Consider the following 288,358-nt stretch of genomic DNA (forward strand, 5'->3'; position numbering starts at 1 on the left):
TGAAGCTGAACAATAATGAATGCCAACTATAATTATATATATATATATATGTATATATATGTATATATATGTATATATGTATATATATGTATATATATGTATATATATATATATACACTTACAAGAAGCGGAGTACAGCATTAGGAATAGAGACAGTGGAAATGTAATGGCTCGGTGCGATGTCAGAGAGATAGTGGATGGGGGGAGGGGGGTCCACACAGTGTGAGAGATATAAATGATAAACGTCTAAGTATTACTTTGTCTTGTGCACCTGAAACTAATAAAAAAAATCTAAGTAAGAGATGCAGTCTAGTTAATTGTACTGCACATGTCAATTTCCTGGTTTGGCTCTCCACTCTCTCCTCCACTCTGCCTCCCACTACCCAACATACACATTCTATGCATCAGCAAGAGCAGCACAATGCTTCATATTTTTTTACTATGCTGCTTCCTGGGCTTAATTCTCCCTCTATATGAATTTTTGCCTGGATGTTCTCTATTCATTCTTCTATAATGAATCATTGTCTCCTAATGAAAATGGCACAGATTGGGTTCTCAGGGACATAGACACTAAGATGGAGCTAGGGATGCAAAAGGTTTATTGGGAGTAATACCTATCAAAGAAAAAGGGCTGAAGCAGGATTGCACAGGAGTCAGCAAGAGGCAATGCAGTCTCTGCCATCCCAGTGGGAGCTCCAAGCACAGGGTGACCATTAAAGGAGTCTAGAGTTCGGTGGAAATAGCCAGCCTGGAGTACCAGCGCCTTGCTCAGTCCTTCACTGGGGGTTGCCCTAAGAAGATTACTTCACCAGTCATTGGCTTGCATTTCCCCAAGAATATTGTGAAGTTGGCTCTAAAGCTGAGGCAGATATTAAAGAACATCACAGCTAGAAGCTGTCAGCTAACTACACTCCTCACTTCTGGACAGAGGGTCTTTTCTTGGTGGGGGAAATGAGTGGCACATCCCCATGCCTTCCACAACACTCAGGGCTAGCTTCATGGGCATGTGATCTGTGCAGGTCCACAGGGCCCCACATTCAGGAGGACCCTACTCTCATTTCAATGCCCTGCTGTCACTGTCTTGAAATTCTTAATAATTTTACCTTTGAACTTGTGTTTTGTAAGTGAAGCCTGATGAAACAATGGAGCATGCATGTGAACTGAGGGAATAAGCACAAAATGCATGTACTCTGTTCCTTGTCGTCTCATTTGCATATAAGGTTAGTGATGCCCTTTTCAAATAAAGGACTTTGCATTATCATTTTGCACTGAGACATGGGAATTATTAAGCTGGCCCAGACAGCAGCCCTCCTTGACCAGGCTCCAATCCTCAACGAATGACTATCCCATGATCCTACTGTAAGTATTGCATTTTCTACTGCAAGTAGTATAAATATATTAAAATTACTTGTTCTTATATCTGTTTTCACATTATGGGAACATGATATTTTCTACTAACTCCACTCTTAAAAAGTATAAATGCCAACATTTCATGCATTGTTTCTGTTCTTTTATCTGTCTTTCTCCCTCTGATATTCTACCCATCTCCTACTCCATTGTAAATTGTTATAAACAAAATTCAACTGAGTACATTTTAAAGATTGTGTTGGCTTTATACAATGACATGAATTGGGCAGCATCCAATCTAGCAGATAGAAAGGAGCTGTACAAAATGAAAGACTTATAGTCAGAAGGAAGCAGGAAAAAAGGAAGTTATACTAGGCAAAAAAAGTAGACTGCTTATTCCAAGGTTACTTTACTTTAGGGGATGACAAGGGTCTATGAGGCAGATTACTCAGTACTGATCAGGCAATTCTTGATCGACTGGTTTAAAATTTTCATTTCTAGGAAAGCCAAAATTGTAATTAAGTCTCAGTGTGATGACATGAGGCTTAGCATAAGTGATTCCATTTTGGCCCTGTTGTCCTGTTTTTAACAAAATGAAAGATCATTGTGATTATCTTTGTGGAGGAGACAGTTATCCCCCAATATCTGTTTTCCCTTTCTTTCTTAAAAATAGAACCCACAGTTTCGGCTGCTCAGAATTAAGACTAATATCCCAGCTTCCCTTGCAGCTAAGTGTAACTAACTCCTAGCAGATAGATATAATTGGAAATGTCATGGGAAACTCCCAGGAAGTTTTCTTAAAGGGAGGAGTTGCCCCCTCTTCTTTCCTTCCTGCTACCTGAAATATAGACGTGAAGGCTAAAATTCAGGTTGCCATCTGGGACCATGATATAGAAGGAGATTGGCAGAGTAATAAATGGAAGGAGTATGTACATTTCTAGACTTATTTTACATAAGATACACTTTTTTTAAAAAATTAAGCTACTACTATTCATGGTTTTCAGTCACAAGCAGCTAAACTTACTCTGTTAGATATAGTTCTTTAAATGAATGGGGAACAGTGAATGTGTGTCTACTGTTCCCCTGCTCAAGAAGGATACTCCCAACTGTTTCTGTTCAGTTCCACCTTACCTGGGGCTGAGTTTCTCCTTTTATGTCTCCCATACCGACTTTTTGGTCAAGGGTAGGGTGGAGAAGGGGACTTCCAAATGTCCAATATTGTTGAAATATGGATTGTCAACAGGATATGAGTTGGCAGGGGGAAGGGGAAGGGGAGTCCCTTTTACTTAGCACTCTGGCTATTATGACAGAAAATTCATTCGTCCTTCTTCCATTTGAGTCTCTACTTTGCTATCACTTTCCACTCTCCCTAGGCTCTTTCTCATCTAATTGCTGGGAGAGGAAAAGAAAGCACACAGATTTCTGAGACTCTTCATCTGACAAAAAGTTTCTTTGAATATTTTTATGTACCTTTATTTCATCTTCAATGTAGACTGGAAGAGTGAAATTAGCCCTCAATGTACTAGTGAGAGTTGAGAGGGGGCAGGGAAAAGCAGAACACAACCAGAATAATGTTTTGAAATGTAGCTCCATTGTGGGAAGGAACCATACTGATTATCATGGTGATAACCAGTGACAGTATCACTGAGATATGATATAATTAAATTTTCTGAAGAGTCTCCCACATACAAGAAGAAATATAAATATATGTGGTTGAGTTCTGTAATAAGTGACAGGTGACTTAAGTTCAGAGCAAGGCACTGGATGTAGAGCAGTGAGATGACAACATCATCCCAGCTGCTCAATGGCTGAGATTGAAATTTCCATACTCAGACCACAGGAGCTGCTGGCCTCCTTTTTTTTTCTTAATTATTTTTTTCAGTTACAGTTGACATTTAATATTAATTTATATTAGTTTCAGTGTACAGCATAATGGTTAGACACACACACACACACACACACATATATAATTTTTGCAGTGATTCCAGTGATTAGTCTAGTACCCACATGGTACTACCATGTTCCCCAAAAATAAGACAGGGTGTTATATTAATTTTTGCTCCAAAAGACACATTAGGGCTTATGTGTAGGGGATGTCATCCTGAAAAATCATGCTAGGGCTTATTTTCCAGGTAGGTCTTATTTTCAGGGAAACATGGTACACATAGTTATTGTAATATTATTGACTATATTCTCTATGCTATATTTTATATCCCATGGCTATTTTGTAACTACCAATTTGTATTTCTTAATCTCTCCACCTTTTTCACCCAGCCCCTCACTCCCCTCCCCTATGGCAACCATCAGTTTGTTTATTTTGTTGTTTAGATTCCACATATAAGTGAGATCATATGGTATTTGTTTTTCTCTGTGGACTTATTTCACTTAGCCTAATACCCTTTAGGTTCATCCATATTGTCTCAAATAGTAGATTTCTTTTTTATGGAAGAGTAGTATTCCATTGTACCACTTCTTTTTAATCCTAATCTTTTATTGATGGGCACTTGGGCTGCTTCCACATCTTGGCTATTGCAAATAGTGCTGCAGTGAATATAGGAGTGCATATATCTTTTTGAATTAGTGTTTTTGGTTTCTTCTGATAAATACCCAGAAATGGAATTGCTGTGCAATAAAGTACTTCCATTTTTAATTTTTGAGGAACCTGCATACTGTTTTCCATAGTGGTTGCACCAATTTGCAATCTTACTACAGTACCCAAGGGTTTCCTTTTAACCACTTCTTGGCCAACATTTGTTGTTTGCTGATTTGTTGATGATAGCCATTCTGACAAGTGTAAGGTGATTTTAATTTCCGTTTTCCTGATGATTAGTGACATTGAGCATCTTTTCATATGAAGAAAACATAGGCAATAAACTCTCTGACATTGTTTTTAGTAATATTTTTTCTGATCTATCTCCTTGGGTAAAGGAAAAAATAAACAAATGGGACTGAGTCAAATTAAAAGTTTTTGCACAGCGAAGAAAACAACCAACAAAATGAAAAGACAGCCTACTGAATGGGAGAAGATATTTACCAATGATACATCTGATAAGGGGTTAATATCCAAAATTTATAAATGACTTATACAACTCAACACCAAAAAACAAACAAACCAACAAACCAATCCAATTAAAAAATGAGCTACTGGCCCTATTAAGGAGGTACTTCTGTGCAGTGGCAGACAATGTAAAGCTTTCTAAGCATATCAACATCATTTGTTTCCCAGACTTCTAGTCAGCAATGATTGAGTCAAGGCCTTTCGATAATTTTTTAATGCTGGTTCTGGCTGTCTGCATCAATAGCCCCTACAGGGGCTGTGTCTGACATTTATAAACATGTTTACTCTTTCCTTCACCTAAATAGAGTCAGAGAACCCTCTGATTCATGTGGCTCTAGGCAATTTGAACTCCAGACTCTTCTTTAAATCATCCCTTTAACTTTCAATATTTCAAGACAGAATTTGACAAACAAGAAAGATTAATAAAAGCAGGCAGTGCTCTCCTTTGAGAAGATAAACAATTAAGCTCAAATCAGTCTCACTTAAGAGCTGCAGCTCCAGGCATTCCCACTGACTGGGACCAGGAAGGCAAAGTAAAATGGTAAGATAAACAAACAATTATCTACACAATTTGATCAATATGGAACCGGAAAGCCAAGCCAAACCAAGCCAAGCCAAAAAACAAACAAACAAACAAACAAAAAAACACCTTTCCTTAAAAACGTCATCTTAAGAGAGACTTGAATTATAAACCAGATAACTACTTTCAATTTCTTAAACTTGTTTTTGTATAAACACTGTTCAAAAGGGCTGAGGGCATGTGCTGATTAGTCTTCATTTCTTGCTTTTCCATGTTGATATGCCGCCCTTCTCTGCTTTGCTCTGACCCCCATGCAGTACATGGCCTTGGAACCCCTGTCTTTTACCTTCTGGGTGGGTTGTGCCATGGGGGTTGAGGGTTGGCAAGAGACTGAAGGGCAGGAGAGAAAGGTCAGGGTGATTATGCCATCACCATCAACATCTCTCCCCACCCCTCAACCCCCCAGTTACATAAGATCTTCACCATGGTTGCCTTCCTCTAAAACCTGTCCTACCAAATTTCACAGCTCTGGCTCTCAGCTGGGATTCCCTAACATCATTTCCTTCCCATGCTCTGTCAGGCCAAGTAATGGCTTCCCACCATTGCTAGACTCTGCTTGCTTCTGCATCCCTTGTTGGTTCCCTTAACCCAGCCCAGACCTTTGTAAATATTCCCTTCTTAAGAAGTGTATTAAAAAATCCTAGCTGTTTGTCATGTGTCAGGCATGACTACCTGATTGGTGGTCAACTGCATCAACATGACTTACTGATAAGCAACACTTTGGAGCTATGTTTACTTTCTGTTGTGTTTTTGAATGAGTCCCTTAAAAATATTTCAAAAACGAGGTTGTAATCACAGTGCATATGCATGGTGAGTATACCATTTTAAATTTATTGACCTGTAATAGAACTTTTAAAAAGAGAAACTGTGATCTGATATCTGTTATCAGTCACCACAATCCTTTTCATGGGGTGAAAATTCCTTAGAACAGTTGGATTGGTAAGCATATGCAAGCCAGCCTCATTGCTGTAGTTTGCTTCATGTTCCAAGTAAAATTTTGAAATGAATAGCTCTTGCTACAAGTGCAGAGCACCTGTGTCCACAGAAATCCTTCCAATTTACATCTGTGATATATGAAGGTAATTACATTTTTCCCCCAGTTTCTGGTCAAGATGGCAGAGTAGGTAAATGTTGTACTCACCTCCTCCCATGACCATCTCAAAATTACAACTAAATTACAGAGTAACCATCATTGAGAATTGTCTGAAATCTAATTGAACAGAAGTCCTATAACTAAGAACATACAGAAGAAGCCACCTTGAGGCAAGGGTGGTAGGAGAGGCAGAGATGCAGAACAGAAGTACCACATCTGCGTGTGGAAGTTAAAAATCAGGAGGGATATCTGGGCTGCAGAAGTTTCCCCTGAGGAGTGAGGATTTCCAACCCCACATCAGGCTCCCCAGCCCAGGGTTCCATCACCAGGAGGAGAAACCCCACAACTTCTAGCTGTGAAAACCAGAGAAGATAGGGTCTGAGTGAGATGGAGGGCTGCTGGAGTCCCACACTTTCCCCTTAAAGGGCCTGCACATGGTCTTACTCACTAAGGGACTCACTTGCTTTGAGCTCCAGCACTGGAACAACAGCTCAAAAGGCACTAGGGACGTGAATTGTCTGGTTTCAGAATGAGGACTGGAGGGGCAGCTTTCTCCAAGACAGAAGTGTTGGCAGAAGCCATTTTTCCTTTGTTGAGCCCTGCCACCACCCAGGTAGGGGCCATAGTTGACTCCATCTACCTAGCTAATCTCATTTGCCCTTCCCTGATGATTCCCTGAGACCCCACCACACTTGTGGGCCCACTGAAGCTGTTTCCAGTGGCTTTTCCATACATATAGCCAGTCTTGGTCATGCTGTGGACTTTTCTAAACTCATTCAAAGGTTCAAAAACCCCAAACCAGCAGCATCTTGCCTCTGCTCACTCCATATCTCTTGCTGAGCTGCCTCAAGCCTAGCACAGTGGCAGCCAGCCTCATGTTTCAGCTTAGCCTCTCCCAGACACCTCCAAGCCCAGCACAAGTGGAAACCATCTGCAGATCACTTTGAAGCTCATACCAAGTGGCCCTAGGAAACACAGGGAGTGGGTGTCACTAGCCTGCATCACAGTCCCACCCCCAAGAGGCTCCAGAACCAACACACCCAGTGGCCATCTTCAGATTGCACCACAGCACCACCCAACCAACTCCACAATCAACACACTCAAAGGGTAGACTTGACAGACACCAGAGCTCTGCTAAAGCAAATCCTGTTCTTTAGGATCAGCACCTGCACAAATGCTCCTCCACTGTAGTCACAGTTAGTCCTCACAACCAGTCAGCCTGAGGGTTAATCCTTCCCATTGATGTGCAAACAGCAATCAAGGCTCAACTATAACGGGAGGACACAGAGAGCCCACACAAGGGACACATCTGGAGCACCCAGGTCAGGTGACTAGGAAGATTGCACCACTGGGCCCCACAGGACACCTACTATATAAAGTCACTTCACCAAGACTGGGAGGCATAGCAGCTCTACCTAATACATAGGAACAAACACAAGGAGGCAGCCAAAACTAGGAAACAAAGAAATATATCCCAAATGAAAGAAAAGAACAGAGAAAGAACTAAACAAAATTGAGACAAGCAACTTACCAGATGCAGAATTCAAAACACTGGTTATAAGGATGCTCAATGATGTCAAGGAGAACTTCAACAAAGAGATAGGAAACATAAAAACAGAGATAGAAAACATAAAATAGAACCAGTCAGAAATGAAGAACACAATAACTGAAATGAAGAATACACTATAGAGAATCAATAGTAAATTAGAGAAACAGGGGATTCAATCAGTGATTTGGAAGATAAGGTAGCAGAAAACACCAATCAGAATAGAAAAAAGAATCCAAAAAATGAAAATCATTTAAGAGGCCTCTAGGACAACATCAAGCATATCAACATTCACATCATAGGTGTTCCAGAAGGAGAAGAGAGAGAGCAAGAAATTGAAAACTTATTTGAAGAATTAATGACAGAAAACTTCCCTTACCTCGAGAAGGAAATAGACATACAAGCCCAGGAAGCACAGAGAGTCCCAAACAAGATGAACTCCAAAAGGCCCACACTAAGACACATCATAATTAAAATGCCACAGGTTAAAGACAAAGAAAGAATCTTAGAAGCAGCAAGAGAAAAGCAGTTAGTTACTTACAAGGCAGGTCCCAGAAGAATGTCAGTTGATTTCTCAACAGAACCTTTGCAGGCCAGAAGGGATTGGCAGGAAATATTCAAAGTGACAAAAAGTGAAAACCTGTAACCAAGATTACTCTACCCAGCAAAGTTATCATTTAGAATTGAAGGACAGATAAAGATCTTCTCAGACAAGAAAAAGCTAAAAGAGTTCATCACCACCAAACCAGTTACAAGAAATGTTAGAGGGACATCTTGAAGAAAGAAGAAGAAGAAGAAGGAGAAAAAGAAGAAGGAAGAGGAGGAGGAGGAGAAGAAAATGAATAATAAAATGGCATTAAGTTCTTATCTATCAACAGTTACTTTAAATGTAAATGAAATAAATGGTCCAATCAAAAGACATAGGGTGGCTGAATGGATAAGAAAAAAAGACCCTTATATATGCTGTTTACAAGAGACTCACGTCTGATCAAAAGACACAGACTGAAAGTAAGAGAATAGGAAAAAGGTATTTCCTAAAATGTAAATAAACAAATAAAATAGCTGGGATAGCAATATGTATACCAGACAAAATAGACTTTAAAACAAAGGCTATAACAAGAGATGAGGAAGTACCCAGTAATTCCAATTCTGGGAATTTATCTGAAGCAACTGAAAACACTAATTCAAAAAGACATACACATCCATATGTTCATTGCAGCATTGTTTGCAATAGCTGATATATGAAAGCGTCCTAAGTGTCCATCGATAGATGAATGGATAAAGAATTTGTACATATATACAATGGAATATTACTCAGCCATAAAAAGAATGAAATCTTACCATTTGCAACAATGAATGGACCTAAAGGGCATTATGCTGAGTGAAATAAGTCTGGCAGAGAAAGACAAATACCATATGATTTCACTTATATATGAAAATAAATGAGCAAACAAAACAAAAACAACCTCATAGATTCAGAGAACATTTTGATGGTTGCCAGATGAAAGGGGGATTGGAGGATGGGTGAAAAATGTGAAGGGATTAAGAAATACAAATTGGAATTGCAAAATAGTCATGGGAATGCAAAGGATAGCATAGGGAATATAGTCAATAATATTATAATAATTACGTATGGTTCAGATGGGTACTAGATTTATTGGTGTGATCATTTGTAAGTTATATAAATGTCTAACAACTATGTTGTACACCTGAATCTAATATGGTATATGTCATCTATAACTGAAAAAAAAATTAAAGTTTTCACAGGGGGAACTAAAATCTGAAATCATGATTATTACAATAATTTTTTTTCTAAAAAAAAGATGAGAGAGACATAGGAATATCAGAGACAAGGTAAGCAGAGAGAGTTGTGGATAGAAAGACATGACTAGATACTATACAAGTAACAGAGTTGACAGGCACTGCACAGTCTCCTGACTATTTCTCCATGATTTGAAGAAGGGAAGGGTCTGGAAAGGCTTGGCTATTGTCTCTGAGCAGGTAGTTTGGTATATAATGGGGATTTTCTCAGGACACTCTAGCAGACCCATATGGGGTGTGTAAAATAAGATTTTTAGACCAGGGTTTCTTAATTTGGTGCCAACTAATAGAATTCAGGATGATCTGTGTTCTTAAAAAGGGGGAAAAACTTAGAACTTCATTTTCACTAACTTCTAACTGAAATGAGCATTATTTTAATTATTCTTGTAGGTAATAAACCATAGTAGTATTAGCATACCAGTGACTGTCACCAACAGGAATCATGGTCATTGTCATATACTATGGTAATTTTGCAGCTATCTGGAAAATTCTTTATATTCATCCCAATCCTCCAAAATTATTCACAAAGCTCACTGCTAGATTTGCTATTTAATATACTATTAAAGAATCACACATAATATTGTATTATAAAATTTTGATACTTTGATAACTGTTTTGGTGTAACTGGTTTACTCTGTAATCTTAAAATTTTTACTTTGTTACTTTAGAAACATTATTATCTAGACTGCTGAAGGGCTCATGGCACAAAAATCTTCAGATCATCTGCCTTAGACAACCACCTCTGACTTGGAAATCACTGAATATTTTCTAGCCTCTACTGATTTTTAGGTCCCAATGACCTCTTCAGTCATTACCCTTTGAATGATCGGAATACATATTTGACTTTTGTTGAGTCTAGGAGAGAGTGACTTCCATGGGTAATGCTCCTAGGAACACTGTCCCCGGTAGACAGGGAAATTTATTCTCTTACCTTTCCTGTTCCCATTGAAGGGTAGTAAAACATGCCACACCAAAATATGTCACTTTGGCATAAAGATTATTTTGAGCTGGAGGCACTGAGGATCAACAAATGTAAAATGAAAACTTCCAGAGCTTTCTGTATCTGACTAAAAACATAAACTTCTGAGAAAGGAAGACTGCCATAAATCCTCTCTGCCAAGCAAGTTTTATGGCCATGAAGAACATGGAAAGTTAGCACCGAAATGGACCTGCACAAATAATCTTTATTTTCCAGTAGTTTCTGCCATATGTTTACTTTCCCACAGTTTGCTGCCCGTGGAAGACTAAATACCTTTTCCTTTGCCTTGTCACCTCCCTACAAATATATTGTTCTCTTGTTAAGATACTATACAAATCCAAGTTCTAACCACTCCTGTGAGTTACTCATCACTAAGTGTTCCTATGTGTGTGCATGACAATGAGATATATAATGTATTAAGAATTGTACACCTAACCCTATATAACTTTACTAACAATTGTCACCCCAAAAAACTTTAATTAAAAAAACCACACACACACTCACACACACACTCAAAAGAACGTCTGCTTGTTTTTTGCTTATTAATCTGTCTTTTGTTAGTATACAAAGTGTAATAGAAAATGTGTTGAATGTTTAAATTTTTAAAAATTTATTACAGTAAAAGACACATTGCCATTAATACCCCCCAAAATACTCCCCCTCGTTTTGTACACACTCCATCGTTCTTTCCACTTTCTGAATCAGTTTTGGAAGTTCTCTTTCATGAATGTCTTTAGTTGGGCCGTGGTGGCTGCCTCAATGTCCTGAATCATTTTGACTTTGGAGAAGGGCCAGAAGTAAGTAGCATGGTGCCAGATATGGTGAATAAGGTGGATGTGAACACACTGTAATGTTTTCATTTGACAGAAATTTCCATGTACCAGAAGTAATGAGTGACATGGAGCATTGTCATGATGGAGGATGAAGTAAAGACACTCATGAAAGAGGACTTCCAGAGCTGCTCCAGAAAGTGGCAAGAACAATGGCATAAGTGTGTTCGAAGCAAGGGGGTGTATTTTGAGGCGGATTAATGGCAATGTGTCTTTTACTGTAATAAGTATTTTTTTATTTAAACATTAACCATATTTTCTGATTACATCTTGCAATTTATAGGGCCCCATCTAGAGAACCCAAGATGGGTAAAAGAGAGTCTTTTCTGCCCCAGGAGTATTTTGGATACCTCACTTGCTCACAATTAATGAGCAAAGGACAAAACTGCCAAGTTTCATAGGTAAAAGTCATGGTTGGCTTATAAATGTTTGCTGCCCCAGCAGAAACAGCAAACAGCCCTTTCAACATTTTTGACTATAATTTTTTTTGCCCTATTATTTTTGGGTTACATGTAGTCACCACTGCAAGCAAGTTTCTAGTTGTTACAACAGGACTGCTTCCAACTTGAAATTTATTAACAACTTGGGCTGTGTATTCATCTCTATTTGCATTGCCCAGCTTCCCAACTGGATTGCACACTTCTATATGACAGTCACTGTGTCTCATACCAGGAAATGTACTTACATAGGTTGGTACATGCTCACCAGCATCACTAAAATTATTTCTGAATGATAGTCCACACAAGCCATTAGCAATCATCCTTGACTTACATACATATCACTACTGAAATTCTGAAACTTCAATTTTTAAAATATTATTTGTCAAAATCTAAGTTAGAGCTGTAGTCTAGTTAATCATACTGCCAATGTCAATTTCCTTTTTTGACTCTCCACTATCCTCTCCACTTGCCCCACTACCCGCCATACACACACATTCTATACATTAACAAGAACAGCACAATGTTTCATAATGTCACCCCTTTATTCGTGCTGCATTCTGGGCTTTATCCTGCTTCTATATGAATTTCTTCCTGGATGATCTCTATTCATTCTTCTAGGCTGAATTTATCATTATCTCCCTATGAAAATATATCTATCAGTAAATGTTGTTGTTTCAAGGGTCTACATTTCTAGGCAATCCAGCTTCCTTTCTTTCCCCAGATCCCCAAATAATCATACTGAGGGTCTTTATTCCCTCCTCTCATCTCTTTTGGTACTCTTTGTCTTCATCCTCACCTTGCCTGTTTCACACTTGTGTTACTTTCGACACTTGCCACTGTCCATACCAGAACTTTTAGAAGAGAGCCTATCTATTTACATAAAGATCATTAAAAACAAGACCAAAAGCTCATTTTCATCATGTCATCTCAAAGCCATTTGCCAAGAGAATTCTGAGAAGATTTAGAGTGGAACACCAGTTCCAAAGCAGCCTCAGGGGGGAAGATATATTCAATAGGATTAATCCCTTGCTTCGAGGAGGAAGGCAGATCCAATATTCCTAACTCATTTAGGATATCTGCTTCTGTGGCTGGCGCATCAAATCAAGGATGGCAGACCCCCAGGCCTCTGACCTTTCTTTGCTATCTCATTCTCTCTAGTTGGCTCTTACCTAAGTGAAATGTAAAATCTTTCAATTGGGTTTAAGTTTTAATACTAAGGATGTTTGAGGAAATTGACCATCGGTGAAGTTTTATTAACAGAAGAGATTCTGCAGGATGATATGTGTCCTCACATGCATTTCCTATCCACTTTTCCTTGTCTACCCAATATGGTACAATTTGTCAGATGAATGCCTCCTATGTACTCTAAGGATCTTTTAATTTTTTTATATCCCTCTCTCAGATGGAGGAATTTTAGCTTATATTTGAATGAGGACTTTATTTGCTCAGTATTCTACTTTGCTCTCCCCAAATCTCTAAGGGAGAGATTGTGTTGTTATTGACATTTTAATAGAATATCTCTGTCTCTCTCATGGATGATATTACATAGCTGATGACCTACTGAATAGAACGTCACATAGTGACTGTCCCTTCCACAGGATTATTTCAGCTCTGCTGCTACTCTTTATGTAGCTCCCCAAGCAATTTTTTTATGGTTCAAGAATAATTATTATGCTTGTGGGTTTTTAATTTTTTTATTAGTTTCAGGTGTACAAAGCAATGTAATAGTTAAACATTTAAACCCCTCGTAAAGTGATAACCCATCCCCCAAGCTATTACCCCTCTGACATCTTACATAGCTGTTACAATACCATCGACTATCTTCCCTATGTTGTACTTCACATCTCGTGAATATATATACCTATATAGTTATAGTTGACATTCAATATTATTCTACTTGAGCTCTTCAGGTGTATAGTGCATTAGTCAGGCATCTACAGTCTATGATATGATCCCCCTGATAAGTCCAGTGCCCATCTGGCAACTTACGTGATCTTTACAACACGGTTGATTATATTCCCCATAGTATTAACTACAAATTTGTATTTCTTAATGCCTTCACCTTTTTCACCCTGCCCCCAACCCCATTTCCATTGATCACCCTGATAGATCTAGCACCTATCTGGCACCATACCTAGTTATTACAATAGTATTGACTATATTCCTTATGCTATACCCTACATCCTCATGACTACTGTATAACAACCAATTTGTACTTCTTAATCCCTTCCACTTTCACTCATCCTTAACCCCCCTCCCATCTTAAGGAAGTCTCTTTAAGATTCCTTGTAATACTAGTTTGGTGGTGATGAACTCCTTCAGCTTTTTCTTGTCTGGGAAGCTCCTTGTCTGTCTTTCCATTCTAAATGGCAGCCTTGTTGGGTAGAGTGATCTTGGTTGTATGTTGTTGCGTTTCATCATTTGGCATATTTCCTGCCACCCCCTTTTTGCCTGCAAAGTTTCTTTTGAGAAATCAGCTGACAGTCTTACGGGGGCTCCCTTGTAGGTAACCAACTGCTGTTTTCTTGCTGCTTTTGAGATTCTCTCTTTGTATTTAACCTTTGGCATTTTAATTATGGTGTTGGCCTCTTTGGGATTATCTTGTTTGGGACTCTCTGTACTTTCAGGGCTTGTATGTCCATTTTCTTCACCAGGTTAGGGAAGTTTCCTGTCATTATTTCTTCAAATAGGTTTTCAATTCCTTGCTCTCTCTCTTCTCCTTCTGGTACCCCAATAATGCAAATGTTGGTATGCTTGATATTGTCCTTGAGGCCCCTTAAACTTTCCTTAATTATTTGGATTTTTTTCTTTTTGCTGTTCTGATTGGCTGTTTTCAGCTACCTTACATTCTACATCACTGGTTGGATCCTCTTCATCTAATCTGTTGATTCCCTGTAATATATTCTTTGTTTCCATTATTGTATCCTTTATTTCTGACTGGTTCTTTTTTATGGTTCCCATCTCCATTATTATGCTTCCTATCTCTCTGTCGAAGTTCTCCCTGAGATCACTGAGCCTTCTTATAACCAATCTTTGGAACTCTGTGCCTGATAGATTGCTGATCTCCATTTGCTTAGTTCTTTTTCTGGAGTTCCTTCTGTTATTTTATTGGAAACATGTTTCTTTGACCCTCCCCACCCCCCCCATTTTAGCTGCCTCCCTGTGTTTGTTTCTATGTATTAGGTAGGGCTGCCATGTCTTCCGCTCATAGGAGAGTGGTGTGGGGACAGAGCCCCAGAGAGCAGTTTCCAGCTATCGGCCTCATGTGGAGAGGTGCTGGCTCGGGCAGTAGATAGCCGTCCGCTGAGGCTGGATGACCATCAGCTGTAACCGTTGAGCCATTGGCCACTGATATAACTGCAGCAGCTACAGAGGGAAGCCGAGGAGAGTGGAGGAGAGTGAAGGAGAGTCAAGGAGAGTCGGTCAGTTGGCAGCAAAGTGGACAGCAGGTCACACGTCGTGTAAACCCAGCCTCCAATGAGACCATAGTGGTATGACTTCCCTACCTATGGCTCCGTGGGTGTTCCTTTTTGGTCTAGCCATATCCTGCGTTCCTATGTGCGGAGCAGGAGCAGAGACCCTGCAGGAGACCCCACATGACAAATGGTGCAGCGAGCAGGGTATGGTGTCAGCTGAAACGGTCCGGAATATACTGGAGCAGTTTACACGTATAAAAGCTCAGTTTTGTAAGCAGGGTATGGTGCCGGCCAAAACCTACCGAAGCATGGTGGAGCGGTTTGTGCGTGTGAGAGCCCAGCTTCAAGAGGCCCATGAGGAGCGACACCAGGAACGGGAGGCGTGGTCTGCCTGGGAGACTCAAACCTCCAGCTGGCACACCACCCTCTTGGCCATGGATGGCACTGCCTTCATTTTGGTGATCTGCTGTGGCTGTAGGCTCCGAGGGTTGTGGACATCTTCTGCAGAGGACTCCACCCACTCAGATACCTGGCACGGTGAGCAAGATTCTGACCATGTAGGAATGGAGTCTAACTCTGGGCAGAAGGACGTGTGGCCCCCACACAGTGTGTGGTGTCTGGTGGCCACTGTTCTCAGGAGTTGGAACCCCAAAGAGGGGTGGGAGGACGTGGATGGCTCTCTGGCTAGTGTGGAGGGAGCCCTGCAGGCTCTAGCTGAGTGGTTGCTGGACGAGGAGAAGGCTACAGCCAACCGTGTGGGCTGTATGTTCCTCACAGCCTTGAGTCTCAACACGGAAAATGCACTTAATGAAATGGCCCAGGTGACGGACCAGGTGTCCTGGTTGGAAGCTCCAGAAGCTCGGGTCCTCCTGTTAGAAGAGGGACCCCACAGTGGAGACTCTGAGGCAGAAGCGGAGGAAGCAAGTGGAGACAATGTAGCTCCCAACCCCCAAGCCAGGCCAATCTTGAAGCAAAGGGTAAAACGTGAGCAACCTTTGGGCCCCGGCAGCGTTGCTGCCGGCAGCCCAGCTGTGACTGAGTTCACAACCTATACCCCATACACTCCCACTGAGTTGCAGGAGCTAGGGAGGTGGTACAGACAGAGCCCTGGAGAGCCAGTCTTGGCTTGGCTATTACGTTTATGGGATGAGGGTGCAGACAACATTCTCTGCTCGCCAGGCGAGATGGAAAAGCTAGCCTTTGTGACAGTGCATCCGTCCCTGCCACAAAGGTTACAGAACTGCCATAGGTTGGCTCACGACCAGGGCAACCATTCTCTAATGGAGTGGCTCATTGCTGCGGTACGCACAGTATGGGGACAGGCTGGTGAGCTGCCAGACACTGTGAGTCAATGGCATTCATATACGGAACTCATGCAAATTATCTGTGAAATGGGTATGAGACATGCTATTTTTAACCTTAACATGCAGGGGCCGGATGACGAGCTTTTTACAGCCAGCATGAGAGATCTGGTTTTGGATACTGCACCTGCGAGTGCTTTTGGATCCTTGGTTGCTATTCTTACACTTTATGTAGGGCGACGGATCCATGAAGTTACAACTGCCATGGCCACCCTAGGGGATATTGAAAGCCGGAGGCGACGGAAGTTAAGACAGGAGGTCCGCGCAGTTGAGACCTGGAAGCCCAAACCAAAGGTAAAGGGGCGAGGTTGTGGGCCTCAGAGAGTAACACACATACAGATGTGGCGTGATCTCGTGGCAGCAGGGGTCAATTGGGAGAAAATAGACCGAAAACCCAATGCACTCCTACTGGAACTTTGGAAAGAGTTGCGTCCGGAACAACAATTCCGAAGAAACATAAAGGAGAAGTCTGAGAAAGCACGAACCGTGTCCCTCCAGGACTACATGCAGCCGCTTGAGGCAGACTCCTTTCAGCTTGATTAGGGGTGGGGCCAAGGTACCCAGTCAGAGGGGACAAGCAGGGACCGGAGGCCCCAAGGGGAACTATCCATACATTGGTCCCCTTCTAATGTGCAGAGGGTTTTGGCCCTAGTTGACACTGGCACATACTGCAGTCTTGTTTATGGGAACCCAGAACTGTTCCCTGGACCAGCAATCTGCATTGATGGCTACGGGGGAAAGACTGTGACTATGAAAGCTGTTTCCTTGCCACTGTGTATAGGAAGGCTTCCCCCTCGTACCTACAAGGTTTATGTCTCCCCCGTTCCGGAGTATATTCTAGGGGTGGACGTGCTACATGGCCTCAGCTTATAGACGTCGGTAGGAGAGTTCCGTCTCTGGATCCGCGTGGTGAAAGCGGTGACATGTGGGCATGCTCACCACCCTCCTCAAGTGTTGCCACAGCCCTGGTGTGTGGTTACAGTGCGACAGTACCACCTGCCAGGAGGGCAGGAGGAGATTGGTTGCACAATATTGGAATTGGAGAAGGCACATATTGTGAGGCCAATGCACAGTCCCTTTAACTCCCCACTATGGCCTGTCAAGAAGCCAGATGGGACCTGGTGAATGACTGTGGACTATGGGGAGTTAAATAAGGTGACACCACCCTTGCACCCTGCAGTGCCTTCAAAACATGATTTAATGGATTGTCTGACTGTCTACCTGGGGACATATCACTATGTAGTGGCCTTGGCCAATGCTTTTTTCTCCATTGACATTGCACCCGAGTGTCAAGAGCAGTTTGCTTTTACTTGGGATGGGCAGCAGTGGACTTTTCAAGTCCTTCCGCAAGGATACTTGCATAGCTCCACTATCTGCCACGGGCTCGTGGCCCAGGATTTGGCACAGTGGGATCGCCCATCCTCTGTGGCCTTGTTTCTTTATGTCGATGATATTCTATTAACATCATATTCTGTTTTTGATTTATAGCAAGCAGCTCCCTCTCTTCTCTGCCTCCTGAAGTCATGCGGCTGGGCAGTGAATGAGGAAAAGGTCCAAGGCCCTGGCTTATCCGTCAAGTGTTTGGGTGTTGTGTGGTCGGATAAGACAAAGGTTATACCTGAGGCAATTATTGACAAGATACAAGCCTTTCCCGGCCGACTAAGGTCTCCCAACTGCAGACGTATTTGAGACTGCTAGGATGTTGGCTGGCGTTTGTACCCCATTTGGCAAAAATGGCAAGGCCCTTGTATAATATGATAAAAAAAGGGGGCCTAATGGGATTGGACAGAGGCTATAGAGCAAGACTTTGTTACCACAAAACTGGCAGTGCAGCAGGCACAGGCTCTGCAAGTAGTGGACCCCAGCTGCCCATTTGAACTTGATGTTCCGTAACCCAAGAGGGGTACGGATGGGGCCTCTGGCAACAGCAGGAGCGTCTCCAGTTGCCAGTGGGATTTTGGTCCCAATTATGGAAAGGAGCAGAGGTCTGCTACTCTCTAATAGAGAAACAGCTGGCTGCTGTGTATGCAGCCCTAGTGGCCACAGAAGCCATCACAGGAACGACACGGGTGTTGGTTCGAACAACCAATCCTGTCCAGGGGTGGGTCTGTATGTGGACCCAGGGACCCAAAAGAGGGGTGGTACAGACCACCACCCTCGCCAAGTGGGGTGCCTACTTGGAGCAATGTAGCACCCTTAGTTCAAGCTTTTTGAACAGAGCTACAACAGATCCTGGGGCCTGTGGAGCTTGTAGCCCAAGCTGAGCCAAAAGCTCTGCCTAGAGGGGAGAACTTGGAGCCCTCACCCTACAAAGAAGGACAGTCCCCAGTACCTGAGGATGCCTGGTTTACTGATGGTTCTAGCCGAGGGGCTGCAGCTGTTTGGACGGCTATTGGTGTGCAGCCCCAAACAAACACCATTTGGTTTGATACTGGGACGGGCCAGAGTAGCCAGTGGGCTGAATTACGGGCTGTGTGGATGGTAATCAGCCACGAGCCTGGGCCCCTAGTTATATGTATTGACAGCTGGATGGTGTTCTGGGGCCTAACATTGTGGCTCCCTACATGGAAACACCAAAACTGGTTGATAAGACACCGTCTACTGTGGGGTCAAGCCATGTGGCAGGACTTCTGGGACCTAGGGCAGAGAAAGGAGGTAACCCTAATGCATGTCACAGGTCACTTCCCCTTAGTGTCCCCCAGGTAATGATGAAGCAGATGCCCTAGCACGAGTCCGATGGTTAGGATGGGCTCCTGCCACTGATGTGGCCCATTGGCTGCATAGGAAATTGCAGCACGCCGGAAGCTGAACCATGTGGCAGGTGAACAGATGCTGGGGTTTGCCTTTGAAATGCAGGAGATAGCACATGCCTGCTATGATTGTGCCGTCTGTGCCCAGGACAGCCCCCAAAGGCGGAGGCTCCCCTGGGAGACACAGCAGATTACACGAGGGAGGGTGCCCTTCACTCACTGGCAAGTGGATTACATTGGACCCCTGCCTAAGGCCCGCAATGTGATAAATGCATTTACAGCAGTGAACACTGCTACAGGGTTGATGTTTGCTTGGCTGTGTCTGGCTGTGGATCAGCGGCATACAGTGGTCGCTCTTACACAGCTGTGTGCCCTCAATGGTCACCCCCGAGTCATTGAAAGTGGCAGGGATACCCATTTTACGGAGCAAGAAGTGCAGCACTGGGCTGCCAGGATGGACGTTCAATGGTTGTTTCGTGCTCCATATAACCCACAAGCAGCTGGCATGACTGAATGCTATTATGGTCTTTTGAAGCTAGGTCTCCGGGTGTCAAAACACCTTCCCACAATGCATGACTGGGCCTCGCTTCTATGGGACATCCTGAGAGTCCTGAATGAGAGACCACAAAAGGCAGGGCCCGCACCAGTAGAAGCTCTGCTACATCGAACGGCCACTCGCATTCAATTACAAGTTACCACCAGTGAGACTGTTAAAACCAGGCTATGGCAGAAATGAAAACATTTTGCTGCCAGCACCCACATGCTTGAAAGCAGGGGAACGACAGCAATGGACTTCGCCCTGGCAGGCCAAAAGCCCAAACTGTTGATGGTTGGGCCTGATAGCCCCATGGGGGGCCGGTTTGACTCATGATTTGCAAGTGACGCCAAGGGTGGTGGCTGAGTGGCCACTGCAAGTGACTGTAATATTCGGAGGTCCTGATACCAGGATGATTTTGAGGGGAACCTATGTGCTCTCACTATGGCCTATTATGGGGTCCCCTGTTCTGTTACATGTTGAAACTATGCAAGGGACCCCAAGCACTGTCATAAATGTCTGGTACCACAAACCGGGAAAGGTGCCAGTGGCAGCGACCCTCCTTTCCCAGGACAAAAAGCTAGCGTGTATCCTCCCAGATGGAAGGGATTTGCCATTGTTGGTTCCTAAGACTACCGTTTCTTTTCATCTGTAGGTGTCAATAGGCTAATATGGCACAGGGACCCTCACGGAAGATGCTTGTCACATAGATTATGAGGCGAGAACCTGTAGGGGTGGAGTGTGGGGACAGAGCCCCAGAGAGCAGTTTCCAGGCTCTCAGCCTCATGTGGAGAAGTGCTGGCTTGGGTAGTAGATAGCCATCTGCTGTGCCTGGTTGGCCATTAGCTGTAACAGTTGAGCCATTGGCCACTGATAAAAGTGCCGTGGCTACGGAGGGAAGCTGAGGAGAGTGGAGGAAAGTGAAGGAGAATCGAGGATTGTCGGTCTGTTGGCAGCATAGTGGACAGCAGGTCGCACGTTGTGTAAACCCAGCCTCCAGTGAAACCATATTGGTATGATTTCCCTACCTATGGCTCCGTGGGCGTTCCTTTTTGGCCTAGCTATATCCTGTGTTCTTATGTGGGGAGCGGGAGCAGAGACCCTGCAGAAGACCCCACACGACAGTGGCCTTATGTAGTAGGTGTGGTATGGGGTTCAGTGGTGCAGTCTTTCTGGTCACCTGAGCCATATGCTCGAAGTGGGTCCCTTGTATGGGTTGTATGTGCCCTCCTCTTGTAGTTGAGCCTTGGTTGATAATTGCACATCAATATGAGTGACTGACCCGTGGGCTCACTGGTTGTGAGGCCTGGCCTTGAATACAAGGGAAAAGTTTTTGTGCAGGGGCTGATCCTCTGGAGCAGGATCTGCCTCAGAAGGACTCTGGTGCCTGCCCAATCTGCCCCATGGATGTGTCGTATTTGGAGGCAGCTGGGTGATGCTCCAGCTTATAATGTAGCTGGCCACTGGGGGCACCAGGCCCAGGATCACCTTGGAGGGAACCTGCTGTAGGTCTACTTCAGCCACAGTCTGTGCCCCACCCGGGGCCACCCAGCAGGAAGCAGAAAGAAATCTGCAGATGGCTGCCGCCTGTGCTGTGCTTGGTAGTGCCTTGAGAGGCTGAGCCATAAACCTAGGCCAGCTGCCACTAGTGCTGGCTTAGGTCTGCTCAGCCAGAAGTACAGGACATGCTCAAGCAAGACGCTGCTTTTCTGGGTTCAGCGAACATTTTAAAGACCCTAGGAAAGTCTGCAGCTTGAGCAAAGGCAGGCGGTCTGCATGAAAAAGCCAAGGAAAGCAGTCTAGGTGTGCCTGAATGTTGGGCAGGGCCAGGCCTCAAATTGCCAGGGCATGGCAAACGAATGGCAGAGGTTCAGAAATGGCAGCCACCTGTGTTCGCACACCAGGAAGTGGGAGGGCTCAACAAAGAAAAATGGTCTCTGCCAGCTCCCCATCCAGGAGAAAGCCGCCTCTCCATTCCCCCTCCCAAACCAGGCAACTCAATTCCCACCATTTGTCCCTGCCTCCTCTCCAGCCACTGCCCAGCACTGGAGCTCAGTGTGAGTGATCCCGTTGATAGGTAAGTCCACATGCAGTCCCTTTAAGAGGAGCGCCTGGGAGTACAGCCATACTCAGTCACAATCTCTGCTGGTTTTCACACCCAGAAATTATGGGGATGTCCTGTGGGGTGGCTTGCAGGGTCTCTGGTTCCACTCCCCATATAAGAACGCAGGATATGGTGAGGCCAAAAAGTAACATTCACGGAGCCATAGATCGGGGAATCATACCACTATAGTCTAGCTGGCGGCTGGGTTGGAGAAACAGGAAACAGGAGCCACACGATCCGCAACCCTCACTGCGCTGCTTGCAGGCTCAGCCACCATCTTCTTGCTAGCCCCCATTTTTTCTGTCAGTGTACGCACTGCAGTTATATTAGTGGCCAATGGCTCACTGGTTAAAGCTGATGGCTATGCAATCACAGTTAATGGCCATTTACTACCTGAGCCAGCACCTTTCAATGTGAGGCCGAGAACCTGGAAACTGCACTCCTGGTTCTGTCCCCACAGGAGACTTCTCTCCCCAGCACTGAAACCCTGGACTAGAATCTCTTGCTCCTTTAGGTGACCCTCACAACCGAAATAGCCCTTCAGTATGACTTTCAGTGATCACACGTGGGTGTGGGACCAGCCCGTTCCGTGTCTCTGACCTTCTTACCAGTCGGGAGGTGGCTTCTTCTGCATGTCTTATTTGAAAGGCTTCAATTAATCTTGATTTTAGATGATTCTCAATAATGGGTTTTTGTAGATTAGTCGTAATTTTGAATTGGTTTTGAGAGAGGGTAAGTACAGCATTACCTACCTACTGCACCATCTTGGTTGTCTCACCAAAGCAACTCTATAAAAAACACGATGTGTAAACTTTATATCCCTTTTTTTAAAAACTCAATCATCACATCTTATTTTTAACAACCTTTGTTCTATTAAATATTGTTTTTTTCTATCTTATTTATATTTATCTATTTTAAGGGCTTTAATGAGGTATATTGACATACAATAACCTGCACATATCTAATGAGTATAATTTGATACATTCTGACATACATATACACACCTGAAACCATCACCACACTTAAGAAAATGAACATATCCATCAGCCCCCACCTTGAGCCACTTTGTCATTCTTTTCTCTTGTGCCTCTCTACATCTAACTCACAGGCAGCCACTGAGCTGCTTTCTGTCACTCTAGATTAGTTTCTGTTTTCTAGAATGTTGTATACATGGAGTCAAACAGAATGTATTTTTTTTTTTATTAATTAATTTATTTATTAGTTTATCTGGCTTCTTTCACTCAGCATGTTATTTTGAAAGTCATTCATGTTGTTGTGTGTATTGACAGTTTGTTTTATTTTATTGCTAATATTGGGTATTTACAGATAATGGACAATTGTAGATATACCACAATTTGTTTATCCACTCATTTCCTGATGGACATTTGGGTTGATTCCAGCTTTTGGTTATTACAAATAGAGCTGCTATGGATATTCACACACAAATCTTTGTATGCTTTCAATTCTCTTGGATAATATCTACAAGTGAAATGTAAGTATATGTTTAACCTTCTAAGAAACTGTCAAACTGTTTTCCAAGTGGTTGTATTGTTTTGCATCCTTACCAGCAATGTACAAGAATTATAGTTTCTTTACATCTTTGCCATGTTCTGTTGAATATTAAGACTGTCACCTTGGAAAAATAGACTTGCTATAATTGTACCTAAAGAGAAAGGCTTAAGGGTAGAGGAGTGAGTGCATGATATCTGTGTTTGAGACAAATAACATTGTTCTAACAAATTTTATCTGCTATTAAAATTCAATTTCCTATTACTCTCCTATGGAAAACCATATTTTACTGAGAAGAAATAAGGGAATAAAATTCAAGCACGAAAAATAAGTAAACCATTTACTCCATATTGCAAGGCAAGGTGTTTTAGTTAAGGTATTTTAACACATATTAGGAAAAAAAATTATAAATGTATATAAGAAAAGGACAGATAATACATTTCTCACCACTTTTGGGGGGGGTTGAAATGTAAAAATAAACAAACATTTAGTGTTTAAAGAGGTACACATTTCTTGGTAATATGTAAGTGATTTTCCAAGTATTGCTCTCGTAAAGGAATAGACTTTTATGTGTATCAAACTCAACCAGGGCAATGAGGCTAAGGAAGTAAGACATAGACCAAACTGTCTGATAAGCACTTTTTCCCTCAAAAATTATTGTTCAAAAAATGCACAGATATACAAGATACATATTTCTATGTTTTTAGTACCTCACTGTGGATTTTACTCTGGAACATTTGTACCAAACATAAAGCCACTACCTTCATTTCTGGCTGCCCACAGCTCAGAAAACATGGTGACTAACTGGTTAATGATGAAGTGCAGATCTTCCTGACAGAACCAAACACAAGCAGGGCAGTTTCCCTGCCAGAAAGTTCTTGGGCTTTCCTGTTGATGGCTTAATGGGTCTAGTCACCCTGAGGCAAAATCCCTTTGGTAGTTCAGTAAATAAAGACTTTTTTACTATATTTGTTACAACAAATACAGTTAGGGCAATGATCCAGGGCTTTGGACTATTTAAAAACTCTAAAATTCCACAGTGGGACAATGTTTTAACCCCTGTTACTCTCTTGTGTTCCTATCAAAGTTTCAATGACCCGTTCTGTTGGATTTCTAGAGAGAACTGATGTGAATGAATCATGTCCAAGACAATAAGGATCATCTTAAAATTAAGTAAAAGTGGCATGCAGAATCTCTTTCCAGTATCTCAAATTGTTGAGATAAAAATATTTTCAATGTAGGATATAGTTATTTAAAAGCAATATCAGGTGGAAGAGAAAATTTCCCCTACACAGCAGAGAGGAAATACAGAAAGTATGTATCTTTCTTCTTTCACTTAGCATGAAGTTATGAGCATTTTTCAAATTTTTATTAATTCTTTGTAATCACTTTTTAGGATTATATAACAGCCCATCAAATGTATATATTATTTAATAAGTCTCACAATGATTTATTTTCATGTTTTTGACAATTGAATAAATGCTTTGATGGAAAAAATATGTAGAAAAGTGCTTTCCTCATATTTGGAATTGTTTCATTAGGGTAGATTCTAAGAAATGAAATTACTTTAACAAAGAATATTAATCTTTCAGTTTTAATATGGAATGCTGGGGAGAACGTCCAATATGGCAGAATAGGTAAACACTGTGCATACCACCTCCCAGGATCACATTAAAATTACAACTAAATTATAGAACAATCAGTCTTGAGAATCATCTGAAGACTAGCTGAATAGAAATCTAAAAAAACAAAGCTTGGATAGGAATATTTATATCAGACAAAATAGACTTTAAAATGAAAACTATAAGAAGAGACAAAGAAGTACATTACATAATGATAAAGAAATCAATCCAACAAGAAGACATGACTCTAGTAAACATTTTTGCGCCCAACATAGGATATAAATATATAAAACAGATACTGACTGACATAAAGGGAGACATTGACAGTAACACAATCATAGTAGGGGATTTTAACAACCCATTGAAACCACTTCCAATCAGAAAATCAACACGGAAACAACGGACTTAAATGACCAGATGGATTTAATTGATATTTTTAGAGCAGTTCACCCCAAAGCAGCAAAATACACATTCTTTTCAAGTACACATGAAGCATTTTCCAAGATAGACCACATGTTAGGCCAAAAAACAAGTCTCAAATTAAAGAAGATTAAAATCATATCAAACATCTTCTGTGACCACAATGATATGAAATTAAAAGTCAATTACAGGGAAAAAATGGGAGCGTTAGGTGAACCTCTGTAGTGCTCCCCTGGAAATTACAACGAATCAGACAACAATAACTCCACAAAGGACTCCCTGCACAGCAGATAGGCAAGACGAAGAGGCCCACTACTGAATTCACCTCCAGGTGGGAGAATCGCGCGAGCGGGGGAGGAGGGAGAGGAGAAGTGCGGAGACAGAGCCGAGCGGGCGCAGGATGCAGACCTAGCTCAGTGCTCTGTGCTCACTGCATCCCGGAACTACCACACTGCGGGAGAGAGAGGGACTTGGACTGCTAGGGCTCCGCTTATGGCCCACAGGGCTGAGGGGGCAGCATATAACACGACTGAACCAAACGCTCATGGCAGCAAAGACTGAGGGAAGAGGGCTGAAATTGGTGGTTTAAGCCCTCACTGCCGAGCAGAGAATGGAAGCCTTAGGCACGGAGACTAGCCACCCCCTCCCTACCCTCCCAGAGCTCGCCCCCCCCCTCCGCCCAGTACTAGAAGCGATAAAGTAGCAGTGTCAGATCAAAGGACAGAATATTTGCTGCTCTGAGAACTGTGGACCGCAGACACAGATTCGCAGCTCAACTCTTTCTGGCAAAGTGGAGGGATCTGTGGAAGCAGGACTGGCTGTGGTGGTGGTAGCCACCATTGCTCTGGGCCACCTCTCACAACTCACCCCGTCCCTGGCCCCACCTATCTGGGCGGATCCCTGTAGGAGTAAACAGAACTGCTGAAACAAACGGGCTCTGAATCTGGTGCAGAAAGAGTTTTGGAACTTCAAAAGCTCTTCACATACCTGTCAACCTGTTGCAGAAGCCTCTCCAACAAGATAGCTCAGAAAGAAAGTGAAAAGTCTCCAGAAAAGGAACTTAGAGATATAGAAATATGTGATTTAAATGACAGAGAATTCAAGATTCCAATTCTGAAAAAACTGAACGAGATGCAAGAAAACACAGAAAGGCAGTTTAATGAACTCAGAAACACAATCAAAGAACACCATGAGCATTTTACAAAAGAGATTGAAATTTTGAAAAAGAACCAAATAGAATTTCTGGAGATTAAGAACTCAATAGAAGAAATAAACAATAAAATATCCAGCTTAGGTAGTACACTTGACCAGATGGAGGAAAGAATCAGTGACATCGAAGATAGGAACCTGGAATTTACACAGATGGAAGAAGAAAGAGACTTGAGACTTAAAAGAAATGAAAGAACTCTACAAGAACTTTCTGACTCCATCAGAAAGAGCAATATAAGAATAATGGACATACCAGACGGAGAAAAAAGAGGGAAGAGAACAGAGAATATATTCAAAAAAATCGTCAAAGAGAACTTCCCAAACTTGTGGACAGAACTGGATCCTCGAATCCAAGAAGCAAATAGAACACCTAATTACCTCAATCCCAACAGGCCTTCACCAAGGCACATTGTATTGAAGCTGTCTAAAATCAATGACAAAGAAAGAATCCTCAAGGCAGCCAGGGAAAAGAAGACGGTAACTTACAAAGGAAAGCCCATTAGATTATCATCAGATTTTTCAGCAGAAGCTCTACAAGCCAGGAGGGAATGGAACCAAATATTCAAACTATTGATAGAGAGAAATTATGAGCCAAGAATAATATATCCAGCAAAGATCTCTTTTAGATATGAAGGAGGAATAAAGACCTTTCCAGACATCCAGAAGCTGAGGGAATTTTCTAATACACGACCTGCACTACAAGCAATACTAAAGGAGGCTATTAGACCACCATCAACAGGGACAACTTGTGGCAACCGAGACGTAAAAAGGGGGAGCGTAAAGGCCTGAACTGGAATATGGGAATAGAGAAAGTAAGCGTACTGAAGAAACTGGAATACTCTAAATATCAAACTTTCTTTTACATAAACTTAAGGGTAACCACTCAAAAATCGTCCAGAATTGTAATATATACTGTAATAAAAGAACAAACAGAGGGAAACATCATAGAATACCACCACACAGAAATAATAGACAACAACAAAAAGGCAAAGAAACAATGGAGACACAGCCTTACCAGAAAACTAAAGATAGAATGACAGGAAATCCTCACATATCAATAATCACCCTAAATGTAAATGGACTGAACTCACCAATAAAGAGACACAGAGTAGCAGATTGGATCAAAAAACTAAACCCAACCATATGCTGTCTACAAGAGACACATCTCAGCCAAAAGGACAAGCATAGACTCAAAGTGAAAGGGTGGAAATTGACACTCCAAGCAAATGGTACCCAGAGAAAATGAGGTGTAGCCATAGTGATTTCCGATGAAACAGACTTCAGGGTGAAAAAGATAACAAGAGACAAAGATGGACATTTCAGAATGGTAAAGGGGACTATCCAACAGGAAGACATAACAGTCATCAATATTTATGCCCCCAATCAGGGAGCACCAAAATATACCAACCAACTACTAACAGAACTAAGGGGCGAAATTGACCAAAACACAATTATACTAGGGGACTTAAATACATCATTGACAGCTATGGATAGATCATCCAAACAGAAGATAAATAACGAAATAGCAGCCCTAAATGACACATTAGATGCAATGGACATAATTGACATATATAGAGGACTTCATCCTAAAACATCAGACTATACATTCTTTTCTACTGTACATGGAACATTCTCAAGGATAGACCATATATTGGGACACAAAATCAGCCTCAGCAAATTTAAGAAGATTGAAATCATACCAAGCGTATTCTCTGATCACAAAGCTTTGAAATTGGATATCCACTGCAAAAAGAAAGCAGGAATAAACACAAATACATGGAGATTAAACAACATACTTTTAAAGAACGACTAGGTCAAAGAAGAAATTAGAGGAGAGATGAAAAGATACATAGAAACAAATGACAATAAAAATACATCCTACCAAAATTGTTGGGATGCAGCAAAAGCATTTTTAAGAGGGAAATTTATATCATTACAGGGCTATCTCAAGAAACAAGAAAATTCCCAAATAAATAACCTCCTGTTACACCTTAAATAACTAGAAAAACAAGAACAAGCGAAACCGAAGGTCAGCAGAAGAAAGGAAATAACAAAAATCAGAGCAGAACTGAATGAAATAGAGAACAAAAAGACAATAGAAAAAATTAATGTGACAAAGAGCTGGTTCTTTGAAAAGATTAACAAAATTGACAAACCCTTGGCTAGACTAACTAAGATAAGAAGAGAGAAGACACTAATTAACAAAATCAGAAATGAAAAAGGGGAAGTTATCACGGATACCACAGAAATACAAAGGATTATCCAAGAATACTATGAAGGACTATATGCCACCAAATTTAATAACTTAGAAGAAATGGACAAGTTCTTAGAAACATATAGCCTTCCAAGGCTGAATCATGAAGACCTGGAAAATCTAAACAGGCCTATCACCAGTAACGAAATTGAATCAGTCATCAAAAACCTTCCCAAAATCAAAAGTCCTGGACCAGATGGCTTCACCAGTGAATTCTACCAAACCTTCAAAGAGGATCTAATACAATTCCTGCTCAAACTCTTCCAAAAAATTGAAGAAGAGTCAGTACTTCCTAACTCATTTTATGAGGCCAACATTACCCTGATACCAAAACCTGGTAAGGACAACACAAAAAAAGAAAACTACAGACCTATATCTCTGATGAATACAGATGCAAAAATCCTTAACAAAATTCTAGCAATTCTAATACAACAATGCATTAAAAAGATTATTCATCACGACCAAGTGGGGTTCATCCGTGGGGCACAAGGATGGTTCAACATTCGCAAATCCATCAATGTGATACACCACATAAACAAAATAAAGGACAAAAATCATATGATTCTATCAATTGATGCAGAAAAAGCATTTGATAAGATACAACATACATTTATGATTAAAACACTTAATAAAAGTGGTATAGAAGGAAAATACCTCAACATAATAAAGGCCATATACGACAAGCCCTCAGCTAATCTCATAATTAATGGTGGAAAGCTGAAGCCCTTTGCTCTACGTTCAGGAACACGACAAGGTTGTCCCCTATCACCTCTGCTTTTCAACATAGTGTTGGAAGTCCTCGCCAGAGCTATCAGGCAAGAGAAAGAAATAAAAGGCATCCAAATTGGGAATGAAGAAGTTAAATTGTCACTCTTTGCAGATGACATGATGCTATATATAGAAAACCCTAAAGACTCCACCAAAAAGCTATTAGAAAAAATCAATGAATACACTAAAATTGCTGGCTACAAAATCAACGTACAAAAGTCCATTGCTTTCCTATATACCAACAATGAAATCTCAGAAAAAGAAATAGAAAAAAGAATTTTCTTTGTAATTGCAGCAAAAAGAATAAAATACCTAGGAATAAACTTAACAAAGGATATGAAGGATTTATATGTTGAAAACTGTAAGACATTTTTGAAAGAAATTGAAGAAGACACAAAGAAATGGAAAGACATTCCGTGCTCATGGATTGAAAGAATCAACATAGTTAAAATGGCCATATTACCCAAAGCCAGATATAGATTTAATGCAATCCCCATCGAAATCCCAATGGCATTTTTTAAAGAAATAGAACAAAAAATCATCAGATTTGTTTGGAACCATAAAGACCCTGAATAGCGAAATCAATATTAAAAAAAAGAACAATACTGGAGGTAACACACTCCCTGATTTTTGCTTGTACTACAGGGCTACAATAATCAAAACAGCTTGGTATTTGCGGAAAAACAGACACATAGACCAAATGGAATAGAATTGAGATCCCAGAAGTAAAACCACATAAATATGGACAGATAATTTTTGACAAAGAAGCTAAAAACACACAATGGAGGAAAGACAGCCTCTTCAATAAATGGTGCTGGCAGAATTGGATAGCTACGTGCAAAAGAATGAAACTGGACTGCTACCTGTCACCATATACCAAAATTAATTCAAAATTGATCAAAGACTTAAGCATAAGACCTGCCACAATAAACTGCATTGAAGAAAACATAGGTACTAAACTTATGGACCTTGGGTTCAAAGATTATTTTATGAATTTGACTGCAAAAGCAATGGAAGTAAAAGCTAAAATAAATGAATGGGACTATATGAAACTTAAAAAGCTTCTGCACAGTAAAAGAAACTATTGACAAAATAATGAGGCAACCAACTGAATGGGAGAAGATTTTCGCAAACAGTTCCTCTGATAAGGGGCTAATATCCAAAATATACAAAAAACACATGAAACTCAACAACAAAAAACAAACAACTGAATTGAAAACTGGGCAAAAGTCATGAAGAGGCATTTCCCCAAAGAGGACGTACAAATGGCAAATAAACATATGAAAAAATGCTCCACATCACTAATCATCAAAGAAATGCAAATAAAAACCACATTGAGATATCACCTCACCCCAGTCAGAATGGCTATCATCAACAAGACTAATAGTAAGAAGTGTTGGAGAGGCTGTGTAGAAAAAGGAACCCTCATACACTGTTGGTGGGAATGCAGACTGTTGCAGCCCTTATGGAAGGCAGTGTGGAGGTTCCTCAAAAAATTACGAATAGAAGTACCATATGACCCAGTAATCCCTCTCCTGGATACCTACCCAAAAAAATCTGAAAACATTTATCCATAAAGACACGTGTGCTCCAATGTTCATAGCAGCTTTGCTTACAGTGGCCAAGACATGGAAACCACCAAAATGTCCTTCAATAGACGAATGGATAAAGAAGTTATGGTCTATATACACAATGGAATACTATTCGGCAGTAAGAAAAGATGATCTGGGAACATTTGTCACAACATGGATGGATCTTGAGAGTATAATGTTAAGCGAAATAAGTCAGACAGAAAAAGCAGAGACTCCTATGATTTCACTGATATGTGGTATATAAACCCAAAACAAGAAAAGAACAAGACAAACAAATGAGAATCAAAAACTCATATTCACAGACAATAGTTTATTGGTACCAGAGGGGAAGGGAAGGGGCGGGGGGAGGGAGATGTGGGTAAGGGGAATCAAATATATGGTGATGGAAGGAGAACTGACTCTGGGTGGTGAACACACAATGGCATTTATAGATGATGTAATACAGAATTGTACACCTGAAATCTACGTAATTTCAGTAACAATTGTCACCCCAATAAATTATAAAAAGAGAAAAAGAAAAAGTGCTCAACATCACTAATCATCAGAGAGATGCAAATAAAAACCACGAGATGTGACCTCACTCCAGTCAAAAAGGCTATCATCAACAAGACAAATAGTAGCAAGTGTTGGAGAGACTGTGTAGAAAAAGGAACCCTCATACACTGTTGGTGGGAATGCAGACTGGTGCTGCCGTTATGGAAGGCAGTGTGGAGTTTCCTCAAAAAATTAAGAGTAGAATTACCATATGACCCAGCAATCCGCCTCCTTGGTACCTACCCCAAAAATCTGAAAACATTTATCCATAAAGACACGTGTGCTCCAATGTTCATTGCAGATTTGTTTATGGTGACCAAGACATGGAAACAACCAAAATGTCCTTTGATAGATGAATGGATAATAAGTTGTGGTGTATATACAGAATGGAATACTATTCGACAGTACGAAAACATGAAATAGGACCATTTTTGACAGCATGGATGGACCTTTAGACTATAATGCTAAGTGAAATAATTCAGACAGAAAATTCAGAGAACCATATGATTTCCCTGATATGTGGTATATAAACCAAGAGCTAAAAAAGAACAAGACAAAGAAATAAGAAACAAAAACTCATAGAAACAGACAATAGTATAGTGGTTAGCAGAGGTTAAGGGGGGTGAGGAGTGAGAGATGAGGGTAAGGGGGATCAAATATATGGTGATGGAAGGAGAACTGACTCTGGGTGGTGAGCACACAATGGGATTATAGATGGTGTAATACAGAATTGTACACCTGAAATCTGTGTAATTTTACTAACAATTGTCACCCCAATAAATTAAAAAAAAAGAAATCTCTCTGAAGCCAAAGAAGAAATGTTGCCAATTATGAATGCCAAGCAAGAAAAAAAGGCCTCCCTTTCTGCTGCCTTCCCTTGTCTTCCCTCTTATTGACAAAGAGCACACCATCAATATCTCCTGAAAATGTGTGTAGTTTTGGGTATTGAGCATAAGAAAAAAGTTACTTTGCAGATTATGTGATACATCATCAAAGAAACCTTTTTAAAAGTTACCAATTCTGTGAAAATCCAAGAACATATATTTCAACACACAAAGCTGAAGCATGTAGTAGTAGTATCTCTTAGTTCAAATGGTTTCTCTTCACTAATTATTGATAACTAAATGGCAAGTCCTATAAGACATGTTAGATTTGCAAATTGTTTCCTTTTAATCTATGCAATTAACATTGGTTTAACATCGGAGCACTTATATCTTTATGGATCAGTGTTTTCAGATTTTTGGGGTAGATGCCTAAGAGAGAGATTGCTTGGTCACATGGTAATTTAATTTTTAATTTTTTGAGGAACCTCCACACTGCCTTCCATAATGGCTGCACCAGTCTGCATTCCCACCAAGGGTTCCATTTTCTCCACAGCCTCTCCAACACTTGTTATTATTTGTCTTGTTGATGATACCCATTCTAACAAGTGTGGGGTGATATCCCATTGTGTTTTTTATTTGCATTTCTCTGATGATGAGTGATGTTGAGCATTTTTTCATATGTCTCTTGGCCATTTTTATGTCTTTTTTGGAGAAATGTCTATTCAGGTCCTCTGCCCATTTTTTAATTGGATTGTTTGTTTTGCAGCTTTACTTATGGTGGTCAAGACATGGAAACAACCAAAGTGTCCTTCAGTAGATAATTGAATAAAGATATTGTGGTATATATACACAATGGAATACTATTCTGACATAAAGAAGATGAAATGGTGCCATTTGTGACAACATGGATGGACCTTGAGATTATAATGCTAAGTGAAATAAGTTAGACAGAAAAAATTGAGAATCATATGATTTCACTGATATGTGGTATATAAAACTGAAAACAACAAAGGAACAAGACAAACAAATGAAGAAACAAAAATTCCTAGACACAGAAAATAGTTTAGTGGTTACCAAAGGGTGAGGGAGTGGTGGTAGATGAGGGTAAGGGGGATCAAATATATGGTGATGGAAGGAGAACTGACTCTGGGTAGTGAACACACAATGTGACATATAGATGATGTAATACAGAATTGTACACCTGAAACCTATGTAACTATACTAACAATTGTCAGATCAGTAAATTTTAAAAAGAAAAAGGAACATTTAATTAGCAAAAATGTAAAAACATGGCAAATGAATTCCAGGAATGGGGTAGAAGAGTATCAAAAAGGAATCATAATTATATTTACCACTTAGCTTAGCAGTGAATCATAGTAACCACAGTAAAGTAAATATTAAATACTGCTTTATCCAGAAATTGATATAATGTTAGAAGGAAGGGAGGCTTGCATTATGTAAGGATGATACATCCTCATCTTCTGCAATAACTCAAATTATGAAATATAAATGTTTAGAAATATGAAGACCTGTTTATTTTCATTGTAAGTCATATAGCCTATATTAAGTTTTGATCATGTAATACTGACATAAAACAGAATTGTTGAATTCAAATAGTACTGCATTACATGTTGTATATCATCTCTGGGAGCTTCTAGAAATGTATATTCTCTGATCCCACCCTGGACCTATGGAATCAGAATCTGTTTTCTAACAAGTTCCCCAGGTGATTCATATGCATGCTAGTGTTTGGGAAAAAGTGTCCTAAACTAGTGGTCCTCAAGTAGCAGGGTGCTCAGTGTTCCTTCTTATCCTCAGCCTTATGAGATGGAGGAAGGCCAGAAATGGTAAAACCTCTCCTTAAGAGAACAGTGCTCTCAAGTGTGCCTTACCTTTGTAGCACCAGATGGGTAGAAGCTGTCCCTGTCTTCTTGCATCAATCCTTTTAGTGCAATAGTCTTTTCTTTGGCTATCAGGACTCTTTGAGGGGAAATAAGGAGGAAACTTAATGGTCCTACCACCAGACTCATTGTTTGGTGATGTTATCATTAGAGTCTAAATTGTTAAACACAGGAAACTGGTTCTCCATTTCCTAGATGGAGAGCAGGATGATGTGATAGAGGTAGATGGCTTAGGCTTGCCTTAAATCTATCCCCTGATGTGAAGTATCTCTGTTTCTTGCAGGAAAGGAAGGACATTCTCATTCTACCCTGATAAGGTTACCTTCCCACCTCAATGTAAATCGTAAAAGGCCTGAGGGTTAGATATCTGTATTAGGGTTCTCCAGAGAAGCAGAAACAATAGGGTGTGTGTGTGTGTGTGTGTGTGTGTGTGTGTGTGTGTGTGTGTGTTCCTTTGTCTGGAAATGTAATGGACTCAACTTTCAGCTGTTTTTTATTAATTTTTATTTATTTTTTTGAGGAGGGTGCAGCTCGCAGTGGCGCATGCCGGATCGAATCGGTAACCTTGGTGCTATCACACCACATTCTAACCAGCTGAACTAACTGGCCATCCAACTTTCTAGTTTTTTAATCTCGGGTGGTTTTTATTTAATTCTTTGACATCGCCTAATATTTGTGTTTCTAGTTCTATTGATTTTTTTAACCTACTAAATATTTATCAAACACATTCTAAATACCATTAACCTGGTTCAAATGATCTGTTGCCTGGATTGTGGTAGTCTCCCTAACTGGTTTCCGTATTGCCAAGTTCTGCCCTAAATCCTCTCCCAACTTATTATGTTTAGTGAAAACTATATTCAAAATTCTAAAACACTAATCAACACCCTTCAAAAGTTGCCTTTCTCTCTCAGACACTCTGACACTGGGGACCAGTCTCGAGACACAGAGTGCCAGATCAAGAGAGCTTCATATGTCATATTAACTATCTTTAGCTCCAATTGAACTTCCATGTCTTGTGTCACAACTTATTTTCTGGTAGTACTGAATTCCTCATTGTCTTCCATGAAAACGTGTGGACAGCCTCCATGTAAACCATTTTTGCTTCTCATCTTTCTTTACCTGAGCTCAGTCTTAGAGGAGGAATATAAATTAGCCAGGTGTTAAATCAGGAAGGGTCCAAACAGGAAACAGATGACACACAAATTAAGATCATTTAAGAAGAGTGTTTTTATTGTTGTTGTTTTTTTGAGTTTTTTGTTTGTTTGTTTGTTTGTTTGTTTTTACAAAGGGTTTAATTAAAATATAGGTGGAGAGAAGGGGACTTGAGATAGTGCAGGAACCCAGGACTGGGTGGTACTGTTACTACCACTAGATCAGAAGAAATGGGAAGGAGGTGTTACTGGAAACTAGAATGAGAGATCTATAGGGCAGGCCCCTTAGGAAGAACAATGGCCTCCTACAACAGGGCAAGCCCAAGGCACCCTGGCAGGGTCATGGGAAAAATAACCTGAAGACACACACCTTTTCTAATCTTCCCACTGCATTCACTGGCCCCTGGGTCCCCTGACTTCCAACTTATACAGATCATCTTCTTGGGGTCAGGGAGCAGTAAGAAAAGGGAAGAAAGTGGACCTGGAGGGAAATGAAATACCCAGCATCGGTGTTATTCCAAAAATCTTGGGCATAGGCCTGCCTTTGTTTTTCCTCATGTATACCATGCACATATGGTTTCTTTCTCTCTCTAGACTGAATTTCTCAAGGGAAGAGATTGCTTTACCTAGCTTTGGATCCACCAAGCATAGAACCTAAAAGTTTTCAATGAATTTAATTGATCAGGTTTACCTTTATCCTTCCCTATTTTTTCCTTCACTTTGAAAATGCCCTTTCTTGAGTGATTGAATCTTTTTTTTAATGTTAAAATTTTTACATATTTCTGGGTTACTGTCAAAAGTCAATAGGTTACAAACATCATATTGCTAATGTTTATTTTCATTGTAAAAGCACTTTTATGATAAAGATTTTTTTTATTAAAGTTTATTGGGGTGACAATTGTTAGTAAAGTTACATAGATTTCAGGTATACAATTCTGTATTACATCATCTATAAATCCCATTGTGTGTCCACCACCAAGAGTCAGTTCTCCTTCCATCACCATATATTTGATCCCCCTTACCCTCATCTACAATCCCCCTCCCCACTAACACTCTGGTAACCACTAAACTATTGTCTGTATCTATGAGTTTTTGTTTCTCATTTGTTTGTCTTCTTTTGTTGTTTTTGGTTTATATACCACATATCAGTGAAATCGTATGGTTCTCTGCTTTTTCAGTCTGACTTATTTCACTTAGCATTATAATCTCAAGATCCATCCATGTTGTCACAAATGGTCCTATATCATCTTTTCTTACCGCCGAATAGTATTCCATTGTGTATATATACCACAACTTCTTTATCCATTCATTTATTGAAGGACATTTTGGTTATTTCCATGTCTTGGCCATGATAAATAAAGCTGCAATGAACATTGGAGCACACTTGTCTTTATATATAAATGTTTTCAGATTTTTTGACAGATATCCAGGAGAGGGATTGCTGGGTCATATGGTAATTCTACTCTTAATTTTTTGAAGAACCTCCACACTGCCTTCCATAGCGGCTGCACCAGTCTGCATTCCCAACAGTGTATGAGGGTTCCTTTTTCTACACAGCCTCTCCAACACTTCTTACTATTAGTCTTGTTGATGATAGCCATTCTAACTGGAGCGAGGTGATATCTCATTGTGGTTTTTATTTGCGTTTCTCTGATGTTTAGTGATGTTGAACATTTTTTCATATGTCTATTTGCCATTTGTATGTCCTCTTTGGAGAAATGTCTCTTCAGGTCCTCTGTTAATTTTTCAATTAAGTTGTTAGTTTTTGTTGTTGAGTTTCATGAGTTCCTTGTATATTTTGGATATTAGCCCTTTATCGGAAGCACTGTTTGCAAAAATCTTCTCCCATTCAGTTGGTTGCCTCTTTATTTTGTTGATGGTTTCTTTTGCTGTGCAGAAACTTTTAAGTTTCATATAGTCCCATTCGTTTATTTTAGCTTTTACTTACATTGCCTTTGGAGTCAAATTCATAAAATGCTCTTTGAACCCAAGGTCCATAAGTTTAGTACCTATGTTTTTTTCTATGCAGTTTATTGTGTCAGGTCTCATACTTAAGTCTTTGATGCATTTTGATTTGATTTTGGTACATGGTGACAGATAGCAGTCCAGTTTCATTCTTTTGCACGTGGCTTTCCAATTCTGCCAGCACCATTTCTTGAAGAGGCTGTCTTTTCTCCATTGTAAGTTTTTTGCATCTTTGTCAAAACTTATCTGTCCATATTCATGTGATTATGTCTGGGTTCTCTATTCTATTCCATTGGTTTATGTGTCTGATTTTCTGCCAATACCATGATGTTTTGATTATTGTTGCCCTGCAATACAAGCTAAGTCAGGTAGTGTGATACCTCCAGCATTGTTCTTTTTTCTTAAGATTGCTTTGCCTGTTCGGGGTCTTTGGTGATTCCAAAAAAATCTGATGATTTTATGTTGTATTTCTTTATAAAATGCCATTGTGATTTTGATGGAGATTGCATGAAATCTATATATCTCTTTGGGTAATATGGCCATTATAACTATGTTGATTCTTCCAATCCATAAGCACGGAATGTATTTCAATTTCTTTGGGTCTTCTTCTATTTCTTTTTAAAATGTCTTATAGTTTTCAGCATATAGGTCTTTCACATCCTTGGATAAGTTTATTCCTACATACTTTATTTTTGCTGAAATTGCAAAAGGAATTTAAAAAAAAATTTTTTCTGAGATTTTATTGTTAGCATAGAGAAATGAATGGACTTTTGTACGTTCATTTTGTAGCCTGCAAGTTTACTGTATACGTTGGTTGTTTCTAATAGCCTTTTGGTGTAGTCTTTAGGGTTTTCTACATATAGCATCATGTCATATGTAGAAGAGTGACAATTTAACTTCTACATTCCCAATTTGGATGCCTTTTACTTCTTTGTCTTGCTTGATTGCTCTGGCGAGGACTTCCAACACTGTGTTGAAAAACAAAAGTGATAGGGGAGAGACCTGTTGTGTTCCTTAATGTGGAGCAAAGGGCTTCAGTTTTTCACCATTAATTATGAGATTAGCTGAGGGCTTGTCATATATGGCCTTTATTATGTTGAGGTGTTTTCCTTCTATACCTATTTTATTAAGTGTTTTAATCATAAATGGATGTTGTATCTTGTCAAATGCTATTTCTGCATCAATTGACATAATAATATGATTTTTATCCTTTATTTTGTTTATGTGATGTATCACATTGATGGATTTGCACGTGTTGAACTATCCTTGTGCCCCTGGGATAAAATCCACTTGGTCTTGATGAATAATCTTTTTAATGTATTGCTGCTTTAGATTTGAAAGAATTTTGTTTAGGATTTTTGCATCTGTATTCATCAGAGATATTGTTCTGCAGTTTTCTTTTTTTGTGTAGTCCTTACCAGGTTTTGGTATCAGAGTATTGTTGCTTTCATAAAATGAGTTAGGGAGTACTGTCCCTTTTTCAATGTTTTGGAAGAGTTTGAGCAGGACTGGTATTAGATCCTCTTTTAAGGTTTGGAAAAATTTAATAGTGAATCCCTCTAGTCCCGGACATTTGCTTTTGGGAAGGTTTTGGTTGACTGATTCAATTTCGTTACTGGTGATTGGTCTGTTTAGTTTTTCCAGTACTTCATGATTCAGCCTAGGAAGACTATATGTTTCTAAGAAGTTGTCTGTTTCTTCTAGGTTATTGAATTTTGCAGCATATAGTCGTTCATAGTATTTTTGGATGATCCTTTGTATTTCTGTGGCATCTTCGATAACTTCCCATTTTTCATTTCTGATTTTTTTTTACTCTTTTCTCTTTTTTTTTGTCTTAGTGAGTCTAGCAAGGGTTTGTCAATTTATGTTAATCTTTTCAAAGAACCAGCTTTTTGTCACATTAAATTTTTCTATTGTCTTTTTGTTCTCTGGTTCATTTGGTTCTGCTCTGATTTTTATTATTTCCTTTCTCCTGCTGAACTTGGGTATCATTTGTTCTTCTTTTTCTAGTTCTGCAAGGTGTAATGTGAGGTTATTTATATGGGATTTTTCTTGTTCTTGAGATAGGCCTGTAATGATATAAATTTCCCTCTTAAAACTGCTTTCGCTGAGTCCCCAAAATTTTGGTAGGATGTATTTTCATTGTCATTTGTTTCTATGTATCTTTTGAGCTCTCCTTTAATGTCTTGTTTGACCTTATCGTTCTTTAAAAGTATGTTGTTTAATCTCCATGTATTTGTGTTTTTTCCTGCTTTCTTTTCGCAGTTGATATCCAATTTCAAAGCCTTGTGATCAGAGAATATGCTTGGTATGATTTCAATCTTCTTAAATTTGTCAGGCTAGTGTTATGTCCCAATATATGGTCTATCCTTGAGAATGTTGTACACTAGAGAAAAAAGCATAGTCTGATGTTTTAGGATGAAGTGCTTTATAAATGTCAGTTATGTCCATTTCATTTAATGTGTCATTTAGGGCTGCTACTTCGTTATTTATTTTCTGTTTGGGTGATCTATTAAAAGCTGTCAATGATGTATTTAGGTCCCCTGGTATAATTGTGTTTGGTCAATTTCTCCCTTTAGTTCTATTAGTAGTCGCCTGGTATATTTCAGTGCTCCCTGACTGAGGGCATAAATATTGATGACTGTTATGTCTTCTTGTTGTATAGTCCCCTTTACCATTATGAAATGTCCATCTTTGTCTCTTGTTACTTTTTTCACCCTGAAGTCTGTTTCATCTGATACAATGGCTACACCTGATTTTCTACGGATACCATTTGCTTGGAGTGTCAATTTCTACCCTTTCAGTTTGAGTCTATGCTTGTCCTTGTAGCTGAGATGTGTCTCTCGGAGACAGCATATGATTGGGTTTAGTTTTTGATCCAATCTGCTACTGTGTGCCTTTTTTTTTTTTTTTTTTTGGCGAGTTTAGTCCATTTACATTTAGGATGATTATTAATATGTGAGGATTTCCTATTGTTGTATCTTAATTTTCTGGTAAGACTGTGTCTCCATTGTTTTTTGCCTTTTTGTTGTTGTCTATTATTTTGTGTATTGGTATTCTATGATTTTTCCTGTGTTTCTTCTTTAGTTACAGCATATATTTCAGTTCTGGATTTTTTTTTTTTTTTAGTGGTTTCCATTACGTTTACGTAAAAGAAGTTTCACATTTAGAGTATTCCATTTTCTTCAGCGTGCTTACTTTCTCCATTCCCATATTCTGGTTCAGGCCTTTATTCTCCCCCTTTTTATGTTTTCATTGTCACAAATTGTCCCTGTTGATGGTGGTCAAATACCCTCCTTTATATTTCTTGTAATGCAGGTCGTGTATTAGAAAATTTCCTCAGCTCCTGTATGTCTGGAAAGGTCTTTATTCCTCCTTCATATCTAAATGATAACTTTGTTGGGTACAGTATTCTTGGCTCATAGCTTCTCTCTTTCAATAGTTTGAATATATGGTTCCACTCCCTCCTGGCTTATAGAGTGTCTGCTGAAAAATCTGACGATAATCTAATGGGCTTTCCTTTGTAGGTTACCATCTTCTTTCCCTGGCTGCCTTGAGGATTCTTTCTTTGTCTTTGATTTTTGACAGCTTCAATACAATGTGCCTTGGAGAAAGCATGTTGGGGTTTAGGTAATTAGGTGTTCTCTTTGCTTCTTGGATTCGAGGATCCAGTTCTTTCTACAAGTGGGGAAAGTTCTCATTGACTATGTGTTTGAATATATTCTCTGTTCCCTTGTCTCTTTCTTCTCCTTCTGGTATGCCCATTATTCTTGTATTGCTCTTTCTGATGGAGTCAGAAAGTTCTTTTAGACTTCTTTCATTTCTTTTAAGTCTCAAGTCTCTTTCTTCTTCCATCTGTGTAAATTCCAGGTTCCTATCTTCGATGTCACTGATTCTTTCCTCCATCTGGTCAGTTCTACTAGCTAAGCTGTCTATTTCATTCTTCATTTCTTCTGCTGAGTTCTTAATCTCCAGAAATTCTATTTGGTTCTTTTTTAAAATTTCAATCTCTTTGGTAAAATGTTAATATTGTTCTTTGATTGTGTTTCTGAGTTCACTAACTGCCTGTCTGTGTTATCTTGCATCTTGTTGAGTTTTTTCAGGACTGCAATCTTGAACTTTCTGTCATTTAATTCACATATTTCCATATGTTTAAGTTCATTTTTCTGGAGACTTTTACTTTCTTTCTGAGCTATCTTGTTTCCTCGGTTCTTCATGACAATTAATGATTTATTATTTCTCTTGCCTGAGATCTACAGGAGTGTGTTCTATATCACGTTGATAGGAAGAGGTCTTTCTTTTGTTTTCCAGTACTTGCTGGTGGAATGTTTTATTTTCTCTATGACTTCAGCATTTTTATCTCTCTCACACTGTAGTGTTATGTTTTCTCTGCACTATTCCAGTTTGTCACATAATGGAGGGGATTTTCTGGAAGGCAGGCTTCTCCTCTTTTAACAGTGCCTGGGTCATAGCGTGCCACATCCTTGTGCGGATGTGGAGAGCTTTTGAAGTTCCAAAGCACTTCCTGCACCATATTCATAGCCCATGTGTTTCAGCAGGGCTGTTTACTCCTGCAGGAATCCACCCAGATTGGTGGCGATAGTGGCAGGGTGGGTTGTGAGAAGTGGCCCAGAGCAATGGTGGTGACCACCACCATAGGCAGTCCCGCTTCCACAGTTCTTTCTCCTTTGCTGGAACTAGTTAAGTGGCAAATCTTTGTCAGCAGACCACAGTTCTCAGAACTTCAAATATTCTGTTGTTTTGACCTGACACTGCTACTGTTTTACTTCTGTCACTGGGTAGGTGTGGGCAGGGTGAGCACTGTGAGGGTAGGGAGGAGGCAGCTAATCTCAGTGCCTAAGGCTTCTGTTCTCTGCTTGGTAGTGAGGGCTTTAACCACTGTTTTCATCCTTTTTTACTCAGCCTTTGCTCCGAGGTTTCTTCTGTGATCGTTGGTTTCAGCCATGTTGTATGCTCTTCCCTGAGCCCTGTGGGCCATAAGTGTAGTCCTAGCAGTCTGAATTCTTTCCTCTCTTGCATCTGTGGCAGTTCCAGGATGCAGCGACCTAGGAGTACTGAGCTAGGTCTGCATCCTGTGGCTCTGCTGTCCCCGTCTCTGCACTTCTCCATTCCCTCGTCCCCTGCTCACGCAATTTGCCCACCTTAGGTTATTTCTGTAGTGTGCCTCTTAGTATTGGCTGTCTGCTGCAAAGGGAGTCCTTTGAGGAGTTATAGTTGTTCAATTTGTTTTAAATTGCAGGGAAGATTTCAAGAGGCTCCCCTCACGCCGCCATTTTTATGATGTCACCCCTTCGAGTGATTGAATCTTGATGACCTTGTGCCTGGTGTATCTCCCTTGGCCCCAGAAATGGTTACTATACAGTGACAACATTAAGCTTAGTCCTTAATTGAGGTGAGGACCTAGCAATTAATGCTATTTTATGCCTCATGGGGATGTAATGTACAGCATGGTGCCTATAGTCAATACTATTGTATTGGATATTTGAAAGTTGCTAGGAGAATAAATCTTGAAAGTTCTCAGCACAAGAAAAATAAATTGTAGATTTTTATGGAGACGGATGGTAACTGAATTTATTGTGGTGATCATTTTGCAGTATATACAAATATGAAATCATTATGTTGCACACCTGAACTGATATAATGTTATATATCAATTATACCTCAATAAAAATATATTTGAAAAAAATTCTAAAAATGCTAAGCATGGAGCATGGTACACAGAAGGCTTTCAATACTGCTAGCTATTGTTATTAAAGACAACAAACAATATAAAAGGTGGAGTCGTGGTCAGAAAGGATCCCTGATGTTTTAAGGCTTTAATAGGTACAGAGGAAAAAAAAACACTAAATAAATGTTTCTTGTATAAAAACTTGAAAAACCAAACTGTGCCTTCTTCTCTGGGCATCTGACAGAAAGACTTTCACATTAGATGGTCGTTTGCTGCCATCTTCTGGTATCTTGTCTTCAAAACCAAGAATCATCAGGAAATTGAATGTAGTCACACATCCATTGCTGAAGCGGAGTCCAGTAGAAGTGAAAGAGTAGTCCTTGTTCAAGAAAGAGCTGACCTCCCTGGCCCTAGTCCCTTGCTTTTCCTGCCCTCTGGTAAAGTATTTCAAGAAGCAATAAAATAAAATTGTTCTAGTCTTTAATTACCAAACCCTAAATCTTGATTTTTATCCTATTACTATAGTTCCTCTTCACTGACTACTGTTATACAATTGCAAGCGCAATATATAGCATATGTCTGCCACACTCAAGTGGTTGTCCAAAGGACGGGAACTAGCTTATGGGATTTTTAATTTTTTTATTGTGGTAAATTATACATAATATAAAATTTACCATCTTAACCATTTTTAAGTGTACGATTGTGTGGACAAAACCCCAAAAAACAGTTTCCAGGCTCTCGGCCTCACATAGAAAGGTGCTGGCTCGGGTAGTAAATGGCCATCAACTGTGATCAGATGCCAGCAGCTGTGGCAATTTGGCCGTCAGCTGTAACCCGTAGGCCATTGGCCACTAATATAACGGCTGTGGCTACGCTAGCAGGAAAGGAATGGGGGGCTAGCAAGAAGATGGTGGCTGGCAAGCGCGGACTGCTGTTAGGCAGATTATGTAGATCCTACTTCCTGTGTCTCCAGCCCAGCCGCCAGCGAGAATATATTGGTTTTACTCCCCTAGTTATGACTCCATGGGTGTTCCTTTTTGGCCTTACCGTGTCCTGCGTTCTTGGGCGGGGAGTGGGAGCTGAGACCCTGCACGACAAATGGCGCAGCGAGCAGGGTCCCCTGCGTGACACATGGCGTAGTCGGCAGGATACGGTGCTGGCCAAAGCTTTCCGAAGGGCAGTGGAGCAGTTTGTGCGTATGAAAGCTCAGTCTGAGGAAGACCAGGAGGAGCAGCTGCCGGAGAGCTCGATCCCCGTGGAGGGGTGGAAAGATGTGGATGGTTCCCCAACCAGCAGAGGCCGGAGAAAGTGGAGAAAGCGGAGAAAGCGAAGGTTGTTGCCACCCTGTGGGCTGGAACTGCTTGCTGAGGCAGCCCGGATGCAGGACTTTTAGTCCCAGGAGGAAACGCTTGCTGAGTCCTCCTTGGGAGATGAGGGTGAGGTCAAGGTCATCCCTCACCCCCAGGACAGCCCTGGCGAATAACTATGGACTATGGGGAATTGCCTTCCATCCCTAATTTAATGGACGCTTGACTGTTTGGGAACATACCACCATGTAGTGGGACTGGCGAGAATGTTTGCTTTTGTGTATTGACTGGCCGCCATTGATAATATGTAAGCACCTTGATGTGAGCCGCTGTTGTTCCAGCACAGTACCCCGAGAGGCCCAGAGAGAGAGAGTGGCAGTGCCCTGAGAGCCCTGGCTGAGTCCAGGAAGTCTGGCTGTGTCCAGAGAGAGTGGCAGTGCCCTGAGGCCCTGGCTGTGTCCAGGAAGTCTGGCTGTGTCCAGAGAGTGGCAGTGCCCTGAGAGCCCTGGCTGTGTCCAGGAAGTCTGGCTGTGTCCAGAGAGTGGCAGTGCCCTGAGAGCCCTGCCTGTGTCCAGGAAGTCTGGCTGTGCCCAGAGAGAGTGGCAGTGCCCTGAGGCCCTGGCTGTGTCCAGGAAGTCTGGCTGTGTCCAGAGAGAGTGGCAATGCCCTGAGAGGCCCTGGCTGAGTCCAGGAAGTCTGGCTGTGTCCAGAGAGAGTAGCAGTGCCCTGAGAAACTCTGGCTGTGCCCGGGGAGACAGGTAGTACCCTAAGAAGCCCAGGATGTCTGGCTGTGCCCAGAAGTACTGGTGGTGCCCTGAGAAACCCTGGCTGTGCCCAGAGAGCCTGGCTGTGTTCAGAATAGTGCATTCACCTCCAGGCTCCTTGCACAGGGCCCCTCGCAGAAGACGCTTGTTGCGTAGATTGTGAGGCGAGACCCTGTAGGGGTGGAGTGTGTGGACAAAACCCCAAAAAACAGTTTCCAGGCTCTCGGCCTCACATAGAAAGGTGCTGGCTCGGGTAGTAAATGGCCATCAACTGTGATCAGATGCCAGCAGCTGTGGCAATTTGGCCGTCAGCTGTAACCCGTAGGCCATTGGCCGCTAATATAACGGCTGTGGCTACGCTAGCAGGAAAGGAATGGGGGGCTAGCAAGAAGATGGTGGCTGGCAAGCGCGGACTGCTGTTAGGCAGATTATGTAGATCCTACTTCCTGTGTCTCCAGCACAGCCGCCAGCGAGAATATATTGGTTTTACTCCCCTAGTTATGACTCCATGGGTGTTCCTTTTTGGCCTTACCGTGTCCTGCGTTCTTGGGCGGGGAGTGGGAGCTGAGACCCTGCACGACAACGATTCAGTGGCGTTAAGTACATTCACACTGTTGTGCAATCATCACCATCCATCTCCAGAACGTTTTCATCTTCTCAAACTGAAACACTGTCCCCATTAAACACTAACTCCTCATTCCCCGCAGTCCCTGGCAATCACCATTATACCTTCTGTTTCTGAGTCTGACTACTCTAGGGACCTCATATAAGTGGAATCATCTCGTATTTGTCTTTTGTATCTGGCTTATTTCACTGAGCATAATGGTTTTTTTTTTTTTTGGTAGTGAGAGAGAATTTCCCCACACTACCCTTCTTTAGTTCTTATGGATGGACTAGTTATAAAATAATAAAATTGACACAAGGCTAGATTAACAGGATAAAAAAAATTAATGCATGCACATGGAAGAATCACAATATGATACTCAGATCATAAAATGAGTCTCAAAGCAGTTAAAGAATCTTTTTATACTTTTTAGGTAAAGCAACAATACATTTATGAGAAACTGACAGGACAATGAAAGTTAGTGCTCATTAGAAAGGAATCTATGGAGGTTTGCATATTTGTTAGTGAGGAATCTAAACAAACTGTGGACTTAGGTAGTAAATTAGTAAAGGCGTTATGAGATTTGTTTATACACACTTTTCTGACTCTGGATTTTATAACTCCTGTGATAAGATTGTCTCTCAAACAAACTCTCTCAAACAAAAGGAGTGGGGAGGGCACACATCGTGGAGATTTATTTCCTATTTTTAGGGGTACAGAAAACAGTCAGAGAGCTCTTCCTTCTTGTCAGGTGATTTTAGTTCAAAATAATGAACATGCCATTGTGGACTATCTTGGGGCAGCCTGGCTTGGGCACTTGACATCCTCAAGGTTCATCTGTGTTGTAGCATGTGTCAGAATTGTATTCCTTTCAGTGGTTGAATAATATTCCATTGCTTGCACATAAATGTGCAGGAATTAGAGAATATAACAAGTTATTTTTATTTATATAAAAATGCCAGGGGAGACGTCATCAAAATGGCGGCATGAAGTGAGCCGCAGACAGGCAAGACGAAAAGACCCACTACTGAATTCACCTAAAGGTGGGAGAATCTCGTGAATGGGGGAGGGAGGAAGGGAGAAGTGCAGAGACGGAGCCACGCAAGCGCAGGACTCAGACCTAGCTCAGTGTGCCGAGCTCGCTGCATCACAGAACTGCTACAGCTGTGGGAGAGGGAAGAACTCGGACTGCTAGGGCTCCGCTTGTACTCAAAGGGCTGAGGGGGTGGAATATAACACGGCTGAACCCAGCGCTCACGACAGAGACCTCCGAAAAAACACTGGGGGAGGAAGGCTGAAAACGGTGGTTTGGGCCCTCGCTGCTGAAGAGAGAACGGAAGCCTTAGGCACTGAGACTAGCCGCCCCATCCCTACCCTCCCAGAACTCACCCCGCCCCCACCTGCTCAGTGCTAGAAGCGGAACAGTAGCAGTGTCAGATCACAAGAACAGAATATTTGCTTGTCGTGTGGGGTGTCAGGCAGGGTCTCTGCTCCCACTCCCCACATAAGAACACAGGAAATGGTGAGGCCAAAAAGGAACACCCACGAAGCCATAAGTAAGGGAGTCATATCACTATATTCTCACGGGCGGCATCCGACTCTCTGCAATCCACTCTTGCTAGCCCCCAGTTTTTCTAGCATAGCCACAGCAGTTATATTAGTGGCCGATGGCTCACTGGTTACAGCTGATGGCCAACTAGCCACAGCTGATGGCCATCCAATCACAGTTGATGGCCATTTACTACCTCAGGCAGCACCTTTCTATGTGAGGCCAAGAGCCTAGAAACTGCTTTCTGGGGCTCTGTCCCCACATTGCTGTTCTGAGAACTGTGGACCGCAGACACAGATTTGCAGCCCAAGTAGTTCCGGCAAAGGGGAGGAACTGTGGAAGCAAGACCGGCAGTGGTGGTGGTCACTGCCATTGCTCTGGGCCACCTCTCACAACATACCCTGCCCCTGGTCCCACCCCTCTGAGTGGATCCCTGCAGGAGTAAACAGAACTGCTGAAACATACTGGCTCTTACTTTGGTGTAGGAAGAGCTTTGGAACTTCAAAAGCTCTCCGCATCCCCACAGGGACGTGGCGCCCTATGACCCAGGTGAACTGTTAACAGAGGAGAAGCCCATTTCACAGGGAATCTCCCTATTGTGTGAGAACCTGGAATAGTGCAGAGAAAACATCGCACTACTGTGTGAGAGAAGAAAACGAAGGCTGCAGTAGGAGAGAAAATAAAACATTCTACCAATACTTATTGGAAAACAAAAGAAAGACCTCTTTCTATCAACCTGTTGCAGAAGCAACTTTTGTACATGCCTAAGAAGAGAAATAATAAATCAGTAATTGTCATGAATAACCAAGGCAACAAGACAGCTCAGAAAGAAAGTGAAAGTCTCCAGAAGAGGAACTTAAAGATATGGAAATATGTGACTTAAATGACAAAGAATTCAAGATGGCAGTTCTGAAAAAAACTCAACGAGATACAAGAAAACACAGAAAGGCAATTTAATGAAAGCAGAAATGCAATCGAAGAACAAGAGCATTTTACGAAAGATTGAAATTTAAAAAAAATAACAAATAAAATTTCTGCAGATTAAGAACTCAATGGAAGTAATTAAGTGTGAAATAAACAGCTTAAGTAGTAGAGACGAGCAGATGGAGAAAAGAATCAGTGACATTGAAGACAGAAACCTGAAAATTACATGGATGGAAGAAGAAAGAGACTTGAGATAAAAGAAATGAAAGAACTCTACAAGAACCTTCTGACTCGAGAGAAAGAGCAATATAAGAATAAAGGGCATATCAGAAGGAGAAGAAAGAGAGAAGGGAACAGAGAATATATTCAAACGAATAGTTGATGAGAAATTCCCAAACTTGTGGACAGAACTGGATCCTCAAATCCAAGAAGCAAATAGAACAGCTAATTACCTCAATCCCAGCAGGCCTTCTCCAAGGCACAATGTTATGAAGCTGTCTAAAATCAACAACAAAGAAAGAATGCTCAAGGCAGCCAGGAAAAAGAAGACGGTAACCTACAAAGGAAAGCCCATCAGATTATCATCAGATTTTTCAGTAGAAACTCTACAAACCAGGAGGGAGTGGAACCAAACATTCAAACTATTGAAAGAGAGAAATTATGAGCCAAGAATAATACATCCAGCAAAGATCTCCTTTAGATATGAAGGAGAAATAAAGACCTTTCCAGACATGCAGAAGCTGAGGGAATTTTCCAATACACGACCTGCACTACAAGAAATACTAAAGGAGGCTATTAGACCACCATCAACAGGGACAATTTGTGGCAACATAAAAAGGGGGAGAGTAAAGGCCTGAACCGGAATATGTGAATGGAGAAAGTAAGCGTGGTGAAGAACATGGAATACTCTAAATATCAATCTTCCTTTCACATAAACTTAAGGGTAACCACTCAAAAAAATCCAGAATTGAAATATACACTGTAATAAAAGAAGAAACAGAGGGAAACATCATAGAATACCACCACACAGAACTAATAGACAACAACAAAAGGCAAATAAACAATGGAGACACAGCCTTACCAGAAAATTAAAGATAGAATGACAGGAAATCTTCATGTATCAATAATCACCCTAAATGTAAATGTAATCACCCTAAATGGACTGAACTCACCAATAAAAAGGCACACAGTAGCAGATTGAATCAAAAAACTAAACCCAACCACATGCTGTCTGCAAGAGACACATCTCAGCTACAAGGACAAGCATAGTCTTAAAGTGAAAGGGTGGAAATTGACACTCCAAGCAAATGGTACACAGAGAAAATCAGGTGTAGCCATAATGATATCAGATTAAACAGACTTCAGGGTGAAAAACATAATAAGAGACAAAGATAGACATTTCATAATGATAAAGGGGACTATAAATCTAGAAGACATAACAGTCATCAACATTTATGCCCCCAATCAGGGACCACCAAAATATACCAGGAACTACTAACAGAACTAAAGGGAGAAATTGACCAAAACACAATTATAGTAGAGGACCTAAATACATCATTGACAGCTATGGATAGATCATCCAAACAGAAAATAAATAACGAAATTGCAGCCCTAAATGACACATTAGATGAAATTGACATAATTGATATATGTATAGAGCACTTCATCCTAAAACATCAGACTATACATTCTTTTCGAGTGTACATGAAACATTCTCAAGGATAGACCATATATTGGGACATAAAATCAGCCTCAGCAAATTTAAGAAGATTGAAGTCATACCAAGCATATTCTCTGATTACAAGACTTTGAGAGTTGATATCAACTGCAAAAAGAAAGCAGGAAAAAACACAAATACATGGAGATTAAACAACATACTTCTAAAGAATGACTGAGTCAAAGAAGAAATTAGAGGAGAGATCAAAAGATATATAGAAACAAATGACAATGAAAATACATCCTACCAAAATTTTTGGGATGCACTGAAAACAGTTTTAAGAGGGAAATTTATATCATTACAGGCCCATCTCAAGAAACAAAAAAAATCCCAAATAAACAACCTTATGTTCCACCTTGAATAACTAGAAAAAGAAGAACAAGTGAAACCCAAGGTCAGCAGAAGGAAGGAAATAACAAAAATCAGAGCAGAAATAAATGAAATAGAGAACAAATAGACAACAGAAAAAATTAATGTGACAAAGAACTGGTTCTTTGCAAAGATTAACAAAATTGACAAACCCTTGGCTAGACTCACTAAGATAAGAAGAGAGAAGGCACGAATTAAGAAAATCAGAAATGAAAAAGGGGAAGTTATCACGGACACCACAGAAATACAAAGATCATGCAAGAATACTATGAAGGAATGTATACCACCAAATTAAACTACTTAGAAGAAATGGACATGTTCTTAGAAACATATAGCCTTCTAAGGCTGAACCATGAAGAATTGGAAAATCTAAACAAACCGATCCCCAGTAACGGAATTGAATCAATCATCCAAAACCTTCCCAAAAACAAAGGTCCGGGACCACATGGCTTCACTAGTGAATTCTACCAAACCTTCAAAGAGGATCTAATACCAATCCTGCTCAAACTCTTCCAAAACATTGAAGAAGAGACAGTACTCTGTAACTTATTTTATGAGGCCAACATAACCCTGATACCAAAAGCTGTTAACGACAACACAAAAAAAGAAAACTACAGACCAATATCTCTGATGAATACAGATGCAATATCCTAAAAAAAATTCTAGCAAATGTAATACAACAACGCATTAAAAAAATTAATCATCACGACCAAGTGGGGTTCATCCCTGGGGCTCAAGGATGGTTCAACATCCGCAAATCCATCCATGTGATACATCAGATAAACAAAATAAAGGACAAAAATCATATGATTCTATCAATTGATGCTGAAAAAGCATTTGACAAGATACAATATCCATTTATGATTAACACACTTAGTAAAACAGGTACAGAAGGAAAACACCTCAACATAATAAAGGCCATATATGACAAGCCCTCAGCCAGTCTCTTAATTAATGGTGAAAAGCTGAAGCCCTTTGCTCTACGTTCAGGAACACGACAGGGCTGTCCCCTATCCCCTCTGCTTTTCAATAAAGTGTTGGAAGTCCTTGCCAGAGCAATCAGGCAAGAGAAAGAAATAAAAGGCATCCAAATTGGGAATGAAGAAGTTAAATTATCATTCTTTGCAGATGACATGATACTATGTATAGAAAACCCTAAATACTACACCAAAAAGCTATTAGAAAAAATCAACGAATATAGTAAAGTTGATGGCTACAAAAGCAAAGTACAAAAGTCCATTGCATTCCTATATACTAACAATGAAATATCAGAAAAAGAAATACGAAAAACAATTCCATTTGCAATTGCAGCAAAAAGAATAAAATACCTAGGCAGAAACTTAACCAAGGATATGAAGGACCTATATGCTGACAACTTTAAGACATTTTTAAAGGAAATTGAAGAAGACACAAAGAAATGGAAAGACATTCTGTACTCATGGTTTGGAAGAATCAACATAGTTAAAATGGCCATATTACCCAAAGGAACATACACATTTAATGCAATCCCCATCAAAATCCCAATGGCATTTTTTAAAGAAATAGAACAAAAAATCATCAGATTTGTTTGGAACCAGAAAAGACTCCGAATAGCCAAAGCAATCTTAAGAAAAAAGAACAATGCTGGAGGTATCACACTCCCTGACTTTAGCTTGTATTACAGGGCTACAATAATCAAAACATCATGGTATTGGCAGAAAAACAGACAAATAGACCAATGGAATAGAATTGAGAAGCCAGAAATAAAACCACATAAATATGGAGAGATAATTTTTGACAAAGAAGCTAAAAACATACAATGGAGGAAAGACAGCCTCTTCAATAAATGCTGCTGGGAGAATTGGATAGCCACATGCAAAAGAATGAAACTGGACTGTTATCTGTCACCATGTACCAACATTAATTCAAAATGGATCAAAGACTTAAGCATAAGACCTGCCACAATAAACTGCATAGAAGTAAACATAGGTACTAAACTTATGGACCTTGGGTTCAAAGAGCATTTTATGAATTTGACTCCAAAGGCAATGGAAGTAAAAGCTACAATAAACAAATGGGACTATATGAAACTTAAAAGCTTCTGCACAGCCAAAGAAACCGTCGACAAAATAAAAAAACAACCAACTGAATGGGAGAAGATTTTTGCAAACAGGGCCTCAGATAAGGGACTAATATCCAATATATACAAGGAACTCATACAAGTCAACAACAAAAAGCAACCCAATTGAAAAATGGGCAGAGGACCTGAAGAGACATTTCTCCAAGGAGGAAATACAAATGGCAAACAGATATATGAATAAATGCTCAATATCACTAATCATCAGAGAAATGCAAATAAAAAGCACAGTGCGATATCACCTCACCCCAGTCAGAATGGCTATCATCAACAAGACAAACAGTAACAAGTGCTGGAGAGGCTGGAGAGAAAAAGGAACCCTCATACACTGTTGGTGGGAATGCACACAGGTTCAGCCGTTATGGAAGGCAGTGTGGAGGTTCCTCAAAAAATTACAAACAGAATTACCATATGACCCAGCAATCCCTCTCCTGTGTATCTACCCAAAAAATCTGAAAACATTTATCCATAAAGACACGTGTGCTCCAATGTTCATTGCAGCTTTGTTCAAGGTGGCCAAGACATGGAAACAACCAAAATGTCCTTCAATAGATGAATGGATAAAGAAATTGTGGTATATATATACAATGGAATACTATTTGGCAGTAAGAAAAGATGATATAGGAACATTTGTGACAACATGGGTGGATGTTAAGAGTACAATGCTAAGCAAAATAAGTCGGACAGAAAAAGCTGAGAACCCTTTGATTTCAGTGATATGTGGTATATAAACCAAAAACAACAAAAGAACAAGACAAGCAAATGAGAAAGAAAAACTCATAGACACAGACAGTGGTTTAGTGGTTACCAGAGTGTAAGGGGGTGAGGGGAGGGAGATGAGGGTACGGGGATCAAATATATGGTGATGGAAGGAAAAAAAAATGCCAGAGAAAATAAGCAATATTAAGAAGTGAAATATTGCAGATATAGTTAAATTCCCTTTATGCCCCCTTCCCAATCCCATTCTATTTCTTCCTTCTCCAAAGGCAAACACTGTGTTCAAGTTTGTGGGTTTTCTTCTATTATATAGTTTTACATTTTATTACATGTTTGGTTTTCCCCAAACAATATATACTATTGTGCTTTTATAGTCACTTAAATTTTATGTGTCATTCTGAAGTTTGCTTCTTTCATTCCATTGTTTTTAAGATTTTTTCATGTTTGTATACATATCTCTTGTTAATTTTATTTTACTGCTTTATACTATTTAAGCATATGCATATAACAAACTAGTCATCCTCTAATTGCTGAACATTTAGGATGTTTCCAATTTTTTTGTTGCTGTTACAAATAATGCTGCCACGAACATCCTTGGAGCTCATTCTCTTGAGCACATTTTCTTAGGTCTAGAATATACCACGGTTGCCAAAATATTGTACACATTAAGAGATGTTATCTATGTATTACTTTTCGAAATTGAATTGAGTTACGGTAGCAATGTGTAATATGACATTCTTTTAAATGATGGTGTGAATCAAATGAATGCTAGCATCATTAATTGTATTAAAATTTTAATACAGTTTTTTCCTTTCTTAAAATGTGCATATGTTTTTTGGGCACCTTCTGTATATATTCTCCGGATGTTCACTTTTACTAGATATTGCTCAATTGCTATCGGTACATCAAAATATCACTTCAAATTGGTACAATGTTTGAGAGTTCTCATTTTCCACATTCTTGTTGCCAATTGGTATCAGGCGTTTTAATATTTGACTATCTGCTTGGTATTGAATGTTATCTCATTGTTTTCACTTCTTTGATTTCTAGGGAAGATAAGCATATTTTCCTATGTTTATTAGTCATTTGGGGTTTCTTTTCTATAACAAGCCTAGAACTGGTTTATATTTTAGAAGTTGAAGGGGTTCTAAAATATAGACTGCTGAAAGCTTGATTGTTATTGACACATTCACTTCTCAAAGCCTTAAAGAGCACTACAATTCAGTGTTTCGTGGTTTGCTGCCACCAGATGCCAGCACTGTACCACAGACGTAAAGTCTCGTTTTGCCCAGAACTTGTTTTCCATAAGATTCAAGATGGTAGGTCTTAATCACAATACAGCTATGGATTTCTGAACATTTGTGTAAACAACTTGTAAAAATTAAATATACTAAAGCAAATGCTAGTATCTTTAGAACAAAATTTCAAGGGAACTGAAGCTCTGAGTCTAAATATCTAAATAAATATTAGATTTGTTTTCTACTATGCCAATCTTAAAATTAGATGATAACAGAATATTAAAAACATCTTTTGACTGATCTATGTACCAAGAACTGCGCTAAGCACTTTTCACCTGCTGCCATGTAATTCTTACCCCAGTTGTGTGAGGTAGGTATCCTTACTTCATCTATCAAATAGAGATAACTGAGACCTAGAGGGGTTAAGTAAATTGCTCACTAGTACACAGCTGGTTAAACATCACAACCATGTTTTTCAACATAAGCACACTGGTTCCAGAGTCTGCATTCCCCACTATTATGCTACTCTGGCTCCCAACATATGCAATTCTGCAATCAATTCATGTCCAAATCTCCTAGGCAGTTTATGCTTAGGGATAAGAATAATCTTGAACTAACAAGGGGGAATCCTTTTCTAAAACCATCTCCTGGTGTTAGAGACACATTGGCTTATTTCTGAGGTTAGCTCTATCTTCTAATGAAAAGCCTTTTTAAAAATCTTCCTCTTTTCAAAATCAGTATCTAAAAAAAAATCACCCAAATTTTCTTTCACTCTGCCTCTTTGCAAACTTTCTATGAATTTTACAGCATCCAGGAAGAAAATATTTGCTAATACTGCATGTGTCAGTGTAGTTTCCAGCAACTCTGTCCCCCTCAATCTCCAAATGACTCCAAGTCTTCATTGCAATTCTGTCACTGGAGCTGGGTACTCAGGGTATAATCTTCTTTGCTAATTTTTACTAGTGATTGGGCTTCCTTTAGAAACTGTGCTGCTGTGTAGGGGATAAAAAATAATGTTCCATCTACCCTTCTGAGTTCTTGGCTGAGACCCCTGTAATAAAAGACAGATTAACAAGAAAAAAGCAAACAGAACTTATTGACATGTAAACCTCATGTATACATGGGAGATCCCCAGGAAACATGAGTAACACATTGAGGTGGCTTAGATTTCAGGCTGCAATACTGTCTTCAACTAAAGACAAAAGGAAAGAAAGTGTGGAAGGGATGCCAGTTATGGGGCGATGACCAGGAAAAACACGGTAAACAAGGTTAAGGTTGCTATGCAAATTAAATCCATGCTTTCTCCATTGATAAGACTCTCTTGTAATTTAGAGTAATTCTTCTCTTCCTGGTATAGAGAAGGAGACATCCTTAGGGAGCCATCCTTACAAATGGAGATTTCCTTTATAAATGTAAATGTCCCTCACAGAAGAATAATTTCTACTCTATTTTCAGAGTTTCTCTTATGTTTGCTGTTTCTCAAAATAATCAGCAAATTAATCTTCATACCAAAGAAGCATATTTTGGGGTGGCATATTCTGTTATCCTTCAGCTCTATCTTGGACAAATTGGTAATACTACTTCTCACAGTGAAACTAATATTTGCCATAAAAGAGACCCTTTGGGCATCACTGCAAATGTTATTGGCCCTATTCCTTGTTCTGGCTACTGCCATGATGGCCAGTCCTGACCAGGCTTTGGCCACTTTGCCCAAAGGCCACCAGACCGCCCCTGGCCCTGAGCACACACTGTGTCCTCCTTGCTTTCTCTGCTCTTGCTCTTGGGCTTTTGTGACTCTGATTCATATTGTATTAGGTTGGTGCAGAAGTAATGTTTGCAATTATTTTTAACTTTTTTCATTTAATAGATTTTATTGGGGAAGAGGAATTGGGGAAGGGGGACAGGACTTTATTGGGGAACAGTGTGTACTTCTAGGACTTTTTTTTTCCAAGTCAAGTGTTGTCCTTTCAATCTTAGTTGTGGAGGGTGCTGTTTAGCTTCAAGTTGTTGTCCTTTCAGTCTTAGTTGTGGAGGGCGCAGCTCAGCTCCAGGTCCAGTTACCGTTGCTAGTTGCCAGTTGCTAGTTGCAGGGTGTGCAGCCCATCATCCCTTGCGGGAGTCGAACTGTCAACCTTGTGGTTGAGAGGACGCACTCCAACCAACTGAGCCATCTGGGAAGTCAGCGGCAGCTCAGCTCAAGGTGCCTTGTTCAATCTCAGTTGCAGGGGGCGCTGCCCACCACCCTTTGCGGGACTCGAGGAATTGAACTGGCAACCTTGTGTTTGAGAGCCCACTGGCCCATGTGGGAATCGAACTGGCAGCCTTCGGAGTTAGGAGCATGGAGCTCTAACTGCCTGAACCACCGGACCAGCCCTATTTTTAACCTTTTAAACCGCAATTACTTTTGCACCAACCTAATACAAGGGAATTAATACCAGCAGTATGTTCCTTTATCAAAGGAGGACAAGAAGTAATGGGCAAATGTTTCCCTCTTTTCTTCCCTAGACAGATAATTCTGAATCACATTTTGTAAGGTTCCACAGAAGGTGCTAAAGATCAGTTATCAATCACCCACTGAGTCACTAGTGAGTCATCCGTAGTAGTAGTCAACTTAATAACATATCTTTATCTTCCATTTCCCTCGTTGCATCACTCCACCTCCATTCTTTCACTCCTACTCCTTGATAGCATTTTCAAATAAATTGCTGTTAGAACCCGTGACTAAATACCACTAGGAATACACCTGTAGTAATAATAATAATAATAATAATAATAATAATAATAATAAAGATAGGTATGTTTAGCTTCCTGAAGCAAGGGAGAAAACACTCCAGGAACATCTCAATAAAGGGAAACATGGAAGGACTTATTATAGGATGTGGGATTGTGCTGGATGATCCCAAGGAGGATTTAACCAAGGGGGACCAGTTCTGATTCAGATGTAATCGGGAAGCAGGAGCAATTCAGTCATTGGTTACTTTCCATATTTGCTATTTAAGAGGTAGGATTAAAGTGGGGCTAGAGTTGCCATTGATAAGAAGCATCAGTCATTCATATTAGTCAGAAAAGGGATGTTAAGTCATGTTTTTTTTTTTTTTTTTTTTTTTTATTAATTAATTTATTTATTAGTTTCAGGTGTACAAAACAAGGTAATACTTAGACGTTCATCATTTATATCCCTCATACTGTGAACCCCCCTCCCCCCATCCACTATCCCTCCGACCTCACACTGAACCATCACATTATATATATAAAATTATAGTTGGCATTCATTAATGTTTAGCTTCTGATGTACAATGCCATGATCAGGTATCCACAGTATCCCTGAGGTGGTCTCCCAAATAGGACGCATGTCCATCGGATACCCAACAAAATCTTTACAACATTATAGAATACCTTCCCCAAATTAATTTTCAAAAGAAAAACCCTGAGGCCATCTTGTGGTTACCAGCTGCTTCCAAATCCCTTCACCTTTCCCCTTATCCCCAACCCCCTCCCACACACCCATCTAACCACTCTCGGTTTTTTCTCTGCGTCCCCAAAACTGACTCTGATTAGTTCATTCACATAGTCTTTTCTTTAGATTCCATATATAAGTGAGATCATATGGTACTTGTCTTTCTCTTTCTGACTTATTTCACTTAACATAATGTTCTCTAGATCCATCCATGTTGCTGCAAATGATAAGATTTCTTTCTTCTTTATGGCTGCGTAATACTCCATTGTATAAATGTACCACAGCTTCTTAATCCAGTCATCTACCGATGGGCATTTTGGTTGTTTCCATATCTTGGCTATTGTGTAAAGTGCTGCAATAAACATAGGAGTGCATACAGATTTTTGAATTGGAGTTTTGGATTTCTCCGGGTAGATGCCTAGGAGTGGAATTACTGGATCATAGGGTAGTTCCATTTTCAGATTCCTGAGATACCTCCATACTGTTTTCCATAGTGGCTGCACTAATCTGCAGTCCCACCAACAGTGCACTAGCGTTCCCTTTTCTCCACATCCGCGCCAGCATTTGTTGTTTGTTGATTTATTGATAATAGCCATTTTGACTGGAGTGAGGTGGTATCTCATTGTGGTTTTTATTTGCATTTCTCTGATGGTTAGTGAGGTTGAGCATTTCTTCATATGTCTTCTTGCCTTCTGTATGTCCTTCTTAGAGAAATGTCTCCCCAAGTCCTCTGCCCATTTCTTAATTGGGTTGTTTGTTTTTTTGGAGTTGAGTTGAGTAAGTTTTTTATAGATTTGTGATATTAATCCCTTATCAGATATATCATTGGCAAATATCTTTTCCCATACAGTAGGATCCCTTTTTGTTTTATTGATGGTTTCCTTTGCTGTGAAAAAACTTTTTAGTTTGATGTAATCCCACATGTTTATTTTTTCTCTTACTTCACTCGCGCGAGGGGATATATCAGTGAAAATCTTACTCCGGGTAATGTCCATGAAGTTTCTTCCTATATTTTCTTCTAGATATTTTATGGTTTCAGATCTTACATTTAAGTCTTTAAGCCATTTTGAATTTGTTTTTGTATATGGTGTAAGGAGGTGGTCCAGCTTCATTTTCTTGCACGTGTCCGTCCAGGTTTCCCAACACCACTTATTGAACAGACTATCTTTACCCCATCGTACATTCTTGCTTCCATTGTCGTAGATTAGATGGGCATATAGGCATGGATTTATGTCTGGACTCTCTATTCTGTTCCATTGATCTATGTATCTATTTTTATGCCAGTACCATGTTGTTTTGATTACTGTAGCCTTGTAGTATAGTTTGAAATCAGGTATCGTTATACCTCCCACTTTGTTCTTATTTCTCAAGATTGCTGAGGCTATCCGGGGTCTTTTATGGTCCCATATAAATTTTAGGATTATATGTTCTATTTCTGTGAAAAACGTCGTTGGTAGTTTGATAGGAATTGCGTTGAATATGTATATTGCCTTAGGCAGTATGGACATTTTAATTATATTAATTCTTCCTATCCATGAACATGGAATGTGTTTCCATCTATTTATGTCTTCTTTCATTTCTTTCTTCAGTGTTGTATAATTTTCTGAGTACAGATCCTTTACATCTTTGGTTAGATTTATTCCCAGATATTTTATAGTCTTTGGAGCAATTGTAAATGGAATTGTTTTTTTAATTTCTCCTTCTGCTATTTTATCATTGGTATATACAAATGCAACTGATTTCCGAATATTAATTTTATATCCTGCTACTTTACTAAATTCATCTATCAGTTCTAATAGTTTCTTGGTGGAGTCTTTAGGGTTCTCTATATATAGTATCATATCATCTGCATATAATGATAATTTTACTTCCTCCTTACCAATTTGGATGCCTTTTATTTCTTTCTCTTGTCTGATTGCTGTGGCTAGAACTTCCAGCACTATGTTGAATAGAAGTGGAGAAAGTGGGCAACCTTGTCTTGTTCCTGATCTTAGGGGGAATGGTTTTAGCTTTTCCCCATTGAGTATGATGTTAGCTGTGGGTTTGTCATATATGGCCTTTATTATGTTAAGATATGATCCCTCTATTCCCACTTTCTTAAGGGTTTTTATCATAAAAGGTTGCTGTATTTTATCAAATGCTTTTTCTGCATCTATTGATATGATCATGTGATTTTTATTTTTCATTTTGTTAATGTGGTGTATCACATTAATTGATTTGCGGATGTTGAACCACCCCTGCATACCAGGGATGAATCCCACTTGATCATGGTGTATGATCTTTTTAATGTATTGCTGAATTCTGTTTGCTAATAATTTGTTGAGAATTTTTGCATCTATGTTCATTAGAGATATCGGCCTGTAGTTTTCTTTCTTTGTGGTGTCTTTGTCTGCTTTTGGGATCAGGGTGATAGTGGCTTCGTAAAAAGTGTTTGGGAGTCTTCCTTCCTTCTGGATTTTTTGGAAGAGCTTGAGGAGAATAGGTGATAATTCTTTTTTGAACGTTTTGAAAAATTCACCTGTAAAGCCATCTGGTCCAGGGCTTTTGTTTGTTGGGAGATTATTGATTACTGATTCAATTTCCCTGGTGGTAATCAGACTGTTCAGGCTTTCTGTTTCTTCTTGAGTTAGCTTTGGAAGGTTGTGCGCCTCTAGAAAATTGTCCATTTCTTCAAGGTTGTCAAATTTGTTGGCATATAGTTGCTCATAGTAATTTCTTACAATTTTTTGTATTTCTGTGGTGTCTGTTGTCACTTCTCCTCTTTCATTTCTGATTTTATTAATTTGGGTCCTCTCTCTCCTTTTTTTAATGAGTCTGGCTAAAGGTTTGTCAATTTTGTTTATCTTCTCTAAGAACCAACTCTTGGATTCATTGATCTTTTGTATTGTTTTTCTGGTTTCTATTTCATTTATTTCTGCTCTGATCCTTATTATCTCCTTCCTTGTGCTCCCTTTGGGTTTATTTTGCTGTTCTTTTTCCAGATCCCTTAAGTGTGAAGATAAACTGTCAATTAGTGATGTTTCTTGTTTCTTTAGGTAGGCCTGCAGTGCTATGAACTTCCCTCTTAGGACTGCTTTCGCAGCATCCCATAGATTTTGGGTCGTCGTGTTCTCATTCTCATTTGTCTCAAGATATCTTTTGATTTCTTCTTTGATCTGCTGCTTGACCCATTCATTATTTAGCAACATGTTATTCAGCCTCCATGAATTGGTGTATCTTCCTGGTTTTTTTCCCCTGTAGTTCATTTCTAATTTCATAGCACTGTGGTCAGAGAAGACAATTGGTATGATTTCAATTTTCTTAAATTTATCGAGGCTTGTCTTGTGTCCTAACATATGATCTATTTTAGAAAATGTTCCATGAGCACTTGAGAAGAACGTGTATTCTGCAGCATTGGGGTGAAATGCTCTGAAAATATCAATTAAGTCCAACTGCTCCAAAGTATCATTTAAGGCTGTTGTTTCCATATTGATTTTCTGTCTGGAGGACCTGTCCCTTGTTGTCAGAGGTGTGTTGAAGTCCCCTACTATGATAGTGTTGCTGTTGATCTCTGTCTTTATGTCCATCAGTACCTGTTTTATATATTTAGGTGCTCCTATGTTAGGTGCATAGATGTTTACTAGGGTTATGTCCTCTTGTCGGATTGATCCCTTTATTATTATATAGTGCCCATCTTTGTCTTTTAATATTTTTTTCATTTTAAAGTCTATTTTGTCAGATATAAGTATTGCAACTCCAGCTTTTTTTTTGCTTCCATTTGCATGAAATATGTTACTCCAACCCTTCACTTTCAGCCTGTGTGTGTCTTTTGATCTGAAATGAGTCTCTTGTATACAGCATATACAAGGGTCTTGTTTCCTTATCCACTCAGCCACCCTATGTCTCTTGATTGGAGCATTTAATCCATTTACATTTAAAGTGATTATTGATAGGTACATAGTTATTGCCATTTTTAGATTTGTAGTAAATTGTTTTCATCTTTCTTCTATTTACAGAAGTCCTTTTAGTATTTCTTGCAATGCTGGCTTGGTTGTCATAAATTCTTTCAGTTTGTTCTTTTCTGGGAAGCTCTTTATCTCTCCATCAACTTTAAATGATAGCCTTGCTGGATAAAGCAATCTAGGTTGTAGGCCTTTGTGTTCCATCACTTTGAGTATCTCCTGCCACTCCCTCCTTGCCTTCAATGTTTCTGTAGAAAAGTCATTTGATAGTCTTATGGGAGTTCCCTTGTATGTAACCTTCTGCCTTTCTCTTGCTGCTTTCAAGATTCTCTCTTTGTCTTTAAGCTTTGCCATTTTAACTATAATGTGTCTTGGTGTGGGCCTGTTTGGGTTTATCCTGGTTGGAACTCTCTGCACTTCCTGGGCTTGTATGTTGGTTTCCTTCATCAGGTTAGGGAAGTTTTCTGACATTATTACCTCAAATATGTTCTCAATCCCTTGCTTCTTCTCTTCGCCTTCTGGTATTCCTATGATGCGCATGTTGTTGCGCTTGATGTTATCCCAGAGGTCTCTTAACCCATCTTCATTGTTTTTTATTCTTTTTTCTTTCTGTTGTTCAGTTTGAGTGATCTCTGCTAACTTGTCTTCTAAGTCGCTGATTCGATCCTCTGCTTCATCTAACCTGCTGGTCATTCCTTCAAGTGAGTTCTTAATTTCGGTAATTGTGTTTTTTAGTTCTAGCTGGTTGTTCGTTAAGATTTCTACATCCTTTTTTAGCTCTAACTGGTTGTTCTTTATGATTTCTATATCCTTCTTTATGTCTTCTCTAAGCTCCTTAAACATTCTTATCACCAGTGTTCTGAACTCTGTCTCTGACATGTTGGTTACCTCTGCTTCATTTGGTTCCAGTTGTGGAGGTTTCTTCTGTTCTTTTATTTGGGACATGTTTCTTTGTCTCCCCATTCTGACTGACTCTCTGTGTTTGCTTTGATGTATTAGGAAGATCCCCTAGAGCTCTTAGTTCTTGCTGGGTTATCTTATGTAGTATGTGTCTTTTATATTTGACTTGGACTACTTCGTTCTTCTCTGAATGTGCTCCACAGGAGGCTCGTGTGTTTAGTATATCGTCCTGTTCAAGAAGAACTTTGATTGCTTTTTGCTTGTGAGTAGGTGGGCTTAACTCCTAGGCCGTCTAGTTGTGAAACTTGGCTCTGCTCACCACAGGGTGTTCTGCTGGGTGAGGGTTGGCCACTTAAATGAGGTTTGGCCTCTATGGGCTCTTGTGCCTTCAGAGAATTCCCTCTGGGTGTGTGACTTGTAGGTCAAACTCGGTAGTACTCTGGTTTGGTCCAGAGTTGGCTTCTGGAAAATGTTGAATCTTGTGCCTCTTAAGCTGGGCCCTGGTAGGGCAGTTTCAGCACAAATCAAGTTACCAAGTACAACAACAACAACAACAAAGAAAACAAATCAAGTACATTCACAAATAAAATACAACCGACAATCCCCCCTCAACATAGGCAAAGATATCAAAGCAATAATGACAGAACAAAGCAAATCACTACAAGCAGAAAATAAGTCATGTTTTGTGCACGTGTGTGTGTGTGTACATGTGTTGTAGAGTGGCCTTGTCCCTGTTGTGTTCCAAACATGGGCACACAGTAGTTGAGAGCGTGTCTGGACGTTGTTTGTGTTCTGTGAGCGTTGTTTATATTCAGTTAGGAACATTGTGGTCTAGCCATTAGCAGGTGGTTTTTCACGTTCTCATTATTTACTTACAAACCTTAGTATAGGTCCCTCCAAATGAGAGCCTGGGGGTTTTAAAAAAAACAAAAACAAAAACAGACATTAAGGTGAGACTAATTCCCTTTCAATCAAGCAATCCTGCTTTTCTCTCATGCCTGGTCTGCTTTTGTACATGTTATTTCTTCTGAGAAGGTCCTTTTCTTGTACTTGATAAAAGGCTACCTACACTACAATATTTAGCTTACACATCCCTTCATCCATGCTGCCTTACTGGATTTCACCAGGCAGAACACTGATAAGGAGATTCCACTGTATGGCCAGAAAATGCCATGCCTACCTCTGTGATAGCACTTTTCACATTGTTTTGTAATTTGGCCTTCTGTAACAAGGCACGAGAAACAAAGCTGTTTGACATCAGTGCATACGTCTAGATCATCTTTCTATCACAATTAAATTGGAAAATGACAAAAACAAATATACATCAAAATAGGCACTTGTCTTTTTTAAAAGATTTTTTATTAAAAACATAGCTAATATACCATATTAGCTTCAGGTGTATAACACAGTTATTCAACATTTATATACCTAAAGAAATGATCACCATGATAAGTCCAGTAACCATATGACACTGTACCATACTATCACAATTTTATTGACTATATTTCCCATGCTGTACATTACATCCCATGGCTTATTTGTTTTATACCTTGCAATTTGGACCTCTTATTCCCCTTTACCTTTTCCCTCCTTTTAAAATTTTCCAATTATAGTTGACATTCAATATTATTTTTCATTAATTTCAGGTGTATAGCATAGTGGTTAGACATTTATATAATTTAAGAAGTGATCCCCCTGACTAGTCTAGTAATAACTATGTATAGTGCTAGGTGGGTACCCTATCATTGACTATATTCCCTATGCTGTACTTTACATCCCTGTGACTATTTTGTAACATCACTTTGTACTTAATCCCTTCACCTTTTTCACCCTGTCCCCCTACTCACCACCCATCTATCACCCTGATAAATCTAGTACCCAATTGACACCATACATATTTATTACATAGTTATTACAATATATTACTTACGCTATACTATTACATAGTTATTACAATATTATTGACTATATTACTTATGCTATACCAGACACCCCCATAACTACTTTGTAACAACCAATTTGTACTTCTTAATCCCTTCCTCTTTTACCCATCTGCCACCCCCTTCCATTCAGTAACCATCAAAAGGTTCTCTGTATCTATGAGTTTGTTTCTGTTTTGTTTATTTTGTTTTTTAGATTCCACATATAAGCAAAATCACATTGCATATGTCTTTCTCTGTCTGATATACTGTACTCAGCAGAATACCTTCCAGGTCCATCCATGTTACTGCAGATGGCAAGAAGCCATTCCCTTCCATGGCTGAGCAATATTCCATTATGTATGTGTGTGTATATATATATATATATATATATATATATATATATATACACACCACCTCTTTATCCATTCATCCATTGATGGACACTCAGGCTGCCTCCACATTTTGGCCATTGTAAACAATACTGCAATGAGCATATGGATGCACACGTCCCCTCTAAGTAGCATTTTGGGTTTCTTCAGACAAATATCCAGGAGTGGGATTACTGGGTCATGCATTGTCTCTCCTTATAGCATTTGTTTTAAAGTCTATTTTGTCTGTCATAAAGTATTACTACCCTAGCTTTTTGTTTTTTGTTTCCATTTTCATGAAATATCTTTTACCATCCCTTTACTTTCTGTCTCTGTGTGTCTTTCAATCTGAAGTGAGTCTCTTGTAGGAAGCATATGTAAGGGTTTTGCTTTCTTATCCGTTCAGCCACCCTATGTCTTTTGATTGGAGCATTTAATCAATTTACATTGAATGTAATTGTTGATAGATGTGTAGCTATTGCCATTTTATTCATAATTTTGATTTTTTTTTCATCTTAAAGAAGTCCCTCTAACATTCCTTGTAATAGTGGTTTGGTGGTGATGAACTCTTTTAGCTTTTTCTTGTCTGGGAAGCTCTTTATTTTTCCTTTGAATTTAAATGATAACTTTGCTGGGTTGAGTGGTCTTGGTTGTAGGTCTTTGCTTTTCATCACATTGAATATTTTGTGCCAATCCCTCTGGCTTGCAAAGTTTCTGTTGAGAAATCAGTTGGCAATCTTATGAGAGCTCCCTTATAAGTTACCAATTGCCTTTCTCTTGCAGCTTTCAGGATTCTCTCTTTGTGTTTAACCTTTGCCATTTTAATTATAATGTGTCTAGATGTGGGCCTGTTTGGGTCTCTCCATGCTTCTTGGGCTTGTATGTCTATTTCCTTCACCAGGTTAGGAAAGTTGTCAGTCATTATTTCTTCAAACAGGTTCCCAATCGCTTGCTTTCTCTCTTCTCCTTCTGGCACCCCTATGATGCGAATGTTGTTACACTTGATATTGTCCCAGCAGTCTCTTAAACTATCCTCATTTTTTAAAATTCTTTTTTCTTTTTACTGTTACACTGGGGTGTTTTCTACTACTTTGTCTTCCAAATCGCTGATTCCATCCTCTGCTTTATCTAGTCTACTGGTGATTCCTTCTAGTGCATTCTTCATTTCAGTTACTGTATTCTTCACTTCTGACTGGTTCTTTTTTATGGTTTCTATGTCCTTTTTTATGCTTGCATCTCTTTGTTGAAGTCCTCACTAAGTTCCTTGAACATTTGTATAACCATTGTTTTGAACTCTGTCTTTGGGAGGTTGGTTACCTCCATTTCGTTTAGTTATTTTTCTGGATTTTTCTCATGTTCTTTCATTTGGGACACATTTCTTTGTTTCCTCATTTTGACGGCCTCTCTGTGTTTGTTTCTATGTATTAGGTAGATCTGCTCTGTCTTCCAGTATTGGCTGGGTGGCCTTATGAAGTAAATTTCCAGTGGGGCCCAATGTCAAAAATCTCCCTGGTTACCTGCTCCAGTGCTCCAGAAGTGTACCTTGTATTAGTTGTATGTGCCCTCCTGTTATAGTTGAGCCTTAATTGCTATTGGCATGTCAGTGGGTGGGATTGATGCTCAGGCTGTCTGGCTGTGGAGTTTGGCCACGTCCACAGCTTACAGGCTTTTGTGTGTGGGGCTAACCCTACAGAGTGGGATTCACCCCAGTGGGTTCTGGTGTCTGTTGAGAGCACCCATTGTGTGTGTCACTTATGGTGTTAATTGGGCAGTGTTCTGATATGGTCTGAAGCCAAGCTCCATGTATGTTGGTTTTGGGGCCTCTTAGGAGGGGCTCCAGTGAAGGCCCAGGTGACCCACTGCCTGTGACTATTCAGGGACTACCTGGTAGGAGATACAAAGTGAGCAGCAGTTGTTTGCTACCTATGCTAAAACTGGGGATGTCTGGGCCCAGTACTAGGCCTAGGATAGCTCTGCAAAAATCCTGGAAACCCTGAGGCCTGCTACCACCTGCCAGCTCCCTTAAGGTTCAGCTGCTGATAAAGCCTTGTGGGGTGTGTGAGTTGGATGAAGTAACGTCCCAGTGGGAAGAGTTGTGGTCATCAGATGAATGTAAATTCTGGTTTGGTGTCAGTGCTGAGCCTGCAGTTGCTCAGCAAAAGTCTCAGAACACACTGAGGCTGGTCACCACCAGCAGGGGGACTGCTAGACTCCAATAGTTTTCCAAGAAATGTGCATGGGGATGGCAGCAAGCGGAGAAATTACCTCTGGTGTTGGGGGAGTTGGGTGGGGTGGGGTCCCAGTGAATCAGCAGGGCAGAGCCCTAGAGCTCATCAGGCAATCAGATTCAGATTTGGCCATGGTGGGGGCAGGCTCATCCTGGGAAAGATGGCACCTGCCTGCTGGCTACTTGGGAGTAAGACCTCACACAGGGAAAATACCCACTGTCCTCCTGTCTGCCCTCCAAAGCCACACACCTCAGTCTGCCCCCTACCCCGTATGTCTCCAATACCTCCTGAGTCACTGTCCCTCTGCCAGAACCCAAGGTTAGTGCGTGAAAGTGAGTGAGTCTGTGTGCAGGCTATTTAAGAGGATGTCTGGGTTTCCGTAGCCTTCTAGCCCACCCAGATGGCCAGAATCCCCACTGTTTTTCACAACCAGGTGTTGTGGGGTCTCCTCTTCCTGGCACCAGTACTCTGGGCTGGGGAGCATGGTGTGGGGGCTGGGGGTTCCCTTGCTTCTCTGGTGGGAATCTCCATGGTCAAGATATCCCTCCTGATTCTCAACTATCAGACCTGATTCTCAACCACCACATGGAGGTTTAGGGCCCGTTCCGCGTCTCCACCCATTCTACCAGTCTCTGCGTGGTTTCTTCTTTATATTTTTAGTCAGAGGACTTCTGTTTGGCTAGACTTAAGATGGTTCTTCGGGTTGATTGTTCTATAATTTAGTTATAAATTTAATGTGTTCACGGAAGGATGGAGGCACAGTGTATATTTACTCTGTCATCTTAGATCTCTCTTAAAATAGGCATTTAATACTTACTAGATACTAGATATGGTTCTAAGACCCTGAGTACTAACTGGGCTATTTGGTCAGAAATCCTGTAAATAATGAAAGCATCAAATTGAAATTTGATTGCCTGATAGTCAAGACCATCTACCACTTGCCCACAAGCTGCATTTTTTCGGCAAATTCTTCCAAACTTTTCTTACAGAATTATTCTATGTCATTTAAGCTGGTTAACCTATTGTCCCTTCAATATATTTGTTATCTTCCAATCTTAGTACTGTGCTCTCAGTATACCCTTCACCAGGAAGGAAGGCATTTTTCTATCCCTCTGCCTCTTACCTTTTCTAGTCATAACAGACTAATGCCATGCAGATAACAGATATGAAGGGATGTGGTCTAAATGCTAAGGAGAAATAGAGATATCTGGCCCTGGCTTTCAGATGTTGGGACACTAACCCCTCACTTTTCACTCCTCATTGTCCAGCTATTGTGTTTCACTAAATATGGCATAATATGATCTCTGCATGTGTAGTGAAAATCTCTTCATTGAAGCTCATTCTTCTGCTTAGTGAAGCTAGGAGTCACCAAGTTTATTCAGTGAGGGACCTAGAAGTCTCTTGATAAATAACTCCTCAGAACAAACTGAATTGTCTTAACTATCCTTTTGAAGACCAACACCCCTGACTTGAATGGTTGGGGTGATTCTGAATATCACCATGGCCTACCACTCAGTTAGTCCTTCAGTCCCCACTGACCAATGCCTGAGTCCTGGGGTAAGAAGGCTGCAGGTAAAAATGGGCAGAACAATTACATCAAAATGCCTTGGACTCAGGGCTTAAAACAATGCAGCTTTGATTCCAGAATAACATTTAAAATGCAAAGGGGAGGGGGAGAGGAATTGTCCTCACTTCTGAGGAAAACATACTTCATCTACTATGGGGCAGAGGCTCCATATAACCCAGTGAGTTACCCCATTAAGTTCTCTCAAGGGGTGGCAGTGCCAGGGTTCTCACCTGGCAGGTTGTTATAATGTGTAGGGCATTGCCTCTCAAGGGCATGAACAGGCTGACATGTCAGCTACAGGGAAGCACAGCAGGAAGACAGAAATGGCTGATGCCACCGACTGGCAAAGAGAAATATATTTCTCAGGTGAGGTGTCCCTGGAGACTCTCAGAATAGTGCCTCTCTCCTTTCCTCTACCTCTGCTCATGCCTGAAGATACTGTTTTAGCAGGCATGGTAGGGGGGATTCAGAGAAATATTACTGACGATTATGACTTGAACAATTCTATATTCAAATAAGATCCACAGGAATCAGGACAGGTCATTTAAAAACAAATTAGAGAAATCTGCCTTCAGGTATTCTTGTTGGGGTATAAAAACATATCTTAATATATTAATGTATTTCTGAATTACATTAGATGCAGGGAAAAATATCGTCCCAAAGTACAATGCCCTGAGCTTCTCTTGCCTTTCTATATTCATATTAGTAGGGAATACAGCCTTTCTATCTAGGTTCCCTTTTTGGTAATGAACTCAAGAATACTTGTTTAGATAGTACTAATGATCCATCTTTATTGCTATTCCTTGAAGAAGAAAAAAGGCAAAGAACCTGATTGGGACTCTAAAAGGGACCACTTAAAGATAACACAAAAAAAGGAAACTACAGACAAATATCTCTGATGAATACAGATGCAAAAATCCTAAACAAAATTCTAGCAATTCTAATACAACAATGCATTAAAAAGATTATTCATCACAACCAAGTGGGGTTCATCCCTGTGGCACAAGGATGGTTCAACATCTGCAAATCCATCAATGTGATACATCACATAAACAAAATAAAGGACAAAAATCATATGATTATATCAATTGATGCAGAAAAAGCTTTTGACAAGATAAAACATCCATTTATGATTAAAACACTTAATAAAATGGGTATGGAAGGAAAATACCTTAACATAATAAAGGCCATATATGACAAACCCTCAGCAAATCTCATAATTAACAGTGAAAAACTGAAGCCCTTTGCTCTACGTTCAGGAACACGACAGGGCTGTCCCCTATCACCTTTGCTTTTCAACACAGTGTTGGAAGTCCTTGCCAAAGCAATCAGGCAAGAGAAAGAAATAAAAGGCATCCAAATTGGGAATGAAGAAGTTAAATTGTCACTCTTTGCAGATGACATGATACTATATATAGAAAACCCTAAAGACGTCACCAAAAAGCTATTAGAAACAATCAACACATAGTCTTTTCTTTAGATTCCATATATAAGTGAGATCATATGGTACTTGTCTTTCTCTTTCTGACTTATTTCACTTAACATAATTATGGAATCTAAAGAAAAGACTATGTGAATGAACTAATCAGAAACAGTTTTGGGGACACAAAGAAAAAACCGAGAGTTGTTAGATGGGTGTGGGGGGGGTGTTGGGGATAAGGGGAAAGGTGAAGGGATTTGGAAGCAGCTGGTAACCACAAGATGGCCTCAGGGTTTTTTTGAAAATTAATTTGGGGAAGGTATTCTATAATGTTGTAAAGATTTTGTTGGGTATCCGATGGACATGCGTCCTATTTGGGAGACCACCTCAGGGATACTGTGGATACCTGATCATGGCATTGTACATCAGAAGCTAAACATTAATGAATGCCAACTATAATTTTATATATATAATGTGATGGTTCAGTGTGAGGTCGGAGGGATAGTGGATGGGGGGAGGGGGGTTCACAGTATGAGGGATATAAATGATGAACGTCTAAGTATTACCTTGTTTTGTACACCTGAAACTAATAAATAAATTAATTAATAGAAAAAAAATAAAATAAAACATACACAGAAACTTAAAAAAAAAAAAAAAAAGAAAAAAAAAAGAAAAAACCGAGAGTTGTTAGATGGGTGTGGGGGGGGGTGTTGGGGATAAGGGGAAAGGTGAAGGGATTTGGAAGCAGCTGGTAACCACAAGATGGCCTCAGGGTTTTTTTGAAAATTAATTTGGGGAAGGTATTCAATAATGTTGTAAATATTTTGTTGAGTATCCGATGGACATGCGTCCTATTTGGGAGACCACCTCAGGGATACTGTGGATACCTGATCATGGCATTGTACACCAGAAGCTAAACATTAATGAATGCCAACTATAATTTTATATATATAATGTGATGGTTCAGTGTGAGGTCGGAGGGATAGTGGATGGGGGGAGGGGGGTTCACAGTGTGAGGGATATAAATGATGAACGTCTAAGTATTACCTTGTCTTGTACACCTGAAACTAATAAATAAAAAAATATATATAATTTCCCTTTTACCTTTAATATACAAAATAAAGGTTATAAAAGAAATTGAGATTTAGTCCAATTCATTGGAATTCAGCTTTTAGTTCATATGCCAGTTTAAAAATCCATGAACAATTAATGGATGTGTCAATGGAAATGAAAACAAAACAATGGTCATCACGATATAATTTTGTAAATTTTCAGTGTAATTGAGTTAGTATTTGAAATAAACCTCTTTATTTGTCATCATAAAAAAAAGAAACAATCAACAAATACAGTAAAGTTGCTGGCTACAAAATCAACATACAAAAGTCCATCGCATTCCTACATACTAATGATGAAATCTCAGAAAAGGAATAAAAAACACAATTCCTTTTGAAATTGCAACAAAAAGAATAAAATACCTAGGAATAAACTTACCCAAGGATGTGAAAGACCTGCATGCTGAAAACTATAAGGCATTTTTAAAAGAAATTGAAGAAGACACAAAGAAATGGAAAGACATTCTGTGCTCATGGATTGGAAGAATCAACTTGTTAAAATGGCCATATTACCCAAAGCGATATACAGATTTAATGCAATGCCCATCAAAATCCCAATGGCATTTTTTAAAGAAATAGAACAAAAAATCATCAGATTTGTTTGGAACCACAAAAGACCCTGAATAGCGAAAGCAATCTTAAGAAAAAAGAACAATGCTGGAGGTATCACAGTCCCTGACTTTAGCTTGTACTACAGGGCTGCAATAATCAAAACAGCATGGTATTAGCAGAAAAACAGACACATAGACCAATGAAATAGAATTGAGAACTCAGAAATAAAACCACATAAATATGGACAGATAGTTTTTGACAAAGAAGCAAAAAACATATAATGGAGAAAAGACAGCCTCTTCAATAAATGGTGCTGAGAGAATTGGAAAGCCATGTGCAAAAGAATAAAACTGGACTGCTGTTTCTCACCATGTACCAAAATTAATTCAAAATGGATCAAAGACTTAAGCATAAGACCTGACACAATAAACTGCATAGAAGAAAACATAGGTACTAAACTTATGGACCTGGGCTTCAAAGAGAATTGTATAAATTTGACTTCCAAGGCAAGGGAAGTAAAAGCTAAAATAAATGAATGGGACTACATGAAACGTAAAAGATTCTGCACAGCAAAAGAAACCATTGACGCAATAAAGAGGCAACCAACTGAATGGGAGAAGATTTTTGCAAACAGTGCCTCGGATAAGGGGCTAATATCCAAAATATACAAAGAACTCATGCAACTGAACAACAAAAAAGCTAACTACTCAATTGAAAAATGGGCAGAGGACCTGAAGAGACATTTCTCCAAGAGGACATACAAATGGCAAGCAGATATATGAATAAATGCTCAACATCACTAATCATCAGAGAAATGCAAATAAAAACCACAATGAGATATCACCTCACCCCAGTTAGAAAGGCTATCATCAACAAGACAAATAGTAACAATTGCTGGAGAGGCTGTGGAGAAAAAGGAACCCTCATACACTGTTGGTGGGAATGCAGATTGGTGCAGCCACTATGGAAGGCATTCTGGAGGTTCCTCAGAAAAATTACGAATAGAATTACCATATGACCCAGCAATCCCTCTCCTGGGTATTTACCCAAAAAATCTGAAAACATTTCCATAAAGACAAGTGTGCTCCAATGTTCATTGCTGCTTTGTTTACGGTGGCCAAGACATGGAAACAACCAAAATGTCCTTCGATAGACGAATGGACGAAGATGTGGTATATATACACAATGGAATACTATTCGGCAGTAAGAAAAGACGAAATAGGCCCATTTGTGACAGCATGGATTGATCTCGAGATTATAATACTAAGCTAAGTAAGTCAGACAGTAAAAGTAGATAACTATATGATTTCAGTGATATGTGGTATATAAACCAAAAACAACAAAAGAACAAGACAAACAAAAACTCATAGACACAGACAATAGTTTAATGGTTACTAGAGGATAAGGGGGTAGGGATGGTATATGAGGGTGAAGGGCATCAAATATATGGTGATGGAATGAGAACTGACTCTGGGTGGTGAACACACAATGGGATTTATAGAACACACAATGGGATTTATGAAATTTATGTAATTTTACTAACAATTGTCAACCCAATAAACTTTTATAAATAAATAAATAAATAAATAAATAAATAAATAAATAAATAAATGGTTCCACTTGTCTTGCTGTGAAATTCAATTCTGTCTCTACCAAGTGACCTTTGGTGATAGAGGTTGCTGTTCTTGATCTGGTGGTAGTACCTCCTGTGTTACGTACAGTTATAGACTATTCCAGACTTGCCTGCATCTGTAAGTTATAGTTCTTTATCTATAATGCTTTGTTTCTAGCATCTCCTCTCACAGGGACTTCCTTGGATCAAATTCCACAACCAGCAGGAGCTTTGGGCCAGAATCTTTAGTTGGCTCTTTCACAAACCCATAACCATATTTCCCTTCAGCAATGTAAATCCTGGCATAGAAGCCACCATCCTTGTCCAGTCTCTTTCTACTTGCACGAAGGTTTTATCATCAAGGTGTGGCTATCTTTTCTATCACCAGGTCATAACCAGACATACCTCTAATCACCAAATAGGATTCAATAACTTTGAGTCTCAGGAATCTCAGGAAATAATTTGTGGTCTCAACCTCTTCCCTCACAGAAAGTCCCTAGCAAAAGTTTCCATTCGGCTTTCTCAGAAAACATTGAGTTTTGAGATTAATTTTTCATTAATTGTAATTATTGGACAGGAGTTGGGGTGTGGCTGGGTGATTCCTTCCCAACTGTCAAAAGAGCTAGAGTTCCAAATCTTCCCTAAACAGTGAGTTTCTATTTGCCTTGCTTCTTTGTAGCCAGAAGGGAACATTTAATTTATTCCCTACAAAACAAGGAGTATCTGTTCAAAGGTGATTTAATGTCTCCATTGCTATACATAGAAAGGGTTCTTAAAGAAACAATTACTTATAAGATAATCAGGAAAAAAAGATTTGGCCTTATTGAATACCCCTTTTGTTTCTTATTGAAACGAAAGATTGTTTCTTTATTGTTTACATAGAATGTAAAAGAGTTTACCAATTTGTCCTGGGTTCTTTGTGGGGAGTGGGACCAGAGACCCCGCGTGACACCCTGCATGACACATGGTGGGGCCAAAAAGGAACACCCACGGAGCCATATATAGGGGAGTCATACCACTATATTCTCACTGGCAGCTGGGTTGGAGACACAGGAAGCAGGAGCCACACTATCCGCAACCTGTCGTCCACTTCTCTCTCTGCCATCCAACCCCACTTGCTAGCTGCAATCCACGCTTGCTAGCTCAGCCACCTTCTTCTTGCTAGCCCCATTTACTGCTAGCATGGCCCTGCAGTTATATTAGTGGCCAATGGCTCTCTGGTTACAGCCGATGGCCAACTAGCCACAGCTGATGGCCATCTAATCACAGTTGATGGCCATTTACTACCTGAGCCAGCAGCTTTCCACGTGAGGCTGAGAGCCTGGAAACTGCACTCCTGGTTCTGTCCCCATAATGACTGAGCATGGTGAGGATATATTAGGGCCTGGCTGTTTCTGCCCAATGTGAGACTCTGCTAAAGGACAATGTAAAACTCTTTGCTTTGGTGCTCTGCATTGTGTTGGTCAGAGTTGTCACACCTGCTTTGCATTCTGAGGCTTTGCCTGCCAGATTCAGCTTCCTTCTTTCCTTTCACAGGAGTCTGATCAGCATTAGGGTCTGAAGTCTTTCTATGTCTAATCCTGCCTTCTCCTCATTTATCTTTCACAGATATTACTCCTCAACGCGCATGTTATATGCTAAAAACATTCTCAGTTTCTGCTTACCAGAGGACCTAAACTGACACTATTATGCTATGGTAAAAGCCATCTGTTTTGTGTACGTAGTGATTAGGGCACATGTACTATAGCACAGAGGATGACAAGGAAAGGAAACTGTGAGAAATGGGCAGTGATGAAGCAATATCCTTCCAGGATAGCTGACAGTTACATTTAAATGATGAGTGCCTGAAACTAGCAGAGCAGTTTAAGAAGATTAAAACTATTGGTTAGATAGTTGCCCTGTCCCTGAATGTGTTTCCCCTTTCATTTAAAGGGCACTGCTGCAGCTTTTCTTTTCAAGGTCAAACCCAACCTCTGTCCATTTAATTATGAATGCCTGTTCTGTCTGAGGACTGTATTGTGTGGGTGCCCACCACTTTCCCCTAACCCAAAGTAAGAAGAAGAATTATTTTCATAATTGAAATAGAAGATTAACTCATGAGGCTAAAGGAGAGAAGCTCCTGCCCTGAAATTTTCCTATTTAGGAAAATATCCTGTGGACATATTTTTCTTAATAAATGAAAAGAATCATTTGTTTTGTCCACTCCTGAATGGTTATTATTTAGCTGGGAATGAGACCACAAAATAGGTCAAAAGGACATAATCTGCGGCTTCTGCACGTGGTGATAAAAATAATATTCTTTGGGCTTGTATAATCATCTTAGTTAGCTACTGACTCATTAAGTATGATATGCCCTACAGGTTGTCCTTACTGACACTGAACCAGAAGTTATGGCCCCATGTTTAAGTGTTCCACAATTACCTTTCTCAGGATGTTAATTATCAACTCGGATTTCTCTCCTGGATGACTCAGTGGGCTATAATAGCCCGGATGGTAAATACCTATAGCAAGGCTGCAAAACAATCATCTCCATAAAGAGGGACTAGATCACTAAGACAGAAATGATCCCATAAATCCTACCACCTGACACGTCTCAGGGACGCACTCTCTCCAGCTAAGAGAAGCCATTTGGCAGATTCAGCACAATCTGCTTTACTGAACTAGAATTATATTGCTTTACCACAGCTGACTTATCTGTAGAAAAATATGTCTTGGAGAGAATGATTTTCCCTTGAATTCTACTTCTCTTGCTCATTTACTTACTATTAAGTGTTCCAGTTGGGTCTTCCAGGAATCAGAAGCTGAGATAGAGTTAGAAGTGCAAGTGCAGCACGTCCTCAAATAACATGATTTTATTCGACATCGTTTCCTTATAACATCAATGATATACTGTAGGAACTTAACTCTTGTTTATATCTATTAGCCTAAGACAAAACTGATTTCATTATGTTATTTTGCTTAAAGTTGTGGAATCTATAGACGGCATTAAGTGAGGACTTATTGGGGGATAAATTCCCATGGAAGGTAAGATAGAGGAATGAGGATTGGGCAGGCAAAGCCTTCAGACAGTGATGCTGAACAGGTTCCTGGGGACTGAGAAGCAGGACTGGTCAGATGAGTCTTGGCCAACCAGGTGGGGACTCCTAGAGCAAAGGTCGCTCATTAAACAGTGCTCACAGGTCCCACATAGGTAACTCATTAGACAGATCCCACATTGGACAGTGCTCCTGCCATGCTCTTTTATCAGCTGGGGCTCCCCAAGAAGCATGGTCTTGGCTCAGAAAAGGGAAACTGTCAGCTGACTGCAGTTCTCAGAGATGAATGACAAGTAGTTTGTAGAAGGGAGATCTGAGTGGTGCTCCTCCATGGTTGCTACATGGAGTGTCATCTTTTTGTGAGTGCAAAATGGATTCATTTTAGGCTTACCCTGAGGGAATACCTAATGCAAAAACAGTGACAGGGTGGCAAATATGACCTCACAGTGTCTTAAGGTCAGGGATTGAGATAAATGACACTTGGGGGAAGCCCAGTGCTTTGAGATCATCTGTGGCTCCACCACTACTAGTTGGGTAACATTTGGCAAGTCATTTCCTATCTTTGCTAAGCCTTGGTTTCCTTATAAATGAAATGGAAATATCTATATCGAAACATAATTGTGAAGGTTAAATTTCAGTTTTAAAAATTATCTTTGCAAAGCACCTGCCAAATCTTGTTAGGGCATCCTCTTTCTCTTTTTCAGGTAAAAGCTAACCTTCAATTTAAGATCAATTAGCCTAGTTAAGACCAGTTTGGGAGCTGGTGATTCAAGAGAAATGCCTGATTATTACAGGATTATTAAAATAAGATATTTTAATAAATATTCACATGTTGGGTTTCTTTCACTTGCAACCAAAAATTAGATAAGGCAAAAGAGGAATTTATAGGCTTATGTAAGCAATCTGTAAGAAGGCCAGAGATTATAAATGGATTCAGAAATAATTAGAACTGGGGTTAAAATGCCAGAGGATCCTCACTCTTCACCTTCCTTCTCTGCTTCTTTGTTTCAGCTTTATTCTCTCAGGCTCTCATTTTTCCAAGGCAAAATAATCAAGGCTCACATGTCTCTGCTGGTGAAGCTGGGAAGATGTATTTATGTGAATCTTGAAACTGCTAGCAGGAGTGTCAAAACTGTGGCCAACTGCGGTCTGCAATCCATTGTTAATTGGCCTGCAGCAAATTCCAAAAATATATTTAGTTTATTTACATAAACCAGGTGAGGCGATACTACTTCAACTCCAGTGAGTGGCCTGGCTGTTTCTGTATTTTACTGCATATGGCCCTTGGTAAAAAACGTTGAAAAAAATTTGGACACCCCTGTGCTAGAGAATTGTTTCCTTAATTCTAATTCAAAAAATCTTGTTAAGGGCAATCCCTACCCAGATCAGATAGAGTGAGGGAGGGTAGAACAGTTTATCAAGAGAATGGTTTACCCAAAGCCATTCAATACCAGCACCGCTGAACTAGAGGTCTCGGCTATACCAGACTGAAGATGAAGCAGGCATAGCTTCTACATCATCAACCTTCTTTTTTCCATTCTAACCTTTAGCAATGAGCTGTAGAATTTATGGCGGTGAGGGATATAGTTGAGCTACAATGTATTATGTAATTAAAAGCAGTCATTTTGTCTTTAAAAAATAAATATTTCCTTAATTTCTTTCTACACGTTTTTATTCTCCCATAATTTTATCCTGTTTAAAAAGAAAGGATGAGGGGCAGCTGGGTGGCTCAGTTCATTAGAGCATGAGCTCTTAACAACAGGGTTGCCAATTTGATTCCCACATGGGCCAGTGAGCTGCACCTTCCACAACTAGACTGAAAGAACAATGACTTGGAGCTGATGGACCCTAGAAAAAGACACTGTTCCCCAATATTCCCCAATCAAAAAATTAAAAAAAGAAAAAGAAAGGATGAGGCTGAATTAACTGGTGGTGTCTTAGATTTGGATTACCCCAGAATGCTGAGACAAAGATTAGGGTAGAAGTACTTTGTTTGGGAGATCCCAGTGATCACAGATAGGGGAGGGGAGAAGTAAGATGGAGATGGAGTGGAAGCCAATAAAGTGTGCATTAATGAGCAGATTACTTACGTGTGAGCTTCTAACAAATTCTGTCAGTCATTGTAGGAGGGCTATGTCTGGGGATGTTGACTTCCTGGTACTTCTGGCCTGCCCCTACCTGCTGGAGGAGTGGGTTTCAGCAGCCAGAGAAAATTCTCAGGCACAGAGTTACAGGTTCCTTCAGTTGGTAGCTATTGGGTTGACATGCACTAGAATAGTGAATATATTAATTATCTATTGCTTTGTTACAAATTATCCCCAAATTTTGTGAGATAATAAATGTTTATTGCTTTTTCAGTTTTATTAAGATATAATTGACGTAAAGTACTGCCTAAGTTTAAGGTGTGCAGCATAATGGCTTCACTTACTTACCGTGTTTCCCCGAAAATAAGACCTAGCCTGACCATCAGCTCTAATGTGTCTTTTGGAGCAAAAATTAATGTAATATCCAGTAGTATAGTATAGTATAGTATAGTATAGTATAGTATAGTATATAAGACCTGGTCTTATGTTATAATAAAATAAGACCAGGTCTTATATTAATTTTTGCTCCAACAGACATATTAGAGCTGATTGTCCAGCTAGGTCTTATTTTCAGGGATACACGGTATATTGTGAAATGATTACCACAATAAGTTAACATCCATCATCTTGTAGATATGACAAAAAAGTGTTTGCCTTGTGATGAGGACTTTTAAGATTTACTTAGCAACTTTTAGTTTTATTTTATTTTATTTTTACATCCCTCACACCGTGAATCCCCCTCCCCCCATCCACCACCACCCCGACCTCACACCGAGCCATCACATTATACACATAAAATTATAGTTGGCATTACTTAGCAACTTTTAAATATACCAAACAGCAGTGTTAATGACAGTGATCACAGTGTACGTTACATCCCCAGTACTTATTTATCTTATAACTGGAAATTTGTACCGTTTGACTACTTTCATCCAACTCTCTGACCCCCGTCTCTGATAACCACAAACCTGATCTTTTTTAAAGATTTTTTTTAGACTGCACATTTAAGTGAAATCATGCAGTGTTTGTCTTTCTCTGTCTGACTTATTCATTTAGCATGATGCCTTTAAAATCTATCAATGTTGTCACAAACGGCAGGATTTTCTTTTTTATGGCTGAATAGCATTCCATTTGTGTGTGTGTGTTTGTGTGTGTGTGTGTGACAACTTTATTCATTCATCTGTTTACAGACACTTAAGTTGTTATATTAGGTATTGTAAATAATGCTGCAGTGAACATGGGGGCGCAAATCTTTTCTTTGACAGAGTGATTTTGTTTCCTTTGGCTATATATACAGAAGTAGAACTGCTGGATCATATTGCGGTTCTATTTTTTTGTTTTGAGGAACCTCCGTACTGTTTTCCATAGTGGCTGTACCAATTTACATTCCCATCAACAGTGTACAAAGGTTCCCTTTTCTCTACATCCTTCCCAGCATTTGTTATTGTCTTGTCTTGTTGATGATAGCCATTCTAACAGGTGTGAGGTAATATCTCAAGCAGCATGGTTTTGATTTGCGTTTCCCTAATGGTTAGTGATGTTAAGCACCTTTTCATGTACCTGTTGACCATTTGTATATCTTCTTTGAAAAAATGTCTATTCATGCCTGTCACGCAGGAGACCCTGCTCGCTGCGCCATTTGTCGTGCAGGGTCTCAGCTCCTACTCCCCGCCCAAGAACGCAGGACACGGTAAGGCCAAAAAGGAACACCCACGGAACCATAGATAGGGGAGTCAAACCAATATATTCTCGCTGGCAGCTGGGCTGGAGACACAGGAAGCAGGATCTACATAATCTGCCTAACAGCAGTCTGCGCTTGCCAGCCACCATCTTCTTGCTAGCTCCCATTCTTTTCCGCTAGCGTAGCCACAGCAGTTATATTAGTGGCCAATGGCTTACGGGTTACAGCTGACAGCCAACTAGCCACAGCTGCTGGCCATCTGATCACAGTTGATGGCCATTTACTACCCGAGCTAGCACCTTTCTATGTGAGGCCGAGAGCCTGGAAACTGCTTTTTGGGGCTTTGTCCCCATACTCCACCCCTACAGGGTCTCGCCTCACAATCTACGCGACAAGCGTCTTCCGCGAGGGGCCCTGTGCAAGGAGCCTGGAGGTGAATGCAATATGCTGGACACAGCCAGGCTCTCTGAGTATAGCCAGGGTTTCTCAGGGCACCACCAGTACTTTTGGGCACAGCCAGACTTCCTGGGCTTCTTAGGGTACCACCTGTCTCCCCGGGCACAGCCAGGGTTTCTCAGGGCACCACCCCAGTACTTCTGGTCACAGCCAGACTTCCTGGGCTTCTAAGGGTACCACCAGTCTCCCCAGGCACAGCCAGAGTTTCTCAGGGCACTGCCACTCTCTCTGGACACAGCCAGACTTCCTGGACTCAGCCAGGGCTTCTCAGGGCACTGCCACTCTCTCTGGACACAGCAAGACTGCCTGGACTCAGCCAGGGCTTCTCAGGGCACTGCCACTCTCTCTGGGCACAGCCAGACTTCCTGGACACAGCCAGGGCTCTCAGGGCACTGCCACACTCTCTCTGGGCCTCTTGGGGTACTGTGCTGGAACAACAGCGGCTCACATCAAGGTGCTTACATATTATCAATGGCGGCCAGTCAAGACGCAAAAGCAAACATCCGCCATTCCCACTACATGGTGGTATGTTCCCAAACAGTCAAGAGTCCATTAAATCAGGGATGGAAGGCAATTCCCCATAGTCCATAGTCATTCGCCAGGGCTGTCCTGGGGGTGAGGGATGACCTTAACCTCACTCTCATCTCTCACGGAGGACTCAGCAAGCGTTTCCTCCTGGGACTAAAAGTCCTGCATCCGGGCTGCCTCAGCAAGCAGTTCCCAGCCCACAGGGCGGCAACAACCTTCACTTTCTGCGGCCTCTGCTGGTTGGGGAACCATCTATGTCTTTCCACCCCTCCACGGGAATCGAGCTCTCCGGCAGCTGCTGCTCCTGGTCTTCCTCAGACTGAGCTTTCATACGCACAAACTGCTCCACTGCCCTTTGGAAAGCTTTGGCCAACACCGTATCCTGCCGACTACGCAATGTGTCATGCAGGAGACCCTGTTCGCTGCGCCATTTGTCGTGCAGGGTCTCAGCTCCCACTCCCCGCCCAAGAACGCAGGACACGGTAAGGCCAAAAAGGAACACCCACGGAGCCATAGATAGGGGAGTCAAACCAATATATTCTCGCTGGCGGCTGGGCTGGAGACACAGGAAGCGGGATCTACATAATCGGCCTAACAGCAGTCCGCGCTTGCCAGCCACCATCTTCTTGCTAGCTCCCATTCTTTTCTGCTAGCGTAGCCACAGCAGTTATATTAGTGGCCAAAGGCTTACGGGTTATAGCTGACGGCCAACTAGTCACAGCTGCTGGCCATCTGATCACAGGTGATGGCCATTTACTACCCGAGCCAGCACCTTTCTATGTGAGGCCGAGAGCCTGGAAACTGCTTTTTGGGGCTTTGTCCCCACAATGCCTTTTCCATTTTTAATTGGATTTTTTTTTGGTATCGAGTTGTATGAGTTCTTTGTATATTTCGTTAACCCCCTATATATGTTAACCCCTTATCAGATATATGATTTGCAAATATTTTCTCCCATTCTATACGTTGTCTTTTAATTTTTTTGATTCTTTTGCTGTGCAAAAGCTTTTTAGTTTGATGTAGTCCTACTTGTTTATATTTTATTTTGTTTCTTGTGCTTTAGATGTCATAGCCAAAAAAATCACCAACATCCGTGTCAAGGAGCTTTATTTCCTATGTTTTCTTCCAGGAGTTTTATGGTTTCAGGTCTTAAATATTTATTGTTTCTAAGCCACTGTTTCCATGAGTCATGAAATCAGCTTAACTGAATGATTCTGGCTCAGGGTTTCTCATGAAGTTGTATTCAAAATGTCAGCTAGACTGCAGTCATCTAAAGGCTTGACTGGGGCTGGAGGATCTGCTTCCATGGTAGCTTACTTACATAGCTATTGGCAGGAGGTTTCAATTCCTTGCTGGCTGTTGGCAAAATCTTCATGTCATTGACAAAAGGGCCATTCCTTAGGGCTACTTGAGTATCTTCAAGACATAGCAACTGACTTTCTCAGAGTTAGTGATCCAAGAGAGAGACAGGAGGAAGCCACAATGCCTTTTGTGACCCAGTCTTGGCATTCACACACCAAAATCTATTTCTGTTATGTTCTGTTTTTGTTAGAAGTAAATCACTAGTTCCAACCAATGCTCCAAAAGGAGGATTATCAGTCTCCACCTTTTGAAAGGAGGTGTATCAGAGAATTTGTGGGCATGTTTAAAAACCACCATAGTGAGTATGAGAGGTATGGGCTGGGCACTAACAACACCTACTAATGGTGGGTATATATCCTATTTTCTATCTGTCACTAATCTGGGTTCTTATAATTCCTGACAGAAGTCACTAAGGAGCAATTAATCTGTCAACTGCCTTTTAACACTCACTTCATCCTTTCCCAAAGACATATGTGTTCTCTTCCTGATGCTCTCCTTTATCCCCATTCCCCACAGAAGGTCAATAGTTATTTTTTACCACTACAATAATGGATATCAAACAAATTACTTCTCCATGTCAGAGTCTGCACAATATACTACTTCATAGGCACCATCATGTTATAATTTAAAGACTATGATGCTGAGTACCTTCATGGCACACCACCACCCAGCCCCCACCCCCACTAACTCTTCGCCTAAGAGCTCTAAGTTCATGTATGCGGTCTGCCTGAAGATTGGTCCTTTCATTCAAAGGATATTGACAACTTGGGCCTTGGACTTTTTGTCTGCATATAACATTTCTTGTGCTTAATATCACCATTTCTCTATTTTAATAATACCTTTATTACCTCTACCTCATTTGATTTCTATACCCTCGTTTTTTCCTCCTAAATGTTTTATACTGTTTGGCATATTATTGAAAAAAATTAATTTTAAAAGAGAGTGTAAAACATATGACTATCTTAGACTCTGCCTTGGGGGAACCCAAACTGAGACAAGGCCTTGAACTGCAGGTAGTTTATTTGGGAGATTAACTTATGAAACAAGTGGAGAAGTGGGGAAATGAGACAGGGAAGTTAGAAAACCCAATGTAAGTGTACATAACTGAGCTCATTACTATGAGTAACAGGGTCTTTATTCCATCTGGGCCTCCTAAGAAGTGTAAAGAAACTGCTGAGAGGCCTAAGCTACTCCCTATTGTTTGAAAATTTCCCCTGGGAACATTACTTTCCCAGACTTTGGGTCATGCTTATATACATGTAGGTAGAGAAAACTGCTAGTATATTGAAGAAAATCCTAGAGCAAAAAGCTAAAAGAGATGTGACTTGAGGTAGGATGAAATCAAAAGCAGGTCTTTGCACAGAACTGTCCATTATAGCCTTGGCTAAAATCAGAGAAGGTCCCAGAGGATATGACCAGGGTACCAGAGGTATCTGCTACAATGGCCCAATTGAAACATCCCTTGGGCTAAATGGCAAAACCCCGATGGCAGATAACTGTCAGGGATTGAGTTGCTGAGGTAGATGGGGCTGTGAATTTAGTTGGAAAGCTGGCAACCAGAAGTCTTGGTTCTGAAATAAAGCTGTGAATTCATTGAGATAGAAGCATGAGTAGACAGGCAGGGATAACTACAAGGCAGACCTTAGCAAGGCACAGGTCAGCAAAGAAACAAGTATATAAATGTAAGTGGCTCTTTGCTAGAAGAGTTGGTGTATAAAGATGGTTACCCGGAAGGCCAGGTAACAGTTAGATCTGTAGAAGTGCTGCTAGCGGAGTTTGGTATCTGGAGGAAGGAAGTGGGGCCAGGACAGACCCTGAGAGAGAGGGGCCATTAAAGCAACAAAGTCCAAAGTCCATAAGGAGTCCTGTTTTATTGGGATGGCTGAAAATAAGAGAATTGAAGTGACACTATGGTTATTTCTAGAGGAATCAGTAAAAAAAGAAGGAAAAGAATATGGTGGTGATAATAGAGGATTGAAATAAGATAAGGTACTCTCCAGAAGGCAGTACTAAATGGGCTGTAGTCACACATCTGGGTGAAATCCCTGAGAAGCATAATTCTACATAAACCTAATTGACACCTAATCCAGGACCTGTTAATTCTATTTCTTTAATGGTTTTTGACTGTCCATTTTTCTCTTTCTCACTAGCATTTTCTAGTTTGGGTCTCCAAAGACTACTGCAGCAATCTTTTAACTAGTCCCCTGTCCCAAGTTTTGGCTTTTTCAATCATTTCTCCACAAAGCTGCCAATGTAATAGTTCTAGTAAGTGCTCCTATCATGTCACTCTCCTACTTGAGGTAACTCTTGATCATTATCTAGTAATCAGCTTAGCCAGCCCCTATTACAGGAAGCCATCCTAACATCTGGGCTTCTTCTAAAGGAGTCTTCATCTCTTCTTATAGCACCTCATTCTTACATGTATGTTATCATCCAAAATATATAATTTAATTCCATGTTTGGACCTGGGAGCTGTGCATTTGAGTTTCTGTCTCTAGTGCTCATTATATTCCTTGAAATAAAGAATGATTCATATTTTATTTTATTTATTTTTATTTTTTATTTATTTTTAAAGTTTATTGGGCTGACACTTGTTAGTAAAATTACATAGATTTCAGGTGTACAATTCTGTATTACATCATCTACAAATCCCATTGTGTGTTCACCACCCAGAGTCAGTTCTCCTTCCATCACCATATATTAGATCCCCTTTACCCTCATCTCCCAACACTCACCCCCCTTACCTTCTGGTAACCACTAAACTATTCTCTGTGTCTATGAATTTTTGTTTCTCATTTGTTTGTCTTGTTCTTTTGTTGTTTTTGGTTTACATACCACATATCAGTGAAATCATATAGTTCTCTGCATTTTCTGTCTGACTTATTTCGCTTAGCATTATATTCTAAAGATCTATCCATGTTGTCATAAATGGTCCTATTTCATCTTTTCTTACCACCGAATAGTATTCCATTGTGTATATATACCACAACTTCTTTATCCATTTATCTATTGAAGGACATTTTGGTTGTTTCCATGTCTTGGCCACCGTAAACAAAGCTGCAATGAACATTGGAGCACATGTGTCTTTATGTATAAACATAATCAGATTTTTTGGGTAGATAACCACGAGAGGGATTGCTGGGTCATATGGTAATTTTATTTGTAATTTTTTGAGGAACCTCCACACTGCCTTCCATAATGGCTACACCAGTCTGCATTCCCACCAACAGTGTATGAGGGTTCCTTTTTCTCCACAGCCTCTCCAACACTTGTTACTATTTGTCTTGTTGATGCCATTTTGACTGGGGGGAGGTGAGATCTCATTGTGGTTTTTATTTGCATTTCTCTGATGTTGGCATTTTTTCATATATCTGTTTGCCACTTGTATGACCTCTTTGGAGAAATGACTCTTCAGGTCGTCTGACCATTTTTCCATTGGGTTGTTTGCTTTTATTGTTGTCGAGTTGCATGAGTTCCTTGTATATTTTGGATATTAGCCCCTTATCAGAGCACTGTTTGCAAAAATTTTCTCCCATTCAGTTGGTTGTCACTTTATTTTGTTCATAGTTTCTTTTGCTGTGCAGAAGCTTTTAAGTTTCATATAGTCCCATTCATTTATTTTAGTTTTTACTTCCATGCCTTTGGAGTCAAATCCATATAATGGTCTTTGAACCCAAGGTCCATACCTTTAGTACCTATGTTTTCTTCTATGCAGTTTATTGTGTCAGGTCTTATGCTTAAGTCTTTGATCCATTTTGAATTACTTTTGGTAGATGGTGACAGATAGCAGTCCAATTTCATTCTTTTGCATGTGGCTATCCAATTCTCCTAGCACCATTTATTGAAGAGGCTGTCTTTTCTCCATTATATGTTTTTTGCTTCTTTGTCAAAAACTGTCTGTCCATATTTATGTGGTTTTATTTCTGGGTTCTCAATTCTATTCCATTGGTCTATTTGTCTGTTTTTCTGCCAATACCATGCTGTTTTGATTATTGTAGCCCCGTAGTACAAGCTAAAGTCAGGGAGTGTGATACCTCCAGTATTGTTCATTTTTCTTAAGGTTGCTTTGGCTATTCAGGGTCTTTTATGGTTCCAAACAAATCTGATGAATTTTTGTTCTATTTCTTTAAAAAAAAATGCCACTGGGATTTTGATGGGGATTGCATTAAATCTGTTTATTGCTTTGGGTAATATGGCCATTTTAACTATGTTGATTCTTCCAATCCGTGAGCATGGAATAATTTCTTTCAAAACTGTCTTATAATTCTCAGCATATAGGTCTTTCACATACTTGGGTAAGTTTATTCCTAGGTATTTTATTCTTTTTGTTGCAATTTTAAAAGGACTTGCGATTTTTATTCCTTTTCTGAGATTTCATTGTTAATATGTAGGAATGCGATGGACTTTTGTACGTTGATTTGTGAACGGCAACTGTACTGTATTCGTTTGATTGTTTCTAATAGCTTTTCGGTGGAGTCCTTAGGATTTTCTATATATAGCATCATGTCATCTGAAAAGAGTGACAATTTAACTTCTTCATTCCCAATTTGGATGCCTTTTATTTCTTTCTCTAGCCTGATTGCTCAGGCAAGGACTTCGAACACTATGTTGAAAAGCAGAGGTGATAGGGGACAGCCCTGTCCTGTTCCTGAATGTAGCGCAAAGGGCTTCAGTTTTTCACCATTAATTATTATGTTTTCTGAGGGTTTGTCATATATGGCCTTTATTATGTTAAGGTATTTTCCTTCTATACCAATTTTATTAAGTGTTTTAATCATAAATGATGTTGTATCTTGTCAAATGCTTTTTCTGTGTCAATTGATATAATCATATGATTTTCATCATTTATTTTGTTTATGTGATGCATCACGTTGATGGATTTGTAGATGATGAACCATCCTTGTGCCCCAGGGATGAACCCCACTTGGTCGTGATGAATAATCTTTTTAATGCATTGTATTCGATTTGCTAGTATTTTGTTTAGGATTTTTGCATCTGTGTTCATCAGAGATATTAGTCTGTAGTTTACTTTTTTTGTGTTGTCCTTACCAGGTTTTGGTATCAGGGTAATGCTGGCCTCATAAAATGCGTTAGGGAGTACTGTCTCTTTTTCAATTTTTTGGAAGAGTTCGAGCAGGACTGGTATTAGATCCTCTTTGAAGGTTTGGTGGAGTCACTAGTGAAGCCATCTGGTCCAGGACTTTTCTTTGGGGAAGGTTTTGGATGACTAATTCAATTTCATTACTGGTGATCGGTCTGTTTAGATTTTTTAGTTTTTCATGGTTCAGCCAGGAAGTCTATATGTTTCTAAGAACTTGTCCATTTCTTTTAGGTTATTGAATTTGGTGGCATATAGTCCTTCATAGTATTCTTGGATGATCCTTTGTATTTCTGTGGTGTCGGTGATAAATTCCCACTTTTCATTTCTGATTTTGTTAATTAGTGTCTTCTTTCTTTTTATCTTAGTGAGTCTAGCCAATGGTTTCTCAATTTTGTTAATCCTTTCAAAGAACCAGCTTTTTGTCACATTAATTTTTTCTATTGTCTTTTTGTTCTCTGTTTCATTTTGTTCTGCTCTGATTTTTGTTATTTCCTTTCTTCTGCTGACCTTGGGTTTCACTTGTTCTTCTTTTCCTAGTTCTTCAAGGTGTAACATGAGGTTATTTATTTGGGAATTTTCTTGTTTTTTGAGGTAGGCCTGTAATGATATAAATTACCCTCTTAAAACTGCTTTTGCTGCATCCCCAAAATTTTGGTAGGATGTATTTTCATTGTCATTTTTTTCTATGTATCTTTTGATCTCTCCTCTAATTTCTTCTTTGACCCAGTCATTCTTTAAATTATGTTGTTTAATCTCATTCTATTTGTGTTTTTTCTTGCTTTCTTTTTACAGTTGATATCCAATTTCAAAGCCTTGTGATCAGATAATATGCTTGGTATAATTTCAATCTTCTTAAATTTGCTGAGGTTGATTTTATTTCCCAATATATGGTCTATCCTTGAGAATGTTCCATGTACACTAAAAAAAAAATGTATAGTATGATGTTTTAGGATGAAGTGATCTATATATGTCAATTATGTCCATTTCATCCAACATGTCATTTAGAGCTGCTATTTTGTTCTTCATTTTCTGTTTGGATGATCTATCCATAGGTGTCAATGATGTATTTAAGTCCCCTAGTATAATTGTGTTTTGGTCAATTTCTCCCTTTAGTTCTGTTAGTGGTTGCGTGGTATATTTCAGGGTTCCCTGATTGGGGGCATAAATATTGATGACTGTTATGTCTTTTTGTTGTATAATCCCTTTACCATTATGCAATGTCCATCTTTGTCTCTTGTTACCTTTTTCATCCTGTAGTCTGTTTCATCTGATATCAGTATGGCTATACATGATTTTCTATGGATACCATTTGCTTGGAGTGTCAATTTCTACCCTTTCATTTTGAGTCTATGCTTGTCCTTGTAGCTGAGATGTGTCTCTTCTAGACAGCATATGGTTGGGTTTAGTTTTTTGATCCAATCTGCTACTCTGTGCCTTTTTATTGGTGAGTTCAATCCATTTACATTTAGGATGATTATTTATAGGTGAGGATATCCTGTCATTCTATCTTTAGTTTTCTGGTAAGTCTGTGTCTCCATTGTTTCTTTGCCTTTTTGTTGTTGTCTATTATTTCTGTGTGGTGGTATTCTATGATGTTTTCCTTTGTTTCTTCTTTTATTACAGTATATATTTCAGTTCTGGATTTTTTTTGAGTGGTTACCCTTAACTTTATGTAAAACAAAGTTTGATATTTAGAGTATTCCATTTTCTTCAGCATGCTTACTTTCTCCATTCCCATAGTCCGATTCAGGCCTTTATTCTCCCCCTTTTTATGTTTTGGTTGCCACAAATTGTCCCTGTTGATGGTGGTCGAATAGTCTCCTTTAGTATTTCTTGTAGTGCAGGTCGTGTATCACAAAATTCCCTCAGCTTCTGTATGTCTGGAAAGGTCTTTATTCCTCCTTCATATCTAAAGGAGATCTTTGCTGGATATATTATTCTTGGCTCATAATTTCTCTCTTTCAATAGTTTGAATATTTGGTTCTACTTCCTCCTGGCTTGTACAGTTTCTGCTGAAAAATCTGATGATAATCTAATGGGCTTTCCTTTGTAGATTAGCATCTTCTTTTCCTTGGCTGTCTTGAGGATTCTTTCTTTGTCGATGATTTTAGACAGCTTCATAACAATGTGCCTGGAGAGGGCCTGTTGGGATTGAGGTAATTAGGTGTTCTATTTGCTTCTTGGATTCGAGGATCCAGTTCCTTCCACAAGTGTGGGAAGTTCTCATCAACTATTTGTTTGAATATATTCTCTGTTCCCTTCTCTCTTTCTTCTCCTTCTGGTATGCCCATTATTCTTATATTGCTCTTTCTGATTGAGTGAGAAGGGTTTTGTAGAGTTCTTTCATTGCTGTTAAGTCTCAAGTCTTTTTCTTCTTTTATCCATGTTATTTCCAGGTTTCCATCTTTGATGTCAGTGATAATTTCCTCCATCTGGTCGTCTCTACTACCTAAGCTGGCTGTTTCATTCTTAATTTCTTCTATTGAGTTCTTAATCTCCAGAAATTCTGTTTGGTTCTTTTTTAAAATTTCAATGTCTTTTGTACAATGCTCATGTTGTTCTTTGATTGTCTTTCTGAGTTCATTAAATTGCCTTTCTTGGTTTTCTTGTATCTCATTGAGTTTTTTCATAACTGCAATGTTGAATTCTCTGTCATTTAAGTCACATATTTCCATATGTTTAAGTTCCTTTTTTGGAGACTTTTCACTTTCTCTCTGAGCTGTCTTGTTGCCTTGATTATTCATGGCAATTACTGATTTATTATTTCTCCTCCTAGATATCTAGAGGAGTGGCTTCTGCAACAGGTTGATAGGAAGAGGTCTTTCTTTTGTTTTCCAGTACTTGTTTGTAGGATATGTTATTTTCTCTCTGACTGCAGCCTTTTTTTGTCTCTCACACGGTAGTGCTATGTTTTCTCTGCACTATTCCAGCTTCTCACACAATGGGGGTATTCCCTGGGAGACGGGCTACTCTTCTGTTAGTAGTTTGCCTGGGTCACAGGACGTGGTGTCTGTGTGGGTATGTGGACAGCTTTTGAAGTTTCAAAGCTCTTTCTTGCACCAGATTTAGAGCTCATATATTTCAGTAGTTCTGTTTATTCCTGCAAGGATCTGCTCAGATAGGTGGGTCCAGGGGCAGGGTGAGTTTTGCGAGGTGGCCCAGAGCAATGTTGGCGACCACCACTACAGTCAGTCCTATTTCAACAGCTCCCTCCCCTTTGCCGGAACTAGTTGGGCTGCGAATCTGTGTCTGTGGTCCACAGTCCACAGTTCTTAGAACAGCAAATATTCTGTTCTTTTGATCTGATACTGCTACTGTTCAGCTTCTTGCACTGGGCAGGTGAGGGCAGGGTGAGCTCTAGTAGTGTAGGGAGGGGATGGCTATCTCAGTGCCCAAGGCTTCTGTTCTCTGCTCATCAGTGAGGGCTTAAACCAGTGAGATGGCTTCATATTTTAAAATAACCTGCTTGTCTCCCAAAGATGTTGCAAGACAGCCTTTCCTACCTTGTATTTTATGATACAGAAAGGTGCCTCCCTGGAAGAATGAATCTTGGCTTTTTCACAGGAGTTGTTCCATGGTCCTGTTGGTAGGGTCTATGGAGGCAACTGTTTAGGTGATAGTACTTGGGATACACAGCATGTCTCTGTCTGCTCCCCAAACACCCATATCCTATCTCCAACACATGACTCTTCTAAAATGTTGTTATCTTTAGTGCATTTGCTTAAGACAATATTCTTAGAAATGCCCTTTAAAGTATTCGTAACATTTCTGTTCTCTTAAGTACAACAGAGTAAGCAGCTAATATCTGCTACCACATCAAGCTACTACACCTCACCTTGCAGAGAACAACATTCTAAAAGGAAGGGATAGAGAACAATGCCTTTTTATAAAGTAGAGTAGGGAAAGTATACAAATCAGTGGTTCTCAAAATATGATCCTTGGGATCAGTGACATCAGCAATTAGAGTAAGTTAGAAATACAAATTCTAAGGCCCCACTCCAGACTAACTGATTCAGAAACTCTGGGTCTGCAGCTCAGAAATCTGTTTAAGCAACTCTTCCAGATCATTCTGGTGCATGCTAAAGTTTGATAATCACTTATAAAGACACACACACACACACACACACACACACACACACACACACAAGCTAAGTCAGGCTGCCAACTCTGCATCGTTTGTTTTCCTTTTTATTTCTGAGTTAGATTTAGTTGCACAAGTCAAGACAGTGTTCCAAGTATCCACTACTTATTAATCAACTAGGAATTTCTGACTGGGTTGTGAGATGTGGAAGGGGATGGTGTTTGTACTTGTCAGTAACAAGGGCATACTCAGGTAGGTATAATAGATCTCAGACAGACCAAAGGCCTCCGATTAAAAAAAAATGCTTGAGAGCATGCCATTTTTCTCTTAACCAGGACTACTCAATCTTTCATCTGCATGTGAATCCCTGGGGGGTTTGATTAATATGCAGATTCTGATTCAGTGGCCCTGAGCTGGGACCTCAATTCTGCATTTCAAACTAGCTCCCAATTGATGCTGATACTGTGGGTCCTCAGTCCTCAATTTTAGTACCAAGCCTCTGAACTTTCTTTATCCACCTTACTTTTGTGATTCCCTGCAAAAATATTATTTTTAATAAAAATAAAATACTATATCATTTACAAAGAAAAATACTGAACCAAATATCTGGAAAAATTCCGTGAAGAGCAATTAACTGCAGAATCTGAGTGCATTTTTTTTGCAGTGCTCAGTAACTGCTCCTGTGTCCCTGGCTCTCTCAAACCTGCACTGCAGCACTGCGAGAAACTCCTGGAACCTTCCAACCTTTATTTCTTTTTGTCCTATCACATTGTTTTCTACCTTTGGTTTGATGCAAGGTGGGTGCCAAATTGGTAAACAGCAGTTGATGATTGATGCCCTTCCTCTCTCAGATTTAATAAAATCGACCTGCTGTCAATTACTGAGTTCTTCTAGGCAGGATTTGAACTGTCACTAAAACTGTGTCAGCAATACTTTGGAACCTGTTCTACCTGGGATTCCCTTGTATTATAGCAATAATAATAATAAATTAAAAGTATCCACATCCTCTCTTCTTCAACATTTGTTTTCCTCTGTATGTGTCTTTTTGCCCGAGGGTTGCTTCTATTTGGTTTTTGCCTAAAAGATGCTCAGTCACTATGGAGTACAGCCAGCTGCAGCAGTGGCAACCCAAACCCTCTCTACATTAAGAAACAAGAAACAAAAAAAGTCATTTGTGTTAGTGTTTTTCTTCCCCTAAAATTCCAACTAATAAAATATATGATAGAACGCATTTCTTTCTTTTCTTTCCTTCTTCTTCCCTCTACTCCCTCTTCTTTCCCCCTCACAACTTTCCCCCTCCTCTTACCTTTCCCACATGAATTTTTTTCTCTTTCTCCCTTTCTCCATTCTCTCTCTCTCTCTCTCTCCCTCTCTGTTTTCTCTTTGTTGCTCTCTTTTCCCTCCTCTTTTGTCCTCTCCCATCATAGTTTCTGGAATGTGTCGGTATTATAAAAATATCTTTGCCAATGAGGTTGGTAGATGTATCCAAAGCCTGTCATTGTGGAGTTTCCTGATATTGAGCTCAGTGAAGCTTAAAACAGTTATTTCAGGCTCTCCACTTAGTAACAAACTTTCACATGAATGTTCCAACTCTTTGTTTTAAATTGATGAATCGTTATTAACCAATGACCTGAAATCCAATACCTGCAGCTAGAATATGGAGTTTCCATTAATGTGGAACAAACACGATATGTTTAAGGTAGCAGCGTGTTTATTGCTTTTTACTTTAGGAGATTAGGTAATGAGGTGGGATGTGAAGCATCTGCCATTTCTACTTACAGCTTACATCCTGTGATCTGAAGCCAAGTGGCTCTGTCCAAGTCAGGAGTGCAGACATAAGCCTCATGCTCACCACCTGGACTGTCTTATTGATATGATAAAAGTGTGGGCTACAGCTTCCTTGACAAACAAATATCCTGAGCCACTGAGAGATGCATGGTTGAGTGTCTGGCATCATCTCAGCCCATCCAAATACTTCTACCAGGTTCAGGGCCCTGAAGCCATTCAGCAGTATTTTAGCAATACAACGAGGGAGAAGAGCAGAGCTGTCAGAAACCCCCACAGCAGTGCCTTCTCACAGCAGCCTTGCTGGGAGGAACCCTCCCTGAGGTTCTCTGTCCTCCTCCCACCCTCCTGGCTGTGCTTTCTTCTCCCAAGCTTGCTAGAAGCACTGCCCAGAACTTTTCTGATTGCAGGAGACTTCAGAGCTGCCTTCAATTGATCAGAAGAAATCACATTTTGTAGCCATAGACTGACTAGAAGCAACACATAGGCAGGGAAGCTGACCAATGTGCAGTTATTTGGTCCTTATCATCCATTCTCTTCTTCAGTACATTTTTGAGTCCTTTTGGAAACCCACACACCTTGTCTTGTTTTATACAAAGTGGCCTGGCCTTACATGCACATTTTAACATACATGAATTTTCCTATGTGAGTGTGCAGTAAAGAGAGATGGAAGAGGATTAGAACACTTCAAGAGATTCTGCCCATTCTTTACTCAATGTGCATGTGCGCCAGATTGAGACTTCCTATTAGGAGGGGATAGCAGATTCCAGGTTTCCATCCTATGCTCCTTGAAAAGTTTCTTATGTCACTAAATATGATACAGTATTTAAAGACTCAGTGTTTATTTTTAATATGATGTGGACCTGTGTGAAACTGGGCTATATAGGAGAATTCTGTTTTTCAACTGGAGTTGTAGTGGAATAGTTAAGAAAGAGCACAGGGACTGGAATCAGAATCCATTGTTCTACATCCTGATACTAGTTACTAGTTCTTTTGCTCTCAATCTATCTGTGACTCAATTTCCCATTTGTAAAGTGGGGTTAGTGTTGTAGGGGAGTAAACCGTTCCCTCTCCCTTCTTAGTTTCAGCAACTGGGTCCTGTGAGTTAATTGACAAAAGACAGATTAACAGGAGAAAATATTTGTTATGTATGTGCACAGGAGCTTCACAGAAAAGAAGTAAAAACCCAAGCCTACAAGTGTCTAGGCTTGAGAATTTATGTACTATTTTAACAAAGGACAACATATTGTGGAGAAGTGAATGATAATGAAAAAAGGGTTTGGGCTTCTAGGGGCTGTAAATTGTGGAAAGGTAAATATATGGGGGGTACTAATGAAAGATAAGGGTTATTTACTAAGGTTTGTTATACAGACTCAACTTGATGCCATCTCTCTGGTGACTAAGAGTCTCCTCTTTCTGATACGGGAGAGGCGTGGGGGACACCTTCACAAAGAAATGTATGCCCTGCTTTCACGCAGTAAGGGGGATGGGAGGGGGTCCTCTTAAGTCTACTCTTTTTTAATTTCTTCAGCTCAAATAATCCTTATGCTGAAGTGGCATATTTTGGGGTGGCATATTCTGATCCTTTTCAGTATAAAGTGTAAAGAGTAAGAAACTCGTAAGGTTGAGAATTAATTATAGTAAGCATTGTATAAATGATCTTCTTTCTCTCTCAGTGAGATAGGTGAGCAGGCTTTAAACAACATAGCTGGAGAAGTACATACATGTTCTTGGGGATCACTGGGAAATGAGAGTGCCTTCCCCAATCAGTTTTCCACAGAAGCCAAGGAGGGGAATCAAGTAACTATGGGGAGCAAGGTCTGGCCTTGCTGAAGACCTTTCCTTTACCATAGGGCTTGGAGTGGGCTGGTAGTGAGAGGGCTTGTCTGGTGGTTAGGAGGGATTGTGTTCCGCTGGGCAGACATGGAAGGGTGATTTACTAAGTAATCTATAATAGCCACTCCTCCTACCCTCACTGCAGGTATTTCATCATCATATGCCTGTGTTCTAGACTTACTCCCACAACTGGCTCATGAGCTAGTCAAGCTAAGGGTCCGCCATAGGTAAAGTTAGTTTTTCTGTGTTTATAATTCTTTATATTACCCTCCAATATTTTCTCCACCGAATCCCATATAAGCTTCATTTATCAGCATTTTCATGGTAATTCTAAGCCACCGAGAAAGCCCCTCTTTTTAAAATTAATCCATCTCTTGGGGCTCACCTCTAAATCCAGCTAATATGGTAAACTAAGGCCTGCTGAGGTGTTAATGAGGGTTAACGATTAGGCTTACTTAGGCCCAGCTTGAGGTGATATAGTTAATCACCTACTAAATTATTTGATGGCATAATTTCACCCTTTCTCCTCTCCCTCACCATTCCCACTGGCCTGCTATAATTCTGAAAATGTCCAGCATGAATCATTTATTTGGGTTAATAAGCTGGTATGTGGCCTGAAAGTTAAGTTCTTAAGTAGGAATGTACTGGAACAATAGGATATCTTAACGAGAATCCCTTGTTCAGACAAGAGATATTGGTTTGATTTCCATAGGCATGGTGATTCAGGGTGAGAGGAAAACACAGAAGGTGTCCCCTTTGTACTTAAGAAAGTAACTTATTTTATTTTCCCCGAAGCTCATTCCTCTCAAAGCTGCCACTCATGTCAGATCTGGAACATTTGTAAAGTACCTTACCCCAGGGCACATGCTCATGTGAAATATTTGGAATAACTAAGAGTGCAACTTAGTTATTAACTGGACTGTTAAAATTGAGTGTTTTCTTCCTGAAATCTTTTTGATGTGCTCAGTCTCAGACTTGCCCTTATTTTCTGGACCTGCTGTGTACCTAGATGTGTCTTAAAAGCAAGTTAGTATGTTCATGGGTCTGGATACTTATTCTGTAAAGCAAAGAAAATTCTTAAATGGCTTTCTGAAACTCCAGGTTTGGGTCCAGATGCCTCAGGAAGAGTCAAATTGTCCTTGTACTGAGATCGTCTTCTCAGTGGAGGCTTTGTTGTATGGAAATAAACAAAGACTACCCACATGAGAACAAAGTCTATTTATGTCAAAGCTTGCAAGGGAGTCAGCCACCATCAGTTGTGTTTTGGCAAAAACTCAAAGGCAGGCAGATGAATGGGAGAGCTTTATGGTGGAAAAAGTGGAAGACTCCAGATGTTCTCTGATTGGAGGCTGTTGGCTTGGGGGAGCTGGAGGTGGGCTAACTAGAAGTGGGCATCCTATGTGATTGGTTAGGGGTGCATATTTAGTTTTCTCTGGTTAGTCCTAAATTGGAAGGAGGGACAAAAATTAGGGAAACTCTCAGTTATTAATCAAGTTGTCGCCATTTGGGGCTAATTGTTACAGGAGTTATTGTTTGGAGTCCTGGATTCTTGTGGAAGATAGCAACCTGACTTTGTATAATTCTTACTTATAGATAGGATAGCAGGCTTGCTTTCTGGGATGGTTACTGGAGATTATGGGTTGGTTTCCTTGGTTCGTTGCTGCAGGTTGTGGATGAGAGTTCTATTTTTATATGTGATCTGGCCATTGTTCATTGTCCATTCAGACTCTCAGTTGAGAGCTGTAACACTTCATATCTCTTTGTATGAGTGAAGTTGTCTGATAATTTCCATTGGATTTTTTTTTTTTATATGCTGTGATGTTTTGGGGAAACGTTCCTTTAAGAAACCCTGTAGTGGCTGTTGTGCTATGTTGCCAAGATCTCTCTTTAGGATAGGAGGACTTACTCCACTAGATGCTCTCACATGTCAGAACTCTCCTCTCTGGGAATTGCCCTTTCTTGAAGGAGCTGCCTTGACTAAAGTTATGCCTTTTATCCCCAGGAAACCAATAGCCAATGACTGGTCAATGCAAGGGGCTTAATGGCTTAGCCTTCTCAGCCCAACTCTGAAGGACCATCCCAGCTTCAGGACTCCCATTAGAGTCTACCAAGACTTTGGATGAGATGGCATCCATAGCTCAACTTCTCCCTCTGCCCAATTCTGCTTCTTTTTCTTCTCTAGGTTTTACTCCTCAGAGTATGTTACAATAAACTTGCTGTTTCCTAATCTTCATCTCAGTCTGCCTCCCAGGGGATATTACCTGTAACAACCCTGCTATAATTTATCCTAATTTGAGTATACCAGATGTTTCCTGCTGGGACCATGACTGACACAGGATATTACATTTATTATTTATTCCATTGAATGCAGGTTTATGATTCAAAACAGAATCTTTTGTTGTTATTGTTTGTTTGTTTTTTTACATAGACCAGGAGTTGTTCTGATTGTGTGAATTGGGGTGTGCTTCACATTTTCTTTTTTAAATAATTTTTCTGCTCTGTTACATTTACACACACACACACACACACACACACTTCTTTTATAATGACCGATGTCATTATAGGTTTCTGAACTTAATGGAAGTGAGGTACTACACAGAGTAGGGACAGATGCAGTATATCTTGTTTTGGACTTGCACAAAGACTATCAGAGGCAGCTGGGTGCCCTGATGGGGTATGGAACTGACAAAACAGCTCATTTGTTGCTACACTACAAACTTTTGGTACTGTGCCTTACATAACTGTTCTAGAAAACACACCAGGAATCTGTGCAGTTCAGTTTATGGCAATTTTCAAAAACATTTGACTCTCCTGGTTCTTGAGCCAAGTTCAGTACCCCCAAGACAACATCATCACAGGGAAGAAATCAGGGCCGGTACCCAGGTCGCAATGAAAAATATAGCCACACACACACACACACACAAAAAAAAAAAAAAAAAAAAAAAAAAAAAGAAAAAAAAAACATAGCCACATCCAACTTCCTTGTGTTCTGGAAAGTTATTTTTCTGCAGTTTGTCTAAGAGGTAGAATTCTAGCAAGAGCTTTAAAGCATGGTCTCTGGAGCCAGACTACCTAGGTTCAAACCCTCTTTTGCCATTTACCTGCTCTATGGCCTTGGGCAAGTACTTAACTTATCTGTGCCTCAGTTTGCTCATTTGTCAAAGAAAGAAGATGATTATATCTGATAAGGTAGTTATGGCAATTAAATAAATTGTGACTGTCAGGTGTAGTAAGCATCATATTACTATTATAATGTCAGCTTTATGGTTTTCCATGTAGATTTTTTAAATTCTTATGTAGATAGATCTGTCCATTTTTTTCTTTAAGAAATCATAGAGGAAGAAAAGACTTTCTAACTCTGATAGACTTCACCTATATTTTTCTAGCACATTGTTTTCTAAATAATTAAAAATATGTTATGGCAAAAGAATAAGAACGTTTAAAGACAAGAACTATATACTTCATTTCTTCCTACCCTATTATAGTTTTAATATTCATAACATAAAGAGTAATATATATTAATTTAAAAAGACAAAGAACCCAATGGACATATGGGAAAAGTATACATACAGGCAATTTACAGAAGAAATATGAAGAACCCAATAAACATATGAAAAGATAAGTAACCTCACTAATAATGCAAAAATGCAAGTTAAAACAAAAATTAGATCTTTTGCCACTAGTATTTTGGCAAAAGTTAAAGAAAATGAGCAAACAAGATTCCTGCACTCCTTTCTTAACCTCACCAAAATACTACCTCTAGTATTTTGGAAGCTATTTATCTTAAATTCATGCCAGTGATTGCTACTAAGTTGAAATGCTTTTTGGTTATGAGTTAATGTTTTTCTATCAACATCTAAAATTTCAATGTCTGTAACTCACCTTTAATCTACTTTCATCTTCTGTCTTCAATCTCCCAACATCTTTTTGCTGAATTAATTAGTATACTAGAAGATGCAGCACGGTGATTATCTCAGATAATTTTTTCAACTATATTTTCTGCTATTCAACTCATTTGTTTTGATTGCATTAATCATCTTTTCAATTTCTAAGAACTTATTTCAAGTAATCTGTTTAGCTTTTCCTGTTTTTCTTTTTTCCCCTTGACTCTAATGAGCTGTGGCTGCCATTGGGGACTTTGGATTTTATGATAACACCTTATATTTCAGATAAATCCTCATTTTACTTTAAATCATTTGAATAGGCTTCCATTATCTGCAACCAAAATAATGCCTAATTAGGACAAGAGTCTTGAAAATTGAAGTGGGATAGATCACATCTAGTTAGTTGAATTAGCAAAGGCGTTATGTGGTGGTTTCTTTCTTTTTTTATTTTTATTTTATTAGTTTCAGGTGTACAAGACAAGGTAATACTTAGACGTTCATCATTTATATCCCTCACACTGTGAACCCTCCTCCCCCCATCTATATCCCTCCGACCTCGCACCGAGCCAACACATTATATATATATATAAAATTATAGTTGGCATTCATTAATGTTTAGCTTCTGGTGTACAGTGCCATGATCAGGCATCCACAGTATCCCTGAGGTGGTCTCCCAAATAGGACACATGTCCAACGGATACCCAACAAAATCTTTACAACATTATTGAATACGATCCCCAAATTAATTTTCAAAAAACCCTGAGGCCATCTTGTGGTTACCAACTGCTTCCTAATCCCTTCACCTTTCCCCTTATCCCCACGCCCCCGCCCATCTAACAACTCTCGGTTTTCTCCTTTTGTCCCCAAAACTGTTTCTGATTAGTTCATTCACTTATTCTTTTCTTTAGATTCTGCATATAAGTGAGATCATATGGTACTTGTCTTTCTCTTTCTGACTTATTTCACTTAACATAATGTTCTCTAAATCCATCCATGTTGTTGCAAATGATAAGATTTCTTTCTTCTTTATGGCTGTGTAATACTCCATTGCATAAATGTACCACAGCTTCTTAATCCAGTCATCTACCGATGGGCATTTTGGTTGTTTCCATATCTTGGCTATTGTGTAAAGTGCTGCAATGAACATAGGAGTGCATACAGATTTTTGAATTGGAGTTTTGGAATTCTCCGGGTAGACATATGAAGAAATGCTCAACCTCACTATCGATCAGAGAAATGCAAATAAAAACCACAATGAGATACCACCACACTCCAGTCAAAATGGCTATCATCAATAAATCAACAAACAACAAATGCTGGTGCACTTGTGGAGAAAAGGGAACGCTAGTGCACTGTTGGTGGGATTGCAGATTAGTGCAGCCACTATGTATTGGTTACTAACATTTACTTTTACAGATGGTAAGATTTTTAATTAATTTATTGCGGTGACACCTGTTAGAAAAATTACATAGATTTCAGGTGTACAATTCAGTATTACGTCATCTATAAATACCATTGTGTGTTCACCACCCAGAGTCAGTTCTCCTTCCATCACCATATATTTGGACCCACTTACCCTCATCACCCACCCCCCCCATCACCCTTACATTCTGGTAGCCACTAAACTAGTGTCTGTGTCTATGAGTTTTTGTATCTCATTTGTTTGTCTTGTTCTTTTGTTGTTTTTGGTTTACATACCACATATCAGTGAAATCATATGGTTCTCTGCTTTTTCAGTCTGACTTATTTCGCTTAGCATCATACTCTCAAAAACCATCCATGTTGTCACAAATGTTCCTATATCATCTTTTCTTACTGCCGAATAGTATTCCATTGTGTATATATATATATATATATATATATATATATATATATATATATACCACAAATTCTTTATCCATTCATCTATCGAAGAACATTTTGGTTGTTTCCATGTCTTGGCCGTAAACAAAGCTGCAATGGACATTGGAGCACACGTGTCTTTATGGATAAATGTTTTCAGATTTTTTGGTTAGATACCCAGGAGAGGGATTGCTGGGTCATATGGTAATTCTATTCGTAATTATTTGAGGAACCTCCACACTGCCTTCCATAACCAATCCACCAATCTGCATTACCACCAACAGTGTATGAGAGTTCCCTTTTCTCCACAGCCTCTCCAATACTTGTTACTGTTTGTCTTGTTGATGATAGCTATTCTGACTGGGTGAGGTGATATCTCATTGTGGTTTTTATTTGCTTTTCTCTGATGATTAGTGATGTTGAGCATTTTTTCATATGTCTATTTGCCATTTGTATGTCCTCTTTGGGGAAATGTCTCTTTAGGTTGTTTGCCCATTTTTTAATTGGGTTCTTTGTTTTTTTGTTGTTCAGTTTCATGAGTTAGTTGTATATTTTAGATATTAGCCCCTTATCGGAGGCACTGTTTGGAAAAATCTTCTCCCATTCAATTGGTTGCCTCTATTTTGTCCATAGTTTCTTTTGCTGTGCAGAAGCTTTTAAGTTTCATATAGTCCCATTCGTTTATTTTAGCTTTTACTTCCATAGCCATTGGAGTCAAATTCATAAAATGCTCTTTGAACCCAAGGTCCATAAGTTTAGTACCTATGTTTTCTTCTATGCAGTTTATTGTGTCAGGTCTTATGCTTAAGTCTTTGACCATTTTGAATTAATTTTGGTACATGGTGACAGATAGCAGTCCATTTTCATTCTTTTGCACATGGCTATCCAATTCTCCCAGCACCATTTATTGAAGAGGCTGTCTTTCCTCCATTGTATGTTTTTAGCTTCTTTGTCAAAAATTATCTCTCCATATTTATGTGGTTTTATTTCTGGCTTCTCAATTCTATTCCATTGGTCTATGTGTCTGTTTATCTGCCAGTACCATGCTGTTTTGATTATTGTAGCCCTGTAATACAAGCTAAAGTCAGGAAATGTGATACCTATAGTGTTGTTCTATTTTCTGAAGATTGCTTTGGCTCTTCGAAGTCATTTGTGGTTCCAAACAAATCTGATGATTTTTGATCTATTTCTTTAAAAAGTGCCATTGGGATTTTGATGGGGATTGCATTAAATTTGTATATTGCGTTGGGTAACATGGCCATTTTAACAATGTTGATTTTTCCAATACATGAGCACGGAATGTCGTTCCATTTCTTTGTGTCTTCTTCAATTTCTTTCAAAAATATCTTATAGTTTTCAGCATATAGTACTTTCACATCCTTAGTTAAGTTTATTCCTAGGTATTTTATTCTTTTTGCTGCAATTGAAAAAGAAATTGTTTTTTGTATTTCTTTTTCTGAGGTTTCATTGTTAGTATATAGGGATGCAATGGGCTTTTGTACATTGATTTTGTAGCCAGCAACTTTATTGTATTTGTTGATTGTTTCTAACAGCTTTTTGGTGGAGTCTTTAGGGTTTACTGTATATAGCATCATGTCATGTGCAAAAGTGTCTATTTAACTTCTTCATTCCCAACTTGGATGACTTTTACTTTTTTCTCTTGCCTGATTGCTCTGGCAAGGACTTCCAACACTATGTTGAAAAGCAGAGGTGATAGTGGACAGCCCTGTCGTGTTCCTGAACGTAGAGCAAAGGGCTTCAGTTTTTCACTCTTAATTATGAGATTAGCTGAGTGCTTGTCGTATATGGCCTTTATTATGCTGTTATTTTATTCTGTACCTATTTTATTGTGTTTTAATCGTAAACGGATGTTGTATCTTGTCAAAAACTTTTTCTGCATCAATTGATAGAATCATATGATTTTTGTCCTTTATTTTGTTTATGTGATGTAGCACATTGACGGATTTGCGGATGTTGAGCCATCCTTGTGCTCCGAGGATGAACCCCACTTGGTCGTGATGAATAATATTTTTAACCCATTGTTGTATTCGATTTGCTAGAATATTGTTTAGGATTTTTGCATCTGTATTTCTCAGAAATATTAGTCTTTAGTTTTCTTTTTTTGTTTGTCCTTACCAGGTTTTGTTATCAGGGTAATGTTGGCGTCATAAAATGAGTTAAAGAATACTGTCTCTTCTTTAAATTTTTGGAAGAGTTTGAGCAGAATTGGTATTAGATCCTCTTTGAAAGTTTGGTAGAATTCATTAGTGAAGCCATCTGGTCCCGGACTTTTGCTTTTGGGAAGATTTTGGATAACTGATTCAATTTCGTTACTGGTGATGGGTCAGTTTAGATTTTCCAGTTCTTCATGGTTCAGCCTTGGAAGGCTATATGTTTCTAAGAACTTGTCCATTTCTTCTAAGGTTATTGAATTTGGTGGTATATAGTCCTTCATAGTATTCTTGGATAATCCTTTGTATTTCTGTGGTATCCGTAATAACTTCCCCTTTTTCATTTCTGATTTTGTTAATTAGTGTCTTCTCTCTTTTTATCTTACTGAGTCTAGCCAAGGGTTTGTCAATTTTGTTAATCTTTTCAAAGAACCAGCTCTATGTCACAGTAATTTTTTCTATTGTCTTTTTGTTCTCTATTTCATTTATTTCTGCTCCTATTTTTGTTATTTCCTTTCTTCTGCTGACCTTGGGTTTCACTCGTTCTTCTTTTTCTAGTTCTTGAAGGTATAACATGAGGTTATTTATTTGGGAATTTTCTTGTTTTTTGAGATAGGCCTGTAATGATATAAATTACCCTCTTAAAACTGATTTTGCTGCATCCCAAAAATTTTGGTAGGATGTATTTTCATTGTCATTTGTTTCTATGTATTTTTTGATCTCTCCTGTAATTACTTCTTTGACCCAGTCGTTCTGTAAAAGTATGTTGTTTAATCTCATTCTATTTGTGTTTTTTCCTGCTTTCTTTTTGCAGTGGATATCCAATTTCAAAGCCTTGTGATCAGAGAATATGCTTGGTGTGATTTCAATCTTCTTAAATTTGCTGAGGCTGATTTTATGTCCCAATATATGGTCTATCCTTGAGAATGTTCCATGTACACTAGAAAAGAGTGTATATTCTGATGTTTTAGGATGAAGTGCTCTATATATGTCAATTATGTCCATTTCATCTAATGTGTCGTTTTGGCTTGCTATCTCATTATTTATTTATTTTTTTGGATGATCTATCCGTAGCTATCAATGATGTATTTAAGTCCCCATAGTATAATTGTGTTTTGATGAATTTCTTCTTTTAGTTCTATAGTAGTTGCTTTGTATATTTCGGTGCTCCCTGATTGGGGGCATAAATATTGATGACTGTTTTGTCTTCTTGTTGTATATTCCCTTTTACCATTATGAAATGTCCATCTTTGTCTCTTGTTATCTTTTTCACCCTGAAGTCTGTTTCATCTGATATCATTATGGCTACACCTGATATTCTCTCGGTACCATTTGCTTGGAGTGTCAATTACCATGCTTTCAGTTTGAGTCTATGCTTGTCTTTGTAGCTGAGATGTGTCTCTTGTAGACAGCATATGGTTGGGTTTAGTTTTTTGATCCAATCTGCTACTCTGTGCCTGTTTATTGGTGAGTTCAGTCCATTTACATTTAGGGTGATTATTGATATGTGAGGATTTTCTGTCATTCTATCTTTAGTTTTCTGGTAAGGCTGTGTCTCCATTGTGTCTTTGCCTTTTTGTTGTTGTCTATTATTTTTGTGTGGTGGTATTCTATGATGTTTCCTCTGTTTCTTCTTTTTTTACAGTATATATTTCAGTTCTGTATTTTTTTGAGTGGTTACCCTTAATTTTATGTAAAAGAAAGTTTGATATTTAGAGTATTCCAGTTTCTTCAGCATGGTTACTTTCTCCATTCTCATTTTCTGGTTCCAGCCTTTACTCTCCCCCTTTTTATGTGTTGGTTGCCACAAATTGTCCCTGTTGTTGGTGGTCAAATATCCTCCTTTAGTATTTCTTGTAGTGCAGGTCATGTATTAGAAAATTCCCTCAGCTTCTGTATGTCTGGAGAGGTCTTTATTCCTCCTTCATATGTAAAGGATATCTTTGCTGGATATATTATTCTTGGCTCATAGTTTCTCTCTATTAATAGTTTGAATATTTGGTTCCACTCCTTCCTGGCTTGTAGCGTTTCTGCTGAAAAATCTGATGATAATCTAATGGGCTTTCTTTTGTATGTTACCGTGTTCTTTTCCCTGGCTGCCTTGAGGATTCTTTCTTTGTCGTTGATTTTAAACAGCTTCAATACAATGTGCCTTGGCGAAGTCCTGTTGGGATTGAGGTAATTAGGTATTCTATTTGCTTCTTGGGTTTGAGGATCCAGTTCTGTCCACAAGTTTGGGAACTTCTCATCAAACTTTTGTTTGAATATATTCTCTGTTCCCTTCTCTCTTTCTTCTCATTCTGGTATGCCTGTTATTCTTGTATTGCTCTTTCTGATGGAGTCAGAATGTTCTTGTAGAGTTCTTTCATTTCTTTTAAGTCTCAAGTCTCTTTCTTCTATCATCCATGCAATTTCCAAGTTTCTATCTTCGATGTCACTGATTCTTTCCTTCATTTGGTCAACTCTACTACCTAAGCTGGCTATTTCATTTTAATTTCTTCTATTGAGTTCGTAATCTCCAGTAATTCTGTTTGGTTCTTTTTTAAAATTTCAATCTCTTTTGTACAATGCTCTTGTTGTTCTTTGATTGTGTTTCTGAGTTCATTAAACTGCATTTCTGTGTTTTCTTGCATGTCATTGAGTTTTTTCAGAACTGCAATCTTTAATTCTCTGTCATTTAAATCACATATTTCCATATCTTTAAGTTCCTTTTTTGGAGTCTTTTCACTTTCTTTCTTAGCTGTCTTGTTGTCTTGGTTTTCATGCCAATTTCTGATTTATTATTTCTCTTCCTAGACATATACAGGAGTGGCTTCTGCAACAGGTTGATAGGAAGAGGTCTTCCTTTTGTTTTCCAGTACTTGTTGGTAGAATGTTTTATTATCTCTCCGAGTGCAGCCTTATGTCTCTCTTTCTCACATGGTAGTGCTATGTTTTCTTTGCATTATTTTAGCTTCTCACACAATAGGGGGATTCCCTGGGATACGGGCTTCTTCTCTGTTAATAGTTCGCTTGGGTCACAGGTAGCAGTGTCCATGTGGGTATGCGGAGAGCTATTGAAGTTCCACATCTCTTCCTGCAACAGCTTCAGATCTTGTATGTTCCAGCAGTTCTCTTTACTCCTGCAGGGATCCATCCAGATAGGTGGGTCCAGGGGCAGGGTGAGTTGTGAGAGATGGCCCAGAGCAATGGCGGGGACCACCACCACAGCTGGTCCTCTTTCCACAGTCCCCTCCCCTTTACCGGAACTAGTTGGGCTGTGAATCTTTGTCTGCGGTCCACAGTTCTCATAATAGTAAATATTCTGTTCTTTTGATGTGACGCTGCTACTGTTCCACTTCTAGCACTGGGGTGGTGGGGGCGGGGTGAGCTCTGGGAATGTAGAAAGGGGGTAGGTAGTCTCAGTGCCTAAGGCTTCTGTTCTCCTCTCAGCAGTGAGGGCTTAAACCACTATTTTCAGCCTTCTTCACTCAGTCTTTTCTCTGCAGTTTTTGTCCTGAGCTTCGGGCTTAGGTGTGTTATATGCTGTCCCCTCAGCCCTGTGAGCTGTAAACGGAGCCCTAGAAGTCCAAGTTCTTCCCTCTCCCGCAGCTCCCGGGATGTAGCGAGCTCAGCACTGAGCTAGGTCCGCGTCCTGGGCCCGCGCTGCTCCGTCTCAGCACTTCTCCCTTTCCCCCTCCCCCTCTGGCTTGATTCGCCACCTTTAGGTGAATTCAGTAGTGGGCGTCTTCCTCTTGCCTGTCTGCTGTGCAGGAAGTCTTTTGTGGAGTTATTTTTGTTCGATTAGTTATAAATTCCAGGGGAGCTTTATAGAGGCTCACCTCACGCTGCCATTTTGATCACGGATGGTAAGATTTAAACTATCAAGAATGGGTGTAGTTTTTGTAGTTGGAGGAAGAGCAGTAAAATAAGAAGTCCAGTACTCACCAATAATTAATCTGTAAGGGATTAATATCTAAACATTATAAAGAACTCATACAACTCCATGCCAAAATACGAAACATTCCAATTTAAAAATTGGTAGAAAACCTGAATAGACATTTCTCCAAGGAGATCATACACATGGCCAATAGACATATGAAAAGATGCTCAACATTACAAACCATTAGAGAAATGCAAATAAAAACCACAATAATACACCACCTCACTCTTGTCAGAATGTCTATCATGAATAAATAAACAGACATGTGCTGGTGAGGATGCGGAAAAAAGGGAATCCTCCTTATGCACTGTTGGTGGGATTGCAAATTGGTGCGGCTACAATGGAAAACAGTTTGAGGTTTCCTCAAAAAATTAAAAATGGAACTACCTTATGACCCAGCAATTCCACTTCTGGGTATTTATCCAAAGAAATCCAAAACACTGATTCAAAAAGATATATGCACTTCTTTGTTCATTGCAGTACTTTTACAATAGCCAGATGCGGAAGCAACCCAAGTGCCCATCAATAAATGATTGAATAAAGAGGTGGTATATCTACACAATGGACTATGACTCAGCCATAAAAATAATGAAATCTTAACATTTGCAACAAAATGGATGGACCTAGAAGGTATTATGTTAAGTGAAATAAGTCGGACTGAAAAAAACAAATACCATATGATCTCACTTATTTTGGGGATCTAAAGAACAAGATAAAACAAACAAGACAGAGAAAAAGGAGGCCAGCACAAAGTTTTCAGAGAAAAAGAAGTATTACATTACATTTTGGCTGGATCATAGGATGTTATGGTGAGAGAGGAATTAGTGGGAAAGCTGGAAAGGTACTTGTGGGCATTATTTGAAGGGCCTTGAATGCCAGGGAGAAGACTTTGACACTAGTCTGACATTGAGGAGATGCTAAAACAGTTTGCATAAAAGCATGGCATAATAGATGTTCCAAAAGATTAATCTGGCTACAGTGTTCAGAAGAGATTGGAGTGGTGACTGGTAGCAAAAGGACAAATCAGGGAGACTGCTGAATTACTTTAAGCAAGGTGTGATGAAGGTCTGAAAATAGAAATATTTTATATTCTGCAGGATTTGGGTATCTAGATTAGAAAGTAGCTTATGCAAAGGAATAGTTGTATTTTTATGTTCTAAGAATCAAGCAATAAGAGAATGTAGTGATAAAATGCAGAGTGGCCCAAAATATAACTCTTGCTATAATAAAAACAAATTTACTCTTTACCCTCTTTAAATATTCATTGAACTATTTCTCATAATATTTCAACAAATGACATTGACAACATGTATGAAATTACAATTGCATTATTTGATGAGTTCTTCCAAGAACTAAACTTTAGAAATGTGTTTCTTGAAGTGAATTTCTAATTTTTCCTGTGGAGTTCCTAGGCACTCTTTTACTTTTAGCATGTTTCAGAATAATTGTATTGATCTTGCTCCTTGAGTATTTTCCAGGAAAATCTGTACTCTGAAGCTTTTCTTAAGTTTAGAGACCCAAAGGAACTAAGGCCCATTTAAGGGCATTTAAATATAGTAGACTTCCCTGCTCCCTACATCCCAATAAAGCAAGTAAGATCAAGAATGCTGAAGTGAGACTAGGATAAAAGAGCTTAACTTGCTGGGTAATAGCATGTCTAACTGATTAATTTTCTCTCCTGGGACTACACATTAGTACTGCAAGAGCTGGCGGTGAGGATGGGGAAAATACATAGATTTTCAGTAAAGTGGATTTCATGGTATGCCTCCCAGATCCGTTTCCTCATACTTCCAGTACTTAAGCACTGATTCCCGCAACCTCTGGAGTGCTATAAGCCCTCTCTGGGAATTGTCCTTCGTTGGAAAAACTACAGTGGTACCTCGATTTTCGAATGTCTCCACTGACGAACATTTCAGTTTACAAATGCAGTAAATTTTATGGATCTATGGTATCATTAGTTAGTAAATTCCATGCTAAATTTGCAGTTTCAGGGGTTGATTTTAAAGGTTTGGAATAGATTAATCCATTTTGCATTACTTTTTATGGGGAAACCATGCCTCGGTTTTCGAACGTTTCAGAACTAGAATGATCTTCTGGAATGGATTATGCTTGAAAACCGAGGTACCGCTGTACTTTACTCAAAGTCACACCTTTTCCTGGGGAAAAGTCTACATGTAGTGGTTTATCTATTTGGGCGTATACATGTACAGCCCATCAACCCAATTTAGGACAACTCTGAAAGACAATTCTAGCTTCAGAGCTTCTCATGCCTATTACTAACTATAACAAATTATAAATTTAGGGGCTTAAAACAGCCTAAATTTGTTATCTTACAGTTTTGGAGGTCTCACTGGGCTAAAATTAAGGTGTCAGCATGGCTGCATTGTTTCTGGAGGCTCTTGGGGAGAATCTATTGTCTTGATATTTTCAGCATTTAAGGGCCACAGTATTCCTTGACTCATGACCCTTTTTCCATATTCAAAGTCAGCAGAATACCGTGTTTCCCCGAAAATAAGACCAGGTCTTACACCATATTTTTTCAAAAATAAGACCGGGTCTCATATTAACTTTTGCTCCAAAAAACGCATTAGGGAGTATTTTCAATGGATGTCTTATTTTTTCATGTACAACAATCTACATTTATTCAAATACAGTCATATCATCTTCTTCTGGAACATTGTCATAACATATTAAATACATCCGCCTGGCTGATGATCTTAACTGAGGCTTATTTTCGGGGTAGGTATTATTTTCAAGGAAACATGGTAGCATCTTCTCTTCTCTCTGACGTCTACTTCCATTCTTCTTCTCTCTGACTCTGACCCTCCTGCCTCCTTCTTTTCCTTATAAGGACCCTTGTGATTACATTGGACACATCTGGATAATCCAGGCTGATCTCCCCATCTCAAGATCTTCGACTTAATTAAATACGTAAAGTGCCTTTTACATCTAAGGTAACATTTATAGGTTATAGGCGTTAGGACATGGATATTCTTGGAGGAGGGGGTCGTTATTCTGCTACCACAACTCTGTTGTGGCTGCATCACAGGCAGAATTCTCCTTCTGCCCTCAACTGTCCATGGGTGAGATCCTAAGAGCACTCTCAGTAACTTCCTGCACATAAATATTTATCTCATAGTCTGCTCTTAAGTGGACCTAACCTGTTATAGTAATGAAGGAGGTTAGGAGAAGAATCTGTGCGTAGGACTATGCATTCGTAATGGAGTTAAATTTTAAGTAGTCTTGAGAGCCTTGGCTGAACAGAGGCTACTTAAGAATTCCTTTGGATGGCATCCTGTCTTACTCCCTAAAGTAACATTCCTTCACTCTCCAGAGACTTAGTTAATATTTTAAAAGCAATGGGTTAAGTTCCTCTTTGGTTTCCCCATAAAAAATATTCTTCCATGTAATGGTTAGCAAAAATGCTAGGGGCTTCAAAGAGGAAACATGACAAGAGGTTGGATTTCCTCAGAAGCTGATTTAAAGAGGAAGATGTCTGCAGAAGGTTTCTGAGGAAATATCCTTGATGTCAACACTTATGGAGAAAGAGAAGGAATGAGAATTGGGCAGAGGAGGAAGTTGGGCTGCAATGAAGTCTTTAACGAACAATTCAGACAATCCCATGGTGAGCTCTGGAACTAGAATGATCCTTCAGAGTTGTCCCAAGGTGGTGCCAGGGGTCTGCATTGTTATACTCCTGACTTAGCTAATCATTGGAAATGAGCTGCCCTCAGAAAGGGAAGGAAAAACTACCAAGCTGTTTTACAAAGTGGCTGCATGATTTTGCACTCCTATGAGCCATATGCAGGAGTTCTAGTTGCTCCACATCCTCATCAGCACTTGGTATTGTCAGTTATTATGTTAAAAAAAAAATTAGCCATTCCAGTGGCTGTATATTTTATTGTGGTTTTAATGTTCATTTCTCCAGTTACTAATGATTTGAACACCCTTTTATGTACTTGTAATCTGTATCTCTTCTTTGGTGAGGTGTGTGTTCAAACCTTCTGCCATTTTTTAAATTGAGTTATCTTATTGAATTTTGAGTACAATTTTTTTGTCAGGTATGTGTTTGCAAGTATTTTCTTAAGTATGTTGCTTGTCTCTTCAAGAGGTGTTTTTAAGAATAAGTGAGAGTGCTTTCAGTTTTATATTCCACATCAAATATATGGTGATGGAAGGAGAACTAACTCTGGGTAATGAACACACAACGTGATATACAGATGATCTATTACACAAATGGACAGTTGAAACCTATGTAATTTTACTAATCATGGTCACCCTAACAAATTTAATAATAATAAAAAAGAATAAGTGAGTGTGCTTTACATCTCCATGAGTATTTTGTAACAACCAATTTGTACTTTTAATCCCTTCACCTTTTTCACTCAGCCCCCTCTAACCCCCTCCCATCTGGCAACCATCAGTTTGTTCTCTGTATCTATAGGTCTGTTTCTTTTTTGTTTGTTCATTTATTTTGTTCTTTAGATTCCACATATAAGTGAGATCATATGGTATTTGTCTTTCTCTCTCTCTGACCTATTTCACTTAGCATAGTACCTTCCAGTTCCATAAACACAGCATAGGAAATATCGTCAATAATATTGTAATAACTATGTACAGTGCCAGGTAGGTACTATACTAATTGGGAGGATCACTTCATAAATTATATAAATGTCTAACCACTATGTTGTTCACCTTTGACTAATATAAAATAATATTGAAAAAAAAGAAAAAAAATAATGTTGAATGTCAACTGTAATTGAAAAATAAAAATTAAATAAAGTCCTTAATCAAAGCTAAAAAAGAATAAAAAAAAATAAGTGAGAGTGATCTCAACTCAGTGCCTTGGTTTTGAGAGTGGGAGAAGAAAGGAAGGACCAGGGTGGGAAAAGCTAGAGTGGCATAACTACTCACCCAAGAAGTATAATTACAAAGATTGGCCAGTTTTATAAGATATATTTTTCTGCTTCTATCTATCACTTGGGCTACATCACACAGCACTTATGTAGAATTACCAAAAACAAATACAGCAAGTTATAACAAGCTTGATTGGGAAACTTGGTTCCCTCCTACTGGAGAGATTCCTGCCAGTGGAAATAGCTCTCATGTAATGCTAATTATTCAAAACAATTGCTTACTATTTATGTAGTGAGGTAAATGATAAGATGTTACTCAACAAATCAAATCATCTTTAAAGAGAGAAGCTGCTGCTCCAAACATGCCTAGGTGTAGACCAAGTCTTAGGTTTGGGAAGAGCCTGAAAGCTGTTCCTCGTCATTTGTGTTACCTTGAAAGAAAAACCTAAGAAAAGGCCCTTGGTGCAAGTAGTTTATTTGGGATTTGATCTCAGGAAGTAAGCGTGAAGACATGGGAGAGTGAGGCCAGGAAGGAGAATAAACTGATTTAAAATATAGTGGGTGATGTCACTGCTATTGCCTAGCTCCCTGTACTAACTCTGCCCAAACTCCAGCTTCTGTGTGTTTTGCTCTGAATGATTCATACCTGCAGCCTTCTTTATAGAAGTACCCTTGAACTACTAGAGTTGCCTTATCTGGAGACATTGAGAGCCAAGAATGCCCAGGAGTTTATGTCTAATCCCCCATGCCCGAGGGTGGCCCAAAGGCTGACTGGTATACAGTAGTGAAAAAGCCCAGCTCCCTTGCATTGAGGTGGGACAAACTGTGGTGTGACTTACATTCCAGAAGTCCCCAACGCTGGGATTCACCTGAAATCTGACTTCTGGTTCCTTTCTTCCCCAGCCCTGCTCTGCTTCCCTCACTGCCTGACTATTTCCTTCTGGGAGCTCTTACTTCCTTCATAGATCACTCACACATGAATCTTTATCTCAGGATCTGTTTCTGGGGACAGGACCAAAGCCTAAGGATGCACTATCGAGGTTGCCTCTGTAGGGGACAGGACCATTATTCTGCTAGGGTTTCACAAGAAGCATACAGAAAAAATTGAAGATGCTGTGCCTTATATCTTCCAGTCAACAATTCATAACAAGGCTTCATACTTTGTCTTTCTAAGAATATGAATATTCAAAAAAATATTAAAGCATTATGGGAAACATCAATCTTTTACAAAGCTCATTTCCTCTGCACTTTACGTTTCAATAATGAGATAGAAAATGAGACATTTCATTCACCAATGTCTTAGTGTATGTTTTCAGCTATAAGGTTTTGGTGAAAACAGTATTTATGTGATAAGATAAAAGCAGTATATAAAAAACTTAGCAATATTTTAATTTTCCCAATCTTTTCTGGGTATATGATATTGTATGAGGTGCTTCTAAGTGAAAAAGTGACAGGAATAATAAATTGCCATTTTATAAATTTTAGTAAAGCCTTTTTTACATACTTTCCAAAAAATGAAAAAGTGCATGACTGAATTGACTGGATAACAAATCCATTTGAGAATCATATGCTTTCCAGTTCCTTCTTTTGAAGTGATTTGAAGGAGGACCTAATTAAATTATCAACTGATAGATCATTAAAAATGCTTTCTGACAACATAACCACTATTTGACTTTTCACATATACTTTGGAATGAAGTGACTTTCATAGTAAAACAATTGTATTTATTTACTTACGTCGCTAAACAAGGTTTCTCAATTCTTACTTTTATTAACATAATACAAATTTACTATAACCTTTTAAGAATACCAGGTATATTATTTAGTTCATCTCATGAAAGCCTCCTTCTGTGCCCCGGTCTGGTGCACTCTCTGAAGACTGCAGTGAAGAGCTCCTTGAGCTATATGCCTTTGTTTGTTTAGCAAAGAAGTATGTTTCTTTTTCTTTTCTTTGTTGTTAAGCAAGGAAGTGTATCTTGGGTTGTATTTCTGTTACCTCTGGGTCAGAGGGAGACTGGGGACCTATTTGCTAATTATGAAAAGAAGTGTCAGAGAGTCCTCTTATGACATTCTTTCTGCAGACAAAAGAGCATTAGCTCCACCACTTTGAAATGACTTGGCAAGATGCTTTCAATACAAGGCCCACAGTGTTTGCTGTATAATTAGGGAGCTGTAAAGCACCAATGAAAACTTAGCAATACATACTCATATATTTCCTTGATGGGATTGTAGTATGTGACACTCTTAGCATCTTCAACTATACGTTTTCTGGGAAAACAGTCTCTAAACAACGTACTACCTGTGATAACCAGCCCTACATTAATCGGGAGTTGGGATTTCCCAAAACTAACTCAATTTTACTTATCCTTTTTGTTACACTTCATACAGATGAGAACTCATCAATATAACCATTGTATTCATTGTACTTGTTAATATCTTAACACTATTAAAGCTGGAGAAAATAGGGAGAAATGCCTTGCTGTTATAGTAAATTTTAATTTTTAGGAAATCTTGTCATCATCGCAAAAAATATGTGAGAATTCAGTTGATGGTGAACTAGACTGTTTGGTTTTAAGTGCACCCTTGAGAAAATGAAGAAGAGAGAAGGGGAAAAAATAATCATACCACATTTGACTCCAGAAAATAAACAGCTTCATCATACATCAGTGCCTAAAATATATGTGAATATTAGAATTGCAAATGAATTAGGGGAGGAAAGAACTCTGTCTGCTTTTACATGATTTTGTTTTGCATTGTGCTGGGAGAATTTTTCCCTACTATAAACTGAGAATGAATTCCTAACTTCCAGCAGAAGCATGCACAAGAATTACCCTATTCATGTTGTGATAATGAAATGGATGCATTGTTGAAGATATATCTGTATTTCAACCATATAAGTGGAATCTAATGAACTTGATCAACTAGAAAAAGAAATAGCATTCATGGCAGGAAAATATCTTATCACAAATATATGCTTAATTCCTAAAGCATGAAACCTTGCATGTAACTATTTTCAGGCTCTAAAGTCCTTGGGTTTTACATTCAGATGAGGAACTAGATACTGCCTAATTAAATGATCAAGTTTTGGGATGCTGACCTATATGGTTTGATTTTAAGTGTCCCTGAGAGACTGAAGAATGATCAGTAACTCCCTACCTCCAAATTGCTGATTCTTGTTTTTTAACAGAAACTAAATGGAGATGTCCACCTTTATTATTAATATATTTGGGATTTTTCTTTTTTTTAAATTTATTGGGGTGGCAATTGTTAGTGAAATTACATAGATTTCAGGTGTACAATTCTGTATTACATCATCTATAAATCCCATTGTGTGTTCACCACCCAGAGTCAGTTCTCCTTCCATCACCATATATTTGATACCCTTTACCCTTATCTCCCTCCCCCCTACCTTTCTTTCTTTTTTTGCAGTAAGCAGTATTTATTGATGTTATGAAAAGATCTGAGACCAACAATGCATGAGTACATTTTTTAAATATTTTATTTATTAAATTTGAATGCAAGTGGTTATCTCCTCCTCTGTCCATAAAAGAGACTGAAATGGGAATTAGATGGAGACTAATTCCCAGAGTATAAATCAGAGTTCTATAAATCAGAGTATAGAACTCAGTTTTTCCAAACGTGTAACCTCAGGCAAGTCACTATAGGACTTGACGCTTGGATTTGCAGCTTTATTACGATTTACAAAGGATTTAATATTTTTATTCACCTCTAATGTATCTTCTCTGTAAGTCTTAGAAGAGAACTCTGACTCCTTTTTTTTTTTACAATGGCACACAAACAAGGACTTAAGAAAGTGAGGTATGCATGCCCATACTTAAACCCTCTTTATATGGATGAATAAAGCAGCCCAAGGTCAATGTGGGAAAACTGGCATCTGTCCCTGTGCTCTAATAACTCAATTTCAGCTGCCTCATGGCAGGATGAACCCATGTGCTATGGAATCCAGGGGCATCTCTAGTGTATTTTTCAACTTGAGTAAATATAGATAAAATGAAGGATGAAAAAGGATGGTACCTGAAGGAAGGAAAGGAAGAAAAGAGGGAAGAAATTAAAGGGGGAGAAGGAAATAAATAATTACCAATACAAAAATGACCTAATGACAAGCTTAAGGATAAAAACCATGAAACAATAAAAGGACTGCATGCACTGTGTGTATATATGTGAGTATCTTCTGGCCAGTGAAGAGAGAAGGAATGAGACCCAATTTGGCATTCAGAGCGAGAACAACCAAATTGTGAATATGCATATGGACCTGGGCAGAGACATTGAGATACTTGTCTCAGGGTGGATGTGGCTCTTCTCTTACTTGAAAACCCTGTGTTAACCTCACTGGAGAAAACTATCTTGCAAGGGGATGCCATGTTTCATCAAAACCTATCGCCACCACCTTCCATTGTATCCAGACCCATAACTGGAGTCCTGTCACAGCACACTCAGTGAGGGACTGTGCAAAGATGAAGAGGGGAGGAAATAGCTTAAACATTGGTTAAATGGCAATGTTTTTTTTCTAAATTATATCAGTGATATTCTGGGAGAAATATATATGTGTATATATATATTTATATATATATATAAATGAATTCTAAAGGTACTAAATCAGTATAGAAAAATGCTTATTCAACTTAGTGATTTCAAGCATATATGTGTTAAAATAAAATCATACTTGAAAAAGAAAATATATATATTATATTATATATAATATATATAATTATATATATTATATATATTAAATATATAATTATATATTTATAGTATATATAAAATATATATATAAAATACACATATATATTTTTTTATATATATAACATTGGCTAAGTATACATGTTATTATTAAATTCTTCATCCAGAAGAAACTCAGCACTCTTGAGAATCCAGACTGATTGAACTCCACGTACTATCTGAAAGAACTTGAAGTGGTTGACTAAAATCTGAATTCAAGAGTGGCCTATACAGTTGAGATGACAGAAGTAGCCTAAAGGAATTCAAGGGCTTAACTTAGAGAGATAGGAATATTGGAATGAATTTATTGTATGTGCCCCTTCCCCCACCTCTCCCACTATATCCCCTGGCAAGATGAAAATGACATATTCCCTTCTACTCAAGGCACTGAGAAATGCATGGGTAGGCGAGCTTTGAAAACTCTGTCATAGCCATCTTATTCAGGTTAGCAATGATGGTGGGAGATACTGTCATTGAACTGGACCTCCTCATTTCAGTGGGAATGATGGAATCCCAGACTGGTAAAAGCTAAAGGGAGCCATTTAACTACTAGGTGCGATTGCTGTCACAGGCAGCAGAGCAAGAGTGGCAATCTGAATGTTTAGTCATATAAGGATCTCTGGGAATGGCTAATTGATATCAGTGTTCCTAGGACTGAAAAAAGTTATAAGTTTATTGTCACAGTTCAGCTTCCTGAGGACCATACTCTGAGACAAGATTTGCATTGTGAAATTATACTGGGAAGTGCTCTTGGGGGGAGTAAAGGAAGCAGGACTAGGCAGAGGAATAAGTTGGAACTGTGATGCAGTCACAACAGAGGCTACAACCAACCCTAAAGGGAGCACTGAAGCTGAGATGAACCTCCAGTGTTCTGATTTGGAGCAACGCTACCTGGCTTTTATGTCGCTGCACTTACCAGTCATTGGATATAGGCTACCCCCAGGAAGGGGCATGATCTTGAGTAAGGCAACTCTGTCTGAAGGCTCAGGCAAGCTCCAAAGAGGGACTCTTTGGCTGCCAACACTCTCAATGATTAGGGGAATGAGTGCTTTAGTCTTAAAAATAGGAAGTGGGCTTTTGAGACGTTCCCCAAAGTATCCAGGATACCTATTGAAGTATAATAGGGTCTATATTACTAAGGGAAAAAATCAAGGTCAAGTAAAGAGATCCCTAACTTGAATTACCACAGTGAGAATCATAGTCTCTCACCCTGTTCCTATACCTGACTGAGAGTTTGTTGAATAAAGGGGATATTGGGTTCTCTGGAAGAAGGATCCCTGTGATATCGCCATAAGCATATTCTGTACATTTGGCTCTAAATCTTCCTCCAGGGGTCTTGGAACCATTCATCAGAGTGATCATGGACTGGGGAATGGGAAATAGCCACATCAGGAATTGTCAAATAGAGGCTCAGAGTTGATGCTAATCCTGGAGTCCTCAAATATCATGTGGCCTACCAATGAGAATGGTGGCCAGAGATTAGGTCACTAATAAAGTTTTAGGCTGAAACTATAATTATTTCCCAAGTTCTGGAATTATGGCTGGGATACACATACTCAAAATCTGACAGAATCCCCACATTGGCTCCTGTACCCATAGAGTGACAGCCATTACAGTAAGAATGGCCAAGTGAAAATCCCTGGAACTTCCCTCCCCTACCAGGATAGTAAACCAAAGCAGTATTACTTTCCTAGGGTAACTGCAAATATCGATTTTACCATTAAAAATTTGAAAGATGGTGGGAAAGATGATTCCTATTACATTTCCACTTAATTTGCTGTTTGTCTTATACAGAGAGCATGTAAGTTTTAGAGAATGGGTGTGGATAATCACAAGGTAATTGGGTATTGCCTCTCATTTCAGCAATTTTTCCGTAGGTGATCTCTTCTCTAGACCAGTTATCACAGTGCTTAGAACCTACCGGAGCAGTAGAAGCTTCTTCCTGACCTTTGGGAAACAGCACCTTCCCCCTTTATCTCCTGAGTCTATCCAACACTTTTGTAGCTTAATTCTATGTATGGAATCTCTCTTCTGCTGAAAAACTTAGAATGGTATTGAAGGTTGAATTCTCTGGGAAGCAGGCTAAAACAGAGATTAACATTCGGAGTGTTTATGATATGCAGGAAAAGGATGAAAGCAGGATTGGACAGAGGGAGAAGTTGGGCTGCAATGCAATCTCAACAAAAGTGTTAGTCAACCCCATATAGAGCTCTGAAACTGGAATGGTCCTTCAGAGTTGTCCCAAGATGTTGGGAGTGGACTAGGGCTTTATACTCCCATGTTCACCAGTTATAGCACAGATGCAGGTAATGACCTTAGGTAAGGGAACTCTTTAGCTGAGGGAATCCCTATAGGGAGATGAAAGCAGAGGGCTATCTACTATCAACACTCCCAGCAGCTGGGGGAGAAGTCCTTCTGTTTTCAAGTGGGATCTGAACCATGCACAAATCATATCCACTAGAAGGGGGAAGAGAAATGAAGAAGGGTGTTGGAGAGAGTGAGGCAGCACCAATGATGAAGAAATTGTTCTCCATTTTAGGGTCAGCTCCTCTTCGGTGACTGGAAGACACTTGACCAGCCTGCACATTGGCCAATCCCATGGCATAAGGGGTATTTCCCCACTCAAATGATCAGGTCTCTCTATTTCTCTGCTTTTCAAGATCATTTTATGCTTATACAGAAAATAAAAAAGCAATATTTATACTCATGCTTGTTACAAACTGACTATACACTATATGATTGCATTAAGTGTTCTCTATGTTTCCCAAACTATTTCAGAGGAAAAGCTTCCAAAACAGTTCCTTTATGGCTACAATGAATATCTCCTTTGTAATTGCACTTGTGAAAACAGCCTGTCACACATCCTCTCTCCAAGACCCTGGCTCTTCAGCTTTCCAGGGGAAAAATGTGAACTAATGAGAGAGAGAAGGGGAATGGAGTTTAGAAAAACAGCTAAAGAGATGTCTTGAAGACATATTGAAAGCAAGCTTGACCATTTTGCACACTTCCTTAAAAATGCATGGAGATGATCCAATTAGTTGGAGAGATGAATTATTTTTTCTGCATTTGTAAGATGAACAGTAAGAAAATGCTGGCTGAAGTCTTTAAAGCTGACTATCAAGAGAATCCCTAGAAGAGAGGGAGATAATGTTATAGATGACAGGAGGTAAGAGTATGAGGAATTTATCAAGAATGCTGCAACAGATTTCAGTGATGCAGTAAGGGAAATTTATACACAAATGACTGGGAAAAAGAAAAACTCAGAATGAAGAATGATACCAAATCTGCTTGTGCCTGAGCTGACAGGGGAGTGGAGGAAGAAAAATAGCATATGTGTAGAGTGTGTGAGACACACTGCCTCAGAAAAGGAGAGCAGAAAAGAGAGAAATGAAGCTGGCTGTTTCTGTGACATCATCATTCCACAAGCTCTAGGAAAGTCTCTCCTTCCATACTGTCCACCAAATATCTTTGAAATTCACTGTTAGAAATTATTATGTATTATTATTTCTTTCTTTTTATTTATTTATTTATTTATTTATTTATTTATTTATTTATTTATTTATTTTTTCATTTATTGGGGTGAAAATTGTTAGTGAAATTACATAGATTTCAGATGTACAACTCTGTATTACATCATCTATAAATCCCATTGTGTGTTCACCACCCAGAGTCAGTTCTCCTTCCATCACCATATATTTGATACCCCTTGCCCTCATCTCCCTCCTCGCACCGCCCTGACCCTCTGGTAACCACTAAACTATTGTCTGTGTCTATGAGTTTTTGTGTCTCATTTGTTTGTCTTGTTCTTTTGTTGTTTTTGGTGTATATACCATATATCAGTGAAATCATAGGGTTCTCTGCTTTTTCTGTCTGACTTATTTCGCTTAGTATTATACTCTCAAGATCCATCCATATTGTCAAAATTTTCCTATATCATCTTTTCTTACTGCCGAAAAGTATTCCATTGTATATATATATATATACCACAAATTATTTATCCATTCATCTATTGAAGGACATTTTGGTTGTTTCCATGTCTTGGCCACCGAAAACAAAGCTGCAATGAACATTGGAGCACAGGTGTCCTTATGTATAAATGTTTTCAGATTTTGGAAGTAGATACCCAGGACAGGGATTGCTGGGTCATATGGTAATTCTATTCGAAATTTTTTGAGGAACCTCCACACTGCCTTCCATAACGGCTGCACCAGTCTGCATTCCCACCATCAGTGGATGAGGGTTCCTTTTTCTCCACCACCACTCCAACACTTGTTACTATTTGTCTTGTCGATGACAGCCATTCTGACCGAGATGAGGTGATATCTCATTGTGGTTTTTATTTGCATTTCTCTGATGATTAGTGATGTTGAGCATATTTTCATGTCTATTTGCCATTTGTATGTCCTCTTTGGAGAAATGTCTCTTCAGGTCCTCTGCCCATTTTTCAATTGTGTTGTTTGTTTTTTTGTTTTTGAGCTTCATGAGTTCCTTGTATATTTTAGATATTAGCCCCTTATCAGAGGCACTGTTTGCAAAAAACTTCTCCCATTCAGTTGGTTACCCCTTTATTTTGTGGATGGTTTCTTTTGCTGTGCAGAAGCTTTTTAGTTTCATATAGTGCCTTTCGTTTATTTTAGCTTTTACTTCCATTGCCTTTGGAGTCAAATTCATAAAATGCTCTTTGAACCCAAGGTCCATAAGTTTAGTAGGTAAGTTTTCTTCTATGCCGTTTATTGTGTCAGGTCTTTTGCTTAAGTCTTTGATCCATTTTGAATTAATTTTGGTACATGGTGACAGATAGCAGTACAGTTTCATTCTTCTCCACATGGCTATCCAATTCTCCCAGCACCATTTATTGAAGAGGCTCTCTTTCCTCCATTGTATGTTTTTAGCTTCTTTGTCAAAAATTATCTGTCCATATTTATGTGGTTTTATTTCTGGCTCCTCAATTCTATTCCATTGGTCTATGTGTCCGTTTTTTCTGCCAATACCATGCTGTTTTGATTATTGTAGCCCTGTAGTACAAGCTAAAGTCAGGCAGTGTGATACCTCCAGCATTGTTCTTTTTCCTTAAGATTGCTTTGGCTATTCGCGGCCTTCTGTGGTTCCAAACAAATCTCATGATTTTTCGTTCTGTTTCTTTCAAAAATGCCACTGGGATTTTAATGGGGATTGCATTAAATCTTTATATTGCTTTGTGTAATATGGCCATTTTAACTATGTTGATTCTTCCAAACCATGAGTACGGAATGTCTTTCCATTTCTTTGTGTCTTAAATTTCTTTCAAAAATGTCTTATAGTTTTCAGCATATAAATCCTTCCAATCCTTGGTTAAGTTTATTCCTAGGTATTTTATTCTTTTTGCTGCAATTGCAAAGGGAATTGTATTCTGTATTTCTTTTTCTGAGATTTCATTGTTAGTATATAGGAATGCAATGGACTGTCGTACGTTGATTTGTAGCCAGCAACTTTACTGTATTCGTTGATTGTTTCTAACAGCTTTTTCGTGGACTCTTGAGGGTTTTCTATACAGAGCATCATGTCATCTGCGAAAAGTGACAATTTAACTTCTTCATTCCCACTTTGGACGCCTTTTATTTCTTTCTCTTGCCTGATTGCTCTGTCAAGGACTTCCAACACTATGTTGAAAAGTAGAGATGATAGGAGACAACCCTGATGTGTTCCTGAACGTAGAGCAAAGGTCTTCAGTTTTTCACCATTAATTATGAAAATAGTTGAGGGCTTGTCATAGATGGCCTTTATTATGTTAAGGTATTTTCCTTGTATACCTATTTTATTAAGTGTTTTAATCATAAATGGATGTTGTATCTTGTCACATGCTTTTTCCGCATCAACTGAAATAATCATATGATTTTTGTCCTTTATTTCGTTTATGTCATGTGTCACATTGAAGGATTTGCGGATGTTGAATGATCCTTATGCCCCGGGGACAAACCCCACTTGGTCGTGATGAATAATCTTTGTAATGCATTGTTGTATTTGATTTGCTAGAATTTTCTTTAGGATTTTTGCATCTGTATTCATCAGAGATATTAGTCTGTAGTTTTCTTTTTTGTGTTGTCCTTACCAGGTTTTGGTATCAGGGTAATGTTGTCCTCATAAAATGAGTTAGGGAGTACAGTCTCTTTTTGAATTTTTTCATAGAGTTTGAGCAGGATTGCTGTTAAATGATTTTTGAAGGTTTGGTAGAATTCACTAGTGAAGCCATCTGGACCCGGACTTTTGCTTTTGGGAAGGTTTTGGATGACTGATTCAATTTCATTACTGATTATCGGTCGGTTTAGATTTTCCAGTTCTTCATGGTTCACCCTTGGAAGGCTATATGTTTCTAAGAACTTGTCCATTTCTTCTAAGTTATTGAATTTGGTGGCATATAGTCCTCCATAGTATTCTTGGATGATCCTTTGTATTTCTGTGATGTCTGTGATAACTTCATTTTTTCATTTCTGATTTTGTTAATTAGTGTCTTCTCTCTTTTTATCTGAGTGAGTCTAGACTAGGGTTTATCAATTTTGTTAATCCTTTCAAATACCAGCTCTTTGTCACATTAATTTTTTTCTATTGTCTTTTTGTTCTCTATTTCATTTATTTGTGCTCTGATTTTTGTTATTTCCCTTCTTCTGCTGACCTTGGGTTTCACTTGTTCTCCTTTTTCTAGTTCTTTAAGGTGTAAGATGAGGTTGTTTCTTTGGGATTTTCTTGTTTCTTGAGATAGGCCTGTAATGATATCAATTTACCTCTTAAAACTGCTTTCGCTGCATCCCAAAAATTTTGGTAGGATGTATTTTCATTGTCATTTGTTTCTACATATCCTTTGATCTCTCCTCTAATTTCTTCTTTGATCCAGTTGTCTTTTAAAAGTATGTTGTTTAATCTCCATGTATTTGTGTTTTTTCCTGCTGTCTTTTAGCAGTTGATATCTAATATCAAATATCAGATCCAATTTCTCTGTGATCAGAGAATATCCTTGGTATGATTTCAATCTTCTTAAATTTGCTGAGGCTGATTTTATGTGCCAATATATAGTCTATTCTTGAGAATGTTCCATGTACACTAGAAAAATATGTATAGTTGATGTTTTAGGATGAAGTGCTCTATATATGTCAATTATGTCCATTTCATCTAATGTGTCATTTAGGGCTGCTATTTCATCATTTATTTTCTGTTTGGATGATCTATCCATAGCTCTCAATGATGTATTTAAGTACCCTAGTATAATTGTGTTTTGGTCAATTTCTCCCTTTAGTTCTGTTAGTAGTTGCTTGGTATATTTTGGTGCTCTCTGATTGGGGGCATAAATATTGATGACTGCTATGTCTTCATGTTGTATGTTCCCCTTTACCATTATGAAATGTGCATCTTTATCTCTTGTTATGTTTTGACCCTAAAGTCTATTTCATCTGATATCATTATGGCTATACTTGATTTTCTCTGGGTCCCATTTGCTTGGAGTGTCAATTTCCACCCTTTCACTTTGAGTCTATGCTTGTCCTTGTAGCTGAGATGTGTCTCTTGGAGACAGCATATGGTTGGGTTTAGCTTTCTGATTCAATCTGCTACTCTGTGTCTCTTTATTGGTGAGTTCAGTCCATTTACATTTAGGGTGATTATTGATATGTGAGGATTTCCTGTCATTCTCTCTTTAGTTTTCTGGTAAGGCTGTGTCTCCATTGTTTCTTTGCCTTTTTGTTGTTGTCTATTATTTCTGTGTGGTGATATTCTATGATGTTTCCCTCTGTTTCTTCTTTTATTAAGTTTATGTTAAAGAAAGTTTTATATTTAGAGATTCCATTTTCTTCAGCATGCTTACTTTCTCCATTCCCATATTCCAGTTCAGGGCTTTACTCTCCCCCTTTTTATATTTTGGTTGCCACAAATTGTCCCTGTTGATGGTGGTCGAATAGCCTCGTTTAGTATTTCTTGTAGTGCAGGTCATCTATTAGAAAATTGTCTCAGCTTCTCTATGTCTGGAAAGGTCTTTATTCCTCCTTCATGTCTAAAGGTTATCTTTGATGGATATATTATTCTTGGCTCATAGTTTCTCTCTTTCAATAGTTTGAATATTTGGTTCCACTCCCTTCTGGCTTGTAGAGTTTCTGCTGAAAAATCTGATGATAATCTAATGTGCTTTCCTTTGTAGGTTACTGTCTTCTTTTCCCTGAGTGCCTTGAGGATTCTTTCTTTGTCGTTGATTTTAGGCAGCTTCAATAAAGTGTGGCTTGGAGAAGGCCTTTTGGGTTGAGGTAGTTAGGTGTTCTATTTCCTTCTTGGATTTGAGGATCCATTTCTGTACACAAGTTTGGGAAGTTCTCATCAACAATTTCTTTGAATATATTCTCTGTTCCCTTCTCTCTTTCTTCTCTTCGGGTATGCCCATTATTCTTATATTGCTCTTTCTGATGGAGTCAGAAAGTTCTTGTAGAGTTCTTTCATTTCTTTGAAGTCTCAAGTCTCTTTCTTCTTCCTTCTGTGTCATTTACAGGTTTCTATCTTCCATGTGACTGATTCTTTCCTCCATCTGATCAACTGTACTACCTAAACTGGTTATTTCATTCTTAATTTCTTCTATCGAGTCTTAATCTCCAGAAATTCTACTTGGCTCTTTTTTCAAATTTCAATCTCTTTCGTACAATGCTCATGTTGTTCTTTAACTGTGTTTCTGAGTTCATTAAACTGCCTTTTTGTGTTTTCTTGCATCTCGTTGTGTTTTCTCAGAACTGCAATTTTGAATTCTCTGTCATTTAAGTCACATATTTTCATATCTTTAAGTTCCTTTTCTGGAGACTTTTCACTTTCTTTCTGAGCTGTCTTGTTGCCTTGGTTATTCATGGCAATTATTGATTTATTATTTCTCTTCCTAGACATCTACAGGAGTGGCTTCTGCATCAGGTTAATAGGAAGAGGTCTTCCTTTTGTTTTCTAGTACTTGTTGGTAGAATGTTTTATTTTCTCTTCGACTGCAACTTTTCTTTCTCTCTCACATGGTAGTGCTATGTTTTCTCTGCACTATTCCAGCTTCTCACACAATGGGGGATTCCCTGGCAGATGTACTTCTCCTCTGTTAATAGTTCGCCTGGGTCACTAGGTGCTGTGTCTTTGTGGGTATGCGGAGAGTTTTTGATGTTCCAAAGCTCTTCCTGCACCAGATTTAGAGCCTGTATGTTTCAGCAGTTCTGTTTACTCCTGCAGGGATCCACCTTGATTGGTGGGGTCAGCGGTGAGGTGAGTTGTGAGAGGTGGCCCAGAACAATGTCAGCGACCACCACCACATCCGGTCTTGCTTCCATAGCTCTCTCCCCTTTGCCGGAACTAGTTGGGCTGCGAATCTGTGTCTGCGGTCCACAGTTCTCAGAATAGCAAATATTCTGTTCTTTTGATCTGACACTGCTACTTTTCTGATTCCATAACCCGGCAGGTGGGGGCAGGGCGAACTCTGGGAGAGTATGGAGGGGGTGGCTAGTCTCAGTGCCTAAGTCTTCCATTCTCCTCTGGGCAGTGAGAGCTTAAACCACCAATTTCAGCCTTCTTCCTTTAGTCTTTTATCTGAGGTCTCTGCCATGAGCTTTGGGTTCAGCCGTGTTGTATGCTGCCCCCTCAGCCCTTTGGGCCCTAAGCGGAGCCCTAGCAGTCCTAGTTCTTCCCTCTCCCGCAGATGCAGTAGTTCCGGGACACAGCGAGCTCAGAGCACTGAGCTACGTCTGCGTTCTGCGCCCCAGCGTCTCCGGCTCCGCCCTTCTCTCTTTCCCCCTCCCCGCTTGTGCGATTCGCCCACCTTTGTTTCAATTCAGTAGTGGGCCTCTTCATCTTGCCTGTCTGTTGTGCAGGGAGTCCTTTGTGGAGTTATTGTTGTTCAATTAGTTGTAAATTCCAGGAGATCTTTACAGAGGCTGACCTCATGCCGCCATTTTGATGATGTATTAATTTTTTGTTTTATTGATAGTTTATTTTCCTGGGAAAATTTTTTTAGTTTGCTGTAATCTCATTTTTTATTATCTGTTTTCTGCAATTCATATATCAATTTTAGAAATACTTTTAATAATATCTTTGAGAATATTTTTTTTCCTGTCCAGGAACCAATCTATGATTATTCATGCACTTAGCTGCCATTTTTCTGCGGTTTCTTTTAATATGAAACATTTTCTCTACATTATTTGTCTCTCACGACACTAGCATTTTCAAAGAGTATGGTCCAATTATTTTGTAGAATATCCATCAGTGATCTGGGAAATGTTTAACAGATGTTACTCTGAGTAAAAAATATCCTGCAGTGCAGCATTTGCCGATTGCCATGGTATAAATATTCCCACTGTGGCTGATGTCAGGCTACCAATGCGATATTCCTGAATGTGTCTTTGGAAAGAGCTATGCACAGTTAGCTCTCATGAGCTCTATATGTGAGCCAACTGGGGCATATCACTGAATGTTTCTCAATTTGGTTTTGTCTGCTTTATCTCTCAGAATTAGAACAGGTTATACATTTTGTCAGGAATGCCAATGAAGTAATCTTATGTTCTTCTTAATCTATCATGTCAGGAAGCCGTAATATAGATATGTCCCTCATGCACTTATCTTAGAGTGAGAAATATGTGTGTGTTTGTGTATAATGTAACTTTATTTCCCTCTCAATATATGAAATGGGTGAAAGTGTGGATGAGGGAGTGTTCTGGTTGTAGCAGAGAAAGTAAGGTCCCCAAAGTCCCATTATCCCCACATTGTGGCTTTGAGAAGGCTCTGAGTTGCACAGTTTGAAAATCACTATCCTAAATAGAGGATGAGTGTTTATTTTCCAAGGTCATGAGGTTCTAATTATTCTTGAAGGTTGTGCAGTTTTAATAAGAATGATTAATTCACTTATTAAAACCATACCTGTCCAGTGTGCTGATCTAAATACACTAGTGGGACACACTTTCATCTATATTAATTTAATTCAAATATATTTTAATTAAATAGATTTGCATATCAGATCAGTTTCTCCTAATATAATTATCTCACCCTTATTTCTTCAAGAGTCATATACTTTGGCTTAATTTGATTCTATGACAATAAATATGTCACATAATTTACTGACATCTAATTTTGTCATCTGTGAAAGGAGAAAGATGTTACATTCATCGATCCTTAAGTTTGTATAGGAAAGAACTTTAAGATAACAAATTGGATTGTTCTCAAAGGGAGAGAGACTAGCCTAAGTCACCATAAAATAACAGCAGGATTATCACCCCACGCTGAGGCCTGTCTTCCTTAAGTTGGAAATCTCTAAGTGGTCTCAGACCAAAGGACAGACCTTCCTTAGCTCTTATCTATGGAAATCTGTTGTTCCCCAAGATTCACAGCACTCTAGTTACATTTAACTTTCTTTAGGTACTCATGGTTCCTTCTATTATTTCAAGACTTTTACTGAGAAAACAATGAACAAAACAATGGGCAAAATAATGACTGTGCAAAATGTTTTATTTTAGAGGTAATGCAATTTTTTGAATGCTGAAGTATTAGCTGGAATATAGCAATTAAATGTTTTAAAAATTATATTACATTTTACTCTTACAATAATAAGTATCTATTTATACTTCGATAGACTGATAGAATTTCAAGATTATAAATCTCATAAGTAGATTTTTATTGCAGGTTATAGATTATTTACATGTATTTAAAAAGGAAATATAGTAAATAATATTGTCATCATGTGGTATGGTGTCAGATGGTTGCTGGACTCATCATGGTATATAAATGTTGAATAACTATGGTGTATACCTGAAACTAATAGAATGTTGTATATTAGCTATATTTTAATAAAAATCCTAAAAAAATAATATAATAAAAACAAATGCTCAGATGTTAATGATAAATCTAAAGGGATAACATGCCTTTTTGATACTATGGATGTTATGCAAAGGTGTCAATCATTATATTGATGTAGGTATTTGGTTATTCAGCCTTTCAATGGTTGTGACATACAAGGAACATTACATTATGGTTAAATACCAAGACTAAAACCAACTTTGAGTTATTTTTAACTGAAGAATTTTTTCAGAATTCTTAATATACTTTCCCTGCTCCATCCTTTTATTAAATCTTTTTGAAATTACTTTTGAGATGCTCTCTTGCTGAGAAAGTTGCCAAGGCCTTTGCCAGAGCTGAAGCACCTCTCGTACACGATCACAGTGCTGATGTGCCAGGCTTTGTCTCCCCTTGTTGCTGTTAACTCAACTTCCCCATTGGGAGAATACACACATTTCCCAAGTGGCTTCTCTTTACTCTCAATTTTAGGTGTGTTCATTAACCACTCATTTTTTTTTAATGGAGTCAAAAAAGTAAAGAAACAAAGGATAGAAACAAGGAAGACATTAGATAAACCTGACAATCGATCTAGGTCACATTTTGGAGGAATGAGTAGCTTGAAGTGCAAATAAAAGACATGGAAACCCTGGTTATGATGCATATCATATAGTTCTTCAAAGTATTTTGAGGCCATAAAAGAAAACAAAAGAGAAAATCAAGATAAAGTGGTACAAAAATCCTATAATCTCTGTGAAGGCAGAGGCCATGTTTTTGTTTCTCCCTTATGATTTAGTGCTGAACACTTAGTATGTAGATAATTACATGCAAAACTAAGCTAGACTCTGGTAGCCCAGTTCCTCAAGTCTAGCCAAAGAATTATCCTGGTCTAAATAACACCAGAGAATTGAAGCCCCGTGTTTTTCTTGTTTTCCCTTTTCATATCCTCTTTCTGTGATGTTTTGGTGACTAATCATTAATTATTTCAAGAAATATTCATTCAGTGTCTTCTATATGGCCCTTGCCGTAAATATATGAACAAGATAAACTAGATTCTGGTCTCAGGGTCTATCTAAAGTTCAAGTCCTGGCCAACTTAACTTTGCCAATTGGCCTAGATAGAACAGCCTCTGCCATGTGCAGAAGGCAAACCAATTCTTCTGATGTTTTCTGGGAAATGATTTTGCTCACATAGTTGGAAGTCCTCTTATGTTCTTTCAAAGAATCAGAGTTTCTTGGGATATAGAACCCGAAATTAAGATTTTATTCATTTAAAATACGTCCAAATAAGATGATTTAAATAAACTAATTTGAGTATATACAAAACCAAGCAATTCTGGGGGGGGGTTCTCAATTTTCTCCACCCCCATCTCCAACACCACAGGGAGAAAAAAATATTATAAATGGCTCCACTCAAAGAACAAACTGGGTTATTACAGATTTTTACACCTTTCCCAGGTCTGTAGGTCAGTGGTCTCCTTCAGAATAACATGTTATAAACAGACTGATCATACATGCAAAAGGAAATGTTTGCAAAATGTCACTGGTTTGTCTTTGCTGTAGCCATCAGATATATGAGTATGTGCAGAAGAATTTCTTAGATAAAACATAATCCTCTTTCTCATATAAATATTTACTTCCTTCATTCCTTAGATGATTTCAAATGAAAAGCCATTTTCAGTTAGCTTCAATTTTCAGAGGCCAAGACACACATTAGAGGGATTATTTTGGAAAAAAGAGCTAATTTGAATTCTCCCTGTATAAATCAGGGTCCCAGTAGGAAACAGATGATGCTCCTGAGTTAGGATAATTTAAAGAGGGATTAGTAAAGGCATTATTTATAAAGATGTGGGTAGAATATCAGGGAACCATAAAAAATACTTCAAGAACCACACACTTTAGTGCTGGTAACTGCAAAGATGTTAATATTGCCTGGTCTGAAGGGAGATGAGAAATCACTTACTGAGACCAAGAAGGTGAGAGTCTTGTAGAGAAGGTTGTCTTTACTTGAGGAACTCATTCAGCTCAGAGCAGACTGGCAGGGAGAGAGATATGGAAATATATACCCTGACCTCATTTAGTTTCCTCCCTGATCTTCTGCCAGGGGTTTCCATGAGCCAAAGCCAACTGGAAACTAAAAGACAAAAAAGAGATTAAAACAATTTATACAGATTAGGCTTTCAAGGCAGAGCGCAGGATAAAGAATGATGGAGAACAGATCTAGAGGGACAAATGGAAGATGTCCTGGTACTCTTTCCCTATTAGTTATAAGCCCCTTCAACTTAGACTATAGTCCAGGGAAGTGACAAAATCATCTTTTTGCTTGAGTCATACCTCCAACTTTGTGGATTTATGTATGCCTATATTGAGCCCCTGTTTTGCATCAGGCACTATTTTATGTGAGTAAAACCAATGAAATTCCTACCCTCATTGAATCTACCATGTTTCCCCCAAATAAAACCTAGTGGGACAATCAGCTCTAATGTGTCTTTTGGAGTAAGATTAATGTAAGACGCGGTCTTATTTTACTATAATATAAGACCTGGTCTTATATAATACAAGACAGGGTCTCATATTAATTTTTGCTACAAAACATGCATTAGAGCTGATTGTCTGGCTAAGTCTTATTTTCGGGGAAATGCGGTACATTCTATTGGTGGCCATTTCTATTAGGAGTCATTTAGCTGTAAGACAAAGTCATTCAAGTTAGAAATTTTAAAAAAGATATCTCGTAAGAAATCCTTCTAGATTGTTGTAAATCTGCCAGGCAACTGCTCTCTGTGCTCTCTATTACATCTCTCTTTTTTCTCTCCCCTCTCTCTCCATCTCTTTCCCCACACCTCTTGTCCACCAGAAAAAGAAAAGTGATTTCACCTCTCTTCATATCTCTCTGAATCTGTTCTTCTCTCCTCTGTATTAGACAGGCTTCATTTTAGGGCTCTTATTTTCTACTTCCCCATATTTTCAATTTGCATGTATATTGTTATCTACTCCATTTCCAAAAATTTATATAAAAGTACTCTCACAAGTGATGATCATCCTCTTTCAGCCTATATTATCCTTATCCTAAAAATGGTTGTTCATGTCTCAGGTACTTCTGAGTACAGGCTCTTCTGTACCACGTCTATCGACCCATTTGTTCTTTCTCTAAACAAATCATCAGAATATTTATTTGAATACCTTATCACACCAGACGTCAAGAGAAAATTCCCATGGAATAGTGGATACTTCATTCACTCAGGTTGGCATTGAGGCTGGGGTAAGCTGGGCATATGATGAACTACAGGCTGTCGGAAGAAGTCACTAGCAGATGGAACAAACCAAAGCCAGAGTCATATCCTGTCTCAACTCAAAGTACAGTGGCCAAGACAGGGGAACACAGACCAACCAATCTGCAGAGTGGTTGGGAAATGTTGGAGGGACCATTAAGCTGGAACAAAACTCTAGGTTCTCCAAGAGCTGACACTCTGTATCTCAGAGATTGTTCAAAGTTTCTGCACATAGCAAACACTGAGTGTCTGCAGTTATAGAGGGGTATAGAGCTGGTTCCTGCTCTCAAATGGTTTTACTCGTTTACAGATGTAGAAAAGGAATTAGTTGATGGTTTCAATGGCCCCCTGTTTAGTGTTCCCTACTCCTTCTCTTCCATTTGCTTTGTATTTTCTTTAACATTTACATATACTCAACATTTCCTTTCCATTTTGAAATAATAGGTTGATGTGCTATCTTTTCCAAACATTGTTTTTCCTTCCATCCAATTTATTTTACAATGAGGTGTAACTAATCATGTATATACAAGTGTATGCATACACATATTGATGTTTTGATAGAGGTTGAGAAAGTACAGGGGTATTGTGTGCCTTAATTGATATATTCTGCCTTTTGCAAGGGTTTTGTGTTGGTGGTGAAGTTTTACTGTTTCCTCATTTTTCCAGCTCGTGGTTTAGAGTAACAACCATAGCCTAAACTGTGCTACTTGAGCTGACATTTGAAAAGAGAATTCCTTATACCTGATATTGTTCTACATCTAGTGTGGTGTCTTAGATTTTCAGAAGAGTGTTTGGGCAAAAGCATGTCTTCTTGGATTTACTCTCCCTGGGGAACAGCTACTACATTATTTTTTCATTCTAGACCATATTTCTTAACATAGAACTGCCTGCAGACCTTGTTAGAAATGCAGAAGTATAGATGATACCCTCACAGCTAGTGATCCAATAGACCATAGGTATGTTAGATTCCTAAGACTGCCATAACAAAGTATCACAAACTGGGGGGAGGGGGCTTAAACAAGAGAAATGTATTGTCTTATAGTTTTAGAGGCTAGAAGTCTGAGATCAAGATGTCAGCAGGTCTGTGCTCTCTCTAGGTGGCTAGGGAAGAATCTGTTCCTCTGTCTTAACTGTTGGTGTTTCTTTAGTATGTGGCAGCGTAAGTGTAGTCTTCATATGGTGTTCTCCCGGTGTGAGTGTCTGTGTCCAAATGTCTCATTTTTATGAGGATACCAGTCATATTACATTATGCCCCCCAACTTTAGTGAGTTAAGAATTACCCAACTGATCACATCTGCAATGACCCCATTTCCAAATTAGGTCACAATCTGAGGTACTGGAAGTTACGAATTAAACATGAATTTTTGAGGGGACATGATTCAATGCACAAAAATGAATAGATTAGCAGGAAGTGGCATTTTTACACACTGTATTGAATACCTCTTGAATAACTCTGCTTATAATTTTGGGCCCCATCTTAGATTCCAGTAGCCAAGCAGTTGTGTTTTTTTTTTAATTTATTGGAGTGACAATTGTTAATGAAATTACATAATTTCAAGTGTACATTTCTGTATTACATCATCTATAAATCCAATTGTGTGTTCACCACCCAGAGTCAGTTCTCCTTCCATCACCATATATTTGATCCCCCTTACCCTCATCTCCCTCCTCCCACCCCCTTACCCTCTAGTAACCACTAAACTATTGTCTGTGTCTATGAGTTTTTGTTTCTCATTTGTTCGTCTTGTTCTTTTGTTGTTTTTGGTTTATATACCACATATCAGTGAAATCATAGGGTTCTCTGCTTTTTCTGTCTGACTTATTTCACTTAGTATTATACTCTCAAGATCCATCCATTTAGTCACAAAAGTCCCTATATCATCTTTCCTTAATGCCGGATAGTATTCCATTGTATATATATACCACAACTTCTTTATCCATTCATCTATCTAAGGACATTTTCGTTGTTTCCATGTCTTGGCCACTGTAAACAAAGCTGCAATGAACATTGGAGCACACGTGTCTTTATGAATAAATGATTTCAAATTCTTTGGGTAGATACCCAGGAGAGGGATTGCTGGGTCACATGGTAATTCTATTTGTAATTTTTTGAGGAACCTCCACACTGCCTTCCATAGTGGCTGCACCAGTCTGCATTCCCACCACAGGGTATGAGGGTTCCTTTTTCTCCACAGCCTCTCCAACACTTGTTACTATTTGTCTTGATGATAGCCATTCTGACTGGGGTGAGGTGATATCTCATTGTGGTTTTTATTTGCATTACTCTGATGATTAGTGATGTAGAGCATTTTTTCATATGTCTATTTGCCATTTGTAAGTTCTAATTGGAGAAACGTCTCTTCAGGTCCTCTGCCCATTTTTCAATTGGGTTGTTTGTTTTTTTGTTGTTGAGTTTCATGAGTTCCTTGTATATTTTGGATATTAGACCCTTATCAGAGGAACTGTTTGGAAAAATCTTCTCCATTCAGTAGGTTGCCTCTTTATTTTGTGGATGGTTTCTTTTGCTGTGCAGAAACTTTTAAGTTTCATATAGTCCCATTTGTTTATTTTAGCTTTTACTTCCATTGCCTTTAGAGTCAAATTCATAAAATGCTCTTTGAACCCAAGGTCTAGAAGTTTAGTACCTATGTTTTCTTCTGTGCAGTTTATTGTGTCAGGTCTTATGCTTAAGTCTTTGATCCATTTTGAATTAATTTTGGTACGTGGTGACAAATAACACTCCAGTTTCATTCTTTTGCACGTGGCTATCCAATTCTCCCAGCACCATTTCTTGAAGAGGCTCTCTTTCCTCCATTGTATGTTCTTAGCTTCTTTGTCAAAAATTATCTGTCCATATTTATGTGGTTTTATTTCTGGGTTCTCCATTCTATTCCATTGGTCTATGTGTATCTTTTTCTGCCAATACCATGCTGTTTTGATTATTGTAGCCCTGTAGTACAAGCTAAAGTCAGGCAGTGTGATACCTCCAGCATTGTACTTTTTTCTTAACATTTGTTTGGCTATTCGGGGCCTTTTGTGGTTCCAAACAAATCTGATGATTTTTTGTTCTATTTCTTTAAAAAATGCCACTGGGATTTTGATTGGGATTGCATTAAATCTGTATATTGTTTTGTGTAATATGGCCATTTTAACTATGTTGATTCTTCCAATCCATGAGCATGGAATATCTTTCCATTTCTTTGTGTCTTCTTCAATTTCTTTCAAAAATGTCTTATAATTTTCAGCATACAAATCATTCACATCCTTGGTTAAGTTTATTCCTAGTTATTTTATACGTTTTGCTGCAATTGCAAAGGGAATTGTTTTTTGTATTTCTTTTTCTGAGATTTCATGGTTAGTATATAGGAATGCAATGGACTTTCGTACGTTGATTTTGTAGCCAGCAAATTTATTGTATTCGTTGATTGTTTCTAGTAGCTTTTTGGTGGAGTCTTTAGGGTTTTCTATACAGAGCATCATGCCATCTGCGAAAAGTGACAATTTAACTTCTTCATTCCCATTTGGATGCCTTTTATTTTTTTCTCTTGCCTGATTGCTCTGTCAAGGACTTCCAACACTATGTTGAAAAGCAGAGGTGATAGGGGACAACCTTGTCGTGTTCCTGAACGTAGAGCAAAAGGCTTTAGCTTTTCACCATTAATTATGAGATTAGCTGAGGGCTTGTCATATATGGCCTTTATTATGTTGAGGTATTTTTCTTCTATACCAATTTTATTAAGTGTTTTAATCATAAATGTATGTTGTATCTTATCAAATGCTTTTTCTGCATCAATTGATAGAATCATATGATTTTTTTCCTTTATTTTGTTTATGTGATGTATCACATTGATGGATTTGCGAATGTTGAACCATCCTTGTGCCCCAGGGAGGAACCCCACTTGGTCGTGATGAATAATCTTTTCAATGCATTGTTGTATTCGATTTGCTAGAATTTTGTTTAGGATTTTAGCATCTGTATTCATCAGAGATATAGGTCTACAGTTTTCTTTTTTGTGTTGTCCTTACCAGGTTTTGGTATCAGGGTAATGTTGGCTTCATAAAATGAGTTAGGGAGTACTGACTCTTCTTCAATTTTTTGGAAGAGTTTGAGCAGGATTGGTATTACATCCTCTTTGAAGGTTTGGTAGAATTCACTAGAGAAGCCATCTGGTCCAGGACTTTTGATTTTGGGAAGGTTTTTGATGAGTGATTCAATTTCGTTACTGGTGATCGGCCTGTTTAGATTTTCCAGTTCTTCATGGTTCAGCCTTTGAAGGCTATATGTTTCTAAGAACTTGTCCATTTCTTCTAAGGTTATTGAGTTTGGTGGCATATAGTCCTTCATAGTATTCTTGCATGATCCTTTGTATTTCTGTGGTGTCCGTGATAACTTCCCCTTTTTCATTTCTGATTTTGTTAATTAGTGTCTTCTCTCTTTTTATCTTAGTGAGTCTAGCTAAGGGATTGTCAATTTTGTTAATCTTTTCAAAGAACCAGCTCTTTGTCACATTAATTTTTTCTATTGTCTTTTTGTTCTCTATTTCATTTAGTGCTGCTCTGTTTTTTGTTATTTCCTTTCTTCTGCTACCTTGGGTTTCATTTGTTCTTCTTTCTCTAGTTGTTTAAGGTGTAACATGAGGTTATATATTTGGGATTTTTCTTGTTTCTTGAGATAGCCCTGTAATGATATAAATTTCCCTCTTAAAAATGCTTTTGCTGCATCCCAACAATTTTGGTAGGATGTATTTTCATTGTCATTTGTTTCTATGTATCTTTTGATCTCTCCTCTAATTTCTTCTTTGACCTAGTCGTTCTTTAAAAGTATGTTGTTTAATCTCCATGTATTCTTCTTTTTTCCTGCTTTCTTTTCGCAGTTGATATCCAATTTCAAGGCCTTGTGATCAGAGAATATGCTTGGTATGATTTCAATCGTCTTAAATTTGCTGAGGCTGATTTTATGTCCCAACACATGGTCTATCCTTGAGAATGTTCCATGTACACTAGAAAAGAATGTATAGTCTGATGTTTTAGGATGAAGTGCTCTATGTATGTCAATTATGTCTATTTCATCTAATGTGTCATTTAGGGCTGCTATTTTGTTATTTATCTTCTGTTTGGATGACCTATCCATAGCTGTCAATGATGTATTTAAGATTTAAGTCCCCTAGTATAATTGTGTTTTGGTCAATTTCTCCCTTTAGTTTTGTTAGTAGTTGCTTGGTATATATCAGGGCTCCCCGATTAGGGGCAGAAATATTGATGACTGTTATGTCTTCTTGTTGTATAGTCCCCTTTACCATTATAAAATGTCTGTCTTTGTCTCTTGTTATCTTTTTCACCCTGAAGTCTGTTGCATCTGATATCATTATGGCTACACCTGATTTTCTCTGGGTACCATTTGCTTGGAGTGTCAATTTCCACCCTTTTACTTTGAGTCTATGCTTGTCCTTGTAACTGAGATGTGTCTCTTGGAGACAGTATATGGTTGGGTTTAATTTTTTGATCCAGTCTGGTACTCTGTGCCTTTCTATTGGTGAGTTCAGTCCATTTACATTTAGGGTGATTATTGATATGTGAGGATTTCCTGTCATTCTATCTTTAGTTTTCTGGTAAGGCTGTGTCTCCATTGTTTCTTTGCCTTTTTGTTGTTGTCTATTATTTCTGTGTGGTGGTATTCTATTATTTTTCCTGTTTTTTCTTTTATTAAAGTATATATTTCAGTTCCGGAAAATTTTTGAGCAGTTACCATAAAGTTTATGTAAAAGAAAATTTGATATTTTGAGTATTCCATTTTCTTCAGATTGCCTACTTTCTCCATTCCATATTCTGGTTGAGGCCTTACTCTCCCCCTTTTTATATTTTGGTTGCCACAAATTTTCCCTGTTGATGGTGGTTGAATAGCCTCCTTTAGTATTTCTTGTAGTGCAGGTCATGTATTAGAAAATTCCCTCAGCTTCTTCATGTCTGGAACGGTCTTTATTCCTCCTTCATATCTAACGGATATCTGTGCTGAATATATTATTCTTGGCTCATAATTTCTCTCTTTCAATAGTTTGAATATTTGGTTTCACTCCCTGCTGGCTTGTAGAGTTTCTGCTGAAAAATCTTATGATATTCTAATGGGCTTACCTTTGTATGTTATTGTCTTCTTTTCCCTAGCTGCCTTGAGAATTCTTTCTTTGTCGTTGATTTTAGAAAGCTTCAATACAATGTGCTTTGGAGAAGGCCTGTTGGGATTGAAGTAATTAGGTATTCTATTTGCTTCTTGAATTTGAGGATCCAGTTCTGTCCACAAGTTTGGGAATTTCTCATCAACAATTTGTTTGAATATATTCTCTGTTCCCTTCTCTCTTCTCCTTCTGGTATGCCCTTTATTCTTATATTGCTCTTTCTGATGGAGTCAGAATGTTTTTGTAGTTTTCTTTCATTTCTTTTAAGTCTGAAGTCTCTTTCTTCTTCCATCTGTAATTTCCAGGTTTCTATCTTCGATGCCACTGATTCTTTCCTCCATCTGATCAACTCTACTACCTAAGCTGGCTATTTCTTTCTTAATTTCTTCTGAGTTCTTCATTTCCAGAAATTGTATTTTGTTCTTTTTTAAAATTTAATCTCTTTCAGAAAATGTTCATGTTGTTCTTTGATTGTGTTTCTGAGTTCATTAAACTGCCTTTCTGTATTTTCTTGCATCTTGTTGAGTTTTTTGAGAACTGCAATCTTGAATTCTCTGTCATTTAAATCACATATTTCCATATCTTTAATTAAGGTCCTTTTCTGTAGACTTTTCACTTTCTTTCTGAGCTGTCTTGGTGCTTTGGTTATTCATGGCCATTACTGATTTATTATTTCTCTTCCTAGACTTCTACAGGAGTGGCTTTTGCAACAGGTTGATAGGAAGAGGTCTTTCTGTTGTTTTCCAGTACTTGTTGGTACAATGCTTTTTTTTTCTCTCTGAATGCAGCCTTTTTTTCTCTCTCTCACACGGTAGTGCTATGTTTTCTCTGCACTATTCCAGCTTCTCATATAATGGGGGGATTCCCTGGGAGGTGGTCTTCTCCTCTGTTACTAGTTTGCTTGGGTCACAGGGCGCAGTGTCCGTGTGGGTATGTGGAGAGCATTTGAAGTTCCAAAGCTCTTCTTGTACCAGATTCAGAGCCCGTTTGTTTTAGCATTTATGTATACTCCTGCAGGGATCCGCCCGTGTAGGTGTGGCCAGGGGCAAGACGAGTTGTGAGAGATGGCCCAGAGCTATGGTGGCGAACTGTACCACAGCTGTTCCTTCTTCCACAGCTCCCTCTCCTTTGCAGGAACTAGTTGGGCTGTGAATCTGTGTCTGCCGTCTACAGTTCTCAGAACAGCAAGTATTCTGTTCTTTTGATCTGACACTGCTGCTCTTCACCTTCTAGCATTGGGCACGTGGCAGTGGGGCAAGCTCTGGGAGGGTAAGGAGGGGGCAGCTAGTCTCAGTGCCTAAGGCTTTGTGTTCTATGCTCGGCATTGAGGGCTTAAACCACCATTTTCAGCCTCCTTCCTTCAGTCTTTTCTCCGAGGTCTGTGCCGTCAGCGTTGGTTTCAGCCGTGTTATATGCTGTCCCCTCAGCCCTGTGGGCCATAAACGGAGCCCAAGCAGTCCGAGTTCTTCCCTCTCCCGCAGCTGCGGTAGCTCTGGGATGCAGCATGCTTGGAACCCTGAGCTAGGTCCGCGTCCTGGGTCCGTGGGGCTCTGTCTCTGTACTTCTCCCTTCCCTCCTCCCCTGGTCACGCGATTCGCCCACCTTTAGATTAATTCAGGAGTGGGCCTCTTTGTCTTGCATGTTTGCTCTGCAGGGAGTCCTTTTTGACATCTCTACATTTTAATCTTCTTAATGCAGGGAGACTGTTGTGTTCTGCCTGGGTTCATCCTGCTCATGTGATGTCCTGGAAACTCTGTCTTGAGAGTAAGCTGGGGCAATCAGTGTGGCTACCTCATATGTTTCCCTTTTATAGGAATGTCATGCAGGTACTCAGCTCCTGCTTCCTGTACGAGAATGCAGGATATGGTAAGGCCAAAAAGGTACACCAACAGAGCCATAGATAGGGGAGTCATACCACTATATTCTCTCTGGCAGCTGGGTTGGAGACACAGGAAGCAAGAGCCACACGATCCGCAATCCTCTGACCGCCTCTCTGCCAACCAACCAACCCCCTTGCTAACAGCAATCTGCTTCCTAACCACACTTACTAGCCACAATCTTCCATCCACTTCTCTGCCAACCAACCCCTTGCTAAATGCAATCCACGCATGCTAGCTTAGCCACGGCAGTTATATTAGTGGCCCCTGGCTCACTGGTTACAGCTAATGTTCACTCAACCACAGTGGATGGCTATCTGATTACAGCTGATGGCCATCTGATAACTGAGCCAGCACCTTTCCATGTGAGGCTGAGAGCCTGGAAACTGCTCTCTGGGACTCTGTCCCCACAAGGAATCATTATCCTATGCCTAATAGGTAATATCTGAAAACCATTAAAGTACATACTTTGTTATCTGTTTCAGGCGGGAGAGTGAATGTAGTCCCTATTACTTCACCTTGGCCAGAAGCAGATGTCTCCTCCTGGCCACATTTAATTACCATTCCCTACCTAAATTCCATAGTTTTGTTAACTTGCCTTGCTGCTTATAATAGTGACCTCTACCAATTCTGAATGTTTTCCAGATTAAACTTTCTAAAACACTTCCTTAAGAAATCAAGCCATGTCTTTTCTTAAAAATCTTTAATGATCATATTATATCCAAACTCTTTTTTCTGATGTTTAAGTTCTCCAGGTAGAAGGAAAAGCACTCCGTCCTTTCGTTTCTCCTTCCATTGGGCAAACAGAGGATAAAGAGAAGAAATTTACTTTCACACATTTCCTCTTTCCTTTTCAGGGCTCTGCTCCTGTAATTGTAGACCTTTTGTGCAGACAAAATCTATGATCCTAGGTGAGACTGAAGGTCAGAGAGTGGAGAAGTATGTAGCTGACCGTCACAACCTGTGATGGTAAAATTGTGTCTTACTTACTTGAATCCTTAGTGTATAAGGTATCTGGTATTGTGGGGAAAGAGTCCCAGAGAGCAATTTCAAGGCTCTTGGCCTCATGTGGAAAGGTGCTGGCTCGGGTAGTAGATAGCCATCAGCTGTGACTAGTTGGACATCAGTTGTAACCAGTTAGCCATTAGCCACTAATATAACTACCGTGGCTATGCTAGGGTGTTGGTTGGTTGGCAGAGAAGTGACGGCAGATTGTAGATCGTGTGGGTCCTGCTTCCTGTGGCTCCAACCCAGCTGCCAGCAAGAATATAGTGGTATGAATCCCCTATCTATGGCTCCATGGGTGTTCCTTTTTGGCCTCACCATATCCTGCATTCTTGTGTGGGGAGCGGGACCAGAAACCCCTCATGACACCTGCATGACAGGTATATATTTGATAAAGATGCTTTCTGTATAAACACAGTACCTGGAAAAAAAAGTGTTTATGTAATAGTCCTATAAAAAATGCTTCTGGGCTTAGCAAGTGATACATTTAAGACCTTAAAAATGTACACAAGCATGAATCACATCTTTTCCCTCTTAAGTAATCAATTAGGCCTTTTATCACTGATATTTTCTGTTGCAGATCAAGGCATGGCTATCTCTGGCTGGGAAAGTTGTTGTTGACTGAACATTGTTTTTCAGTCTTAAAGACTGAGATTTAACATAAAATATTCGGGAGGAAGAATTGAAAGGAAAAACAAAACCATGCCTGGGGAAATGTTTCTTGCTGTGTACAATCTCGATTAAGAAAATAAGAAGGTGATTTTCCTAGCATTTCAGTTGTCACTTTTATTTATCAATAAATGTTTCTGAATTTTCCAAAGTTAAGAAACAACCAGTGGCAGCAGCAGGGGCTATGGCATAAGCTGCTTGGCTGATTATCTCACCACTGACCTGTAAGCAGCCCCGTCTGGGGTGAAATGCAATTGAGTCTCCCTATTAACTGCAGTCCTGAGCAGCTCCTCAGCAGTCTTGGTTATCAGGCTCAGAACACATTGAGTTGAGTAGGAAGGCGCATGGTGGGTAATAGTTTTGTGACGCAGATGACTATCAGCAAGAGACTAAGCTGAAAATGAGTTCTCTGTGGCTGCTGAGGATGGGAAGTCAGGGTGAAAGTAGAGGTTATGCTGTAAGGTTTAGTTTTCTATCCTCTGAAATGGTCTTGCTCTGTGGGTTAAAGGCCAGTGTTATACTCATGAATATATACTATTTCTGACTGCTGTAATTGATTAGCTACACTTTGCAACTGGCTTGACGAGCCTGAAAGCAACGATTCAAGGCCTGCGGAGCATTATAAAACAAAATATCTATAGAAGCTTTGAGTTATAATTGGCCATGTGGAAACTGAGACAGCAAACTCAAAAGCAGTAAAATACAATACACATTAAATGGAGTAAATTTTGAACAACTATCTTCCCAGCAGTGTCTCCACGTTGGTTCTATCACTTTATATTTTACAGGGGAAAGAAAATCCCAAACCTTGAACACTTAATTTTTCTTAATTTTGCTTTTATCTTCATTTATGTATGCAAGCAGATGGTTTTAAGTGTGTGATGGGAAATGAATTCAACATCTGATGTGGCATGGTCTCAGGACTCTAAGGAATGAGTATGGAGTTGAATTCCAGCTTTTCCTCTTACTACCTGTGTGACGCTGGATAAATTACTTCACCTCTCTGTGCTGCAGTATCTTCATCTGTAAAATTGGGATAATAAAATGATTGCCCTCGTATGGTTACGTTACTGAGCAAGGGCCCACTGCCCAATGCTGCATGGGAACAAAAACTATGACAGCGGGCCTTTCAGAAAAGGAAGAGCTATTTATTTAATGCTGAGTCAGCTCTCAGGAGACAAGATGCACTGCTCAAATCGGTCTCTATGATCCAGGGTTCAAAGTGAGTTTTAAGGGGTTAGGAGTAATAAGCTGGTATGCTGAACTGCTGGCAGAGCAGGTTTTGACTGGAGAGCTTTGGAACTTGGTCATTTATGGTAAGATATGGTAAGGTGCTTAAATACCATATCTTCCTAGACAATGGACACTTTGCTTCTGAAAGAGGTTCGATGTTTAAGTTCTGGTCATGTCCCAGTTCTTTGGTTCCATGGGTGTGATGGTGAAACCTTTATTCTGGGTGCAGCTAAAGGTCAAAGTTCTCTCCTCTGCCCATGTTTCAACAGTATGACTTGCGGTTTTGATCTGTTGTCCCTGAATAGCAACTCAGTATCTTGTTAGAAACAGGATAGGACCATTTCCAGCTGGTTCTGTAGCTATAATTATAGTACTAAATAAGTTAATATATGCACTTTTATAGTGTTTACCACATTCTAGACCATTTCCTAAGTTTCAGGTATTAGTATTTCCCGAAATAACAGAATAATAGTAGTGTACCTGTCCACAATATAAAGCTTAGGATTCAAGCTGATGTTATCTTTTCATCCTTCACCTCAAGCCTAATTTTGAAAGGCTTTCCTTTGTATTTGGTTTTACACACATGTAATTTTTTTCTTAGGTTTATAATTGAGCTGTTTGAGCTGAGTAAAAGCTCTTCAAATGGAATTTCATTTCCCTTTTCATTTTCTCTGTAAATAAGGAGCAGCTAGCACAAGCAATGCATATTTGTAAATAGTAATTTTATCAAGTATATTTTTCACTAAATACAAGCACTGGCTTTATGTGTGACCTCTACACCTTAAAGCTGTGAATGTAGAGCTGAATGTATTAATGCCTTAAATTTTAAATTCTGATGTTATTAGGACTGCATGTCCAAAAAGATACTAGCTACCATTTATTGAGTAGCTACCATCTGTAGGGATATATACAAATACTTCACATAGCTTATTTCCTGGAAGTCTCACAAAATCTCTGTGAAGTGGATGGCATTACCCCCACTTTTGAGAGAGAGAAATAACTCAGAGGGATAAAGTTACTTAACAGGGTCACACAGCTGTATCACCCAGGTCTGTTTGATTTTAAAACATCAGTTTATTTACCACACCACACTGGAATTCTCCCTGTTTTTGTCTCTCACTTGTCTTCATTTTATATACTACTTTGTTTAGCCTCTTTGCCTTGTATTGCTTTGATGATAGTTTCTGTCAACAGGCATAAACATCAGAGTTAAATGAGGCTGGTTTAGTTTAGTTCAGAAAACTAAGCACTGAGACTTTCCCTGTGGTGTAAATGAATAAAATCATGGTTAACATTTGATTAAACATCTCTCCAAGTCACCTGATGTGGCCACTAACAAGGCTTTTTTTAATCCAAGGCACAATACGCTGATTAACTGAGAGTTAACTGACTGAAGTCTCTGCTGTGTTCAGAGGGCAGCCACAGTGATGGGTTGAGGGGAGAAATATAGGTTGAGCTTTTCACAACAGACACAAAAACCCATATTGTCTAAGAATTCTGGATTATCACTGTCGTGCAGGGGACCCTGCTCGCTCCGCCATTTGTCGTGTGGGGCGGCCTGCGGGGTCTCTGGTCCCGCTCCCCACATAAGAACGCAGGATATGGCTAGGCCACAAAGGAACACCCACGGAGCCATAGATGGGGGAGTCATACCACTATAGTCTCACTGGAGGCACTATAGTCTCACTAAAGGCTGGAGTCACACGACCTGCAACCTGCTGTCTGCTTCTCTGCCAACCAACCCCACTTGCTAGCTGTACTCCGCCGTGCTAACTGCAATCTGCTCTAGCTAGCCCAGCCACCATCTTCTTGCTAGCCCCTATATGCTGCTAGCATAGCCAGAGCAGTTATATTAGTGGCCAATGGCTCACTGGTTACAGCTGACGGCCAACTAGCCTTAGCTGATGGCTATCCAATCACAATTGATGGCAATTTACTGCCCGAGTGAGCATCTTTCCATGTGAGGGCGAGAGCCTGGAAACTGCACTCCTGACTCTGTCCCCACAATCACAGAGGGAAAGGTCTGGGAATGACTGTTTGTCGTGTGGGTGGCCTGCGGGGCCTCTGGTCCCGCTCCCCACCACATAAGAACGCAGGATATGGCTAGGCCAAAAAGGAACACCCACGGAGCCATAGGTAGGGGAGTCATGCTACTATAGTCTCACTGGAGGCTGGATTCACATGACTGCGACCTGCTGTCTGCTTTCTGCCAACCGACCGACTCTCTCCTCAACTTCCTCAACTCACCTCGACTCCCCAACGAACACAGCCGTGGCAGCTATATCAGGGGCCAATTGTCTAACTGGCTACAGCTGATGCCCAACTAGCCACAACCGATGGCCATCTACTACCCGAGTCAGCACCCCCCCTCATGAGGCCGAGGGGCTCTCTGGGGCTCTGTCCCCACACTGTTCATCAAAGCTATGATTAAAGAAGGGACTCTTTCCAAATTCTTCTCTATGTATTCTTTTCATTTTTTAGAGTGGAAGCACAGTATAGTGGTTCAGAACCATTGACTAATGCTGGAGCCACGTGGCTGACTTCAGAACACGGATGTGCGTTCCTTACTGGACCTGTGGTACTGGGCAGCTACTTGACCAATTTAATCTTCTGTCGCGCGGGGCGGCCTGTGGGTATGACTCCCCATAAAGAAAAAAGAAATCTTATCATTTGCAACAACATGGATGGATCTAAAGAACATTATGTTAAGTGAAATAAGTCAGAAAGAGAAAGACAAGTACCATATGATCTCACTTACATGCAGAATCTAAAGAAAAGAATATGTGAATGAACTAATCAGAGACAGTTTTGAGGACACAAAGAATAAACCGAGAATTGTTAGATGGGCGGGGGCGGGGGGGTTGGGGATAAGGGGAAAGGTGAAGGGATTAGGAAGCAGCTGGTAACCACAAGATGGCCTCAGGGTTTTCTGAAAATTAATTTGGGGAACTTATTCAATAATGTTGTAAAGATTTTGTTGGGTATCCGATGGACATGCGTCCTATTTGGGAGACCACCTCAGAGATAATGTGGATGCCTGATCATGGCATTTTACACCAGAAGCTAAACATTAATGAATGCCAACTATAATTTTATATATATAATGTGATGGCTCGGTGTGAGGTCGGAGGGATAATGAATGGGGGGAGGGGGGTTCACAGTGTGAGGGCTATAAATGATGAACGTCTAAGTAGTACCTTGTCTTGTACACCTGAAACTAATAAAAAAAAGATTAAAAAAAAAGAATGCAGGATATGGTGAGGCCAAAAAGGAACACCCATGGAGCCATAGATAGGAGAGTCATACCACTATATTTTCGCTAGTGGCATCTGCCTCTCGCAATCCGCGCTTGTTAGCTCAGCCACCATCTTCTTGCTAGCCCCCATTTTTTCTGCTAGCGTAGTCACGGCAGTTATATTAGTAGCCAATGGCTCACTGGTTACAGCTGTCGGCCATTTACTACCTGAGTGAGCACCTTTCCACTTGAAGCAGAGAGCCTGGAAACTGCACTCCTGGCTCTGTACCCACATCTTCACAACAGCTCTAGGAGGTAGGTACTATTATTTCCCCAATTCACAGATGAGGAGACTGAGGGATAGAGTTTATGTAACCTGCCTAAGGTCATCCTGGTGGCATCTCCTCAAGCTTGTGATTCTGAATTTCAAAGCCAAGCCTTTAGATTAGAGCATTGGTGTATAAGAAGCCATGATTAAAATGGAAACTTCAGCTAAACTTATTTGTCCCCCTTTCAGCCGTATCTGCGAGCCCTTTTCCTTATCTGTCATCAGTGTAATTGCTCTCCTCTTGACACATTTTTCCTTCTCCCATCCCTCCCCAAGCTCCACTATGATTTACCTCACATTCTCACAAGTGGGAAGCATCTGTGCCCAAGCCAGTGATATGAATTTCAGAAAGGAAAAGAGGGGGGTGGGGTGGGATGTACTCTTGATGGAGAATACTGGGACTTGCCAGGAACCATGTTCCACAGCTCTGTGACATCTTCTAGGCCTGTTGTTTCAGCTAAGTTCCTCCAAGTGTTTGTCATACCAAGGCTTCTCAAACTTGGATATGCATAAAAGTCACCTGGGGATATTGTTAAAATGAAGAGTCAGTTTCAGTAGGTCTGAGGAAGAGCCTTCAATTTGTATTTTTAACAAGCTCCTAGGTGATACTAATGCTGATTTAAGTAGTAAAGTGCTACATCATACTTTACCTAAAGGAAGAACAAATATTAGTAAGGATTCAGGGCATTTCAGGACTATAAAGAGGAGTTTGACCAGGGTCCTTCAAGAATGTCATGCTGATGATAATCATGATTCATAACGAGTTTTAATGAGCCCTAAACTCACTAGCGGTGAGCTCTACTATTGTTCCAGTTTGTGATAGCTGGTATGCCTGGGTGAGCTGTAACTGGACATAATTCATGCTCAATGATCTGCAGCTTTCCCCACTAACCCAGTTCATAGGCCTAGGCTGCTGCTCTCCCATTCCTAACTTTACCTTTAATTCCTTCTCGGAATTAAGTCCCTAGAATACTATTATCTTCACTGGGGGCCTGACAACCTGTTTAGTCTTGCCAGACCTTCTTTTAATGGCACATGACCCTAATCTTATGACCTGAGACCCTGGGTTCCTTCACTAAGGTAGCCCTGAAATACTCCTCCACTTGCCTGACTACAGCTATTGTTACTAACCTGTAATATTTGCTGAATCAAGTATTTCACTGAATGCTGCAAACATGCTGATTTCCTAATTCTGTCATTTTTTTAACTGGCTTTCATTTATAAAAATGAGTTTCCCTTATTAGCTGGGAATGAACTATAGATTCTTTAAAAATAGCTGTCTAAAAAAATTACATTATTTTATCACTATGGATTCATGTATTTAAATTATTTCAGTGTTTCATAATCAGTTAAGAGTCACTATTCATTTTATGCTCAAATTGTCCTCAATATGGCAAGTGTGAGTTCTTTCGTGCTGGCTGCTGTGTACGTTTGACATGTCCCCATTATTCTATGAGCCCTTCCTTGCTTTGTAGCACAAAGTCATTCAAGCTTCCCTTTTATTTTCCCTGCCACAAATGTGGATTCAGCCAATTCTCCACACAAGTTCTGTGTAATGGGAAATGGTTCCTACACATCAAGATCTAAGTGTTAGCTATATCTTCAATTCCACTGGGATGTCATTGCTTTTAATACCTTTCAGGGATAGAACTAGCATATATTAATATGAATTGTTTAAAATATACTTCCAAATTTAACACTACAAAAATATACTTCCAAATTTAACACTACAGGGTTTTATCTTATTTGATTTTTCTTTTGTTTTTCTTTTCTCTAACACTTAAAATTTTGGTATTTGTTTTTCTTTTCTCTAACACTTAAAATTTTGGTCCCTAAAATTTTGGTACCTAAAAGATTAACTATTTACTTCCTTGCTTATCCTACAATATACATACAATAGCAAAATTGCAATACCAGTATTCCCACTATTTTAATGACTAAGTTAAGATTTTTTTCGTGTTCTTTTTGTCTCAACTATTTCATAAACAGATCTGTCTGTACATAATTTGTAAGTACCTAAGGGTGTATATGTATCTATGTGAAAAAGTCACTTGAAGTAACTCTTTTTGTATGTGATTATTACCAGTGTCATACAGAATTAGATTTTCTGTTCTTATCTGTACTCAGTTGTAAATTTTGTTTACTTATCTTTTGGATACAAATTTATTTTGTGTATATAAGACATTTAAACTGTTTAAAGTCAAAACTTTACTTTAAAAAAATGATATTCAGAGAAGACTTACTTTCATTCCTTTTATCTGTACTCCTTTCACCCTATCTCCACAAGCAATCACTTTTATTAGTGATTATTCCTTTTTTTCTTTTCACTAGTTTAGATCATAGTTTGTCTATTTTTCAAGGAATTAGCTTGTTATTTATATATTATTTCTATTATTTTCTTTTTTCTAGTTCATTAATTCTACTTTTATATTTAGTATTTTCTTTTTCTGCTTTATTGATTTTTTCCTTTTTGAGTTGAATGTTTATTTTCATGTTTTTACTTTTATCAATTTTAGTGTTGAAGGCTCTAAATATTTCTGTTATCAATGTAACATGGGTTATTTTGCTTGAAATTCTCCATTTTAATTTTATTTCATTTAATAGAAAGTTTTAAAATGTCCTCTATGTTTCCCAGCCTGCTTTGCAGCTTGGTGGTCATGTGACTGGTTCTGTCCAATGGACTGTGAGAAGTGGTATGTTTCACTTCTGGTTGAAGGTAGTGAAGTAGACAGTAGGCCTACCCATGTTCTCTCTTTTCTCTGTCTGAGTGACTAGAAGTGAAAGAATCCATCATGGTGGACCATGATTGAAGGAGCCTCAATCCCTGTTTTATTGATTTGATGAAGTGTTGACAAACATTTTCTATAAAAGGCCAGACGGTAAATACTTTTGGTATCTCTGTTACAAAAACTCAACTCTGCTATTGTAGTCATAGATAATACATAAATGAGTGGGTGTGGCTGTGTTCCAATAAAACTTTATTTATAAAAACAAGCTGGTCAGATTTGGCCTATGGATTATAGTTTGTTAACCATTGGTTTAGAGGCAAGTTGCCCAGGATAGGTTCCGTAACTGCATCAGATCATATCAGAAATGAGAAATAAACTTTTATTGTATTAAGTCACTGAGTGTTGGGGTTGTTTGCTACAACAGATAACAATATTTCCCCTGGAAAGAAATGCAAGAAAGAATCTGAGAATCAGATTTAGTGATATGCTCAAGAGCCATAGCTAATGCTTGACAATCCCTGAGATTTTAATAAGGTCTGTACAAATCCAAAACTCATGCTTCCCACGATATCATATTGTGTCTCTATTTTCTTCACTTATGTTGAAAAAAATTTAGGTAAGAGATATTGAATGATATGCTCAAAATCATATAGCTAGTTATAACTGTAGCAGATTATTGTTCATACATATTTACTCCTTTTCTCTCATACCTATGGGGAAAATATGTTTCTTTGAAACATTGACTTTGGGATTGTCCATGAGATTTGCTTTGGCCTCAGAGTGGAATGAGTGCATTGTGTTACCCCTCATTTTTTTGCTTTGCCATGTGACTTGCTTTAGCCAATGATATGATAGAAACTTGATGCAAGCAGAAATGTGAAATGTACTTCTACAATTGAGTTTATCTTCTGGTGCCTCTGCCATTGTCCTGGCTAGGTGCTGTCTCTTCAGCTGACTGACACAGTAGGATCACATATAGATAAGACTTGTGTCCCTGCAGCAAAGAAACAAGCCAGGCTGGAGCCTCAGATTGAAGTAGAGCTACCCAACCAAACACAGCCACAATTACATATGTGTAAGTGAAAATAAGTGGTTGTTATTTTAGTCCACTGAGTTATAAAGTAGTTTTATTACAGGGAATTATTTTGACAATAAAAAAACTCATATAAAGGAAGAGACCCCCCCCCTAAAAAAAGTTTTCTGAATCCTTGCCTAGTTGTGTTTTCTACGGAGTAAGTTTTGATTGAGACTTTCATATACCCTTGAATTTAAAAACATTTTAGTTGTAAGTTTATCACTCTTATATATACTATCCCTTTCTTCATTGTGATGAGTTATATTGATTAAATTTTTTGTATATTTTTAACAGCTAGCTATAATTCACCTTTCTATTACCTAGATATAAATAAGCAGGGCTGAAAATAAACTACAACCCACACCCTCTCCCATTCAAAAGTCAGGTGGCAGTTAAAGGCACTTGTTTAATCCAAAAAAGCAACCACTTAAAACCAACTATTAAAATGTCAATCTACCCACTAACTATATGTATTCTTAAATAAGAAGAAAATAGCATTTGCTCCCTTGTCCTCTTCTTTTACCCTGTCTTCCATACACCCGAATACAGACAAAGCTGTAGATTTAAAATATGATCTGCAGAATTGATAGCAAAGTAAATAGTTCTTGGTCAGTCTCATTCTTCCAGGGGATTGGTATTTTCCTTAAGTAGATTTTTTTTCCCACAAAGAAAGGCACAGAAAATGGTCAGAGAATCTTCAGGAAGGCTGGAGACTTTTGTGCAACAAACATTGATTGTGCTGAAGCCCATAGCTAGGCTGATCTGTCTTTTCCAAGATTATTACATCAGCTGCAACACTAGGCTCACAGGCAGAAAAATTGCATTTTAATACAGTATTGAGTTCTCTGACCTTCCTATAAAAGAGACTGAAAAATAAACAAATGGTAATTTGTGTCTGAACTCTATCATGCAATTCAGTTTTCACTTATGCTATTCATTTTTTTTTATTTCTAATGGTTCATTTAAAATAATATGCTTGAATTATTTTTAAAAGAGTCATTATGCATTTCTTCTCTTCTGAACCTCTCTTAGGTCACCTTTGCCACTAATTGAGACCACAATACAACTCCCCTCCTGATTGTTTCTGCTGTAATTCTACTTCACTCTTTTCTTATTTTTAATTATCGGGTTGAGAGGTAACAGATATTCTTTTGGTTTGTATTAAAGAGGTCAGGTGTAATAATATGATGTCTTAATACTTTTATTAGCCAAGTATTGATTTCTTTTTTCAAGTGTTCTCATTACCCTCTCTCCCCCTGCCTCTCTTCCCTACAGAGATCCTCATACTTCCTGAGGTGCCAGAATTCACCCCTCCCCAAATGATTATTCTTGTCTCAGATTTTCACTTTTTTTTATGATTAGTATTTGAAGAGAGAATTAGATGCTCTAATCTACTGATTCTTTGTTTCCATGACAACCTTGCTGACATTAGGGAGAAGACATATCAATGCTGAAAGGATTCCAGTGTAAATCAATGTTACAAATGCCTCTTAATTGTAGTTTAAATTTTTTCTATGCTAAGAACAAGCCCAAGTTTCAACAGTGAAGGTGGTGAATAATAGTTCATTTCCTGCGACGTCATAGGAATGGCGGCAGCTGGGCGCACTTTCTGAGTTCTCCTCAGGATCTTATTACAAACAGGACATATAACCCATCAAATAACTCTTTGCTCATCACGCAGAACAGCTAATAGACTCCTAAGAGACTCGTGGAAGGATTACTTGAAGGTGTGCAAATTGGGCGAGCAGGGGAAGAAGGAAGGGAGCGGAGTGGAAACCCGCAGTCCAGCGGTGGAATTGCAGCAGACGGCGGCTGTGGCGGTGGCTGCAGCAGCTGCGGTGGCGGCGGTAACCTGCAGCTCCAAAGACACAGGGGTCCGCAGGGGGGAACAGAAAATACAAAACCAGGAGGTGGGCTCTTTTCCTGCAACCCACAGCTGATCGCTCCCACCAGGGGGGCAGCTTGGTGGGCCCCAGGGTGGACAAAGAACAGAGGCTCCATACCTGGGCCACTCCCCTCACTCCTCCAATCTTACCCCCGCCCTTCCAGAGACTTAAACTGGCCCCTGAACTAAGGAGTATTGTCAGATTACAGAGGGGCCGTAGTGCTCAGGCTCTGGGAAGACTGATAGGCAGCTATGACCCAAGGAAGAGGCTGGGAAGAGTGTGATTTTGGCTGGGCTAGGAGAGAAGAGACTCCTCCACAACCCAGCCACCACCTTTTCTGGCCTGTGGGAAGAGTGTGACGTGGCTGGGATGGGAGAGAGAAGACCCCTCCATCCCCAGCTCCCACACTTTCTCGCCTGCCTAGGGTGGGGCAACTGCAACTGCGGAGGCACTCACAGAGATCAGCAGTAAGCTGCAGACACAGCTCCCGGCTTTCAGCAGCTGAGAAATCTCCCGCTCAGCCCCTCCCCCCACACACACGGAAGAAGTGCCCTAAGACTCAGGAGTACTAGACACAGGGCTGGTGTTGCTACTCTTAGGGTGCATATGTGCAGGCAAGGGCAGAAACTGCACTGACTTTGTAAAAGCTATCATCCAGACCCCCCAGCCCCACACATTTAAATCTACACTCCCAAAGTCACCCTGGGCACCAGGTGACCGATTCTGCCTGCACAATAGGAAGGGGACTCTCTGGTACAGCAGAGAACAACCTGGAGATTACTCGGTGGGCTTAAGCCAAGACTAGCGCTGCTTTTTGTTTTGCTCTGTTTTGTTTTGTCTTTATATCTTTGATACCTTTGCCTGTGTTGAGTGGGGGCTTTCGGGTGTTTTTTCATGGAATGTATTTCATTTTTTCTTTGTTGTTGTTGTTGTTGTGCTTAGTGATTTGCTTTGTTCTGAAATTGCTCTACCAGGGCCCATCTTAAGAGGCACAAGATTCAACATATCCAGAGGCCAACTCCAGGCCAAACCAGAGTACTACCGTGTTTGACCAACAAGTCACACACCCAGAGGGAATTCTCTGCAGGCAAAAGAGCCAGTAGAGACCAAACCACATTTAAGTGGTCAATCCTTACACAGCAGAACACCCTGCGGAGGGCAGAGACAAGTCTCACAACTAGTCAGCCTAGGAGGTAACTCCACCTACTCACAAGAAAAAAGCAATTAAAGTTCTTCTTTAACAGGACAATATACACAACACAACAGTCACCTTTGGAGCACACGCAGAGGAGAAGAACGAAGTAGTGCAAGTCAAATATAAAGGACACATACTACATAAGATAACCCAGCAAGAATTAAGAACTCTAGGGGATTTACCTAACACATCGAAGCAAACACAGAGATTCAGCCAGAATGGGGAAACAAAGAAAATGTCCCAAATAAAAGAACAGAAGAAATCTCCACAACTGGAGCCAAATGAGGCAGAGGTAGCCAACCTATCAGAGACAGAGTTCAGAACACTGGTGATAAGAATGTTTAAGGAGCTTAGAGAAGACATAAAGAAGGATGTAGAAATCATAACGAACAACCAGTTAGAAATAAAGAACACAATTACCGAAATTAAGAACTCAGTTGAAGGAATTACCAGCAGGTTAGATGAAGCAGAGGATCGAGTCAGCGACTTAGAATACAAGTTAGCAGAGATCACCCAAACAAAACAACAGAAAGAAAAAAGAATAAAAAACAATGAAGATGGTTTAAGAGACCTCTGGGATAACATCAAGCGCAACAACATGCACATTATAGGAATACCAGAAGGTGAAGAGAGGGAGCAAGGGATCGAGAACATATTTGAAGTAATAATGTCCAAAAACTTCCTTAACATAATGAAGGAAACCAACATACAAGCCCAGGAAGTGCAGAGAGTTCCAACCAGGATAAACCCAAACAGGTCCACACCAAGACACATTATAGTTAAAACGGCAAACCTTACAAAGAGAGAATCCTAAAAGCAGCAAGAGAAAGACAGAGGGTTACATACAAGGGAACTCCCATAAGATTATCAAATGACTTTTCTACAGAAACATTGAAGGCCAGGAGGGAGTGGCAGGAGATACTCAAAGTGATGGAACACAAAGTCCTACAACCTACATTGCTTTATCCAGCAAGGCTATCATTTAAAGTTGTGTAAGGAATAGAATATATGAAGGTCTGCCTGGGAACATTTGGGGATGTAAACTCTCACAGTGGCTGGGATCTGTGCTTGGCCTTGGAAGGATTGGCTACCCTCCCAAGGACCAAGAAAATATTTAGAGGATGTGGAGCCTGGCCTTCGCCTTGGTACAGGTGGGCTGAGCTCTGATACATCTAATCTCATACCAAGGACTGGCCCCCGGCTCCTAGCCAGATCCGAGACCAGTTCCTTGTGTTATTAACACATATGCTTATTGGCTCCTTGCCGCTGTTGTTAGTAAAGTCCTAAAAAACCCCAGAAAGCGGAGGTGGAGCAGCAGCAGTTGTTCCCCGGCCGCCTGGGCTGCTGTAAGGTGTTTCGCTCGTGCTGATGAAGGGCCGGTGCTGTTTCTGCGTATGATGTTTTGCCCGTGTTGATATTTTACCGGTGCTGTTTCTGCGCATGATGTTCCGCCCGTGCTGATATCTTTACTCGATTGGGATTTTGCCATGCTGATGAAAGGCCATTGCTGTTTCTACGACTCTAATTGACCGGGCGCTGGTGGTATGAGGAATTGCCTCCTTGCTTGTTAGTGGTATGATAATATATTCCCTTAATCTCTGTCTTATCTTACTTACTTTCACTTTGTAATAAAACTCTTTAACCCCTTCATCACGGCTTGTGGTGATGTGTCTTGTGTATCGGGCCTAAAAATAAGTCTGTGCACAGCAATCGATAATACTTATCAATACAAGTTGATGGAGAGATAAAGAGCTTCCCAGAAAAGAATAAGCTAAAGGAATTTATTACCACCAAGCCAGCATTGCAAGAAATACTAAAAGGACTTCTGAAAATAGAAGAAAGATGAAAACAGTCTAACTACAAATTTAAAAATGGCAATAACTATGTACCTATCAATAATCACTTTAAATGTAAATGGATTAAATGCTCCAATCAAGAGACATAGGGTGACAGAGTGGATAAGAAAGCAAGACCCTTGTATATGCTTTATACAAGAGACTCACCTCAGATCAAAAGACACACACAGGCTGAAAGTGAGGGGTTGGAGTAACATATTTCATGCAAATGGAAATGAGAAAAAAGCTGGAGTTGCAATACTTATATCTGACAAAATAGACTTTAAAATGAAGAACATATTAAAGACAAAGATGTGCATTACATAAAAGGGATCGATCCGATAGGAGGACATAACTGTAGTAAACATCTATGCACCCAACATAGGAGAGCCTAAATATATAAAACAGGTAGTGACTGACATAAAGACAGAGATCAACAGTAACACTATCATAGTAGGGGACTTCAACACACCTCTGACAACAAGGGACAGGTCTTCCAGACAGAAAATCAATATGGAAACAATAGCCTTAAATGATACAATGGACCACTTGGATTTAATTCATATTTTCATAGCATTTCACCCCAATGCTGCAGAATACACGTTTTTCTCAAGCACACATGGAACATTTTCCAAGATAGACCATATGTTAGGTCACAAAACAAGTCTTCATAAATTTTTAAAAAATTGAAATCATACCAGTTGTCTTCTCTGATCACAGTGCTATGAAATTAGAAATGAACTACAGAAAAAATCTGGAAGACACACCAATTCACGGAGACTGAATAACTTAACACTAAATAATGAATGGGTCAAGCAGGAGATCAAGGAAGAAATCAAAAGATATCTCGAGACAAATGAGAATGAGAACACGACGACCCAAAATCTATGGGATGCTGCGAAAGCAGTCCAAAGAGGGAAATTCATAGCATTGCAGGCCTACCAAAAGAAACAAGAAAATCACTAATCAACAGTTTATCTTCACACTTAAGGGATCTGGAAAAAGAACAGCAAAATAAGACCAAAGGGAGCACAAGGAAGGAGATAATAAAGATCAGAGCAGAAATAAATGAAATAGAAACCAGAAAACAATACAAAAGTTCAATGAATCCAAGAGTTGGTTCTTAGAGAAGATAAACAAAGTTGACAAACCTTTAGACAGACTCATTACAAAAGAGAGAGAGAGATGACCCAAATTAGTAAAATCAGAAATGAAAGAGGAGAAGTGACAACAGATACCACAGAAATACAAAAAAAATTAAGAAATTACTATGAGCGACTATATGCCAACAAATTTGACAATCTGGAAGAAATGGACAATTTTCTAGAGGTGTACAACCTTCCAAGGCTAACTCAAGAAAAAACAGAAAACCTGAATAGACTGATTACCACCAGGGAAATTGAATAAGTAATCAAGAATCTCCGAACAAACAAACCCTGGACCAGATGGTTTTACAGGTGAATTTTACAAAACGTTCAAAAAAGATTTATCACCTATTCTCCTCAAGCTCTTCCAAAAAATCCAGAAGGAGGGACGACTCCCAAACACGTTTTATGAAGCCATGATCACCCTGATCCCAAAATCAGACAAAGACGCCACAAAAAAGAAAACTACAGGCTGATATCTCTAATGAACATAGATGCAAAAATCCTCAACAAAATATTAGCGAACCGAATTCAGCAATACATTAAAAAGATCATACACCATGATCAAGTGGGATTCATCCCTGGTATGCAGGGGTGGTTCAACATCCACAAATCAATTAATGTGATACACCACTTTAACAAAATGAAAAATAAAAATCACATGATCATATCAATAGATGCAGAAAAAGCATTTGATAAAATCCAGCACCATTTATGACACAAATACTTAAGAAAGTGGGAATAGAAGGATTATATCTTAACATAATAGAGGCCATATATGATAAACACACAGCTAACATCATACTCAATAGGGAAAAGCTAAAACCATTACCCCTAAGATCAGGAACAAGACAAGGTTGCCCACTATCTCCACTTCTGTTCAACATAGTGCTGGAAGTTCTAGCCACAGCAATCAGACAAGAAAAAGAAATAAAAGGCATCCAAATTGGTAAGGAGGAAGTAAAATTATCATTATATGCAGATGATATGATACTACATAGAGAGAACCCTAAAGACTCCACCAAGTAACTATTAGAACTGATAGATGAATTTAGTAAAGTAGCAGGATACAAAATTAGTATTCGGAAATCAGTTGCGTTTGTTTATACCAATAATAAAACATCAGAAGGAGAAATTTTAAAAAAGCAATCCCATTTACAATTGCTCCAAAGACTATAAAATACCTGGGAATAAATTTAACCAAAGAAGTTAAAGATCTGTACTCAGAAAATTATAAGACTCTGAAGAAAGAAATGAAAGAAGATATAAATAGATGGAAACACATATCATGTTCATGGATAGGAAGAATTATATAGTTAAAATGTCCATACCGCCTAAGGCAATATACATATTCAACGCAATTCCTATCAAACTACCAACGATGTTTTTCACAGAAATAGAACAGGTAATCCTAAAATTTATATGGGACCATAAAAGACCCCGATAACCTCAGCAATCTTGAGAAATGAGAACAAAGTGGGAGGTATAACAATACCTGACTTCAAATTATACTACAAGGCTACAGTAATCAAAACAGCATGGTACTGGCATAAAAACAGACACATAGATCAATGGAACAGAATAGAGAGTCCAGAAATAAATCCATGCCTATATGGCCATTTAATCTATGACAATGGAAGTAAGAATGTACGATGGGGTAAAGACAGTCTTTTCAATAAATGGTGCTGGGAAACCTGGACAGACACATGCAAAAAATGAAGCTGGACCACCTCCTTACACCATATACAAAAATAAATTCAAAATGGCTTAAATACTTAAATGTAAGATCGGAAACCATAAAATACCTGAAAGAAAATATAGGAAGAGACTTTACAGACATTACCTCGAGTAAGGTTTTTACTGATATATCCCCTCACGCGAGGGAAGTAAGAGAAAAAATGAAAACGTGGGAAAATATAGGAAGAAACTTCACAGACATTACCAGGAGTAAGGTTTTTACTGATAGATCCCCTCACGCGAGGGAAGTAAGAGAAAAAATGAAAAAGTTTTTTCACAGCAAAGGAAACCATCAATAAAACAAAAAGGGATCCTACTGTATGGGAAAAGATATTTGCCAATGATATATCTGATAAGGGGTTAATATCACAAATCTATGTAAAACTCACTCAACTCAACTCCAAAAAAAGACAAACAACCCACTTAAAAAATGGGCAGAGGACATGACGAGACATTTTTCTAAAAAGGACATACAGATGGCAAACAGACATGTGAAGAAATGCTCAACCTCTCTAACCATCAGAGAAATGCAAATGAAAACCACAATGAGATACCACCTCACCCCAGTCAAAATGGCTATCATCAATAAATCAACAAACAACAAGTGCTGGTGTGGATGTGGAGAAAAGGGAACGCTTGTGCACTGTTGGTGGGATTGTAGATTGGTGCAGCCACTATGGAAAACAGTATGGAGGTATCTCAACAATCTGAAAATGGAACTACCCTATGATCCAGAAATTCCACCTCTAAGTATCTATCTGGAGAAACCCAAAACTCCAATTCAAAAATCTTTATGCACTCCTATGTTTATTGCAGCACTATACACACTAGCCAAGACATGGAAACAACTGAAATGCCCATTGGTAGATGACTGGATTAAGAAACTGTGGCACATTTATACAATGGAGTATTATGCAGCCATAAAGAAGAAAGAAATCTTACCATTTGCAACAACATGGATGGACCTAGAGAACATTACGTTAAGTGAAATAAGTCAGACAGAGAAAGAGAAGTACCATATGATCTCACTTATATGCGGAATCTAAAGAAGAGAATAAGTGAATGAACTAATCAGAAACAGTTTTGGAGACAAAGAGGAAAAACTGAGGGTGGTTAGATGGGCTGGGGGGGTGGGGATAAGGGGGAAGGTGAGGGGATTAGAAAACATTCGGTAACCAGAAGATGGCCAGGAGGCGTTGAAAATTAATTTGGGGAACGTAATCACTACTGTTGTAAAGATTTTGTAGGGTATTCGATGGACACGTCTCCCATTTGGGAGACCACCTCAGGGAAGATGTAGATGCCTGATCACTGCAATGTACACCTGAAGCTGAACAATAATGAATGCCAACTATAATTTATATATATATATATATATATATATATATATATATATATATATACATATGTATGTATATACTTACAAGTGGTGGAGTACAGCATTGGGAGTGGAGACAGTGGAAATGTGATGGCTCCGTGTGATGTCAGAGAGATAATGGATGGGGGGAGGGGGGTCCACAGTGTGAGGGATATAAATGATAAACGTCTAAGTATTACTTTGTCTTGTGCACCTGAAACTAATATATATATATATATATATATATATACACATATATACACATATATATATACATATATATATGTGTGTGTGTACATTTCTAGGACTTAATCCTGGGAAACAAAGAAAACCATATCTGCTTCTATGAATCTAAAGCCAGCTGGGCCAAAAATCATTTCCAAATCTCCCGTGGAGCTGAAGTATTGTACCATTTTCATTTTTGTCACAGCCCAAGACTTCAATGCTCTGACTCATTTAAAATAAGTTGTTTCCACCTTCAAGGACTTTCTCTTTTTTAATCTTTTATTGAAATGTCTTTATTTAAACTTGGTCTAACTATAACAACTCCTTTGATATCCACCACTCTGTTCCACCAAGCTGCTTCTCCCCTCCAAATTAGCCACACAGTCATCTTTCTGCAAAGGGCTGTAGTAACAGCTGGTATTCACAGATTCCCAGAGTAGGAATGGGCCCCTCTTAGCATACAAGAGGAACTGTCTAATAGTCTTTGATGTTCTGCCTTGTTTATCTTGGCCATGATTCCCCATCATCAGATCTCCACACTGGTCTAATGGGTTGTTTTTGTTGTTGTTGTTTTTTTGAACCCAGGCTAATTTAAGACACTCCTGAGACCCAGCCTCTACTGAGTTTCCAGCTCTTCTGTTCTTGTGTTGTTGGGCATTTGTGTGAGGTTCAAGGCATGTTAACTGGACTGAGGCACTACTGCATCATGCCTTGTACACACACTTCACTCTAGTCTGTACTGATAGATGGGAAAAATAAATATATGCATGTTTTTCTTCTGAGTTCCACACATCACAAATCAAGAGATGTGAATTAAGTTTTCAGCATCTTTGCAGTGCTGTTTTCTGAAACACTAACCACTTTGCATGGAAGAATTTCATTTTCAGCCCTGCATGTTCCTTAGCTGCCTGGAATAAGCCAAAATGGGAAACCCACAAAGCACAGGATGATATTTTTTCCAGTCACAGTTGGATACTCTGAAGTACTGATGAAAGAATTGACCCTTAGTTTTAGCAATGATTATTGAATACCTATTAAGCCCAAGTCACAGTGTTAGGCAAAGAATGTGACACCCAAGGTCTCTATAAAGCTTGAAGGCCCAAGATGGATAAATGAATGGATGCAAAAACCTCCTGAAATTTATCTTCAGAGAAAGCAAAATCACCCAAGATGAATACAACTCATTTCATCTCTGTCATTGTGAAAAGTAATCACATAGATTTTTCACCAACAGTCACTATGACAAAGATGTACTTGTTTACTTTTTTAGGCAGAAGAATGGATAATATGGTAATTACTTCCTTTCACATTAAAACCACAAATTTAGATGTTTTGCATCCTGGGTGATAGCATTTAAAATTTAAATGGTTAAAAGAGAAATGAAAAAAGGAGGTAATCATGTTATGTCTATCATAAAGATTGGCTAAGATAATTTAAGGGCATGCCTATGCAAAGGCAGGTAAAAGGATAAGTTGCTATCTCAGAGTATCTTAAGACTCATTGCTCCTATAGTTGACTATTTCTCATCCAGCTAGATTTATTAGGGTCACACAAGTAATTAACTATGTGAACATGATTTAGGCTTGTAGTAAACGATGTTGGTTCCCTAGGCACAATCCCATCGCCTACCCCCGATTTTAAGCGCAGTGTCATGCGGGGGACCCTGCTCACTGCGCCATTTGTCATGCGGGGCAGCCCGCGGGGTCTCTCTTGTTCCCACATAAGAATGCAGGATGTGGCTAGGCCAAAAAGGAACACCCACGGAGCCATAGGTAGGGGAGTCATACCACTATAGTCTCACTGGAGGCTGGATTCATAAGACCCACAACCTGCTGTCCACTTGTCTGCCTGCAAACCCACCGACCCGAGTAGACTCCCGACTCACCAGCACAGCCACGGCAGATATATCAGTGGCTAATTGGCTAACTGGTTACAGCTGAAGGCCAATTAGCCACAACTGACGGCCATCTACTACCCGAGGCAGTACCTTTTTATGTGAGGCCGAGAGCCTGGAAACTGCTCTCTGGGCCTCTGTCCCCACATGCAGCTATGTTGGACACTTTCCATGTGTATTGTCAACATCTTACTTGAAATGCTTGCTTTATGGCTCTAGCATTTTTGCCTCAGAGCTTTCTCCAAAGCCACAGAAGCTTATTCAGTCCTCCTGGAGGTCAGCCCCATACTAAGCAGAAATTAACACCTTCCACTTCAGCCAGCAATAAAGGGTCAATTCTAAAGCACCTGGAAGGTCCCCAGTTGCCCACTGCACTTACCAGCACAATAACATAAAGCTCTATTAGAGTTTTTTTCTTCCTTCTCTCTCACTCCCTGCTCTTTCATGCCTACCCTGGCATCAACTCCCAAATAAGCTAGTGAACCAAAATATATATAACACATTCTGTATACACAGAAAAACTTCTGGAAAGATACACACCAAACTGTTAAAGTGGTTACCTACGGGGATTGAAATTGATGGGTATATGGGTAGGAATTGTAGAAGATGTTATTATTGTCCTGCTCATATATCCTTAGTACTCATTGTTCCTGTATATACGTACAGTTTCTTACTGCAAGTACGCGTGACTCTCTATAGCAGGGCTTCCTCTGACCTGCCTACAGAGTAAGCCAGGTTTGAGGATTTAGCACCCTCAGGGCAGTCCTCAGGCAATGAGGAAAGAGTGTAGTTAAATACTTCAGCTTCCTCACCTTCAGGTAGGACAACTCTGAGGCATGTTTTATACCATAGACTGGCAAACTTTCTCTGTAGGGCTAGATAGTAAATAATTTTGTCTTTTGGGGGTGATATTATTTGTCATAATAATTCAACTCATAGAAAACATGTAAAAATGGCATGACTCTATTCCATTTAAAGTATGCTTATACAAATAGTTAGTGGCCTATATTTGCCTCATAGGCTGGAGTTTGCCAATTTCTCTTCTACATGCTTTACTAGAGATTCACAGGGGAATTAGCTCCATCTGCACCCAGTGAGAACCTTTTCATCAACACATCCTTTATTGACTTTCTTCTGTGCTCCCTCACTGTGTTCCTTGACCTTCCAGATAAACTGCTTGTCCCCAAATCCTAATCTCAGGGCCTACTTTTGGGATAATCTAACCTGAGAGAGGAACTTCACTTGTTACTTCTATGCATATTTAATTTTATAAGAACATATTATTTTAAAGAAAAGGTTAATAAATAACACATGGAAGATGAATCCTGGTTCCTGGACCCTGAACCAACTACTTTCAGAATAGTCTTAATACCGGAGGACAAGTCTGGTACTTTGGGGAGCTAAACCTATCATCCTCTTGGGGAACGCTGGCCTTGACAATAGTCTATGTAGCAAGTTTACCTTGATCTATGCCAAAAGTGTTTCTGAAAACCTGGTAGTGAATCAGAGTTTAGTTAATCATCTCTCATCCTCTCTGTCTACATAATTTATAACTTTACATGTACGGTATTGTTCTGACTTCAGATGGGCTCAGAATTGGTTAGGGTCCTACTACTTTACCTTCACTTCCTGTCTTTCAGCTGCTTTGTGATCCATTAGTAAAACCTTAAGATTGAAAAGAGACCTATATTTGAAGGGATCATTAACAATATTAATGACCACCCAAATTCAATTTTCTTGAGTTTGGACAGAAGCTTGGTTTAACCTATTTCCTTGAACAATCAAAATGCCACCTAGATTATCATAATTATAAAATCAAAATAGTGGTTACCTTTGTGGGGAAAGGGAGTTAGTATTTGGGGTGAGGGGTACATGGAAGTCCTTTGGGATGCTGGAAATATTCCATTTATCTTGATGGTGGTTACATGTTCATTTTGTGATAAATTCTTGAGGAACACATGTATGTTTTATGCAATTTTCTTAATGTGTGTTATATTTCACAATTTAAAGGGTCAAAAAAACCATGGTAATCATTTTGCTCATTCTTATACTCAGTACCCAGAAGAAAGGAAGGCCATACTTCAAAGGGAATTTGCCACCTAAGAAAAGTTCTTGATTATTCTGCAGTGTCTCTCTTTGGCAGTCATGGATCTATGCCACTCAGACATTGCTTCAAAAATAAACTTCCTATTCAGTGGCAGCACCTTCAGGGTCCACCTCTACTTTTGAGCAGAGGCTGTACACTTTCTGCACAGCCACCCAGCCAGAGATTGAGCAAGATTGTGCTTACTAGGGCCTAGCCATTTCTATCCAATATGAGGCTCCTCTAATGGGCAATCTTTGCTCTGGAGCTCCCTGATGGGCTGACCAAGACTTTGCCAGGTCTGACTTGCCAACTGAGGTGCCCACTACCCAATCCTACTTCCTCTCCTTTTATCTTTCAGGAAGTTATTTCCCCAACTTCTTTTTTTCTTGAACTATAGTTGACATACAGTATTATATTAGTTTCAAGTGTACGTAGTGATTCAATGTTTATGTACTTTACAAAATAGTCATTATATTATGCCTAGTGATTATCTGTCACTGTACAAAGTTATTGCAATATTATTGACTATATTCCCTATGTTGTACATTACATCCCCTGAATTATGTATTTTACAACTGGAAGTTTGTACTTCTTAATCACCTTCACTGTTTTGAAAATTCCCCCACCATCCTCCCCCTGGCAACCATTATTTTGTTCTCTATGTCTATGAGTCTGTTTCTGTTTTGTTTTGTTTGTTCATTTGCTTTGTGTTTTTAGAGTCCACATATAAGTAAAATCATACAGTATTTGTTTTTCTCTCTCTGACTTATTTAACTTAGCATAGTATCTTCTATCTAGGTCCAGCCGTGTCGTCTCAAATGGCAAGATTTTATTCTTTGATATGGCTGAACAATATTCCATTGTTTATCTATCTATCTATCTAGCTATCTAGCTATCTAGCTAGCTAGCTAGCTATATATCACATCTTGGCCATTATAAGTAACGCTGCAATGAGCATAGGGGTGCACATATATTTTCAAATTAGTATTTTTTTATTTCTTCAGATAAAAACGCAGAGGTAAAATTGCTGGATTGTATGGCAAGTCTATTGTTAAGTTTTTCAGGAGTTTCCATCCTGTTTTCCATAGTGGCTGTACCAATTTACATTCCCACCAACAACACACAAGGGTTCCCTTTTCTTCAAATCATTACTAGTATTATATTTGCTATTTGTTGTCTTTTTAATAATAGCCATTCTGAGAGGTGTGAGGTGATATCTAATTGTGGTTTTGATTTGCATTTTCCTGATGATTGTGACGTTGAGCATCTTTTCATGTGCTGTTGCTCATCTGTGTATCTTCTTTGGAAAAATGTCTATTCCGGTCCTCTGCCCAAGTTTCGATTGAATTTTTTTATTGAGTTTTATGAGTTTTTAACTATTTTTTGGATATTAACCCCTTTTCAGATATATCATTTGCAAACAGCTTCTCCCATGTAGTATGTTGCCTTTTTGTTTTGAGATTGTTTCCTTTGCTGTGTAAAAGCTTTTCAGTATGATGTAGTCCCATTTGTTTATTTTTGCTTTTGTTGTCCTTGTCCAAATTCAGAGACAAGAAGATGCTTAGACTCACCATGCTGTGTAATATCACGGGGACTATGGTTCTATAATGTGCTCTGTTCTGTCTGAATAGGTTCAACTTGTTGGAATGAGAATTACTTGATGCTTATAGAACTGAAATATCAGGGGAAATGGCTCTTTGTAGAGATGATTACCCCTTAATGGGTCTCATTATCTGATAAATAAGAACCTGCCTAGGAAGAGGGATGGAGCTGCACATAAGGACTCCTGCAAGATTTCTGTACCAATTCAACTACTACTCCAGTTCCTCTTTTCTTTCATACATCCTGGAAATAATAGCCCAGATTCTATTTCTAATGTACTAAATCTTTTCTGCTTGGTAGCTCCAATTGTTCTCTTTGGCCATGGGATAAATTCCAACCCTTTCAGTATTCTTACAAGGGTAGCATTCAGACTGGGGAATTTGTACTCTTAGGGATATAAGAAGTCTTACTAAGTGGGACACAGGAATGGATGGTTTTAAGGGGATATCTTTATAAATCCCAAACTTTCATATTTACTCTTTTCTGTATTTTCTGTATGAAAATGCACTTGGGTCAAGGCCTCAAGCTAAACTACCACACTTCTTTTTCATTTCACATTTTCCTTTATTCTACTTTACAAAAGAAAGGCACATTTATCACTCAATCAGAATCTTGCTATGGAGCTTTTCCATGAGTATTACACTCCTGGGTAAGAAACAGAGGGAAAATTCCAAATGTTAGTGTCAAAGGACCTGTTAAAGGCAAAAATAACCTCTATCCTTCTCATTGAGATATGTATTTCCAATAAATAATTGCTTATAAGGCTTGATAATTTTCAAATTTTTGTAATATAGTCCATTTTGATTAAATGTGTATTACTAATACAAATTTTTTCTGGATGATCTCTAATTATAATTAACACTTAAGCCTTAATGTCATGGGTAATTTTAAAAGTTAAAGTTTTAATTTATATACATATTCTTAATGTAGAAAGGTATGTTAGGGTAATCAATGGAACTTTGAAGCATAAAAAGTATCTCAATAGAATTAAATTATATAGGGGAATAATTTAGAACTATGTGTTGAAGGAGAATAAGGATTTATTTATTATTTTTTTATTAGTTTCAGGTGCACAAGATAAAGTAATACCTAGACGTTCATCTTTTATATCCCTCACATTGTGTGAACCCTCCTCCCCCATCCACTAACCCTCTGACATCGCACTGAGCCATTACATTTCCACTGTCTCTATTCCTAATGCTATACTCTGCTTCTTGTAAGTATATACATACACACACACATACACACACACACATATATTCATACATACATATACATACAAACTTGTAGTTGATATTCATTATCGTTCAGCTTCAGCTTCAGGTATACAATGTAGTGATCAGGCATCTACATCATCCCTGAGGTGATCTCCCTAATGAGACAAGTGTCCATCGGATACCCTACAAAATATTTACAACATTATTGATTACATTCCCCAAATTAATTTTCAGAACCCTGTGGCCATCTTGTAGTTACTAACTGTTTTCTAATCCTCTCACCTTCCCCCTTATCCCCACACCCCTCGCATCTAACAACCCTCAGTTTTTCCTCTGTTTCCAAAACAGTTTCTGATTAGTTCATTCAGTTATTCTTTTCTTTAGATTCCACATATAAGTGAGATCATATTGTATTTGTCTTTCTCTGTCTGACTTATTTCACTTAACACAATGTTCTCTAGGTCCATCCATGTTGTTGCAAATGGTAAGATTTCTTTCTTCTTTATGGCTGAATAATACTCCACTGTATAAATGTACCACAGTTTCTTAATCCAGTCATCCACCGAAGGGCATTACGGTTCTTTCCATGTCTTGCTTATTGTGTATAGTGCTCCAATAAACATAGAAGTGCATGAAGTTTTTTGAATTAGAGTTTTGGATATCTCCGGATAGATACCTCGGAGTGGAATTGCTGGATCATAGGGTAGTTCTATTTTCAGATTCCTGAGATACCTCCATACTGTTTTCCATAGTGACTACACTAATCTGCAATCCCACCAACAGTGCACTAGCAGTCCCTTTTCTCCAAATCAGCGCCAGCATTTGTTGTTTGTTGATTTATTGATGATAGCCATTTTGACTGGAGTGAGGTGGTATCTCATTGTGGTTTTTATTTGCATTTCTCTGATGGTTAGTGAGGTTGAGCATTCCTTCATATGTCTTCTTGCCTTCTGTATGTCCTTTTTAGAAAAATGTCTCCTCAAGTCCTCTGTCCATTTTTTAATTGGGTTGTTTGTTTTTTTGGAGTTGAGTTGAGTAAGTTTTTTATAGATTCGTGATATTAATCCCTTATCAGATATATCATTGGCAAATATCTTTTCCCATTCAGTAGGATCCCTTTTTGTTTTATTGATGGTTTCCTTTCCTGTGAAAAAAATTTTTAGTTTGATGTAATCCCACATGTTTATTTTTTCTCTTACTTCCCTCACGTGAGGGGATATATCAGTGAAAATCTTACTCCGGGTAATGTCCATGAAGTTTCTTCCTATATTGTCTTCCAGATATTTTATGGTTTCAGATCTTACATTTAAGTCTTTAAGCCATTTTGAATTTATTTTTGTGTATGGTGTGAGGAGGTGGTCCAGCTTCATTTTCTGGCATGTGTCTGTCCAGGTTTCCCAACACCACTTATTGAACAGACTGTCTTTACCCCATCGTACATTCTGGCTTCCATTGTCGTAGATTAGATGAGCATATAGGCATGGATTTACTTCTGGACTCTCTATTCTGTTCCATTGATCTATGTGTCTATTTTTATGCCAGTACCATGCTGTTTTGATTACTGTAGCCTTGTAGTATAGTTTGAAATCAGGTATCGTTATACCTCCCACTTTGTTCTTATTTCTCAAGATTGCTGAGGCTATCCGGGGTCTTTTATGGTCCCATATAAATTTCAGGATTATATGTTCTATTTCTGTGAAAAGCATCGTTGGTAGTTTGATAGGAATTGCATTGAATATGTATATTGCCTTAGGCAGTATGGACATTTTAACTATATTAATTCTTCCTATCCATGAACATGATATGTGTTTCCATCTATTTATGTCTTCTTTCATTTCTTTCTTCAGTGTCATATAACTTTCTGAATACAGATCTTTTACATCTTTGGTTAGATTTATTCCCAGATATTTTATAGTCTTTGGAGCAATTGTAAATGAAATTTTTTTAAAATTTCTCCTTCTGATATTTTATCATTGGTATATACAAAGGCAACTGATTTCCAAATATTAATTTTATATCCTGCTACTTTACTAAATTCATCTATCAGTTCTAGTAGTTTCTTGGTGGAGTCTTTAGGGTTCTCTATATATGGTATCATATCATCTGCATATAGTGATAATTTTACTTCCTCCTTACCAATTTGGATGCCTTTTATTTCTTTCTCTTGTGTGATTGCTGTGGCTAGAACTTCCAGCACTATGTTGAATAGAAGTGGAGAAAGTGGGCAACCTTGTCTTTTTCCTGATCTTAGGGGGAATGGTTTTAGCTTTTCCCCATTGAGTATGATGTTAGATGTGGGTTTGTCATATATGGCCTTTATTATGTTAAGATATGATCCCTCTATTCCCACTTTCTTAAGGGTTTTTATCACAAAAGGTTGCTGTATTTTATCAAATGCTTTTTCTGCATCTATTGATATGATCATGTGATTTTTATTTTTCATTTTGTTAATGTGGTGTATCACATTAATTGATTTGCGGATGTTGAACCACCCCTGCATACCGGGGATGAATCCCACTTGATCTTGGTGTATGATCTTTTTAATGTATAGCTGAATTCTGTTCGCTAATATTTTGTTGAGAATTTTTGCATCTATGTTCATTAGAGATATCGGCCTGTAGTTTTCTTTTTTTGTGGTGTCTTTGTCTGCTTTTGGGAACAGGGTGATAGTGGCTTCGTAAAAAGTGTTTGGGAGTCTTCCTTCCTTCTGGATTTTTTGGAAGAGCTTGAGGAGAATAGGTGATAATTCTTTTTTGAACGTTTTGAAAAATTCACCTGTAAAGCCATCTGTTCCAGGGCTTTAGTTTGTTGGGAGATTATTGATTACTGATTCAATTTCCCTGGTGGTAATCAGACTGTTCAGGCTTTCTGTTTCTTCTTGAGTTAGCCTTGGAAGGTTGTGCGCCTCTAAAAAATTGTCCATTTCTTCCAGATTGTCAAATTTGTTGGCATGTAGTTGCTCATAGTAATTTCTTAAATTTTTTTTTGTATTTCTGTGGTGTCTGTTGTCACTTCTCCTCTTTCATTTCTGATTTTATTAATTTGGGTCCTCTCTCTCCTTTTTTTTAATGAGTCTGGCTAAAGGTTTGTCAATTTTGTTTATCTTCTCTAAGAACCAGCTCTTGGATTCATTGATCTTTTGTATTGTTTTTCTGGTTTCTATTTCATTTATTTCTGCTCTGATCCTTATTATCTCCTTCTTTGTGCTCCCTTTGGTCTTATTTTGCTGTTTTTTTTCCAGATCCATTAAGTGTGAAGTTAAACTGTCAATTAGTGATGTTTCTTGTTTCTTTAGGTATGCCTGCAGTGCTATGAACTTCCCTCTTAGGACTGCTTTCGCAGCATCCCATAGATTTTGGGTCGTCGTGTTCTCATTCTCATTTGTCTTGAGATATCTTTTGATTTCTTCTTTGATCTGCTGCTTGACGCATTCATTATTTAGTAACATGTTATTCAGCTTCCATGAATTGGTGTGTCTTCCTGGTTTTTTTTCCCTGTAGTTCATTTCTAATTTCATATCACTGTGGTCAGAGAAGACAATTGGCATGATTTCAATTTTCTTAAATTTATCAAGGCTTGGTTTGCGTCCTAACATATGATCTATCTTGGAAAATATTCCATGTGCACATGAGAAGAACATGTATTCTGCAGCATTGGGGTGAAATGCTCTGAAAATATCAATTAAATCCAACTGCTCCAAAGTATCATTTAAGGCTGTGGTTTCCATATTGATTTTCTGTCTGGAGGACCTGTCCCTTGTTGTCAGAGGTGTGTTGAAGTCCCCTACTATGATAGTGTTGCTGTTGATCTCTGTCTTTATGTCCATCAGTACCTGTTTTATATATTTAGGTGCGCCTATGTTAGGTGCATAGATGTTTACTAGGGTTATGTCCTATTGTCGGATTGATCCCTTTATTATTATATAGTGCCCATCTTTGTCTTTTAATACGTTCTTCATTTTAAAGTCTATTTTGTCAGATATAAGTATTGCAACTCCAGCTTTTGTCTCGCTTTCATTTGCATGAAATATCTTACTCCAACCTTTCACTTTCAGCCTGTGTGTGTCTTTTGATATGAGATGAGTCTCTTGTATACAGCATATACAAGGGTTTTGCTTCCTTATCCACTCAGCCACCCTATGTCTCTTGATTGGAGCGTTTAATCCGTTTACATTTAAAGTGATCATTGATAGGTACATAGTTATTGCCATTTTTAAATTTGTAGTAAATTGTTTTCATCTTTCTTCTATTTACAGAAGTCCTTTTAGTATTTCTTGCAATGCTGGCTTGGTTGTAATAAATTCTTTCACTTTGTTCTTTTCTGGGAAGCTCTTTATCTCTCCATCAACTTTAAATGATAGCCTTGCTGGATAAAGCAATCTAGGTTGTAGGCCTTTGTGTTCCATCACTTTGAGTATCTCCTGCCACTCCCTCCTGGCCTTCAATGTTTCTGTAGAAAAGTCATTTGATAGCCTTATGGGAGTTCCCTTGTACGTAATCTTTTGCCTTTCTCTTGCTGCTTTTAAGATTCTCTCTTTGTCTTTAAGCTTTGCCATTTTAACTATAATGTGTCTTGGTGTGGGCCTGTTTGGGTTTATCCTGGTTGGAACTCTCTGCACTTCCTGGGCTTGTATGTTGGTTTCCTTCATCAGGTTAGGGAAGTTTTCGGACATTATTACCTCAAATATGTTCTCAATCCCTTGCTTCCTCTCTTCGCCTTCTGGTATTCCTATGATTCGCATGTTGTTGCGTTTGATGTTATCCCAGAGGTCTCTTAACCCATCTTCAGTGTTTTTTATTCTTTTTTCTTTCTGTTGTTCAGTTTGGGTGATCTCTGCTAACTTGTCTTCTAAGTCGCTGATTTGATCCTCTGCTTCATCTAAGCTGCTGGTCATTCCTTCAAGTGAGTTCTTAATTTCGGTAATTGTGTTCTTTAGTTCTAGCTGGTTGTTCGTTAAGATTTCTACATCCTTTTTTAGTTCTAACTGGTTGTTCTTTATTTTTTCTATATCCTTCTTTATGTCTTCTCTAAGCTCCTTAAACATTCTTATCACCAGTGTTCTGAATTCTGTCTCTGACAGGTTGGTTACCTCTGCTTCATTTGGTTCCAGTTGTGGAGGTTTCTTCTGTTCTTTTATTTGGGAGATGTTTCTTTGTCTCCCCATTCTGACTGACTCTCTGTGTTTGCTTTGATGTATTAGGAAGATCCCCTAGAGCTCTTAGTTCTTGCTGGGGTATCTTATGTAGTATGTGTCCTTTATATTTGACTTGGACTACTTCGTTCTTCTCCTCTGCATGTGCTCCACAGGTGGTTCGTGTGTTTAGTATATTGTCCTGTTCAAGAAGAATTTTAATTGCTTTTTGCTTGTGAGTAGGTGGGTTTAACTCCTAGGCCGTCTAGTTGTGAAACTTGGCTCTGCCCACCGCAGGGTGTTCTGCTGGGTGAGGGTTGGCCACTTAAATGAGGTTTGGCCTCTATGGGCTCTTGTGCCTTCAGAGGATTCCCTCTGGGTGTTTGACTTGTTGGTCAAACCCAGTAGTACTCTGGTTTGGTCCAGAGTTGGCTCCTGGATATGTTGAATCTTGTGCCTCTTAAGCTGGGCCCTTCTGGGCAGTTTCAGCACAAATCAAGTTACCAAGTACAACAACAACAACAACAACAACAAAGAAAACAAATCAAGTACATTCACATGTAAAATACGACCGACAATCCCCACTCAACATAGGCAAAGATATCAAAGAAATAAAGGCAGAACAAAGCAAACAAAGCAAATCACAACAAGCAGGGAAAAAAAAAAAACACCAAGCAAAGCAAAACAGAAAGCAGCACCAGTCTTGGCTTAAGCCCACCAAGTAATCTCCAGGTTGTCCTCCGCTGTGCCAAAGAGTTCCCTGCCTATAGCGCAGGCAGCGCTGGTCACCTGGTGCCCAGAGTGAATTTGGGAGTGTAGATTTAAATGCGAGGGGCTGAGGGGTCTGGATGACAGTTTTCAGAGAGACCGTGCAGTTTCTGTCCTTTCCTGCACAAACACACGCTGAGAGTAGCTCCACCAGCCCTGTGCCCAGTACTCCTGAGTCTTAGGGCCCTCCTTCCGTGGGTGTGTGGGAGGGGGCGGTCGGGAGATCTCTAAGCTGCTGAAAGCTGAGAGCTGCGTCTGCCGCTTACTGCTGAACTCAGGGAGTGCTTTTGCAGTTGCCCTTCCCCCGCCCCAGGCCAGTCAGAGAGGGTGGGGGCTGGGGAAGGAGGAGTCTTCTCTTTCCCAGGCCAGCCACGTCACACTCCTCCCGCAGGCCCGAAAAGGTGGTGGCTGGGGGTGTGGGAGTCTTCTCTCTCCTCGTCCAGCGAAAATCCCCTCCTCCCAGCCTCTTCCGAAGGTCAGAGCTGGCTGCCAACCTTCCCAGCGCCTGAGCACAGAAGCCCCTCTGTAATCTGACACTAATCCTCAGTTCAGGGGTCAGTTTAAGTCTCTGGAAGGGCGGGGGGAAGATTCGAAAAGCTTGGTGAGGGGCCCAGGTGTGGCGTCTGAGTCCTTTGTCTGCCCTGGGGCCCACGAGCTGCCCGCCCCGGCGGGAGCGATCAGCTGTGGGACGCAGGGAAAGAGCCCACTTCCTGGACCCTGCGCTCTCCGCTGCACCGTGGGCTCCTGTGGGACTCTAGAGCCCTGGGTGCTGCCTGCCCCTGCTGCTGTGGGCACGCTACAGGGCCGTGGCTCTACCGTGGGGGTTGGGGAGAGGGCGGCGCGTTTCCTCTTGCCCTCCTCGCTCCTCCCCTGCTTGCCCAACTAGCGCACCCCAAAGCTAACCTTCCACGAGTCTCCGTTCCCTCCTGAGATTCGCGCAGTGGTTGCCGCCCGGCCTTGGCTCTTCCACGAGTCTGCGCTCCGTCCTGGGCCGCCTGGTTTCTGGCCGGCCGTGGGGGAGAGAGCGTGCTTCCACTTCACTGTCCTGCCTCCTCCCCTGCTCGCAATCAGTGCTCACCTTCAGGTAATTCCTCCACGAGTCTCCCCGCTGTTCTTCAAGTAATCCTTCCACGAGTCTCTTAGGGGTCTCTTAGGTGTTCACGGGCAGCCGCGGACCCTGCCACCCAGAAGCAGAGCCCCAGCCAAGGGAACCACCGACACACCCCTCCGGAGCCTCCTCCTGCGGCGGGCGCTCTCCCCATGCTCCTCGCCCCGCTTCGGAGTATGGTTCCTCTTCCACGCCCGGGAGCCACACAGCCAGCCAGGTGCCCAGCGAGTGGAACCCGGGGGTCTTGAGCGAATGAGTCCGCTCCACTTGTGCTCCCTACAGCAGCCGGGCAGGGCTCTCCGAGCCGCCGCTAGCTGGGCACCTGGAGGAAAACCGCGCCCCCATGCCTCCCGCTGCTGGGCGACCGCTGCCTCCACGGCCGCTGCTGGAGACGTTAGCTGTCCCCACCGCGCCGATCGCAGCCAACCCACCGCTGCCGGGTCCAGGACTACGGATGAATAATATTTTTAATGCATTGTTGTATTCAATATGCTAGAATTTTCTTTAGGATTTTTGCATCAGTACTCATTAGAGATATTGGTCTGTAGTTTTCATTTTTTGTGTTGTCCTTACCAGGTTTTGGTGTCAGGTTAATGTTGGGCTCATAAAATGAGTTAGGGAGTACTGTCTCTTCTTCAATTTTTTGGAAGAGTTTGAGCAAGATTGGTATTAGATCCTCTTTGAAGGTTTCGTAGAACTCACTAGTGAAGCCATCTGGTGCCGGACTTTTGCTTTTGGGAAGGTTTTGGACGACTGATTCAATTTCGTTACTTTGATTGGTCTGTTTAGATTATCCAGTTCTTCATGGTTCAGCCTTGGAAGGCTATATGTTTCTAAGAACTTGTGCATTTCTTCTAGGTTATTGAATTTTGTGGCATATAGTCCTTCATAGTATTCTTGCATGATCCTTTGTATTTCTGTGGTGTCTGTGATAACTTCCCCTTTTTCATTTCTGATTTGTTAATTAGAGTCTTCTCTCTTTTTATCTTAGTGAGTCTAGCCAAGGGTTTTTCGATTTTGTTAATCTTTTCAAAGAACCAGCTCTTTGTCACATTAATTTTTTCTATTGTTTTTTTTGTTCTCTATTTCATTTAGCTCTGCTCTGATTTTTCCTATTTTCTTTCTTCTGCTGACCTTGGGTCTCACTTGTTCTTCTTTTTCTCAATCTTTAAGTTGTAACATGAGGTTATTTATTTGGGATTTTTCTTGTTTCTTGAGATAGGCCTGTAATCATGTAAATTTCCCTCTTAAAACTGCTGTCGCTGCACCCCCAAAATTTTGGTAGGATGTGTTTTCATTATCATTTGTTTCTATGTATCTTTTGATCTCTCCTCTAATTTGTTCTTTGACCCAGTCGTTCTTTAAAAGTATGTTGTTTAATCTCCATGTATTTGTGTTATTTCCTGCTTTCTTTTTGCAGTTGATATCCAATTTCAAAGCCTTGTGATCAGAGAATATGCTTGGTATGATTTCAATCTTCTTAAATTTGCTGAGGCTGATTTTATGTCCCAATGTATGGTCTATCCTTGAGAATGTTCCATGTACACTCGAAAAGAATGAGTAGTCTGATGTTTTAGTATGAAGTGCTCTATATATGTCAATGATGTCCATTTCACCTAATGTGTCATTTAGGGCTGCTATTTCATTATTTTTTTTTTGTTGTTTGGATGATCTATCTATAGCTGTCAATGATGTATTTAAGTCCCCTAGTATAATTGTGTTTTGATCAATTTCTCCCTTTATTTCTGTTAGTAGTTGCTTGGTATTTTTGGTGCTCTCTGATCGGGGGCATAAATATTGATGACTGTTATGTCTTCTTGTTGTATAGTCCCTTTTACCATTATGAAAAGTCCATCTTTGTCTCTTGTTAACTTTTTCACCTTGAAGTCTGTTTCATCTGATATCATTATGGCTACACCTGATTTTCTCTGGGTACCATTTGCTTGGTGTGACAATTTCCACCCTTTCACTTTGAGTCTATGCTTGACTTTGTAGCTGAGGTGCGTCTGTTGGAAACAGCATATGGTTGGGTTTAGTTTTTTTTTTATTCAATCTGCTACTCTGTGACTTTTTATTGGTGAGTTCAGTCCATTTACATGTAGGGTGATTATTGATATGTGAGGATTTCCTGTCATTCTATCTTTAGTTTTTTGGTAAGGCTGTGTCTCCATTGTTTCTTTGTCTTTTTGTTCTTGTCTATTATTTCAGTGTGGTGGTATTCTATGATGTTTCCCTCTGTTTCTTCTTTTATTACAGTATATATTTGAATTCTGGATTTTTTCAGTGGTTACCCTTAAGTTTATGTAAAAGAAAGTGTGATATTTAGTTTTCTTCAGCACGCTTACTTTCTCCATTCCCATATTCCGGTTCCGCCCTTTACTCTCCCCCGTTTTATGTTGCCAAGAATTGTCCCTGTTGATGGTGGTCAAATAGCCTTCTTTAGTATTTCTTGTTGTGCATGTTCTGTGTTACAAAATTCCCTCAGCTTCTGTATGTCTGGAGAAGTCTTTATTCCTCCTTCATATCTAAAGGATATCTTTGCTGGATATATTATTCTTGGCTCATAATTTCTCTCTTTCAATTGTTTGAATATTTGGTTCCAGTCTCTCCTGGCTTGTAGAGTTTCTGCTGAAAATTCTGATGATAATGTAATGGGCTTTCCTTTGTAGGTTACCGTCTTCTTTTCCCTGGCTGCCTTGAGAATTCTGTCTTTGTGGTTGATTTTAGACAGCTTCAATACAATGTGCCTTGGAGAAGGCCAGTTGAGATTGAGGTAATTAGGTGTTCTATTTGCTTCTTGGATTCGAGGATCCAGTTCTGCCTACAAGTTTAGGAAGTTCTCATCAACAATTTGTTTGAATATATTCTCTGTTTCCTTCTCTCTTTCTTCTCCTTCTGGTATGCCCATTATTCTTTTATTGGTCTTTCTGATGGAGTCACAAAATTCTTTCATTTCTTTCAAGTCTCATGTCTCTTTCTTCTTCCATCTGTGTAATTTCCAGGTTTCTATCTTTGATGTCACTGATTCTTTTTTCTATCTGGTCAACTCTACTTCCTAAGCTAGTTATTTCATTCTTAATTTCTTCTATTGTGTTCTTAATCTCCAGAAATTCTCTTTGGTTCTTTTTTTGGATTTCAATCTCTTTCGTGAAATGCTCATGTTGTTCTTTGACTGAGTTTATGAGCTCATTAATTTGTCTTTCTGTGTTTACTTGCATCTCGTTGAGTTTTTTCAGAACTGCAATCTTTAATTCTCTCTCATTTAAGTCACATATTTCTATATCTTTATGTTCCTTTTCTGGAGACTTTTCACTTTCTATCTGAGCTGTCTTGTTTCCTTGGTTATTCATGGCAAGTACTGATTTATTATTTCTCTTCCTATACATCCACAGGAGTGGCTTCTGCAACAAGTTGATAGGAAGAGGTCTTTCTTTTGTTTGCCAATACTTGTTGGTAGAATGTTTTATTTTCTCTCCGACTACAGCCTTTTTTTTTCTTGCACAGTAGTCTGTCTTGCACAGTAGTGCTATGTTTTCTCTACACTATTCCAGCTTCTCACACAATGGGGTGATTCCCTGGGAAACGGGCTTCTTCTCTGGTAACAGTTTGCTTGAGTCATAGGGCGCAACGTCTCTGTGGGGATGCAGAGAGCTTTTGAAGTTCCAAAGCTCTTTCTGTAGTAGATTCAGAGCCCATATGTTTTAGCAGTTCTTTTTAGTCCAGCAGGGATCCGTCCAGATAGGTGGGACCAGGGCCGGGGTGAGTTGTGAGAGGTGGCCCAGAGCAATGGTGGTGACCACCACCACTGCCAATTCTGCTTCCACAGCTCCCTACCATTTGCCAGAACTAGTTGGACTGCGGATCTGTGTCTGCAGTCCACAGTTCTCAGAACAGTGAATATTCTGTTCTTTTGATCTGACACTGCTACTGTTCTGCTTCCAGCAGTGGTCAGGTGTGGGCGGGGTGAGCTGTGGGATGGTAGGGAAGGGCGGCTAGTCTCAGTGCCTAAGGCTTCCATTCTCTGCTCGGCATTGAGGACTTAAACCACTGTTTTCAGCCTTCTTCCCTCAGTCTTTTCTCCGAGGCCTCTGCTGTGAGTGTTGGGTTTAGCAGTGCTCTATGCTGCCCCCTTTTTCCTGTGGGCCATAAGTGGAGCCCTAACAGTCTGAGTTCTTCCCTCTCCTGCAGCTTCGGTAGTTCCGGGATGTAGCGAGCTCTGAGCCCTGAGCTAGGTCTGCGTCCTGCACCCACGCAGCTCCGTCTCCACACTTCTCCCTTCTCTCCTTCCCTGCTCACATGATTTTCCCACCTTTTGGTGAATTCAGTAGTGGGCTTCTTTGTCTTGCCTGTGTACTGTGCAGGGATTCTTTGTGGAGTTACTGTTGTTCAATTAGTTGTAAATTCCAGGGAAGCTATACAGAGGCTCAACTCATGCCGCCATTTTGATGTCGTTTCAGGATAATATTATTTTTCTCCAGGGAAGATTTAATTTTCTTCTAATAAAATATGTAGTTAGGGGAATCATGTTCTTCTAACTGAAAATGCTTTATTTTCACATTGATCTTACTTTTAGAGTATTGCCATTCTAGATTATCAACTAAATAGCTTGTTTACCATGGCTAGTTTTCCATGGTGGGCTTTAATCTCTAGATTTTATCCTCTTAGCATTTGCTTTCTTTTTGGTTCCCCAGAATCATCCTTCATGTGTTCTACAATTGCTTCAAGGGAGGATGGCATACATGTTGTCAGCTGCATCTCAGTATACTTTACTTCTCTCTGGGATCTTGGTCCTTTGACTGTTGACTCTTCAATGCCTTTAAACAATTAGTTTTGTGTTTAGTAGCTTTTATACTCATTCTCGCTAGGAGATATAGTTTGAGATCAGCTAATTGTTTATGGCTAGAAACAGAAATACTCTCTCCATAATTATGTTGTACTAATTAGGTTGTACTTTAGTTACTGGAGGAATATTCAGGAGAAATTATATGACAGTAGTGTATAAATCTCAATTTAAGATATGGGAACAAATAGTAGCTAACATTGTAGATTTCAGTGTCATCAAGATGCATAAGGTTTTTGAAAGCTTGGAAAACCAAGAGAATTAGAATTTTAGAAAGGCTATACAAAAAAGGACAGTAAAGCAGCGAGGGAGAAAAAGAAACGGTCACTAAAATAGGAAAATAACTGGACATGAACAATTTCAGAGAAGTTGAAGAAGGAGGTAGCTAACTCAATCACATTGTACAGAGTTAAGGAAAAGAGTCAGAAAGGATCATTGGATTTCATCTCTATGGGGACCATTGTGATAACCAAATGAGTAGTTTTAGAAAAGAGATAGGAGTAATATTTATATTGTGAAAGATTAAAGAATAGAAGGCATTAAGATAGTGGAAGAATTAGATTTTTCTCTAAGGAATTTAGCAATGAAAGAAAACAGAGATCAGAAACTTAGTGTGGTAGCAAACCTCAGGCAATGGTTTTAGAGAAATTTTATGTGAGCATAGAGGTAGAAATACTTTAATGATCAAGTAAAGAAGAGGTTAAAGATGCAAGTAATGGCAGTGGTAGTGTGGCCAAGCAGTCTAAAGTGCTGGATTAAAGATGTAAGTAAGGACAAAGGTATGTATGATAAGGATATCTAAGACCTGGAATTGAGAGTACATGCAAATGAGAAAGCCTATAAAAGGAGACTGAGAAATATTTTATCTTCTGAGAAAAGGAAAGGAAAAAAAAATGACCCCATTTTATTTCAGTTAAGGAGGAGTTGAGGTTATATGCTGAGGGTAGGAATGAGAGTCAAGACTTGAAAAGAATGGGTTTTAAGATAGAGTGACTATGAGGGTGGTTGGCATTATAGGGTTCAAGGGACAGTGAGGTTAATGTGTTAAACATCCACTTGGATATTCTTCTTAGCTGATTTTTGTGATAAACTCATCAGCAACAAAGACTTGGAAGCCCGCAAACTAGAAATACAGATGGGAGGAAGATATCAGGTTGGTGCAAAAGTAATTGTGGTTTAAAAGGTTAAAAACAATTGCAAAACTGCAATTACTTTTGCACCAACCTAATAATATGGAACAAGATGTGTTTCAAATGAGAAAGGATTATTAAGCAAGAATGGAAGAAAATAGCCTGGAACCAGTTTTTTTGTTGTTGATATCTCTTTGCTGTGAGAGATGAGGTGGCTTATCAGGGAGACATTTGCTTGGTGACTGTGATTTCTAGTTAAGGGGTATCGTAGAAAAATATAAGGATACATTGGAATTTGATAAACGGAGGCACAGGAGAAGGGAATGTTAGAGAGTCTTGCAAAAGATGAGTGGACCTAAGTATGAACAGATAAAATAGATAAGAACAAAAGTAGAGGAAGAAATATTTTCAGTAGATCAAAGTTGAGGAAATGGGAGGCTGGGTCATAGGCCTGAGAAGCATGTTAGAGACTAACCAGTATTAAGGAGGCTGGAATTTTGTGATTGGGATTTTTCAAGAGATCAACATGGTCCTATTAACCTTCCAATAAAAAGGTTTTGGTTATTTTTGCATGTACTTTGAATCAAGGTGTTGGATTCTTGGAGGTTTATTGTGTCTTGTAATGGTAGGGTACAACAATGCAACCTTTAAGTACAGGGAGATAACATTGGTAACCTTTCATTTTAATTTTCTTTATTGTATTCTAATATTTTTCACATAGTACTATAGGAGAGGAACAAACTTTTTCTTCTATCCTCTTAGGTTTAGTAAATAAGGTTCTACAAATTAAATTGACAAATTATATAACAGGAGAAGAAAGAATTTTTGCATGTATATTAGAACTTCACAGAAGAGGAGTATAAACCAAAAGAGGTGGATAGAACAGGGGCTTATACACCATTTTGACACAGTTTGGAGAAAGAAGGTTGAGCTTCTGGGGTATGGGAGGGAATAGGTTATGGGGAGGTGACTAAGAAACATATGGTGAATAGGTTGTTTAGTTAGGTGTATTATGCAGACTCAAGTAATCTTATGTGTTAAGAATTATATCTAGGGAAATTAGGAAAGGAGGACAACTTTACAAATAGCAATATCCTTTATAAATGTAAATGTCCTTTACCAAAGGAAATTTTATACCCTGTTTTTAGAACTTTCCTCCACCTGCTGTTCCTCAGTTGCCCTTAGCTCAATATAATTCTTATTCCAAAGTGGCACATATGGGGATGGCATATTCTGATCCTCTTCAACATAATTCAGTAGCACTCTCTAGTTAAAACTTTTCATGTATTCTCATAATTAGTTTTGATTGCCATCAACTAACACTTCTGGATTTAAATTATTCAGAAATATTAATTGCTCTAGAGTCCATCTCTAATTGAAAGTGAGCTCTTTTCAAGGTTCCTTTGAAGCAAGAATGTCCAAATATGCACACACTTTTTTTAATTAGTTTATTGTGGTGACAATTGTTAGTAAAGTTACATAAATTTCAGGTGTAAAATTCTGTAATACAACATCTATATATATGACATTGTGTGTTCACCACCCAGCCAGTTCTCTTTCCATCACCATATATTTGATCCCCCTTACTCTCATCTACAACTGCCCTCCCCCCTTACCCACTAGTAAGCACTAAACTATTGTCTATGTGTATGTTTTTATTTCTTCATTTGTTTTGTCTTGGTCTTTTGTAGTTTTCAGTTTTATTTACCACATATCAGTGAACTCAAATGGTTCTCGATTTTTTTCTGTCTGACTTATTTCGCTCAGCACAATAATCTCAAGATCCATCCATGTTGAGGCAAATGGTACTATTTCATCTTTTCTTATGGCAGAATAGTATTCCATTGTGTATATATATGCCACAACTTCTTTATCCAATCATCAATAGAAGGACACTTTGGTTGTTTCCATATCTTGGCCACCGTAAATAAAGCTACAATGAACATGGGAGCACATATATCTTTACGGATAAATGTTTTCAGATATTTTGGGTAGATACCCAGGAGAGGGATTGATGAGTCGTATGGTAATTATATTCTTAATTTGCTGAAGAACCTCCACACTGCCTTCCATAGTGGCTGCACCAATCTGCATTCCCACCAACAGTGTATGAGTGTTCCTTTTTCTCCACAGCCTTTCCAACACTTGTTACTATTTGTCTTCTTGATGATAGACATTCTAACTGGGGTGAGGTGATATCTTATTGTGGTTTTTATTTGCATTTCTCTGATGATTAGTGATGCTGAACATTTTTTTATATGTCTATTGGCCATTTCTATGTCTTTGGAGAAAGACACACATTTTTTAATTGCATTGTTTTTTTGTTGTTGTTGAGTTGTGTGAATTCTTTATATATTTTGGATATTAGCCACTTATAGGACACATTATTTGCAAAAATCTTCTCACATTCGGTTGATTGCCTATTTATTTTGTCAATGGTTTCTTTTGCTGTGCAGAAGCTTTTTAGATTGATATAGTCCCATTCATTTATTTCAGCTTTTACTTCCCTTGCCGTTGTGGTCAAATTCGTAAAATGCTCTTTGAACCCAAGGTCCATAAGTTTAGTTCCTATGTTTTCTTCTATGCGGTTTATTGTTTCAGGTCTTATGTTTAGGTCTTTGATCCATTTTGAATTAATTTTGGTACATGGTGATAGATAGCAGTCTAGTTTCATTCTTTTCCACGTGGCTTTCTAATTCTCCCACCACCATTTACTGAAGAGGCTCTTATTTCTCCATGGTATGTTTGTGGCTTCTTTGTCGAAAATTATCTGTTCACATTTATGTGGGTTTATTTCTGGGTTCTCAATACTATTCCATTGATCTGTGCATCCGTTTTTCTGCCAGTACCATACTGTTTTGATTACTGTTGCCCAAGTTGAAGTCAGAGAGTGTGATACCTCCAGCACGGTTCTTTTTTTCTTGGGATTGCTTTGGCTATTCAGGGTCTTTTGTGGTTCCATGCAAATCTGATGATCTTTTGTTCCATTTCTTTAAAAAATGCCATTGGGATTTTGATGAGGATTGCATTAAATCTGTATATTGCTTAGGGTAATATGGCCATTTTAACTATGTTGATTCTTCCAATCCATGAACACGGAATGTCTTTCCATTTCTTTTCGACTTCTTCAATTTATTTTAAAAATGTCTTATAGTTTTCAGTATACAGGTCTTTCAAATCTTTGGTTCAGTTTATTCCTAGGTATTTTATTCTTTTTGTTGAAATTGCAACAGAAAATTTTTTTTTCTTTTTGTGAGATTTCATTGTTAGTATATAGCAATGCAATGGACTTTTGTACGTTGATTTTGTAGCCAGCAACTTTACTGTATTCGTTGATTGTTTCTAGTAGCTTTTTGGTGGAGTCTTTAGGGTTTTCTATATATAGCATCATGTCATCTGCAAAAGGTGGCATTTAAACTTCTTCATTCCCAATTTGGGTGCCTTTTATTTCTTTCTCTTGCCTGATTGCTCTGGCTAGGACTTCCAATACTATGTTGAAAAGTAAAGGTGATAGGGGACAGCCCTGTCATGTTCCTGAATGTAGAGCAAACGGCTTCAGTTTTTCACCATTAATTATGATATTAGCTGAGGGTTTGTCATGTTGAGGTATTTTCCTTCTATATGCATTTTATTAAGTGTTTTCATCATAAATTGATGTATCATATCAAACGCTTTTGCTGCATGAATTAATATAATCATATGATTCTTTTCCTTTATTTTGTTTATGTGGTATATCACATAGATGGATTTACATATTTTGAACAATCCTTGTGCCCCTGAGATGAACCCCACTTGCTCGTGATGTACAATTTTTGAAATGCATTGTTGCACTCAATTTGCTAGAATTTGGTTAGGATTTTTGCATCTGTGTTCATCAGAGATATTGATCTGTGGTTTTCTTTTTTGTGTTATCCTTAGCAGGTTTCAATATCAGGGTAATGTTGGCCTCATAAATTGAGTTAGGGAGTATTGTTGCTTCTTCAGTTTTTTGGAAGAGTTTGAGTAGGACAGGTGTTAGATCCTCTTTGAAGGTTTGGTAGAATTCACCAGTGAAGCCATCTGATCCAGGACTTTTTCTTTTGGGAAGATTTCAGATGACTGATTCTATTTCCCTACTGTTGATCAGTCTATTTAAATTTTCCAATTCTTCGTCATACAGCCTAGGAAGGATATATGTTTGTAAGAACATGTCCACTTTTTCTAGGTTATTGAATTTGGTGTCATGTTTCCCTTCATACTATTCTTAGATAATCCTTTGTATTTCTGTGGCATCCGTGATAACTTCCCCTCTTTCATTTCTGATTATGTTAATTTGTATCTTTTTTTATCTAGTGAGTCTAGCCGTGGTTTGTCAATTTTATTAATTTTCCAGAGATCCAGCTCTTTTTTGCATTAATTTTTTCTATTGTCTTTTTGTTCTTTACTTCATTTAGTTCTGCTCTGATTTTTTTATTTCCTTCCTTCTGCTGACTTTGGTTTCATTGGTTCTTCTTTTTCTAGTTCTTTAAGGTCTAATGTGAGTTTATTTATCTGGGACTTTTCTTTTTTCTTGAGACAGGCCTGTAATGATATAAATTTCCCTCTTAAATCTGCTTTCGCTGCATCCCAAAAATTTTGGTAGGATGTATTTTCATTCTCATTTGTTTTCATGTGTCTTTTGATCTCTCCTCTAATTTCTTTTTTGACCCAGTCGTTCTTTAAAAGTATGTTGTTTAGTCTCCATGTATTTGTGGTTTTTCCTGCTTTCTTTTTGCAATTGATATCCAATTTCAAAGCTGTATGATCAGAGAATATGCTTGGGATGATTTCAATCTTCTTAAATTTCCTGAGGCTGGTTTTATGTCCCAATATATGGTCTATCCTTGAGAATGTTCCATGTATAATAGAAAAGAATGCATAGTCTGATGTTCTGGATGAAATGCTCTATAAATATCAATTATGTTCATTTCTTCTAATGTGTTATATGGAGCTGCTATCTTCATTTATTTTCTCTTTGGATGATCTATCCATAGCTGTCAATGATGTATTTAGATTCCCTACATTAATTGTGTTTTGGCCAATTTGTCCTTTTAGTTTTGTTAGTAGTTGCTTAGTATATTTTGATACTCCCTGATTGGTGGCATAGAAATTGATGACTGTTATGTCTTCTTGTTGTATAGTCCCCTTTATCATTACAAAATGTCCATCTTTGTTTGTTATTACCTTTTTTCTCCTGAAGTCTGTTTCATCTGATATCAGTATGATTACACCTGATTTTCTCTGGATGCCATTTGCTTGGAATATCAGTTTCCACCGTTTCACTTTAAATCTATATTTGTCCTTGTAGCTGAGATGTGTATCTTGGAGGCAGCATAGGGTTGGGTTTAGTTTCTTTATCCAATTTGCTGCTCTGTGTCTTTTTATTGGTGAGTTCATTCCATTTATATTTAGGGTGATTATTGCTATATGAGAATTTCCTATCATTCTATCTTTGGTTTTCTGGTAAGACTGTCTCCATTGTTTCTTTGCCTTTTTGTTGTTTTCTATTATTTCTGTGTGGTGGTATTCTATGATTTTCCCCTCTGTTTCTTCTTTTAATGTGTTGTATATTTCAGTTCTGGATTGTTTTTTTTTTTAGTTGTTATCCTTAAGTTTATGAAAAAGAAAGTTTCATATTTAGAGTATTCCATTTTCTTCAACATGGTTACTTTGTCCATTCCCTTGTGCCAGTTCAGACCTTTACTCTCTCCCCTTTTATGTTTTTGTTGTCACAAATTATACCTATTTATGTTGAGTTGATTTCTTGCTGCAGTAGCAAGTTATCTTTTTCCTCTTTTTTTAAGTGTTTTTTTTCCTTCTTTATCCTGTATGTTATGTTTAACTGTGTAGTTTCCTATTTTGTGTAAGGTAACCACTTACTGTTTCTCTCTATTCGTAACAGTACTCATGGTTTTGTATTCCTTTGCTTTTTTGTTTCAGATTGAATAGCCTCCTGCACTACCGTGTTTCCCCGAAAATAAGAACTAGCTGGACCATCAGCTCTAATGCATCTTTTGGAGCAAAAATTAATATAAGACCCGGTCTTATTTTGCTATAAGACTGGATCTTTAGCATATAATATAACATAACATAACATAACATAATATAATACTGGGTTTTATATTAATTCTTGCTCTAAAAGATGCATTAGAGCTGATGGTCCGACTAGGTCTTATTTTCTGGGAAACACTGTATTTCTTGTAATGCAGGTCGTGTGTTAGAAAATTCCCTAGCTTCTGTATGTCTGGAAAGGTCTTTATTCCTCCTTCATATCCAATTGATATCTTTGCTGGATATGCTACTCTTGACTCATAATTTCTCTCTTTCAATAGTCTGAGTATTTCAGTCCACTCTCTTCTGGCTTGTAGAGTTTCTGCTAAAAATCTGACGATAATCTAATGGGCTTTCCTTTGTAGGTTACCGTCTTCTTTTCTCTGGCTGCCTTGAGGATTCTTTCTTTGTAATTAATTTTTGACAGCTTCAATACAATGTGCTTTGGAGAAGGCCTATTGGGATTGAGGTAATTAGATGTTCTCTTTGCTTCTTGGATTCGAGGATCCAGTTCTTTCCACAAGTTGGGAAAGTTCTAATTGACTATTTATTTGAATATACTCTCTGTTCCCTTTTCCCTTTCTTCTCCTTCTGCTATGCCCATTATTCTTATATTGCTCTTTCTGATGGAATCAGAGAGCTCTTGCAGAGTTCTTTCATTTCTTTTAAGTCTAAAGTCTGTCTCTTCTTCCCTCGGTATCATTTCCAGATTTCTATCTTTGATGTCACTGATTCTTTCCTCCATCTGGTTATTTCTACTACCTATGCTGGCTCTTAATCTCCAGAAATTCTATTTGGTATTTTTAAAACTTTCAACCTTTTTGCTAAAATGTTAAATTTGTTCTTTGATTGTGTTTCTGAGTTCATGAAACTGTCTGTGTTTTCTTGCATCTTGTTGAGTTTTTTCAGAACTGCAATCTTGAATTCTCTGTCATTTCAGTCACATTTTTCCGTGTCTTTATATATCCATTTCTGGAGAATTTTCATTTTCTGTCTGAGCTGTCTTATTATTCTGGTTATTCCTGTCAATTAATGAATTATTATTTCTGTTCCTAGGAATCTGTGGGAGTGGCTTCTGAAACAAATTTGTAAGAAGAGGTCTTTCGTTTGTTTTCCAGGAGGTATTGGTATAATGTATTTTCTTTGACTGCAGCCTTTTAGTCTCTGATGCTGTAGTTTATATTTTCTCTGCACTGTTCGGGCTTCTCACACAATGAGGGGATTCCTTGGAAGACTGGCTTCTTCTCTGTGAACAAGTTACCTGTGTCACAGGGCACCGCCTCTGTGGAGGGATGTGGAGAGCTTCTGAAGTTCCAAAGCTCTTCCTGCACCAATTTCAGAGCCTGTGTGTTTCATTGGCTGTGTTTAGTCCTGCAGGAATTTACCCACATAGGTGGGGACAGGGGCAGTGTGGGTTGTGAGAGTTGGCCCAGAGCAATGGCAGTAAGCAACAGCATAGCCAGTCTGGCACCCAAGTCTCCCTCCCCTTTGCTGGAACTAGTTGGGCAGCAAGTGAGAACTGCCAATATTCTGTTCTTTTGATCTGATGTTGCTACCATTCTGCTTCTAGCCCTGGGAGGGTAGCAGTGGTTTGAGCTCTGTGAGGGTTGGGACTGAGAGGCTAGGCTCTGTGCCTATGCTTTCCATCCTTTGCTTGACAGTGAGGCTTAAGCTGGTACTTTCTCTCTTTTTCCCTCAGTCTGTGGTCTGAGGTCTCTGCTATGATTGTTGGGTTCAGCCATGTTACTGTGTATCCCCAAAAATAAGTCTGGGTCTTATATTAACTTTTTCTCCAAAAGACACATTAGGGCTTATATTCAGGGAATGTCACCCTGAAAAATCATGCTAGGGCTTATTTTCTGGTTAGGTCTTATTTTTGGGAAAACACGGTATATGCTGATCCATCAGGCTGGACTGTGGGCCATAAGTGGAGCACTAGCAGTCCAAATTCTTCCCTCTTCCACAATTTCAGTAGCTCCAGAATGCAGGGAGCTTGGAGCTCCGAGCTTTTTTTGTGTTCTGTGGCCTGCGATGCGGCCGTGTCTCTGGACTTCCCCCATCCCTCCTCCCCTGCTCACCCAATTTGCCCACCTTTAGATGATTTCAACTGCATGTCTCTTAGTCTTGCTTGTCTGCTGCACTGGGAGTCCTTTGTAGAATTTTAGCTGTTCAATTTGTTGTAAATTCCAGGGGAGATTTCAAGAGGCTCACCTCATGCTGCCATTTTTATGATGTTTTATACAAAATTTTGTAAGAGGTTATTTGAGCCAAATTGATGAGATGCCAGGAAGCAAGATCTCGAGTACTCCCTTGAGGATGGTTATGCCTCCAAGTGGTCTAAAAAAGAGGATTAGTTCTGGCATTTCAAAACCTGGGTACATGGAGTATTACGCAACCATAAAGAAAAAAGAAATCTTACCATTTGCAGCAACATGGATGGATCCAGAGAACATTATGTTAAGCGAAATAAGTCAGAAAGAGAAAGACAAGTACCATATGTTCTCACTTATATGCGGAACCTAAAGAAAAGAATAAGTGAATGAACTAATCAGAAACAGTTTTGGGGACAAAGAGGAAAAACTGAGGGTTATTAGATAGGCGGGGGGTTGGGGGTAAGGGGAAAGGTGAGGGGATTAGAAAACAGTCAGTAACCACAAAATGGCCTCAGGGTTTTTGAAAAATAATTTGGGGAATGTAATCAATAATGTTGTAAAGATTTTGTAGGGTATCTGATGGACACGTGTCCCATTTGGGAGACCACCCCAGGGAAGATGTAGAAAAACAAAACAAAACAAAAAAAATCCTGCATACACAGGACCAATGTACAGGGCTTGCTTAAAATGAAGATAAACCTTTTACAGGCCTGGGGCATGATTACTCACCATGACCTGCCCAGCTAGGAATTTATGATCAGATTACCCTGTAAGGTTACTTTAGGTGATTGAACTTGTTGGATTTATTACAGAGCCCCATTTTCACTCACAGTTCAAGGAATTATGAATTATATGGGGGATAATATTTTTAAAGTCAGGCCTGAACAATATTTTTTGTTTTGAATCTGGTCTTCTCTCTTAGGACTTTAGTTTTATTCACCTTACACCAAGCTGATTTGTAGCTCCTGAACGCGCGTGCGTGTGTGTGTGTGTGTGTGTGTGTGTGTGTGTGTGTGTGTGTGTGTGTTTTAGGAGACAATTTCCAAAGTATTTGTTTGATATCTACACTTTTCATCTGTTGTTTTCTTCTTCAAATAAAATAAGAACTCTACTTATTTTCCTAAACATATGGTTAGTGCCTGGTATTCACTGGCTCAATCTTGGACCCAATTTACTAGAGCAGTTCCAGTTCCCTGTTTTGTTTCTCAGCTTTTTTTGTTCCTTTCTGGGTAGTGCAAGTGTCACTCATGCTGAGACTCCTCTGATTTAGACTAAAACCTATAGCATATGCATTTGGAAACCTATGGCTGCTTGGGGGGCCATATGGCAACTTAAGAGAGTTTCTGTTACTGATGCCAAGTCCCTGACTGTTAAGAAAACACAGCTCCATTGTTTCCAAAGCCCTGGGAGGAAGAGAACTAATTTTTCCTTTTTCTTTTGCAAAACATCAGGAAGTATAAATAACAATCCTCTAGATAACACAAATAGGTAAACATTGCCAGGGTTTATAACCTAAAGTGCTAAAAATGCTACCTTCCTATTGTGTTGTTATTCTGCTTCTTACAGAGGTTCAGGATTTCTGCTGATAGCCAAAAAAGAAATTATATGGAGTAGAAAAATAGTATGTTTACAACTAAGTAATATGGAGTAAATTTATTGACTTTTATTGTAATTTGAATCTGGAAAAAAGCATACATTTTATTTCAGATATTTCTATCCTGACAAAAGATTTGGAACACAGCTCTGTGTTTTATTACCACTCACTATAAGACAACCACTTTAAATTATTATATATTTTAAAAGTTTGCTAGTGAGGTGGCAGTTATTGGCTATATTAAACATTAAAAGAAAATCCTGAGTTTTCTTCTTTATTTTAGGTATGCAGAACACTGTATCTAATCTTGTTTTTATTGGAAAATAATTTTCTGGTATTGACAAACGTGAAACAAGTATTTGTGTCACTTGGCATGATTATTGTGATTCATTGTATATTTGGTTACTATAAGTGCAAGGTGTGTGTGTGTGTGTATTTTTCTAACAAAGCATGGTATTTATACCACCCTGCATTCTCTTCCCTGCAGGGAGACTTGTTAATCAACAGATTCTCAGAATCAGCCTTTTTTTCCCTTTAAGAACCTACTGTATTCAAGGACTTTGCTGGATGCTCAGGGCAGTGTATAGGAACAAGATGCACTGCCTCCTTTCCCCAAACAAATGCTCCATTTATTGGAGTCTGATTTATACTTAGGTTCATCGGCACTATAATAGATGTGTAAATAAATTCTAAGAAGCAGTGATAATTAGTTTTGATTTAAGAAAAATTAGGAAAATCATAGAAAAGGAAAATATATAAAAAAGATTTCAATAGAGAAAAAGGGGTCCTCGAGTTGGGAGTGGGAATGGAATTTCAAACAGAGGAAAAAGCATGAACAAGGGTCTGGAAGCTGTCTAAATTTTCTAAATTTGTATCTGGTTATAACTTATGTAGATATTACAGGCTATGTTACATTGAATTGGATGTTAATACAAGTACTATAAAATAGCACAGTGGTTGTGTTTTATGCATATATGAGTGGATATGGGGGAGAGAAGACTGAAGGAGACCAATGTTTTGTCACCCCAAAATGTGTCTTTTGGGATATTGATTTTAAGCTGATTATTAAGAAACAAAAGATTCAGAAAGAACCTTTGACCCTTCCTCCCTTCCTGTTACTATAGGCAGAAAAATAGGGTTCCTGGGGGGGGGAAGAGGGGGAGGCAGGGAAGGGGGAGATAAGGTGAGAAAAAGGAGGGAGGAAATGACATCATCCTTAAGAAGTGCAGCTACCAGACCAGCCAGAACTAGATTTCGTGGCCAAGAGCAGATCGAGGATGCCATCTTGCCCCTCAAGGTGAACTTTAATTATAATGGATTATAATATTATTGGCATTGCGGTTAGGAAAAATCTTCACCCCCAGTGTCACCATGACAGTTCCAATAAGAGCCAAATAAGTACAAATATCCCTCCTCCTAATAAGTAGGAGAGGTCCGTAAGGACCCGCCTAGGAATGCCTATAACATTACCCCTAAGTCTTGAATATTTCAAACCTTCATTTTTAGTGAAATAAATCCCCAAATCTCTTTGTTCTTAGGGGCAGCTGCTCTTCTCTGGGCCTGCCCACGCTCACCTTTTAATAAGTCTGCTGCTTGCTTGGCTTATACAGTGCATCCTTGAATTCTTTCCTGTGCTGTATATCTAGAACCCACTTACTGGCAACATCCTTGCCTAAGGGAATTACGATAGAAAAACCTGTTTAAGAGAAAGAAGCATTGTAACAGGGTGGAATGCTTCTACTTTCTTCCCTGACTCAGGTTCCAGCCTGCATTTCTATAGATATGCTGATTGACTGGAGGAGTTCTGCCTGAGACCTGAGTGACTTGTGGTCTGACAGACTGGGAACAAAGAGATTTGGAGATTACCCAGGCCCTTTCCTTGGATCCCACCTCTTGCCCCATCCCTTCTCCCTTCCCTGGATGTACAGTGGTACTTTGGTTTTTGAACCTCTCCGTTGAAGAGCATTTCGGTTTACAAACGCTGTAAATTTTGTGGATCTATGGTATCATTAGATAGTAAAATTCACGCTAAATTTGCAGTTTTAGGGGTTGATTTTAAAGATCTGGAACGGATTAATCCAGTTTGCCTTACTTTCTATGGGGAAACCATGCCTCGGTTTTCGAACGTTTCAGAACTCGAACAGTCTTCTGGAACGGATTACATTAGAAAACTGAGGTACCACTGTATAGGGCACTGGAACTTGGGACACTCTTAAGATGAAGTTGAGAAATCTAGAAATCTCCTGTTTTGATAAATAAAACCTTTCCTTATTCCAAACTCTGATCTTTGGAATATTAAATATTTGATGTGTTGAATACACGAGCCTTGTGACTGTAACAGTATCACATTAGCATGTTCACCTTAGCACATATACAGTAAATGTGGCAGACAGGAAGAAATCTAGCAAAGCCCATTTGTTGAACTTCCTTCTGTGTCCTGTTGTTTCTGGGTTTCCCAGCAAGAATTTGCTTACCATATGTTTCCTCTTTCTCCTACCTGTGAATTGCCTACTTTCTCTCTGAAATCCCAGACCCCTGCACCCTTTCCCTTTGTCCAGAATGGCAAATAAACCTCAACTGCCCAATACATTTCATATTTTATATCTGACACCCCCTGTATGTACACCTGTAATAAACTTTGTTAATTTTATTATATTAACCCAACTAGAAGAACTTAGAAGGTGAGAGGAAAATTATATTTTTTCTAGCCCCCACAAAACCTTAGTTCAAATGTCATTTCTGAGCCAGATGTCCCATGAGATGTGTTTCAAGTGTTTAGCACACATATGTGTGCATGTAGACATATGCATACACACATACAAACTATATCTTTGTCGCTTTGCCTGTCCATCCTGTTCTCTGCCAAGGTAAGCCTGCCTTTGTATTCAGGAAAACTAATAAAGCAATTTTCTATTTTATCATTGGATATAATACCACAGCTAATCACTTAAACATCTCTCATTTTGTATATCGCATGCATTATCAGATTACAGGGATGTTAACCAAGTTTTCAATGATATAATATCTAACTTTAAACTTTGCTAGATGCCAGCAGTCAAAGAGGAAAACCATAGGCCTGAAATGGTGTCTCTTGTGCTAAAGCCCATGATATCAAACCTAGATTTAATATCTGACGTAATTGCTCTTTGAACCTCTCCCAGAAATATAATCTTGACCAGTGTGGAATTTTCTGATCAACATCAAATGAATAATCTATCACACGGGCCTTCTTCATCCCCCATAGAAAATGGTGGAAATCTGAAATGCCAAGATAAAAAACACTTGCCATTCATTCCTTTATCCCCAATACAAGATTTCCTGGTCTAAAGATAATTCTTTTCTATTGCTCATACCTTCATTGCCAAACCCTTCTTTTCCATAAAAACCTTCCATTTTGTACAACCCCTGGGAGAGTGCTTTTGGTTGCTAAATGGGATTCTACCCAATTCATGAATTGCTTAACAAAACCAATTGAATCTTCAAATTTACTCAGTTGAATTTTTTTTAACATTCATTAGCAAATTTTACCATCTCTTTCAATCTTGATGGTTTGAGTTCAGAGAACCGAATTTACCACCTGCTTGAGATGAGAAGGGACTTATAGCCAGCTTCCAAAATGACCACCAAGAATCTCTGATATTGACACCCTTGTGTAGTCCTCTTCCAACATGATATGAAGTTCATTTGGTATAACAAATAGAAAACAGCAGAAAGCAGAAATCATGGTATGTCACTTCCAAGATTAGGTTATAAAGACTTCCATCTTGGGTTCTTTCTCTGTCTCTCTTAGATCACTTACTCCCAAGTTGTGAGGACAAGCAGTCAGCCTATGGAGAGACCCATGTGGCAAGGAACTGAGGTCTCCTGCAAATGGCCAGTGAGGAACTGAGTACTCCCAACAACCATGTCAGTGAATTTGGAAGCAGATTCTCCAGCCTTGAGATGGCTGCATCTCTGGCTGGCAGCTTGATTGCAACCTCATGAGAGATTCTGAGGTACAACTCCTAAGTTAAGCTGCTCTTGGATTCCTGATGCACAGAAATTGAGACAATGAATGTTTATTGTTTTAAGCTTCTAAATTTGGGAATAATTTGTTATGCAGCAATAGATACAAGACCCTTCTGAGTGATAGTTTTCCCTTGTGCAGAAACCACAGAGCAGACTCAAGGAAAGTCTCTCTTTGAAATTGCTGTGTATGGGGACAGCTTATTCTGTGTAACCTCAACAATGAGGCATGGCCTCCGAGCATCATTTTGGGCCTGTGCTTCAGATGATGTACTACACAATAGAAGTAGAAGACAGAAGCTTCAGATGCATAACCCCGAATAGCTGGGACCACACTTCTGCCTGGAACATGCACCATCTCTGTTCTAATATTTGATCCTTTCATTTAAAGCCAATCAATGTCTTATTTATCCAATAGGTGGTTCATATCCTCACTTTTGCTTTCAGTAAAGCTATAAAAAGCCAAAGTTAATCCTTATCATTGGAAGTGAGGAAACAAATAATATATTAGGACAAGATTTATCCTTTAGCAACTGCATAGTAATTGTGAGAGGAGAATTGGGCTTATGAATTGAAACCCCTCAAAGGGGCACAAATGGACCCAGAAGGTTATTCAATCATGCCGAGCCTTTTGAAAGCATTTGCACTCATTAAATATTATTTAAAAATATTCTCTAAGGTACAATTCATTGGTGTGAGGAGACATATTCATTTATAGAAGAGATGCGTCTATCTAGTTAGCAAATATTATCTGAGCACCTACTAGGTGCCAGGCATTGTGCTAGGATGTGGATTGCAGTAATGAACAAAATAAATCTAGCCTTTGCTCTCAAAGAATTTACAGTCTAGTGGGAGAAGTAATAATTAATCAAAATATCTCACAAATGAAAACAAAATTCCAACTGTGACTAGTGAGGAGGTGGAGGTACTATGAGAGCACACATAAAGGGAGATTTGACCAATTGGAGAAAATAAAAAATGCTTCCCCAGGAAGTGACACTTGAGCTAAGATCTGAAGGACAAGTAGGTGGGTAATGCCTCTGGGTTGAGGGAACAACAGATACAAAGACCTAATGGCAGGACAGAATGTGTTCAGCAGGAAGAAACAAAAACAAAAACAAAAAATAAAAAAATCATTGAGGCTGGAGGGCAGAAAGTATGAACATTTTTTCCTAGTTCAGGTGTCTGCTAGGTCTGTAATTGACCTAATGACCTGTGTGCACATCCAGTACTTGATAAGGTAATCTTGTTTTAACTGCTTCTTATTACATAACAAAAGCATAGCTAAGAGAAACAATATTTTTGGGGGGAGTCCCTTAAAGGCTGCACATGTTGTGCATTCCCTGAGTGGTTTTTGAATCTCTTTTTTATGTTGCTGCATGAGTAAGGCCTGAAAAATGGACTGCTGGGAATTAGATCCTCAAAGAGCCTTTTCTTTTCCTCTGAGCTTTGAAACCACTAGTCAGTATGGAAGAACTCAGTAAGAAAGATCTCTGTGCAAATAATTAACTGGGAAGAACACCAGTTAACTGTGTGGCAGAGGACTAATATCCTTAATATGCAAGGAAAACTGAGAAATCATTAAGGAAATATGTCTGTGTGTATATCCTAAAGGAAAAATAGGTCAAGGACACGAACAGGTATTTACAGAATATTAAACACAAATGACTAATAAGCCTGGAACAAACGTTCAAACTCAATAGCTGAAGAAAATGTAAAATGATGTCATTAATTGCCTTTCAAATTAAGATTTCAGCAATGTTAATATCTATTGTTGATGAAAGTATAGGAAAATGAATATTCTCATACATTTTTTTACAAGTTTATTGAGGCATTGTGTCAGGGTTCCACAAGACCAACAGAAGGTTTGGTGATTTGCTAGGAGGATTCACAGGACTCAGCATATAGTCATACTCATGATTTTGATTTATTAGACCCAAAGAATACAAAGCAAAATAACCAAAGGCAAAAGGTCAATGGGGTCAGTCCAGGGAAGACCTAGACTTCCAAACTTCCACGAGTTCTCTCCCAGTGGAAGACACATTTAATTATTCCACCAACAAATTGTGACAACACATGTGAAATTCTGTCTGTCAGAGAAGCAATTAGAAACTCAGTGCCCAAGGTTTTTTTTTGAGGACTGGTCACATAGAGACTCTTAGCCTAGCATGCACCCACATGTGTCTGAGAAAGAAAGCAGGTGTTGTGTGAACCACACTGTTTGCTCCAAATGAAATCACAGTCTTAGACAGCTGTGATGTTAATAATTCTAGCTAATTGCTATTGTTTTCAGTCACACTCTGGGGATAGGGCTTGTTTCACATAGCTGAGTTCTGAGTCACATCAAGTAGCACCAATACCCTGGAATTGGAGCTTTTACAGGTCTATGGGTCTCATTAAAATATTGACTGTGCTCTGAGGATGGGCTTTTAACAGAGATCCAAAAGAGGTCACTTCTGGCTGTTGGCTATAAGACAGTCAGTTTGTCATGGATACCATGCAATGAGCTAGGAAGGAAGGCATGGGAGAAGATTCAAATTAAAATGCCGTAGACCCATTATTATTAGCAAGATTTAATAGTTTTTCTTGAATAAACTTTTTTTAGTTTGTTTTGTGCCTTTTGGTTAATTTTCAGAGTTCATAAATTTTCAGGTGGTCTGAGCCAACCTCCAAGTATGTTGGCTCTGGGGCCTCTTGGGAGGGGCTCCGGTGCAGGGCAAGATAAGTCACTGCCTATAACTGGCCAAAGACTACCTGGTAGGAGCTACAAAGTGATCCACAGTTGGTCACTGCCTGTGCTGGACCTGGAGGCATGTGGGAGAGGCCATGCTGTGAACCGAGAACAGCTGCCACCAGTACTGGGTCTGTGCTGACTCTGCAGAAAGCCAGGATTGAGGCTTGCTGCCAGCTGCTGCTCCTGTAAGGTTCAGCCACTGATAAATCCTCCTACAGTAGGGAGTTGGGTGTGGTGGGTCTCAGTGAGTCACCAGGGTGGAGTGATCGGAGCTCACCAGACCAATTCAGATTTAGTTTTTGCCATGGTCATGGGGGAGGGTCTCAACACAGGAAACATGGCACCCACCTGCTGGCTGCTTGGGAGAAGGAGCCAGGGAAAATGGTAACTGTCCCTCTAGTCCTCCCTCTGAAGCCACGCAACTCAGTCATTCCCTGTATGTCTCCGATGTCTACCCGTGAGTCACTGTCCCTCCTCCAGAGCCCAGAGTGAGTGCCTGCATGTGAGTGTGGGCCCTTTAAGAGGACATCTGGGTTTCTTGCAGCTCTCTGTCACACCTGAACAGTCAGAATCTCCACTGTTTTTCACAGCAAGATCTTGTGGAGAGCCTCTTCCCAGCACCAGTCTGCTTGGCTGGGGAACCTGCTATAGGACTGGGGTGCCTCAGTCCTCTGGGGTAACCTTTGTGGCTGAGATATCCCTCCCAATTTTCAATCACCACAGGGATGTTTGGGGTTACCTATTCCATGTCTCTGCTCCTTCTACCAGTCTCCATATAGCTTCTTCTTTATATCCTTAGTTATAAAACTTCTGTTCAGCTAGACTTCAGATAGTTCTCCTGGTTGGTTGTTCTATAATTTGGTTGTAATTTTGAGTGTTCATGGTATAAGGCAACCACAATGTTTATCTCTTCCGCCATCTTTGATCTCATCTCATACATTTTGAAATAAGTAGAAATTGATATCACTTTCCCAGAAGGTAGATTATGAATGTGAATATACAGTATAAAAAAAGTTTATGCTTTTTTACCTAACTTATTCTTTTTTTGAGTAACTCATTATAAGAAAATAATCAGAATTCAACAAAAATGATTATGTACAGTTTTATTTATAATAGAGAAAAATATATAATACATATCTAGTCATTTAAGTTTGGTTAAATAAATTTAAGCATAATTTTCAATGACTGCATAGTATTTCACATATAAATATACCATGAAAGAATGTACAGCATGGGTGTGGGGTCAAAGCCCCAAAAAACAGTTTCCAGGCTCTTGGCCTCACATAGAAAGGTGCTGGCTCGGGTAGTAAATGGCCATCAACTGTGATCAGATGGCCAGCAGCTGTGGCTAGTTGGCCATCAGCTGTAACCCGTAAGCCATTGGCCACTAATATAACAGCTGTGGCTACGCTAGCAAAAAAAAGGAATGGGGGCTAGCAAGAGCGGATTGCAGAGAGGCGAATGCCGCCGGTGAGACTCCCCTACTTATGGCTCCATGGGTGTTCCTTTTTGGCCTCACCATGTCCTGTGTTTTTATGTGGGAAGCGGGAGCAGAGACCCCACAGGCAACCCTGCATGACAAATGGCGCAGCGAGCAGGGTCCCCTGCGTGACAATGGGTAAATATCCAAAGCATACTAATTAATGGCCAATGTATGAGCCCAATTTTGTAGTATAATATGTTGCCATTTATACTGTAAATTGTATAATATATAAATATTATGAATACATTATAATATATAGTAACACATATTAAGACATATCTGTAACACAAACATAATGTTTGGATATTTATATATACATAAATATTCACATACAAGTGTTACTGGAAAAAAGAGTTCTTGGTAAACATTGCAGGAAAGAATTCAAGGACATACTGAATTAAGCCACGCAAGCAAATCCACATAAGCAGTGGATTTATTAAAAGAAAAAGAACGCATTTCCAAAATATTGGAGTCGGACAAGCTAGGAGGAGAGCGACTGCCCTAAAGAACAAAGAAGCTTAGGATTTTGTTATAATGAGGGCATGAAAAATTCAAGTTTTAGAGTTGGCATTATAGGCATTCCCAAGGCTGGTCCTTACTGTCCTCGACGATCACTCCTTCCCTTCTGAGGAGGGATTCCCTTGTTACTTGGCTCTTATTGTCCCTTGTTACTTGGCTCTTATTGGAACTGTCATGGTGACACAGGAGGTAGAGATTTTTCCCCTGAAATGCTAATAGTGTTATAATCCATTACAATTAGTTGTAGTTGCACCTTTTCTTAAGGATGATCTCATCTTCTCCTTCCTTTGTTTCCCACAGTTCCTTCTTCCCTTCCTCCCCATTCTTTCTGCCTATGGTAACACAAACATATGTTTATATATGGATATAGTATGTACTATAGTATTAAAAGGGTTGTCTCTGCATGGTAAACAATTTTTATTTTTTTCTTTGAGCTTCTAGATATTTTAGAAACTTTTTATGCTCCCCACATTCCTTTTGCAACTTGAGAAAAAATAATGCATGTTATAAGATTAATTTAATAAACTATGTACTTGTAAGTTGTAGTTACATCTATTTGGATGATGTGCCTTATTACATGACTGTTCTACTTTTGAAGAACGTTAGGAGTATTATTCCTGACAAATTAGTCTTTTTAACCCATTTGATACTGGTAGTTAAATAAAAAAAAACAAAGGTTTCTTTCTAACTTCAACTGCTAAAAATCTTAGAGCCAAATTTGTTGTCTATCCTTAGCAATAACAACTGAAAGGGTTTTTATGATATGCATGTTTTTCTTTTTGCATTTCTCTTAGTTTCATTTTATATCCCTTCTAAACTTTTTAAATTATATTTTCAATTTATTGTATTTTCTTATATTTTATATATTCTTCTAAAGCATTTTCAATCCTTTTTAGAACAATAGAACAATTAGGGCATGAATATGAGTTTATCTGTATACTCATATGCACACAGATGCACATACACATATTTTAAAGGTAAGCACAACTCAGAGTTTTGAAATTTTTAAATATTTATAAGACTATTTTTTATTCACTGCATTCATTCTTTATACAGTATATTAGTTTTACACTTTGTTGGCAGTTTTAGCACACAAAGCTATTTATCCTATTATGTTTCTCTGTGGGTGTTTTTTTTCCGTTAGTCCTATCTATCACAGCCATTTTTTTAATCGCTATTTTATATAGTCCTACTGTGGCTGGTATCCAGTCCACAAGGGCAACATAGTCTCCTGAAGAAAGCACTGGAATTGACATCAGAATTTTAGGGTTTGTGTCTAGGCTATCACAATTACTGGTCATGTGCCTCAGGTAAATTATTTAAACAACCTGAACCACTTCATTTGTGAAATAGAATGATAATGCATTATAACTAGATAATAAAGTTTTTAGGATCAGTTGAAATCAGGAATGTGGAAAGTTTGTGCCAGACTCACATGTGTTTGTACAAATAGTAGACAGAGATGTCTTGGATAACAAAGTCTGAATCTGCCAAGCTGAGCACCCTAGCTCAGGGTTGCATTTGCCCAAAGAGGACAACTTCTAATTTGTACAAGGTCTCCATGGGAACTAGTTGCATTCTAAAAGATTATCTTCATAAATTGCAAAGATATTATCCAAATGCATTTCCTATATCAAAAATTTTGTAGGCTGAGGTTCTAAAAATGTTGATTGGGTTTTCCCTCCTAGGAAGTAACCAATTGATTAACAGAATACATTCATAAGAGCCCAGGTTTATTGGAACTAAATGCTTATTTAGAGTAACAGTAATCATTAGCAATGGGAGTTTTGCAAAAAACAATGCTGTACCATTTGCATTAAAACTAGTATATCTAAGAATGTTTTGTCCTCATTTTGTGACTCCCTTGCTACTGTGTCTAACACATTCTGTGAGATAAGCATGGGGAGTCTGTACTTCAACATGTGAAGGTCAATTTATTATATTATTGATCAGGTGTTGTGAGTGTTGAAATGTGCTGTCCAAATTTCCTCTTCTGGTCTTAAGCACTTATTTCATTTCTTGGAAATGTTGGTTGCTGGCAGTTCAGAGCTGAGTCTGTCTCAGGAATTGCCCTTGGATGGAATGGCTGACTCTTTCAAGGTTACATACATTTCCCAGGGTCAGCCCGCATTCAATGACTAGGCAATGAAAGGTTTAAAGCCAATCACCTTGCCGCAATTTGGGACATCAGTGGGTGCTATCCCAGCTTCAAAGCTTTCCATGAAGCAGACTGGTCTCTATTGCAAATATATTATTGTTCAATTCCTTCCGTACTCCCTAAATGTTTTGTTCACAAGAGCACTACCTTAAACACACAAATTTTCATCTGAGAGTGGATTTCCCAGGGAACCCAACTGCAATAACTACAAAACTTTTAGAAATCCCTGGGGTGAATCTCCATGTATCTGAATTAGTTAATTAGCTCATAGCCATTATCTCTTTCTGACAAACTGAACTCCAATTATATTTAGGCTGCCAATAGGCCCAACTTACATTATAAAACATATATCCCAGAATTCATTGCAGTCAGGGGTGCCATGAGACACAGCTCTGACCATTGAAATGTAAGCAGAACTCACTGTTTTTTAAAGGGGCTAAATAGGCTGATGCCCTTCAGCTTTCCTTAAAAGCATTTTCTTTTTTCTCTTTTTTTAAAAAATTTCTCGGGGTGACAATCGTTAGTAAAATTACATAGATTTCAGGTGTACAATTCTGTATGACATCATCAATAAATCCCATTGTGTGTTCACCACCCAGAGTCAGTTCTCCTTCCATCACCATATATTTCATCCCCATTACTTTCATCTCCCACTCTCTACCCCCCTTACCCTCTGGTAACCACTAAACTATTGTCTGTGTCTATGAGTTTTTGTTTCCCATTTATTTGTCTTGTTCTTTTGTTGTTTTTGGTTTATATACCACATATCAGTGAAATCATATGGTTCTCTGCTTTTTCTGTTTGACTTATTTCGCTTAGCATCATACTCTCAAGATCCATCCATGTTGTCACAAATGTTCCTATATCATCTTTTCTTACCGCCGAATAGTATTCCACTGTGTATATATACCACAACTTCTTTATCCATTTATCTATCAAAGGACATTTTGGTTGTTTCCATGTCTTGGCCACCGTAAACAAAGCTGCAATGAACATTGGAGCACACGTGTCTTTATGCATAAATGTTTTCAGATTTTGTGGGTAGGTATCCTGGAGAGGGATTGCTGGGTCATATGGTAATTCTATTCGTAATTTTTTGAGGAACCTCCACATTGCTTTCCATAGTGGCTGCACCAGTCTGCATTCCCACCAACAGTTTATGAGGGTTCCTTTTTCTCCACAGCCTCTCCAACACTTGTTACTATTGGTCTTGTTGATGATAGCTATTCTGACTGGGGTGAGGTGATATCTCATTGTGGTTTTTATTTGCATTTCTCTGATGATTAGCAATGTTGAGCATTTTTTCATATGTCTATTTGCCATTTGTATGTCCTCTTTGGAGAAATGTCTCTTCAGGTCCTCTGACCATGTTTCAATTGGGTTGTCTGTTTTTTTGTTGTTGAGTTTCATGAGTGTGGGAACAGAGCCCTAGAAAGCAGTTTCCAGGCTCTCGGCCTCACATTCTTATGCGTTCTTATGTGGGGAGTGGGAGCAGAGACACCGCAGGCCGCCCCACAAGACAATTCGTTAGTTGTATATTTTGGATATTAGCCCCTTATCGGAGGCACTGTTTGCAAAAACCTTCTCCCATTCGGTTGGTTGCCTCTTTATTTTGTCGATGGTTTCTTTTGCTGTGCAGAACCTTTTAAGTTTCATATAGTCGCATTCGTTTATTTTAGCTTTTACTTCCATGGCCTTTGGAGTCAAATTCATAAAATGCTCTTGGAACTCAAGGTCCATAAGCTTAGTACCTATGTTTTCTTCTATGCAGTTTATTGTGTCATGTCTTATGCTTAAGTCTTTGATCCATTTTGAATTAATTTTGGTACATGGTGACAGAGAGCAGTCTAGTTTCATTCTTTTGCACGTGGCTGTCCAATTCATCCAGCACCATTTATTGAAGTGGCTGTCTTTCCTCCATTGTATGTTTTTAGCTTCTTTGTCAAAAATTATCTATCCATATTTATGGGGGTTTATTTCTGGGATCTCAATTCTATTCCATTGGTCTATGTGTCTGTTTTTCTACCGATACCATGCTGTTTTGATTATTGTAGCCCTGTAGTACAAGCTAATGTCAGGGAGTGTGACACGTCCAGTATTGTTCTTTTTCAATAAGATTGCTATGGCTATTTGGGGTCTTTGGTGGTTCCAAACAAATCAGATAATTTTTTCTTCTATTTCTTTAAAAAATGCCATTGGGATTTTGATGGGGATTGCATTAAATCTGTATATTGCTTTGGGTTATAGCACAATTTTAACTATGTTGATTCTTCCAATCCATGAGCATGGGATGTCTTTCCATTTCTTTCTGTCTTCTTAAATTTCTTTTAAATATGCCTTAAAGTTTTCAGCATATAGGTCTTTCACATCCTTGGTTAAGTTTATTCCTAGGTATTTTATACTTTTTGCTGTGCAAAAGGAATTACTTTTTGTATTTATTTTTCTCAGATTTCATCGTTAGCATATAGGAATTCAATGGACTTTGGACGTTAATATTGTAGCCCGCAACTTTACTGTATTCGTTGATTGTTTCTAATAGTTTTGGTGGAGTCTTTAGGGTTTTCTCTATATAGCATCATGTCGTCTGCAAAGAGTGAGAATTTAACTTCTTCATTCCCAATTTGGATGTCTTTTTTTTCTTTCTCTTGCCAGATTGCTCTGGTAAGGACTTCCAACACTATGTTGAAAAGCAGAAGTGATAGGGGACAGCCCTGTCATGTTCCTGGAGGTAGAACAAAGGGCTTCAGTTTTTCACCAGTAATCATGAGATTAGCTGAGGGCTTATCATATGTGGCCATTATTATGTTAAGGTATTTTCATTCTTTACCTATTTTATTAAGCGTTTTAATCATAAATGGATGTTGTATCTTGTCAAATGCTTTCTCTGCATCAATTGATATAATCATATGATTTTTGTCCCTTATTTTGTTTATGTGATGTATCACATTGATGGATTTGCGGATGTTGAACCATCCTTGAGCCCCAGGGATGAAACTCACTTGGTCATGATGATTAATATTTTTAATGCATTGTTGTATTTGATTCGCTAGAATTTTGTTTAGGATTTTTGCATCTGTATTCATCAGAGATATTAGTCTGTAGTTTACTTTTTTTGTGTTGTCCTTACCAGGTTTAGGTATTGGGGTAATGTTGGCCTCATAAAATGAGTTAGGGAGTATCTTCTCTTCTTCTGTTTTTTGGAAGAGTTTGAGCAAGATTGGTATTACATCCTGTTTGAAGGTTTGGTAGAATTCACTAGTGAAGCCATCTGATGCCGGACTTTTGCTTTTGGGAAGGTTTTGGATGACTGATTCAATTTTGTTACTGGTGATCAGTCTGTTTATATTTTCCAGTTCTTCATGGTTCAGACATGGAAAGCTATATATTTCTTTTTTTAAAAAAATTTATTTATTAGTTTCAGGTGTACAAGACAAGGTAATACTTACACGTTCATCATTTATATCCCTCACACTGTGAACCCCCCTCCCCCCATCCACTATCCCTCCGACCTCACACTGAACCATCACATTATATATATAAAATTATAGTTGGCATTCATTAATGTTTAGCTTCTGGTGTACAATGCCATGATCAGGTATCCACAGTATCCCTGAGGTGGTCTCCCAAATAGGACGCATGTCCATCGGATACCCAACAAAATCTTTACAACATTATTGAATACCTTTCCCAAATTAATTTTCAAAAAAATCCTGAGGCCATCTTGTGGTTACCAGCTGCTTCCAAATCCCTTCACCTTTCCCCTTATCCCCAACCCCCCCCACACACCCATCTAACAACTCTCGGTTTTTTCTTTGTGTCCCCAAAACTGTTTCTGATTAGTTCATTCACATAGTCTTTTCTTTAGATTCCATATATAAGTGAGATCATATGGTACTTGTCTTTCTCTTTCTGACTTATTTCACTTAACATAATGTTCTCTAGATCCATCCATGTTGCTGCAAATGATAAGATTTCTTTCTTCTTTATGGCTGCGTAATACTCCATTGTATAAATGTACCACAGCTTCTTAATCCAGTCATCTACCGATGGGCATTTCGGTTGTTTCCATATCTTGGCTATTGTGTAAAGTGCTGCAATAAACATAGGAGTGCATACAGATTTTTGAATTGGAGTTTTGGATTTCTCCGGGTAGATGCCTAGGAGTGGAATTACTGGATCATAGGGTAGTTCCATTTTCAGATTCCTGAGATACCTCCATACTGTTTTCCATAGTGGCTGCACTAATCTGCAGTCCCACCAACAGTGCACTAGCGTTCCCTTTTCTCCACATCCACGCCAGCATTTGTTGTTTGTTGATTTATTGATGATAGCCATTTTGACTGGGGTGAGGTGGTATCTCATTGTGGTTTTTATTTGCATTTCTCTGATGGTTAGTGAGGTTGAGCATTTCTTCATATGTCTTCTTGCCTTCTGTATGTCCTTTTTAGAAAAATGTCTCCTCAAGTCCTCTGCCCATTTTTTAATTGGGTTGTTTGTTTTTTTGGAGTTGAGTTGAGTAAGTTTTTTATAGATTTGTGATATTAATCCCTTATCAGATATATCATTGGCAAATATCTTTTCCCATAGAGTAGGATCCCTTTTTGTTTTATTGATGGTTTCCTTTGCTGTGAAAAAACTTTTTAGTTTGATGTAATCCCACATGTTTATTTTTTCTCTTACTTCCCTCGCGCGAGGGGATATATCAGTGAAAATCTTACTCCGGGTAATGTCCATGAAGTTTCTTCCTATATTTTCTTCTAGATATTTTATGGTTTCAGATCTTACATTTAAGTCTTTAAGCCATTTTGAATTTATTTTTTGTATATGGTGTAAGGAGGTGGTCCAGCTTCATTTTCTTGCACGTGTCTGTCCAGGTTTCCCAACAGCACTTATTGAACAGAATGTCTTTACCCCATCGTACATTCTTGCTTCCATTGTCGTAGATTAGATGGGCATATAGTAATGGATTTACTTCTGGACTCTCTATTCTGTTCCATTGATCTATGTGTCTATTTTTATGCCAGTACCATGCTGTTTTGATTACTGTAACCTTGTAGTATAGTTTGAAATCAGTTACCGTTATACCTCCCACTTTGTTCTTATTTCTCAAGATTGCTGAGGCTATCCGGGGTCTTTTATGGTCCCATATAAATTTTAGGATTATATGTTCTATTTCTGTGAAAAACGTCGTTGGTAGTTTGATAGGAATTGCGTTGAATATGTATATTGCCTTAGGCAGTATGGACATTTTAACTATATTAATTCTTCCTATCCATGAACATGGAATGAGTTTCCATCTATTTATGTCTTCTTTCATTTCTTTCTTCAGTGGTGTATAATTTTCTAAGTACAGATCTTTTACATCTTTGGTTAGATTTATTCCCAGATATTTTATAGTCTTTGGAGCAATTGTAAATGGAATTGTTTTTTTAATTTCTCCTTCTGCTATTTTATCATTGGTATATACAAATGCAACTGATTTCTGAGTATTAATTTTATATCCTGCTACTTTACTAAATTCATCTATCAGTTCTAATAGTTTCTTGGTGGAGTCTTTATGGTTTCTATATATAGTATCATATCATCTGCATATAATGATAATTTTACTTCCTCCATACCAATTTGGATGCCTTTTATTTCTTTCTCTTGTCTGATTGCTGTGGCTAGAACTTCCACCACTATGTTGAATAGAAGTGGAGAAAGTGGGCAACCTTGTCTTGTTCCTGATCTTAGGGGGAATGGTTTTAGCTTTTCCCCATTGAGTATGATGTTAGGAAAGCTATATATTTCTAAGAACTTGTCCATTTCTTCTAAGTTATTAAATTTGGTGGCATATAGTTCTTCAAAGTATTCTTGGATGATCCTTTGTAGTTCTGTGGTGTCCGTGAATAACTTCCCCTTTTTCACTTCTGATTTTGTTAATTAGTGTCTTCTCTCTTTTTATCTTAGTGAGTCTAGTCAAGGGTTTGTCAATTTTGTTAATCTTTTCAAAGAACCAGCTCTTTGTGACATTCATTTTCTCTATTGTCTTTTTGTTCTCTATTTCATTTAGTTCTGGTCTGATTTTTGTTATTTCCTTTCTTCCAGTGACCTTGGGTTTCACTTGTTCTTCTTTTTCTAGCTATTTAAGCTGTAACATGAGGTTATTTATTTGGGATTTTTCTTGTTTCTTGAGATAGGCCTGTTATGATACAAATTTCTCTCTTAAAACTGCTTTCACTGGGTCCCAAAAGTTTGGGTAGGATGTATTTTCATTGTCATTGGTTTCTATGTATTTTTTTTTATCTCTCCTCTAATTTCTTCTTTGTCCCAGTCGTTCTTTAAAATTATGTTGTTTAATCTCCATGTATTTGTGTTATTTCCTGCTTTCTGTTTGCAGTTGATATCCAATTTCAAAGCCTTGTGATCAGAGAATATGCTTGGTGTGATTTCAATCTTCTTGAATTTGCTGATGCTTATTTTATGTCCCAATATATGAACTATCCTTGAGAATGTTTCATGTACACTGGAAAAGGATGTATAGTCAGATGTTTTTGGATGAAGTGCTGTATATATGTCAATGATGTCCATTTCATCTAATGTGTTGTGTAGGGCTGCTATTTCATTATTTATCTTCTGTTTGGATGATCTATCCATAGCTGTCAATGATGTATTTAAGTCCCCTAGTATAATTGTGTGTTGGTCAATTTCTCCCTTTAGTTCTGTTAGTAGTTGCTTGGTATATTTCAGTGCTCCCTGATTCGGGGCATAAATATTGATGACTGTTATGTCTTCTTGTTGTGTAGTCTCCTTTACCATTATGAAATGTCTGTATTTGTCTCGTTATCTTTTTCACCCTGAAGTGTGTTTCATCTGATATCATTATGGCTACACCTGATTTTCTCTGGGTACCATTTGCTTGGAGTGTCAATTTGTACCCTTTCACTTTGAATCTATTCTCATCCTTGTAGCTGAGATGTGCCTCTTGGAGATAACGTATGATTGGGTTTAGTTTTTTGATCCAATGTGCCTTTTTATTGGTAAGTTCAGTCCATTTACATTTAGGGTGATTTTTGATATGTGAAGATTTCCTGTCATTCTGTCTTTAGTTTTCTGGTAAGGGTGTGTCTCCATTGTTCCTTTGCCTTTTTGTTGTTGTCTATTATTTCTGTGTGGTGGTATTCTATCATTTCCCTCTGTTTCTTCTTGTATTACATAATATATTTCATTTCTGGATTTTTTTGAGTGGATATACTTAAGTTTATGTAAAAGAAAGTGTGATGTTTAGAGTATTCCATTTTCTTCAGCACGCTTACTTTCTCCATTCCCATATTCCGGTTCAGGTCTTTATTCTCCCCCTTTTGATTTTTTTGGTTGCCACAAGTTGTCCCTGTTGGTGGTAGTCAAATAGCTTCCTTTAGTATTTGTTTTATTTCAGGTCGTGTATTAGAAAATTCACTCAGCTTCTGTATGTCTGGAAAGGTCTTTATTCCTCCTTCATATGTAAAGGATATCTTTGCTGGATATATTATTCTTGGCTCATAATTTCTCTCTTCAATACTTTGAATATTTGGTTCCGCTCCCTCCTGGCTTGTAGAGTTTCTGTTGAGAAATCTGCTGATAATTTAATGGGCTTTCCATTGTAGTTACCGTCTTCTTTTCCCTGACTGCCTGGAGGATTCTTTCTTTGTCATTGATTTTAGACGGCTTCAATACAATGTGCCTTGGAGAAGGCCTTTTGGGATTGAGGTAATTAGGTGTTCTATTGGCTTCTTGGATTCGAGGATCCAATTCTGTCCACAAGTTTGGGAAGTTCTCATCCACAATTTGTTTGAATATATTCTCTGTTCCCTTTTCCCTTTCTTCTCCTTCTAGTATTCCCATTACTCTTATATTAGTCTTCTTGATGGAGTCAGAAAGTTCTTGTAGAGTTCTTTCATTTCTTTTAAGTCTCAAGTCTCTTTCTTCTTCCATCTGTGTAATTCCACGTTTCTATCTTCGATATCACTGATTCTTTCCTCTATCTGGTCCACTCTACTACCTAAGCTGGTTATGTCATTCTTAATTTCTTCTATCTAGTTCTTAATCTCCAGAAATTCTATTTGGTTGTATTTAAAAATTTCAATCTCTTTTATAAAATGGTCATGTTGTTCTTTGATTGTGTTTCTGATTTCATTAAATTGCCTTTCTGTATTTTCTTGCATCTCGTTGAGTTTTTTCAGAACTGCAATCTTGAATTCTCTGTCGTTTAAATCACATATTTCCATATCTTTAAGTTCCTTTTCTGGAGACTTTTCACTTTCTTTCTGAGCTGTCTTTTTGCCGTGGTTATTCATGGCAATTACTGATTTATTATTTCTCTTCCTAGACATCTATAGTAGTAGCTTCTGCAACAGGTTGATAGGAAGAGGTTTTTTTGGGTTTTTTTTTCCTGCGTTTGTCGGTAGAATGTTTTATTTTATCTCATACTGCAACCTTTTTTCTCTCTCTCTTACACGGCAGTGCTGTGTTTTCTCTGCACTATTCCAGCTTCTCACACAATGGGTGTATTCCCTGGGAAATAGGCTTCTCTCCTGTTAATAGTTCGCCTGGGTCACAGGGCGCAGTGTCCTTGTGGGTATGAGGAGAGCTTTTGAAGTTCCAAAGCTCTTCCTGTACCTGCTTCAGAGCCCATATGTTTCAGCAGTTCTGTTTACTCCTGCAGAGATCCGCCCAGATAGGTGGGGCCCGTGGCCGGGTGAGTTGTGAGAGGTGGCCCAGAGCAATGGCCGTGACCACCACCACAGCCGGTCCTGCTTCCACAGCTCCCTCCCCTTTGCTGGAAATAGTTGGGCTGCAAATCTGTATCTGCGGTCCACAGTTCTCAGAACAGCAAATATTCTGTTCCTTTTATCTGACACTGCTACTGTTCTTCTTGCACCAGGCAGGTGGGGGTGGGGCGAGCTTTGGGAATGTAGGGAGGGGCGACTAGTCTCAGTGCCTAAGGCTTCCATGAGAATGGAAGCCTTCAGCAGTGAGGGCTTAAACCACCATTTTCAGACTTCTTCCCTCAGTCTTTTCTCTGAGGTCTGCCGTCAGCGTTGGGTTCAGCCGTGTTATATGCTGCCCCCTCCTCCCTGTGGGCCATAAGCAGGTCCCTAGCAATCTGAGTTCTTCCCTCTCCCGCAGCTGCGGTAGTTTCGTGATGCAGGGAGCTCGGAGCACTGAGCTAGTTCTGCGTCCTGTGCCTGAGCGGCTTAGTCTCTTCACTTCTCCCTTCCCACCTCCCCTGCTCACGCGATTCTCCCACCTTTAGTGAATTCAGTAGTGGTCCTCTTCATCTTGCCTGTCTGCTGTTCATTGAGTCCTTTGTGGAGTTATTGTTGTTCGATTATTTGTAAATTCCAGGGGAACTTTATAGAGGGTCACCTCACGCCTCCATTTTGATGACGTCTCCTAAGATTATTTTAAATGCTGTTAGTGGACAACAGGAAACCACCAATTGATTTAGAACTTCAGCTCCAACATCCTTCATATCTTGAACCAATGCCAGCCATACTTATCTTAGGACTTTCCTAAAATGAGTGACATAAACCATATGTAATACAGATAGGGAAATATAGGTTTAGACTCTGGATTCAGATGAGATCTGAGTTGGAGTTCAATATCTTAAGTTGGAGTTTGATGATCCATCCTTGAGTCTTGGTTTACTCATGCAATCACCCTCAGCTCCCTTATTTGTAAACTGGGGAAAACATTATTTATGACATCTGATTTTTAAAGAGGATTAAATGAGAGAATAGATGTAAAAGTGTTTGAAACAATTATTGCATAATAGGGAAATATAGGTTTAGACTCTGGATTCAGATGAGATCTGAGTTGGAGTTCAGTATCTTAAGTTGGAGTTTGATGATCCATCCTTGAGTCTTGGTTTACTCATGCAATCACCCTCAGCTCCCTTATTTGTAAACTGGGGAAAACATTATTTATGACATCTGATTTTTAAAGAGGATTAAATGAGAGAATAGATGTAAAAGTGTTTGAAACAATATTTGGCATAATATAACTGCTTCATTAATATAATAAGTTCATTTTTTTTACATAGCTCTTTGTAGCTACCAAGCCCTTTGCAGCTACCAAGTTTATTATTATAGATTAGAGCTTATCAGATACCCTATGGGTATACTTGGTCTGAATAATTCTGATAGGTTCCTCTCTCAGTGTATCACCAACCACTTGGTATTGGGGTCAGTTATTTATTGACCTGTCTTTTCATGAAGCCATGTCGCACAGTGTGATACAACAAAGTAAAAAAGGAAAGTGAGAGAGTGTTTCAGTTGGTTCCCTAGGCAGGAGACCATGAGACAGAATATAGCATGCAGGATGTTTATCTTGGAGTGCTTTTAAATTCAAGCCCTGTGGAAGGGAGGGGAAGGAATCAATTTGGGCAGAGAGAGAAGTCCAGCTGTGATGCAGGCGCAGTTACAGCCTCTAATGACCCTGCAGAGAATGGTGGAGCAAAGCCAAATTGAACTAAGATGGCCGTCCTTTATACTACAACATGGATCAGACACTGGGTGTAGACCACCCAGGGAAGAGGTGTGACCTTGGCAAGACTGCTCTCTGCAGCTGAGGCAGACCCTGAAGAGACTAACAATTGGAGGCTGTCCAAAGCAGTCCCAACAATTAGAGCAATACATCCTTCATTGAAGAGAGATCTGGTTAGAAGCTCATCTCCATGCCTCATATAGATGGGAAGAAGAAACATGGTAACAGGAAATCACAGTGCTGAAACTTAAGTATAAACAAACAAAATATTTTCTGACATATCACAAGCAATAGCAGCTCTAGTTACTGGCTAGAGGAATTTTTGATGCTACTTTTTGAAAGGAAACGACTAGACATTAAGCTTGCTTTATACCATTCCTTTTCTCATCTTCAAAAACTCACAATCTTGGTCTTGCTTTCTTGAAACATAAAAACAAGATGGTGCCCATGGCATTAGAGATAAAAGATCTGGGATACCATATGTTAAAGCTCTCACTGTTTTGGGTGAATTATATTGTCAGTTAAGCCAAATTAATTATTGCTCTAATTGGTCTAAAATTAGTCCACACATAATTAATACACATGACACTTAATCACTGAAAAAGCAATTTACATACATTACCTCACATAATCCATACAACTATGTAAGAAGGCTGGAGTTGTCACCTTCATTTTCTTCATTTTGTAGAATTTTTTACAAAATTCCTCAGTTGCTTAGAGAAAAATAGTAGACAAGCAAACACAACAATAAAAAAGAGGTGGGGATTTATGTTTATTTATATTTCATAATTTATGTACCTGATTTCATGGTTCTAAAATATAAAATGTTTATTCTCTTGAAATCAAACAACATACATTTATGTACTCATTTATCATAGACTTTAAATTGTCAATGTAGAGGCTAAAATGAAAGAAATCTTCAACTATTAGTTAAACTTTGCTTGTTGAAATCAGGCTCAAAGTTGCTGCCAAAAATATTGCTTGATAAGAGCATTTCTCTCTGATTATAACTATCTTTCTTTCTGCCTCTATCTCTCTATTTCTCTATTTCTTTCTCACTATTTTTGACTCTCCATCTGTCTCCTTGTCTCTCTGTCACTCAGTTTATATCTGTTTTTCATTTTCCTCTCTTTGCCTATATTTATTTTCTCTCCTCCCCTTACTCTCCTCCTCCTTTTTCCTTTCTCTACCCCCTTTCTCTCCCCCTCATCCTCCTTTCCCCTCTTATTGTCTTTCTCTCCCTCTGTCTCTGTGTCTTTTATCTCTCTGCATGGCCTATTTCTCTCTGTCTCTGCCTCATCCTCTCTCTATGTGTGTCTGTCTGTGTTTCTTGTATGTCTGTCTCTTGTGGGTTTTTTTTTTCTCAGTGATGTATAGAGGTTCACCAGGAATTGTTTTGCTTCAGGTATTCTAAATTAAGTCACTTTGTCAAAAGACTTCCTCATAATAACCATAAGCAGAAGTCAACTGATTAAACAGGAGATGAATATTTAATGATAGATTCCTGAATTGTTAGTTTTGTAGAGACCATTATGTTTTTGGAGACTTTAAAGTTTATTAGTTAATTCCTGCTGCATTTCTGTTAAATGGGCTTATGTTTTAACACTCCCCAGAGAAGCAAAAAGTATGACTGAGGTCTCCTAAGCTTCCACTTTGCACTAGGGTGGCCCTGCCAACTTTATTTACATCCATAGTTTAGAGCAGAGGTCAGAAAACTATAGGTCATGGGCCAAATGCCACCTGCTGCTTTTTTTGGTATGAGTTAAGAATGGTGTTTACATTTTTAAAAGGTCAAAAAAGGAAAAATATAATATGTGGCAGAGACCACATGTGACCTGCAAAGCCTAAAATATTTACTCTCTAGCCCTTTACAAAATAAAATTGCTGACTCTTGCTTTAGTGAATTTTGCATGGGAGTATCCACATTTGTGATTTCTCCAAGGCATTCAAAGCATGCTACAACAATTTGTCCCACACTCTCTGGGGTCAGGTACCCAAGAAGCAGAACCTGAGGCAGGAATGCTTGTGTAAGTGGTTTAGTGAGGGTGTGTTCCCTGATGAAACCTGTAATGGAGTAAGGCAAATAGAAAAGGGCAGGAGGAGAAGCCAGGCAAAGATGTGAGTTTACCTGTAGTCTAGGCTCAGACTGATCTCAAAGGGAGCTCTGTGATGTGAAGAATACCTAGAGTTGTCCACCTTGAGGGAAGGGGGCTAGGCTTTAATACCTCAATATCAGTCAGTTATTATAAAGAGCTGTGGGAGAAAAAGAAACTTTATTCTCCTAGGCTCTTCCATGTGGTCTAATAATCAAATCAACATGAAACAAATTAACAAGAGAAAATAACCAAAGTTAATCACATACAAATGTATGGTTACCCCACATACATGAGAGAGGCAGAGACCCCACATACACGAGAGGTACAGAGATAGAAAGGGAAAATGAAGTATATGTGATATTTTGAGCTAAGGATGAGATAAGTATGAGGAGAAAAAGGCCATTGTAGAATGATAAGAAGAGCAGACGTTCAGTAATTAGAAATTGCCCTTCCATATAGATAGGTCCAAAAGGTTATTGCTGAATTTTCAGCACCATCTGCTTGAGGCACTGCCCTCTGCTCCTTCCACCACTTCCCCGAGTCACTGCCTATGCAGCTCTGGCCACCTGGCTCCCAGTGCTAGTCACTGATATTTGGCATTCTTACAACCTGGCAGACATTGACAACAAACAGTCGGAACTTGATCAAGATTTGGATGATGTTGAAGAAGTAGAAGAAGAAGAAACTGGTGAAGAAACAAAAATAAAATCATGTCAGCTGACTGTTCAGATGATGCAAAATCCTCAGATTCTTGCAGCCCTCCAAGAAAGACTTAATGGTCTGGTAGAAACACCAACCAGATACATTTAAAGCTTGCCTAGGTAAGTTAAAAAAGAAGTGAATTCTCTCAAAAACCTTCAAGTTAAATATTCATAGATAGAAGCCCAGTTCTATGAGGACGTTTATGATCTCCAAAGAAAGTATGCTTTTCTCTATCAGCCTTAATTTGATAAGTGATTTGAGATAATTCATGTAATTTATGAACCTACAAAAGAAGAATGTCAATGGAAATCAGATGAGGAAGATGAAATTTTGGAGATGCTGAAAGAAATGGCCAAGATTGAAGATGAGAAAAAGAATGAAGAAAAAGAAGACCCCAAGGGAATTCCTGAAGTTTGGTTGACTGTTTTTAAGAATGTTGACTTGCTCAGTGATACAGTTCAGGAACATGATGAACCTATTCTGAAGCACTTGAAAGATACACAATGAAGTTCTCTCAAATGCTGGCCAGCCTATGACTTTTGTCTTGGAATTTCACTTTGAACCTAGTGAATATTTCAGAAATGAAGTGTTGACAAAGACATATATGATGGGGTCAGAACCAGATCATTCTGATCCTTTTTGTTTTGATGTACCAGAAATTATGGGTTATACAGGGTGCCAGATAGATTGGAAAAAGGGAAGAATGTCACTTTGCAAACCATTAAAAAGAAGCAGAAACTTGAGGGATGTGGGACAGTTCATACTGTGACCAAAACAGTTTCCAACAATTCTTTCTTTCATTTTTTCCCCTCCTTAAGTTCCTGAGAGTGGAGATCTGTATGATGATGCTGAAGCTATCCTTGCTGTAGACTTTGAAATTGGTCACTTTTTATGTGAGTATATAATCCCAAGATCGGTGTTATACTTTACTGGAGAAGCTGTTGAAGATGATGATGGTGATGAAGAAGAAGAAGAAGGTGAAGAAACCGATGAGGAAGGGGAAGGAGAGATGAGGAAAATGACCCAGACTATGCTCAAAGAAGGATCAAAACCCCACCGGACTGCAAGCAGCAGTGAAGCAGAATGTATGTGGCCTTGAGGATAACCTGCACTGTAATAGCCTAAATACAACTATTATCTACTTACAGCCTTATGTTTTTGTATTTTCTTCGTGGGTTCAGTAATTTTTTTAAAGAAAAAGAATGGATATTTTAAAGGCCAATTTGTTCTACCTAGCATTTTAACGTTAGTTTTCCCGCCAGATATGTTGAATGCAGAAATTCTTTCGTACATTTTCATTCACTGCTACATAGTTTGGCTCTTCTGGAGCATTTTTATAATATAACTATTAAATTGCAGCTACGAAAACAAACAGACTGCTAAATGAAATAGAGTTTTCATTTTGCTATTTTTTTTTCTGAAGAACCAAAGTATTTTTTCAGCTGGTAGTTAAATGGGTTTAAGTTTGCTTGCATTAGATTTGCCTTTCATTACTTTTAGAAATGCAGTGCTTATACTAAGACAATTCATCATTTAAAAAAAGTAAAACAGAACTTGTGAAGACAAGTATATGATTAAGAATTTCCAGTAAGACCACACTCATTAACTTAGATTGTTAATGGATATTTTATATTTTAGGTGACACAGTTATCTAAAGAAACTTAATTCAACAGTATGGTTATAGGTTACTCCAGAGAGGTGAATGAAACCTAGTATTTTCAAAAGTTACGCTTCATTATTTTAACTATACTTTTAAATTTAACCTCCATTCACTAAGCAATTTTTCTTTTTTTTTCTTTTTTTTATTTTTATTTTTTTTAATTAATTTTATTGGGGTGACAATTGTTAGTAAATTCACACAGATTTCAGCTGTACAACTCTGCACTACATCGTCTATAAATCCCACTGTGTGTTCACCACCCAGAGTCAGTTCTCCTTCCATCACCATATACTCGATCCCCCCCACCCCCATCACCCACCCCCCACCCCCCCACCCTCTGGCAACCACCAAACCATTGTGTCCATGAGTTTTTGTTTCTCATCTGTCCGTCCTGTTCTTTTTGGTTTATATACCACATATCAGTGAAATCATAGGGTTCTCTGCTTTTTCTGTCTGACTTGTTTCACTTAGCATTATTCTCTCCAGATCCATCCATGTTGTCACAAATGTTCCTATATCATCTTTCCTTAACGCCGAATAGTATTCCATTGTGTATATGTACCACAACTTCTTTATCCATTCATCTATCGAAGGACATTTTGGTTGTTTCCATGTCTTGGCCACCGTAAACAAAGCTGCAATGAACATTGGCGTACATGTGTCTCTATAGAGAAATGCTTTTATATTTTTGGGGTAGATACCCAGGAGAGCGATTGCTGGGTCATATGGTAATTCTATTCGTAATTTCTTGAGGAACCTCCACACTGCCTTCCATAGCGGCTGCACCAGTCTGCATTCCCACCAACAGTGTATGAGAGTTCCTTTTTCTCCACAGCCTCTCCAACACTTGTTACTATTTGTTTTGTTGATGAAAGCCATTCTGACTGGGGTGAGGTGATATCTCATTGTGGTTTTCATTTGCATTTCTCTGATGATTAGCGATGTTGAGCATTTTTTCATATGTCTATTTGCCATTTGTATATCCTCTTTGGAGAAATGTCTCTTCAGGTCCTCTGTCCATTTTTCAATTGGGTTGTTTGTTTTTTTGTTGTTGAGTTTCATGAGTTCCTTGTATATTTTGGATATTAGCCCCTTATCAGAGGAACTGTTTGCGAAAATCTTCTCCCATTCAGTTGGTTGTCTCATTATTTTGTCAATAGTTTCTTTTGCTGTGCAGAAGCTTTTCAGTTTCATATAATCACATTCGTTTATTTTAGTTTTTACTTCCATTGCCTTTGGAGTCAAATTCATAAAATGCTCTTTGAACCCAAGGTCCATAAGTTTAGTACCTATGATTTCTTCAATGCAGTTTATTGTGTCAGGTCTTATGCTTAAGTCTTTGATCCATTTTGAATTAATTTTGGTACATGGTGACAGATAGCAGTCCAGTTTCATTCTTTTGCACGTAGCTATCCAATTCTGCCAGCACCATTTATTGAAGAGGCTGTCTTTCCTCCATTGTATGTTTTTAGCTTCTTTGTCAAAAATTATCTATCCATATTTATGTGGTTTTATTTCTGGGTTCTCAATTCTATTCCATTGGTCTATGTGTCTGTTTTTCCGCCAATACCAAGCTGTTTTGATTATTGTAGCCCTGTAGTACAAGGAAAAATCAGGGAGTGTGATACCTCCAGTATTGTTCTTTTTTTTTTAATATTGCTTTGGCTATTCGGGGTCTTTTGTGGTTCCAAACAAATCTGATGATTTTTTGTTCTATTTCTTTAAAAAATGCCATTGTGATTTTAATGGGGATTGCATTAAATCTGTATATGGCTTTGGGTAATATGGCCATTTTAACTATGTTGATTCTTCCAATCCATGAGCACGGAATGTCTTTCCATTTCTTTGTGTCTTCTTCAATTTCTTTCAAAAATGTCTTATAGTTTTCAGCATATAGGTCCTTCACATCCTTGGTTAAGTTTATTCCTAGGTATTTTATTCTTTTTGCTGCAATTGCAAAAGGAATTGTTTTTTCTATCTCTTTTTCTGAGATTTCATTGTTGGTATATAGGAAAGCAATGGACTTTTGTACGTTGATTTTGTAGCCAGCAACTTTACTGTATTCATTGATTGTTTCTAATAGCTTTTTGGTGAAGTCTTTAGGGTTTTCTATATATAGCATCATGTCATCTGCAAAGAGTGACAATTTAACTTCTTCATTCCCAATTTGGATGCCTTTTATTTCTTTCTCTCGCCTGATAGCTCTGGCGAGGACTTCCAACACTATGTTGAAAAGCAGAGGTGATAGGGGACAACCTTGTCGTGTTCCTGAACGTAGAGCAAAGGGCTTCAGCTTTTCACCATTAATTATGAGGTTAGCTGAGGGCTTGTCGTATATGGCCTTTATTATGTTGAGGTATTTTCCTTCTATACCAATTTTACTAAGTGTTTTAATCATAAATGGATGTTGTATCTTATCAAATGCTTTTTCTGCATCAATTGATAGAATCATATGATTTTTGTCCTTTATTTTGTTTATGTGATGTATCACATTGATGGATTTGCGAATGTTGAACCACCCTTGTGCCCCGGGGATGAACCCCACTTGGTCGTGATGAATAATGTTTTTAATGCATTGTTGTATTCGATTTGCTAGAATTTTGTTTAGGATTTTAGCATCTGTATTCATCAGAGATATAGGTCTGTAGTTTTCTTTTTTTGTGTTGTCCTTACCAGGTTTTGGTATCAGGGTAATGTTGGCCTCATAAAATGAGTTAGGGAGTACTGACTCTTCTTCAATTTTTTGGAAGAGTTTGAGCAGGATTGGTATTAGATCCTCTTTGAAGGTTTGGTAGAATTCACTGGTGAAGCCATCTGGTCCAGGACTTTTGATTTTAGGAAGGTTTTTGATGACTGATTCAATTTCCTTACTGGTGATCGGCCTGTTAAGGTTTTCCAGTTCTTCATGATTCAGCCTTGGAAGGCTATATGTTTCTAAGAACTTGTCCATTTCTTTTAAGTTATTAAATTTGGTGGCATATACTCCTTCATAGTATTCTTGGATAATCCTTTGTATTTCTGTGGTGTCCGTGATAACTTCCCCTTTTTCATTTCTGATTTTGTTAATTAGTGTCTTCTCTCTTTTTATCTTAGTGAGTCTAGCCAAGGGTTTGTCGATTTTGTTAATCTTTTCAAAGAACCAGCTTTTTGTCACATTAATTTTTTCTATTGTCTTTTTGTTCTCTATTTCATTTAGTTCTGCTCTGATTTTTGTTATTTCCTTTCTTCTGCTGACCTTGGGTTTCGCTTGTTCTTCTTTTTCTAGTATTTTAAGGTGTAACATGAGGTTATTTATTTGGGATTTTTCTTGTTTCTTGAGATAGGCCTGTAATGATATAAATTTCCCTCTTAAAACTGCTTTCCATCACCATATATTTGATCCCCTTTACCCTCATCACCCACCCCCCACCCCCTTACCCTCTGGTAACCACTAAATTATTGTCTGTGTCTATGAGTTTTTGTTTCTCATTTGTTTGTCTTGTTCTTTTTGGTCTATATACCACATATCAGTGAAATCATAGGGTTCTCTGCTTTTTCTGTCTGACTTGTTTCACTTAGCATTATTCTGGGATTTATAGACGATGTAATACAGAATTGTACACCTGAAATCTATGTAAATTTACTAACAATTGTCACCCCAATAAAATTAATTAAAAAAAAAAAAAACTGCTTTCGCGGCATCCCAAAAATTTTGGTAGGATGTATTTTCATTGTCATTTGTTTCTATGTATCTTTTGAGCTCTCCTCTAATTTCTTCTTTGACCCAGTCGTTCTTTAAAAGTATGTTGTTTAATCTCCATGTATTTGTGTTATTTCCTGCTTTCTTTTTGCAGTTGATATCCAATTTCAAAGCTTTGTGATCAGAGAATATGCTTGGTATGATTTCAATCTTCTTAAATTTGCTGAGGCTGATTTTGTGTCCCAATATATGGTCTATCCTTGAGAATGTGCCATGTACACTAGAAAAGAATGTACAGTCTGATGTTTTAGGATGAAGTGCTCTATATATGTCAATTATGTCCAATTCATCTAATGTGTCATTTAGGGCTGCGATTTCGTTATTTATCTTCTGTTTGGATGATCTATCCATAGCTGTCAATGATGTATTTAAGTCCCCTAGTATAATTGTGTTTTGGTCAATTTCTCCCTTTAGTTCTGTTAGTAGTTGCTTGGTATATTTCGGTGCTCCCTGATTGGGGGCATAAATATTGATGACTGTTATGTCTTCTTGTTGTATAGTCCCCTTTACCATTATGAAATGTCCATCTTTGTCTCTTGTTATCTTTTTCACCCTGAAGTCTGTTTCATCGGAAATCATTATGGCTACACCTGATTTTTTCTGGGTACCATTTGCTTGAAGTGTCAATTTCCACCCTTTCACTTTGAGTCTATGCTTGTCCTTGTAGCTGAGATGTGTCTCTTGTAGGCAGCATATGGTTGGGTTTAGTTTTTTGATCCAATCTGCTACTCTGTGTCTCTTTATTGGTGAGTTCAGTCCATTTACATTTAGGGTGATTATTGATATGTGAGGATTTCCTGTCATTCTGTCTTTAGTTTTCTGGTAAGGCTGTGTCTCCATTGTTTCTTTGCCTTTTTGTTGTTGTCTGTTATTTCTGTATGGTAGTATTCTATGATGTTTCCCTCTGTTTCTTCTTTTATTACAGTATATATTTCAGATTTGGATGTTTTTTGAGTGGTTACCCTTGAGTTTATGTAAAAGAAAGTTTGATATTTAGAGTATTCCAGTTTCTTCAGTACGTTTACTTTCTCTATTCCCATATTCCAGTTCAGGCCTTTACGCTCCCCCTTTTTATGTTTTGGTTGCCACAAGTTGTCCCTGTTGATGGTGGTCTAATAGCCTCCTTTAGTATTTCTTGTAGTGCAGGTCGTGTATTAGAAAATTCCCTCAGCTTCTGGATGTCTGGAAAGGTCTTTATTCCTCCTTCATATCTAAAGGAGATCTTTGCTGGATATATTATTCTTGGCTCATGATTTCTCTCTTTCAATAGTTTGAATATTTGGTTCCATTCCCTCCTAGCTTGCAGAGTTTCTGCTGAAAAATCTGATGATAATCTAATGGGCTTTCCTTTGTAAGTTACCGTCTTCTTTTCCCTGGCTGCCTTAAGGATTCTTTCTTTGTCATTGATTTTAGACAGCTTCAATACAATGTGCCTTGTTGAAGGCCTGTTGGGATTGAGGTAATTAGGTGTTCTATTTGCTTCTTGGATTCGAGGATCCAATTCTTTCCACAAGTTTGGGAAGTTCTCATCGACGATTTGTTTGAATATATTCTCTGTTCCCTTCCCTCTTTCTTCTCCTTCTGGTATGCCCATTATTCTTATATTGCTCTTTCTGATGGAGTCAGAAAGTTCTTGTAGAGTTGTTTCATTTCTTTTAAGTCTCAAGTCTCTTTCTTCTTCCCTCTGTGTAAATTCCAGGTTCCTATCTTCGATGTCACTGATTCTTTCCTCCATCTGGTCAACTCTACTACCTAAGCTGGATATTTTATTGTTAATTTCTTCTATTGAGTTCTTAATCTCCAGAAATTCTATTTGGTTCTTTTTCAAGATTTCAATCTCTTTTGTAAAATGCTCATGGTGTTCTTTGATTGTGTTTCTGAGTTCATTAAACTGCCTTTCTGTGTTTTCTTGCATCTCGTTCAGTTTTTTCAGAATTGCGATCTTGAATTCTCTGTCATTTAAATCACAAAGGTCCATATCTCTAAGTTCCTTTTCTGGAGACTTTTCACTTTTTTTCTGAGCTATCTTGTTGCCTTGGTTATTCATGGCAATCACTGATTACTATTTCTCTTCCTAGACATCTACAGTAGTGTCTTCTGCAACAGGTTGATAGGTATGCGAAGAGCTTTTGGAGTTCCAAAGCTCTTTCTGCACCAGATTCAGAGCCTGTTTGTTTCAGCAGTTCTGTTTACTCCTGCAGGGATCCGCCCAGATAGGTGGCACCAGGGGCGGGGTGAGTTGTGAGAGGTGGCCCAGAGCAATGGCGGTGACCACCACCACAGCCAGTCCTGCTTCCACAGCTCCCTCCCCTTTGCCGGAACTAGTTGAGCTGCGAATCTGTGTCTGCGGTCCACAGTTCTCAGAGCAGCAAATATTCTGTCCTTTGATCCGACACTGCTACTTTATAGCTTCTAGCACCGGGCAGGTGGGGGCGGGGCGAGCTCTGGGAGGGTAGGGACGGGGCGGCTAGTCTCCGTGCCTAAGGCTTCCGTTCTCTGCTCGGCAGTGAGGGCTTAAACCACCGATTTCAGCCCTCTTCCCTCAGTCTCTGCTCCGAGGTCTGCCGTGAGCGAGCGTTGTGTTCAGCGGTTTTGTATGCTGCCCCCTCAGCCCTGTGGGCCGTAAGCGGAGCCCTAGCAGTCCGAGTCCTTCCCTTTCCCACAGTTGCGGAAGATCCGGGCGCAGCGGGCTCGAAGCACTGAGCTAGGTCTGTGTCCTGCGCCCTCGCGGCTCCGTCTCCGCACTTCTCCTCTCCCTCCTCCCCCGCTCGCGCGATTCACCCACCTGGAGGTGAATTCAGTAGTCGGCCTCTTCGTTTTGCCTGTCTGTTGTGCAAGGAGTCCTTTGTGGAGTTATTGTTGTCCGATTCGTTGTAAATTCCAGGGGAGCGTTACAGAGGCTCACCTCACGCCGCCATTTTTTTTTGATCTCCAGCAATTTTTCTTTATGGTAGGGTCTACCTTCTGTTTCCCTGGAAAGGATGAATTTTCATCATTTGACAAGCCTATTTCAAGTTTTTTGTTGTTTGTTTGCTTGGTTTTCTTTTTGCAGTGTAAAATAAAATTTTCAACTATAATTTTATTTCTCACAAGATAATGATTTAATTGTGTACTAATTCAGGTAGAAGCGGAGTCCTAGCTTGAATTGTACCCAGTTGACCATATTCAAGAAAGGGTGCCAACTTTGGAAGAGGTGTGCTGCATCTCCTAATAAGAAAGTAAAGAGAGAGAGAGAGAGAGAGAGAGAGAGAGAGAGAGAGAGAGAGAGAGAGAGAGAGATTTTAAATGATATAATATTTTTATAAAAGAAAGACTTAAAAGTTAAGTTTTATTTCCTTTGGTTAGAATGAGAGAGGGCCCCAGGCCTCTATGTTTAATTCCAGTTTTTATTGCTTAAAGTATATGTTATTTACCCATGCTTCTGTTCACTATGTATTAAAATGGGTAGTATTATTTACTTAACTATCTCACAGATATGTTAGGCACATTAAATTAAATTGTGTGAAATGTTTCTCAACCTTATTAGAAGCTTAGTAATTTGGACCTATTTGCACCACAAGTATGATATTCAGCATTTTGTTCACACCAGGGTTTGATAAGTAAACTGGAAAACAAAAGTTAAATACTTTATTCTGGATCTTGTCTGGCAACACTCTCTGTGGCTCCTATTACAATACAAGTAGATGGATAACCAACTATTTCAAAAGGTCTAAGGATTATTTTTAGGTATTTTTGTTATGATCGTATTGTAGAGATCATGGGACTAAAATATAAATAAAACAATTTTCAGGGGAAAAATGCCATTAAATTTGAGACTGTAGAGCCACATTTACAATACCTCAGGCTAATTACTGTTACTTTTTTGTGGTGAACTTAAAAGCTTTGACAATGAGAGTGGACTAACTGGATTGTAATTAAAATTTGAGGACAACTTAGAATTTCTGCATTTAATAAAGTTACATTAGGTTCATTTTTAGCGGTAATAGAGCTTCCATTATGAAAATTTAGTATTAAGGTCTTGAAATGTGAACATATTTTGTTATTCCTGTAGTACTATCCATTCTACTCCTGAGATTTTAATTAACTACTGTAATTCCTTAACCAATTGCAATAGTTTGTAGGGGAAAAATGCCATGAACATACCTTATGGTTTTCCTCTTCATTTTCAAAATAATTTCGGTTGCTTTGATTAGATATTCTGTGCTTATTTGTTTTTGTACCCATAGCTCATTTGAACACAGCTGAACTTAAAAATAATTAATCTAAAGATAGAATTCCATTTTTAATGAACTTAAAGTAGCAAAATCATTATTTTTCTTTTTTTTTGTTTTTCATTCCTCTAGGGAATAGCTATTGCCAAAGTGAAGGAGTAGATACTGTTTCGTCTTGTTATATAAGGGTGATGTGGTTTGCAGAGGAATTGTTCTCTTAATAAAATTGGAGTTTCAAGGGATATCAGTGTTCATCTATGCCATCTCCAATTCCAAAATGGTTCTATTCAATTCTAGAAATGTGAAATATGTAATTTGAAATCCTTAATAAAATTTTCATTTATTTTTTTTTAAAGGTTATTGCTGACAATCCCTTATTATGGACAAGGCCCCTAGTTTAAATTCTTCTAGTTAAGGAGTGGGCAGAAGTTTCTCTTGAGCCTGTAGGATGTCAGTTGCCTTTAGCTTAAAAGGATCCACATACTACAGAGGCACATCTTGGGGTGACTTGTTCTGAACCCCTACAGGGCCAACTCCCAAGAAAAGGGTCTGTGTAAACTTCTAGGTGTCTTTGCACAAAGCAGCTCCTGTTAGCACAATTTTCCAAAGATGGGTGAACTGTGAGCTATTAGCAGCTAGTACTCAAAGCAGCTGGATAATGGGCACAATAACCTGATGGAGTGGTTATAGGCAGGGAAGCAACAGTAACTACTACATAAATGACAATGGGGATGGAGAGGCTACTCTAAACTTACACCCCTTGTTGGCAGGTTGAAGCCTCTCCTGCATTTTGTAGAGGTCCTTGACTCTTGAGTGGCTACCTGGGATAGGCTCCAACATCCTATTTGCAGATATACAGCCATGTTCAAGAGGGGAGTATCAGTGTTATGTATATATGAGAAGCCTGAACTTCCTTCTAGATTAGAAAATGAAGAGTGATGGAATGTCTGAGCTGGACAGGCTTCAAAGGTCATCAGATTTAATACTCTTGTTTTAAAGAGGAGAGATTTCACAAGGTCCCACAGCTGGCAAGCAACTGAGTTAGCAGTATATTCCTGTTTTCTAATTTATAGTACAGGGCTTTTGTCACCATTCCATGATTCATCTCTGGGATATATACCTACATCATAGCATGGTTAGTGCTTCTATGTTTAAGGAAAGTTGGGGAAAATTATCACTTAATTTTCTCTGCCATCAAATCCATTAACCACTATTCCTATGACATGTGAAGTTATTCTCCAAGTTGCTAACCAGTATGTTTTTAATAAACTTTTCATCTTACTTTTAGATTTGCAGAATTATTGTGAGGATAGTACAGAGAGTTCCTATATACTCCACATCATTCTCTCTGTGTTAATATCTGGCATTAGTATAGTATTTATATATCTCTATCTCTATTTCTAATTCTATCTATATTTATTCTATGTTTAAACATACATGTCTTTATTAAGCTAAAATTGGTTCACACTGATGTCTTTAACTCTAATCCATAACCACATGGATCATTTTGGCTTCCTTCCCTGTAACCTCCCACTCCAACAGTGAGATCTGGCTTCCACTCTCTGCAATCCACTTGATTAACTATTCAATTCTAGTATGTATGTATACTGTTTTCACAATTGTTGATTCATAGCCCCATTATCAACCATAGCACAATGGTTAAATACAGTTCTTTTGCTTTTAGTTTTATAAACTCTACTCATTTCCAGGGTGACTTAGGTCAGCACCTTTTCACTCACCTCCTTCAGTGAGACTATTTCAAACTTTTATAATGCATTTAGATTCTTTTGTCACATTTTGCATTCCATTCTGGGATCTTCTGAACTCCTAAATAACATTGTTGTGTTTTTTATTAAATTTGCTCATATTAAGGCTTACTCTTTATGCTATAAATGAGTACTGTCTTATTTTTACAATTACAGTGTCTTATATTCTGGAAATGGCAAGATTGTAGAGACAGTAAAACGTGAGTGATTTCCAGGGACTTGGGGGAAGGGCTATGTGGGCTGAATAAGTAAAGCACAATGGTTTTTTGAATGAGTGACTATTTTCTGATAGAGATTGTGGAGATTATCATTTCCTCTTTAAATATTTGGTACATTTTAGCAGTGAAATCACCTGTGTCTGGTCTGGTACTTCCTTTTGGGGAAATATATTAACTATTAATTCAATTTTATTAATAATTTTAGGCTATTGAAGTTAATTGTTTCTCATTTATGAGTTTTGGTAGTTTGTGTCTTTCAAGGAATTGGTCCTTTTCATCTATTTATGTAACATGTGGGCATAGAAATGTTCTTAGTATTCTTTTATTATCCTTTTAATCTCCATGTGATTAATTGTGATGAACCCTCTTTCATCTCTGATATTAGAAATTTTATTTTATTTCTTTGTTAACCTATCTCTGGGTTTATCAATTGTATCAATTTTAATTTCACTAATTTTCTTTATTGTTTTCTTTTCAATTTCACAAATTTTTACTATAATTTTTTTTAAATTAAATTTATTGGGGTTATTTCACTTAGCATTATTCTCTCAAGATCCATCCATGTTGTCACAAATGCTCCTATATCATCTTTCCTTAACGCCGAATAGTATTCCATTGTGTATATGTACCACAACTTCTTTATCCATTCATCTATCGAAGGACATTTTGGTTGTTTCCATGTCTTGGCCACCGTAAACAAAGCTGCAATGAACATTGGAGCACACGTGTCTCTATAGAGAAATGCTTTTATATTTTTGGGGTAGATACCCAGGAGAGCGATTGCTGGGTCATATGGTAATTCTATTCGTAATTCCTTGAAGAACCTCCACACTGCCTTCCATAGCGGCTGCACCAGTCTGCATTCCCACCAACAGTGTATGAGAGTTCCTTTTTCTCCACAGCCTCTCCAACACTTGTTACTATTTGTTTTGTTGATGAAAGCCATTCTGACTGGGGTGAGGTGATATCTCATTGTGGTTTTCATTTGCATTTCTCTGATGATTAGCGATGTTGAGCATTTTTTCATATGTCTATTTGCCATTTGTATATCCTCTTTGGAGAAATGTCTCTTCAGGTCCTCTGTCCATTTTTCAATTGGGTTGTTTGTTTTTTTGTTGTTGAGCTTCATGAGTTCCTTGTATATTTTGGTTATTAGCCCCTTATCAGAGAAACTGTTTGCGAAAATCTTCTCCCATTCAGTTGGTTGCCTCATTATTTTGTCAATAGTTTCTTTTGCTGTGCAGAAGCATTTCAGTTTCATATAATCACATTCGTTTATTTTAGTTTTTACTTCCATTGCCTTTGGAGTCAAATTCATAAAATGCTCTTTGAACCCAAGGTCCATAAGTTTAGTATCTATGATTTCTTCAATGCAGTTTATTGTGTCAGGTCTTATGCTTAAGTCTTTGATCCATTTTGAATTAATTTTGGTACATGGTGACAGATAGCAGTCCAGGTTTATTCTTTTGCACGTAGCTATCCAATTCTGCCAGCACCATTTATTGAAGAGGCTATCTTTCCTCCATTGTATGTTTTTAGCTTCTTTGTCAAAAATTATCTGTCCATATTTATGTGGTTTTATTTCTGGGTTCTCAATTCTATTCCATTGGTCTATGTGTCTGTTTTTCCGCCAATACCAAGCTGTTTTGATTATTGTAGCCCTGTAGTACAGGCAAAAATCAGGGAGTGTGATACCTCCAGCATTGTTCTTTTTTTTTAATATTGCTTTGGCCATTCGGGGTCTTTTGTGGTTCCAAACAAATCTGATCATTTTTTATTCTATTTCTTTAAAAAATGCCATTGGGATTTTAATGGGGATTGCATTAAACCTGTATATGGCTTTGGGTAATATGGCCATTTTTTTTTAATTTTATTGGGGTGACAATTGTTAGTAAATTTACATAGATTTCAGGTGTACAATTCTGTATTATATGGTCTATAAATCCCATTGTGTGTTCACCACCCAGAGTCAGTTCTCCTTCCATCACCATATATTTGATCCCCTTTACCCTCATCACCCACCCCCCACCCCCTTACCCTCTGGTAACCACTAAATTATTGTCTGTGTCTATGAGTTTTTGTTTCTCATTTGTTTGTCTTGTTCTTTTTGGTTTATATACCACATATCAGTGAAATCATAGGGTTCTCTGCTTTTTCTGTCTGACTTATTTCACTTAGCATTATTCTCTCGAGATCCATCCATGTTGTCACAAATGCTCCTATATCATCTTTCCTTAACGCCGAATAGTACTCCATACACAATATGGCCATTTTAACTATGTTGATTCTTCCAATCCATGAGCACGGAATGTCTTTCCATTTCTTTGTGTCTTCTTCAATTTCTTTCAAAAATGTCTTATACTTTTCAGCATATAAATCCTTCACATCCTTGGTTAAGTTTATTCCTAGGTATTTGATTCTTTTTGCTGCAATTGCAAAAGGACTTGGTTTTCATATTTCTTTTTCTGAGATTTCATTGTTAGCATATAGGAATGCAATGGACTTTTGAACCTTGATTTTGTAGCCAGCCACTTTACTGTATTCATTGATTGTTTCTAATAGCTTTTTGGTGGAGTCTTTAGGGTTTTCTATATATAGCATCATGTCATCTGCAAAGAGTGACAATTTAACTTCTTCATTCCCAATTTGGATGCCTTTTATGTCTTTCTCTTGCCTGATAGCTCTGGCGAGGACTTCCAACACTATGTTGAAAAGCAGAGGTGATAGGGGACTACCTTGTCGTGTTCCTGAACGTAGAGCAAAGGGCTTCAGCTTTTCACCATTAATTGAGGGATTAGCTGAGGGCTTGTCGTATATGGCCTTTATTATGTTGAGGTATTTTCCTTCTATACCAATTTTACTAAGTGTTTTAATCATAAATGGATGTTGTATCTTATCAAATGCTTTTTCTGCATCAATTGATAGAATCATATGATTTTTGTCCTTTATTTTGTTTATGTGATGTATCACATTGATGGATTTGCGAATGTTGAACCACCCTTGTGCCCCGGGGATGAACCCCACTTTGTCGTGATGAATAATCTTTTTAATGAATTGTTGTATTCGATTTGCTAGAATTTTGTTTAGGATTTTAGCATCTGTATTCATCAGAGATATAGGTCTGTAGTTTTCTTTTTTTGTGTTGTCCTTACCAGGTTTTGGTAGGGTAATGTTGGCCTCATAAAATGAGTTAGGGAGTACTGACTCTTCTTCAATTTTTTGGAAGAGTTTGAGCAGGATTGGTATTAGATCCTCTTTGAAGGTTTGGTAGAATTCACTGGTGAAGCCATCTGGTCCAGGACTTTTGATTTTGGGAAGGTTTTTGATGACTGATTCAATTTCGTTACTGGTGATCGGCTTGTTAAGATTTTCCAGTTCTTCATGATTCAGCCTTGGAAGGCTATATGTTTCTAATAACTTGTCCATTTCTTCTAAGTTATTAAATTTGGTGGCATATAGTCCTTCATAGTATTCTTGGATAATCCTTTCTATTTCTGTGGTGTCCGTGATAACTTCCCCTTTTTCATTTCTGATTTTGTTAATTAGTGTCTTCTCTCTTTTTATCTTAGTGAGTCTAGCCAAGGGTTTGTCGATTTTGTTAATCTTTTCAAAGAACCACCTTTTTGTCACATTAATTTTTTCTATTGTCTTTTTCTTCTCTATTTCATTTAGTTCTGCTCTGAGTTTTGTTATTTCCTTTCTTCTGCTGACCTTGGGTTTCGCTTGTTCTTCTTTTTCTAGTTTTTTAAGGTGTTACATGAGGTTATTTATTTGGGATTTTTCTTGTTTCTTGAGATAGGCCTGTAATGATATAAATTTCCCTCTTAAAACTGCTTTCGCGGCATCCCAAAAATTTTGGTAGGATGTATTTTCATTGTCATTTGTTTCTATGTATCTTTTGAGCTCTCCTCTAATTTCTTCTTTGACCCAGTCATTCTTTAAAAGTATGTTGTTTAATCTCCATGTATTTGTGTTATTTCCTGCTTTCTTTTTGCAGTTGATATCCAATTTCAAAGCTTTGTGATCAGAGAATATGCTTGGTATGATTTCAATCTTCTTAAATTTGCTGAGGCTGATTTTGTGTCCCAATATATGGTCTATCCTTGAGAATGTTCCATGTACACTAGAAAAGAATGTACAGTCTGATGTTTTAGGATGAAGTGCTGTATATATGTCAATTATGTCCATTTCATCTAATGTGTCATTTAGGGCTGCGATTTCGTTATTTATCTTCTGTTTGGATGATCTATCCATAGCTGTCAATGATGTATTTAAGTCCCCTAGTATAATTGTGTTTTGGTCAATTTCTCCCTTTAGTTCTGTTAGTAGTTGCTTGGTATATTTCGGTGCTCCCTGATTGGGGGCATAAATATTGATGACTGTTATGTCTTCTTGTTGTATAGCCCCCTTTACCATTATGAAATGTCCATCTTTGTCTCTTGTTATCTTTTTCACCCTGAAGTCTGTTTCATCGGAAATCATTATGGCTACACCTGTTTTCTCTGGGTACCATTTGCTCGGAGTGTCAATTTCCACCCTTTCACTTTGAGTCTATGCTTGTCCTTGTAGCTGAGATGTGTCTCTTGTAGGCAGCATATGGTTGGGTTTAGTTTTTTGATCCAATCTTCTACCCTGTGTCTCTTTATTGGTGAGTTCAGTCCATTTACATTTAGGGTGATTATTGATATTTGAGGATTTCCTGTCATTCTGTCTTTAGTTTTCTGGTAAGGCTGTGTCTCCATTGTTCCTTTGCCTTTTTGTTGTTGCCTGTTATTTCTGTGTGGTGGTATTCTATGATGTTTCCCTCTGTTTCTTCTTTTATTACAGTATATATTTTAGATCTGGATGTTTTTTGAGTGGTTACCCTTGAGTTTATGTAAAAGAAAGTTTGATATCTAGAGTATTCCACTTTCTTCAGTAGGCTTACTTCTCTATTCCCTAATTCCAGTTCAGGGCTTTACACTCCCACTTTTTATGTTTCGGTTGCCACAAGTTGTCCATGTTGATGGTGGTCTAATAGCCTCCTTTAGTATTTCTCGTAGTGCAGGTCGTGTATTAGAAAATTCCCTCAGCTTCTGGATGTCTGGAAAGGTCTTTATTCCTCCTTCATATCTAAAGGAGATCTTTGCTGGATATATTATTCTTGGCTCATGATTTCTCTCTTTCAATAGTTTGAATATTTGGTTACATTCCCTCCTGGCTTGTAGAGTTTCTGCTGAAAAATCTGATGATAATCTAATGGGCTTTCCTTTTTAATTTACCGTCTTCTTTTCCCTGGCTGCTTTGAGGATTCTTTCTTTGTCATTGATTTTAGACAGCTTCAATACAATGTGCCTTGGTGAAGGCCTGTTGGGATTGAGGTAATTAGGTGTTCTATTTGCTTCTTGGATTCGAGGATCCAGTTCTTTCCACAAGTTTGGGAAGTTCTCATCGATGATTTGTTTGAATATATTCTCTGTTCCCTTCCCTCTTTCTTCTCCTTCTGGTATGCCCATTATTCTTATATTGCTCTTTCTGATGGAGTCAGAAAGTTCTTGTAGAGTTCTTTCATTTCTTTTAAGTTCAAGTCTCTTTCTTGTTCCATCTTTGTAAATTCCAGGTTCCTATCTTCGATGTCACTGATTCTTTCCTCCATCTGGTCAACTCTACTACCTAAGCTGGATATTTTATTGTTAATTTCTTCTATTGAGTTCTTAATCTCCAGAAATTCTATTTGGTTCTTTTTCAAAATTTCAATCTCTTTTGTAAAATGCTCATGGTGTTCTATGATTGTGTTTCTGAGTTCATTAAACTGCCTTTCTGTGTTTTCTTGCATCTCGTTCAGTTTTTTCAGAATTGCAATCTTGAATTCTCTGTCATTTAAGTCACAAATGTCCATATCTCTAAGTTCCTTTTCTGGATACTTTTCACTTTTTTTCTCAGTTATCTTGTTGCCTTGGTTATGCATGGCAATCACTGATTTACTATTTCTCTTCCTAGACTACTACAGGAGTGGCTTCTGCAACAGGTTGAAAGGTATGCGAAGAGCTTTTGAAGTTCCAAAGCTCTTTTTGCACCAGATGCAGAGCCCGTATGTTTCAGCAGTTCTGTTTACTCCTGCAGGGATCTGCCCAGATATGTGGGGCCAGGGGCGGGGTGAGTTGTGAGAGGTGGCCCAGAGCAATGGCGGTGACCACCACCACAGCCAGTCCTGCTTCCACAGCTCCCTCCCCTTTGCCGGAACTAGTTGAGCTGCGAATCTGTGTCTGCGGTCCACAGTTCTCAGAGCTGCAAATATTCTGTCCTTTGATCCGACACTGCTACTTTATGGCTTCTAGCACCGGGCAGGTGGGGGCGGGGCGAGCTCTGGGAGGGTAGGGAGGGGGCGGCTAGTCTCCGTGCCTAAGGCTTCCATTCTCCGCTCGGCAGTGAGGGCTTAAACCACCGATTTCAGCCCTCTTCCCTCAGTCTCTGCTCCGAGGTCTGCCGTGAGCGAGCGTTGGGTTCAGCGGTTTTGTATGCTGCCCCCTCAGCCCTGTGGGCCGTAAGCGGAGCCCTAGCAGTCCGAGTCCTTCCCTCTCCCGCAGCGGCGGTAGTTCCGGGAGCAGCGGGCTCCGAGCACTGAGCTAGGTCTGTGTCCTGCGCCCGCGGGGCTCCGTCTCCGCACTTCTCCTCTCCCTCCTCCCCCGCTCGCGCGATTCACCCAACTGGAGGTGAATTCAGTAGTCGGCCTCTTCGTCTTGCCGGTCTGCTGTGCAAGGAGTCCTTTGTGGAGTTATTGTTGTCCGATTCGTTGTAAATTCCAGGGGAGCGTTACAGAGGCTCACCTCACGCCGCCATTTTTTTTTTTATCTCCGTCTAATGCTTTTAGCCACCATTTTTTATCCTTCATTGGTAAATGTTTTGTTTTTGCTGAAAGAAATAAGAATTCTGCCGAGGTACAATGATATCCATTTACAAAGGAATAAGCAAGTATGTTTTCACATGTTGGTATATGCTGGAGGCATTGTGGGTTACTCATCAAAATGGTTACTCTAGTGAGGGGCTAGAATTGATAGCACCAGCTCAGACCTGGTGGCAAATATGTTGTTCAAGGGCAGTGGCAATCTGTTTTCAACACATAGTTGGTCATGATGGTATAAGGTGTGAGAACTTGAGTGGAAGACTGTGGTAAGAAAGAGTGGTTCAACAGGCAGGGAGAACGGCGTGTCAAAGAATCTTGGCAGTCCTAGTAAGGTCAGGCAGTGAGGCAAGTTGACCATTAGAATAGGGAGCCAAAGGTTTCTTGGTTAATGTTCATGATTCCCCTGACTAGAAAAGGGGAACAGCAAGCCTAATGCAGGGTCTCCTGCTCAAGAGGGTATTAGAAGCCTAAAGAGACGACTGGAACAAAACCAGTGAAGAAGCCCCATCCTCTAAAGTAGGAGACGAGTTGGAGAATTAAAGCTCATGAATCAAAGGAACACTGCAGGAATCTGCAGTTACTAAATTTTGCCTAATGATGAACTCCATTTGATGTGGGACTAGAGTAACTCAACCAGTTCCAAACTCATATTAAAATTGATTTAAGCCTGCAGGTGGGTGTCAGTTGGTAGTTGATGAGGGTGAGGCTGGAGAGATGCCAAAATAGAGAGGTCTAGCAGAGCCTCTTATTTGTCAGCTAAATAGGCTCCTTACATCTTTGAAAGACTGAATTTATTCAGTCATCATATTTCTCCAACAGAGTCACAGGCACATATATTTTTAGAATGTCAGTATAAATAATTAATACCCAGAAACACAGTGCTCATACATTTGTCAATTTCTACTTAAATAATGTGTTAAACTTTCAAAATATTTATTATTCTCCTTTTATGGGTAAAGTACCGTGAAAAATAGAAAAAAATAAAACGTAGTTCCTTCCTTGCAGAAGCTTGCAATATTATTAAATGTACGCAATCCCCATATTGTATGTGTCTTTGGCACCTAGCATACTGTCCGGCACATAACAGATACTTGGTACATATCTAATAAATTAAGAGATCATAGAGAAATCCAGTGTCTCCCTAAAATAATGAAAACCCTGTTCTTCCAAGTTTAACGATAGAGAGAGAATCTCCACTTGAAAAGGAAAAGATGAACTTTGTAGCACCAGCACTTACCTCCAATATTCACCTTCCCACTGGGATCTAATTCCTATTGCTATTGTGCTGACATAAGAAGGTGTTAATCTCCCAGAAAGGAAATCATGGCCCTTTCTCACATGCTAAAAAATCACACATGAGGTTAAGATAAAAATTTTAATAACAAGTACTTAGAATAAATCCTGGCACAGGCTTTAACCAACCTCAGATAAAAAATATTTGGAAAAACAATATGTTGTTGTTGATGTGTACTATGTAGTTAGGCCTACGATGATTGCATATGTACTGAATATGTACAGACTTTTATTCTTGTCATTATTCCATAAACAATATAGTGAGAACTCTTTATATAGCATTTGTATTGTATTAGGTATTATAAGTAATCTAGAGATGATTTAAAGTATACAGAAGGATGTATGTAGGTTATATGCAAATATTATGCCATTTTATATAAAGGACTTGAGCATCTGCATATTTTGGTATTCATGGTGGATGGAGGGGTTATCCTGGAACCAATCCCCTAAAGATGCCAAGGGATATCTGTATTATATAAGCCCTTTATGCGTATTAACTCACTGAATCCTCATAAAAATCTGTGGAGTAGCTACTATACTTATCAAGAAACCAAGGAACAGAATGGTGAAATAACTTACATAGGTTTACCCAGATAGGAAATGCCAAGCCAGGATTCTAGCCCAGGCAGTGTGACGCTGGGGTCTTTGTGAATACTACTCTATCTTGCTCCAAGAATTCAGTCAGATCCATAGAGAGCAAAGGAAAGTAATCCCTGGGAAAAATATAAGATGGACAAATTGCTTATGCATAAGACTTATTGATCTTAATCATTGTTTCTCTTACTTGGGCAAGTTACTTCACATGCCAGGTGCCGTCTTTCTCCTTCTGCTTTTCAGTGTCCTCTAAGGCCCAAGAGTCTGAAAAAGTAACAGGAAGCACTTTCTCTCTCTTTCTAAAGCCTCCTTCTACCAGAACCTTTCCCTTCCTCACGTGACTGACACCAGTGATGTTTCTCCTTTATAAAGAGACTTATTCTACTTGCCATGCTTCTATCTTATTAGAAATGAAAATAATTGGTAAACTGTAAAGAACTATTAAAAATCAAAATGTTATCTATACTTAGCAGACATAATGACAGTTAAAAGACGTTGCTCTAGCATCCTGTTTTATGTGAAAATGTCAATTATATCAGCAGGCATGTTCATAGAGTCTAATCAGTGATCCAGTCAGTTTGACAGTTCCACACAGAAGCATCCTAAAGAAAGGTGAATATGCAGATTAATTTAATGGTGACACAGAAAAGACTGGACCTATGTTTGCCATTTTAAAAAAGAATTAGTCATTTTTATATTTGGATCAATTCATGCTGTAAGACTGATAAAATTATTTGATTTTGTAGGGTGTCAGAAGGGCACATTTATTATTAGGGAGACCACTTTATGGACGGTGTAGATGCCTGACCACTGCACTGTATACCTGAAACTGAAGCTGAATAATATATGTCAACTATAATTATATATATATACATATACACATATATGCACATATATTTATACACGTATATGTATATATGTTTACAGGATATGGAGTATAGCATAAGGAATAGAGTCAATGGAATTGTAATAGATATATATGATGTCAGAGGGGCAATAGATTGGGGAAGCGGGTTATCACTTTCTGAGGGGTGAAATGTCTAACTATTGCATTGTCTTGTATAGCTAAAACTTAAAAAAAAGTTATTTGAAAGTGTAAAAAGATGAACACTTGCACATTTCCCCTCTTTCATGTATTAATTACCTAAAAGCCAGTTTGAACTTCATTCCTTACCAATACTAAATTTAAATCTTGTTTTTCCTCCCAGTATGGACATCAGTACATTGATTTGTATATTTTGACTAACACATCTAGAGGAAATGATTCAAAAATATCACTTCATATGATAATTGGAATGTGTGTAAGATTTGCCATACTGTGGGGTTAGTTGCATAATAACTATGCAGTAAATACCAAAAAGCTGGAAATGAAATTTTAGTGACTTCATAGATTTTGCCTAAAGATACGTATTTAAACAAAATTTTTTTATCTACCTGAAGATTAGCAGTCACATCTAATCACTTTTAATATTTAATTACCCATAAGAACATATGAAAATTAATAAACTGAGATTTTGTTGTTTATTTTCTCTTGGAGCAGATATCTAGTCTTATTCTATGCTGCCATTTATTTTTTAAAAAGTAAAGGATGTTTTTCTCAATGCAAATATAAGATATTCCTGTACAAGATTTATGGAACAAGCGCCACATTCATTTGCATTTTTTGACTCAGACATGACAAACATCTAAGCAATTTAGGACTGTTACTCATAAATTGTGTCCATTCTGGTGGATTAGTTCCTAAATTTCTGGAGCTGCTTCCCACAGGAGAATAAAAATGAATTTTAAAATCTCATTGCATTATACTGAATGCAGTACAAATGTTTATGAATATTCACTATAATATTAGAGGTTATTGGAGCCTTAAGATTTGAATTAGTATGAAAATGTAGTTTTCTGTAGTCCCTGGATACTAAAAATGTCTATGAAGATAATGTTGGGAAAATTTTTCCACCAGTTGGAGAAAATTCAGGATTCCATGGAAGGAGCAAAAATTCAGAAGGTTTGAAAATGCTGTCATGTGGGGCCTGGGTGAAGACACTGAGGAAGTTTACCTGGGAGACCTGAGGTCAAACATGACATTATTCTTCAAACGTATGACAGGCTAGTGTTGAAGAGGGAGTATGCTTTCTTTGTGCACCCTAAGAAAACCGAACCAGGACCAAGGAGGTAAAGCTAACCTATTTCAGCTCTTTATAACTTTGTTAAACAGGAACTGTTCACGAAGGAGCTCTTCAGAAGGTGGAGTGCTCTCCATATCAGTAAGTGTTCAGGTAGAAATGGGAAGGCTATCTCTCTATTTTAGGGATGAATTTGATGGAATCCCTTTGAAAGGTGGTAGGTGGGATTAGGTCATTTCTAGAGTTTCTTTCCTACTTTATGTTTTTTGTTTGTTTCGTTCTAACCTCATCACCATCCTCACACTGAAGGTCACAAATGCCAGCTGAAATAGTCTTTATGATCCAATGTGGTAATGTTCTTTCACTGTTTTAAATAGAATGTCTTGTTTATATCTGGTAATTACCTTTAGAGTCTAATTTCTACAGACCATTTTAGTATATTGAGTCATTAGTTTTTGTACTTCAGATGTCTGCAAAACAAAAGATGGTTGCAAAATAAATTATAAAAAGTAATATTCTTATCTACAAAAAATAAATAAAATATATAAGGGAGGATTCCATATACAACAACAAAACAGCTGTATTACCCAAGAATAAGCCAAACCAAAAAATGTGTAAGACCTATATAAAGAAAATTTAGAAATTCTGCAGGAGAACTTAAAAACAATTGCTCAAATGGAAAGTTTTTGATGTGAAAGAAAATTAATCTATATATTCAATACAATCTTAATTATAATTCCAATGTTGTCTTTGGGAGAATGAGATAAAATGAAACTCTTAACAGTCTGGAAATATAAACATGAGATACCAGTCAAGAAAATAGAGATTAAGAGGAATAGCAAAGGGGGACAAAATGCCACCAAATGACAAGGCATAATATAAAGACACTATAATTAAAACTCTCAAAAGGAATAGATCAACAACTCAAAAGAACAGAATAAAAAGCCTGGAAATATACCTAAATAAATGAGTATTAGTAGCTGATAAAGATGGCACTTCAACTCTAAAAGAAATATGTTATTCAATAAGTGGTGGTGGTACCTATTTGCCTAACTATTTCAAAAATCAAAATTGTATTTCTACCTCATTTCTTAGAAAATATTAATATCTGATCTATGACATTTTGTATATATTTAAAAAAATTAAACCACTAGGAGAAAATATATATCATCTGAGTGAGGAATACTTTTCTAAGCATGACCACAACAAAACAAAAACAAACACAGAAGACAAAAAAAGGACTGATAAATTTGACTACATTAAAAAAATTAATGCTTTGGTTTGGAAAATAAAGTCAATTAATACAGGAAAATAATTATCATTGAATTTTAAGAATGTAAATTTTTAATGGTTTCATAGAATATCTATGTACATATGCCATAAATACATCACTTACCTGTTGGCAGATTTTTTTTAAAGTTTATTGGGGTGATAATTGTTAGTAAAGTTACACATATTTCAGGTATACAGTTATAATATATTATCTATATCTCATATTGTGTGTTTACCACCCAGAGTCAGTTTTCTTTCCCTCACCATATATTAGACCCCGTTTACCCTCTTCTAGAGCCACCCTCCCCACTTACCCTCTGGTAACCCCTAAACTATTGTCTATGTCTTTGAGTTTTTGTTCCTTCATTTGTTTGTCTTGTTCTTTTGTTGTTTTCAGTTTTAAATACCACATATCAGTGGAATCATATGGCTCTCTACTTTTTCTGTTTGACTTATTTCACTTAGCATTATACTCTCAAGATCCATCCATGTTGTTACAAATGGTACTATTTCATCTTTTCTTACCATCCAACAGTATTCCATTGTGTATACATACCACAACTTCTTTATACATTCATCTATTGAAAAACATTTTGGTTGTTTCCATATCTTGGCCACTGTAAATAAAGCTGCAATGAACATTGGAGCACACATGTCTTTATGGATAAATATTTTCAAATTTTTTGGGTAGATACCCAGGAGAGGAATTGCTGGGTCATAACGTGATTCTATTCGTAATTTTTTGAGGAACCTCCACACTGCCTTCCATAGCAGCTTCACCAATCTGCATTCCCAGCAACAGTGTATGAGGTTTCCTTTTTTCCACAGCTTGTCCAACACTTGTTACTGTTTGTCTTGTTGATGATAGCCATTTTAACTGGTGTGAGGTGATATCTCATTGTGGTTTTTATTTGCATTTCTCTGATGATTAGTGATATTGAGCATTTTTTCATATGTTTATTTGCCATTTGTATGTCCTCTTTGGAGAAATGTCTCTTCAGGTCCTCTGTCCATTTTTCAATTGGGTTGTTTTTTTTGTTGTTGTTAAGTTTCATGAGTTCCTTGTATATTTTGGGTATTAGACCCCTATTGGAGGCACTGTTTGCAAAAAATCTTCTCCCATTCAGTTGGTTGTCTCTTTATTTTGTCAATTGTTTCTTTTGCTTTGTAGAAACTTTTAAGTTTGATATAGTCCCATTCATTTATTTCAACTTTTACTTAGCTTGCCTTTGGAGTCAAATTCATAAAATGCTCTTTGAATTCAAGGTCCATAAGTTTAGTAGCTATGATTTCTTCTGTGCAGTTTATTTTTTCAGGTCTTGTGCTTAGGTCTTTGATCCATTTTGAATTAATTTTGGTACATGGTGACAGATAGCAGTTCAGTTTCATTCTTTTGCACATGGCTTTCCAATTCTCCCAGCACCATTTATTGAAGAGGCTGTCTTTTCTCCATTGTATGTTTTTGGCTTCCTTGTCAAAAATTGTCTGTCCATATTTTTGTGAGTTTATTTCTGGGTTCTCAATTCTACTCCATGGGTCTGAGTGTCTGTTTTTCTTCCAGTACCGTGCTGTTTTGATTATTGTTGCCCTGTAGTAAAAGCTAAACTCAGGGAATGTGATACCTCCAGCATTGTTATTTTTTCTTAGGATTGCTTTCGCTATTCGGGGTCTTTTGTGGTTCCATACTAATCTGATGATGTTTTGTTCTATTTCTTTAAAAAATGCCATTTGAATTTTGATGGGGATGGCATTAAGTCTGTATATTGTTTTGGGTTATAGGGCCCAATTTTAGCTATATTGATTCTTCCAATCCATGAGCATGGAATATCTTTCCAATTTTTGGGTCTTCTTCAATTTCCTTTAAAAATGTCTTATAGTTTTATTCACATAGGTCTTTCACCTCTTTGGTTAAGTTTATTCCTAGGTATTTTATTCTACAATTCTTTGGTTAAGTTCATTCCTAGGTATTTTATTCTTACAATTGCAAACGGAATTTTTGAAAAATTTCTTTTTCTGAGATTTTGTTGTTAGTATTTAGGAATGCAATTGACTTTTGTAGGTTGATTTTGTAGCCGGCAACTTTACTGTATCTGTTTATTGTTTCTAATAGCTTTTTCGTGAAGTCTGTAGGGTTTTCTATATATAGCATCATGTCATCTGCAAAGAGTGACAGTTTAACTTCTTCATTCCCAATTTGGATGCCTTTTATTTCTTTCTCTTGTGTTGGCAATTTTTAATCTGATATTATTTCAAGATTATGATCTTTCTGCATGCATCTTTACTAGCAGTTCTGATTGTTTTATCATAACAAATTCTTAGATGCAAAAAAATAGAGGCAAATAAAAACTGGGAAGGAGTTATATATATAATAGATAAAAAACCTATTTTATTCACACATAACTTATAAGAATAAGAAAAATATGAATAGTTCTATTGTAAAACAAGCAGTATTATTCCTTATGCTATTGGTAGTTACAAAATAGTCACAGGGATATAAAGAACAGCATGAGGATTACAGTCAATAATATTGTAAAATCTACGTATAGTGTCAGATGGGTACTAGACTTATCAGGGTGATCACTTCTTCAGTTATATAAATGTCTAATCACTATGTTGTACACCTGAAACTAATGCAATAGTGTATGTCAACTGTAATTGAAAAATTAAAAAAATTAAAATGAGCAAAATATGTAAAGGGTCATTTGAAGATAAAATAAATAAAAGTGACCAATCAACATATGAAAAGATACTCAGTCTTACTCACAAATTGAAAAGAATAAAACAAAACAAAACAACTTTTTCATTTACTAGATTGCCAACACTGGATTTTTCTCAACCTTTTGAAGTGTTGGGAAATATTCATTCTTATCATTTGCTGGTGGAGTATAAATTGGTGAAAATTCTTATAAGGCAATTTAAAAATGTTTATCAACATTTTAAATGCATTTATCCTTTGATTCTACAACTCCAGCCCCAGATTTACCCTATAGAAAATCTCAGAATTTTCACTGGATGTAAATGATACAGGAGAGCTAGCATGTCCCTAGGTAGACAGGGAGGTCCCTAGTGGAATAAACAAAGACAGTCATATCCTAAAACTTCAGGTTTTGAAATCACTCCTTCACTCCAGGACATAATGTAACAAGGCCTTGAGGTTAAGCATAAAATTCATTTTGGCCTGACAAACAGTGCAGATCTGATAGATAAGAGTAGGTTATTTTGCTAATTCCTTTAGAATGGGCAAGCAGAACAAACCTGACAGACGAATTTCATTAGAAGGAGCCAGTTCCCTTCTTCAAGCAAGTTCCCTTCTTCAAACAGCTCCCCTTCCCCAAGCAGGCAACGGAAGGTATAAAAGTAAGAGCTTTTGCCTCAGTCATGTGGCACCCCCCACTCGGGACCCCCTCCCGCTCGGGAGCTACAACCTCTTCTCCTGCCTCTAATAAACTATCCTCTTTTTAAAACTTTTTGCCTCTCCCTGGTCCGTGTTTCCATTCTTCGGCTTCACGAGACACGATCCCAGCCCACACTCAGAAACTGCTAGCAGATCCAACATCACCTACATCATAAACATACCTACTGCAGCATCAATTCTAAAAGGAAAAGTCTGAAAATAACCTAATGACTCCACATATGCTGGAATACGTGGCAGCTATTCAGAATGAGGTAGATGTGTATGTGCTGAAATGAAATGATCTCTGAAATGTATTTTCTATTCATTCTTCTATTCTTTCCAGAATTGATTACTGAAGATCAACTGTGAGCTACCAGTATTCTATTCTAAACACGAAAGATACAGTGGTAAATGAACTGGCCAAGCCCTAGCTCTCAAAGCACTTAACACACTAATGAGCAAGATAAACACTAAACAGAAACACAAATAAGATCATTTGAAATAGTATTAACTTCCTTTAAAAGCTTAAAACAAATTAACAATGTTCACAGTGATGAGGTAAAGCTTGAGGGGATAAATTTCAATTTTTATTTTTAGAATACTTTGCATTATTTGAGTTATTTTTGCTATCTATAGAAACTTTTTTTTTCATTTTGAAAAAAAATGATAATGTTTTGAATGATGAGAAGTCTTTTCCCTTTATAGTTGAGGCAAAAATATAAAGTAAAACTGTATCTAGGTTAAAACGTCTAACTGGAAATAAATATGATGTTTTAACTTTTGTTTTCTGTTTCTTTTTGTTTTATAACAAATTTCCCATTAACTCTGGAAGTTTTCATGTACCTTGTGGGAATCTGAGGAAATTTAGTTGAAAGGATCCCTTACGTGACTTAAATTATGAGTCAGTTCCTAGCTCTCCTGGTAGTGTTTAGAAAAGCTCCTTGAACCTGTATAGCATTGCTTTGACAGAAGAATCCCTTTCACCACTTAAAAATATTGTATAATATAACAGAGAAAATTGCATAAACCCTAAATACGTGGCTTTACAACTTGCTGTAAAATGAACACCATGTAAACATTCCATAGGTCAAGAAATAGAAACTTGCCAGAAGCTTCCTGTGTGTTGCTTCCACGTTATAATCCACTCTGTCATACTCCACTCACCTCACCACACACAGGTAGACTAATATCCTGTCTGTTTTAGTGTTTCTTTTTTTCCTTTATAGTTTTATCACCTATATATTGTTTTCTTTAAAAAAATAGATTTATCCTTTAGTTTTGCTTGTTTTTGAATTTTATATTAGTAAAATTATGCTATATAGATTTTTCTTTATTTTTATACTCAACATGAAAATTTGTCAAATTCATCCACATTGTTGCAGTTAGCCAGTGGTGTACTAGAACTGATGCTCACCAGCTCATGAGCGGTGATTGTACATATCTCTTTTCAGCCCCGTGTTCAATGACATTACATTGGTAATTTGAATTTGGCCAAGGTAAGAGCATTTACATGATGACAGTTAGAAAAACCAACAAATTCAGAGCTTTTTCCTTCAGAGAGCCAGTTGTTAAATATTAATCAGCACACCAGTGCATTTTGCTGTAGTTAAATCATTTCCATTGCTGTACCTTCTTCCTTTACATAACTGTACCACAAATTATCCATTCTTTCTTAATGGACAGTAGTTTCTGGTTTTCTGCAATCATAAACAGCTCACCTATTAATGCTCTTATATGTGTGTCCTGATGCTCATATGCACACATATATGTAGGGCATACTCCTAGGAGTAGAATTATTGTGTTTATCTCTCTGATCTCTAATACTGTCCTTGATCTTGGCTCAGTAACTCCTTACTATCTTGTTAGTACTTGTATGCTTCTTAGAAGAGGTTTGTTGTCTGCTTGCGTGTTTGCTTGCTTATATTTTTTCCAGTGTTCTGTTTTTAGCATTTTTCAGTAAGAAGGATGGTCTAATTTATCAAAGCTTCTATCATCAAAAGCTTTCCTTTCACTGTTCTCTCATAGCCCAATAACACCTTGGAGCTATTCCTGCTTCCATTTCCTCCTAAATTACACCATTAAACAAATAGCTTAGTTTAGTTTAGTGGTTACCAGAGAGTAAGGGGGGTGGGGGGAGGGAGATGAGGGTAAGGGGGATCAAATATATGGGGATGGAAGGAGAACTGACTCAGTGGTGAACACACAATAGGATTTATAGATGATGTAATACAGAATTGTACACCTGAAATCTATGTAATTTCACTAACAATTGTCACACCAATAAATTAAAAAAACAAACAAAAAACAAATAGCTCAAATGCTGAGACACAGATTTTTTTCACAGACAACTTTAAATGGATGTAAAGAATCATCTTTTCTGTAAGGAAAATTGATGTTAGAAAAGAATAAATATTTTAAAACTTAGAATAGAGCAGGATACCTGTCCATACGCTATACATTCCTTGGCCTACAGTACTATATTCTGTTCAAAGGGAACATCAATTCTGAATGTGGGTTCTGAACTCTACTATGACCATATGAATGTTCTGGGGGCAAGACATTAATGAATGAATGTGATTCCTTCTTTTTGTCTTTATTCAAGTTGCTGTTGTGCTTGAAGTCATTGTAGAGGTTAGGGAACAACGAGAAGCCGAGGTAGGATGAAAAATGTCCCATTCCATCACTCTACCTTAAAGTACATTCCATTCTTTTCCTGATACCCAGTGTACTAAGGATTACCCAAGGAGTTTACATTTGACCTCTTTGTACCCTATACTTCTTCTAATATAGGAAAACGACATGAGGACTATTTTGGCAGAAGAAGGAGCTGTGGGTTGCGTTCCAAGGCTACTGACTGAACTCTACAAGACACAGAACTCAGATGTTAATCAATCACACAGAACAAACTATTGAAAAAACAAAAGATTCTATTTTGACCATCTCTGTAGTTAGCTCATGGGAAAGAAGGAACAGGTTGTGCCTTATAAGGGTTAAAAATCAACCTACCCCTATTCTTCTTGCATCTTACTGAAGTTAAAGATAAACTTACCATTTTTCTTCTATCCTCCTTTCCCTTCATACCAATGAATTTTTCTTGGAAGCAGAAGACACATAACCATGTTTCCGCAAAAATAAGACCTAGCCGGACAATTAGCTCTAATGCGTCTTTTGGACCAAAAATTAACATAATACAATATACTGTAAGACTGGGTCTTACATAATATACTGTAAGATTCGGTATAATATAGTATAATATAATATAATATAATATTATATAATATAACATAATACTAGGTCTTTTATTAATTTTTGCTCCAAAAGACGCATTAGAGCTGATTGTCTGGCTAGATCTTATTTTCAGGAAAACACCGTATACACACTAGCCTGAGGGATGGAGGGAATTTCTCTTTCATTAGCGATTAGAGACTACCACTCAGTCTATGGGGTGGCCTTTGTTTTCTTACGTACTCTCTGCTAAATAAACTTACTTTTATTTTAAACTCTGTATCGGCTCAAGTTGGAATTCTTTCCTATATGAAACCAAGAGCCCTCTTTTCCTGTAACACTTCCAAATCTTTTGTTCTTTTTTCAATTTATTGGGATGACAATTGTTAGCAAAATTACATAGATTTCAGGTGTACAATTCTGTATTACATCGTCTATAAATCCCATTGTGTGTTCACCACCCAGAGTCAGTTCTCCTTCCATCACCATATATTAGATCCCCCTTACCCTCATCTCCCAACCTCCACCCCCCTTACCTTCTGGTAACCACTAAACTATTGTCTGTGTCTATGAGTTTTTGTTTCTCATTTGTTTGTCTTGTTCTTTTGTTGTTTTAGGTTTATATACCACATATCAGTGAAATCATAGGGTTCTCTGCTTTTTCTGTCTGAATTATTTCGCTTAACATTATACTCTCAAGATCCATCCATGCTGTCACAAATGTTCCTATATAATCTTTTCTTACCACCGAATAGTATTCCATTGTGTATATATACCACAACATTTTTATCCATTCAACTATCGAAGGACATTTTGGTTGTTTCCATGTCTTGGCCACCGTAAACAAAGCTGCAATGAACATTGGAGCACACGTGTCTTTTTGGATAAATGTTTTCAGACTTTTTGGGCAGATACCCAGGAGAGGAATTGCTGGGTCATATGATAATTCTATTCGTAATTTTTTGAGGAACCTCCACACTGCCTTCCATAGTGGCTGCACCAGTCTGCATTCCCACGAACAGTGTACGAGGGTTCCTTTTTCTCCACAGCATATCCAACACTTGTTATTATTTGTCTGATTGATGATAGCTATTCTGACTGGGGTGAGGTGATACTTCATTGGGGTTTTTATTTGCATTTCTCTGATGATGAGTGATGTTGAGCATTTTCCATATGTCTATTTGCCATTTGTATGTCCTTTTGGAGAAATCTCTCCTGATGTCGTTTGCCCCATTTTTCAATTGGGTTGTTAGCTTTTTTGTTGTTGAGTTTCATACGTTCCTTGTGTATTATGGATATTAGCCCCTTATCGGAGGCACTGTTTGCAAAAATCTTCTCCAATTCAATTGGTTGCCTCTTTATTTTGTCAATGGTTTATTTTGCTGTGCAGAAGCTTTTAAGTTTCATATAGTCCCATTTGTTTATTTTAGCTTTTACTTCCCTTGCCTTTGAAGTCATTCCAAAATGCTCTTTGAAACCAAGGTCCATAAGTTTATTACCTATGTTTTCTTCAATGCAGTTTATTGTGTCAGGTCTTATGCTTAAGTCTTTGATCCATTTTGAATTAATTTACACATGGTGACAGATAGCAGACCAATTTCATTCTTTTGCATGTGGCTTTCCAATTCTCCCAGCACCATTTATTGAAGAGACTCTCTTTCCTCCATTGTGTGTTTTAGCTTCTTGTCAAAAATTATCTGTCTATATTTATGTGGTTTTGTTTCTGGGTTCTCAATTCTATTCCATTAGTCTATTTGTCGGTTTTTCTACCAATACCATGCTGTTTTGATTATTGTAGCCCTGTAGTACAAGCTAAAGTCAGGCAGTGTGATACCTCCAGTATTGTTCTTTTTTCTTAAGATTGCTTTGGCTATTTGGGGTCTTTTGTGGTTCCAAACCAATCTGATGAGTTTTTGTTCTATTTCTTTAAAAAATGCCATTCGGATTTTGATAGGGATTGCATTAAATCTGTATATTGCTTTGGGTAATTTGGCCATTTTAACTATGTTGATTCTTCCAATCCATGAGCATGGAATGTCTTTCCATTTCTTTGTGTCTTCTTCAATTTCTTTAAAAAATGTCTTATAGTTTTCAGCACATAGGTCCTTCACAGCTTTTTTAGGTTTATTCCTAGGTATTTTATTCTTTTTGCTGCAATTGCAAAGCGAATTCTTTTTGTATTTCTTTTTCTGAGATTCCATTTTTAGTATATAGAATGCAATGGACTTTGGTACGTTGATTCTGTAGCCAGCAACTTTACTGTATTTGTTGATTGTCTCTAATAGCTTTTTGGTGGAGTCTTTAGGGTTTTCTATATATAGCATCATGTCATCTGCAAAGAGTGACAGTTTAACTTCTTCATTCCCAATTTGGATGCCTTTTATTTCTTTCTCTTGCCTGATTGCTCTGTCAAGGACTTCCAACACTATGACGAAAAGCAGAGGTGAAAGGGTACAGCTCTGTCGTGTTCCTGAACGTAGAGAAAAGGGCTTCAGTTTTTCACCATTAATTGTGAGATTAGCTGAGAGTATGTCATACATGGCTGTTATGTGTTAAGGTATTTTCCTTCTATACCTATTTTATTAAGTGTTTTAATGATAAATGAATGCTGTCTCTTGTCAAATGCTTTTTCTGCATCAATTGATATGATCATATGATTTTTGTTCTTTGTTTTGTTTATGTGAAGTATGACATTGATGTATTTGCGGATGTTTAACCTTCCTTGTGCCCCAGGAATGAACACCACTTGGTCTTAATGAATAATCATTTCATTGCATTGTTGTATTCAATTTGCCAGAATTTTGTTTAGAATTTTTGCATCTGTATTCATCAGAGACATTTGTCTGTAGTTTTCTTTTTTGGGTTGTCCTTACCGGGTTTTGGTATCAGGGTAATGTTGGCCTCATCAAATGACTTAGGGAGTACTCTCTCCAATTTTTTGCAAGAGTTTGAGCAAGATTGGTAATAGATCCTCTTTGAAGGTTTGGTAGAATTCACTAGTGAAGCCATCTGGTCCTGGACTTTTGCTCTTGGGAAGGTTTTGGATGACTGATTGTATTTTTTTATTGGTGATCGGTCAGTTTAGATTTTCCAGTTCTTCATGGTTCAGCCTTGGAAGGCTATATGTTTCTAAGAACTTGTCCATTTCTTCTAGGTTATTGAATTTGGTGGCATATAGTCCTTCATAGTATTCTTGGATGATCCTTTGTATTTCTGTGGTGTCTGTGATAACTTCTCCTTTTTCATTTCTGATTTTGTTAATTAGAGTCTTTTCTATTTTTATCTTATTGAGTCTAGCCAACGGTTTGTCAATTTTGTTAATCTTTTCAAGGAACCAGGTCTTTGTCACATCAATTTTTTCTATTGTCTGTTTGTTCTCTGTTTCATTTAGTTCTTCTCTGACTGTTGTTATTTCCTTTCTTCTGCTGACCTTGCGTTTCACATGTTCTTTCTCTAGTTTTTTAAGGTGTAAAATGAGGTTATTTATTGGGGATTTTTCTTGTTTCTTGAGATAGGCCTGTAATGATATAAATTTCCCTTTTAAAACTGCTTTCGCTGCATCCCCAAAATTTTGGTAGGATGTATTTTCATTGTCATTTGTTTCTATGCATCGTTTGATCTCTCCTCTAATATTTTTCTGACCTAGTCTTTCTTTAAAAGTATGTTGTTTAATCTCCATGTGTTTGTGTTTTTTCCTGCTTTCTTTTTGCACTTGCTATCCAATTTCAAAGCCTTGTGATCAGAGAATATGCTTGGTATGATTTCAATCTTCTTAAATTTGCTGAGGCTGATTTTGTGTCCCAATGTATGGTCTATCCTTGAGAATGTTCCATGTACAATAGAAAAGTATGTATAGTCTGATGTTTTAGGATGAAGAGCTCTATACGTGTCAATTATGTCCATTTCATCTAATGTGTCATTTAGGGCTGCTATTTCATTATTTATTTTCTGTTTGGATGATCTATTCATAGATGTCAATGATGTATTTTAGTCCTCTAGTATAATTGTGTTTTGGTCAATTTCTCCATTTAGTTAGTAGTTGCTTGGTATATTTCAGTGCTCCCTGATTGGGGGCATAAATATTGATGACTGTTATGTCTTCTTGTTGTATAGTCCCCTTTACCATTATGAAATGTCCATCTTTGTCTCTTGTTATCTTTTTCACCCTGAAGTCTGTTTCATCAGAAATCATTATGGCTACACCTGATTTTCTCTGGGTACCATTTGCTTGGAGTGTCAATTTCCACCCTTTCACTTTGAGTCTATGCTTGTCCTTGTAGCTGAGATGTGTCTCTTGTAGGCAGCATATGGTTGGGTTTAGTTTTTTTATCCAATCTTCTACTCTGTGCCTTTTCATTAGTGAATTCAGTCCATTTACATTTAGGGTGATTATTGGTATGTGAGGATTTCCTGTCATTCTATCTTTAGTTTTCTGGTAAGGCTGTGTCGCCATTGTTTCTTTGCTTTTTTGTTGTTATTATTTCTGTGTGGTGGTATTCTATGAAGTTTCTCTCTGCTTCTTCTTTTATTAAAGTATGTATTTCAGTTCTGGATTTTTTTGAGTGATTAACCTTAAGTTTATGTAAAAGAAAGTTTGATATTTAGAATATTCCATTTTCTTCAGCACGCTTACAATCTCCATTCCCCCATTTCAATTGAGTCTTTTACTCTCCCCTTTTTATGTTTTGGTTACCACAAATTGTCCCTGTTGATGGTGGTCAAATAGCCTCCTTTAGTATTTCTTGTAGTGCAGATCATGTATTTGAAAATTCCTTCTGCTTCTGTATGTCTGGCAAGGTCTTTGTTCTTCCTTCATATGTAAAGGATATCTTTGCTGGATATATTATTCTTGGCTCATAATTTCTCTATTTGAATAGTTTAAATATTTGGTTCCACCCTCTCCTGGCTTGTAGAGTTTCTGCTGAAAAATCTGACAATAATCTAATGGGCTTTCCTTTGTAGTTTACCGTCTTCTTTTCCTTGGCTGCCTTGAGGATTCTTTCTTTGTCGTTGATTTTAGACAACTTCAATACAATGTGCCTTGGGGAATGCCTGTTGGGATTGAGGTAATTAGGTGCTGTATTGGCTTCTTGGATTCGAGGATCCAGTTCTGTCCACAAGTTTGGGAAGTTCTCATCAACAATTTGAATATATTCTCCGTTCCCTTCTCTCTTTCTTCTCCTTCTTGTATGCCCATTATTCTTATATTGCTCTTTCTGATGGAGTCAGAAAGTTCTTGTAGAATTCTTTCATTTCTTTTAAGTCTCAAGTCTCTTTCTTCTTCCATCTGTGTAATTTCCAGGTTTCTATCTTCGATGTCACTGATTCTTTCCTCCATCTGGTCAACTCTACTACCTAAGCAGGTATTTCATTCTTAATGTCTTCTATTGAGTTCTTAATCTCCAGAAATTCCATTTGGTTCTCTTTTAAAATTTCAATCTCTTTCGTAAAATGCTCACGCTGTTCTTTGATTTTGTTTCTGACTTCATTAAACTCCCTTTCTGTGTTTTCTTGCATCTCGTTGAGTTTTTTCAGAACTGCAATCTTGAATTCTCTGTCATTTAAGTCACATGTTTCCATATCTTTAAGTTCCTTTTTTGGAGACTTTTCACTTTCTTTCTGTGGTGTCTTGTTGCCTTGGTTATTCATGGAGATTACTGATTTATTATTTCTCTTCTTAGACAGCTACAGGAGTGGCTTCTGCAACAGGTTGCTAGGAAGATGTCTTTCTTTTGTTTTCCAGTGCTTGTTGGTAGAATGTTTTATTTTCCCTCTTACTGCAGCCATTTTATTCTCTCTAACACATTAGTGCTTTATTTTCTCTGCATTATTCCAGCTTCTCACACAATGGCGTGATTTCCTGGGAGACAGGCTTCTCCTCTTTTTTTATAGTTTGCCTGGGTCACAGGTCGCAGTGTCCATGGGGGTATTCAGAGAGCTTTTGAAGTTCCAAAGCTGTTCCTGCACCAGATTCAGAGCCTGTATATTTCAGCAGTTCTGTTTACTCCTGCAGGGATCCGCCCAAATAGGTGTGGCCAGGGACGGGGTGAGTTGTGAGAGGTGGCCCAGAGCAATGGTGGAGACCACCACCACAGACGGTCCGGCTTCTACAGCTGCCTCCCCATTGCCAGAACTAGTTGGGTTGTGAATCTTTGTCTGTGGTTCACAGTTCTTAGAAGAGCAAATATTCTGTTCTTTTGATCTGACTCTGCCACTGTTCTGCTTCTAGCACCGGCAGGTGGATGTGTTGTGAGCTTTGGGAGGGTATGGAGGAGGCGGCTAGTCTCAGTGCCTAAGGCTTCCATTCTCTGCTCAGTAGTGAGGACTTGAACCACCGTTTTCAGCCTTCTTCCCTCAGTCTTTTCTGCGAGGTCTCTGCCATGTGCGTTCGGTTCAGCTGTGTTATATGCTGTCCCCTCAGCCCTGTTGGCCATAGGCTGAGCCCTAGCAGTCTGAGTTCTTCCCTCTCCGGCAGCTGTGGTCGCTCCAGGATGCAGTGAGCACATAGCAATGAGCTATGTCTGCATCATGCCCCCACGCAGCTCTGTCTTACACTTCTCCCTTCCCATCTCCCCTGCTTGCAGGATTCGTCCACATTTAGGTGAATTCAGTAGTGGGCCTCTTCGTCTTTCCTGTCTGCTGTGCAGGGTGTCCTTTGTGGAGTTATTATTATTCGATTAGTTGTAAATTCCAGGGGAGCTTTACAGAGGCTCACCTCACGCCACCATTTTGATGACGTCCCCATATCTTAATATACAAACTTTAATACCCCTAAGCCCTGGTTTGCTCAGAGTTCTGCTTTTTGGATGATGAATATTACCTAATTTACATCAATATATTTTTCTTCCCTAGACATGAATATTTTAGTCATATTTTCATTCCATGTTTTAACTTCAATGATTACACCTTATCCAAAGAGACTTTTTGGTTGGGCCGGCCCGGTGGTTCAGGCAGTTAGAGCTCCGTGCTCCTAACTCCAAAGGCTGCCGGTTCAATTTCCACATGGGCCAGTGGGCTCTCAATCACAAGGTTGCCAGTTCAATTCCTCGAGTCCTGCAAGGGATGGTGTGCTCTGCCCCCTGCAACTAAGATTGAACATGGCACCTTGAGCTGAGCTGCCACTTGGTCGGAGTGCGTCCTCAAAAATAAACCAAAGAGACTTTTTGGGATATTTGAGGGCAAACAGTGGACATGAAGGGCTGGTCTTATCTTATGTGTTTGGTCATCTATTTTATGACTGTGGTAAGGATGTAGACAGCCCCAAGTGAATATCTCTCCCACTGTAATAGAGAAAACAAGATAATCTCTAAAATCATAATCTGATGTTATTTTACCAATGAAGGTCTCAAGGCAACAATGTAAAGTTAATTCCAAAAGGTAGCAGTCTCCATCAAGGAAAGATATACATACAAAGTGTCTTACCCTGGCAAAGCATAAGAAGTATACTACGTAAAAGAAAATGATAATTTTAACAAATTTCTGAAGTTCAAGTGTAGGATAGTGTGACAGTGTATACTACCTCAGAGCCCCATTCCTTCCTGAACTCTTTTCCGTGGACCTCTGCTAGGTACTCATTAGAAAGATTGGGAGGAAGACAGGAAACCTGAGAGCACAGGAACAAACCACCTCCCTTTTGTCCCCTGTATAGTAAAAGCCTTAAGCCATTGGTAGAGGGGCAGGAAATCCACCTTTACCCAGATCTCTGCAAAGATCCATTGCTTCTGCTGGAAAAGTAGAAAAAAAGCCACTTGCCACTTGGAAAAACGTGGACACCCTCCTGTGATTCAGACAGATTCATTGCTTTGTGGGGAGGGGCAGAAGCAAAAGCCATTTGTTCCTGGGAAAAAGGTAGGGAACCCGCCTTTCCCAAGTCACAAGCAAAAGTAAACTGCCATTGTGGGAGGTGCAGGAAATCTGTCATAATCACATTGTGAACCTTGCACTAAGTAACAAGGAACAACAATCTACCACTTGGGGAAATGGGAAGAAACCCTCTCACCACTGTTTTCAAGAAAGATAAGCTTCTTTTGAGGACAAAGTAAAATCTAAAGCTTGCTACCCCTTTAAGAGGGTCAGGAAACCCTCTCCTATCCAAGATACTCCATAGATACAAGAAAAAATTTGATTGCCCTAAAGGTAGGAAGGGCTGGAATGCTGAGAAATCCCCACTCCAAATTTACAGGTATATATAGCCCCAAACCGAGGCTCAGTGAGGCTAGATATCACAAAGAGGAGTGACACAAAGACTTTCAGAGAAAAAGGGGGAGAAAATCTAATGCTAACAAACCTGATCTGCAGTAAAATAAGTGTAAATTTTCCAGGAAAAGGGGTACAAAATGCCAGATGGAAATTTGGATGTACCTAAAGAAATAGTGCTAGAAATAATAAAAATGAAGGTTGTATAAAACTTTTAATTTTTAGTATTTTTTAAAGAAATCAAGAATGGTAACAATGTATTATAGAATTTCTAACATACGTAGAAGTAAAGCATATGACGACAGTAGCACAAAGGACAGGAGGAGGAAAATGGAAGTGTACTGTTATAAGGGTCTTATACTGTACATGAAGTGTATAATATCATTTGAAGGTACGTGATAAATTTAATTTGTGTATTTTAAACCCTAAAGCAACCACTAAATAAAATATAACCAAGAAATAATGTGGGTATAATAAAAATATTAAAATATTCAATTAATGCCAAAGTAGGCATCAGAGGAGGGGAAAAAGAAATAAGAAAATATGGAAGTTATGTTGTACACCTGAAACTAATACAATATGGTATGTAAACTATAACTAAAAATAAATAAATAAATTATTATAATCTAAAAAATATGCCAAGATTAAAAAAAATAACAAGATATTTAGAGGAAAAAAGTAAAAGAAAGAAAAAAATAGCAAATAAGAATAGCACAATAAGCAAGACTATAATAAACCGAGGTGTCCTTCATCTAGAATTTCAAATGAAAAACATTCAGTTCAATTATTGAGAATCTAAATATATTTATTCATTATAATGAAATGAGTACGGCTGTTGCAACTTTAAAGGAGAAAGAGAAGAATTTGGAAAAAAAGAAAAAGTCCTTATCTTTTAGATACTAAAATTTAGAGAAACAAACAGAAGTTTATGGATGAAATGATTTGACATTGGGAATTTGCTTTAAAATAATCTGGGGGTCTGGAGAGTAAATGGGAATACAGATTAAACAAGTTTTCTCTGCATTTTTATATAATAAAAAAGATATATCCAATTCCAATTATGCATTTAATTTACATAAGTAAAAAATTAAAAACATAAAATGATATCCATTTTGTAAGAACAGACTCAAACAATAGGATGACCATTCAGCATAGTAAAATGGTTTTCTGTAGGATGAGGTTTAGTTAGAGTGATAAATGCAGACTAAGGAAATAAAACATAAACACAAGAAAGGTCTTACAGAAACCAATAGTAAAAATATGCCATTAACAGAGTCGTAAAATTAACTCAATACTCTGTACCCAATATATGATTAAAGGAGGACAAGAAGAGAGAGAGACAGAGATGGTTAGAAATTTACCCTAGAGACAAACCATAACCAGCATTAAACTTCCATTCAGTCTATCCCATGCTCTCCCCAAAATATAATTTTTCCATTATAAACAGTTAATCCTCTGGGAAATTTTAATGCCCCAAATAATATGGCATTGTATTTTGATGATGAGACAAACAGACTGTGTTAAGTAATTCCAGAAAATATTGATGCTTTCCATGTCTATTCCTCAGTATAGATCACTCATTTCTAGATAACTATTAACTTTGAAGAAGTTACTGGAAATACCAATCTAACATGTATTTGTTAGTAAGAATTAATGGAACTCTAAATGATCTTTATTTTTAAAAATTACCCCCAAATTCATACTTTTGTTTGCAAAATGTTATGGGTATTGTAGTCTGGTATATATATTAATTCAATGTTTTAAAAATGTTTTATTCAGGTGCTCGCTTCGGCAGCACATATACTAAAATTGGAACGATACAGAGAAGATTAGCATGGTCCCTGCGCAAGGATGACACGCAAATTCGTGAAGCGTTCCATTTAAAAAAAAATGTTTTATTCAGCAGAGCCTTTTTAATCAATTATGTTTGACCCTCAATTGGTGATGTAAATGAAAACAGAAAGGCTCTAATTGAAGAGTTGAGGAAAACAAAAAAACCCGCCTGCACAATCAGGTTCCCTTTTTAGTCCTTGAGAAGCAACAAGAGCATTTATTTCATAGGAATAAAAATACAGGGTTATCAAATTACATACCTTGAAAACAACTTTCCTAAACAAAATGTAATATTTGTCAATATAGGAAAAAATCAAAAAAAAAACAAAAACAAAAAACTCTTTCACACCTAGTCTCAGCTTCCACTTATACCAAATAAAGATTTTATGGGTGAAATTTTATGAGAGCATATAATAAAATGTTTCAAAGTATTAATTAAAAAATGGAAGTAATATATAACAACTAGCAAGAGGAAAGATTATAATAACCATATACATAATTATATAAAATCAAAATGCTCTGAATATTTCATGTAAAAGTCAGAGATTTTCAGGTTAGTTTAAAAAAGTAAAATCCAACGGTATGCTGTGTATCAGAAACCTATGTCAAATATAAAGACATCAATAGGTTAAAAATAAAAGGATAGAAAAAGATACACCAGGAGAACACTACTCTAAAGAAAGGTGGATTGGTTGTAATAATATCACACAATGTAGATTTCATAATAAAACATGTTACTAGTGATAAAGATGAACATTTTGTAAAGGAATTGATTGTTCACAACATCATGGCAATCCCACACGTGTATGCAAATAACAACAGAACATCAAAATACCTAAGCAAAAAATGATAGAACTGTCAAAAGAAACAGACATACTTCAATTTTAGTTTGAGTTTTCAACACTTATCTCTCATTAATTGATAGAACAAGTAGATAAGAAATCAGCAAGGGTGTATACGACCTGAACAACACTATCGAGCAACTTGATCTAATTGATAATTACAGAACATTTCACCCAACAACAACAGAATATACATTCTTTTCAAAGGCTCATGGAACATTCACCAAGTTAGGCAATATTTAGGGCCGTAAAATATATTTCAACAATTTTAAATTATTTAAAGTGTCAAAAAATATTCTGTTTCCATTATAGAATGAAACTGAAATCAATAAGAGAAAGGTATCTGGAAAATCCCAAAGTATTTGGAAATTAAACAACTCATGTCTCAAAAAGGAAAGCTCAAGTAAAATTAATAAATATTTTTAATTCAAAGAAGTTAAAACAACATATTGAAGTTTGTGGTTCATAGCTAAAGCTGTGTAAGTTTCCATCTTAAGAAACTAGAAAAGAGCAAATTAAGCACAAAGCAAGGAAAAGGAAGGAAATAATAAGAGTAGAAATTAATGAAATAGAGAACAAAAAATAGAGATATCAATGAAACCAATAAGTTGTTCTTTGAAAATGTCAATAAAACTGATAAATATTTAGACAGATATACCAAGAAAAAAAGATTACATGGATTACTAATATCAGAAAAACAAGAGAGACATCACTATAGATCCTGTAGACACTAAATGAATAAGGGAATATTATTAACTTTATGCCAATAAATGTAATAATTTAGATGAAATGGAAAAAGCTCCTTGAAAGACACGTACTGTCAAAGCTCACTTAGCAAGAAATAGGTAACCTGAATATCTCTATACATATGAAGGAAATGGAATGTTCAGTGGAATACCTTCTCATTAAAAAAAGGGAAAGGAAAAAATGATTTAAAAAGCCAGACCTGGGTTTACTGTTGAATTTTATCAATCTTTAAAGAGGAAATAGTACCAATTCTATACAAGTTTGTCTTGAAAATAAAAGTGGAGGAAACACATCTCAGATTATTTTACAAGGTTGCCATTATCTTGATGCCAACTGCATATAAATATATTACAATAAAATCAAACTGTAGATGAATGTCCTTCATGAACATAGAACAAAAATTCCCTAACAAAGAATTAGAAAATCAAATCAGCAATATGTCAAAAGGATAATGCATCATGACCAACTGGGTCATCCTTTAGGAAAACAAGTTTGTTCACATTAAAAAAATCAATGTATAACTGAAAACAACAAAGGAACAAGACAAACAAAGAAACAAAAACTCATAGACACAGACAATAGTTTAGTGGTTACCGGAGGGTAAAGGGGGAGAGGGGTGGTAGATGAGGGTAAAAGGCATCAAATATATGGCGATGGAAGGAGAACTGACTCTGGGTGGTGAACACACAATGTGATATACAGAAGATATATTACAGAATTGTAAACCTGATACCTATGTAACTTTACCAACAATTGTCACCCCAATAAACTTTAATTGAAAAAAAATCAATATAATTCACCATATTAACAGTATAAAAATTTAAAAAAATGTGTTAGTTTCAATAGCTGCAAATAGATCATTGGACAAAAATTCATCATCCATTCATGGTAAAAAAAAAAATCTTAACAAACTAAAAATGTAAAGGAACTTCCCTCAATCTGATGTAGAGCATCTGCAAAACAGAGATACATACTATAATTAATGATGACTGACTAAACAGTTTCACCCTGTGATTAGAAATGAAGCAAGAATGTCCTCTTTGTTTAATTATATATCTATATCTATCTATACCTATATCTATGTCTATATCTTCTATATTATATATATAATATACATATTATATATAAATAATATATATAAATATATAAATATATATAAATATAAATAATATTATATATATATATATATATATAAAATGGTTGACCAGAAATTACTCTAGGGTCCCATGAAATCCTTCCTGGGATCTAAATTTGCATCAGGGGTAATGTTTAATTTCAGGAATTTTTTAAAAAGCAGGTTAAATTAAAAAAATAACTACCTTCGTTAATACTTGAAATACACAAGTGTTAAATTTGCTTCATTTACATTAGAATGATGTTAGCTCCTTTCAGGGGGTCAATGAGGGTAAAGTGAGGGCTCAAAGAAAAAGAGTATTTTTCTGTTGTGCATGATGCATTTCTAAGTAGAAAAATCACGGCTATGCCATTATTATTAGAAATAAATCTTGAGGCCTCTGTTGTTTCTACTGGTGATACAGAGGCATCCTCCTAGGATAAAGGTTATAAAAAAGTACCATTATGAATCAAATCAGTTTATGAGCAGTGTCTGCAAAACGTGCAGTCAGTTATCTTTAAACCTTTTGTTAAGAAAGACATGGGACTGCAGAAGAACAACATACCTGAACTTCCTAGAAAGCCAATAATGAAAAAGTCCTAAGCCCCTTCTTATATGTAAAGATGATCTTTTCTTTTGATAATGTATTCCAGAAAATTTAGTACAAAGTTATTGTTATTGTTGTTATGGTTTAGGGAATAGATAAAATCCTAATTTAAGCATATTGAAGGAACTTAACAAACCTAGGAATAGTATGTCAAAATATTATGTGATAAAAAAAGGATTATTCCTTTGTTATCTTTTGTGTGACTCTAGACCAAACAGGTTTACATCATTATCTAAATACACATCATTTATATTTCTCCATGTCTATATTCATGCAGTTGCCTTTCATAACCCTACCAGAAATATTTTTCTCCATGTCATTCTGTTCAAGTGTATGTTACCCATGTTCCTTGACTCTTCTACACCATTAAGTTATTACTGACCACTTGTTTACAGTGATTTTTGCCCTTCTTTGATGTCTTGTGACACTAAACTGGAATATTCATTTATCTTAAACCACATGTTTCTTGTAATGTGCATCCCACTTTAAATATTTATCTTTCCAATTAGATTAGTCACTTCACAATTTCAGGAATTAAATATGTTTTGGGGTCCTCTAAGCCAGTGTTTTTCAAATTGTGGGTTGTGACCCATTAGTGAATCATCTCAGTGGTTCACAACTAGCAATTTTAAAAACAATAATGACTCTACCATTATGATTATGATACAGAATGAGAAGAAAGTAAGAAAAAAATCACCTGAATCCCTCACAAAAATTTTCATAATTAACATTAAATAAATACCAGAAAGTCATCAGAACCTTAGTGTGTAAAGATGGATAGTCAAATAGATAGGTGGTGAATAGAAATAATTTTATAGAAAATAGATTATTCTATAAATTACTGTTTTTTATAAAAATGTTTCATATAATTTCACTTCAACTGCAACCTGGTTTGTAAATGGTGCTTAAACAGTAGGGAACCTTGACCTCTGTGTCGCTTTGAACCTCATCTGATTTAATATTATACTCAAAGCCCCAAAATATATTGCTTTTGTTTACTTCCCTGGGGAGAATTGAATATTTAAAAGGGGTCTATAATGAAAATTTTCAAACATATGTCACAGTGGATTGAATAACGTAATAAATCCCTATACTCCTTTCACCTAGATTAAAGTTACCAAGATTTTGCCATACTCACTTTATCTAATTGTTTTTGTTTGTTTTTGCCTTTCCTGAAGTAATTTAACACAAATCCCAGATATAATGTCGTTTTTACCTCTATGTACTTCAGTATGCATCTCTAAAAATTATGAACATTTTGTTAAATAACCACAATATCATTAAAACATTTAACAAAATTAACAATAATTCTTTGGTGTCAACTAATACACAGTCCATATCCAAATTTCCCTGACGGTCTCAAATTATCCTTTTACAATTGGTTTACTTAGAACAGGATATAAGCATTGTCCACACATTGCCTCAGGCTGCTATTTCTTTCAAATTTTATTTTAATGTAAATTATTCCTCCCTCCCATTTTCCTTTCCCAGTTTTTCCTGACCATTTTCTGATTGCCGAAGTCAGGACCATGTTCCTGTAAAACAGTCCATATTGATTTGGCAGTTTGCTCCTCATAGTGTCACTTGTTTCTCTCTATTGCTTATACCGGGTGTGCCAAACAAGTGCATACAAGTGAACACTTTGGTCAATGTTGCTCAATCAGTAGTTTCCTTAATCAGAACGCTGATGGTAACCACTTTGAGCACCTCTTATAATTGTAGAAGTCAAACGTGACTTGTCTTCATCTTTTGTTATCGATATATATATTGAATATTACAATTTTAATAGTTTTCCTTTCTTAAAATGTATATACATTTTTTGGCACACTCTGTAGTTTTGGTAAATGGGAGTTAGTACTAGAGGCTTGATTGGAATCAGCTTCAATATTATTAGTAAAACTCTTTTATAGGAGAGGCAGTGTGCTTGACAAAGCATATCACCTCAGAAGATGCATAGTGTGGGTTGTCTTATTATCAATGATGCTATATTTATCAGTGAGTTTAGTTGTCAACAGTCTGTTCCTTCAGTTGTCAATTTCTCACTCAAACTTTCATCTAATGGTTTCATCCATTGATATGCAAGAATCAATTACTTTATTAGGGATTGCAAAGTAGTTATTTTCGAATTGCTTACTCTAAAAAATGATTCATAGAGGAAAGACGAGGTAAATGCTTATTTATTCAATTATTTGCCAATTTTGATAAAGAGCTTATGCCCTTGTTTCTTTCAGTTTTGTCCAATCATGGTATTTTTTTCTTCCTATTTTATTTATTTTTGAATGTTGCTAGACATTTATAATAAATTCAGCATGTACCAATTGTATTTATTATTCATTATTTAATTTGATGTTCAAATAGTCTCTTCATGGTGGCTCTGGTCTCTTTTTGTCACTACCTTTTAGTCTTTGATAGCTTCCTTCTTGGCACTAGATATTTGTGTGTGTGTTGACCCGACATTGGAAATAGAGTGTAAAGAGCTCTCATTCTTTTTTCATTTCTGGGTGCAGTTGTGTTCACTACAGAATTATCATTACTTCCACGTCTTTTCAGAAGGCAGAGCTAAGGCATTATGTATCTTAAAAGGAAAATGAAAGAAATAATGACTTCAGGTTAGTAACTTCAATTCATATTTAACATTATATTTTAAATTTTAAATTATTTGATTGTGTACTTTAATCTGTTTTCTCTTACATTGAAAACCTTGGTTCTCAACAATATTCTCGTAAATACTTATTTGCTTTATGTATACTATTAAAAGTAGATTCAAAATAATACTGATACTTTGATAAAAATTTGCTAGTGAATTAATTTTAAGATTTTTTTTAGATCTTTTTGTTCTTGGAAATATATTCCACTAAAGATGTACAGTTAAAATATCAGGCTCCGTAATCAGTGAGCATAATTGTTTTCTGTATGATTATGTCACCAACTTGATATGCAATTAAGTTAATTTATTATAAATTATTTAAAATTTTTTGATATTGCTTTTTCCTTTTGTATTTCATTTTATATTTGAACATGTAAAACCATTACATGAAGCCAAAGTTAAAAATATGTAATAAGGCATATTCAAAAAACGTTACTTTGTTTACTCCATTGAAAATGTGTTTTTCTTTTCAATACAAATAACCATTTTTATTAGTTTTTGGTTTACCCTTACAATTGTTTTTGGGGGACAGAGTTAGAAATGTATGTATACTTATATACATGTATGTATACTTATATTTCTATTTCCTGTATTTCTTACACAAAATGTAACATACTGTATATACTTTTCAGAACTAATAATTGATCTGGAAAATCACTCCATATTAATGTAAAATGACCTTCCACATTCATTTTATGACTGTACAGTGTTGTAGTTATTATATCAGTCCCTTAATGATAGAAATGTAGATCGTGTCTGCTCTTTCTCTATCACAAATAATATTGTAAAGAATAACCATATGCATCACTAACTTCAGGTATTTGATAGTGTATCTTTGGGATAGAAGTGGCATTGCTGAGCTATAAGGTACATACAAATGTAATTTTTTTACATGATGCTAAATTCACCTCCATAGAACTTGTATTATTTTACATACCCCCCCAGTAATATAAGATTATAATTGTTTCTCTATAGCTTTGCCGATGGAGTGTGTTGTTAGACTTTTGTATTTTTTCAACTAAAAGGTAAGCCATACCATCTCAATGTAGTTTTAATTAGTGATTCTTATGTAATAATAAAGACAGAGAATGTTTAATATCCATTTCTTATTTCTTCTGTGAGCTTAAGGTTATATCTTTTGTCCAGTTATCTTTTATATTGTTGGACTCTTATGCTCTATTTTTAGAATCTATTTGTATAGTAGAGCCATTAGTCTTTTTTCTGTGATGTGAATCACAAATATGAATTCCCAATTTGTCTTTCAATTTTAATTAATGTATTTTTGCCATGCAAAAAATTGTTAATGTATTAAAATTTATAGTCCTTTCTTTCATTGCTTCTGAATTTTGAATTATAATTAATAAAGTTTTTTCACTCCCAAGTTAAAAAGAAATCAGTATTTATATGATTTCATATTTTATGTATAAACTTCTGATCACTGTGAAATTTATGCTTGTGTAAAAAGACAAATACTTTTTTAAGAGAAGAAAATCAGCTATCCATTAGACTTTTTGACAGGAAGGCCTTACATCAGATGACAGTGGAGTAACATGTTTAAACACTTCAATGAAAGATGATATAAGCCAAGGATTTTACTTCCAGCCAAGCCAGCTTTTAGGTATAAAGGCTACAGGGATGTTATGAGGGTGTGAGGATTCAGCAAATGTTTTTCTCATGAACACTTTCTCAGGAATCTGCTAGAAAATGAACTTCAGAAATATAAAATGACTGAATAAACATTAGCATAAGGATTGGTTTTAAGCATCAAATATATAATTTCCTGTAGAGCTGAGACTAAATGATAGATATAGGAGACAATATTATAGTAAAAAATGTTTATATGTTAGAAAAATGGACAAGAGGGAGAGTATATCAAATATACAATGTATTTGCTGATAGCTTTGCAGGTAGTGTATTAGCTTCCTATTACTTCTGATAACAAATTACCTCAAATTTAATGATTTAAAACAACACAAATTTATTATTTTACAGTTCTGGAGGTCAGAAGTTCAAAATGGGTTGGCAGGGCTGCATTCTTTCTGTAGGCTCTAAGAGAGAATCTATTCCCCTGCCTTCTCTAGTTTCTAGAAGCTGCCTGCATGTCTTGACTTGTGGCCTTACATCACTCCAGTCTCTGCTTCTGTTGTGACATCTCATTGTCTGACTCTGACCCTCTTTCCTTCCACATATAAGGACTCCTGTGATTATATTGGACTCACATGGATAATCCAAGATAATCATGTCATCTCAAGGTTCTTAATTTAATCACACATGCAAAGTCCCTTTTTTTTTTTTACTTTTTTTTTATTATTTTTTTTAATTAATTTTATTGGGGTGACAATTGTTAGTAAATTTACATAGATTTCAGGTGTACAATTCTGTATTACATCGTCTATAAATCCCATTGTGTGTTCACCACCCAGAGTCAGTTCTCCTTCCATCACCATATATTTGATCCCCTTTACCCTCATCACCCACCCCCCACCCCCTTACCCTCTGGTAACCACTAAATTATTGTCTGTGTCTATGAGTTTTTGTTTCTCATTTGTTTGTCTTGTTCTTTTTGGTTTATATAACACATATCAGTGAAATCATAGGGTTCTCTGCTTTTTCTGTCTGACTTATTTCACTTAGCATTATTCTCTCGAGATCCATCCATGTTGTCACAAATGCTCCTATATCATCTTTCCTTAACGCCGAATAGTATTCCATTGTGTATATGTACCACAACTTCTTTATCCATTCATCTATCGAAGGACATTTTGGTTGTTTCCATGTCTTGGCCACCGTAAACAAAGCTGCAATGAACATTGGCGTACATGTGTCTCTATAGAGAAATGCTTTTATATTTTTGGGGTAGATACCCAGGAGAGCGATTGCTGGGTCATATGGTAATTCTATTCGTAATTTCTTGAGGAACCTCCACACTGCCTTCCATAGCGGCTGCACCAGTCTGCATTCCCACCAACAGTGTATGAGAGTTCCTTTTTCTCCACAGCCTCTCCAACACTTGTTACTATTTGTTTTGTTGATGAAAGCCATTCTGACTGGGGTGAGGTGATATCTCATTGTGGTTTTCATTTGCATTTCTCTGATGATTAGCGATGTTGAGCATTTTTTTCATATGTCTATTTGCCATTTGTATATCCTCTTTGGAGAAATGTCTCTTCAGGTCCTCTGTCCATTTTTCAATTGGGTTGTTTGTTTTTTTGTTGTTGAGTTTCATGAGTTCCTTGTATATTTTGGATATTAGCCCCTTATCAGAGGAACTGTTTGTGAAAATATTCTCCCATTCAGTTGGTTGCCTCATTATTTTGTCAATAGTTTCTTTTGCTGTGCAGAAGCTTTTCAGTTTCATATAATCCCATTTGTTTATTTTAGTTTTTACTTCCATTGCCTTTGGAGTCAGATTCATAAAATGCTCTTTGAACCCAAGGTCCATAAGTTTAGTACCTATGTTTTCTTCAATGCAGTTTATTGTGTCAGGTCTTATGCTTAAGTCTTTGATCCATTTTGAATTAATTTTGGTACATGGTGACAGATAGCAGTCCAGTTTCATTCTTTTGCACGTAGCTATCCAATTCTGCCAGCACCATTTATTGAAGAGGCTGTCTTTCCTCCATTGTATGTTTTTAGCTTCTTTGTCAAAAATTATCTGTCCATATTTATGTGGTTTTATTTCTGGGTTCTCAATTCTATTCCATTGGTCTATGTGTCTGTTTTTCCGCCAATACCAAGCTGTTTTGATTATTGTAGCCCTGTAGTACAGGCAAAAATCAGGGAGTGTGATACCTCCAGTATTGTTCTTTTTTTTTAATATTGCTTTGGCTATTCGGGGTCTTTTGTGGTTCCAAACAAATCTGATGATTTTTTGTTCTGTTTCTTTAAAAAATGCCATTGGGATTTTAATGGGGATTGCATTAAATCTGTATATGGCTTTGGGTAATATGGCCATTTTAACTATGTTGATTCTTCCAATCCATGAGCACGGAAGGTCTTTCCATTTCTTTGTGTCTTCTTCAATTTCTTTCAAAAATGTCTTATAGTTTTCAGCATATAGGTCCTTCACATCCTTGGTTAAGTTTATTCCTAGGTATTTTATTCTTTTTGCTGCAATTGCAAAAGGAATTGTTTTTTCTATCTCTTTTTCTGAGATTTCATTGTTGGTATATAGGAAAGCAATGGACTTTTGTACGTTGATTTTGTAGCCAGCAACTTTACTGTATTCATTGATTGTTTCTAATAGCTTTTTGGTGGAGTCTTTAGGGTTTTCTATATATAGCATCATGTCATCTGCAAAGAGTGACAATTTAACTTCTTCATTCCCAATTTGGATGCCTTTTATTTCTTTCTCTTGCCTGATAGCTCTGGCGAGGACTTCCAACACTATGTTGAAAAGCAGAGGTGATAGGGGACAACCTTGTCGTGTTCCTGAACGTAGAGCAAAGGGCTTCAGCTTTTCACCATTAATTATGAGATTAGCTGAGGGCTTGTCGTATATGGCCTTTATTATGTTGAGGTATTTTCCTTCTATACCAATTTTACTAAGTGTTTTAATCATAAATGGATGTTGTATCTTATCAAATGCTTTTTCTGCATCAATTCATAGAATCATATGATTTTTGTCCTTTATTTTGTTTATGTGATGTATCACATTGATGGATTTGCGAATGTTGAACCATCCTTGTGCCCCGGGGATGAACCCCACTTGGTCGTAATGAATAATCTTTTTAATGCATTGTTGTATTCGATTTGCTAGAATTTTGTTTAGGATTTTAGCATCTGTATTCATCAGAGATATAGGTCTGTAGTTTTCTTTTTTTGTGTTGTCCTTACCAGGTTTTGGTATCAGGGTAATGTTGGCCTCATAAAATGAGTTAGGGAGTACTGTGCCTTCTTCAATTTTTTGGAAGAGTTTGAGCAGGATTGGTATTAGATCCTCTTTGAAGGTTTGGTAGAATTCACTGGTGAAGCCATCTGGTCCAGGACTTTTGATTTTGGGAAGGTTTTTGATGACTGATTCAATTTCGTTACTGGTGATCGGCCTGTTAAGATTTTCCAGTTCTTCATGATTCAGCCTTGGAAGGCTATATGTTTCTAAGAACTTGTCCATTTCTTCTAAGTTATTAAATTTGGTGGCATATAGTCCTTCATAGTATTCTTGGATAATCCTTTGTATTTCTGTGGTGTCCGTGATAACTTCCCCTTTTTCATTTCTGATTTTGTTAATTAGTGTCTTCTCTCTTTTTATCTTAGTGAGTCTAGCCAAGGGTTGGTCGATTTTGTTAATCTTTTCAAAGAACCAGCTTTTTGTCACATTAATTTTTTCTATTGTCTTTTTGTTCTCTATTTCATTAAGTTCTGCTCTGATTTTTGTTATTTCCTTTCTTCTGCTGACCTTGGGTTTCGCTTGTCTTCTTTTTCTAGTTTTTTAAGGTGTAACATGAGATTATTTATTTGGGATTTTTCTTGTTTCTTGAGATAGGCCTGTAATGATATAAATTTCCCTCTTAAAACTGCTTTCGCAGTATCCCAAAAATTTTGGTAGGATGTATTTTCATTGTCATTTGTTTCTATGTATCTTTTGAGCTCTCCTCTAATTTCTTCTTTGACCCAGTTGTTCTTTAAAAGTATGTTGTTTAATCTCCATGTATTTGTGTTTTTTCCTGCTTTCTTTTTGCAGTTGCTATCCAATTTCAAAGCTTTGTGATCAGAGAATATGCTTGGTATGATTTCAATCTTCTTAAATTTGCTGAGGCTGATTTTGTGTCCCAATATATGGTCTATCCTTGAGAATGTTCCATGTACACTAGAAAAGAATGTATAGTCTGATGTTTTAGGATGAAGTGCTCTATATATGTCAATTATGTCCAATTCATCTAATGTGTCATTTAGGGCTGCGATTTCGTTATTTATCTTCTGTTTGGATGATCTATCCATAGCTGTCAATGATGTATTTAAGTCCCCTAGTATAATTGTGTTTTGGTCAATTTCTCCCTTTAGTTCTGTTAGTAGTTGCTTGGTATATTTCGGTGCTCCCTGATTGGGGGCATAAATATTGATGACTGTTATGTCTTCTTGTTGTATAGTCCCCTTTACCATTATGAAATGTCCATCTTTGTCTCTTGTTATCTTTTTCACCCTGAAGTCTGTTTCATTGGAAATCATTATGGCTACACCTGATTTTCTCTGGGTACCATTTGCTTGGAGTGTCAATTCCACCCTTTCACTTTGAGTCTATGCTTGTCCTTGTAGCTGAGATGTGTCTCTTGTAGGCAGCATATGGTTGGGTTTAGTTTTTTGATCCAATCTGCTACTCTGTGTCTCTTTATTGGTGAGTTCAGTCCATTTACATTTAGGGTGATTATTGATATGTGAGGATTTCCTGTCATTCTGTCTTTAGTTTTCTGGTAAGTCTGTGTCTCCATTGTTTCTTTGCCTTTTTGTTGTTGTCTGTTATTTCTGTGTGGTGGTATTCTATGATGTTTCCCTCTGTTTCTTCTTTTATTACAGTATATATTTCAGATTTGGATGTTTTTTGAGTGGTTACCCTTGAGTTTATGTAAAAGAAAGTTTGATATTTAGAGTATTCCAGTTTCTTCAGTACGCTTACTTTCTCTATTCCCATATTCCAGTTCAGGCCTTTACGCTCCCCCTTTTTATGTTTCGGTTGCCACAAGTTGTCCTTGTTGATGGTGGTCGAATAGCCTCCTTTAGTATTTCTTGTAGTGTAGGTCGTGTATTAGAAAATTCCCTCAGCTTCTGGATGTCTGGAAAGGTCTTTATTCCTCCTTCATATCTAAAGGAGATCTTTGCTGGATATATTATTCTTGGCTCATGATTTCTCTCTTTCAATAATTTGAATATTTGGTTCCATTCCCTCCTAGCTTGTAGAGTTTCTGCTGAAAAATCTGATGATAATCTAATGGGCTTTCATTTGTAAGTTACCGTCTTCTTTTCCCTGGCTGCCTTGAGGATTCTTTCTTTGTCATTGATTTTAGACAGCTTCAATACAATGTGCCTTGGTGAAGGCCTGTTGGGATTGAGGTAATTAGGTGTTCTATTTGCTTCTTGGATTCGAGGGTCCAGTTCTGTCCACAAGTTTGGGAAGTTCTCATCGACGATTTGTTTGAATATATTCTCTGTTCCCTTCCCTCTTTCTTCTCCTTCTGGTATGCCCATTATTCTTATATTGCTCTTTCTGATGGAGTCAGAAAGTTCTTGTAGAGTTCTTTCATTTCTTTGAAGTCTCAAGTCTCTTTCTTCTTCCCTCTGTGTAAATTCCAGGTTCCTATCTTCGATGTCACTGATTCTTTCCTCCACATGGTCAACTCTACTACCTAAGCTGGATATTTTATTGTTAATTTCTTCTATTGAGTTCTTAATCTCCAGAAATTCTATTTGGTTCTTTTTCAAGGTTTCAATCTCTTTTGTAAAATGCTCATGGTGTTCTTTGATTGTGTTTCTGAGTTCATTGAACTGCCTTTCTGTGTTTTCTTGCATCTCGTTCAGTTTTTTCAGAATTGCGATCTTGAATTCTCTGTCATTTAAATCACAAAGGTCCATATCTCTAAGTTCCTTTCCTGGAGACTTTTCACTTTTTTTCTGAGCTATCTTGTTGCCTTGGTTATTCATGGCAATCACTGATTACTATTTCTCTTCCTAGACGTCTACAGGAGTGTCTTCTGCAACAGGTTGATAGGTATGCGAAGAGCTTTTGGAGTTCCAAAGCTCTTTCTGCACCAGATTCAGAGCTCGTTTGTTTCAGCAGTTCTGTTTACTCCTGCAGGGATCCGCCCAGATAGGTGGGGCCAGGGGCGGGGTGAGTTGTGAGAGGTGGCCCAGAGCAATGGCGGCGACCACCACCACAGCCAGTCCTGCTTCCACAGCTCCCTCCCCTTTGCCGGAACTAGTTGAGCTGCGAATCTGTGTCTGCGGTCCACAGTTCTCAGAGCAGCAAATATTCTGTCCTTTGATCCGACACTGCTACTTTATCGCTTCTAGCACCGGGCAGGTGGGGGTGGGGCGAGCTCTGGGAGGGTAGGGAGGGGGTGGCTAGTCTCGGTGCCTAAGGCTTCCGTTCTCCGCTCGGCAGTGAGGGCTTAAACCACCGATTTCAGCCCTCTTCCCTCAGTCTTTGCTCCGAGGTCTGCCGTGAGAGAGCGTTGGGTTCAGCGGTTTTGTATGCTGCCCCCTCAGCCCTGTGGGCTGTAAGCGTAGCCCTAGCAGTCCGAGTCCTTCCCTCTCCCGCAGCTGCGGAAGATCAGGGAGCAGGGGGCTCCGAGCATTGAGCTAGGTCTGTGTCCTGCGCCCGCGCGGCTCCGTCTCCGCACTTCTCCTCTCCCTCCTCCCCGTCTCCCGAGATTCACCCACCTGGAGGTGTATTCTGTAGTGGGCCTCTTCCTCTGGCTGGTCTGCTGTGCAAGGAGTCCTTTGTGGAGTTATTGTTGTCCGATTCGTTGTAAATTCCAGGGGAGTGTTACAGAGGCTCACCTCACGCCACCATTTTTTTCTCTTCCCCAAAATAACACATTTTTAATAAAAATAAGAAAATTAATCTAAAAATTTATTAATTTTTAAAAATATAATAAATTTTATAAAAAATTGTTGGGGTGACAATTGTTAGTGAAATTACATAGATTTCAGGTGGACAATTCTGTATTACATCATCTATAAATCCCATTGTGTGTTCACCACCTAGAGTCAGTTCTCCTTCCATCACCATATATTTGATCCCCTTTACCCTCATCTACCCCTCTCCCCCCATACCCTCTGGTAACCACTAAACTATTGTCTGTGTCTATGAGTTTTGATTTCAAATTTGTTTTGTTCTTTTATTGTTTTTGGTTTATATACAACATATCAGTGAAATCCTATGGTTCTCTGCTTTTTCTGTCTGACAAATATCGGTTAGCATTATACTACCAAGATCCATCCATGTTGCTACAAATGTTCCTATATCATCTTTCCTTACCACCGAACAGTATTCCATTGGATATACATACCACGACTTATTTATCCATTCATCTATCAAAGAACATTTTGGTTGTTTCCATGTCTTGACCACTGAAAACAAAGCTACAGTGAACATTGGAACACACGTATCTTTACGTAAAAATGTTTTCAGATTTTTTGGTAGATACTCAGGAGAGGGATCGCTGGGTCATATGATAATTCTATCCGTAATTATTTGAGGAACCTCCACACTGCCTTCAATAGCAGCTGCACCAGTCTGCATTCCCACCAACAGTGTATGAGGGTTCCTTTTCCTCCACAGCCACTCCAACACTTATTACTATTTGTCTTGTTGATGATAGCCATTCTGACTGGGGTGAGGTGATACCTCATTGTGATGTTTATTTGCATTTCTCTGACGATTAGTAATGTTGAGCACTTTTTCATATGTCTATTTGCCATTTGTATGTCCCCTTTGGAGAAATGTCTCTTCAGTTCCTCTGCCCATTTTTCAATGGGGTTGTTTGTTTTTTTGTTGTTGAGTTTCATGAGTTCCTTGTGTATTTTGGATATTAGCCCCATATCAGAGGCACAGTTTACAAAAATCTTTTCCCATTGAGTTGGTTACCTCTTTATTTTGTTGATGTTTCTTATGCTGTGCAGAAGCTTATAAGTTTCATATAGTCCCATTTGTTTATTTTAGCTTTTACTTCCATTGACTTTGGAGTCAAATTCATAAAATGCTCTTTGAACACAAGGTCCATAAGTTTAGTACCTATGTTTTTTTCTATGTAGTTTATTGTGTCAGGTCTTATGCTTAAGTCTTTGATCCATTTTGAATTAATTTTGGTACATGTTGACAGATAGCAGTCCAGTTTCATTCTTTTGCACGTAGCTATCCAATTCTGCCAGCACCATTTATTGAAGAGGCTGTCTTTCCTCCATTGTATGTTTTTAGCTTCTTTGTCAAAAATTATCTGTCCATATTTATGTGGTATAATTTCTGGGTTCTCAATTCTATTCCCTTGGTCTATGTGTCTGTTTTTCTTCTAATACCATGCTGTTTTGATCATTGTAGCCCTGTAGTACAGGCTAAAGTCAGGCAGTATGATACCTCCAGCATTGTTCTTTTTTCTTAAGATTGCTTTGGCTATTCGGAGTCTTTTGTGGTTCCAAACCAATCTGATGATTTTTTGTTCTTTTTCTTTAAAAAATGCCATTGGGATTTTGATGGAGATTGCATTATATTTGTATATTGCTTTGGGTAATATGGCCATTTTAACTATGTTGATTCTTCCAATCCCTGCGCATGGAATGCCTTTCCATTTTTTTTGTGTCTTCCTCAATTTCTTTGAAAAATGTCTTATGGTTTTCAGCATATAGGACCTTCACATCTTTGGTTAAGTTTATTCCTAGGTATTTTATTCTTTTTGCTGCAATTGCAAAGGGAATTGTTTTTTGTATTTCTTTTTCTGAGATTTCATTGTTAGTATATAGGAATGCAATGGACTTTTGTTCGTTGATTTTGTAGCCAGCAACTTTACTGTATTCGTTGATTGTTTCTAATAGCTTTTTGGTGGAGTCTTTAGGGTTTTTTATATACAGCATCATGTCATCTGCAAAGAGTGATAGTTTAACTTCTTCATTCCCAGTTTGGATGCCTATTATTTCTTTCTCTTGCCTGATTGCTCCGGCAAGGACTTCCCATACTATGTTGAAAAGCAGAGGTGATAGGGGAGAGCCCTGTCGTGTTCCTGAACGTAGAGCAAAGGGCTTCAGCTTTTCACCATTAATTATAAGATTAGCCGAGGGTATGTCATAGATGGCCTTTATTATGATAAGGTATTTTCCTTCTATACCTATTTTATTAAGTGTTTTAATCATAAATGGATGTTGTATCTTGTCAAATGCTTTTTCTGCATCAATTGATATAATCATATGATTTTTATCCTTTATTTTGTTTATGTGATGTATCACATTGATGGATTTACAGATGTTGAACCATCCTTGTGCCCCGGGGATGAACCCCAATTGGTTGTGGTGAATAATCTTTTTAATGCATTGTTGTATTCGACTTGCTACAATTTTGTTTAGGATTTTGCATCTGTATTCATCAGAGACATTGGTCTGCAGTTTTCTTTTTTTGTGTTGTCCTTACCAGGTTTTGGTATCAGGGTAATGTTGGCCTCAGAAAATGAGTTAGGGAGTACTGTGCCTTCTTCAATTTTTTGGAAGAGTTTGAGCAGGATTGGTTTTAGATCCTGTTTGAAGGTTTGGTAGAATTCACTAGTGAAGCCATCTGGTCCCGGATCTTTGCTTTTGGGAAGGTTTTGGATGACTGATTCAATTTTGTCACTGTTGATAGGTCTGTTTAGATTTTCCAGTTCTTCATTCTTCAGCCTTAGAAGGCTATATGTTTCTAAGAAGTTGAACATTTCTTCTAGGTTATTGAATTTGGTGGCATATAGTCCTTCATAGTATTCTTGGATGATCCTTTGTATTTCTGTGGTGTCTGTGATAACTTCACCTTTTTTATTTCTGATTTTGTTAATTAGAGTCTTATCTTAGAGAGTCTAGCCAAGGGTTTGTCAATTTTGTTAATCTTTTCAAACAATCAGCTCTTTGTCACTTTAATTTTTTCTATTGTCTGTTTGTTCTCTGTTTCATTTAGTTCTGCTCTTACTGTTGTTATTTCCTTTCTTCTGCTGTCCTTGCGTTTCACATGTTGTGCTTTCTCTAGTTCTTTAAGGTGTAAAATGAGGTTATTTGTTTGGGATTTTTCTTGTTTCTTGAGATTGACCTGTAATGATATAAATTTCCCTCTTAAAACTGCTTTCGCGGCATCCCAAAAATTTTGGTAGGATGCATTTTCATGGTCATTTGTTTCTATGTATCTTTTGATCTCTCCTCTAATTTCTTGTTTAAACGTATGTTTTTTAATCTCCATGTATTTGTGTTTTTTCCTGTTTTCTTTTTTTTTTTCTTTGCAGTTGATATCCAATTTCAATGCCTTGAGATCAGTGAATATGCTTGGTATGATTTCAATCTTCTTGAATTTGCTGAAGCTGATTATGTGTTTTAATATATGGTCTATCCTTGATAATGTTCCATGTACACTCGAAAAGAATGTATAGTCTGATGTTTTAGGATGAAGTGCTCTATATATGTCAATTATGTCTATTTCATTTAGTGTGTCTTTTTAGGGCTGCTATTTCATTATTTATTTTCTGTTTCGATAATCTATCCATAGCTGTCAATGATGTATTTAAGTCCCCTAGTATAATTGTGTTTTGGTCAATTTCTCCCTTTAGTTTTGTTAGTAGTTGCTTGGTATATTTCGGTGCTCCCTGATTGGGGGCATAAATATTGATGACTGTTATGTCTTCTTGTTTTATAGTTCCCTATACCATTATGAAATGTCCATCTTTGTCTCCTGTTATCTTTTTTCACCCTGAAGTCTGTTTCATCTGATATCATTATGACTTCACCTGATTTTCTCTGGGTGTCATTTACTTGGAGTGTCAATTTCCACCGTTTCACTTTGAGTCTACGCTTGTCCTTGTAGCTGAGATGTGTCTCTTGGGTACAGCATATGGATGGATTTAGTTTTTTGATCCAATCTGCTACTCTGTGCCTTTTTATTGGGGAGTTCAGTCCATTTACATATCGGGTGATTATTGATATGTGAGGATTTCTTGTCAATCTATCTTTAGTTTTCTGGTAAAGCTGTGTCTCCATTGTTCCTTTGCCTTTAAGTTGTCTCTTATTTCTGCTTGGTGGTATTCTATGATGTTTCTTTCTGTTTCTTCTTTTATTACAATCAAATTTGACATTCTTTTGTTACAGTATATATTTGAGTTCTGGATTGTTTTTGAGTGGTTACTCTTAAGTTTATGTAAGATAACCTTTGATATTCAGAGTATTCCATTTTCTCTAGCACACTTTCTTTCTCCATTTCCATATTCCAGTTTAGGCCTTTACTCTCCCCCTTTTTGTGTTGCCACAAATTGTCCCTGTTGATGGTGGTCGAATAGCCTCCTTTAATATTTCTTGTAGTGCAGGTCGTGTATTGGAAAATTCCCTCAGCTTCTGTATGTCAGGAAAGGTCTTTATTCCTCCTTCATATCTAAAAGATATCTGTGCTGAATATATTATTCTTGGCTCATAATTTCTCTCTTTGAATAGTTTGAATATTTCGTTCCACTCCTTCCTGGCTTGCAGAGTTTCTGCTGAAAAATCTGATGATAATCTAATCGGCTGTCCTGTGTAGGTTGTCGTCGTCTTTTCCCTGGCTGCCTTGAGTATTCTTTCTTTGTCGTTGATTTTAGACCTCTTCAATACAATGTGCCTTGGAGAAGGCCTGTTGGGATTGAGGTAATTAGGTGTTCTATTTGCTTCTTGGATTCAAGGATCCAGTTCTCTCCACAAGTTTGGGAAGTTTTCATCAACAATTTGTTTGAATATATTCTCTGTTCCTTTCGCTCTTTCTTCTCCTTCTGGTATGTCCATTATTCTTATATTGCTATTTATAATGGAGTCAGAAAGTTCTTGTAGTGTTCTTTCGTAGCTTTTAAGTCTCAAGTCTCTTTCTTCTTCCATCTGTGTAATTTCCAGGTTTCTATCTTCAATGTCACTGATACTTTCCTCCATCTGGTCGACTCTACTACCTAAGCTGGTTGTTTCATTCTTAATTTCTTCTACTGAGTTCTTAATCTCTAGAAATTCTATTTGGTTCTTTGTTAGAATTTCAATCTTTTTCGTAAAATGCTCATGTTGTTCTTTGATTGTGTTTCTGACTTCAATAAACTGCCTTTCTATGTTTTCTTGCATCTCGTTGAGTTTTTTCCGAACTGCAATCTTGAATTCTCTGTCATATAAATCACATATACCCATATCTTTAAGTTCCTTTTCTGGAGACTTTTCACTTTCTTTCTGAGCTGTCTTGTTGCCTTGGTTATTCATGACAATTACTGATTTATTATTTCTCTTTCTAGACATGTATAGGAGTGGCTTCTGTAACAGGTTGATACGAAGAGGTCTTTCTTTTCTTTTCCAGTACTTGTTTGTAGAATATTTTATTTTCTCTCTGACTGCAGCCTTTTTTTTCTCTCTCACACGTTAGTGCTATGTGTTCTCTGCACTTTTCCAGCTTCTCACACAATCGGGGGATTCCTTGAGAGACGGGCTTCTTCTCTGTTAATAGTTCGCCTTTGTCATAGGGCGCAGCGTCCGTGTGTGTATGCGGAGAGCTTTTGAAGTTCCAAAGCTCTTGCTGCACCAGATTCAAAGCCCGTATATTTCTGTTTACTCCTGTAGGGATCCACCCAGATAGGTGGTGCCAGGGATGGGGTGAGTTGTGTGAGGTGTCCCAGAGCAATGGCGGCTACCACCTTCACAGGGGTTCTGCTTCCACAACTCCCTCCTCTTTGCTGGATCTAGTTGGGCTGCGAATCTCTGTCTGTGGTCCAGAGTTCTCAGAACAGCGAATATTCTGTTCTTTTGATCTGATATTGCTACTCTTCCGCTTCTAGCACTGAGCATTTGGGGGCAGGGCGAGCTCTGGGGTTTTAAGGAGGGGGCGGCTTGTCTCAGTGTCTAAGACTTCCGTTCTCTGCTCGACAGTGAGGGCTTAAACCACCATTTTCAGCCTTCTTCCCTCAGTCTTTTCTCCGAGGTCTCTGCTGTGAGCCTTGGGTTCAGCCGTGTTATATGCTTCCCCCTCAGCCCTGTGGGCCATAGGCGGAGCCCTAGCAGTCTGTATTCTTCCCTCTCACTCTGCTGCGGTATTTCTGGGATGCAGGGAGCTCAGAGCACTGAGCTAGGTCTGCGTCCTGCGCCCTCTTCCCCCCGGCTCCGTCTCTGCACTTCTCCCTTCCCTCTCCCCCGTCTCGCAATTCGCCCACCTTTTGGTGAATTCAGTAGTGGGCCTCTTCGTCTTGCCTGTCTGCTGTACAGGGTGTTTTTTGTGGAGTTATTGTTGTTCGATTAGTTGTAAATTCCAGGGGAGTTTTACAGAGGGTCACATCATGCCACCATTTTGATGATGTCTCCTTGTATAAAATCTTAATATTGTTTTGAAAATTAAAACTATTAACAAATTTGACATTCAATGTTCATTTATTTGCCAGTGTAAGGAACTTGTATCACACTTCATACATGTTGTCTATGGCTAGATATATCAAACTTAAGAGTAATAGAATGGTTTAGTATTGCCAAATTTCTTTCAGGTGTCACAGTGCAAACACTGTGCTAATATTTTATTATTAGTTCCAGGTGTACAAAACAATGTAATAGTTAGACATTTATCATTTATATCCCTCACACAGTGATAACACCCCTCCCCCATCTACTACCCCTCTCACATCGCATACAGCCATTACATTTCTACTGACTCTATTCCTAATGTTGTACTCCACTTCTTGTAAATATATATATACACATGTATTTGTAGTTGACATTCATTATTGTTCATTATTGTTCAGCTTCAGCTTCCAGTGTACATTGCAGTGATCAGGCATCTACATCATCCCTGAGGTGGTCTCCCTGATTAGACAAGTGTCCATTGGATACCCTACAAAGACCATGCTAATTTGAATTATTTCTAAGTTAGAATGAGTTAGAATTAATGTGAAAACTATCTATCATTTGTTAGCAGTTTATAATACTGCTGCTACTATCTTATTGACTAAGCATTATCATCATAGATAGATAAATTTAGAATAGGTAGAGATAAAGATAAATTAGAATAGGTAGAGATTATCAGCATATTTGTGTAATACAGAAAGCCTGGTTTAAAAGCAAACTATTATTTTAATCAAACTAGTTTCTGTTCATGACTGCAATATTATTATTGTGTTATGAGACACAGGGTAAAAGAAGGTAGAGTAGACCAGGAGTCAGAAGGATATGTTCTTTGTTTTTTAAATTAAAGTTTATTGGGATGACTGTTGTTTTAATTTTAATCTGAAACACTCTGAGACTTAATTCCTTCCTCTGTACACATAGGGAATAAATATACCTGCATGCCTATCTGATAGTTTAATGTGAAAATCATTATAAGTTAGAGCTGTACAGCAAGTTAAACATTTTATAATTCAGTTCATTACTTCTAAACATGATGAAAGGAAGATTTAGAGAGAGACCAAGATAATCATTGGACTACTGGGTCTAGAGCTCAAGTCTCTAGAGGTAATATCCCAGAAATTAGAAAGGAAATTAGAAGTGAAAAAAAAAAGGGCAAATAGTCTGGAATTTCAATACCTGAATAATGAGAGTTATAGAAAGATAGTAGAGAGAAAGTGAAGGGGAGGAAATTGTCAATGAAAGAATTCAATAAAATCAATCAGAACTGAAGGAAACAAATTTCTGTGTTGAAAAGGCCCAGCAAGTGTCCACCACAATAGGTGGAAATATACTTTGGTATGAATTCATTATTTTGAAATGTAAGGATGTCAGGGATTGGGGGGCTGTCCCGGTGACTCAGACGGTTAGAGCTCCATGCTCTTAACTCCCAAGGCTGCCAGTTCGATTCCCACATGGGCCAGTGGGCTCTCAACCACAAGGTTTCCAATTCAATTCCTTGAGTCCTGCAAGGGGTGGTGGGCAGTGCCCCCTGCAACTAAAATTGAACAGGCACCTTGAGCTGAGCTGCTGCTGAGCTCTCCATTGACTCAGTTGGTTGGAGCGCATCCTCTCAACCACAGGGTTGCCAGTTTCGACTCCCGCAGGGGATGGCGGTCTGTGCCCCCTGCAACTAGCAACGACCTGGAGCTGAGCTGTGCCCTGCACAACTAAGACTGAAAGGAAAACAACTTGACTTGGGAAAAAAAAAAGTCCTGGAAGTACACACTGTTCCCCAATAAAAGTCCTGTTCCTCTTCCCCAATTTAAAAAAAAAAGAATGCTGAGGATTGTAAGATTCTTCAACTTTCCAGAGAGGTAGGGAAGGAAGAGATAGCACTGGAGAGTCATGAAAAATGATTAATATGAACAAAAGATATTTCATTAGCAATACTGAAATTAGAAGAAAATGAATTGATATTTTCAAAATGTTAAAGGAAAAAGATTTCTAACCTAGACTTCTGTATTCAACCAACCTAGCAATGAAATGTGAAGATAGAAGAAAGGCATAGATGGGGTATAATATAAAGAAAAACAAAGTCATACTAGTGATTATCTCTAGGGATGGGGAGGTAAATGCAATCAATTTAGGAAGAACAAAGAGGGGACTTCTAAAGTTGTGGTACTGATCGTTTATTAACCTGGGTGGTCTCTTTATTTTATTCTTTATTTCTTATTAAAGAACAAAATAAGAATACACATAAGATATAAAAATAAAGAATAAATAAACATCAAAATGGTAAATTGATAAATGATTATCAATGGAAAGTTTGCATGGCAGTGAGGTTAATGGGGCTCGACTAGGAGTAATATTTCTCATGTGCAACTTTTTATATAATCTTAAATAAATATATTGTAAACTTTTTAAAATTAAAAATTGAAAAATGAAGTATACTGAGGGTTAGGAAAAGATGTGAATAATTAATAAAAGCTTCATTTTCACCAAAACATAATATCTGTAAAATAGATGAAGAATTTAAATAAGCATTTCATTGAAAGGGAACCTTGACAGGTCAATATACATATGAAAAAAATAACCAGCCTCACTAATAATCAGGGAAATACTATTGAAATAATAATAAAATACAATTTTATACCTACCATCAGCTTCATATTGCTTTGTTTTGGCTAGGGTGCCGAGAAATAAGCACTCTTATATGCTTGTGGTAGACTGCAAATTTGTGCAATTTGACAATATCTAGAAAGTAGACAATATTCATGCTCTGTAACGTAAACACTTTTTTGAGGTTATGTCTTAGAGAAACTCAAACATTTGCATAAGAAGCACACATTAATTTTTCTTAGCATTCATTTTTTGTAGTAAGAAAATTGGAAGCAACATAAATGTCCATCAACAGAGGAATGAATAAATAAATGGAAGTATATTCGTACCACAGAATATTATACATCATTACAATGAGTGAACTTGGGTTAATCATATGTATTAACCCGGGTAAATTTAAAAAAAACAAAAAACAATATTGAGTGGAGAAAAAAAGTATTTTGCAGAATATATATAAATCATTATAAGCAATGAGGAATTACTTATGTATTTTTAAAAGGAGGAAAATTAGGGTGTTTATATCACACATATCCCAGCAAACTCTAAATCCATAAAAGACATTTTTGTTTCACAAAGTCTCTTCTTGGAGTTCCTCTCCTTGGTATTTCCCACACTTAGTGCTTATCTTTGCTAGTACCATTCTCAGACCTGGACAAGAGGGGCACCTGCCATAGGGCTTGTGTTTTAGAGGACTCCCCATAACACAAATATACACACATAAAGATGTATAAAAGAACATATATGTACCTCTTGCACTCATGCCCTATTGCTCAGTACTAACACAAACAATCCATTGTACAAAGTATTCATTTTTATGCCTGATGCCATTTTGGTTCCATAGGAATAAAGTCCTCAAATCTAATCGGGGGGAATCTTTGCATAAATTGTATGAATGTCTAACCATTATGCTGTACATCTGAAACTAATATAAAATAATATTGAACACCCACTATAACTGAAAAAATAATTTCTAAAAAAATTTTAAAAAAATAAAGGCAATCACATCTGAGTTCTGTGAAGGTTTTTGATTTATGCCATTGGCAACATTAGAAACAGATACTTCTTTTGATTCCTAAGAGAATTAGAATAGCAAAGTACTAAAGAGAAAAGGCTCACTTTTCATATCCTTCTTTTCAGATATCAGGAAAACAATAGATTTTTGCATATTGAAGTATTTCCCAGTAATGCTGAAGGTCCATTTTCTTGCTTTTCTTTGTGCTCTCATTAAATTGACACTTTTAACACTCAACTTTCTCCTTAAATAAAATACATTTTAAGCTTTAAAGGAACTGGAGCTTTTAAATTTAGTTTTAATGCTGTGGTCCAGAATTTAAACTATCTTTCTCTTAATTACATATTTAGATCTTTGTTTAAATGCCTCTAATTATGGTATTTTCCTTTATTTAAGGAAAATACTTTCACGTCTTTGTCTTTCTACATATTTAAATGATGAAACATAGCATACATACAAGACAACATATACAATATATTTAAAGTTAAAATTAATAATAATGCCCACATGCCCATCATCCACATTAAAATATAAAACATTATTATTATTATTTCAGAAAATTATTTGTGGCCCTGCCTGATTTCATCCTCCTGCCCCATCCTCATATAAATCCATAATCCTGACTATATTAGTTAGCTCAGGATGCCTTAACAAAATACCAATGATTGGGTGACTTAAGACAAATTTATTATCTCATATTTCTGGAGGCTGGAAGTCCCAAGATCAAGCTGGCAACACGTTTGGTTTCTTCATAGACCTCTCTCCTTGGCTCTTAGACAGTCACCTTCTCACTGTGTGCTCACATGGTTGTCTCAGTGTGCACACATGTCAGCTGTTTATGTCTGTCTCCTAATCTCTTTGTATAAAGACACCAGTCTGATTGCATTAGGTCCTACCCTAATGACCCCATTTTAACTCTTTAAAGGCCCCATCTCCAAATACAGTCACATCGTGAAGTACTGAGGGTGAGGACATCAACATATGAATTTTGAGGGGACACAATTCAGCCCATAACACTGACTTTTGTGTTAATCATACCTGCTAACGGTTGAATCTTTGTGTCACCCCAAAATTCATATGTTGAAACTGAATCCCCAAGGTTATAATATTAGTAGGTAGGATCCCTGGGAGGTGATTAGGAGGTAGAACCTGTGGGAAGTGGATTAGTACGCTTATAAAAGGGGCCCAAAAATCTTTCTTGCCCATTTCCACCATGTGAGAACACAGTGAAAAGGTGCTGTTTATGAACCAGGAGGCAGGCCTTCCCCAGATATCAAATTTGCCAGTGCCATATTTGTACTTCCAGCCTCTAAAACCATGAGAAATAAATTTCTGTTATTTATAAGCCACCCAGTCTTTGGTATTTTGTTATGGCAATCTAAACAGACGGGTCACTTTTGGGATCCTTGTGCCTTTGAGTCAACAGGTAGATTGATCCTCACTATCAAGGGAAAATTGGACTATTACTCCACAGTGGAGGTAAGGAGGAGTATGTCTGGACTACAGGAAATCCCTTAGGACATTTATTAGTATTGCTATGCCCTTTGATTTAGTCAACGGAAAACCAGAACAACCCAATCCAGGCAGGACTACTAATGGCCCAGACCCTTCAGGAATGAAGGTTTGGGTCACCCCATGAGGCAAATCACAACCGGCTGAGGTGCTTGATGAAGGCAAAGAGAATATGTAATGGGTAATGGAAGAAGATAGTTATAAATACCAGCTATGGTCATGTGATCAGTTACAGAGACAGGGGCTATAAATGTCAGGATTATTTCCTCCTTATTCTGTTATGAATACATTTGTACGTATATATACACGTATTAACCAAATGTCTTTGTTTTCTTTGTTCTCTAATTCCCTTATCAAGTAACTTAAGATGTGTAGACTTTAAGTATTGTTAATTTAACATAATTTAACATAATAACATTCAAGTTACAGGATATCAGGAGAAGAGTAAAAATCATTCAAGGATTTCTCCTCCACTTCTGAGGAACGCATTAGTGAATTTTTGGTTATACACAGGAATGTTGTATCACATTAGGCAGAATAATAACCTCATTATTGTCTTTATTTGGAGATTAAGCATAGTTTAAAGAGATGCATGTAGATGTTAAGGTGACAAGGAGTGGACTTCTGATGGTTAATTTTATGTGTGAATTTGACTGGGCTAAGGGATGGCCAGATAACTAGTAAAACATATTTTCTAGGTGTGTCTCGGAGGGTGTTTCTGGAAGAGATCAGCAATTGAATTGAGGAACTAAACAAAGAAGATGACTCTCCCCAATGTGGGTGGGCATCATCCAATCTATTGAGGGTTTGACTAGAACAAAAGGTAGAGGGAAAGTAAATTCACTTTCTGCTTGAGCTGACATATCCATCTTCTCCTGTTCTTGGATATTGGCATTCCTGGTTCTCAGGCTTTTGGATTCTTATTGGAACATAGATGATCAGGCCTTTGAACATGGACTGAATTGTGCCACTGGCTTTCTTGGTTCTCCAGCTTTCAGATGGCATATTGTGGAACTTCATGGCCTCCATAACCAGACGAACCAATTCCTATCATATACATTCTTCTATTTGTTCGGTTTCTTTGGAGAACTCTGACTAATACAATACCCTTGTTTTACATAATACATGTATAATTCAGGCTGATATAACAAAATACCATAAACTGGTATTATAAACAAAGGAAATTTGTTTCTCACAGTTTTGGAGGCCAATGTGGTTGAGTTCTGGTGAGAGTCCTCTTCTGGCTTGTAGAGTGCTGACTTCTTGTTGTAACATCACATGGTGGAAAGCAGAACAGAGAAAGCAAACTCTCTTGTGACTCTTATAAAAGCATTTATCCCATTTATAAGGGTTCTATCTTTATGGCCTCATCTAATCTTAATTACCTCCCAAAGGCTCCACTTCCTAAATACCATCACATTAGGAGTAGGGATTCAACATATGAATTTGGGGGTATACTAACATTCAATCTATAGACCACCTATGTGTATACTTAAACATTACTTTATTTTGCCAATTTTTGAACTTTACTTCAATGGAACCCTCACTATATTCCACTGGGATTTGCTTCTATAATTTCTTTGGCATAAATGGTTGATTTGCACTGAAGTACAGAATATATTGCATGAATGTGCAATTTATTTATCCATTCTACTACTAATTACATTTGGTTGTTTCTAGCTTTTTGATATTTTGAACATTGCTGTTATAAATATTCTTATACATGCTTTCTGCTGTATATTTGCAAGAATTTCTCTAAGCTTTTATATAGTAGTAGAACTTCTGGGTCATAGGATTTGTATACAGTCAATTTTCCTCAATGTGTCTTTTATTTCTAGGTCCATTTTAATTTTTTTCCACGTAATGACAGAGGCTTCCAGTTGCTTCCCAATAGACATTCTTCCCTTCTTGTTTTAGTAGAACTCTGATTTTCAGCTGGCCATATGACCACCAAGAATAGAGACTTTATTTTCAGCTTCTTTGCTAAAATGAAAGAATAAATGTTGGTTGGGATTTTTGGAGGGCTCCTTAAAGAAAGCTGACTGCTGGGAGGTGGCCCTTTGTACTTCATGCTACTTGGAATGTAAATTAGATAATGGAGATCTAGCAGCCATTTTTATCTTTAAAGATGGAAACCATATGCTGGTATAGTGGAGCAGAAAGAGGAGATTCTGATTTCCTAAGGACACTGTACATTCTCACATTTTTTTTTCTTTTCTATTCTTTCTTTTGTGTGTGCGTGCGTGTGTGTGTGTGTGTGTGTGTCCTCTTTCTCATCTTAGATTTTTTTTAAAAATTACGGTTTATTGCAGTGACAGTTGTTAGTAAAGTTACATAGATTTTGGCTGTACAATTCTGTAATACATCATCAACATCTCACATTATGTGTTCACCACCATAAGCCAGTTCTCCTTTTATCACCATATATTTGACCCCATTGACCCTCTTCTAGAACACCTCTTGCCCCTTACCCTTTGGTAACCACTAAACTATTGTCTATTCCTATGAGTTTTCATTTCTTTATTTTTTTGTCTTTTTCTTTTGTTGTTCTCAATTTTATATACCACATATCAGTGAAATCGTATGGTTCTAGCTTTTTCTGACTTATTTTGCATTGCATTATAATCTCAAGATCAATTCATGTTGTCTCAAAAGGTACCATTTCATCTTTTCTTACTGCCGAATAGTATTCCATTGTGTATATATACCACAACTTCTTATCTGTTCATCTATCGAAGGACACTTTGTTTGTTTCCATGTCTTGGCCATCAAAAATAACGCGGCGATGAACATTGGAGCACATATGTCTTTATGGATAAATACTTCTAGATTTTTTTGGTAGATACACAGGAAAGGGATTGCTGGGTCATATGGTAATTCTATGCTTAATTTCTTGAGGAACCTCCACACTGCCTTCCGTAGTGGCTACACCAGTCTGCATTCCCACCAACAGTGTTTGAGGGTTCCTTTTTCACCACAGCCTCTCCAACACTTGTAACTATTGTCATGTTCATGATGCCCATTCTAACTGGGGTGAAGTGATATCCCATTGTGGTTCCTTGATGATTATTGATATTGAGAATTTTTTCACGTGTCTGTTGGCCATTTGTATATCCTCTTTGGAGAAATGTCCCTTCGGCTCCTCTGCCCCTTTTGAAATTAGATTGTTTGTTTTTCTCTTGTTGAGTTGTATGACTTCCTTATATATTTTGGATATTAACCCCTTACTGGAGGTGCTGTTTGCAAAAATCTTCTCCCATTCAGTTGGTTACCTCTTTATTTTGTCAATGGTTTCTTTTGCTGTGCAGAAGCTTTTAAGTTTGATATAATCCAATTAATTTATTTTAGCTTTTACTGTGCTTGCCTTTGGAATCAAACTCATAAAATGCTCTTTGAACCCAAGGTCCATAAGTTTAGTATCTATGTTTTCTTCTATGCAGTTTATTGTGTCAGGTCTTATGCTTAAGTCTTTGATCCATTTTGAATTAATTTTTGTACATGGTGACAGATAGCAGTCCAGTTTCATTGTTTTGCAAGTGGCTATCAAATTCTTCCAGCACCATTTATTGAAGAGGCTGTCTTTCCTCCATTGTCTGTTTTTTTCTTCTTTGTCAAACATTATCTGACCATATTTATGTGGTTTTATCTCTGGGTTCTCAATTCTATTCCATTGGTCTACATGTCAGTTTTTCTGCCAAATACCATGCTGTTTTGATTATTGTTGCCCTGTAGTACAAGTTAAAGTCAGGGAGTATGATACCTCCAGCATTGTTCTATTTTCTTAAGATTGCTTTGGCTATTCGGGGTCTTTTGTGGTTCCATACAAATCTGATTAATTTTTTGTTCTATTTCTTTAAAAAACGCCATTGGGATTTTGATGGGGATTGCATTAAATCTGTATATTGCTTTGGGTAATATGGCCATTTTAACTATATTGATTCTTCCATTCCATGAACACGGAATATCTTTCCATTTCTTGGTGTCTTCTGCAATTTCTTTTAAAACTGTCTTACAGTTTTCAGTATGTAGGTCTTTCACATCCTAGGTTAAGTTTGTTCCTCGGTACTTTATTATTTTTTTGCAATTGCAAAAGGAATTGTTTTTCTTTTTTTTAAATTTCTTTTTCTGAGATTTTATTGCAAATATATAGGAATGCACTGGACTTTTGCATATTGATTTTGTAGCCGGCAGCTTGACTGTATTCATTTATTGTTTCTAACAGCTTTATCGTAAATTCTTTAAGGTTTTTAATATATAGCATCACATCATTTGCAAAGAGTGACAATTTAACTTCTTATTCCCTAATTTGGATGCCTTTTCTTTTTTTCTCTTGCCTGATTGCTCTGGCGAGGACTTCCAATACTATGTTGAAAAACAGGTGATAGGAGACAGCCCTGTCAATTCCTGAATATAGAGCAAAGGGTTTTAGTTTTTCATGGTTAATTATGATATTAGCTGAGGGTTTGTCATATGGGACCTTTGTATGTTAAGGTATTTTCTTTCTTTATCTATTTTATTTAGTGTTTGATTATAAATGTGTGTTGTATCTTGTCAAATGCTTTTTCTGCATGTATTATATAATCATATGATTTTTGTTCTTTATTTTGTTTATGTGTTGTATCACATTGATTGATTCGTGTATGTTGAACCATCCTTGTGCTCCTGGGATGAACCCTACTTGGTCCTGATGAATAATCTTTTTAATGCATTGTTGCATTCGATAGTCTAGAATTTTGTTTAGGATACTTGCATCTGTATTCATCAGAGATATTGGTCTGTAATTTTCTTTTTTGTGTTATCCGTTCTAGGTTTTGGTATCAGTGTATTGTAGGCCTCATAAAGTGAGTTAGAGAGTATGGTCTCTTCAGATTTTTGGAAGAGTTTGAGTAGGACAGGTAGATCCTCTTTGAATGTTTGATAGAATTCACTAATGAAGTCATCTGTTCCCAGACTTTTGCTTTTGGAAAGTTTTCGGATGACTGACTCAATTTCTGTACTGTTCATCTGTCTATTTAGATTTTCCAGTTTTTTGAGATTCAGCCTAGAATGGCTGTCTGTTTCTAAGAACTTGTTCATTTCTTCTAGGTTATTGAATTTGGTGGCATGTACTCCATCATAGTATTCTTGGACGATCCTTTGTATTTCTGTGGCATCCATGATAATTTCCCCTCTTTCATTTCTGATTTCGTTTATTTGTGTCTTTTCTCTTTTTATCTTAGTGAATCTAGCCAAGGGTTTGTCAATTTTATTAATCTTTCCAAAGAACCAGCTCTTTGTCACATTAATTTTTTTCTATTGTCTTTTTGTTCTCTATTTCATTTAGTTCTGCTCTAATTTTTATTATTTCCTTCCTTCTGCTGACTTTGGGTTTCATTTGTTCATTATTTTAGTTCTTTAAGGTGTATCGTGAGGTTATTTATTTGGGATGTTTCTTGTTTCTTGAGATAGGCCTGTAATGATATAAATTTCCCTCTTAAAACTGCTTTCTCTGCATTCCAAAAATTTTGATAGGATATATTTTCATTGTCATTTGTTTCTACGTATCTTCCGATCACTCCTCTTATTTCTTTTTTGACCCAGTCATTTTTTAAAAGTATGTTTTTTAATCTCCACATGTTTGTGTTTTTTTTCCTGCTTTCTTTTTGCAGTTGATATCCACTTTCAAAGACTTGTGATCAGAGAATATGCTTGGTATGATTTCAATTTTCTTAAATTTGCTGTGGCTAGTTTTATGTCCCAATATATGGTCTATCCTTCAGAATGTTCCATGTACACTAGAAAAGAAAGCATAGTCTGGTGTTCAAGGATGAAGTGCTCTATATATGTCAATTATGTCCATTTCATCTAATGTGTAATTTAGAGCTGATATTTCTTTATTTATTTTCTTTTTGGATAATCTATCCATAGCTGTCAATGATGTATTTCAGTCTCCTACTATAATCATGTTTAGGCCAGTTTCTCCCTTTAGTTCTGTTAGTACTTGCTTCGCATACTTTGGTGCACCCTGGTTAGAGCATAAATACTGATGACTGTTATGTTTTCTTGTTCTATAGTCCCCTGTATCATTATAAAATGTCCATCTTTGTCTCTTGTTACCTTTTTTATGCTGAAGTCTATTTCGTCTGATATCAGTATATCTACACCTGCTTTTCTCTGGATACCATTTGCTTGGAGTGTCAATTTCTACCGTTTCACTTTGAGTCTATGTTTGTCCTTGTAACTGAGATGTGTTTCTTGGAGGCAGCATATGGTTGGGTTTAGTTTTTTGATCCAATCTGCTACTCTGTGTCTTTTTCTTGGTGAGTTCAGCCCATTTACATTTAGGGTGATTATGGATATATGTGTATTTCCTATCATTCTATCTTTGGTTTTCTGGTAGGACTGTGCCATTTTTTCTTTGCTTTTTTGTCACTGTGTATTATTTCAGTGTGATGGTATTCTATGATTTTTCCCTCTGTTTCTTTTTTATTATGTTATATGTTTCAGTTCTGGATTTTTTTCGAGTAGATACCATTAAGTTTATGTAAAAGAAAGTTTGCTATTTAGAGTATCCCATTTTCTTCAGCATGCTTACTTTCTCCATTCCTCTATTCTAATTCAGGCCTTTACTCTCACCCCTTTTATGCTTTTGTTGTCACAAATTATCCCTATTTTTACTGGTCGAATAACCTCCTTCACTATTTCTTGTAGTGCAGGTCATGTGTTAGAAAATTCCCTTAGCCTCTATATGTCTGGAAAAGTCTTTATTCCTCCTTCAGATGTAAAGGATAGCTGGGTATATTTGCTGGGTATATTATTCTTGGCTCATAATTTCTTTCTTTCAATAGCTTGAATATTTGATCCCATTCCCTCCTGGCTTGTAGAGTTTCTGCTGAAAAGTCTGATGATAATCCAATGGGCTTTCTTTCGTAGGTTACCACCTTCGTTTCCCTGGCTGCCTTGAGGATTCTTTTTTACATATAAGAAAGCCCCGATAAAGCTGTCAGTGCATTATTCAGCAGAAACCTGACAAGCTAGAAGGGAGTAGGATAATATATCCTAAATGCTGAAAGGAAAAAACAAAAAACAAAAAACAAAAAAACTGCCAACCTAACAAATTGTCCTTCAGAACTGAAGGAGATATAGTTTCCCAGACAAACAAAAGCTGAAGGAGTTCAGCCCCATTAGAATAGCCTTATAAGAAATGTTAGAGGGAGTTCTTAAAGCTGAAACTAAAGGACACTAAATAGTAACTTGGAAATTTACGACAGTATAAAATTCACTGGTAAAGGTAAATATGTAGTAAAAGTCAGACTACTCTAAAATACTAATAGTAGTGGGTAAATCACTTATAACTTTAGCATAAAAGTTAAAAGGCAAAATTATTAAAATAAGTGTAACTACAATAATTTGTCAATGGACACACATTACAGTCAATCGTTTCTTAATTACAGGGATATGTTCTTAGAAATGCATCATCAGGCAATTTAATCATTGTGCGAACATCATAGAGTATACTTACACAAACCAAATGGTATAGCCTATTACAGACTTAGGTTATGTGGCGTAACCTATTACTCCTAGGTTACAAGCTTGTACAGCATACTATAGGCAATTTTAACACAATGGTAGGTTATTGTGTATCTAAACATATCTAAAATACAAAAGGTACAGTAAAAACATGATATAAAAGATAAAAGATGATACACCTGTATAGGGCACTCAGCATGAATGGAGCTTACAGGGTTGGAATTTGCTCTGGGTGATTCAGTGAGTGAATGGTGAGTGAATGTGAAGGCCTAGGACATGACTGTACACTACTGTAGACTTTATAAACACTGTACACTCAGGCTACACTAAATTTATAAAAAAAAATTTCAATAATAAATTAACCTTAGCTTACTATTGCTTTTTTACTTTATAAACTTATTTTTTTTAACATTTTGACTCTTTTGTAATAACAGCTCAATACACAAACACATTGTACAGCTGTATATAAATATTTCTTCTTTGTATCCATACACTATAAACTTTTCCTATTTTTACATTTTTGAGGTATTTTTTACTAGTTAACATTTATTCTTAAAAACTAAGATACAAATACACACATTAGCCTAAGCCTACACAGGGTCAAGTTCATCAATATCACTGTCTCCCACCTACCTCCACATCATGTACCATTGGAAGGTCTGTAGGGAGTTGTCATCTCCTATGATAACAAGAACTTCTTCTGGAAAACCTCCTAAAAGATCTGC

At 38.2% G+C, this 288,358-nt stretch overlaps 1 pseudogene across 1 annotated transcript; it reads left to right on the forward strand.

Moving 5' to 3' along the window:
* Positions 1-35,036: 35,036 nt before the first annotated feature.
* LOC308495090 (nucleosome assembly protein 1-like 1) lies at positions 35,037-214,701 on the forward strand (annotated as a pseudogene). The gene is made up of 3 exons: positions 35,037-35,052; positions 173,660-174,006; positions 213,777-214,701. The product of its transcript is annotated as a nucleosome assembly protein 1-like 1 (transcript).
* Positions 214,702-288,358: the final 73,657 nt, after the last annotated feature.

Source organism: Rhinolophus hipposideros (assembly GCF_964194185.1).
Source record: "Rhinolophus hipposideros genome assembly, chromosome: X".
In the NCBI taxonomy this organism is placed as follows: Eukaryota; Metazoa; Chordata; class Mammalia; order Chiroptera; family Rhinolophidae; genus Rhinolophus; species Rhinolophus hipposideros.